The sequence below is a fragment of the Nyctereutes procyonoides genome, unplaced genomic scaffold, assembly GCF_905146905.1.
Source record: "Nyctereutes procyonoides isolate TBG_1078 unplaced genomic scaffold, NYPRO_anot_genome, whole genome shotgun sequence".
In the NCBI taxonomy this organism is placed as follows: domain Eukaryota; kingdom Metazoa; phylum Chordata; class Mammalia; order Carnivora; family Canidae; genus Nyctereutes; species Nyctereutes procyonoides.
The window spans coordinates 5,596,002-5,825,055 of NW_026575155.1; the positions used below are offsets into that span (position 1 = coordinate 5,596,002).

The window sequence follows — 229,054 nt, forward strand, 5'->3', positions numbered from 1 at the left end:
ATTTATTTATTTTTTAAAGATTTATTTTTATTTATGATAGAGAGAGAGACAGAGACAGAAACAGACAGAGGGAGAAGCAGGCTCCATGCTAGGAGCCCGACGCGGGACTCGATCCCGGGACTCCAGGATCGCGCCCTGGGCGAAAGGCAGGCGCGAAACCCCTGAGCCACCCAGGGATCCCCCCTCCTTTTTTTTTTTTTCAAGATTTTATTTACTTATTCATGAGAGACACAGAGACACAGGCAGAGGGAGAAGCAGGCTCCTGCAGGGGGTTGGAGGGCCTGATGTGGGACTTGATCCCAGGACCCCGGGATCACACCTGAGCTAAAGGCAGAGGCTCAACCACTGAGCCACCCAGGCGCCCCAGCTAACATTTTCTTCGGCATCGGCATCGGCATGGAAGAAGTGAAATTCAGGGAAACCCCGTCAATGAGCGCCAGGTAATGAGGCTACCCATCTTTGAGGGGGGAGAATGTAAGTGGGAGAGAAGATTGGGCTGCAAACTCTGTTCCCATATCACCAGCACCTTGGAACCTCGGAACCTCCAGCTGATCATAAAACAGAATGTTCCCCAAATCAATGAGTCAGCAGCAAGCCTCTTGGTGACCAGGGCAACTATGAGGTGGTGGTGCCACCTGCTGGTCACAAGGTAACAATTCTGTGGGGACGGAAGCTGGCTTTGAAAACTAGGGGAAACAGTTTGTTTTCACAGGACAGCGTGGCGGAAAGAAAACGGAATTGGGGATGAGTCACCTGAGTCCGGATCCCAGCTCAGCCACTCGCTGGTAGTCTTGGGTGAGTTACTTAACTGTTCTTAGCTTCCTTTCCTCTGCTGTAAAAATAGAGCCACTAACAGGGTCTTTGAAAGGAGTTTGGCTGCACCCGCCCAGGGGTGACGGAGAGTGTTTGGGTTACTTGAGCAAGTTTCCAGATCCTTAACTACTTCTTGCCCTGGTTCCCTAATTGATCTGACAACAGTGTGGATAAAGGGTCAAGCTGGTTTTCAGTTTCCCTCCCTCTTCCTAAGGCTCTCGTCTCCCACTTCCCAGAAGGAAGGCATCCCTGTCATCTACCCTCAGCCTAACTAAAGTGCCCAGTTGGGGCAGCCTGGGTGGGTCAGCAGTTTGGCGCCGCCTTGGGCCCAGGGCATGATCCTGGGGTCCCGGGACCAAGTCCCATGCTGGGCTCCCTGCAGGGAGCCTGCTTCTCCCTTTGCCTGTGTCTCTGCCTCTCTCTCTCTTTCTCTCTCTCTCTGTCTCTCATGAATAAATAAATTAATCTAAAAATAATAATAAAAAATAAAGCGCCCAGTCCCCAAGAAGGGATGGGCGGGGGCGGGGGGGGGGTGATCCTGGGGCACCAAACAAAGGGACAAAAGGAGATATCCATGCCTGCAGTGAGAATGTGAATGACTAATGACAGTATAGCCAGTCCTGATAAATCGGGTCATTTCCCTCGCATTGTCTTAAGCAAAATTAGAGGACATAATTGAATTGCTCATTACTAGCTCATTAAAGTTCATTTAACAGAACATCACTAAATGATTTCTGACATATTATGCTGAAGGAATTAAAAGAATTGAACGGTATCCGTGTGATAAAACTCCTTCCAGACCATCTACTGATCTAGGTGAAGCTGGTCTCTCAGAAGACGCATCCTTTTTATAACCATTATTAAAATGAGTATAGATTCCCTGGCAGTTGTAAAGATAATACAGAGAGATCTGATGCACCCTTCACCCAGTTTCGCCCAGTGATTAATCTTATGTAGGTATAGGACAATATCAAAACAGGAGGGATCCCTGGGTGGCTCAGCAGTTAAGCGCCTGCCTTCAGCCCAGGGCATGATCCTGGAGTCCTGGGATCCAGTCCCACATCGGGCTCCCTGCAGGGAGCCTGCTTCTCCCTCTGCCTGTGTGTCTCCCTCTCTCTCTGTGTGTCTCTCATGAGCAAACTAAAAAAAAAAAAAAAAAAAAACAGGAAACGGACACCAGTGCAATGTGTGTGTAAAGCTCTATGTCATTTTCATACTTGCACAGATTCACATCACCACCACCACAATCAAGGTCCAGAACTATTCCCTCACCATGAAGATCGTCCTTATACTGTCCCCTGACGGTCACATCCACCCCTACTACCCCACCGTCCTCAACCCCTGATAACCACCCGTCTGTTCTCCATCTCTATAATTCTGTCATTTCAAGAATGTTATATAAATGGAATAATACAGTATTTTACGTTACCACATTGGCTTTTTTTTAGTATTCAGGATGCCCTTGAGATCCATCCAAGTTGTCACATGAATCCAATTTTTTTGTATGCTGATGCATACATCTTTCTATATGAAGAACAGGGCTAGAACTGATGCCAAAGCCTGATTCATTCTAGCAATAAGTAATTTTTATTACCAACAAGATAAACTCAGTGTCACCAAAAAAGCATCCATCTCATGAAGATAGGTACTTTTGATAAAATTACTTTTTATGTTTAATAGCTGTCAATATTTTTGTTCTTTTGGGACACCTGGGTGGCTCAGTGGTTGAGCATCTATCTGCCTTTGGCTCAGGGCCTGATCCCAAGGTCCTGGGATCGAGTCCCACATCACAGGGAGCCTACTTCTTCTTTTTCTTCTTCTTTTTTTTTAAAAGATTTTATTTATTCATGAGAGACACACAGAGAGAGAGAGGCAGAGACAGAAGTAGGCTCCATGCAGGGAGCCCGATGTGGGACTCGATCCCGGGACTCCAGGATCACACCCTGGGCTGAAGATGGCACTCAACTGCTGAGCCACGGGTGCTGCCTAGGCTAGGGAGCCTGCTTATCCCTCTGCCTATGTCTCTGCCTCTCTCTCTCTCTCTGTCTCTCATGAATACATAAATAAAATCTTTAAAAAATATATTTTTGTTCTTTTAATCAATTAAATACTACTGACCATTGTAAATTAATCCAAATTAAGGAAAATTTAGACCTTATAACTTATTTCACAGGAAATGGAAAATATTTCAATTTAGATAACTTAATTGGACAGAAATAGTAGGTGATCAACAGAAGGTCTTAAAGCATGTTTTAGGAAGAATTCTGTAGGGGATATGGAATAGAAGTATAATTTGAAGGGGGAAATGGTGCCAATTTCTGACTGCTAAAGAGATGGTTTAGTGCTTTGTAAATGGACAAAGATGGATTTTTTTTTTCAAAGATGGATTTTAAATCTCTGGGGTATTTAGGTTCCATCAGACACATTTGTGAGTGATCCTAGAGGCTTGTTTTATGGTAAGAACACCTAACATGAGATCTACCCTCTAAACAAATTCTTATGTGTACAGTATAGACTGTTAACTACACACTCAACAAAGTGATTTAAGAGTTTTACTTGAAAATGTCAGTATCTCCAATATGAGAGGAATTACATCTTTTGCAACAACCTAACATGAAAAATAGTTTTTAGGGACACCTGGGTGGCTCAGTGGTTGAGCTTCTGCCTTCAGCTCAGGTCATGATCCTGGGGTCCTGGGATTGAGTCCCACATTGGGCTCCCTGCAGGGAGACTGCTTCTCCCTCTGCCTATGTCTCTGCCTCTCTCTCTGTGTCTCTTATGATAAAAAAAAAAAAAAAAAAAAAAAGTGTAACTAGAGATGGCAATCCAAGGGTTGGGGAAGCCCTGGATGGTTAGGAGGGGAGGGCAGGGGAGGAGGGGTGATGGAGGCAGGGGTTTCCCACAGCTCATATTTAATTGATGGACCTCTGGCAGGAGATGGATGGGGGAAGGGGAGCCACTCACATGAGAGACCATAGAGTAGAAAGGCCAACCTCCAGATGGCCAGAGAGCAACATGGGACACAGTCACCATCAAAGTCTTGACAGTGATCCTCTGAGGGACACATGTGTCATCACTGTGTCACAGATGAGAATACTAAGGCACACAGAGGTTAAACTATTGTTGGAAGTTGCATAGCTGGGAAGCAGGGGAGCAGGGTATGGGCCAAGCCATCTGGCTTGAGTTGGCACTTCGATGCTCCATGCTGATGCGTAGGGCACAACACCCCCTGGTGAGGCAGAGGCATCACCAAAACTTCAGCTAGGTCTCCTACAACTCTACTCCAGCCTGAAGGATGAAAAGTCAATTAAGCAAAAGGTGGGGACCTGAGAGCGAGGAGCGATGCCCGGGAGGAAGAAAGAACTGGGGCCAGGATTCTAAGATGGACAGCAAAGGGCACCACAGTGGCGGTTGGTCAAATGACTTCCCAGTGGACTCTGCCTCCCTGACATTGCTGGGAGCTATGGAAGGAAGCCCAGTTCAGTGATGAGGCCCAGAGGCCCTGAGCGGGTTGGGATGGGGTGGAGTGGGGTGGGGGTGGGGGTGCTGGAGCGAGGCAAGCCCACCCTGGGGCAGCTCCTCCCTGAAGACAGCATCCCGGCCACACACCCACTTTGGAAGCAGCTGGGATTTGGTTTTGTTTTGATTATTTTTTTCTTACTGGGGTAAAATAGGCTCAACATAATATTTACCATTTTAACTATTTGTAAGTGTACAATTCAGTGGCATTAAGTACATCCACCGTATTTTACAACCATCACCAACATCCATCTCTAGAACATTTCATCATCCTAAACCCGAACTCCATACCCCTTAAACAACTCCCAGATCTCCTGTACCCCAGCCCCTATTATCTCTATTCTATTTCTGCGTCTCTGAATCGGCCTATTCTGGGTACCTCGTCGTAAGTGGAGTCATGCAGTGTTTGTCCTCTTGTGACTGGCTTATTCCATTTAGCATCACGTCTTCACGGTTCATTCATGTTGTAGCATGTAGTGTAAATACCTGGCATTAAGCTTTTGATGCTGAGGCATTCATTTTAAAAGACATTCCTTTTGAATAAACATGTTGCCAGCTATATGACAGGGCTATGAGCAAAACGACCAGAGGAGCTGGGCCTCCCTACCCATGATGCTCCTTTTATGGAAACCCTGAACTGCCGAGATACCTGGCCACTTGAGTGACCCTGCCTCCACTCTCCTGTGCCCCAATTCCCGCTCTGATGCTTCAAATTAGCCACTAGTCAGCCCACCCTCTGACCCTAATATAGGCAGAGCCCCAGGTCCATGCTCATCTCTCAGCACAACCGACAGAACATAATGTGCATCAGAACCTCGTTTTTCTTAAGGTATGGATGTATCTTCTTCGCCTCTCCATTCACCTGTTGATGGACATTTGGGCTGTCTCTACCTTTAGCTATTGTGAATACCATTGCTCTGAATGGTGCACAAGTATCTGTTTGAGTCCCTGTTTTCAGTCCTGTTGTCTACACTCCCAGCAATGGAATTGCTGAATAATCATGGTAGCTCCAAACGAAACTCTTTTCCACAATGGCTGCACCATTTCCCATGCCCACCAGCAATGCACAAGGGTTCCTGTTTCTCCACATCCTCGCCAATACTCCTTATTTGTGGAGGTTATTTTTTTTTAAAGGTTTAATTTTTAAGTAATGCTTACACCCAATGTGGGGCTCGAACTCTCAACGCTGAGATCAAGAGTTGACTGTTTTACTACCTGAGTCAGCCAGACACCCCTCCGTGGGGAGGTTTTTGGGCTCTTCACATCAGCCTGCACTTCAAGGGGTTGGAATGAGAACCAGCAGTGGTGAGGTCCTTGCTTAGGGACCCATCAGCTTCGCTGAAGAGATCAGAAAGCCCCAGGGTATTTCTTATTGCATCTCCCTGTTCAATGCACTGGCACCTGGCTCCTCCTATCTGGCTCCACAAAGCTCAGGAACACTGTTTCCTCTTCTTGCCTCTACTTAACCCTCTCTTTGCCTCTATTATCATTACCGGTCTAATGGGTCTTTACTATCGCTCTCTGTATCCATTATCCCTGCAGTGCCACTTTGTAAATAGATGCTGTGTTAAAGTATTTCCACAATTCCATTTGAGTGCGCCTTCAGCTTAAGAAAGCTCTGCCCATGGACAAAGGCAGAAAGGGGTCACAGGAGTGAGGTATTTCTCTTTTATTAAATCACTAACATGTAGTGTTCTTGATGTCAGTGAGATCAAAGAGAGAAAATGGAGCCATGTGGATTGGAGAGTGGGCTGGCTCTCTGTGAGTTCTGCCATCATTCATTTTTCTCTCCACCTGCTGGAGCATCAGGAAGATGGATTCAGAGGGGGCTGGTGAGCATGAAGGAGAGATACATTACCATGAGATAAATTCCTCCAATCTTGGGGCAAAGTGGAATCAATTTTTTTCCATGCAAATTAAATTTTTTTGAAGCTTATGCATCTTTTAAAATATATTTATTTATTTTTTTAAGATTTTTTATGTATTTATTCATAGAGATGCAGAGAGAGAGAGGGGGGCAGAGACACAGGCAGAGGGAGAAGCAGACTCCATGCAGAGAGCCCGACGTGGGATTCAATCCAGGGTCTCCAGTATCATGCCCTGGGCTGCAGGCGGCGCTAAACCGCTGCGCCACCGGGGCTGCCATATATTTATTTATTTTTAAGTAATCTCTACACCCAACGTGGGGGCTCAAACTCACAACCCCAAGATCAAGAGTTGCATGCTCTTGCAACTGAGCATCTTTTTAGGTGTCTGTGGCCATCTGTAAGTCTTCTTAGGAAAAAATGTCTATTTGTGACTTGTGCTAATTTTTAATTGGATTATTTGGGGTCTTTTGGTGTTGAATTTTATAAGTTCTTTATATATTTTGGATATTAACCCTTATCGGGTATGTCATCTGCAAATACCTTCCCCCATTAAGTAGATTGTCTTTTTGTTTCGTTGATGGCATCAGCTGTAGAAACATTTTTCTAGATATGTCTCCTTTGGCAAGGGAAACAAACGCAAAATAAAACTATTGGGACTACACTCAAATAAAAAGCTTTTGCATGGTGAGGGAAACCATCAACAAAACAAAAAGTCAACTTATTGAATGAAATCAGCCTTTTTATCTGTTGGTGAGAATCCCTGGCTTGGTGTGGAATCTTTGAGATCTAGAAAATGTGGCCAGGCTGATTCCACCATGAGATCAGCAAATTTAATGAAATAAACATATTTATATAAATCATTAATACATTAACAAAATAAATCAGATTTAGTTAAAGTCCATTCTGCCCCACATTGTGCTGAGCTCTACTTAATAATTCACAAATAGACCATTGGTTTACCCTATGTTGTTGGTGCTTAAAGAGATAAACTCTGTTTAATAGGCCCCTAAAGCCAGATGGCCCCATGCAAGACAACATCCAGGATCCATCCTCAGGAAGTTCCTCTGGCTTGGTGGAAGCTCCTTCCCCAGGCCTTTTTGCCTCTGCATCCCTGAAGCTATAGCTGCTGAAAGTAGTGTCAACAGATGTCATGTCCTTTGATTCCATCTGTTTCTTTAAGTTATTTTTTTTAAGGTTTATTTATTTATTGGGGGGGAGGGGCAGAGGGAGAGAGCATCCTATGCAGACTCTGCATTGATTGTGGAGCCCAATGCAGGCTCAATCTCATGACCCTGAAATCATAACCTGAGCTGAAATCAAGAATTGGACACCCAACCAACTGTGCCACCCAGGCATCCCAATTATTTCTTTTTAAAAATCTGGAGATTTCACATAAAATCTGATTTTCTGGATTATCTTACAAAAATGCATAATGGGCAGCCCGGGTGGCTCAGTGGCTTAGCGCCACCTTCAGTCACAGGTGTGGTCCTGGAGACCCGAGATCGAGTCCCACATCAGGCTCCCTGCATGGAATAGAACCTGCTTCTCACTCTGCCTGTGTCTGTGCCTCTCTCTCTCTGTGTGTGTCTCTCATGAATAAATAAAATTTAAAAAAATGTATGATGTGGCAACACTAGATACCATATTCCCACAAGGTAAGAGTTGACGGGAATAGATTATCACTACCCTATGTTTATTTTTTGTTTTGCTTCTTTTTGTTTAATTTAAATTAACATAGAGTATCTTCTTAGTTTCAGAGGTAGAATTCAGTGATTCATCAGTCTTACATAACACCCAGTGCTTATTACATCACGTGCCCTCCTTAATGCCCACCACCCAGTTACCCCATCCCCCGCCCACCTCCCCTCCAGCAACCCTCAGTTTGTTTCCTGTGATTAAGAGTCTCTTATGAGGGGATCCCTGGGTATTGGCCCGGGGCGCGATCCTGGAGGCCCGGGATCGAGGCCCGGGATCGAGTCCCACATCGGGCTCCCAGTGCATGGAGCCTGCTTCTCCCTCTGCCTGTGTCTCTGCCTCTCTCTCTCTCTCTCTCTCTCTCTCTCTCTCTCTCTCTCACTGTGTGCCTATCATAAATTAAAAAAAAAAAAAAAAGAGTCTCTATGGGGCAGCCGGTTGCTCAGCGGTTTAGCACCGTGTTCGTTCTAGGGCATGATCCTGGAGACCCGGGATCGAGTCCATGGAGCCTGCTTCTCCCTCTGCCTGTGTCTCTGCCTCTCTCTCTCTCTCTCTCTGTGTGTCTCTCATGAATAAATAAATAAAATCTTTAAAAAAAAAAAGAATCTCTTATGGTTTGTCTCCCTCTCTGATATTCTCTTGTTTTATTTTTCCATCCGTTCCTCTATGCTCTTCTGTTTTGTTTCTTAAATTCCACATATGAGTGAGATCATATAAGAATTGACTTATTTCACTTGCATAATACCTTCTAGTTCCATCAATGCTGTTGCAAATGGCAATAGGTCTTTTTTTTTGGTGGCTGAGTAATTATTGTGTGTGTGTGTGTGTGTCTACACACACATCTTTTTTATCCATTCATCTATTGATGGACACCTGGGCTCTTTCCATAGTTTGGCTATTGTGGACATTGCTGCTGTAAACCCTGGAGTGCAGATGCCCCTTCAGATCACTACATTTGTATCTTTGGGGTAGATACCTAGTAGAGCATTTGCTGGGTCATAGGGCGGCTCTATTTTTAACTTCTTGAGGAACCTCCCACTGTTTTCCAGAATGGCTGCACCAGTTTGCATTCCCACCAACAGTATAAGAGGGTTCCCCTTTCCGCATCCTCACCAACATCTGTTGTTTCCTAACTTGTTAATGTTAGCCACTCTGACTAGTGTGAGGTGGTGTCTCATTGTGGTTTTGTCTTTCCCTGATGCTGAGTGATGTGGAACATTTTTTCATGTGTCTGTCGGCCATCTGTATGTCTTCTTTGGAGAAATATCTGTTCATGACTTCTGCTCATTTCTTGACTGGATTTTTTGGTTTTGGGGTTTTCAGTTTGATAAGTTCTTTATAGATTTTGGTGATTCCATCTATTTGGATTCTCCTTGGACACTAGTCTTCAAACTCCTCTTCTATTCTCACTTCTCAAGGTACAGTCATTATTCATGAAGAGTTCCAAGGACTATGTCTTGATGATATTAAGGGAAAGCAGTAGATATTTTTTCTCCATCATTTAGATTTCAGTTTGTCAAACAAATTACTGCTTTTGGTGACAAAGAAAAGGGAATGAAGTCAATGAAGGAATTAATTAGGCATTTATTCATTCAGTGGATTCCCATTGTAGCCACTGTGATGGTTAATTTTATGTGTCAACTTGGCTAGGCTATGGTACCAGTTGTTTGTTCAAATACCAGTTTTGATATGACTGTGAAGGTATTTTTAGACTTTGAGTAAAGCTAGTTACCCTACACAAGATGAATGGACCTTATCCAATCAGTTGAAGACCTTAAGAGAAAAGACTGAGGTCTATAGAAGAGGAACCAGTTCTGCCTACAGCCTGACTGCAGACTGGACTGTAACTCTTCCCTGGGTTTCTAGGCTACCCTAATGTTTCAGACTTGCCAGCCTACAGAATCATATGAGCTAATTCTCTAAAATCAAGCTCTTAAAATCAATCAATCAATTTAATGAGATTTCTTAAAATCAATCTCGTTTTTTAAAAGATTTTTATTTATTTATTCATGAGAGAGACAAAGAGAGGCAGAGACATAGGCAAAGGGAGAAGCAGGTTCCCTGCATGGAGCCCGATGTGAGACTAGATCCCAGACCCTGGGATCACGCCCTAAGCCAGAGGCAGATGCTCAACCACTGAGGCATCTCTTAAAATCAGTATCTCTTAAAATATATGTGTGTATGTGTGTGTGTGTATACATACATACTATTCTGTTTCCCTGGATAACCCTGACTGATACAGCCCTTCTGCAGGATAAAAACAGCAGACTCTGCTTTCTCAGGAACTTAATTTTAAAGACTACGTAAAAGGCTGGATTTTAGTATTGGCAGAATTACCCTCATGAATCTTAAGTTCTCAGTAGGGGACCATCTTAACACAGTATGCTGATGAGTGACATATTAGCTGTCCAAAATAGTTCTCTTCCTTGACACCAGAGATGAGTAGATTGATATTTCTATGTTCATTTTCAATTGAGCATCAGCTAAAATAATCGCTTGAGGATACAGGGCCTTGTTATATCAAACATAAGTACCTAAACTACATCGAACTAAAAAGTTTCTGCACAGCAAAGGAAATAACAGAGTGAAAAGACAACCTACTGAATGGGAGAAAAATATCTGTAAATCATTTATCTGATAAGGGGTTAATATCCAAAATATATAAAGAACTCACACAACTCAATAGCAAGAAATCAATCATTTAAAAATGAGTGGAGGATCTGAATAGACATTTTCCCCAAGAAGATATACAGACATCAGATGACCAACAGATACATGAAAAGATCCTCAGCATCACTGACTACTGGGGAGATGCAAATCAAAACCACAACAAGCTATCACCTCATACCTGTCAGAATGACTAGTATCAAAAAGACAAGAAATAACAAATGTGAGTGAGGATGTAGAGAAAAGGGTACCCTTTTTGGTACAGCCACTATAGAATTGGTGCAGCCACTATAGAAAATAGTATGGCAGTTCCTCAAAAAATTAAAAATCGAGGGGTGCCAGGCTGGCTTACCTGGGAGAACATGCAATTCTTGATCTTGGGGTTGTGAATTCAAGTCCCACAATAGTGTTAAAGCTTACTTTTTAAAAAAGGTGTATTTTGGGGCACGTTGGCTGGCTCGGTAGGAGGAGTGTGTGACTCTTGATCTTAGTGTCGTGAGTTTAAGCCCTACACTGGATATGGAGCTTACTTAGAAAAATTAAAAATAGTACTACTATCTCATGCAGCTATTCCACTTCTGGGTATTTATTCTAATAAAATGAAAACACTGGAATGCCTGGGTGCTCAGTGGTTGAACATCTGCCTTCAGCTCAGGTCATGATCCCAGGGTCCTGGGACTGAGCCCCACTTCAGGCTCCCCACTGAGGGAAGAGCCTGCTTCTCCTTCTCCCCACCCCTCGTTCGTGGTCTCTCATAAATAAATAAAATCTGTAAAAAAAAAAAAGAAAAAGAAAATGAAAACACTAATTTGAAAAGATATATGTGCAACCCCATGTTCCCTGCAGCATTATTTACAATGGCCAAGACATGGAAACAACCCGAGTGTTCACTGATGGATGACTACATAAGAAAATATGGTATACAATGAAATTCTGCTATTTGTAACACCTCGGTGGACCCAAGGGCATTAAGCAAAGTGAAATAAGTCAGAAAGGCAAATGCCATATCATTTCACTTACATGTGGAATCTAAAAAACAAAACAAACAAAAAAACAAGCCCATAGATACAGAGAACAGATTGGTGGTTGCTGGGGAGACAAGTGGGCCAGGGGAGAAACAGGTGAAGAGGAACAAAACAGTACAGTCTTCCAGCTATAAAACAAAAAAGTCCCGGGGATATAAGGTACAGCATAGTCACTATAGGTATTAATACTGTGTTTCATATTTGAAAGTTGTTAAGAGAGTAGATCTTTAAAGTCTTCACCAAAAGAAAAAAAATTTATAAGTACATTTGGTGACAGATGCTAACTGAAATCTAGTGATCATTTCACCACATAAACAAATGTGGAATCATTATGTTGTACACCTGAAACAAATATAATATTATATGTCAATTATATACCTCAAAAAACTTTTTTTTTTTTTTCAGAGAGAAAGCAAGCACGTGGTGGGGGGAAAGGAGGAGCAGAGGGAGAGAGAGAATCCCAAGCTGCCTCCATGCCCAGCACAGAGCCAGACACAGGGCTTGGACTCATGATCTGAGCTGAAACTAAAAGTTGGATGTTTAACCAACTGAGCCACTCAGGCACCCCAAGAGTGAAGAGATTTTTTTGAATCTAAAGGAATAAAAATTGATTCCATACCTGCTATGGGTAAAGTACTGTAATGAAACAAAGGTGAATAAGATGTAGCTGCTCTCTTCAAGGAAGAGAATCTAGTAAGAAAATTAAGACACAGGTAGTACACAGGGCCACATTTTGGTATGTAAATGCCATTACCAACTAAAAGAAACCCAGGATTCTTTGAAAAAGACCAAACTCAGATCTTTGGCAGGGAATGTAGGAGAGGAGTGAGATCTCTGCTATGGAAAGCAAGAGCAAAGACCAGTAGTGTCCTGTCATGAAAACTCAGAACTAATCTGATGGAGCTCCCAAGGCTCCAAGCTGAGAAAATCTGAGTATCAAAACCAATACTGTACAACCTAATTGTCCACTAATGGATGAATGGATAAACAAAATGTGGTACATACACACGACAGAATATTATGCAGCCTTTAAAAGTAAGGAAATTCTGGGGATCCCTGGGTGGCTCGGTGGTTTAGCGCCTGCCTTTGGCCCGGAGCGTGATCCTGGGGTCCCGGGGTCAAGTCCCGCGTCAGGCTCCCTGCGTGGAGCCTACTTCTCCCTCTGCCTGTGTCTCTGCTTCTCTCTATATATATCTCTCATGAATAAATAAATAAAATCTTTAAAAAAAAAAAAAGGAAGGAAATTCTGACAGATACTACAACCTGGATGAACTTTATGCTAAGTGAAATAAGCCAGTCACAAAAAGACAAGCACTATGTGATTCCACTTATAGGAGATACCAGAGTAGCCAGATTCACAGAGAAAGGGAGTAGAATGGAGGGTACAGGGGCTGGGGAAGGGAAATGGGGAGTTCTTGTTTAATGGGTTTAGAGTTTCAGTTTGGAGTGATGAGAAAGTTCTGGAGATGGATGGTTGTAATGGTTACATAACAATGTGAATGTACTTAATGCCACAGTGGCATTTAACTGTGGTATATCTTGCCACAATAAAAAAAAAGTGGCACCTGACTGGCTCAGTCAATAGCGCATGGGACTCTTAATCTTAGGATTATAAATTCGAGCCTCACACTGGGTGTAGAGATGACTAAAAAATAAATAAATGAATGGATGAATGAATGAACAGAAATAATTACAGCCAGGAATGATGATCTGGAGATGGTTGGTGGTGTTGTTTACATAACAATGTGAACGTACTTTTTTTTTTAAGATTTTATTTATTTATGAGAGACACACAGAGAGAGGCAGAGACATTGGCAGAGGGAGAAGCAGGCTCCCCATGGGGAGCCCGATGTGGGACTTGATCCTGCGACCCTGGTCACGCTCTGAGCCGAAGGCAGATTCTCAACCACTGAGCCACCCAGGCATCCCTGAACATACTTTAATGCCACTGAAGTGTACACTTAAAAAGGGTAAATCTGTGTTATGTATATTTTACTGCAATTAAAAGGAAAATGATACTTAGAAATTATTATCACCAGGAAAGATGTTCTCTTAATCTAATAAATACACTATAAGGGTGAAAAAAAGACTAATAACTTTAACTGAAACAAGGGATTATATAAAAAACCGTGAATAGAAAGAAAACATGTGTGAATGGAAGTCATATGAATTTATGCTCACCTCCACCAGAGGCAAAGATAACGGAATGAAATTCCAATATGTGTTTTCTCCAGCTCCATGGGCAGTTCACTCCATTCTGACACTATGTATCTGCGACACTATCTACCTGGGATAGTGTCAGATCCCATGGGTTAAGGGCTCAGTCCCCCTAGACTCCCCCTCCCTCCCCCCACCCACACCCTTCAGATGCCAATTGCAAGTCAAAGTTGTTATCTACGCTCCTGGTCATTGGCTATTAACTGGAGGATCCCACAACTCCCTCCTTGGGCTGCATTAACTTGCTAGTGAGGCTCACAGAATTGAGAGGAACATTTAACTTACTGGGTGATTGGCTCATTATAGAACAGTATAATCAGGAACAGTCAGATGGAAGAGATGCAGAGGGCAAGGTCTGTGGGAAGGGGTGAGGAGCTTCCATGACTTCTCTGGGTGACTGTTCTCCTAGCATCTCCATGTATTCACCAACCTAAAAGCTTTCTGAAACCATTCTTTTGGGTTTTTATGGAAGCTTCACTACAGAGGCATGATTGATGAAATCACTGATTGGCAATTGATTCAACTTCTAGCCTCTTTCTCTTCCCCAAAGGTCAGGGGATGAGACTGAAAGTTTCAGCCTCTAATCATATATCTGTTTCTGGCAACCAGCCATCATCCTTAGGGGCTTTCCAAAAGTCACTGTGTTAACATAAGCTCAAGTGTGCCTGAGAGGGGCTTCTTCTGAATATCAAGACACCTTATCACTATTGTCACTTAGGAAATTCCAAGGGTTTTAGGAGCTCTGTGCCAGGGCTGAGGACAAAGACCAAATACATATTTCTTATTATAAACTGCAACATCACAGACATCTTTAAGGAGAAGTGATGGAGTGTGTCTGTGGGAGGAGCTGTCCAGGCAGAGCAAGGGGCTCAGAGCAAGGGGTGTGGCTGAGGAGCATCACAAGGCCCACTTGTCTAGAAGCAGGAGGGGGTAGTTCATGAATAAGAGATGGGGCAAAAAGCTGCCCAGTGGGAAGACAGGAGGTGGGACATGAGTTCCTGTGGGCCCTTTGACACGTGTTCAACTTCCTGCTGAATGCAGCCAGTAAGGCTGTCGAGCAGAAAGGAGATGATATAAACTTAAAAAAATGCAAATAAAGTGTCAATGAAAATGTGAGGTGTCACAAACTCTCACAACACAGCTGCAGTTGCATAACCAAGTTCATCCAGCCTGGAGGGAGGGGCCTCAGAACACAGAGAACTTAAGCATGTGCCTGTCCATCATGCAGCAAGTTCATGCTTGCACAGGGACACAAAGAAATATGTATGACCTGGTAGCAAAGTCTGTTGGGGTTCTCCAGAGAAACAGAACCAATAGGCTGCACACTGCCTGTGTGCATGTGTGTGTGTGTGTGTGTGTATACACACATATATAATATATATACACATATACAATATTATATATATATATATATATATATATATATATATATATATATATATAAATAAGGAATTCACTCACGTGGTGATGGAGGCTGAGAAGTGGGCAAGCTGGAGAACCAGGAGGGTTGATGTACGTAACAGTTGGAGGGCAGGAGAAGATGGATCCTCTGACTCAGAGATTCAGGCAGGAAAAGTTCCCTCTTATTCAGTCTTTTTGAACTATTCAGGTCTTCAGTTGATTGCATGAGTCTCACCTATATGGGGAATGAGGGGACAACTTGCTTTACTCAGTCTACCCATTCAAATGTCACTCTCATAAAAAAACAAAACAAACCACCACCACAAACAAAAAAAACCTTTACATACAGTCAGAATAATGTTTGAATAAATGTCTGGGTACCCCAGGGCCCAGTCAGGCTGACACATAAAATTAACTATCAGAAAAAATAAATAAATAAATAAATAAATAAATAAATAAATAAATAAATAAATAAAATTAACTATCGGGCAGCCCAGGTGGCTCAGTGGTTTAGCACAGCCTTAAGCTCAGGGCGTGACCCTGGAGGCCCAGAATCGAGTCGGGCTCCATGGAGAAAAGAGCGCTGGTGTATTCATTTTTTTTTTAAAAGATTTTATTTATCTATTCATGAGAGACAGAGACACAGGCAGAGGGAGAAGCAGGCTCCATGCAGGGAGCCTGACATGGGACTTGATCCCAGGTCTCCAGGATCACACCCAGAGCTGCAGGCGGCGCTAAACCGCTGCGCCACGGAGCTGCCCGGGCTTGTGTTTTCAAAAGGTGATTCTGGGGACGCCTGGATGGCTAAGCGGTTTGGCGCCTGCCTTCAGCCCAGGGCGTGATACTGGAGTGTCAGGATCGAGTCCCAGATCGGGCTCCTTGCATGGAGCCTGCTTGTCCCTCTACCTATGTCTCTGCCTCTCTCTCTATGTCTCTCATGAATAAATAAATAAAATCTTTAAAAAACACTACAAAACAAACCCCAAAAGGTGATTCTGCACAAGTAAGGAGGACTAGCTGGAAAGGAGAGAAGACAGAGGCAAGTGTTAACCTTTCCTATGCCATGGATTCCTGCTCTGGATAATATTCCTAAGTGCTGCTATGGTCTGGTTGGTTGTGTCCCCCACAAATTCATATGTTGAATTCCTAACGCCCAGTGTGATGGTAATTAGGAGGAAGGCCTCTGGGAGGTGGCTTAGGTCAGGAGAGAGGAGCCCCTATGAATGGGATTAGGGCTCTTACAAAAGAGACCAACCAGGCAGTGCTCCTAGCCCCTTCCACCATGTGGGGATGCAGCCAACAGAAAATGGCTTTCATCAGAACCTGACCTTGCCAATCCCCTGATCTCAGACTTGCAGGCCCCAAGAACTCTAAGAAATAAATGTCTGTTGTCTATAAGCTACCAGCCTTTAGTATTTTGTTCTAACAGCCCAAACACATTAAGTGCAGAAAATAAGATACACAGATTTACAAAGGAAATATTGTTGAAATCCTAACACCAAAACGTATTTAAAATCTGATATGTAATATAGGGGCTTTCTTTATCAATACAATGAATAACTAGTGGTGAGTCTAATAACTCTTAGGATATCAAAGGAATGATGAATGTAAATAATATTCTGTGTCAGTTGTAATGTGATATAAAACATCTGGAATTTCCATGGGTGACACAGCCATTGGTACTGTTATGCTTTGTTGTCTCATTCATAATTGAAAAGAATAATGAATTTTACTAAGAGGTTGGTGAAAATATCAACCTAATTGCTTTCTCAACAAAATTTAGGACCCCCTGAGTTCTATCCAAGGATACCCTGGGGACACCAGGTAAAGACTCCTGAGCTTGAAGCCGTCTTGTTTACCCTGAAAATCGATACAGCACCGATGGGTGTATTTTTAGGATCTTGCCAAAGTCTGAGAAGACTCCATTTTCTTTACAAAATCTGGGTTCATTAACATATTCTTTGGGGTGAGACAGTTTGGAGTAGGATACTAACGAAGGCTCTGAGTATCTCCCCACAGGTGAGTTATTAATTATACAGAGGAAAAAGTACCCTTATAGCGGAGAACTATCCCAGACATCATAATGTTGACCACCACAGCAAGTGTCCAATACTCAAACACTAACAGGACAAACTGAAATCATGTTACTCCAGACCAAAATGTGGAACCAGAATAATCTCAAGGAAGCAATCATATAAACCCCAATTGAGGGGCCCTCTAAAAAATGAGGCATTTGTCCTCTTCAAAAATGTACATGTCAAGACAAAGTAAGGCGGAGGAGTGCTTCCAGATTATGGGAGATTAAAGAGATTTGACAATTGAATATCTTGCTTAATCCATGGTTGGAGCCAAGTCTGAGAACAAAGGTTTATAAAGGATATTATTGGGACAATCACCAAAATGTGACTATGAGAAATATATTAAGCAACAATATTATATTAATTTCTTGAATTTGATGATTTTTCAGAGATTATACAAGAGAATGTCTTTGTCCTTAAGAGATATACTCTGAATTATTTAGGTGCAAAGAGTATATAATTAGTCTCAGTGATTCAGCAAAAATGTCATTACGTAAGATAGATGTCTCTCTCTATATGTCTGTGTGTATATATATATATCTGGGCGCATACAAACATGTACATATATGGAGAGAGTGTTAATGAGCAAATGGGCCAAAAATGTGAATAGATGAAAGATATAGAGAAAATATATATGGGGATGTGTGAGTCAGGATAATACCTAGAAATCACATTTCTAGGTCAAAGGTAAATACTACATACTTTTGTTAGATATTGCTTTGTTCCCTTCATCAGGGGATGTACCATTTTGGATTTCCACCAGTCAAGTATGAATATCCACTTCCCCACTTGCCACAGAGTAGTTTGTCAAGATTTTGAGTTTTTGTCCCGGTGACGGTGCACTGTGGCTTCAATGTGTGTCTTGTGATGTGCACAGAGCTTGCACTCTTTCACCAGGTAAGTGGCTCCTAAGACATTCTATCAGAGAAATGGCTTCCACTCAGGTTCCAGGTATTCTTTCAACCCCAATCCCTTTTTCCTCCCTGTCTAGACAGATAAGGTTAGTCAGATTGCAGGAATGGGGTCCTCACGGTCGTCATCATCATCATCATCATCATCATCAAATTTGCCTAGAATGAGAGTGGGCACTCGATACATTTGTGCCAGTGGTGCACTTGCATGGAACTGGACAACTTGCCCAGACATTTTGCTTCCATCTCAATCTGCACAGCAATCTCTTCCACTGGGCACACAGACAACACCCTCCTCCTTGAGTGGTGAGGAAAAGGAGATTCAAGGAGATGAAATGGCTTATTCAGCCAGCAAGTGGAGAATACAGGACTAGAGACACATTCGGATTCCTAGTAAGTGCCTGTAAAGTTAGGGAACAGTTCTCAAGACTACCCTCACTTCTGACACCCATAGCAAGTCTAGGGATCCCCACCCTAAGCGCCCCAAGTTCAAGAATTCACAAGAAGGACTATCAGCACTTGCTGAAACCTATTATACTTACTGTTCTGATTTATCACAGTGAAAGGATACAGATTAAAATCAACCAAGGGAAGAGATGCATCAGGTAGGGCCCAGGAGAGTTCCATATATACACAAAGCCTCAGCTGTCCTCTCCCAGTAAAGTGGAGAGTGTTGATTCTTAGCAACAATTCATGACAATATGCATGGACTATTGCCACCCAGGAAAGTTTACTCAAGCCATGAGTGCGGAGTTTTTCTTGGGGCTCTTGGGATCTTGTGGACATGGCTGGCTGCCCACATGGCTGACCTCGGTCTCCGGTCTATCCAAGGCTGAGCCGATACCACCTGACCAAAGCCCTCACTACAAATCGCATTGTTAGACTATCTGGCATGACCCAAGACATCCAAGTAAACAAAATCGCTCTTATCAGGCAGCACATTCTCAGGGTTTAGAGATCACCTCCTGGGGGTTTAGGAAAAAGACCAGATCTCTCTTTGGGCAAGGTTAAATCTTTATTGCATAACGCCCTTTCCTTGTAATCCATTACAACAAGTGGAGTACCTGCACCTCTCAGCGTCTGCAGCCGCACAACTTTGATGGAGAAATCCCAACCTGGCTGCGTAGCAGGACTGGAAAATGGAAACTGAGCAGAGCAGAAGGGAGGAGTGGCATAGGGGAGCGCAGAAGTGAATATAACAACAGCCCTCTGCAAGAAAAAGCAGTCGATTCTGGTGATTGAGAATTTGCGTCCCATACTTTCCTCTGTTCATCATGGATGGAAGGAAAGTGCTTCCTTGACCCCACTTGTTTCTGGGGTCAGGTTCAGCTGGCCTCAGTATCTCTCTCTGATTGAGTGCAGCCAGACCCTTAGGGGGCACACATTTTCAGTTTGGGCAGCCAAAAAGAAAAAAAAGGAATCCAAAAGATTAACAAACCTCATTCTTCATCAAATTACATTTCCTGGTGAGGTACTGTTACAATGAAAATTGGCTTGCAATTTGTGCAAAAGGTGTAAATTCACCTCTTTTTTATTCACTTTTTAAATCTTAGCCGTGGGAATGTTGTTGACACTTGGAAAATTATATTACCTCTAAATAGGACAAAGTTCAATAGAGATGAGGCCAAACCTTACAATAGAGGGGAGGAGGAGAAGGAGGGGCAAGCAGGGAGCTGGGATTGAGAAGAAAAGTCTTGTTCACTTTCCCTCAGAGCTTCCTCTAAGCACAACTCTGTGTCCTAAAGGAGGACAGGAGAACTTCTGTCCAGTTCCCCAAACCAATCCCAGCTGTTCTCGGGATTTTCATTCTCTTCCAGCCTTCCTTGGAAAGGAAGCCACAGCCAGAGGCAACTATTTTATTTCTTCCTAACACAGACAAAAGCTTGGAGAGACCCAAACTCAACACTTGGGTTACCAAAGCCTTGATAGGTGCTTATTGCGGGCACAAGACTGAAATAATGAGAAGGCTTGTCATTAGTGATCGATGCCCCCCTTCCATTACCCTGTCTCATTCCCACAAATGAACCAAAAGCCTCCTCCCAGGCATACTTACTGATTAACAAATATTTACCCATTAATGTCAAGCACCCATTAATGTCAAGCATTGGTGGGAGTGATGATGGGCAGACGCAAATGACAAAAATAAACCAAATACATACTAGCAGGTGGCCACTGTTTATAGGGGAGTAAAACAGTGTTTGGGTGGTTTTCTGGTGGTCAGCAATGGTCTCTTTAAGAAGGCTGACTCAGCTACAAGAGCATGTACCTCTTGATCTCAGGGTTGTGAGTTCAGGCCCCATATTGGGTGCAGAGATTACTTAAAACAAATAAATTAAAAAAAAAAAAAAAGAAGAAGGTGACATTGAAATAAAGGCTTGAAAGACAAGAATGAGTCAGCAATGTTAAGAGCTTCTGTGGGAAAAGAAAAGAGAAACAACCTTGACTTGATGAAGAAGCCCTGACTCACCCCAGAATATGTGGAATCAAATAAGGTGAACTGAACTGGCTGAGATGTGACTTCCAAATGTTTGAAACAGAAATGAATCTCCTTTACAGAAAAATTAAGAAAGCTACAGTGCTCTCCATGAGGAGGAAAGGCAGATTACAGAAAAGGGCCTTGGGCTGCTCTACTAAAACCCACCAAAAAGGCTCCAGGGCTTCCTCCAACACTTGCCCGATGGGTACCCCTATGATTTTCTGCACAGTGAAGTGAGAAGGAGCAGGGACTCTGGCCTCAGAAGGATGAAGCTTTGAGTCCTGGGTTTGTAACCTTAGGCAAAAAGTAATGAGCCAGAGCCTCCCTTTCCTTATCTGTAAAAAGAGTATAATGAACACTCCCACTCACTGGGGCCAGGAGGGCAGCATGCAATGAATGGCCCGGCACACAGGACTCCAGAGAGTGACTCATTGCCACCCAGGATCCTTGGGATGGCCAAGGAGGACAGTTCAGTGGAATAAGCATGGTTCCCTTTGGTGGCCCCAGGGGTAGGGTTAGGAAAGGAGTAAGGAACATCTTTACCCTCTGGTGGGCTCTTTTCTAGCAAACTCCTGGCAAGTACAAAGGGCACTATGCCACGCTGCTGATTATATAACTGGTTGCATAACTGCTTAAGGGAAAACATAACTCTACTGAAGGTTGCGATTTAACAGAATCATTTGTAATTGTTTTAAAATAAACCATTTCCCCACACCAACATGGAAATAGCCACCATAACAGACAATGCAGGTGGCATTGCAACCATCTAGAACATTCTGGTTTCTAGGGGTTGTTCAACATAAACTGAAAGAAAAAGGCAAGAGTCCATCTTTTTTTTTTTTTTTTTTTTTTTTAGTAAATATGTAGACCTATTTTATTTGTTAAGAGTAAATGTCAGGGATCCCTGGGTGGCTCAGCAGTTTAGCACCTGCCTTCAGCCCAGGGTGTGATCCTGGAGTCCTGGGATCGAGTCCCACGTCGGGGTCCCTGCATGGACTCTGCTTCTCCCTCTGCCTGTGTCTCTGCATTTCTCATAAATAAATAAATAAAATCTTAAAAAAAAGAGTATCAATTTTATTTAGGTACACAAATGATCAGAATTCCAGTCCTGGCTGGGTAGCCTTGGGCAAGTTACTTAACCTTTGCTACTCAAAGTGTGTGCCAGCAGTAGACAGATACCTGGGAGCTTGATGGAAATGTGTTACATCAGGGCCCACCCCATATTTGCTGAAACAGAGCCTGTATTAACAAGATCTTCAGGTGATTTTATGCACGTGAGAGGTGGGGAAGCATTCATTGTACTGCATACCTGAAACTACTATAACACTGTATTTTAACTAACTGGAATTATTATTATTGTTGTTGTTGTTATATTTTTTAAGTAATCTCTATACCGAATGTGGGACTTGAACTCATGACTCTAAGATCAAGTCGTATGCTCTACCTCCTGACCAAGCCAGGTGCCTCTTAACCGGAATTAAATGAAAACAGGGGTGTCTGGGTGGCTCAGCTGGTTGGTTGTGTCTGCCTTTTGCTCAGGTCATGATCTCGGTGTCCTGGAATTGAGCCCATGTCAGGCTCCCTGTTCAGTGGGGAGTCTGTTTCTCCCTCTTCCTCTGCTGCTCCCTGCTTGTGCCTGCTTGCTCTTTCCTGCAAATAAATAAGAAAATTAAAAAAAAAAAAAAAAAAAAAACGAAGACTTAAAAAGCCAAAAAAGAAAAAAACAAAAAAAACAAAAAAAACTAGGGAAACATTGATTTAACATCTCCAAGTGTCACTCTCATAAGAGAGGAGCCAAAGTGGCTTTTAAACAAATTAAATATAAATATAACCAGCTTTTAAAACAAATTTGCTAAGTCATTCTCACCAATTTATTCTTCCAAACAAGCTTTCGAATCCTTTGTCAGCATTCCACCAAAAAAAAAAAAAAAACAAAAAACAAAAAACCAACAACAAAACACCCCAGTGGAATTCTCATTAGAATTACATTAAAATATAAAATAATTTGAGAATTGGTATCTTTATAATATTTATTCTTCCTATCCAGGAACATGGGCTGTCTTTCCCATTTATTCAGTCTTTTTACTTTTTATTCAAGTATAACGATTCAATAATTCTATACATTACACAGTGTTCATCCTGATAAAAATACGGAACGCCATGAATTTGCGTGTCATCCTTGTGGAGGAGTCATACTAACCTTTTCTGTATAGTTCCAATTTTAGTATATGTGCTGCCAAAGCAAGCAATGATTTTTTTTTTTTTAGCAAGCAATAAATTTAACCAGCTTTTTAACAATTAAAAATTAAGCAGCTGGCTCAATCTTGGAGCTTGTGACTCTTGATCTCGGGATTGTAAATTTGAGCCCCATGTTGGGTGTAGAGATTACTTAATAAAATCTTTTTAAAAAATTAAGCAGAACAGAAAGTAAAGTGAAAAGCAGGGCAGCCTGGGTGGCTCAGCGGTTTAGCGCCACCTTCAGCCCAGGGCGTGATCCTGGAGACCTGGGATTGAGAGTCCCACGTCGGGCTTCCTGTAGGGAGCCTGCTTCTCCCTCTCCCTGTGTCTCTGCCTCTCCCTCTGTGTGTGTGTCTCATGAATAAATAAATAAAATCTTAAAAAAAAAAAAGTCCTCCTCCATCTCCCAACTCCTCCTCACCCCACAACACCCTACAATTCCTGTCCCCCACTAGCCATTCTCTGAACCTCCTCCAGCTTGGCCTGGTATTGGGTCTTTGTCCTTGGCAGGCAGGCAACCACCACACTCCAGGCATTATTTGCCTAGAGTCTGGGGGGTAGCAGTAAAAAATCACCCTTCCCTTCTATAAGCCAATATGTTCTTCAAAGAAATGCTCACTCTGATCAGGCTGACTGATCCCTCCCTTTCTCCTATAAAGCTCACAGGAGGGCATGGTTCCAGGTCAAAAACTGGTCCAGGGGGATCCCTGGGTGGCTCAGCGGTTTAGCGCCTGCCTTCGGCCCACAGTGGAATCCTGGAGTCCTGGGATCGAGTCCCACATCAGGCTCCCTGCATGGAGCCTGCTTCTCCCTCTGCCTGTGTCTCTGCCTCTCTCTGTGTCTCTCATGAATAAATAAATAAAATCTTAAAAAAAAAAAAAAAAACAAAAACCTGGTCCAGTCACCTCTTAGCAACTTATAAGGAGAGATCCCTACCTCTCTCTTAAGAATGTTAGGGTCAAAAAAAAAAAAAAAAAAAAAAAGAATGTTAGGGTCAGGGGATCCCTGGGTGGCTCAGCAGTTTAGTGCCTGCCTTTGGCCCAGGGCGTGATCCTGGAGTCCTGGGATTGAGTCCCATGTCGGGCTCCCTGCATGGAACCCGTTCTCTGCCTGTGTCTCTGCCTCTCTCTCTATTTATGTCTATCATAAATAAATAAAATCTTAAAAAAAAAAAAAAGAATGTAAGGGTCAGGGTAGCCCAGGTGGCTCAGCGGTTTAGTGCCGCCTTCAGTCCAGGGCCTGATCCTGGAGACCCGGGATCCAGTCCCATGTTGAGCCTGCTTCCCCCCCCCCCCCAATTATTATTATTTAAAAAAATTTTTTTATTGGAGTTCAATTTGCCAACAATATAGCATAACACCCCGTGCTCATCCCAAGTGTCCCCCTCATTGCCCATCACCCAGTCACCCCAACCCCCCACCCACTTCCCCTAACATTCTTTTTTTCTTTTTTTTTTTTAAAGATTTCATTTATTTATTCATGAGAGACAGAAAGAGGCAGAGACACAGGCAGAGGCGGCAGAGACACAGGCAGAGGCCTCTGCCTGTGTCTCTGCCTCTCTCAGTGGAAGAGCCTGCTTCTTCCTCTGCCTGTGTCTCTGCTTCTCTCAGTGGAAGAGCCTGCTTCTCCTTCTGCCTGTGTCTCTGCCTCTCTCTGTGTGTCTCTCATGAATAAATAAATAAAATCTTTAAAAACAAAGAAAAAAGGAATGTTAGGGTCTTGGAGGATATGGGTCACTCAGTGGGTTAATCAGCTGCCTTCGGCTCAAGTCATGATCTCAGGGTTCTATGATAGAGCCCTGAGTGGAGAGGGTGTCCCTGCTCAGCGGGGAGCCTACTTCTCCCTCCCCCTCTGCTCCTCTCCCCTGCTCATGCTCTCTTTCTCTCTCAAATAAATAAATAAAACCAGAAAGAAGAAGAAGAAAGAAAGAAAGAAGAAGAAAGAAAGAAAGAAAGAAAGAAAGAAAGAAAGAAAGAAAGAAAGAAAGGAGGAAAGAAAGAAAAAGAATGTTAGGGTCTTGTAACATGTCACTGCTATTCTTGGTTTGGAGCTTCAGCTGATATTCCTGGATAGGGGTCTGTTACAGTCTTCCAAATGTGGCAGTCTGTGGATTGATCCCAGAGACCTGATCCATCTCAGTGATCATTTCATGATCATTTCATGGTCAGATCCTTCAGTATGAATGTGACATGACTGAAATAGGACTTCGTATTAGTTTGTCACCTGGGCTTCTGACCCACCAGCTATAGACTGGAGGTTCCAAGGACCCTTTCCTTGGCCTTGATTAATTTGTTAGGGCGGCTCACAGAACTTAAGAGGAACACATTACTTACTAGATTTCTGGTTTATTATAACTCAGGAACAGCCAAGTGGAAGAGATGCACAGGGCCAGGCTTGGGGAAAGGGCGTGGAGCTTCCATGCCCTCTCTAGGGGCGCCAATCTCCCTAAATCTTCACGTGTTCACCAACCCACAAGCTCTCTAGACCAGTCCTTTTAGGTTTTTACGGAGACCTATTGGATAGGCTTGAATGATTAAACCACTGGCCACTGGTGATTGATCCAGTCTCCAGTCCTTCTCCCTAGTGTAGGTCAGGGACTTCCAGTTCTAACCGTCTCATCACATGGCTGGTTCTCAGGGCAACCAGTTCCCATTCTTAGGTGCTTCCAGAAGTCATTTCATTAATGTTCTTATCACTTAGGGAATTCAAGGGGGGGCTTTGGGCCAGACATGGAAGACCAAATATATACACAATCACAGTAGCACACTTGACACAAATATCCTTTCCTTAGCAAAATGCAGAATTGAGGAATATAAGCAGCCTGGATTTTCTTTTGATACCAACTAATTTATTTATCAAATATTTATTCATTTATTTTAAAGATTTTATTTATTTATTCATGAGAGACACAGAGAGAGAGAGAGAGAGAGAGAGAGAGAGAGAGGCAGAGGGAGAAGCAGGCTCCATGCAGGGAGCCCGATGCAGGACTCGATCCCGGGTCCCCAGGATCACACCCTGGGCCGAAGGCGGTGCTAAACCACTGGGTCACCCGGGCTGCCCCATCAAATATTTATTAAGGGTTTCCTCTGTGGCAGCGCTATACTGGCACTAGAGATATTTGATGATGAACAAGACAGGCAAAGTCGAAGTTGAAGAAAGACACCCGTATGAGATGGCTTCCGATTGTTTTTAATTCTGGAGGAAAAAACTCTCTGAGAACTGAAAATTTTACCTCTCAGTCTTGTGGAAAGTAAACTGAGGCACATTAAACATTTTTAGACTTTGAGCAAAAATCGACTGGAATCAGACAGCAGCATCCAATCTAGCAGACAAGAGTCCTGAGATGCTTCACAAAATGAAAGACTCTTATAGTCAGAAGGCAGCAGGAAGAAGGAAGTTATATGAGGCAAAAAAACAGGCTGGTTGCTTCAAGGTTACTTTCCTGTAGGGCATGGCAAGGGGTCTGTCAGGGGGATACCTAACTAGCACGATTCCTGACTGACTGGTTTAAGATTCCATTTCTGGGAGCACCAAGACTGTAATTCAGTTAAGTCTTGGTTTTGTGATGTGGGATTTAGCATAAGCACCCCAATATTAGGCTGACTGCCTTGTTTTTAAGTCCCAACCAAAGGTGAATCTTGTATCTTTATAAAGATTTGCTTGGGAGTATTTTCAATAGTTCAGCATTTTTAAAAACTATACTAATTTTGGAAAAGCTCACACAGTACATGATCATGGCCAAGTCAAATGGCCCTAGAAGGTACACAGGTAAGAGTCTGCCCCTTGCTCGTCACCCAACCCCATCTCCTGCTCCCTCCCCCAGGATTGGTAGGTGAGGTTTGGGCTTAACGCCTCCTAGCCAGCTCTCCTTCCTCCTCAGTCCCATCTGAGATCTTTGGACCAGAGGGTCTTGGCTTGTTGGACAAAGGGGGAGGAATGAGGACAAGTCCCCAGGCCCAATGGGAGGCCCTGAGTTCTCATATCCAACTTGCTGTTTGGAGTAAAGACATAGAAGTCATTCATTGTCAAATGCTTATTGATTGCCAGACACTGATCCAGACATTTGGAATACACCAGCCAATAAAATAGACAAAACTCTGCATTCATGAGAGCTTACATTCTAACATGGGAGGGCAGAGTGAAAAATAAACATGATAAGTAAATTACGGGAATTAGCCACCCTTCCTCCTTGGAGGTGAAGAGCTAGGAAGGGGTGGGCTGATGAGGGCCTGAGGTTAGACCAGGGCAAAAACATCTCCCTTGGGATGCCTGGGTGGCTCAGCGGGTGAGCATCTGCCTTTGGCTCAGGACATGGTTCTGGAGTCCCAGGATCAAGTCCCACATCCGGCTCCCTAGAAGAGCCTGGTTTTCCCTATGACTGTGTCTCTGCCTCTCTCTGTATCTCTCATGAATAAATAAATAAAATCTTTTTAAAAAATCCCCCTTCTCACTACTCTAATTGGAAAGAGCTTAAAGCTGGGAAGTATGAGTCCCTCCTTCCTTAATCATCTACAATGCAAAGCCACCACCAATGCCTCTAATACGAACAAGCAAACCCTAACAATGTTCTCTTGTGCTTTCCTTCAACAACAAAAATGAAATAGACTTCACAACACACGGGTCCAGTGAATCACCCATTTTTCTAGAACACTCCAAGCAGTATTCTGCACTATCACTTCTGGACAAGGAGCCATTTCTGATTTCCAGTAAGACTTCTTATAGCCAGTAGGTTGGAGATGTGGCCCAGTGTGAAAGGAGCGAGTGTACACTGGTCACAGGGCCACGGTCCTGGGTATGCCCTTGTGTGTGAAATTATCTGGTGTGAAACAGGGCAAAAATCACCCCTCTTCACTGGTCCTTTACTCACTTACCTAATTTTTAACTGTGGTAAAATATACATAACGATTACTGGTTTTTAAAAAAAAAATTTTTTTTTAATGTTTTACTTATTTATTTGAGAGAGACAGAGAGAGAGCACAGGCAGTGGGGAGGAGCAGAGGGAGAGGGAGAAGCAGGCTCCCTGATGAGCAGGGAGCCAGGTGCAAGGCTCCATCCCAGCACCCTGAGATCATGACCTGAGCTGAAGGCAGATGCTTAACCGACTGAGCTGCCCAGGTGCCCCTCTACCTGAACCATTTTTTTTTTAAAGATTTTATTTATTTATTCATAGAGACACACACAGAGAGGCAGAGACACAGGCAGAGGGAGAAGCAGGCTCCATGCAGAGAGCCCAACGTGGGACTCGATCTAGGGTCTCCAGGATCACACCCTGGGCTGCAGGCGGTACTAAACCGTTGCGCCACCAGGGCTGCCCTACCTGAACCATTTTTAAGTACATAGGTCAGTGGTACCAGGTACATTCATACTAGTGTAACCATCACCACCATCCACCTCCAGATCTTTTTTTTCATCTTGCAAAACTGAAACTCTGTACCCATTTAACAACACCTCCCCATTCCCCATCCCTGGCTCCTGGCACCCACTATTCTACTTTCTTTGTCTATGGCCCTGACTGCTCTAGCTCCCTCATAGAAGTGGAATCATACAGTATTTGTCCTTTTGTGTCTGTCTTATATCCTCTGCATAATGAAAGGTAATTTATAGTTCATTCATGTAATAGCAAGTGTAAGGATTTCCTTTCTCCTTTTTAAGGCTGAATAATATTCCACTGTATTTCTACACCACGTTGTGTTTACCCATTCAACTGTCCATGGAGACTTGGTTTGATTCCATCTTTCAGCTATTGTAAATCAGACTGCTATAAACATGGGTATACAGACAGCTGTTCATACCCTGCTTTCAATTCTTTTGGGTATATGCCCAGAGTGGAGTTGCTCTCCTCACTTTTCTTAATTATGAACTAAATGACTCGGTTATAAGAGAAAATCAGGATGGACAGGTAGTCTGTTGGATGTTTACCACCAGTTTGATAACCCAACTGAAGCCTTCTCATCTAAAGAAAGAGGGATTTTTGCCTTCTTACAGATTCATAGAAAGTCCCACTCACTGACATACTTTCAAATGCACCTCATTTCTGGTCTGTTTACACTCTGTGTGTGTGTGTGCAGAAACTGCACCCAGCACGGATTCATAATTTTATTAGGTGTTTTCCATACCCACCTCACAGCTGCATCAAATAATTTCAACAACAAGAAGCTAATTCCCCTTCACTGTAGAAACATAGTTTCCCACAATCTCTTGCCTTAGGTTTACGTAAAAGATCAAGTTTCATTCAAATGACAGGAAAAAAAAAAAAAGGATAGTGATCTAAAAAAAAAAGCACGTAAAGTGTCTGAAATAGAGTAAATAAGAAATGGACCAGCAGTTAAAAGGGGAATAATAGACCCCTAGCAATTTACGGACTTTCGGAGAAAACACATGAAGGTGTGCTCATTAGCAAAGATAATTAAAGAAATGGAAATGAAAAATGAGATTTTATTTTAAGCTCTGAGACTGGAGGATAGAGAGACTGGTCCTACAAAAGTCTGGTGAGGCTGCAGGGAAACAAACACTGAGGGTGGGAATGAAAATAAACGCAAGCTTTTTTTTAAGAAGGGATTTTTTAAAAAAGGTTTATTTATTTGAGAGAAAGAGAGAACACACATGAACAGGATGGAAGGACACTGGATGTACAGTTAATGCATGAGCAACAGAACTGCTATAAATTTAAATCCGTGTTCACTGTCAAGAGTAATAAAAAGGTTGCTTCTAGAATTAATGTGAAAGCTTAACAGAAAGCACATGGTGTATGAAAACTGTAAGAGGGGAAAAGAGTCCTGATAAAGTGGCATATGAATGAAGGAAGATTAATTATTGCTATTTGGAGGGGGGATGCCTGGCTGGGTCAGTCAGTGGAGCATGCAACTCTTGATCTCAGGGTTGTGGGTTCAAGCCCCACGTTGGGTATGGAGATTAATTAAAAATATAATCTAAAAAAAAAGATTACTGTTATTTTTGGTAACAGTTTAGTAAAACCAATAACATATCCTATAGACCTTAGGTACTCAATATGTGTTTTGTTTGAATCAAGACTCATGGGCATGTTATATTTAGTTCCTTTAATCATACTTAATATGCAAAATTAGAATAATCAAGCAAGGACAGTGATGTTATTTTAGGCTTTAAAACAAATCCCATGGTACTTTGAAGAGTGCTGGCCTAGAATTCAGAGTATCTGGGTTCAAGTTTGGGTTTTAGCCTTTCTAGGCTATGACCACCTTCCTGAGTCTTAATCTTCAACTTATAAAGTGGGAATTATGATAGCATCCTGGCCTTCTAACAAGTGCTTGTGAGTACTGCATGGAATAAGGAGCATGAGAACAATTCACAGACTCTACTCTGGGTGCTGAGGAAAAGTTCTGGACATGAGGGGAGAACCTGGAGTCAATAGCAGGCCTCATTCACTAGGGCCACGGGTGTAGATACCCTCATGTGGGAACTCCTGCCCTCACTGGCAAAAGAAAAGTATAGATCTATGACCACCCAGGCAGTTTCTATGGAAGTTCATGAGCAATAACAGTTAAGTCAGTAAGTCAGGTCCTTGCATTGGAAATCGTCCTGCTGGACTTTTCCAGTAACATATTGGAACTCTTTATCTACTGCCTGGAACTTGCTGTATTTTCTTCCTTAGGATGACCTTCCTTTTGTACAGTTGTACAGTTGTGATGCCTTAACTAGTGAGGAAAACTCATCTAGAAGTGGCTTCACTGATGAAGCGGTGCATGATCTTAAAGAGGAGTTCTGGAGATGGGCAGTTCCAGCCAGTTAAGCAACAGGCTAGAAGTTGCCATCTTTCAGCTGTACCATCTTCAGCTTGTTTTGCTCAGTTTAGCTCTTGTCACATTTGCAAGGTGGTTGCCCCAGGACATCCAGAAGATGGTGACCAATTCATTTTACATGTAATTAAAAAAAAGATTTTATTTACTTATTTGAAAGAGAGTACATGCTCGAGAGAGAAGATAATCGGGGGAAGGGGCAAAAGGAGAAGCAGAGTCCCCTCTGAGCAGGGATCCACATGTGGGGCCTGTCCAATCCTAGGACCCTGGGATCATGACCTGAGCTGAAAGCAGATGCTTCACCGACTGAGCCACCCAGGCACCCCATTTTGCATATCTTTTTTAAAGAAAGGGAACATTTCCCAGAAGCCTCCAAATGCATGCCCCTCATGTCTCACTGACCAGCACTGGGTAGGTGTCAGGCTTATCCCTAAACTCATCACTGTCATACAGAATGGGGTGACCCTCGATGGTTTAGATAATCAGGATTTCCTCCAGTCATGGGATGGGGTGCAGACACTGAAAATAAATCTAGGCTATGGGGCTGGTGATCAAAAGTGCTTGCTAGGACTGGAAAAAACTTTTTTTTTTTTTTTTTTTTTGAGATACAGAGGGGTGGGGAGAAGCAGGAGAGAAAGAGAATCTTAAGTAGACTCCACGCCCAGCATGGAGACCCACACGGGGCTTGATCTCATGACCTTGACATCATAACCTCAGCTGAAATCAAGAGTCAGATGCTTAACTGAGCCACGCAAATGCCCTTGGAAAGTGATCTTTACAGTTCAGTTCAATTCTGTCTATGGTAATTGGATAGATGTTGAAAAGGAAGGCCCATTATTACTTTTGTCTCACATAACTGAGGGATATCAGTGAACTGAACTATATCCCAAATGAAACCACTGATATCTTCCCTCAAACCTGCTCCACTTACAGTCTTCCCAACCATCTTAGTTAGTAACAACCTCATGATGGGCAGTAGCAGAGATATGCCCAGAAATAACTAAAGACACCTGGGGATGAAGAGAAGTGCAAAGTACCAATCAAGCTGGTGGGGGCTCATGCCAAGAAGAAAATGCAAAATACCTTTATTTGTGGCTAGACTAGTAAGGCTTTTTGGGACCACAGGTGGATAACTACAAATATTTATGATGGATGTGGTGTTTTGAAAATATAAAACTACTGTGTTTTTGTTTGTCTCTGAAATCACAGTCCCTGGTAGCCTCCCACCTGCAAGTCTGAGTCATGGGCCTTTTTGTCGCAGAAAAGGAGAGGCTGTTCACCCCCCAGAATAAGGAAATAAGAAATAGCTTGGAGTTCCAAAGTTAATTATCTTGGGGCCATAGAATGGGGTGACCAGCCATCCTGGCATGTCTAGCACAGTCCCATCTACACTTGTGGTCTTAGCATTATTTTAAGTATCCATCCATTTTACTCTCAAAGGTGTTCCAGTTTGGACAGTAAACTACAGAATCACCCCACCTTAGAAGGTAATAGTTTGAAAACCTTTTCTTGAGAGAAAAGGATTTTCTAAGTACCTTAGCATCTATTAACAAATCAAAAGTTAACCCTTTTAAAAACCCTATAGAATTTTACTATAAATCAGGAGTAGCAAGAAATCGGGGTAGAAGGTAGAGAACAGTGGTTCTTAAAGTGTGGTTTAGCAGCAGCATCTCCTGGGAACTTGTTAGAAATGCATATTCTCAGGCCCTGTCTCAGACCTGCTCAATCAGAAACTCTGGGGGGTGGCTCCATCTCAGACCTGCTTCAGAAACTCTGGGGGATGGAGCTGAGTCATGTGCTTTAACAAGCTCTCCAGGGGTTCTGATTGAAAAAAAGTTTGAGATCTTATGAAGTTGAGCAAGTGAAACACTTTTTCTTCAATATTGTGGGAAGAAAGGAAAAAGAGCTGTAGAGAAAGCAAGCCACATGGGTGAGCCACATAGGTCCTTACTTCCTCTCTCCCTGTGAGTTCCAGGGCTGAGGTAGAAACATCTACATAGAAATGGAAGATCTTGAGAACTTTTAAGTTTTAGTGGCATGCATACAACAATGAATGGAAAGAGATCAAAGGTCTTGGCGAGGGTCCATGGGAGACATAACAACATGGCACCAGGCCAGCAAAGCTAGGTGTAGAGGTCAGTGTCAGGAGAGGGAAATCTGAAGAGCTTCACAATGCCTATGATTAGCATCTACAGCACGCAGAAGTTTCCATGGGCCCTGGTGTTGGAATACAAAAAGACCGAGTCAATTGGTGGACCAGAAGAAGGCTGTGGGGAGTGCAAAGAAGTGAGGACTTGGTGACAAGACAAATGGTCTGAACCACAGACGACAGTGGTTGGACCAGTCACACTATAGCTGTCATCAGTCCAGAACCAGACTGGACCAGCAGCTCTGCAGCAGAAACCAACAAAGATCCTGATGACATCACACGGATGGGAGTGCCCTCCTCCACTGCTGCCAACAAGATGCCCAGAGTCCATCCTAGAGTGCAATCACAGGAATGGGAGGAAATTCAGCATCTACCAGTGAGACAGGAAACTGTCCACAGTCTAAGGAAGGCAGTCTTGAGAACTGCGGTGTTTGGGATAATTAACCACCTCCTCTGGAAAGTGACTAGCATTTACTAGAAAATAATTAGGCAATTTTCTCATAGACTCTGATGAGATTAAGAGCCTCTGTGGGCAGTTACATTCACTTGCACTGTCTTGTTATGAATCACCTGAACCATCAGGCTGGCACTGAATAGACAATCATTCACCTGACAGGTCTTCTTGAACCTAACGTTAACAATATCATCTAGTCGCCTGTGCTTCTAACAAAAGTTTTGGGCAGCCCCGGTGGCCCAGCGGTTTGGCGCTGCCTTCAGCCCAGGGTGTGATCCTGGAGACCCGGGATCGAGTCCCACGTTGGGCTCCCTGCATGAAGCCTGCTTTTCCCTCTGCCTCTCTCTCTCTCTCTCCCTCTCTCTCTCTCTCCCACGTTGGGCTCCCTGCATGAAGCCTGCTTCTCCCTCTGCCTCTCTCTCTCTCTCTCTGTCTGTCATGAATAAATAAATAAAATCTTAAAAAAAAAAGTTTCTACCAAAAAGAAATTTCTGATCTGGCTTTATTCCATGCTTGTTCCTCTGCAGCTTCTTTTCTTAGGTAGGCTCCATGCCCAGCGTGGGTCTTGAACTCACAACCCCGAGATCCTGTTGCATACTCTACTAAGCCCCACAGGCACCCCACCCTGCAGCAATTTGAAATAAAATATTATGTGTGCTCATAATTCATGAGAAAGCTGTTTGAGTATCTAAAAGATTCTGAGTTAATCTAAAGCAGTGGCTTTCAAAGTGTGGTCTCTGGGCCAGCAGTATTACTCGAGAACACACCAAAATGTAAATTCTCCAGCTAATGAATCAGAAACATAGGGGAGAAAGCTGACTTCTGGCTATGGTTAAGTGAAAAGGTCAGCAAATTTTCTCCCCAGAATGCAACTATAAAGCGAGACAAAATTGACAAGAGTGACTATTTCAGTGCTCTGGAAACCAACCAAAGGCTTATGACAATTTGAGAACTGTTTATGCTTGAAAGCTGCTTAACTTTGAGTAAGAATAGTGCAGGTCAGAGGCATTCTGGCCTAAGACTGCTTCCATCTCCTCCAGCCCAGTTGGTGTGGAGGCTATGCGGGGACAGGGCCATGAGGGCTAGCAGCCACGCCACTGTGGTTGAGGGGGGCTCACAGGATTTGGTGTTGTAGGTGATACCCATGTTCAGTGGCACTGTCACTGAAAGTGATGACAGCCTTGCCTTTCAGAAAATACTACAGGAAGTCTTTCAGACTGAAAGGAAGTGATAGATGGCAACTGGATGCATAGCAGAGAATGAAAAGCACTGGAAATGGTAAATATGTGGTTAATAGAAAAGACTCTATAAATATATTTGCCTAAATTCTCCTCTTAATTTTTCTTTTTTTAAAAAAAGTATTTATTTATTTATTTATTTATTTATTTATTTATTTATTTATTTATTTATTTATTTATGGGGGGGGGGCGGGGCAGAGACATAGGCAGAGGGAGAAGCAGGCTCCCTGTGGGATTCATCCCAGGATCCTGGGATCACGACCTGAGCTGAAGGCAGATGCTCAACCACTGAGCCACCCAGGTGCCCCTCCTCTTAATTTCTTTACAAGACATAAGATTGTGTAGAGCAATACTTGTAATACTGTATTTTGGGGTTTATACCACATATAACTGTAATAAGTATAACAACAATAATATAAAAGAGAGGGAAGACAATTGAGCTATATTATCATAAAGTTTCTACATTTTACCAGAATTAAATGAGTATTAGTCTCAACTAGATTTTGGTAAGTTTAGATGCTGTAATCTATGAAGCAACCACTAAGAAAATACATTTTAAAATAGTAAAAACAAGTTAACAGAAGAATTTAAGTGATATACAAAAAAACATCTATTTAACACAAAAGAAAGCAATTAAAGAGGAACAGAGAAACAAAGAAGAGATGAGACATATAGGAGACAAAGAGCAAAATGGCAAATGTAAATCCAAACATATTATTGATCACATTAAAGTGAATGGCCTACAAATCCCAATCAAAGAGTAGAGATATTCAGATTGGCTACAAAAAGCATGATCCAAATATATGCTATTTGCAAGATTCAGGGACACAAATAGGCTGAAAGTAAAAAGATACACCATGAAGATAATAACCATAAGAAAGTTGAAGTGGCTTATACGAGTATCAGCTAAAATAGATGTTAAGACATGGAACACCACTAGAAACAAAGAGGGATGTTTCTTTTTTTTTTAAATTTTTATTTATTTATTCATGAGAGACACACACAGATAGAGAGAGGCAGAGACACAGGCAGAGGGAGAAGCAGGCTCCACGCGGGGAGGGAGCACGACCTGGGACTCGATCCTGGGTCTCCAGGATCATACCCCGAGCCACAGGCAGCGCTAAACCGCTGCGCCACCAGGGCTGCGCCACCAGGCTGTCCAAGAGGGATGTTTCAAAGTGATTCTTACCTGATTCTTATCCACCCAAAGTAGTAGAAGATCATGAAGACAACTGCATCCCCTACAGGGAATAAATAACCACATTTTCTTTATAAATCTGAAAAGCATGTGTGTTAAGTTTGATATAGAGCCCAGACTTAGAAGTGACCCTGAGATTAAACCCATATCCAAGTGGACAATTTCAGCTTGGAACTTCTGGGTTCCTCAGGCACCCCTGATACACCTTGTCCTGAATGAGGTTCTTGCTATCCCCACCACTTGCTTTCCTTGGTAAATGGCACCACCATCTACCCAGTGCCCCAGGCCTGAAATGGGGGAACTACATTTTCCTTCCCCCTCATCTTGTACTTTAGTCACTGAGGCTTGTTTTCCATTTCCATTATCTCTCCCCTTTTTTTCCAGTAATGGCCTTAGGCCAGAACCTTATCATGGCTCCCAAATGGACTCATTGCCTTTAGTCTCACCCCACCCGGTCAGTTCACACACTCAGATATCCTAGGGACCATTTTTTAATTTTAATTTTTTATTTTTTTTTAAAGATTTTATTTATTTATTCATGAGAGGCACAGAGAAAGAGAGAGAGAATGAGAGTGAGAGAGAGAGAGGCAGAGACACAGGCAGAAGGAGAAGGAGACTCCATGCAGGGAGCCATGCAGGGACTCAATCCCTGGGACTCCAGGATCACGCCCTGGGCCAAAGGCAAGTGCTAAACTGCTGAGCCACCCAGGGATCCCCGGATTATTTTTTTTAAAGATTTTATTTATATATTTATTTTAGAGAGAGAAAAAGGGCATACTAGTGGTGGTGGAGGGTAGGGTGGGGTGGGTGGAGGGAGAGGGAGAAGCCGACTCCACACGAGCATGGAGTTCCATGTGGGGCTCAGTCCCACGTCCCTGAGATCATGACCTGAGCTGAAATCAAGAATCTGACACTCAACTGACTGGGCCACCCAGGCACCCTCCTTGTGATCATTCATATACATGGACATATGCATGGACATACTCATATTCCTGCTAAAACTTCTTGGGTAGCTTCTCATCTTTTCAGTTAGAAACTGCTTTTGACTCATGTAACAGAAACCTGGTTATGCTTATTTAACCAAATAAAGGTGTATTTTTTTTATGGTATGAAGGGCCAAAATAAGTGGTCCATTCCCAATGCAAACACTGTTAGTTTCTTTTTTACTTTTTTTTTTTTTTTAATTTATTTATCTGAGAGAGAGAGCACAAACCCGAGTGGGGATGGGGGAAAGGTCAGAGGCAGAAGCAGACTCCCCAATGAGCAGGGAGCCTGATGCAGGGTTCCCAGGATCACGATCTGAGCTGAAGGCAGACGCTTAACAAACTGAACCATCCAGGCGCCCCAAACCACTGTTAGTATCCTATGTCTTACAGTAACATAATGTGCACTTATAGTTTTCATATACACTATTTGTGTATACTGAAGATTTGAATGTAATTGGGGCCCAAGCCCAGCATTTTGAAAAAACCTCCCAGGTAGTTCCTTTTTAAATTTTTATTTATTTTATTTTTAATGTATATATGTATGGATGTATTTTAGAGAGAGAGAGCACATGAGCAGGAGAGGGGCAGAGAGAGAGAGAGAGACAGACAGACAGACTCAAGCAAACTCCCCACTGAGCACAGAGCCTGATGCAGGGCTTGATCCCAGGACCATGAGATCATGATCTGAGCCAAAATCAAGAGTCAGTGCTTAACTGACTGAGCCACCCAGGCGTCCCACTCCCAGGTCGCCCTAATGTGTATCCAAGGTACCTCTGATTTACAGTTGAGGTCTAGAGAAAATTATCCAAGGAGATACTGTGGGCTAGACTGAGCCAGAGTCCAGGCTGGAACTGCTGAAAATATATCACATAGGTTATTGACAAGGTTATTAATTATACAGCTACCTTGCAAATACAGTTTGCAAACTTCTAATTGTAGATGGTTCACTCCTGCTTACTAACAATCTACATTAATATTTACACTTTTCACTTTCCAACTTCTAAGAATGGCTCAGATACTTCATGCTTCTGTGATATAATCTTCTTACAAGGTTTATTGGTAATAGGTTTCAGTTTGGGGGCTTTACTAACATCTGTAGGCGGAACTAGCTAATGCCACTTTTACCTGTTTCTTGTTTGCTTCCTATTGTTGGTGCATTTGTTTCTCAGCATTAAAAAAAACCTCTTTGTTCTTTGCATATTCCCTAGCTCTGGTATTTTCTTGCAATCCACATAAAAATTATGTCTTTCAGGGGGCACCTGGATGGCTCAGCCAATTGACTGACCAAATCTTGATTTAGACTCAGGTCATGCTCTCAGAGTCCTGAGATCAAGCCCTGCATCTGGCTCTCAGTTCAGTGAGGAGTCCGCTTGAGATGCTCTCTCTCCTTCTGCCCCTCCCCCTTCTCTCTCTCTCTCTCTCTCTCAAATAAAAAATAAATCTTAAAAAAATATGTCTTTTATAATCAAAGGCCGTGGTGATAATCCCTTTGTGATGTGTGATGTGAAAGAGATTAACAAAAAACTACATATTTACTGAGAACGATGAAGGTATAAAGGGGAAATTGCCTTAAGTCACAGAAATAAAAATGATTTAGAGAAAAAGATGAGATAAAGGAGAGAAATAGAAAAATGAGCTCAAGGAAAGGAAACAGAGGAAGAAGAAAAGAATGGAAATGCAAGACTGAACTTCTGGTCTACCTTCTGGCTCACCTCGTAACTACAGAGGTCCCCAAACACAGACTCCCACTTTCAGGAATGCCAGAGTGACACAGGGTGAGCTGCTTGGTCATCTGCACAAGTTGCAGTATGATGGGAGTCATCTATCCCTCTTCCTTATTCCCTATAAAATCCAAATCTCTCTGATTACCCGTGCCCCATTCTGACTGTCCGATTCCAACCACATTCAAGACAACCCAAGGTACTTTAGGATTTGTTTGACTTCTTGGAGATAATGACTCTCAATAGGATTGGCCTAGTACCAGAGTGAACCTTTGAAAATTACCTGAGTTCTCTGGTCATACTCCAGTTTGAAACACATGAACTCTGGGGCTAAATTCTAGGGGAGGAGCACTTCAAAGCCATTATGGAATCTCAAGGTTAAAATGAATAGGGCCTGTCCTAACATTTATAAGACTGGGACAAGAGCACAAATGGAGCCCCCCACACCATACACTAAATATTTAAATGATATTAATCAAGGTAACGACTAATTAAAATATATCCTATCTTCTGCTTTAACAAATATATCTTAATAAAAAAACCTAGAAGGCAGGTTCAAATATGGAATTCTTGGACTTCTTTGAGTCCTATGTAGGAAGGAAGGCAATAGAATGAAAGCCCCCCACCCGGTCTTTCCTTCTTTCCCCACGGCAGGTTTCATGTTGCACTATGGTCAAACTTAGGTGTAATACCCATCGTGACACAGTCCATCTTTAGTCTGTCCAGGACCTGGAAACAGGCTTAGGGTGCCAAGAAATTCTAAAGTATTCAATGAGTGTTATAGAACAGCAGTTCTCAACTGGGGGCAATTTTGCCCCTCAGGGAACATTTTGCGATTTCTGGAGGCATTTTGTTTGTCATAGCTTGAGGAGGGAAGTGTTATGAGCATCTAGTGGGTAGAGGCCAGGGATGCTGTCCTACAAGGTACAGGACAGCCACCATCACAAGTAGTTATCTGAACCAAAATGTTAACAATGTCAAGACAGAGATATCCTACTTTAGGTGGACATAAATACTATTCAAGATCACAAGATACCTTGGAGATATTGTGGGTTTGGTTCCTGACCACTGCAATAAAGCGAATATTGGAATAAAGCAAGTTGCATAAAATTTCCTACTCAATGTATAAGTTACTTTTATACTATACAATAGTCCAATAAGTGTGCAATAGCATTATGTCTAAAAAAAGTATAAACCTTAATTTAAAGATATCTTATTGCTAAAAAAAAATGCCAACCATCATCTGAGCTTTCAGCCAGTCATAATCACTGAACACAGATCATCATAACAAAAATATAATGGATAATAAAAGAGTTTGACATTTTGTGAGAACGACCAAAAATGTAACTCAGAGACATGAAGTGAGCTAACGCTGCTGGAAAAATGTGCCAAGGGGCAGCGGGCTGGATCAGCCAGTGGAGTGTGTGATTCTTGATCTCAGGGTTGTAAGTTTAAGCCCCATGTTGGGTGTAGAGACAACTTAAAAATAACATCTTTGGGGAAAAAAAAGAAAGAAAAGGAAAATGGTGCCAACAGACTTGCTCCATCAAGTTGCCACAATCCTTCAATCTGTAAAAAATGCAACATCTGCAGATAAAGTGCAATAAAGTGAAGCATAATAAAACGGGGTATGCCTGTATTTAAATTCCTTAACCGGGGCAGCCCAGGTGGCTCAGCAGTTTAGCGCTGCCTTCAGCCCAGGGCCTGATCCTGAAGACCCAGGATTGAGTCCCATGTCCAGCTCCCTGCATGGAGCCTGCTTCTCACTCTGCCTCTCTCTCTCTCTCTCTGTGTGTGTGTGTGTGTCTCATGAATAAATAAATAAAATCTTTAAAAATAAATAAATAAATTCCTTAACCCTGTTCCAGAAAGAGGGGTAAAGTTCTGGGCAGGAATACTCACTTTCTTGGCCCTACAGACTCTCCCCCACAGGAGATCTGGCTTGGGGAGGGACAGAACAGGGCCTTCTAAAGTATGCAGACCCAGGGCCAGGGACTCCCTTGCCCAGGTGGGACGGCGGCAGTACTGGGAAGGAATTTAGAATACCTCCGGGGTTCTCTAAACCTTCAGGAGACAAAGCCCTTCCACTGACCAAAACGGGGGGCTGTCCAGGCTTCATCTTAGTATTTCAAAAGAGGACCAACTGTCTGTCTCAGGGTCACTCTTTGTATCCATGGGTTGGCCCCTGGGCTGGTGCTTTGACAGGTTCATACAATGAACTGAAACCTGACTCCCTAACTTCCTGGAACCCAAAGAAACTTAGACCTTGGGCAAAGGCCCTTTGGCTAGCATTTGCACATTTATGCAACTTACTAGTATGTGCCAATTATCTGGAGAATACTAGTAAGTACAAGCAGCAAAATTATAAATATGTGCACTTTCTAGATGGATGATTTAAAAAAAAAAAAACGTGGATTGTGCATCTTTGATTGAGGACGGCTTAGAGTCCAAGGGTCTACATTAGTAAACAAAATCAAGTGCAGCCCAGATGTGGCTGAAGCAGCCTCTGTCCTAGTTTCACTCTGGCTCTGAAGGCGGCCTCAGTATTTTGTCATCCTCACAACTGAATCCTCCTGAGTCCAAGAGGGAAATACGGCTCGTGGTGAAGAGTTCTCGGGAAATGGGGAGGATTTAAAAATCCCACAAAGCAAACAACAGAAATCCCCAGCAGGCAGAGCTCTTCTCACTTGGCGCCCATCCGGGTCTCCTTGTTTCCACTTTTCTTTTCAGGACACTTTCCCCAATCTGTGTTTTGGAGTCAAGCAGGTCCAGCTCATGGCCCCAATCTGCCTGACTAACACCTGCAAAGTCACGGGTTCTCAAAGTGAGGTCTGAGACCAGCAGCACCAGGGCTGCCTGGGAAGGAGTTAGGAGTGTAACTACTGGGTTCCCATCCCAGGCCCAGTTGCCCGAGCCCTTGGGGGGAGTCTAACACACACTTCCACGGGAAGGCAAGCCCATCACTTCCTCCAAAAACAGTTCAGCCACCTTTGCTGGCCAGGCATGCCCTGTGGGGATGGAAGACGTGGACTCTGCTCCCCTCGTGCTCCTCCCCCCCCCCCCCCCCCCCCCCCCCCCGCCATCCCCGGGGGCTTATCAAATTACTCTCCAGGACAAAAAGTGTGTGGTGGGGGAGGGCGGGGTTGGATTCTCAAAGCCATACTGCAGCCAACAAATTCACCCTCCTAGTGAAAAAAAAAAAAAATTCTTAGTAAAAAGTCCTACAGGGCAGCCTGGGTGGCTCAGCGATTTAGGCCTGCTCCTGGAGTCCTGGGATCGAGTCCCGTGTTGGGCTCCCTGCATGGAGCTTGCTTCTTCTCCCTCTGCCTGTGTCTGTGCCTCTCATAAGTAAATAAAATCTTTAAAATATATAAATATAAGGGCAGCCCGGGTGGCTCAGTGGTTTAGTGCCGCCTTCGGCCCAGGGCGTGACCCGGGGCACCTGGGATCCAGTCTCCCATCGGGCTCCCTGCATGGGGCCTGCTTCTCCTTCTGCCTGTGTGTCTGCCTCGCTCTCTCTCTGTGGGTCTCTCATGAATAAATAAATAAAATCTTTTAAAGAAATGAAATAAGCAAACAGTACAAACTATTTTTTGTGTATTCTGAGGATAAACATGTTCACTGGGTGCTCAGAAACGTCTGGAAAGATGGACCGGAGGCTGTAATCCCACCTCTTTTTTTTTTTTTTTTTAGGATTTTTTTTAAGTTTCATTTATTTATTTATGAGAGACCCACAGAGAGAGATATATAGAGAGAGGCAGAGACACAGGCAGAGGGAGAAGCAGGCTCCATGCAGGGAGCCCGACGTGGGACTCGATCCTGTGGCTCCAGGATCACACCCTGGGCGGGGGGAGGGGGACGACGACGACAGGATACAGTGACCCCGGGGTCACGCCCTGAGGCGAAGGCAGACGCTCGCCCACTGGGCCCCTCAGGCGCCCTGTCGGCTCATTTCACACGTTTCTGAAACGTCTCCCTTGAAGGCCGAGTAGTCCTCCCGCCTGGGGGGATCAGTCGGCCCGCCCAGGAGCAGGCCCCGACCACACACGAGGGGCGCTCCCAGGCCGGCGCGCGCCGCGGCCTCGTCACACAGGGAAGGGCGAAGAGAGCGCGGGCTCCGCCGGCCGGACCCGGGGCGCGCGGCGCGGGCCGACCCACCCGGCGCTGGGGAGAAAAGGGGAGGCCGGGGCTTGTGACGCGCCGACCTCACCCTGCCTCGGAACCCCCCCTCCCCCCCCCAAAAAAAAAACCTTGACAAGCAGTGAAAACGGCCGCAAGTCCCCCGGCTCGACGCGCCCCCCATCTCCCAGGAACGGGTGCGACCGTCTCCGCCACGTTCGTATCACCAAGGACACTTGCGAACAAAGCGACTTAGGATATCGAGGCGCGCCACGGATACCTCGCTCTCGCAACCTCGCGGACGTACGGGTCGGAAGGGAAAGGCCGAATCTTTCCACAGTTCCATGTTTCTGGGCGTTTTAGAGCCGCTGGGCGGAGGGAGCCGGCGCCGCGGGGCGCACGGCTCCCCGCGCGGCCCCCGTGGTCCCGCCCCCCGGCCCCTCCTGGCCACTCACGTGCCGACGCCCCCAGGGGCGCGGGCTGGATGCGCGGGCGGCGATTGGCTCCGGGCTGGGCTGGGCGGGGCGCGGCGCTCCGGCCTATAAGAGCGCGCGGCGCGCCCGCCTCGGTTTGCGTCGGCGTCTGCTGCGGCGTCCTCCGCTGGCCTCGGACCCCTGCAGCCGTCGGAGCCCGGCCCGGAGCGCGCCCGCCCTCGCGAGTCATGGAGATGAAGGCCGTGTGCGTGTTGAAGGGCCAGGGCCCGGTGGAGGGCACCATCCACTTCGTGCAGAAGGCAAGGGCGGGCGCGAGGCCGGCGGCGGGGCGGGGCGGGGCGGCGCCCGCGCACCTGTGCCCCGGCGCGGCGTCCGGTCGGGCCTCGGGCGGTCCTCGTCACACCGCCGCGGCGCCGGGTTTGCGGGTTCGCGCCGCCCGAGGCCTGTACCCCGCGGCGGGGCGGCGGCCGAGTGCTGAGTCACCGGGCGGGCCCGGCGGGGGCGGCGGTGCGTGGCGAGGCCTGGGCGGGGGCGCAGGGAAGGCGCGCCGGCCGCCCCCCGCGGGTGCGGGGCGTGCGGGGGCCCGCGACGGAGGGCGAGGCCGGCTGCCCCGGGGGCCGAGACGGGACGTTTCCGCAGCAGCTGGCGGCCCCTCCTTGCGGGGTCGTGCTGTGGGTCCCGAGGCTCCTGCGGACTCGGAGTGGCGCAGTCCCGGGCCTGGCCCGCCCTTGAGGTCGGGGGTGGGGGCGGGGGCGGGGGCGGGGAGTGCGGCAGGGCCACCTGGGGCTGGGCGCAGCCGTTACCCCGCGTCGGGGCTTCCTTCCCGCCCCGCAGCCTGCAGCCCGCAGCCCGCAGCCCGCGGGCACGGCCGGTCCCGCGGCGGGTGCAGCGCAGCCCCCGGGGCTAAGGGGGTGGCTTGTGCCTGATGAGTTCAGAGGGTCCTGGGAAACCAGACTCCTGTGACTGTCTCAAAGGTCAAAAATGAAACCATCGAATCCCTGAAGTAGCAGTAATGAGTAAAAAGTTTGTAGTGCGCACACCGGAAGGCGGTCGTGAACCGGGGAGCACTCAGACCAAAAACAGGGAAGGAGGATGGGGCGGGGGAAGTGGGTGGGGGCGTATATTGTCCTAAAGCGGCTTGAATGGGGGAGAAGACAGGGACGGTCTGTTTTTCACGGTGACGGGGGTCACGGTAGTTTTCTTAAGTGATAAGAAATTGGTTAGCGGTCACCACGTACCGGCCTTGGGAAACAGTGTTACCATTGGCTTGGATTCCCAGCGGCGTAAGTAAGAAATGACCCAGGTCGAGTTAGTCTTGCAAAAGAAGCCAATTAAGCTGTGCTTGTGTGACTAAAATTGGCTTTGTCTGATCAGGGAATTTTCAAGGCTGGTCTCCCGTTTGGTTTTGATTTCAGCAGGACAGAGACCTTAGGTAGCACCTTACAGAAAAGTTTGGTAACCGTTGCTCTAGGTCAGGGTCAGGCTGTAAAGGCAAAGGAGATGGCGTTGGATAAAGCTTTTCCGCCTCCAAAGCTCCAGAAGCCAGAGAGAGAAACGGCTCCCTTGTTGGTTATTTTCCAGACCTGTGTTTGTTTTTGTTTGTTTGTTTGTTTTTTAAAAACCCTGGGTGCACAGTGGGCTCATTTGGGGAGCTTTTTTTTCCCTTCTTTTTTCTTTTTATTTATTTATTCCTGAGAGATGCACAGAGAGAGAGAGAGAGAGAGAGAGAGGCAGAGACACAGGCAGAGGGAGAAGCAGGCTCCATGCACCGGGAGCCCGACGTGCGACTCGATCCCGGGTCTCCAGGATCCCGCCCTGGGCTAAGGCAGGTGCTAAACCGCTGAGCCACCCAGGCGTCCCTGGGGAGCTTTTTAATAAAAATGTTGATGTCAGGGCCCAACTCCAGGTGTATCAAAATCTGTCAGAGTGTGGTCTGAGCTTTGCTGTTTTTAAAGTTTTCACAGAAGTACTAGTTTGCACCAAAGATTGAGAACTAATGTTGGTAGAGGGTACTGGATGGGGTTTGGGAGTTGGAAGTCAGGAGGTGGGGACAGTTCCGTTTGATTGACTCTGTTGGAGCATTCATTTAACCAAATTCTCTGTAAAGTGGTCTTGAAATTGCTCTACCAACAGGCCCATTACTGAGATGGTAAAAAAAAAATAAAATGTACAGAAATAATAATACTGCAGAACACATTTTACAAGGAAGGTGCTTGTGGTAAGACTTGTCCCCCAAATCTTAGTGAAGTTAAGAATTGATGGAAAATTGTTTGTTGTATTTGGCTTGATGATCATAATATTTAACATATGAATGAGATTTAATCTTCAAAGTGTCTTACAGAAATGTAAGAGGACAGGAACAGGAAAACTAATCTTTGAAATTTATGGGAGGAAGCTTAATTCTTTCCTTTAAGTGGTTTCCAGATTTTCTGCAAACGGCATTTTGTCATTTGACTAAATTTTGCTGTTTTCATTTGCCAGACTTTGTTTTGCTCTTCCCTCCTTGGCCAATACTAGAGAAATCTCAAGGGTGGGGGTGGGGGTGAGGGGATCCCTCTGGCCATGGAGAACTAGCTTGGGCATTACATTCAGAAGCCAAGCTGTGAATCCATGCATAACTGAGTTTTCCCACCTTCTCTGAGTAGCGTGTGTGGCTCCCTCGTTTTAAGTTCCAAACTTCATTTGGGTGGTGCTGTTTGTACCTGATAAAAGATCCTTGTGTAGTGAAGCATTACAGCTCTACGAATATGCAAGAATGTTAAATTGGAAATGAGCCCTATTTGTTTGTTTTATAGAGGGTTTAAAATTGTTGATTAATTTTCTGTCTTTAAAAATAAGAAGTTTTCAGCTGTAAGTCCAAATTCCTAGCTTCCCTTGAAAAAATTCGGAGATCTGCCCATGCTGAGCCCTCATTAGCTCAGGGCAGCACCCTGCAGGACAAGTTTATATTTCTTTTTTGCTTCCCTGACCTGTTTTAGTCATTTAAGGTAACAGCCAGCCTGGTCCCTATAGGGTTGTACCCAGACAGGTTACTGTTGAACTGCTCCTATGCGCTCTGTGCATTACCTATTAATGGAGGCTTGGAAAAACCTGCCCTTTTTGTCCCTGTGCTGTTGGTAATACAGTGTGTTTCCATGTTTTAGTTTTTCCAAAATTAAAGCTTGTACTTAGAAGAATCCTAGTCTATGTATTTTCAAAAAGAAAAGCGAAGAAGGGCAGCAGTTACCACACTACTTCTTTGAGTAGCAGTGGTTATCTAGTGGAAAGTAAAAAATTCAAGGCTAGCACGTCTTGTAACTGTTGGCCCTGGCCATTAAAAAGCAAACCAAGGAAAAAAAAAAAAAAAGCAAACCAAGCTAAAAGCAAAGACACCGTCATCGTATTACCGTGTGGTATGGATGCTGTGTATGTTTTATTTTAGTTCCTAAGATCTCTTAGCTGTAATAGTTAACTTTCTTTATTTCTGTATGCAGCCCTGCAGCTCTATTATCTATCACCATTACCTGCATCATGATACCTGTGTGTTTTTCTGGTTTAGCGGTTTTTTTTTTTTTTAAGATGTTATTTATTATTTATGAGACGCAGGGGGAGAGAGGCAGAGATACTGGCAGAGGGGGAAGCAGGATCCTTGAGGGGAGCCAGATGTGGGACTTGAGGATCACAACCTGAGCCAAAAGCAGATGGTTAACCACTGAGCCACCCAGGTGCCCTTCTTCTGCTTTAGTGTTTTTTATCGCCCCTTTTTGGTCTTGAGCAGAAAGGTTATTTAGGTTTGAGGGCCTAAAATGACTTTAGAAAACAATTGCTTAGACCAGAATCAGTCCCCCAGGGAAAGTTGGATAGGATATTTTCTATTAAAAAAAAATATTTATGCCGGGAACTGATAAATCCCCCTCTAATGGGAGAGTGGAGAACAGGGATCCTAGAGTAACCAGTTGGACATTTTCAGGGTGTCTTTTTCTTTTTTTGGTGGCAAATCTATGTTTGCTCTATGGAAGAGTGCACGAAGAAAACAAGGTATATGGTGTGCTAATATTTGGATTAAAAAGTTTGATGTATATACATTTATTCAGCGAGTGCAAATATAACGTATTTGAAAGCATTTACAAAGTAACTTTTTCATATTACATATTCATTGTAAGGAGGTCAAATCCTATGAAGTCTGTAAAACTACCGCCTTAGTGCTCACTCTCCTTGCCCTACTGCTAGATGCTTTCCCTGTGCTATTTTATTAATCGTGATGCGGGCTGCAGGGCTCCTGGGCTGTGAGTGTTAGAACAAGGTCACATCTCCCTTGTGTTGGGTCCCCAGCCTAGAATGGTTATAATAGCTTGCTAGAAAGTGGTGGGCCTAGGATTTGGACACAGATCTTTAAACTCTCAAGTCCATGTTCCTTCCACTTTCTTGTGATTGGTAAAGATAATACAGCTGTTTTCCTTGTTCAAAAGCACTTGCTCTCTCATTTTTTGTGCTTTTCTTTGACTGAAGGGAAGTGGGCCTGTTGTGGTATCAGGAACCATTACAGGGCTGACTGAAGGCGAGCATGGATTCCACGTCCATCAGTTTGGAGATAATACACAAGGTGGGTGTTGTGTTGGTCTAGTGACTCTTCTATTTGTTTCATCTAGTAAGATAGGACTGAGTAGAGCTACTCCTAAACATTGAAAATCCTCAGCATGCCAAAAAAAAAAAAAAGGTCAGTAGGATTACTAAGGTCAGCCTTAGGGAAATGATCTACAAAGCCGGTTTTTGACTCTATTGAAGTGTGGAAAGGAAAAGGGAAGAAGTTGATTTTTTTTTTTTTTAAGACTTTACTTATTCACGAGAGACACACAGAGCCATATGCAAAGGTAGAGGGAGAAACCGGGAGCCCGATGTGGGACTCGATCCCAGGACTCCAGGATTAATACCTGAATCAAAGGCAAATGCCCAACCACTGAGCCACCTAGGTGTCCCAGAAGTTGATTTTTTAAAAATCATGATTATATTTTGATTATAAGAGTCTCAAGTATTTAAGAGAATAGAAAATAAGAAGTTAAGCTACTTTTTTATCCTCCATAGTGATCTCAGGTGTTTGTGAGCTGGGGGTCAAGGGTGAGTGCTTCACACCCAGGGTCTGCATTTATTTTTGTTACCGCTTAAGAATAGCTCCCTACCTTCAACACAAGAGCCTTAGGGGGACAGAAGTAAGGTAAAATCTGAAAAAAAGAATGTAAACTATTGGTGCTTTTGTTTGAGTTTCATTTCCTCAGTTTGGGATTAGAAAGCAATTTAATGAAAACCTATGGGGTAAAATGCATTTACTCATCATTTTCCATATTCAGGTAACCTGGTGTTTAGACTTTTTCTGATAACTTGATGGATTCATTTTGCTGGATTTGTTTTTATGTTCTATAATTTGGTTCTTCTAGAAATTATGATTAATGACCAGCTTTGGTTCATTTTGACGATTAAAATTCCTCAAGTTGCTCTCTTTTTTACTGCCCCTGTGCTTTGGGAGACATCTGCCTATGTCTTTGACTTACTCTGCTACTTCTCATAACCTGTGTTGTCTTCTCCCTGGGGGAGTTGGGTTAGAAGCTGTAAACAATGGAAACTTCCCATCACCTGCTGAGTGAAGAAAGCCTGTCACAAAAGAACGCCCTGCATTGTTGTGGTTGTGTTCTGTGAGAATGGCCTTCCTTGAATTACAGAAGCGCTGTTTTTACAGAATATATTCTGAATGCCACCCCTTGGAATTCTGTGGGGCAGTGGCCTTGGCCCTTAGATACAAGGTGCCATTATATTCTGCATGCACCAAGTAGAGGCCACCAGCAGTAGTTGCTGGAAGTTTGTTGCTAGGGAGGTAAGTCTCTTATAGTTAAGGTATGCTACCTTATAAGTTAGACCATAATCATGAAATTTTAATAAAAGCAGAACCATGAAGATCAAGTCCTAGCCCTTTTATTTTACAGAGCAACGAAGAAACCAAAGCCCAGAGAAGGGTATTATCTCCATTGGTGTTAACACACTAAAATTTGTCTCTACTGCCTGCCCATTTTGTTGATACTGAAGTGTTGCTTCCTGTTTTTATGAACCTAGAAGTCATGATGTATGTCAGTATTTTCTGTATTTGAGGTTTTAGCAATGGCCAGTTTCTTTTTTGGTATTCTGAATTCATAATTCAGCTTTTTTCTTTTTTTTCGGGCAAATAGGCTGTACCAGTGCAGGTCCTCACTTTAATCCTCTGTCTAAAAAACATGGTGGGCCAAAAGATCAAGAGAGGTAAGTGACAAAGTGCTTAACTCTTACTAAAATTATGGCAGTGGCTTGGGGTCAGTACGGGTGTATTCCTTGCAGACTGCACGCTAGCAGAACTGAGTAGGCCTCCCCACCTCTGCTCTTTTTGTTTGTCCCTCAAGTCCCCCCCCCCCGCCCCCCCCTCAAGTGTTGGAGTAGCTTTCTCCCTGGGCTGAGGAATTGACAAATGAGGACACTTAAGACGAATTGGTTTTGTAGCATTTATTGAATATAGAACTAATACAAGTGCCAAAGGGAACTAATACAGGAAATGTCATGAATAACAGTACTGTCAACCACTAGCAACATAAACCATCATTGTGAAACATAGGAAGCCTTGTAGTTGAAAATTGGATACTGAAAATTCAGTGAGTCCATTTTTATGTGTGTTTCCTGAGAGCCTTTCAGGAAAATATTAAATTTAAGGGCAGGAATTAATTTATCTTTATAACAGGCGTTGGGGCATAGCATTCTTAGCCATGCCAAGAATTAACAGGCATAACTCAGTAACTCAGAGTTTACCCTTTGGTACTTTACCTCTGAAGTTAGAGATGTGCCCCCATCCCACAGTTCTTCTCAGAGCATTACTTTGTACATTTGAAGCTGTGTTTGAAGAGCAATGTGTCTAGAATGTCAGGTTGTTTCTAGTTTTTGTGTATGTTCCAAAACACTCAATCTGCAGGAGTGGGTCCTATTTTATACATACTATGTCCACCTCTTAGTCTACCCTTCTGTATCTGACTCAGTTTTTACTTTAGCTCACAAACTAGCCTGAATCAGTCCTAATCACTGATGCTTTTTCACTGTTAGGCATGTTGGAGACCTGGGCAATGTTACTGCTGGCAAGGATGGCGTGGCCATTGTGTCCATAGAAGATTCTCTGATTGCACTCTCAGGAGACTATTCCATCATTGGCCGCACCATGGTGGTGAGTTTTCATATGATAGGATATGCATACCAATTCTTCTAATACACAGACCTATCTTTTCACGATTTCATGATTGTTAATCCTGGTTTCTAAGGATCCACATACATTGTACCTTTAGTTCAGATTAGGAAGGGCAATTATTTTATTGGATGATTACAGTGAAGGTGAATTAATGATGTAGGTTGGTTATGACACTGTTCTGCAAAGATAAGATGGTTAAGTAGGTTACATTTGGTCATATTAGATCTGTATCGTGGAAACAGAAGTAGTCTTTTCTGGTTTTAAGATGGCCAGATTTTCCTGCCACAATTTAGTGTCCCCCTTGTAAATAGAACATTTAAGTCTAAAATCTGAGATGAACCTCAGTATTAGTATTTATTCATGTCTGCAAGTCACCATCACTTGTTTAATGTGTGGGAAGCCATTGCCCAGAGTTACCCACAGGAGCTGCATCTGGTTCTCGCAGATACCAAGTAGCGTAGGCTCTGTGTTGCCTGCCCAAGAGGACAGTTAAAGGCTCTGTAGTCCTTTCCTTCCAGGTGACCCTAGAGTTTTCTTCAGCTATAGTTGTGAAGCAGAAAAATCATTGATCAATGTTTGAGGAGCCAAATCTTAAAATACTATTGTTTAAATAGTTGAAGATATTTTTAGGATTACTTACAGACTTATAGTTTCATTAGGCACATTTTTGAGGTTTTAAAAATTCACTGTTTTTTTTTTCTTTCAAAACAGTGATTATTAATAGTATAACTCAGGCTACTAAAATTTCACCTGGAGGATTTTTAGTATTTCATTTAGAGATAGCAACACATACCTAGTGTTTATAATGAACTTAGTCGGTATCATCAAGAAAAAGCTTTGAGTAGTAGTTTCTGTTGTTTACCACTAGTTTAAATATTAGTATATTTCCTTGCTAGGATTATTTGAACATGGTTTTTTTCCTAATATTAAGTGCTTCTTAAAATTTGTCTTTTGGGTATTGGGAAAAGGTGGTGATCACTTGATAGCACTAAGTTACGTTAATGTTCTTAAAACTTTTTAAAGGTCCACGAGAAACGAGATGACTTGGGCAAAGGTGACAATGAAGAAAGTACACAGACAGGAAACGCCGGGAGTCGTTTGGCTTGTGGTGTCATTGGGATCGCCAAGTAAATATTCCCTAGGATGCGATCTGAGTTCTAGTTAACTCCTATGTTATCTTGCTAGTTGTAGAAATTTAACTTGATAAACATTAAACATTGTAACCTTAAAAGTATAATTTGTGTGACTTTTTAATTGCTTTAAGTACCTGTGATGAGAACTGATTTATGATCACTTGGAAGATTTGTATAATTTTATAAAACTCCTATTCAGTTAAAATGTATGTTTCAACGATCTCTGTATTTTGCCAGGCTTAATCATATATGGGTATTAAACTTAATTGTCTGAATTTCTTCAATTCTCATTCAAGCCCGCAATAAACAAATACAACATATGGCACTGAATTCTTAACCTATTAAAATACCAAACTGAAACTCTTAATTAGCTCTTCATATTCCTACATTAGAGCTTGAAAGGAACAGATTTAGTGATTAATATGTTAACAGATACTCCGTTTCATAGAGGTCGCTTTTTAAAGTGTTTTAAATGAGGGAAGATGTTTAAATTTTTAGCAGCTTGGTCTTTTAGCTAACACTAACCTCAACTGGAATCTTGGTTGGACAGATCTCATCTCCTTTTTGTCAGCTTTGGGGGAAATTAAGGTGGTCTCCCTGATTAGCTACTTTAGCTTTTTTATTCAAAAAGTAGGTAAGTTTATTTTAAAAAGTAGATGTTATGGTTTGAGAGAACCCTTTGATAACTGGTAGCAAAATTGTGAACAGCAAGTTATAGCCTCAGCTAAGAAAAAATTCACCTACCTGCCAAAATAGCATGTATTCCACATATCTTACACCTGTGAACATTTATTTAGTTTATAGTAAGAGTAGAGGTTGGCACAGTCTGCTTTCAGATTAGCCGTTTAAAGAAAGATACCGTAGCATTATAAGATGGAACCAAGGAAATGTTATGGCTCCTTAAGATTTTACACATCCAATTAAAGTCTAGTTCTCTTATTGTAAATACTATATACCTATGAGAAACTGCTTTTAAATGAAATGTTAATTCAGGTTTGACTGGGGATTACAGTTCATTAATTGAAAGCTGTAGAATATTATTTCTGATAAACCAGAAGAAATGTTACAATTCTGATCATAAATATATGGTACACTTACCAAATGTAGGATATTGGTGAGGAGAGGAAAAGCCAATTTGGCAAAAGACAATTTGTAGTGTTTTTCAAAGTATTAAAATTGGTGATAAAACATCCTCAGAAGTGGTTAAAATCACAGCCAGAATTCAAAAACCGTAATGGATTTCACTAGGGTACAATTTTGGTGCACGTATGTGGGAGAAGACTCCTACTGGGCCTCACTTCTGACCTTCAAAGTCTTAAGTGTAATCACTACCAGTTAGTACTATGGGGGGAGGTCTTGTCATGTGCAAATAGGGTGGTTCCAATACTTAAAAATGGAAATACGGGTTTTGGGTTTTAAGTCCTTGAAATCTGAACACTAAATAATCAGATGTAGATTTCTTTACGTAAGAAGCAGTTTCAGTTAGGACTCTTAAACCTCTCAGGTGGGCCAACAAACGAAGGACAAGTTTTATAATTCAAGTGTAGATAACAACCTGGATTTTCTCAAGTCAGGAACACAAGAACATTGTCCTAGATACATTTTCCCCATCAAAACAAAGATCTTGCTGTAGACTACTACTTAAAAACCAAAGTAATAAAGCAGCTTCACCTGGGGATGAGGGCAAAGAAGTTACCTGCTCAATGTACCAAAATTAGGACAGTTTAAAAATGTAAAAAACAAAAACAAAAAAAAAAAAAAACCTTCAACAAGGCCATAAATACTTGGATTGTGTAACAACAGGTCTTTTCCTTGGCACTGGGGAAAGCAGTTTTGTGGAACTGCTTTTCTGTACTTTTTAGATATAGGTTTGATTTGGCTTTGGATGTCTTCACGTAATAGTTCTTGGAAACCTACATCTATTTTTCCTAGTTGACCCAACCATTTTAAGCAAAAGAAAATATATGTTCTTGTATGTGACAAAAAGTTCAGTCTACCTCTGCCCAGCAGGGGAGTTTAAAAAATGGTAAAGAAAGGCAACAGTCAAGGCTTATAAGGAAACAACAGGTTGCATTTAAGTCCTTAAACATATAAAATAAGACAAAAAGCTTTTAGGTTGCAAATGTTAACCTTGATTTCTTTCACCCTTCTGAAAAATTTAATGGGATGGTAAGAAAACACTCAACCTTCTAAATAAGTAATACCCAGGCAATCAGATAATTCTATAGTACAATCGGGTAGTTTGGGATCCAGTTTTCCCCCAGCAAAATCTCTCTTTACAAATTAATTAGGGCAACATTTACCACAAAGCCAATGGCAAGAAAGATAACCTTGATTGAACTGCAAAACTAACAAGCTTTTCAATTAACATTAAAACTAACCTTTACACCTTATGATTGAAAGGCTAAAATTCAAAAATATTACAAATGAAAGTGTTTGAGAAGAACTACATAAAGATGTCTATTTCCATCAAATAAACAAGTCTAATTTAGACTCCCAATACAGTATTAACAGCTCAAACTTTGATGGTGAACAATCCTTTTCCACCTTAGTGCAGTGTAGGAAGAATAGCACACATTAAAGTTTGTTATGAAAATAGAGTTTATTAAAAACATCCCTATTGTTTTGAGGAGCTTTCACCGTTACCTTGTCTTAAATTAAAAAAAAAAAAATAGAGAGCACTTCTAATTACGATTTGTAAACTTTTTAAAGTCAAAACTTTTAAAAAGTTACAGCAAAAAGGGTAATATTTATTCATATTTTCAGTATTTTTTGTTATTTTGTGGCTATTTTTAAATAGAAGGGAAGCAATCAAATTGCTTACAATTCCCCACCAACTACTGCGGGGCTGTGATATAGCAGGAGCAAATATAATACAGCATCTGTACACCTCAAGCTCTACACTCCAGAAGTGTCACTGTCACATTTTGACAAATTCCAGTCTCTAACGAGGAGCCTCTGCTGCTGAGCCAGAATCCTTTTCGGGTTCAACGGATGAGGTAGCCTCAGCAGGTAACTCTTCAGAAGGTTTTACAACTGCAGACTCAGACTCCCCCTTATCAAGTTCTGAAACAGTGTCTACATTTCCCACTTGGCTAATGGGAGGTTCAATGGTTTTGTTACCACCTGCCCTGTCTGTCACCTCAGGCTTCTCCTTTCCTCGGTTTTCTTCCTTTTCTCTACGAGACTCTCTATCTCTAGAATCTCTCTCTCTGTCTCGATGCCCACTAGAGCGTCTATTTCTCTCTTCCAAGTCTCTGTGCCTGTCCCGGTCAGGGCTCCTTCTTCCCCACTCTCTCCTTTCACGATTACTATTATCTCTATCATCATTACGGTTCCCATACCGTTCCCGGTCATTTTCCACCCTATTTCCAAAAGATCTTCTTCCAAACCTCTCTTGGTCTCTACCTGAATTGAACTGCTGCCTGTTATCATTTCTAAACGGCTGTGGTTGCTGCTGAGCTGGTGGTGGCTGCTGCGCTGGTGGCGGCTGCTGCGGCTGTGGCTGTGGCGGTGGCGGCTGCTGTGGCTGTGCTTGTTGCTGCCTTCCGTCTCTGTCTTCAGGACCCCCTGGGCCTGGCCCTGGGCCCCCAAGCCCTGGCATTCCGCCAGGCCTAACAAAGGGGCCATGAGGTGGAAAGGGGCCTTTCATCCCGTGAGGTGGAGGCATTCCAAAGCCCCCAGGTCCTGGAGGTGGACCTCTATGCATCATATGTGGTGGCATGGGACGAGGTGGCATCAAGGGAAATCGCTGTAAGTGAGGCGGAGGCATTCCTGGAGGGCGCTGAAGTGGGATCAGGCCGGGTCGGGCTCCAAGAAGACCAGTGGATGGTGCCTGGAGCCCAATTACAGGGCCAGGGGCAACTCCTTGAGTACCTAAAAGAAAGCAAAAATAAAAATCTATATATAAAGTAATGTAGAAGATGGCATTCTATTCCACTTGTTTCCTGTGGAGCCTGAATCAAAGTGAATGAAGTTCAATCCAGAATCTTCAGATTTCGTGGTGTTTGCCAGTTTACCTGTGAGAAACTCAACATGAGGGCCTAGTAACAACTGACCTGCATTCTTAAAGATCTATTACATACCATATATCTATCTATCTATCTATCTATCTATCTATCTATCTATCTATCTATATATATATGGAAGAACAGCACATACTAAATTTGGTATGAATATATATACACATATGTATTACTAATATATAGATAATTAGTATCTAATATTGGGAGAGGTCAAAATTAGCTGGAAAAGGAAAATGCAATATACTGATTTTTGGAAAAAGTATGTTAAAAAAAAGTATGTTAACGTCTCCTACAGCCTTCATTAGCTGTTTGGTAAAAATACTTAAAAAACATTTGAAAAATATAATGTACTAGGCCTAATGAGAAAGGGCAAAATATCTGAACCAACTGAAGGCCAGCTCAGGTGTACTCTTAGGAAATTTTACACTTTAAGTCTTAAGACTAGAAACAAATGGGGTCACTGACCCAGAAAATCCACTGAAGAGGGAGGGCTCTTTGATTCTACGTCATCCAAATGCCTTACTATACAGTAACCATCACCTGAAACAGGAATGCTTATAAATAAAGATCGATACACCAGTGCAAAGTTTATTTTTACAGGTCCTCTTTCAAAGCACAGCATAAGGTGTCACTTGCTAGGCCACAATGACGGAGGTATTCATCTTCTTCATTCTTCCTAAGGTGACAAGACGCTGGTGCTGTTGACAGCGGCAAGGACTTACTAGCTTTATTTCCCATTTACATGAGGGTTTCCTCACGTTTTGGTGAAAGTCATACAAATTCAACAATCCATCATTTAAAATGCTATGGCAAACAGGACGGATTTCTGTTTCAGATCAGGACTTAAGTAACACAGAAAGGCATCATCTCTCTCTCTCTTTGTAAGCATCAACATCACAAGGCACATGCTATGGCCAACAGGAGTTACTGTAACATTGGGGATGTTCCATATGTTGTCAGAATATATACTGTTGACCCCTTTGTGCAAGTTATGGGTTATGACTAGACCAGCAATGGTAGAGAAATGCCTGGGTGACACTGATTAAAAAAAACAAAAAAAAGGGATCCCTGGGTGGCGCAGCGGTTTGGCGCCTGCCTTTGGCCCGGGGCGCGATCCTGGAGACCCGGGATCGAATCCCACGTCAGGCTCCCGGTGCATGGAGCCTGCTTCTCCCTCTGCCTGTGTCTCTGCCTCTCTCTCTCTCTCTGTATGACTATCGTAAATAAATAAAAAAATTTAAAAAAAAAAGAATGTTTTAATAAAAAAAAAAACAAAAAAAACAAAAAAAACAAAAAAAAAAACAAAAAAACAAAAACAAAAACAAACCCCAAGAGCAAACCCAATACTTTTATTAAGTATTTTTCTTTCCCTCTCCCCCAACATCAGGTTATTTTCTGGTTTCAACTTGAACCACTTCCTCTCATGTGCTTCAGCAAACATTTAACAAGTCCTGCTGGCTCCTAAATTTTTTGTACAGGCAATACTAAACATAAACAAGAATTTCTACTTCAGTATGTGCTCCTCACATGTTGTTTGATACTACTGTCAGATTTGAATAAACAGAGTGTACCTGAAAAATGTATGTAAACCAGTTTATAACTTTTAACCTGAAGACTCACCAGCTTTGGTATTTACTTACAATACCTTCTTTCAAATGCTTAAAAAGTATGTTTGGTGAAATCTAATCTCACTTAGGAATGACTTTGGACATGTGCCTCAGAAATGAGAGAGTGAGCTCAGAGCCTTCTCCATAGTTAAAATGCTGAAATTATCACATCTATTTTCATGGGTGATAAATATCCTAACATTAAATATCTGACTTCACAAAAATAGATGCATTTTTTTTCATTGCTGATTCAGATCATACTAACCTCTTGTGATCACCCAATACCCACCAGAATTTAAAGTCCAGCACTTTGGTAGCTGGGAAAATGTGAACACACTGAGCTTCCACATGTCAGGTGTAAAGGTAAAAATACGCTAAATACAAATACCACAGTAAGTTACAGCAGAAATTACGAAGTAGATGATTGAGGCAAAGACCTTGTCTCTTCACATACTCTTCAGACTCCTTGAAAATCCCAATGAACATATACAGAACCGCCACATATCCGTATTTCAGATCAAAATGAATTCATGATGGCAAACATTATTCCTATCACTTAGTAAACACTGAGTGTATACCATACAGCAGGGTAACAAAAGCACCTAAGATATGTCCTTTCACTTTTTAAAGAAATGTCCCAATATCTGTAGACTCTAACTCAAATATAAAATGTATTGTATCTAGTACTTTCCTTTTAATAGAGACACCACACATAGACACACTTAAACTGAGCTTTACTTTCCCCACCAACCTTTAAAACATGACCAGTTTACTCTCTTATAGAAATTACTATGGCATATTTGAGTACTTATCTATAGGTTCAAGAGGACAATGCCAAATTTTTAATTAACACTAGAAAAATGGGTAAGAGGTTCAAAGCATATTATAACAAAAGAATTAGGTTCAAATGAATCTTTAAAAGAAAACAGTGACTCTTGCTGGACAATAGAAAAGTCCTATTTCCTGATTTACCCATGAAGACTGGCTTCCCTTAACTACCAATCTTGACAGTGGCCAAAGGATGTAAGGCCACCTTACCATTATACACAACAGATAAACTGGCAATGTTTCTCTTTAAAATATAAACCTGTCTCTAGGAACACATCTCTTAAGTCCTTTGTAACATGCATTTGAGTACAGAGATTGACTCAATGGGATTAACATTTATGGTAATCATGTAAACTACCTACAAAGCATACTTTTTTATAAAGCAAAAATACTGCCTAGTTCATTGATTATGTGTGGATATTTTTATTTGCCTAAAACACTACACACTCAGATCCCTTCTCTCATTTGTAAGTAAGTAGATTTCCATTTAATCCTTCCTGGATTGGCATTTACAGCTTCTCCTGACAAGAGTATTCCCATAGTCCTAAATGCGGGCCTTCAGGCCACAGAAGTGATAAAATTGTGAATTATTATTATTATTTGCAGTGAACATGTGTTGCTTTTATAATAGAAGTTGTATTTAACTAAAAATATACCAGATGGCATAAGCCCTTGATGGGTATGCTAGCTGAATTTCATTTTTTTAGGATAGCAGACATTATATATACATCAATGGGCTATATAGTTATGAGTTACTGAGGTCTAAAGGGCATTCAAAACAATTATTCATTTGCTCTGGAATTAGGACGTGCAATGCCACTGACAACTTTTCTTGAGTTACAAATTAAAAAAAAAAAAAATCACACACGTTGAACACCTGAGCTTTACATTAAGAGATTTCATGTGCTGGAGATATAAAACATAGTCCATTCCTTCAAACAGGATATATAGCCTAACCAGAAACAAAGACATCTGACACGTGATGGAAGAGATGGCACGAGCTACTATGGTAGCAAAGGTGGAACTGCTTCATGAACCCGAATGTGTGCATGAACCTGAGTGTGAAGCCTAGGGTGTATGAACGGGGTCTCAAAACAAAGGACATAACTAGTCAAGAGAACTGCAACAGTGTCTTTGGGCTAGAGAGAGAAAACAAAACAGGAGATGAGGTTTACTATTGAAGCAGCAAGAAAAGAATTTGTGTGAATACAAATTACTACCAGTTAAGGAAAGAGGTTCATGAGGCTGAGCGAGCGGGCTAGCACAATTCAGAGCTGATAAGCCACAAGAAGAAAGCTTGGACCTTGACTTAAGGGATGGGGCGACGACCAAGCCATTTTTGGCAGGGATCATCCCGTGTTCATATTTGAAAGACCTTTCCTGCAAGCAGTGTACAGGAGAGCCAGGTGAGGAAAGACACTGGGAAGCAGGAAGACCCAGAATCCAGGAGGCGGAAATGAGACTGAACTGGAGGGGACAGAGATGAGGAAGAGACATAAAACATGTAATGGGCAGGCCTGAAATTTGAGGTGCAGGAAACATAGCTCTCTGTTCTGAATGAGCAGATGTAAGTATCAGTGCAGTGCAGGAATTTAGAAGAGGAGTTACTTTGGGGGAGACATATGACAAATTTCTACTGAGAGCTGGAAGAGACTGGGTCAGATCTGGTGGAAATGTGTGGAAGAATCTGGTACATGTATCTATAGTTCACAAGAGAAGTCACAGTGATACCCATGGTACAGGTGAGAAAAGGGAAAAGTTCAGACCTGGGCAAACACCACCTCAAAAGTGTCTGAAATTGGGATCCCTGGGTGGCACAGCGGTTTAGCGCCTGCCTTTGGCCCAGGGCGCGATCCTGGAGACCCAGGATCGAATCCCACGTCGGGCTCCCAGTGCATGGAGCCTGCTTCTCCCTCTGCCTATGTCTCTGCCTCTCTCTCTTTCATTCTGTGTGACTATCATAAATAAATAAAAATAAAAATAAAAAAAAGTGTCTGAAATTTTAATACAGCAAGATGTTAAGGCAGGAAAAAAGGGCAGCCCCAGATGTCTGCCTTCAAATTTGAGAATACAAGAAACATGGAATTTAACTTGAAATAACCAAAACTGAACTGTGAATATTCCTAAAACGAGCCAAAACCAGTCATTTCACAATTAAAAACTAAAAGTCAAGATTAAAGGGGAGGTGCCAGCGCTGTCTAGAGCAAAGCTGTCCAGCTGGAATTATGTGACGTTAAGAACAGGTATGTTAAAAGGCTACAGGAGCAGTGAGAGAGGGGAAGGTGGTATCATGGCTGGAGTCCAATGTGCATCTGGAAATCCCAGGACATAAATAAAGGGACACAACGTCTGCCCAAAAGGTAGCTTTCTGCGAAGGACCATAGCGGGGGGCAGGGAGGACAGGGAGACACAGAGAAAGTTACTCAAGGTTTGAATTCGTAATACTTCCTTAGGCAGTGACCCAACTGCTGCAGTTTAGTTGGATGCTTTTTAAAGAGGATATAAATTTAAGTAGGATCCTTCAAGGAAAGCAAGGACTACTAGGTGAAAGGGGAGGAAGGGTGGAGGGAACATCTAAGGCAGCAAGGCAGTTCTACCCTCTTCGCCAAGATCCTACCAAAGCCATTGCCTCTTGGAAGTCCTGGAACTTTCGTTACAAACACCTGTATCACTGCCGAATTCTCACCTGCGGGCACCCCACTCTCTGACGCCCTTCTCAGAAGGTTTGATCCATCCCATGAGGCTCAGCGATGCCCTTCATTGTCTTTACTTTCCCCTCCTTACCTGTCTCAAGAGTCCATGATTCCCCCTCACCACAGCTGCCTGGAAAACCTTCAATGGTTACTGGATGCAACTCTTCTACTCATCTGGACACCAACAGAGCTGAGGGTCACCCCACCCGCAACATGTGAACTGGTCTCTTTTAAAGTTTACAACTACAACCACAAGTGCTTCCTTTCTGGTTAGTAGCCCTAAATTTTCCTAGTCAGTTCACATTCTCATTTCCCTAGATATCTAATTCACATGTTCCGGTTTCTTCTTAATCCTGTCAAATCTTAAAGAGTTTTATAACAAATTCAGTGAGATAAACTCAAGTTTATAATTCACCCACATAAAAAAGTATGTAATTCAATGGTTTTTAGTATATTCAGAGCTGGGCAACCATCACAATCAACTTTAGTATATTTTCATCACCTCAAAAAAACCCAAATGCCATCACCCACCATTTTCAGGCAATTGCCTCCTCCTGCCCCTTCCAGGCAACCATATATTCTGTCTATAGATTTGCCTATTCTGAACATTTTATATAAATGGAATCATACAATATGTGATCCTCTGATGACTAGACCTTCTTTCACTTATTAGTCTATCTTTTCAAGGTTCACCCATCTTGTAGCATGTAAAAGTGCTTTCTTCTAAATTACCAAGTACTATTCCATTATATGGTTTATAATGGAAACCATTACATTGGTTTACCATGGAAAGAAAATAAAAGTTGTTCGAAGAATTTTTCATTCACTTACCTACCACCACATATATCAATTTACCCGTATCCACATCACTCCTACTAAGAACATTATGTTCCTAGGGCTAAGTAAGCCCTTTAATCAAAACCTGAACCCATGCCCTCTTACCTCTGTAAGGATATCAACTTAGCAAACACCTCCTTTCTTGTGCCAAAACCTTCCCCTCTACTGATTTGCCAATAAAGATGCTTTAGTTTCATCCATTTTTTAGAAATAAACTCCGTTACCTTGCATCTCTTTCAACCACCACCCCATTTTACTGTTCCTCTATGTAACAAATCTCAGAGATGTGAAAAAATCACTGTATCCACTTCTTCAGCTCTCATTCTCTCCTGACCCCACATAATTGGGCTTTTGGATCCATCATTCCAAGGAAATCATATTTCTAAGGTTACCCGGGAGCCTTCACTTTACTAAATCCAGGCAGCAAGCTTCAGTGTCCTTCCTTGACTCATCAATACAACTGAAAGTTGCTCCCTCCCGAGGAACTTCCAAGGAACTCTACTTGGCATCCAGAATACCCTCTACTTTACCTCCTTAGCCCACTGGCTGCAACTTCCAGTATCCTCTACCGAATATAACAGTATAGAACAGTGGTTAAAACCACAGGTGTGTTGGAGCAATGCTAGCTTAAATTATGGATTCCCCACTTCTAGCTGTTGATTGGGCCAGGCTACTTCCTCTCTGCTTCAGCATCCCTATCCATAAAATGGGGTAATTGTACCTACCTCTTAGAGATGCAAGGCTCAAATGACAGACACAAACTCTTCAGAAGAGTTCCTGGCATATGGAAGGAACCATGTCTATCTTAGTTCTCAGTAATGTATTCTCAATTACTAAGTGTTGAAGGATTCCTGGGCTTATCCCTCTTACCATGTCTCTACATTCCCTCCTTAGGTACTCTCACAGGTTCCTGTGGCTTTGCTGATGTGTTTGTGGATGACACCCGAAATTACATCTCTAGAGTTTATTCATCAAGTTGTTTACTTACCATCTGCACCTAAATTTCAAAGTTAAAATACCTAACATCCTAACCTGATATCCTCTTTGCATAGCCACTCCTCCTTGACATTTGCCCACTTCAGGGATGGAAAATTACATCCTATCAACTGCTCATGTCAAAAACTCATTCTTGACTCCCTTCTCTCATCCCATATTTAAATAATAATTTAGTAAGGAGGCCCAATCTGCAAAATAATTCAGTGCCCAATTACATCATTTCCTCACTTTATCACCCCCAATGCAAGTGGCTAGCGCATCTCATGGACTGCAACAGCATCTAGAGTCTCCTTTCCACTCTTATCAACTCCTATAGTCTGTTTTCTATATAGTAACTGTCATCCTTTAAAAAATATACATCAGTTATAACTACAATATTCCCCATTGCTCTCATAACCAGGCCCTTGACATTCTCTGAACTGATTGCCTGACACTCTTTTTTCACCCTGCTTCAGCCACACTAGGTCACTGGGGTCCCCCCTCAAACAAGCCAAGTTCATTCTCAATCCTGGCCTCCTTTTGGTCTTTTACCTGAAATGTCTTGCCTTTACGTCAATGGCTTTTCCCCATTTCTCTCCGTATTACCTTAGATGCCCTCCTGAGCCATCCTTGTTAAAACAGCACATCCCTTGTGACATTCTTCCAATCCCTAAGTGTTCCCTGCTTCATTCTTTATAGGATTATCTCCATGTGAAATTACTAGTTTATTATCTAAGCCCCTACTAGAATATAAGCTCTAAAAAGACAGGCTTTTTTTTGTTCATTCGGGTTATCTCTAGCACCCTGAAGGGTGCCTGGCACACAGTAAGGTACTGAATACACAAATGTTGAAATGTTCAAATGAATGGTGGTGGCAGAGATGACGACCAAACTCATCAAGGAGAAAATCTCTCTCAGAAGGCCAAGAGCAGAGGCTATAAGGTCCAGGTCTCTCCCCCAGGATGCGGAGCGTCTTTCTGCTGTTAACTTACAAAGATCTGAAATTTATTTTGAGAAAGGCTGGAATTTTCTTTCACAACCTCCTTTTCTGTTCTTAGTTGCAGTTCCACCTTTTTGATCTGATCCCAATAAAATGAATGTCACTGTGGTATTTGCATGAACCTAAAATGAAATTTTCCCACACAAGGAAAAAAAAATTATCAACCACTCTTCTCTCTCCTACTGATATCCTGAAATCCCTTGGTATGCATACACGTAATTTTTAAAAATCACTGTCTTTTCATCCCAGACCTTCAGAAAATGGAAATAATAGTATAATCCATACATGTCTTTCCTTTGCCTAGATTTACTATTTAGTAACATTTAGAGTATAACTATTTTGAAAAGACTCCCAGACAATTCTCTTAACAGGTAGTATGTTGGGAGCTGGGGAGAACAAAAGAGTAAGGAGCTAGTTTTCAAAGAATGAGAAAGCACATTTTAGTATTATACATTAAGATTATACCAAAAACAAAAACAAAAAATCGTGACTAGAATGTTAACAAGAGATTTTAAGAGAAATTTGAATTTTTAATAGTGCAGGTATACCCGAGAGTTGGATCTGTTTTTAGCACAGGAGTACATCAGGTTTTCATAAAATCCAGTATATGAAAACCAGAATTTTAAATAAAGAGAAATCAGACACAGATTATTTTAAAATGACTCCTTGGCTTTTTGCAAAGTAATGTACAACAGGCTGTCTGGTCTATTTCCTACAGTTCATGTATAGTTGCTTTTTAGAATTTGTATACAAATTGCTATTTTACTTTAACTGGCAAAGCATAACAGCTCTGACTTAATTAAAAGTAGCACTATTAGAGTGAAGAAGTCTGAAATAAATGGCTAACCTATCACTGAATGAGATTTTTCCCTAGGAAATTCTACTTTCAATGTTAGCTGGAAAAAAAAAATCTTACCTGAAATTCTTCACAGCAACATCTTTGTCTACCAAAATTGATCTACAGCCCGGAGTGTCTGCCCCTCCCACCTTCCTCAAGCCCAGAGTGATGTATGTCAGAGATTTAAATTTAAGAGACTCTTTAGGCTGGAATTCTATAGCCTAGGAAGCACGGAGGGACATGGAGACAATGTGATAAGCAGCTTCAAGTTTCTGTACAAGATCTTCCCTATGTGTTTCATTTGAAGTACTTCACCTTCTGAGAAAATACAGTGTATTCATCCATCAATTCATATCCAAGGCAAGTATTTGTTGTGTTAATTATCTACTGAACAATGTTCTATACTAAATTGAAGGTACTGTGGTGAGTATGGTGAGTATGTGGGAAACATTCTACTATGTAACATTAGTGGAATAATTACCAATTTAATACTTAAGAGTACCAACTCAAATATTTTAAAGCCTACAGAGAACACTTTATAGGATAAAGACAACAGGATTTTGTTGTCAAAATAAATAAATCAAATACCTACTAGCTCCCTCCAGCTTATAACTTAAAACCAAACATTACAGCAAAATTCACAATAAGAAAAAATATTAAAATGTAAAAAGTTCTATTAAAAATTAAGTATTATCATTAAAAAAACTACTTTCTAGAATTTTCTTCCAGTTTTCTTTGAATGTTATGTATACTAGATTGGTGCTCTAATGTTCTAATTTAAATGTTAAAAAACACTAACTATAAAAAAATAAAAATTCTGGGCAGAGAAATCCAAGCTAAGTGAAATCACCACAAATCAAATACCAATTTTAAACTAATTACTGAATGTGATGGTAAAACTATTTATCCTGTAAGAAGTTTTAAGGATAACTATTGCATGAAAGCAAACACACCCATTTAAGAATACAATAACTCACAAACCAATTCTGTACACATAATTTCTTGAAGTGTCCAAATTTGGGAACATTAACTCAAATGCTTATTGAGTTCATGCAGGGATGTGTCGAAACCAAGTCTGAAGGGCATCATACCACTGTCTAGCAATTCAGTCTGGAGGCCACCAATCTGTGACTTCTGCATTTGATCTTTGGTAACCAAAATTATCAGTAAGTAGGAAGCAATCTTAAAAATACCCAATTCTTATTTATAAATTTCACCATCATCTATAGCAATGTGACAAAACTAGGGAGACTCTGCATGTTAACAATTAATGAATAGATGTATCTGACAAGAGAAAAGGCTTTAATTTTCCACAAAAGGAAGGAGTCCAAGTTAGCAAAATTTTTCCTTGAAAAGATTATTTTGGATATACTGGTAACACAGAGATATGTAACACAAACAAACATTTTTTTGTGTATTTTTTTTATTGTCTGCAACACCAAAGTAACCCAAATTTCACATTTACAATGAGCTTTTTAATAAAAATATACTATACATATTAGAGATACATGTTATACAAGTTTTTGAAAAGTAAACACATACACTTATACAGTAAAGAGAATAAACTGAGTTGCTATTATCATTAATATTCCTTCTCTCCTAAATGATCAACAACTGTTACCAATAGCTTTTATGAAACCACCACTATCCTGTTTTGGAGTGTGTGGCACTAAGAATGGATTTAAGAATGGATTTCTTCAAAAATTAAGTGATAATGAAGTATTACCGTGCATTATATAACTTCATATTTTCAGACTACCAGTTACTAAAATAATCAGGATCTCTATAAGACGGAGGTTTAGTTCTCTACAAATTTGGTAGTGTGGTGGTAGCTCAGCCCAATTCCATAAACAGGTAATCATCACTTCCAAACTAACCACACTTAACATCTGATCATTCACAAAATTCTTTAAGCCAATCCTTGCAGAACTGCATTGCCTTTTCTCCATATCATCAGGCCTTACTACTGAATTAAAAATTTTTTTATTGGGAGTTCAATTTGCCAACATATAGCATAACACCCAGTGCTCATCCCTTACTACTGAATTTTGGGAGATCTGATGAACAGTTGTTTGGCCCCTGCTACTTTAAAAACATTCTTGCCATGTTTCAGAAATTAAGATCCAAGAACTCAGTTAAGTCCCAAGGATAGGTTCATCTTTCCTTGAAAGAAAACTGAGTATCATGAGTGAGAATACAGATATTATGCTATTTCAAAGAAATACCATTATGACTAACATGTACTTCCTCATTAAGCCAAGTGATAGAACTTGAATATGTGTGAATTTCTGACTTGGTCTAATCTACCATGAAAATATAGGAGGCAACTATGTCAAGATACATTTTTTCCCCTAAAAAGTTTGCTTCCTTTGCCAACAAATAGAACAGTTTAAAATGAATCATAGCTAAAGTACTATAATGAGAATTACAAAGTATAGATCTTCTTGTTTAGATATTTCAAATATGGCCCAAGACACTCCTTACCTGTAATAAGCACCCACCATCACCAAAGGCCCACATCAGTCATTTTATATACATAAGCCCACAGAATCACAACACCCTGGTGTGCCATTTTTCTTTTTTTTTTTTTAAACAGATTAAGAAACTGGAGTTTCATATCATCTTCTAGGCTTAAAGTTTTCTGGTACAGCATAGCATTTCTTTTTATTATCATAAGAGAAAACATTAGAGCACCAAGAAGAAAAGTTGAAAGCATCTTAGAATTCTAATATTCTATTACTTGGTTAACATATCAACAATATCCCAACCTAATTAGTAATCCTCAGTGCTGCAGTATTACATGTGATTACTGCATTTTTTAATCAAAATGCTGGAACTGTGATTCCTCTTTTGGATAAATCTTCCTTTATTTGCACACACATTAAAAAGTCTCCTTTCTCTAAAGCTAAAAATTTATGGGATATTCAAGATTTCTAATTGAAGGAAAATGAAAGGTTTTCTTTCTCATGACTGGAACTAAACTGTTATTTTAGTTAAAAGTACTTATTTTAACAAAACAGTTTTCATTTTATGTCACATTTTGATCTTTCCAGACTTAGGACAGCCTTTAATTTCTAAATTTTATTTTGAAAGTTATAGACAAAGATCATCATCAGAAGTAAAGTATAACAGCCCTGCACTGAAAACCATCCATCTATCCGTTTACTTAAGTAAGAAATGTCCCTCTCTCATGAAAATTCTATTCTAGTACGTATTTGGGAGAGAGAAGGCAATAAAGACATAAAAGAGGGATGTCAGATAATGACAGATGCTAAGAAATATAATTATTTTTCTAGCAATGCTTAACTTCCTAAGTTTGTTTTTCGAGGTCACCAACTTTTGATCTGTGTTTTATTTTGTTTCACATGTTGGATGCAGAGTTTAAATTATGCATCTCAGTAGTGATAAGAAGTAAAGAGCAGAGTCTTCAAGACCTAAATGTTAAAAATTAGAGGCAGGCTACTTATTCTTCAAGGTTATTTGAAAGTAGTGGTTATTAAACTCTTGAGGATGAAGAAAGCTTTCATTCAGTAAATTTACTAACACCAGAAAAAAACCACAAATGCATGCCATTTTGTAAGGAGTTTCAGGTGACCTAATATCCATGGATGCTAGACTAGGAAATTTCATCACAAAGATAATTCACAATCAGTGTCAGTGTGAGGTGGAGGAAAGGGGCTATCAGAAAATACTATCCAACTCAGATTCTGTGATTACTATGCAATCATCTTATTACAAATATGAAAAACAAAATGCTAACAAAACAGATCCAAAGACTTTAAGGTTTCCTGGCTCCTAGAACAATGTTCCTTCTACTACATTTTCATTATGGTGTAGACCTCTTAAGCAACTTCCTCATTAAACAAACTACTTATCATTATGAGGACTACTGCCACATTACTGGTGACAAATTTTAATCCCAAATCCTCTTTTACCATTACCCAGTCTGTGTACTAAGGGAAATAAAAAGCAAGTTTATTATCAGACTAAGCTCAGTCTTAGAGAGGGCAGAAGACAGCATGCTATTTGAAAACAAATTGATTTTTATTATAAACGTAGTATATGCACAAAGTAAAAATTTCCAACAGCACTGAAAGGTATAGACAAAAGTGAAAGTCCTGCATCACAAACTAATGTTCCATAGTCCTACATCTCAGAGGCAACTAATGTGCTCTTTCTCACCTTAAAAAAAAAATCTAAGATTATGAAAGCACACATGTGCACATACATATACCTCTGAAAGATAAAATGGGCTCACAGGACTAGAATGTTATAATACGGGGGATGAATTAACTATCCATTAGGGGAATCAGGTGTTAATTATACTTGGCAAAACCACTTCAAAATACAGTAATTTATTTAAAAGATGGTCACCATAACAAGTATATGAAATAACCATTTATAATTCAAGCAAGCAAGGGTAAAGCCTCTTAAAGATGTAAACAATCTAAATCATACTTCCCTTGATCATAGTAAAACTGTGGGTAAAGAGTACAACAGATAAGCTAGCAAGAGAAAATTGAGGGGTGAGAAAGCATTGCCTCAGACTGTACAACTGTCACTCAGACAATAAAGCCATATTATTACAATGTATCAAAGAATTTCTTTGCTAGCCAACAGAGAATGCTGCCACAGCCCAGGGTTTTATAAAAATTGGTCCAGACAGGAAAAAATTCTAAGTTGTCAAATAAGTGCTATCTCTTAAAAAGCTGGATGTCTGGGGTTATATCAATCACGGACTTCGTAACCAATTCCTTCTCAGAGATTCATCACTTTCCTATACCAAATTAAGATGTACAAATCCACACTTTTCTTCAGGACAAACAAACATGATTTCATCTTTGAGGTTGTCTCTTGGGCTACTCTTGGTAAAGACCAAGTGCACATATTTAAGAGGAAGATCTTCCTCAAAGAAAAATATCAGTCTCACAGAACATTTTACCAATGATAGCATTAAAAAAAAAAAAAAAAAAAAAAACCTAACTTGGGTGGGGGGAAAAAAAACTAATGATAAAAAAATTAACTTACCAAGAAGTGAAACAGGCTGGGTTACAGGAGGGGTGGGCAGATTCGTGGGTGCAGCAGGTGGCACAGCAGAGCCATACATTTTCACACTGTCACCAGACTCGGCGTTTCCTCTAGCCCCAGACACCACTGTTGGAATGGGATTTCCAATAGATAAGTCTTTTGTAGTGTCTTCATTTATACCAGCGATAGTAGCTAAGGAATATAATTACATCAACATGTGAAGCTGAATAATTATCTCCCCAGTCAACATTCTTTTGCCATACTATACACCCTATATTGGTCCATTCTCCCTCCTACTCCCAACTCCAAGAGGACGAGTGAACACAAAGGAAAAACATGCTTACAGTTTGGGATGCTTATTGGTGGAGTGTGAGGAGGAGGAATGGATACTGGTGGAGTTATAGGAGGTGGGGGTCCAGGAGGAAGAAAACCTAGAACGAGAAAAAAGTCAATTTATGATGTGTACCTTATTTTGGGCCCTAAAAAAACGTCGTCTTAACTCAGTGTACCTGGTGGCAAATGCATCGGATTAAATCCTGGGCGCAAAAATGGTGGAGGAGGTGGTGGAGGAGGAACACCAGGGCCAAAACCAGGAGGGGGAATGCCCAAAGGAGGTGTGAAAGTGGGCGGCTGAAGAGCACCAACTACAGGAGGACCAGGCTGATGTGGTGGGACCTGAAGACAAAGAAAAAATAATGAAGACATGTTCCCATCCATATGGTAAATGGAGATGAAGAAAAGATCTTGTTAAAAAAGTTATTTCTAAAATTGTGCTTATTGTGTGAATACATTTATATAATAACAGATGGTAATTAGTGCCCACTATAAATGACAGAATTCAAATTTTTGTTCACTACTCTATGACAGCAAATTCACGTTTTATCTCATGAGCATCTACTGGTGTTCTGAGAATATGGTATGTTAAAAAATCCATGAAAAAAAAAAGTTCCATGGTCAAGGTAAGTGTGAGAAATGCAACTCTAAAAGCTACCTGGCAATTTAGTGCTTAAGATCACAGATTCTCTACCTTCTCCCCTTTTAACTAGCTTTGTGACCCTGAGGTATGTTATTTGGATTAAAGAGATAATACATGTTAAGTACTAGTGCCTGTCACTTAAACACCCAAAAAATGTTGCTAGTATTTAAAAAAAAAGAGAGAAAGAGAGAGAGAGAGAGAGAGAGAGAGAGAGAATCAAATTTAATGCATTAGTCAGATTTCTTTAAATGAGTGATGCTATACATTGAATCTTATTTAGAGCCTCTGCTGGATGGGCATGTCCAAAAGATCAATTAAAGAATTTGCCAAAAAAAAAAAAAAAAATTGCCAATGTAGGAAATCAGTTTATAAAATATGACAACTAATGTATCAAAGCATAGAATTTTCTCCTTACACAGGGAAAATCAAGGGGCAAGGCAACCCACTTTTGTGATAGCTCAGATTTATCTGATTCAGATTTAATCTGAAAAAAGTGAAAAAAGGTACAGGAAACATGCTGAGTATTTAACATACGTTATCTCATTTAATCCCCATAACAGCTGTGACCTAGGAACACCAGAGCCAAAGCCAAGAAAGAAAAGGGATTCTGTGCATTTATAGATAGGAAATTAAAACTTAGATTAGGTGACTTGCCCAAAGTCACCTTTGGAGCAAATGTAGAAAATGAACAGTGGAGCTGGGATTCAAACTATGTTCTGTCAGAATCCAGATTCTCTCCTCTGAAGTAACACACTGACCAGATAGCAGAGGTTTAAAAATATACCTTCATGTTAAATGGCCATTTATTATTAAAAAATTTCATGATAGCACCACAAATTGAAAATTAAGAAATTCTCAAAAAACACCTCTTTTCCCCTCAAAACAGGGGCTTACTGGGATAAATACTTTTCAAGTTTCCTCAGAACATAAAAGTCCCCAAAGAATATAGAGATCCAATAAAAGAAAACAAGAGGAAGACGAATATAAAAAATGCTATTAGGTTTTCACCTCAAGTCTGAAACACAATGAATAATCTAGATAGATGTAAGGCAATATGAATTTATTTTGATTTTATTGTTTATGAAAAAATATGTTGAGTTTATAAACAGTTAAGTTCAACACACTAAAATATGAACTAATATGCACATTTATGTACTCATGTCTTTGAACATTAATCTAGACATACATCTAAGTTTCAGAAAGGTTTATCTTTCAGACACAAGTTTAAATAAATAGTGCTCCAAATATTCTTACCTGTGGAGGTGGCACTGTTATAGGTGCAGGAACAGGAATAGGAGGGACAGGCACTGGTAAAGGTTTAGGTATGGGTGATACTGGTTCTGTATGTGAGGTTTCTGCCCCTCCATTTTGAGCAACTTCATTTTCATGCTTCTTGGGAATTCCTTTCCAATCTATGAGAGTTAAAGAAATTTAACAATACAAATTTACCATTTTCAGTTTATATTTTAAATCTAGAAATTATTTTTTAAATCCTGATTTAAATCAGCATGATTATTATTAAAGAAATACCTACGGGGCAGCCCAGGTGGCTTAGCAGTTTAGCACCGCCTCCAGCCCAGGGCATGATCCTAGAGACCTGGGATCGACTCCTACATCAGGCTTCCTGCATGAAGCCTGCTTCTCCCTCTGCCTGCCTCTCTCTGTCTCTCATGAATAAATAAATAAAATCTTAAAAAAAAAATTCCTATGCTTACAAATATTAATTATTTAAACGAATGAACAATAACAAGCAAAAGAATGCCAATTATGCCTGTCACACAATTGGTAGGTGTTCTTTTGCCTAAGTATTAATATATATGTATTAATTCAGTGAATTCTCCTAACCATCTATAAGTAGGTTCCATTATTACTCCCATTTTATATATGAGGAAAACAATTTGGAAATCAAGGAAAACAAGGTCACATACCAATAAGTGGCAGAAGCAGGACTCAACATATACTTATCTGGCTTGAATCTATGGTCTTAACCACAATAGTGTACTGTCTGGATTAAAAATTCCAGGAGGGAGGAGTAAGGTTCTTTTTACTCTGATCACAAAGCTTGACACACAGGAGAGTCTTGATATCTATGCCTGAACAGAAACCTTACCCTACCCTTAAGTGAAAGCATCATGCACCATGCGGAAAGAGGTCAAGGTATGGGAATGGCCCAGCATTGTTCCACTACCTTCTGGCTCTTGAACCAACTCCACTTGCTTGAAACTCCTTTAATCACTTACTCTCTTTTGCCATATCACCCTGCACTCCTCCTTGTCCACCTCTCTATCGATCTCCAGGTCATGCCCACACCTGCTGTTTTCCCCACTATAATCCTACTGTTTGTCAATTTGGCATTTTTAATATTCAGGCCACAAGTAACTATACATATTTACTCTCGACTGCTTCTCTAAACATTTAAAGGCTTTCAAAGAAATTACTATGAAGCACTGAATTAAAACACAATACCAGTAATGTTCAGTTTGACTCATTTGATCCATTAGAGGTTTTCACAGTGAAAAATCCTACTTAAGATCTATTTATACTATAATGATTAACCCAATTAGTATTATTTATGTCTGAATTTATCACACTAAATAGAAGTTGTATTAAGGGCAAAGACTGTATCTGTCTTATTTACCATTGTTTCCTCAGTTTTTAATGGAGAGACTGGCACATAGTGGTTACTTGAGAAATCTCAAAAATCACTTCCTATTGTGAAGTACATTTTTCATATGTACAATCAAGAAAATAGATGAATCTTAAGAGAAATTAAATACTGCTTTACCTGGATTAAGTGTATCACTGTCCAACATCCCTCCTTCACAAAAACTCTCCAGTTCTTCAGGCTTGACTTTGTCCCATGGAATATAAGTAACACCCAGTTCTACATCCCAATACTGCTTATAATCTGCCTTTATTCCTTTGTTCAAAGCCCAGGCAATCTACAGCACCAATAGTTAAATATAAAAAGAAAGGAAAGGAGAACATCAGTTTTGAGAGTTAACTGTTCCTCACATTTCTAATCACTCAGACCTGACCAAAAGAGCAAAGCAATCTGGCCTCACTATCCCTGGATTTCACTTTGACGTGAGGAAACTGGTTGACCTTTTCTCCTACTTTGTGCGAATTTAACCAGCATTACCCCCTTATCCACTCCTCCAATCACTCACTTCTCAATTAGCCAAAATAAAACTTAGAGAAAAGGAAAATAATGTTATCAGGAAGAGGCCAAATGAAGTTCCCTGCACAGCCCAGCATACTGGGGACCACTTCCCAAAGTCTTGGGTAGCTTAGAATTTATATAAGATCAGACAAAAATCCTTTTGCGGTGCAATCAAAGGGTAGAGCAGAGTGTTATGACACTGAGGAAATGCAGACTCTGGCCCCTAATGGAAGAATATCCATGTACCTGTATCTTTTTCTCTATCCCATTGAGTATTTTAAATAGTTTATTCTAAGAATGAGATCGCAAACTTTACTCAACTGGAAGAGCATGTGACTCTCAATCTCCGGGTCATGACTTAAAAGCCCCACGTTAGGCATAGAGATTACTTAAATAAAACTTTAAAAAATTTTCAAAAGACGTATAAAATCCAAGAAATCTTGAATGACAAAATACTTTACTAAAAGACATTATATTGGGCAGCCCCAGTGGTGCAGCAGTTTAATGCCACCTGCAGCCCAGGGTGTGATCCTGGAGACCCGGGATCGAATCCCACATCAGGCTGCCTGCATGGAGTCTGCTTCTCCCTCTGCCTGTGTCTCTGCCTCTCTCTCTGTGTCACTCATGAATAAATAAATAAAATCTTAAAAAAAAAAAAGACATTATATTAAAACACAATTAAAAATACCTTGATGAACCTATCTGCATTTTTTGTTAAAAAATGAAATTCCACAAGAACCTAACATTTAAAATGTTAACATTTAGGAGATAACCTCTTTAAAAAAGATACATAGGAAATACCTCAGTGTCCAAAATTAGTTTTTAGAAAGCCAAGCAATATTATGTGTTAAAATTTTTAAAAAATGCATTACAAGGTATAAAACTGTACCTTTATGGATTTCTGGTTCACTTTATAGTTTCCTCGGCTCAGTTTCTGCAGGGCACGATAAGCATCTTGCCTATGAACCATAACAATATAGGCACAACCTCTGGGAGGAATCATCTGCTCCAAAACATTTTAATATTATAAAATATAACAAAACCAAAGAGCAATAGAATAAATAATAACCAGTTCCAACAACCCCCACTCTCCTGCCACCCCCTCCTCCCCACCCCACAACAAGACAGGTTCTATAATCCGAAGTTAACGTATCCTAAACTGGCAATTCAAGTTTGGTCTCAACTGCCAGTTTTTAATAAACTTACAGTTCTCCAAGCTTTGTTAATATAGTTTTCTAGAAAAGGGTTTCAAATTAAACTTGGTTACCTAAGAAATGTGGTTAAATAGAGAATTCTAAATATGGACTCAACACCTACACTAGCCACATCTTCTACAAAGCTGTGCAAATGTAGCTTGGGTCTCAACTCCTTAATTTCATAAAATGACATTAATCACACCTGTCCACTGTCATTACATAATTTAATAAACACTCACATTAATTGATTCAATTGGACCAAACTCTTCTAAGAGACTGGCAACATCCTGTTGAGTAGTCCTTTTGTCCAGCTGTCCCACCCAGAGTGTAGTGCTACAAACTTAAAATAAAATTATAATCACAAATATATACATATTCGGTAATAAGCACTGTAACTTTGTACAATAAAAAGAAAACCACTGTAGAAAAAAAAATGCACAAGTCACATAATACTATAAGGTTAAGTGGTAAATCCTATATACAACTAAAAACATTCTAAAAAACTGTGGGGAACGCCTGGGTGGCTCAGTGGTTTAGCACCTGCCTTCAGCCCAGGGCATGATCCTGGAGTCCCAGTATCAAGTCCCACATCGGGCTCCCTGCATGGAGCCTGCTTCTCCCTCTGCCTGTGTCTCTGCCTCTCTCTTTCTCTCATGAATGAAAAACAAAACAGAACTGTGGTAGTACTTCCATAAATGGAATAGGATAGTTAACAACGTAAGAGTTGAAAAAATCTGGCTCATTTGTGGACAGATCTAAAGACTTCCTCTATGAAAACTCGGGCCAGAGATGCAATAATCTGCCCAAGGTCACCGTTGGCAAGTGAGCAGCAGAAGACCTAATCCCAACTCTCTCAATCAACAACCAGCCCACACTTTCCTCCACTAATACCCCTGTCCCTTACAGACTACCAAGCACACCTGAATGGTTTTTCTCTTATGCTGTGTCCTAGGTAATAAGCCTCCTGGAATCAGAGGCTTTATATATGCTCTACTTGCATTACAGATTAAAATTTCAATAATAACTATAACAACTACTTCAATAATAACTAGTAAATCTCAATAATATAACATACCTTATTAAATTTTAAATACATGATGAGATTCAGGAGATAATGCAAGCTAATATATTCTGTAAGCTAAATCTTTATAAAAGTTCATCTGGAAAAAAATAAAATTTCTCCATTATGTATAGGAGAACTAGTTAATTGCTTTCCATTTCATACATTAAATTCAAGACATTACTTTATTCCTTACCACTGTTTGGTTCACTCCTTATTACTGCCTTACATCTAGCTTAACCATCAAAGCAAATTCAAGGGTGTACACCAAAGCACAAACAAGAGACAATAAAGCTTTATTATTATTTTTTTAATAAAGCTTTATTTTACTAACAGTTATAAAACATTTTAAACCCAGGACATGAAAAAAAGAATTCAAGTTTGAATGTAAAGGTTAATTTACCACTCGCAGTTTCTGGTTTGATTTGAGGAAGCCCTTTTTGTCGGCGTTCTCTTTCTTTTTCTCTATCTCGCCTTTCTTGGGACCGAGATCTAGGAGAATGCCGGCGTCTATCTCTGGACCGAGATCGAGAACGTCGATGACGGGACCTTCGAGATCTAGAGCCAGATCGAGATCGCCTTCTTTTTGGTGACCTAACATTTTCATGAGGTGGAGAATGGATAGAACATAGAGAAAAAACTGAAAATGTAAGCAGGTATTAATCTGAGAAAGAAAAAATGTTAACTACGTAGTTTAATGTTTGAATATGTAATAATTCAATAGTGGAGAATTTGTTAAAAAAATTTTATATGTTGTAAGTTAAAAAGCATGCATGTATTTTAAATGAGGTTGCTAACTTTTAAGTGTCTCTCATCTTTGATAACTCCGCACTACGGTTAATTATGTACTTGGGAGTTTAAAAAGCTAACTGTCATCATTGAGAAAAATTGCTTATTGGTATCTATCTTTTCAGTTAACTTCTTTTCTGCAACAATTAAAAATGTTATGATTATAGTATTACTAATTACCTTTTCACTTTTGTTGGCTGATAAGCTTGTAAAGCAACTTTGAATACATAGTTTCTATCATTTTAAGTATACACGCATGCAGGCATTGGAGCAACTCAAGGGGAAAAGCATGGGTAAGATGACTGACCTTAGTTTTTTACAGAACTACTTCTACTCCCACTCTACACATACAGGCATACAAATATATCAAATGTTATTAACACTGTGTATCTAAAAATAATCCATTTTCATTTTAATGTCTCCTAAAACATACAGGATTGGAAAAACATTTTTTTATCAATTACCTGGATGCTGACCTAGATCTTGACTTTCTGTTATCAGACATGTGCCGCTTAACCTCTTGAATACAAGGCTGTTCTACTTCCATTTCCTTTAAAAAAACAAAACAAAACAAAAAAAACAACCACACATCATTAAATGAGAAAACTGGAAATTAGAGAGGCAAGATGACAACAAAATCTAAAAAAAGCTAAATTACAAATCTCTTGCCTTGACAGTTTTTTTCTACTTGCTTGACACCACATTACTACTTTAATAATGACTGCCCCCCATCAGTGAGGGAAAAAATTTTTATATGGTTCACAAAATTAGAAGAAACACTTCTTGACTTCTAGAAACTCATAGAAGTTACATACAATGTTACTAAACCATTGATTACAGTGGTGAACCAGGCATTGGTTAAACATTCTATACTCTATCTCAGTCCTCACAGAATCCTATGGAAATGGGTGTTATTAATACGACCACTTTTCAGATGCTTCAGGCACAGAGAGGGTGAATACGTGGCCCAATGAACGAACTTTCTTCACATTTAAAAATGAGGATCACAATCAAACAGGCAGGAATCTGTACATTAAATCAAGGAAAATCAATTTGAGAATAAAGTTTTACCTGATGTGCCTTCTGTGTAAGTGGTTCATTTTGTGCCTGGAAAGAAGCTTGGAAAGGCTGCTGCACGGGTGGAGTTGGAGGAATCACAGACTGAGCCATGGGAGGAAATGGAGGTGTAGGAAGAAGGCCAAATCCTGGCATCTGTCCATTAGGAGGAAGTGGAACCTTTTGTTTTTCAAGAAAGTGTGTGAGTAGATTTTAAATAACAGCTACCAAAAATAATTACGAAAAATCCTTAGTTACTTGATATAAAACTAAAATATCTTCAATAAATTTGATCAATAAAATTGATCAATAAAATTGATCACTATGTAGTGACACCCAATGATTAACCATTTCCATAGGTATAATATATATTTGAAGAACTGTTACATATCTAAGTACACAGGCTAAAAATCCTATAACTTTTTTTTTTTAATTATGAATACACAGGCTTGACTTTATATATTTAAAGACAATTTCATTTACATGAGGAACAATGTGACAGACTAAACTTTAAAGGTCAGAGAGGTACTGCATTGCAAACTGTCTCCCTTCAACTTCAAAGGCCTTTTGGGAGGTAGAGTGGCATTGATGTACAGGTTCATACTTTTTAAAAATTCCAAGGGGAGTTTCAATTAACATGCCTACTTTTAGGGTTTAGAATACCCTAATAATAAACCACAACATAACACATTTCTGCATGTGCCATTCCAATACCAACAATATTAAAAGTATAATTACAGGGGCCCCTGGGTGACTCAGTCAGTCAAGCGTCTGCCTTCGGCTCAGGTCATGATTTCAGGGTCCTGGAATCAAGCCCTGTGTCAGCCCTATGTTGAGCTCCCTGCTCAATGAGAGCCTGCTTCTCTCCCCCCAACCCAACCCCCAAGTCCCTCCCCTCCGCTGCTCATGCTCTCTCATTCTTGCAAATAAATAAAATCTTTTAAAAAGTCTAATTATTGTCACAAAGTATTCCTTCTAATTTATTTATAAGCTTTCAGTAACTGTTAAACATATTTTAAACAAGCTTATAAAAGACTTCCCAAACTTCATTCATCAATAAGTCATTAAAATCACAGTATTAACTTCCTGTTAGCAAATTACAGAATGGACCAAACATAATACACATAAGAAAATGAATATGCTCTGAAGAGATTTCTAAGAACTCTTTCTTTTTTTTTTTTTAATTTATTTATGATAGTCACAGAGAGATAGAGAGAGAGAGGCAGAGACATAGGCAGAGGGAGAAGCAGGTTCCATGCACCGGGAGCCTGACGTGGGATTCGATCCTGGGTCTCCAGGATCGCGCCCTGGGCCAAAGGCAAGCGCCAAACCGCTGCGCCACCCAGGGATCCCCTAAGAACTCTTTCTAAACCAAGACTATGAAGTAGTTATTTCCCAAGGCTGGTTATAAAACAGAATCTACAGAATTTTAATACAGATTCTTTAGATTTGACTACAGTAGTGGATCCCTATACCTCTATAATTTAGCTGTGTAGTCAAGTTTAGGAAATTCTAAATAGAGGATTTGCTGAAATAAACCCAAAAAAACAAACCCTTACTAACTTGAGGTTTTCCAGAGTACTTTGTTCCTTTCACTGCAGATTTCACAAACCATATTCCTGAATGCTGAGAACTAAAAACCCTCTACAGCATCTCAACATTTACACCAAAAAAGGCTCAACACAAGGGAAAGAGCTACACCATTAAGCAAGCCAGGTCCCTGAAACAGAACTATAATCTCTCTCTAAATGATTTTAACAAAAACACCTATTATTAAATTACAAGCATGTAATATTTAGTATGCTTGTTTTAATTAAAGCTTTAAAAAAAAACTCAAATCAATTATATACTCAACAGCTTTGATTGCAGCTGCAGTAATACTTAGCCAAACACACAGCTAAATATAATGGTCTGTGAAGTGCAATCCATATGCTCTAATGAATAGATTTTCACTTTAAAACTCAGCGGCAAGAAAAATGTGTATACCTGATGGTGCACTGGATCCTGCTGTATTGCCATAATTCGAGGCTGAAACTGATCCATATTTTGATGTTGTGTATATGCTGGCTGCTGCATGCCATCTCCAGGAAACCCACTAAAAAAAGATGAGCAATCTTTTTATCCATTCAAAAACACATAAGATTCTAAGCCACATTTTTATACTAGAGACATTAAGAATGTGTTGCTCAGGAGTCATTAATAATCAGTATCTTACTGAATCATGTGCTTGCCTACACTCATTTATACATTCACCATTGTTTCCAAAATAAAAGCCATTTTTAACTATAAATCTGGTAGGATCTCCTCCCCATTCAAGTGAAGACCCGTATCATAATTTTAAAAAACAATGACTATGTGAGTCCACTTACACACATTTTTTTGGATATAGTACAGTATTATAAACATATTTTATCCTCTATTATTGTCTTAACATTTTTTTTTCCTAGCTTACTTTATTGGAACACAGTATGTTAATACATATACAAGCTGCGTACAGGTTCGGCCTCTGGTGAACAGTAGGCTATGTTTTGGGGAGCCAAAAGTTATGATGTGGGTTTTCAACTCTGGGCAGGCTGGCACACCTAACTAACCACCATGCTGTGCAAGGGTCAAATGCACTTGTGTTATACCTTATAATGATTCCCAAACTCTGTACCCACCGAGGAGTGCAGGAAAGAAACTTACAAGGGTGCCTGTGGAGGGGAAGCGGCAGGTGTGGTGGTGGGCGCGGTGGCGGTGGGCGCTGGAGGAGCAACTGCCACAGGAGGTGTGGCGGTGGTGGTGGCGGTGGTGGCGGCGGCGGCGGCGGCGGCGGCGGCGGCGGCATCTTCCTTCTTTGATTCTTCCACAGCTTCTGGTTCATCATCATAATCAAATCTATCAAGTAGCTTCTGGAATAGGTATACCAATATTCCATTTTAAAACTGGTATGCGGGGGGGACATCCCTGGGTGGCTCAGTCAGTTAGGTGTCTGCCTTTTCAGCTAAGGTCATGATCCTGGGGTCCTGGGATTGAGCCCTGTGTTGGGCTCCCCGCTCTGTGAAAAGTCTGCATCTTTCTCTGCCCAACCCCCATAATCTCAAATCTTAAAAAAAAAAAAAAAAAAAAAGATTTAAAAATTGGGATTCGGATACACTACACAAGACTGATAAAAACAACGATATTTCCTAAGATCTGTGATCCAGCACACTGTCATATACCATCTCACGTTCCCACTCGCCCCTTAGGATCTTGGTTCACAGACAAACCACTGCCACATAAATGCCATCTGAAAAAGATTTGCATGTATGAAAATGGGTATACATTTTCAGTTAACTGTAAAATGTACCAAGACCATCTTATCTAATTAATCACTATAAATGCCTAAAGAAAAATGTCTGTATGCTGGTTGCTCAAAAACATACTGAGAGGACCCAAAAAAAAAAAAAAAAAAAAAGAATGGCATAGACAGGGACATGAAAATATTACTACCTGGGCACTAGTTTCTTCCTTAGGACTTCACAGCTCATGTCAGATTACCAGAAACAAGGAGGAGAGAGAGAGAGGGAGGGAGGGAGGAAACCCCAGCACTTCACAAGATCACGTGTCTGGAAGAAGAGTCATTTAAAAATAAGATGACCTCTGTTCAGAAAGGGAGGAAGGGAACACCACAAACACCTACTACTACTTCTATTACTACCTACTGTGTTTAAATACCTACATATGGTATTTCATCACACAAGCCTGCAACATAGACAAAGTTTAGATATAGTTTCTTCTTTTTACAGACAAGGAATCTAAGGACCAGGTGATTAAGAAACATTAGTAGAGCTGCAAAGTCAGCAAATGGTAGGAACTAGGATGTGGACACTACTTCAAAACTCTCAGTCCCTGGCATTCAACAAGCAGTCTTTTCCCTCAAGCTGTGCCCATTCTGGCCATAGATTTTTTCAACTTCAAATTCCTAAACTTACGTTGTTCTGTCTAGAAATTATGGTTCTACTTTACTAGACAACAGATTCCTAAATTAGAAAGGAAAGTCTCAGAAAGAAAGAAAGAAAGAAAGAAAGAAAGAAAGAAAGAAAGAAAGAAAGAAAGAAAGAAAGAAAGAAGTCTCCTTCTTGGACAACACTTTCTTTCTTTGTAATTCTAGGTCATGTCATTAAGTTATTATAACTGAGCGATCTAATTATGACCCAGGCAGACACCTTGTTGTTTTACATACACTGGCATATCTAGCCCTCACAGCAACAGTTAAGTGTAGGCATTACCATCACTACTTTACAGTGCTGTACACTGAATATATAAGTAACTCAGCGTCAAGACAGAGTCAGTGACAGGAGTCAAAATTAAAGCTCAGATTTAGATTGTCTAAAAAAAGCAAAACCTCTGGTCTTTGACATTTATCATCTATGGATATGTTCTTTAAAGTTTTTGGATTTCTACCTATTGCTTTGGAAAATGATTTGAAGCAATTACAAAATTAAACTGAGATCTAAAAAGACATTTTTTTACTTTTTAGGAAAGTGAACATCTAGGAAGCAGCCTAAATGAATTGTTCCCAATCAAGCTGTTCTACTAGCTTAAAACAGACCTTTTACTCACAGGTAAAGCAAAGAATTTACTTTTCTAAATTTCACCTAACTGACAAAAACTGACCAACCAACCCACTTGAGGTATAAAATAGAGGAATTACAATTCAAATTAAAAACAACAACGAAAGGATTCCATCAGCATTATTGTTATTCAACATTTTTGGTTGTTATTCAACATTTTTGGAAGTCCTAGTCCTCAGTACATTAAGAAAAAGAAACAGGCATAGATATTGAAGAGGAAAAGTCATATTTAGTAGCTTTCCAGAAATCTGAGAACATCAACTAGAAAACTAAGTGTTTAATATCATGACCATTTAAAAGATTAAAAAAATGAACATGAAAAATGACTAAATACTCTGGGAATAAATGATGCAATCAACGCATAACACTTGTATGAAAAAAGATTTTATTTATTTTTTTGAAAAAAGATTTTAATAGAGATAAGCTCTTGGTACTTCTTAAATTAATCTATAAATATTAAAATTTATGCTAAAGTTCATCTTGAAAAATATGTTGTAATGGTTAATTGTATCAATTTGGCTACCTTACAGCGCCTAGCTGTTTGGTCAAATATCCATGTAGATGTTCCTGTGAAGGTCTTTTAAAAATGTGACATTTATTTGAATAAAGAAACGCCCTCCATAATTTGGGTGGACCTCAACTACTCAGCAACAAAGAAACCTTGCCCTGTAGAATTCAGACTCAAAACTGCAACGTTAACTCTTACCTAAATTTCCAGCCTGCCTTCTGCCCTACAAATTTCAATCTGCCAGCCTCCACAACTACATCAAATAATTCCTTAGAAATCAATCTCTCTCTCTCCCCTTTCCCTCTAGTGTGTGTGTAATGAGTTTTTTCCCCTGGAGAACACAGACTAAATACATATGCCATAGAGTCTGAAATGGAAGCAGTGTGTGTGATAAACTTGAAAAAGAAATATAAAACACGTATATAAGCCTCAAGTATTTAAATTGTTAAGATGCAGAAAATATATATTAGTGGGACTCAACAGTCCAAATTTCACAAACAGAAACAAATGAGAATTTAAAATTTAATGACAAAAAGTGAGGGAGAAGTGGCTATTTCCAAAAAGTTCAAGATTCAACTATCTTGGGACGCCTGGGTGCCTCAAGTGGTTAGTGGTTGAGTGTCTGCCTTTGGCTCAGGGCATGACCCTGGAGTCCCGGGATCGAGTCCCACATCAGGCTCCCTCTGCATGGGGCCTGCTTCTCCCTCTGTCTATGTCTCTGCCTCTCTATGTGTCTCTCATGAATAAGTAAGTAAAATCTTAAAAAGAAAAAAAAAAAAAAAAGACTCAACTATACTGAACCCGTAGTTCTAAAATAGGTTCCAGATGGAATGAAGAGATAAACACAAGAAAACAAAAATAAAAAACTACCAAAATAAAAAAATACTGGTGGGAAGAGTTTTCCTAAACTCTGAAAGAACATACACAAATCTGTTCCAAGCAGATAATTGCTTCTCTTTTTACTTTAGAACTTCCTGTATTATGTTTTTTTCTTGTAAGTATTATTCCTTATCTACTTGAAATTTTATCCAAACTTCTTTTAATCAGTAGTTGTTCAGCAATCACCAAGATATAATGACAACCAGTATTTACCAAATGGGTTCTTAATTTGGACTATCAGTAATAAAATTTTATCTTAAAATCTGGAAAGAATAAAACATTTTAGAGATGATAAAGCTAAAAGATTAACAGTTCTAGGGTTTTTGAACTTTTGTGGTTTTGGCAGTGAGACTGATAAAATGAAATGAGATTTTATATAGTCATAAGCCCAATTAACAGACAAGACATAAAACAGCTAAGACACAGTGGTCTGGGTTAACATTTCTACAAGAAGCTCTGCAAATCCAGCACATCTGTATCCTTAGTTGCAGCTCCTTAAACATGCCTAGGGCCCAACAACCCAGTTGGAAGACACTGAACCAACAAAACAATTTATACATATTGTAAGTAAGTTCTAAGAGCAAAAAGCAACTTAAATGTCAGTAGGGGAATGGCTAAACTGTGTGCTGTGTACATGTAATGGAATACTCCTCATAATAAGCACTCAGTGAAAATATAGAACTATTAACCTTAATGACAACAGAGACAAGAAGATTAAGATCAAAACAAGCAAGTTAAAGACTGTGTATATGTATTTATATATTACACATATATTATGACCAAAAGAAATACATCAACAGGAAGTAAATCCAGAAGAGATATACAGCAAAAACTTAGAGTAGTCATCTCCAAGTCTGGGGGTTAATGGTGAAAGCTCTCCTGTTTACTTTTCTACTTCCTATGCATTGAACATTTTTTGCAATGAGTATATATTACATTTATAACTAAGAAAAATAATCCAATGTTTTGTTGTCAAGGGGGAAAATCTTTTAAACCACAAAACAACAAAATGAAAACCCAGAACATAGAGAAGTACTTCCACAATCCAGGTTGAGTGGTATAAACAGTTAAGGTGGGTTATATAAGAAGCCTACCTTGTCAAATGCAGTTTTTTGCTCAGGTGGGGGGAAAGCAGCTTTTTGTTCAGGTGGCTGTGCAGGAGCTGTCTTTAACTGAGCTGTGATAGCCTGGACCTGAGCCATCACAGCATTGTCAATGGCCGGAGACTGTGGTTTTGGAGGCTGTTGAAAAGTCTGAAGGATCTGCTGAAGCTTAAAGAATGGGAAAACTGATAAGCAACATAACAAAGTATAATCATTGTATCAAAGGTTGATTTACTAGGAAAAAAAAATCTTAAAGGTGACTCAAAATAGCACAGGCACAAAGTAAACTGGAAAAAGATTTTTTTTTTAAAGATTTTACTTACTTATTCATGAGACACACACACACACACACACACACACACACAGGCAGAGGCACAGGCACAGGCACAGGCAGAGGGAGAAGCAGGCTCCACGCAGAGGGCCCGACGTGGGACTCCAGAATCACGACATGGAACTCCAGAATCACGCCCTGGGCTGAGTGCAGTGCTAAACTGCTGAGCCACCTGGGCTGCCCAAGAATACATCTTTTAGTAAAGGTTAAGTCTCTTGTAAATATCAGGGATACAATGTGTGTCATTTAAGGTTAAAAATGTAAGCTGACACCCCAGAAAATGACAGTCAAAAAGAGAAATGGTCTTTTAGCTTTTCCAAAGGTAAAGAAATGTTTTCTAGAATAATGTAAAAATCATCTCCAATCCAAATAATTTTGAAGTTAATCTGAAAGGCTAGAACCATGAGCAGCGATACCAACCAGTCAGCAGTTCTGAACTTCTCTTCACAGGGGTATTACTACTGCTCAGTGTGCGGTTCCCTTATTTCTCACTTCCCCCATATTTCCTCTGTTATCCCAATGCCATTACCTTCCTAGCGAAGGTTTTTCTAGGTGAAAAGTAGAAATATTTCCTCCCTTAAATGTGCTTGTTAGAAATGGAAAATAAAAACTGACAATTGTACACATAACTGCAAGGAATTTATTAATCTTTAGATAGGTAGTTTACCTGTTGACCTTGAGTCGTCTGAAAGAGCTGGGCCACAGCAGCAAAAGCATCAGAGCTAGGCAACTGTGGTACAGTTGGTACAGAGTTTGTAGTGGCTTGGGGAGGTTCAGAAGAAACTTTAACTGGAGGTGGAGGTGAACCTAAATAAGAAAAGGTCATTAAGATCTATGAAAACTTTAATCTCCCAATTTTCCTTTTTAAACTCCATTAAGCTTTTTTATTAAAGTAATATTCCATTCAGTTTAACATATAGGAGAAATAAAGATACTATAGCAAATACATGAAAGAGCATATTTTTATTAGAAATAAGAACTGTGGAAAGAAACCCATACCTTCCAAGATATAAATTCAAATTTCCTTCTTATGGAAAAATTCTACCAATATAAAAAGACTCCAAATTTTCTCATGTACAAAGTTATACCATTCTCTAAGTACACAGATATACTTGGCCATACCTTCATTATTCGTAACATTTTCTGCTACTGGGGCAGCATTACTGGTTCCTGCAGCCATGTCCAAAAGAGGCTGGATAATTTCAATTTTGAATACTCCATTTTTTTGCCAAAGGTTCAGTACACGAACTATTTTGCTCTGTTATATGCAACAAAACATGAATATACAATTAATATTTGCATAAATAATGTATTATACCTTTAACTAAAAAAGAAATAAATCACTAAGCTAGTATTTCCATGCTAAGTCCACTTCATAAACAGAAAAAATAAATTTATTTTTAGAATTACAACCTGTTAAACTGTTCTAAATCAGCCTTTCTTCAGTAGTATAAACTGGAGTAAAAAACAAAGAAAGGGGGAAACAAAGGGGAGGAAACAGAAAAGAAATACAACCTAATCAAAACAAATAGAATAAAAAATTGTTATTTCAAGTTTTCATTATATTTATGATTACAAAGAAATACCATCACTGACAAAAACAGCATCTTAACAAAAGTAAATGAAGTGAAGAAGAATTTCTTCAGGATGATTTTAACAGTTAAAATATTTAAGAAACTGGTCTATAACGGATAGGTAAGTTGCTTTACAGACCAGTATATATGAAGAAGATACAGAGAAGACGTGTTATTCATGGGAATAATCCTTATGTCCTAATCAAGAAATTATCTTTTGTATATTTTTTCCCACAAGAACACTCCTCCAAGAATATAAATACAGAATCCACAACATTCAAATTTATACACTGTTTCCTGTAAATGCCTTTATTCTTCATTCTTCAGAGTAGATTTAGCAGTGTGTTTCTCCCACCTATTGGGAGTTCAATTATTATGTCTTTAATGTTTTTCTACCTTTATATAGTACATAATAAAATCAGCTATAAATATGAGGAAATAAATACTGTAGTCTGATTGTTAATGAATAACATTTATGCTCCAGCCTCTCAAAATGGTGGGGAAAGCCATCAATTATTGGTCCCCTCCTTCTGAAATAAGCAACAATACAAGTACTGCCTTTCTCTATGGCAGAATTTATCACTCAATTACAAGTAAGTCTTTCCAACAATGTCTTATTTAAAGCTCCTTTTTCAACAGTACATCATTCCTGAAGGACTTCACAAGAAAATACACAAAGATGAGATGTTCACAACAGAAAACGCTGGGCTTTGTTTCAAGTTCACAAACATCATCATATAATTCTCTTTCAAATATACATTTAAATAGGCTTAAAGATGGAAATAAGAATACAAGTTTTAATTTAAAAATTATTAACTATACCTTATCTTCAGATGGACAAAGATATAAATATTGGAATGTGGCGGTTATGTTTTTAGAGAATCTTGGCCCAAAAACATCTTTATCAGTTCCAAACTGATGACGAGACTGTCGTACAATTGAGTCAATTACATATAATCCAGGAACCTTGTACTCTGGTTTACACTACAAGATAAAGATGCAAGTTAATAAAAGCAAAATCACAATTTGACATCCATTAATCTCCCTTTTTAAAATAAAACTCTGTGTATCTAGTGATTGTTTTTATTTAGAAACTGCTCGAATATTTAGCTCTTCTTGGCTAGCTTATCAAATTTCCCACAGGTCTGTACCAAACTACCAATTCTTTTGATACTTCAGATCCCCAGTATTTTACTTTTTTCTGACCCCTCTAACTCCCCACAATTTCCCAGAATCAACATTACTTTACCAATCCCTAAGCCACGTCCACACAAATCCAATTGTTATGATACTCTCTACTCTAATTCATCCTGCTTAAAAAAATAATTTTTAAAATTATCAAGAAGACCATTTCAACAACATCAATTTTAATTCTACTAAAGTACAGTACCAGAGAAAAGAAAAACTAAAAGGAGAGATCATTTTTGGTCTATCAAATTAACAAGATAAAAAGAAAAGAGAAACACACACCTGTATACATTTCTGGTGGTACAACCTTTATGGATGATGATTTAGCAATAAAAGCAAAGTCTTATTTGATCCAACAATTCTACATTAAGAAATTTATTTTAAGGAAACAATTAAGATGCATCTAATTTTTTCTTCCAGGCCAGCCACTGAAGTGAAATGTCCAAAAGGAACTGAATAAATTGTGGAAACAATCATGCAATGAAATTTTTTGTAGACATTTTATGATAAATTTAGTGGGAAAAGTAGGTTATCAATGTCAGTGAGGTTTTTTTTTTTTAAGATTTATTCATGAGACACAGAGAGGCAGAGAGACAGGGAGATGGAGAAGCAGACTCCCTGCAGGGAGCCCAATGTGGGACTCCATCCCAGGATCCTGGGATCATGCCCTGAACCAAAGGCAGACAGACTCAATCACTGAACCACCCAAGCATCCGAATGTCATTGGTTTTTTTATGAACGTATGTGTATACAATAAAAAAAGAATAGATCCAAACATAAATATAAGAGTAATTTGGGGTGGTCGCATGTAGGCAATTTAAAATTTTTTCCACTTTACTTATTTGGACTTTGATTTGCTACTATGAAAGCTTCTACTGATCATGTTTTTCGTCTGTTGGGACTCCTAACTCCTACCTCTCAGCTAGTAGTCAAAGGCCATGGATCAAAGACAACGTTACACACATGTATTGGTATGTACTACATGGCACAGCTCCAGCATGGGGGGAGAGGACAGATGTATAAACCTGACAAGACAGATGTGTGCTAATCACATGGTTATAAAACCAGATACAACTGCAAAACTGAAAAATGATTTATGATAGAAGCAGGGAAAAGCTGGAAAAGCTTTACAAGGTGATTTCATTTGAAATACTTCAAGATGAGTTAAAGGTCAACAAAGTAGACAGGGCAAATAGCAGAGGAGGCACATCAAGCTCAGGGAAGAGTCGTGTCAAGTACACAGGAAACTTGTTGAGTGCCTACCTCAGACTAAGTGCTCAATCAAAAGAACTGCTATAAACGTTTGTTAAAAATACAAACCTGAGTGATTAAAAAGAACATCTAATGACAACTTTCTTTGTAGAGTGGCTTTAGAAGGAAGCATGCAAATTTACAATTTACAAAGTAAATTACAAATATTGATCATAACTAAAATGAGATACTAATAAAATGGATAGTTACCTTTTTGATGAACTTTTCTACTATTTGAACTACATGCTTATAAAGCTGAAAAAAATTAGAAGAAAATTACTGTACAATTTATATACTTCTATATTTTCAGTAATGGTATTAGAAAATACTTAAAACCTTATAATTTGCACAATCTGAGTAATTCTCAAGATAATACTGAATGACCCATGACAATCCCTAGTCAATAAGTGAACAATCATAAATTAAAGAGAATTAACTAAAACAGAAATTACAAAAATCCCTCCAAAAAGGAGGTCTTTTTCTTAGATTCTTAATCAGTAATCCTTAATAAAGCAGCGTATCAGACAACTTTACAAAAGGGATAAAAACAGTGGAACTGGAACTAAATAATGCAGTTTCTAATATGAGTCACTTATTTAAGGTGTGATCTTGAGGAAAACATTTAACTTCATGGAGCCTAAGCTTTTTTTTTTTTTTTTTTAAATATATGAGGCAAATACTTGGCTGATTTATGACAAGAATTAAGTAAAACAAAGGAAAAAAACCCTTTTCATTCCCCTGTCTACTTCTGTTAATTCAACTTTCTGACACACACACACACGCAACTATATGAGGCAAAAGATGTGCTAATTGGCTGGACTGTGTTAATCATTTCATAATGTGTTATGTGTATCAAACCAACATGTTCTATTATATTATTAAATATATTCAATTTTAATTGTCAATTATACCTCAGCAAAGCTGAAGAAATATAAAGGGGAAATACTAAACAACAAAAAAGGAAAAAAGCAGGTTTTGAAATAATATGTTACAGTTCGAACACACTCTATTATCATGTGCCTTCAGCAAAAGCTAGTTAGAACTCTTTGATTCAGGCCTAACAGAATGAATTCTCACATTTCTCAGTTATTTTCAAAATTCTAAAACATTTTTTGAATTAAATATATTTATTTTATTCTTACCTTAATAGCTTTAATAGCAGCTTTAGTGATAAGAATCATCTTGGCTCGAGAGATGGGAGGTTTCATATCCATAAGTGAAAAGAGCTTAAAAAACAAAAATAATTTAAAAATAAAGGTAAAGTCAGAGGTCAATTCCCTCCAGTCCTACAAAGATAATGTAATTTATTAACTAAAAGAATAACAAACTTTTGGAACTAAGTTGAATAATTTAGCTAGTAAAGAAAATCCAAGTGCTTTCCTACATACCTGCATCACTGCTAAGAAAATACAATGGGAAAATACACTTAAAATAACAAAAAAAGAAAAAATATTAAGAAATTACAAAACCTATAACTGAAAAAAATCATAAAATTTTACTGAAGAGGGATCCCTGGGTGGCGCAGTGGTTTAGCGCCTGTCTTTGGCCCAGGGTGCGACCCTGGAGACCCGGGATCGAATCCCACGTCAGGCTCCTAGTGCATGGAGCCTGCTTCTCCCTCTGCCTGTGTCTCTGCCTCTCTCTCTCTGTGACTGTCATAAATTAAAAAAAAATTTAAAAAAAATTTTACTGAAGAACACAAAAATAATTTGAATGGAAACATACTGGGGGTTTCTGGACTAAATGTGGCAATAATATGACTCAATATTTAATGCAAACCTCACTGAGATTTTGGAGAACTTCAAGTAATTCTAAGGTTCATTTGGAGAAAGATGTATTCAATCAGGCAAGAAATTTAAAATGCTGGAATTAACAATTTCTTGATTTAATCAGCATAAAAATAGTGCCATATTCAACAAATCTCACAACAGAAAGTCCAACAATCACGTGCTCTCCATGAGATTTAACCACATATGCATACTTCTTCCCCCAAAGTTTAAATCCAACCAAGACTTAATGAGAGACCACAGAGTTACAAAGATAAAATTCTGACATCAAGAAGCTTACACCTTTAAAAAAATTTTTTCTTTTTTTAAGATATGAGAGAGTGTGCGCCTGCGCCCACTCATGGGACTCCATCCCAGGACCCCTGAGATCATGACCTGAGCCTAAACCAATAGTCAGACACTCAATCCACTGAGCCACTCAGGCGCCACTGTTTACTTTTGTTTAATCATGGGTATGTACCCTAGGACTTCTAAAAAGGTAATCTGTGGGTTCTTTTTTTTTTTTTAAGTGGGCTCCAGCTCCAGTGTGGAGCCCAATGCAGCATGGCCTGAACTCATCTCTAGCTAAGATCAAGGGCTGGATGCTTAACCAACAGAGGCACCCCTAAAAAGACATTATGAAATAATTTTTAGGGCTTTAATATGATCATATTTCCATTTCTTTCCAAATTATGCTGACATTCCAAATATGGAATCTCTAAGACACAGATCTTTACTAGATCACTAGGAAGCTAACCTAAAGTACCAAAGTATAAATAGCCCCACAATTGGCAACATATCCTAAAAATTCAGAGGATTTTCACAGCTTTTCACAACTACAAACACAATGGTAATATAGAAAACAGTAAGCATAATATTAGAAAAGGTATGGAATACCAGAAATAATCAATACAAGAACCAGATACTCTGGTTTAAGCAGAGAAAGGTAGAAATTTTCCTTTGGTAATACTAAGAAAATGGGAGAGGGCAGCCCTGGTGGCTCAGTGGTTTATCGCCACCTTCAGCCCAGGGTATGATACTGGAGACCCAGGATCGAATCCCACGTCAGGCTCCCTGCATGGAATCTGCTTCTCCCTCTGCCTGTGCCTTTCTGTGTGTGTGTGTGTGTGTGTGTGTCTGTCTCATGATTAAATAAATAAAATCTTAAAAAAGGGGGGGGGGAACACAAAGATATTTACAAAGTGATTTGTTTAAAAAATGTGATTCTCTAAATAAGGTCATGATTATTATTTATCAATGTAATAAAAATTATCCTTGAGAATAAATGCCCACTAACAGATAACAATTAAAAAGGAAACCGTAAACTTTGAGACTATACAAACTGATGGGAAATGAAAAAACAAACTATTACAACTTAATTCCAAATTATAAAAATGTAAACAATGTAAAAAAAATATATTGCATGCATTTTTAAAAAAGATTTTATTTATTTATTAGAAACACACAGAGAGAGAGAGAGAGAGAGAGATTGAGAGATTGAGAGAGAGAGAGAGAGAGGCAGAGACACAGGCAGAGGGAGAAGCAGGCTCCATGCAGGGAGCCCAGGATCATGCCCGGGGCCCAAGGCAGCGCCAAACCGCTAAGCCACCAGGGCCACCCTATTGCATGCATTTATAAAGGATATATTCTTACCATTTACAAGCTATAAAATTTATTAAGTCAATAGTTTATTACTGCTGTTCTATTTCCTTCTCTGTACCTTAATGTAGAGAAGGGGAATGCAAAAATGTTTATACGTGGATGTTGAGAATGAACAATGAGAACTATTTCTCTGTCATTAAAAGCTTACAGAATCATATTTTCATGAAGTCTAAGCAAAAGCTAATATTCATGTAATGTACCAAAAAGCACTTGATTATGTCAGCAGTAAGCAACCTGCCATATAAAAACCCCCGCCAACTGAGCACAAGACAGACTAGTGTGCCATCCAATAAAATACTCTGTAACTTGTTAAAAAAAAATTAAATTACAGACTACATCATATAGCAGTATAGCCATTCATGCAAAAGACCAGCAAGAGAACCCTCAAGTGCTATATCCATTATCTAAGAGACAGTGAAAAAGGTGTTAAACACTTCATGAAGAAAAAGATGACTTTTGGAAGAGAGGAGGGAACCAACATCTGAGTGCCTACAATGTATAAGGAAGAATTAAATTCAGTGATATAGAATTTAATTTTATTAACAATTGGAGGAGGTGGGTGATGGGTATTAAAGCAGGTACTTGTGATGGGCACTGGGTGTTGTAAGTGATGAATCATTAAAGTCTACACCTGAAACCAATTTTACCATGTGTGTTAACTAACTAGAATTTATATAAAAACTTGGGAGAAAAAAATCATATTAACAGCTAACACAGATTATCTCCCACCTGTTCTGAATGATGCCCAGGAAATGGTTTTGAACTATACTTCGTAGAATTTATAGCTCAAAAGTCCTAATAGCACATTCATACCTTTAACACAATGCTGCTAAGGAATTAAATACATACAGGACCTTAACTATGATAGGGAATACAGACAAACTATCAAGCAGGCACCTGTGCCTGTCTATATATATAGTACTGACTCAGGGATAACGACAAAAACATACTGAATATAATTTGGGATGCCTACTGAAATGCAGGCAGATATAAAATTAGGGATCTTGGACACAGAAAAGGTCCAGGCTAGAAAATGAAAAGTCACAGAATAAAAGCCAGGAGTACAGGTGAGGAAAAATCTGTAGTAAGAAAGCCAAAAACATATACCAAAAATTCCACTGTGGTATAGAGAAAGGGACTGCACAAATGAACATCAGGACAAATACCAGAAATCAAAGGCATTTGGCACGGTCGAATATGGAAAGGTATGCAAATCAAACTTTGGTGGCTTAAACAGAGAACTGTTTTTGAAAGTGATTTCAAAGTCAACTAGTAAAGAAGTGGCAGTTGAGGGGGTGGAAATGCAGATTTGGATTATTTTTCATTAATTTAACAAATTTCTGAGGGCTTATTAGGAAGTATCAAGTTCAGTGTCTGGTACATTGAGCCATGTGCCTTACAAATGACCATTCTTAAAATACCTCTTACTTGTAAGCACCATGATGCTTCTATCAAATTTAAATTTTTTAGATGTTCTTTACTTTCCTTTACAAATGCCTTTCTTAAATCTTAAAGTTGAAAATCTGTATTTGATATTATTTATGAAGAAAAATACTACAGGCAGATAAGTTTCAAAACCAGAGATTTAAAAAATTACCTTTTAAAAGCTCAATGAATGTTACTAACATTTTACTGACTTCTTCAAAGCACAAATTTATCGGTGTCTACCTTTCACAAGGCAAAAAGGTTCCGAGACATTTAGATCAATGCTTTCATTGGATATAGAGACCCAAAAGTTATGCTGAAACTGATACACCTACCTATAACCATGTGCACTGACACCACCTATTTAAAAAGAAACACTAATAGCCTTTGTGGTAGTTAGATATTTCAATTCCATTTTACAGATGAAAACACTGAGGCACAAAAGTTCAAGAATCTGCTCAAAACTATAAAGCTAATAAAGTGGTAAATTTAATCTGTGGTTCACTACTACACAAAGCTCAAGTTCTTTCCAACAACTACCTAACAATAAAGAAATTATTTAATTAATGCTACATTACCTTGGAGGAATGAATAGCACAGACATTGAAGATGATGACAATAATCTTAGATAAGAAAGAGTTAATTGATATGTTGGCTGAGGAATCTCTCAGAAGTATATGACCTTATGGTGATCTAAGGTTCATACTATAGTTCCTGAATTTTAAAAAACAATTAAATTTCTGTTAAATGATCAGAACGCAAGATCAATAATCAACTGTCTGGGAAATCTTGACTCTCCCACTTGCTAGCTATGAGAAATTGTTTCTTCATCCGTAAAATGAAAATAATAGCCCCTACTTTTTAGGGAAGTTTTATACAAACAACACATATAAAAAGCACTTAATGCAGCACCTAGCACAGAGTAAGTAAGTACACCTACTATTAACACTACACATAATTTTATTGAAAGGAGAGAGAATCCTGAAAATAACCCAGGAGTGTTTTTCAAACTGTGGGTTGAGATATATTAGAATATAAAAATGAGCTTAATGGGTGTGACACAAGTTTTTTAGTGGAATAGAGTAAAAAATAAAACAAACAGCATTGTACACAGCAAGGGTAAGTACTATTTGGTGATATTTCTCAGTTTTTTGTGTGGGTATGTATGCAAAAGCACCTCTCTATGTAAAATTATATATCTTAGTATAGGGGTGACAGTCAAATAATGTGAAAGGCAATGACTCAGAGAAAAATTCTTTTGTTTTAGAAATGAGGAAAATAGAGCCCAAACCAACTGCTGTCAACTTTCAGTAATGAATAGATTCTTTAAGCCATTAACACATTTCTGATAAACTGTGGGGAAAAAAGCAGCACTATCAAGTTAGAAAAAAATTTTCCTACTTTTCAATCAAGTTTAGAATACAGAGTATACATAGAGTAGAAAGAAGGTAAAGATAATTTGGGCTCTAGTTATTTCTGACCAACATCCAATCTCAGCCAACAAACCTCAAGGAAAAAAACCTATTGGGGCTTTATATAAATGTGTGAGAACCATAAAATTTAATTCCGACAAACTCTACTAGAGAGAAAAAAAAAATCAGATACTGTAGGTATTCTGGAAAGAGTCAGAAAGATCTGGTTTTGATTCTGGGTCCAGCCATGTACACAATTCTGGGCAAATTACATAACTTCTGTAGGGTGCAGTGTCCTCATATGTAAAAAGGACATGGTAGTTAATCTACTTCGGAGGTTTCAATGAGAACTGAATTCGTTTTGGCAAATGGAATGACTAGTGTATCACCTGCAAGTGCTCCATAAATATCACTAGGAGCAGCACTCTCCCTATTATAGCCCCTATTCCCAATAAATGTAATCGGTCAATGAAAACAAGGATATCAAAGCAGCCAGAGAAACCCAGGCAATTCTCATATAAAACAGCAGAAGCAGTAGGCAAAAAAGAGTACAAGACCCTCTTGGAAGGCATTAGTAGAAAAAAAATGTACTTGCTGGAAACAGATGTGAGTTTGGCTTTTTGCTGTCACTAGCTGAGTAACTACAAAAAGTATAAATAAATGTAAACACAGTCTTGCTACATGACATATAGAGAAGATTGAGATACAAAATAGTCCAAAAATTCATCATGATCCCTTATATCAGTAAGGAATAGTTTCAAGAGAAGGTAAAGAATGGGGCCAGCCCCAGTGGCGCAGCGGTTTAGCGCCGCCTGCAGCCCAGGGCGTGATCCTGGAGACCCGGGATTGAGTCCCACATCAGCCTCCCTGCATGGTGCCTGCTTCTCCCTCTGCCTGTGTCTCTGCCTCTCTCTCTCTGTGTCTCTATGAATAAATAAATAAAAAGTAACATGACTCTGCTATTTGCTAACAGTATAAACTGACTAGTTAACCTCTAAACTTCAAGGATCTTTCAAATATGAAAAAAGGGATTAACAGTATATATTTCATCTCATAAGGCTATTAGGATTAAATGATAATATACATAAATCTCAGCCTCGTACCTTACATATTAAGTAACTCACTAAATAAAGCTATACAATGTCCTGAGAATCTACACACACACACAGAGTTCATTTTTTATATCTTTTTTGTACTTCACCTACTATTCAAATACTGCATTTAGAGAAATCTTCTCTACAGTGACAATACTGTAGTATCAAAGACTCTTAAAGCTGTAATAGCATTTTAGGACCTAATCTGGTACTTACACTGAATTCAGAAATACTTTTATACCTGCAGCTCCTGCCTAAGTGACATAAGGCTTAATATCTCATAACTAATCAGCTCTGATGGTTACAGAGGCCTCCTGTGTGCTAACCCCCAATCTCCCTTCTGATACTTTCCCTCCCCGTTTCCATTCTGAATAGTGATCTCTCTTGCATGACAAAATATTTAAAGAGAACTAAATGTTTCCCACTCAACTATCTTCTTCAACTATTAGTAAAATGATTATTTCTAGATGTATCCTGGCTAATTCCTTTGTATGGTATTCCCTAATTGACATCATCCAGATGCATTACTGTTAATGGAAACTAGTGGACTGTATTATTATTAGTTTCCCATTTCTGCAATAACACATTACCACAAACTTAGAAGCTTAAGAACACCACAAATTTATCTTATAGTTTTGGAGGTCAGAATCTCGGTAGTCTGAATTTAAGGTGTTAGCTGGGCTACTACATTCTTTCTGGAGGCTCTAGGGCAGAATCTATTCCTTGTCTTTTCCAGCTTCTGCAAGGTATCTACATTCCTTTGGCTCATGGTCTCTTCTTCCATCTTTAAAGCCAACAGGGTAGCATCTTGTCCTCCTCGACCTCTGTGCTTCTGCTGTCACATCACTTTCTGACTCTCCTGTCTCTCTTATATAACACCTTTGGGATTACATTGGGCTCATCTTGATAATTCAGGATAATTAACCCAAACCAAGATCCGTAACCCAATCAGATCTGCACAGTAACGCAACATATGAGAGATTCCAGGATTCCAGAAGTGGATGGGGGAGGAATAAATGAATGATCAATCGATCTTTCAAAAAAAAACTGACACAGAGAGAAAACTCTCAAACTGTTTTCAATGGAATCTCTATCAAAACTCGATCTTCATATTGGCTTTGCGTTGTTTTCTAACAGTTCTTTCAACCTGCTTAGGTCATCTGGAAATAATTTTCTGCTACTTGATGCAGCAGCTACTCCAATCAGCTTATAAATTTCATATATACACTTTATATATGCTTCTTCCAAATCAAGGTTTTTTTTTTTTTTAATTAATAAGAACAGGATCTACTTGTGGGATGACCCCATCTGATAGTCCTTGGACACTGCCTGTCAGGTAAAATTCACGTAACAATACTCTCATCCTGCCTGTATTTTTCCAATTATGATGAAGTCATGACAAATATCTTTCTGAACTATCTGGTTTATAGTCCTCACTAGACAAAACACTTCACAGAAGAAAAAAAGTTTAATTCAGTCAGTTATGAATTGTTAGTGGATCTGTTCTGGCTCCTAGATTAGAAATTTCCAGAAGTTCATAAAACAAATCAACAGAACCAGCAAAGATAAAAGTTATTGGCATTGAGTCTTCGAGTTCTGGAATATGCGTTTTCCTATTCTTTGAAAGAGAGCTGTCAAAGCAGGGAAAAGAATTAGAAGATTGTATTAGCCTAAATAACCCTTCTAACCTCTAATCCCAATGTTTCCTTTAGAAATCTTTCAATGGAGCACTTACCTCTATATTTTTTTCCCTAAACTTGAAAAATTTTGCTTTCCTGAAACTTATTTTATAAAAAATTACATTAATTATATATGCAATATTCCTTCCTATTATCACCTCCAAGATGACAAATTCTGCTTTAAGGTCCTATTTTTAATACTTAATTACAAACTTTAAACAAAAAATATGAATGCTTCCAAAAGGAAATATGTACACTGACAGCGACAGGTTGCTACTCAATCTCCCTCCTGATAGATGCAGATATCAAAATGTTTAATTCTAGTCTTTCTTCCTCTTTCATTCGACTTAATTTATCAGACACATGAACTGTAACTGAATAAAGAGTTAAATCCAACATAACGTTAATGTTTATTAACATATAAACACTTTATAAAAGTACACATTACATTTCTTAACAAAGGGAAACAATTAGGAAAAAAAACTTTTTAAAATCATTTTTTCTCTAAAGATGCTTTGTCTAATTACAGCCTAAAGACAGCTTTATAAAATACTAACGCAACAATTAGGAAAGGGAGAACTAATAGCTCCTTTTACATGGCATTGTACTTTATGCCTTAAGTACATTTTATCAAAGATTTGTTCAAACCAATACATTTACTCAGGATCATGTCCTGAGTGGCAGATGCTCAACCGCTGAGCCACCCAGGTGTCCCTAAACCAATACTTTCTTAGTTCTGAGCAATTCAACATGATAGGAGATAGGTTGAGAGGTAAAGAGAGTTGCAAACCAATCACATGCACAATGTCATTCTACCACCTATGCTGTTTTACCTGAAAGTAAAACATGTACAAACAGTAAGAGATGGTGAAACTAAAAATAATAAAGAGGTAGTTTAATTAACAAAGGAAACCCCAATAGCCAATTAATAAACACAGGAAAAAAAGTTCAACCTTTCCAAAAATCAATGAAGTACAAACAGTAAGATACAATTCTTCAATTGTCTAACTGGCATAAATGTATATTAACATCAAGCAAAGAGGGTCCTTTACAGATGAGATCTAACTGGGGAGTTTTAGTTTCAGAAAAAAAATTTAAAGCTATGTAACAGGGCAGCCCTGGAGGCTCAGTGGTTTAGCACAGCCTTTAGCCCAGGGCCTGATCCTGGAAACCTGGGATCCAGTCCCACGTCGGGCTCCCTCCATGGAGCCTGCTTCTCCCTCTGCCTGTGTCTCTGCCTCTTTCTCTTTCTGTGTCTCTCTCATGAATAAACAAATAAAATCTTAAAAAAAAAAAATAAAGCTATGTAACAATAACAACCATATCTTTTAAGCCAACAATTCCACGTCTAGAAGTTTATCTTAAACAATAATCAGGTCCTCAAATCTTCCATGATGACCATTTAAAAGTTAGAAAATAATTTATTAAAAAGATCTGGGAACCATATAAAAATTTCCAAGCACAAGTGGAAGGAGAAAAAGACTAAAACACTCTAAAACATTAATGGTATTCAATGGGATGGTATTTTCTTTTATTTCCTAATTTAAATTTACATAACTTGCATTAATTTCACAAGGAAAAATATTAAAATCCATTGATTTTAAAGATGAAAGATTGTGTGTCTGAGACTAAAATCAATTTCTCAACTTTTGATTATAAATATGATAAATATAATAAACATATAGAACCATCATTATCAGATACACAGATTAAACCTTGTCTTTGAAGTTCAGTTATTTTCAAGTCAATGGCTTATAAATTTTTTTTAAAGATTTTATTTATTCATGAGACGCACACAGAGACAGGCAGAGGGAACATGATGTGGGACTTGATCCTGGGACTCCAGGATCACGCCCTGAGCTGAAAGCAGACGATCAACCTCTGAGCCATCCAGGTGTCCCAATGGCTTGTAAATCTTTAAATCTTTAGCAAGTTTTTCAAAATTATTAAAACAATTTTTAAAAAATAGATTCAAAATTTTGCCCCTTTAAACTTTGCAGTAACTGGTGCTCTTGTGGATATAAAACCCAAATTTGAGAAATCACGGTCTTTGTGTTTTGCTGACCCCGCGCGTTGAAGAAAGTACCCCTTTAATACTGACATTACTTTACTGCCAAGCAAATTCTATTTACTTTCCATAGAGTCAAAAGTCTTTTGAAACCCAAATGTTTAACCAATTTTCAACTTGCTTAGAGGAAGGTACAGAAACAAGACAGTCTGGTATTAATATGAAATACTCCTAAGATGAAGCAAATTTATAAGGCTTTTTAAAACAAAGAGTCAGGAAAAAGAAACCATTGTCTCCCTGCTCCTACTGAGCAGTCTTTTCATTTGACTTAAACACTAGAAAATAGTTCCATTTATTTCTCCACAAAATTCACTTTTCAGATTTCTAAAGAACCCTAACCAGATATTTTTACAAGCCACACAGCTGCACAGCATATTCTCAAGTTCAAAAATTAAAAAAAAAAAAAATTCAAGCTTTTCCTACATTGCTTTACCTTCTGTATCTTCCTACAAACTCTCCAACTTTTCTCCTAGTTCCAGAATTTAGAGTAATATTTTACAAAATACACATCTATAAATACAAATAAAAATATTTAATATTCAACATAAAACTACTTTTGAGTTAACTATTTATATTTCTGTGTGCATTAAGAAAATAGAATACAGCAGGGGTGCCTGGGTGGCACAGTTGGTTGAGCGCCCAACTTTTGGTTTCAGCTCAGGTCATGATCTCAGAGTCTTGAGAAAAAGCCCGGAATCTGCTCTGTGCTCATCGGTGAGTCCACCTGGGATATTGTTTCCCTCTCCTTTTGCCTTTTCTGCCAGAGCTCGCAAGCTCTAAAATAAATAAATAAATCTTTAAAAGGGGGAAAGAGAATATGGCAAACAATAGTTTAAATGTCATCTGCATTATTCCCCACTTTTTAATTCTATCACCAAGCCCCATTTGTTACCATTTGCTGCTGGCATAACTAATTTTCTAAGCAGTTAATTTCTGACAACTTACTCTATCAAATATGTCCTTAATTTATTACTCATTTAAGACTAACTCTCCTACAATTTCCAAGGGTCTACCCTTAACTCAAAAAAATCTTTTGAAGTAATCTCTACACCCAACATAGGACTCAAACTTGCAACCCCAAGATGGAGAGGAAAGTCCCATACTCTAATGACCCAGCCAACCAGGTGCCCCTCACTCAAAGTTTTCACTTTAGAACCAAGGCTGCCTCTCTTTAGCAGAGCTTTTAACCTATTCAGTTCCACCTTAGGACAACAGGTCATTTTTCTATTTCTAACCTGCATTTTGGTTCACTGAACTGCAATCAATCCTCCACTTCTTTCTTTTCACTTGATCAAGAAATAGGCCAGAAGGTGACTTTAAGAAATGGCAAGTATTTTATCCATGCCACTGCTCTACTAGTACAGATGCCAAATTGCAAAATTACTTCTACTGTGCTTCATTAGTGAACTTTGTGTCCCCCCAAAATTGGCTACAGAACATTATTGTGAGGGGCACCTGGGTGGGTCAGTCGGTTAAGCGTCAGTCTTCAATTCAACTCTGGTCATGATCCCAGGGTTCTGGGATCAAGCCCTACAAGCCCTGTGTCCAGCATCCAGCGTCCATCCAGCTCCCTGCTTAGTGGGGAATCTGCTCCTCCCTCTCCCTCTGCTTTCTTGCTAGCTCACTCTCTCTCTCTAAAATAAATCTTAAAAAAATTTTTTTGTGAATTAGGTATTTCCTCCTAGACTTTATTTTTATTTTATTTTTTAAAGATTTTATTTATTTATTCATGAAAGACAGAGAGAGAGAGAGAGAAAGAGAGAGAGAGAGAGAGAGGGAGGGAGGGAGGGAGGGAACGGGGCAGAGGGAGAAGCAGGCTCCATGCAGGGAGCCTGATGCGGGACTCCATCCTGGGACTCCAGAATCATGCCCTGGGCCAAAGGCAGGTGCTCAACCGCTGAGCCACCCAGGGATCCCTCCTCCTAGACTTTAATAGAAGAAATAAAATTAGTTCTTGGATATGGAATCATTTGATTAGAAGAAAAAATAAAAATTACCCCATACTTCATGTATTTCATTTATAACCAGTTATTTCCACAAAGTTCTTATGAATGGATTTACGCACAAGCATGGGACAAAACTGAAAATGTTAGCATTTATTAAATCCTCAGTTTGAGACATCTGGGTGGCTCAGCAGCTGAGTGTCTGCCTTCGGCTCAGGGGGTAGTCCCAGAGTTCTGGGGTCGAGTCCTACATCAGGCTCCCTTCGAGGAGCCTGCTTCTTCCTCTATGTCTCTGCCTCTCTCTGCCTCTCATGAATAAACAAAATCTTTTAAAAAATAAATAAAATTCTCAATTTAAGATTTTAGTTCTGAATATAAATCAGTAAAAGAAATACAAATGCCTTTAAGTTTTAAACATGGATCATATATGCATGACTTAAAAATTTACCAAGCTTCATTATTCTTAAACTTCTACAAATCCTTCCAAAAGTATGCATTATACTGCACTTGCTGCCATGCTTCAGATGTACAAAAGTTGTCAGTGAGCCCTCTCCCCTCATAAACACTCCAGTAGACAAAGATCTGCTCAAAAAACTTCAGCACAACCATATGGGGCTATGGATTGGGCTCAGATGGGTACTTAGAGTACTCAGTCAAATCTCAGAACTGACATTTCTACACAGTGTGACCTTGGTTAATTCACACCATCTCTTAGGTTTCCTTACCTTTAAAATTCAAAGAGTACAAAGGCACACCTATATAAAACTCTTAGCCCATTAGCTGTCATCTGGTAGTTAATGAGCAAATGCCCGATACTTTTCCTGTCGTTCTCCTGGATTACTTCTTAAAATAGTATGTAAAAACTAAAGATACCCTATAAAACAAACTTAGGATTCAGTATCAACAAAAATTTACAGAACCTCTTGGTCGCTACCACATACTGTTTTCAATGGAAAGAAAATCAGACCAAACAACAAAACAATGAAAATGGTGTGCTAAAAATGAACGTTTTCCTATTTTTTAAAACAAGTTTGAGACATAATTTATATACCATAAAACTGACCCCCTTAAAGTATACAATTCAGTGGGTTTTTTTTCTTTTTTACTATATTCAGAGTTGAGCGGCCATAGCACTATTTTGTTTTAGAATACTTTGATCCCCTCAAAAAAATTCCATACCCATTCCTCCCTGCCACCAACCAATAATCCATGTCTCTATGGATTTGCCTATTTTTGGCATTAAACAATAATTAGAGCCTTTATAAAGATTTGAACATATCTCCAATGAACCCCAAACTTGGCTGTCCTTTCCAAAGTGACTTCTCACTCAGCATCTCTTAATTAAGGTGAACAGGGTGATATATGGCCATTAAGGTCTACAGAATATTTTGTTTCCTAAAGGCTTAAAAGGCATATTACAGTAAATTTCCATATTATAGGCTTCCTTTCAGCAGGGTATATAATTCTACTTCAGCTAAAACTCAGCTCTGACAAAGTCAAAAGGAAAGAAAAAAGTGGAATACTCATGATAAAATGCATAAAGACATTAAAAATACCACAGAGAGAGATTTACAGACTATAGAGTTGGCCAACTATTGCTAAGTTAACAGGGTACGGACAGTGGGACAATGGGAGAAGCCGATACAGGTCAGGCAATCAGCGGGTGACCTGTCTCTAAAGACTCTAAATAAAATAATAAAACTGACTGAAATCATTTTATCATCACTAAGCACTGGCAATTCTAAGTAATATGAGGTATAAAATATTCCTTCCCCTAAAACATGTTGTTGACTGAGATGCTTAAGTTTTTAATCTATTGCTGTGGTTACTGTTAAGTTTTAACAATATATAAGCATCAAATCTGTACATTTTTACTACATATCCTTTACAAAACTATCTATTCGAAGGGGAAATTCATTAGGAAATCCTCCATTTATACGGGCAGTGACTAAAACACACAGATTTCGCCGTACCTATTCATTTGGAGAGTCACTACAAAGAGATTTAGTATAGTCTGCACCCAGGCTCAGTTTGTTTCTCCAATCCTATAGTTCCCGTGTGTGTGTGTGCGCGTTTAAACAGTACATTCAGAATATGATACTTGAGTGCAACTCCTCTTTCTGAAATCTTTTTTTTCTGCTATCAATATTTACAAACAGCCAGAATCAACCTTGAACTAAGGTATAGTTGAACACAGAGCTTGAAGAACCATAAACAAAAATCATGGAGAATGCCATTACCACTCAACAAAATATAAGTGGCCATTTACACGTAAAGAATGTTTAATAGAAATCTGTATTTAATTTTTTGGTGGAAAATTTTCAGTGAATTTTTTTGACTGAGGAGACATTTGAAAGTTGCTACAATAAAACTGAAAAAAAGACATTCTAGATTTCTAGAATTTTTGTGAAGTGTTTTTTTTCCTAAATTTCTAACCAAAGGTAACTTATGTTTAAGATTCCCTAATTAGTATAGGTCTTTTGCTTTATGTACAACTTTACACAATTAAAACTAATAAAAAGTGTTCTTCAATCAATTATAGGTGAAGATTGATCAACTGGGCTATAACTGTCTACTAAACACAAATATGTAAAGATCATCTTGACAGTCACTGACAAATACATAGAAAGTAAGGTTTAAAAAGAAACTAGGATATTATAGTAAGTCATTATGACAGCAGTATGTAGATAAGTTTTGCTTTTCCCCCCAAAAAAGTATGAATGCAATTAAAAAAATATTAACTCCTTTTTTTTTCCACTGTAATATATATTTGCAAATAGCATAAAGTTCAAGTTTCTTTCATGGCCAATCTTATGATTGTTTCTGGAATTAATTTTATTGTAGAAGAGGGATGTATTAAAAAAGAAAAAAAAATTGTGCTGTGGATGTCAAATATGCAAGGTATGCCACTGTTCTATAGTCTCTTCCAACTAGGATTACTGACCCACATGGATTTATACCAAAATCACCAATTATCCAAACACAAATGATAACTTTCAGAGGAACTTGGATGGCCCTCTACTTTTAATTGAGCCCTGCTATCTCCCCCACCCCCACCATCCTATGAATCCGTCAAAATCTTAGCTTCTAGTTCTTAACTTCACTCCAGAGTTACATTGGATTTCCTGCAGAATTCGCTCCTAATCAGTACAATGTGCTTCATTGGAATATCAAAGCTTCTGTATTTATCTATGCCTTCACAAGTACCAGTAAGGAGCTCTAGATGTAAAGCAATAAAACGTAATCAATAGGCCCGGTGGCTGAGTGTCTACCTTCAACTCAGGACATGATCCTAAGGTCCTAGGATTGAGTCTCATATCGGGCTCCCTCCAGGGAGCCTGCTTTTTTCCCTATGTCTCTGCACCTCTCTCTGTGTCTCTCATAAACAAATAAATAAAATCTTTAAAAAAAAAGTCATCAATAAACCATGCAAATATTTACCAGGATGAAGGTGATCAGGGTATAATAAATTATAATACTGTTTGTGAAATATTAATAGTTCAAAAAATTTAAAAATTGTGATAATCACATGTAATATTAACACAGAAATGTACATAGGTCTCTTCAAGTCTAAGCTTTCAACAAATCTTTTATTTTTTTATTTTTTATTTTTTTTAAAGATTATTTATGAGAGACAGAGAGAGAGAGGGAGACAGACACACAGGCAGAGCAAGAAGCAGGCTCCATGCAGGGAGCCTGATGCAGGGCTCGATCCCGGGTCTCCAGGATCACGCCCTGGGCCAATGGCAGGCACTAAACTACTGAGCCACCCAGGGATCCCCTCAACAAATCTTTTAAAAACCTAGTTCTTTTTTTTTTTAAAGACTTTATTGGGATCCCTGGGTGGCGCAGCGGTTTGGCGCCTACCTTTGGCCCAGGGCGCGATCCTGGAGACCCGGGATCGAATCCCATATCGGGCTCCCGGTGCATGGAGCCTGCTTCTCCCTCTGCCTGTGTCTCTGCCTCTCTCTCTCTCTCTCTGTGACTATCATAAATAAATAAATTTAAAAAAATTGAAAAAAAAAACTTAAAAAAAAAAATAAAAAAAAGACTATTTATTCATGAGAGAGAGAGAGAGAGAGAGAGAGAGAAGCAGAGACACAGGCAGAGGGAAAAGCAGGCTCCATGCAGGGAGCCCGACGTGGGACTCAATCCCGGGTCTCCAGGATCACGCCCTGCACGGAAGGCAGCACCAAACCACTGAACCACCTGGGCTGCCCTAAAGGCCTAGTTCTAAGGCAAGCAAAACTACCACCAAACTCTACTTTTTCCTGTTCCATAGGAACAGAATATTAACCAATGTTACCAAAATAGGTAAATTACTTATTCTGTATACCTGGTAACATAGAGTAGCTTGTTTTTAGCTCATAATTAAAGATGTATGCTGTTGCTCTGAAGTATACTTAAAAAAAAAAAGGATCTGGCATATCATCTCAACAAATGTTATGAATAATACTAAAGGTTCATCATTTATGTAACAACATTTTTCCTACCATGTTACCAAAATATATTCAAAACAAGATTTCAATGTGTGCAAATATCTACAGAACTTACTTGGAATGCTGAAGTGTATTATATTCACTTGGGTTCCAAAGCAGAGAACCTGTAATTTGTATCTGGCAAAAAATACCCTGCCCCAACACCAGCTACCATTTTGTCAACTTTCTGCCAGGTAGTTTTATGTCCTGAATTCTGTCTCACAAGATTTATTTTATTTTTATTTTTATTAAAGATTTATTTATTTATTTATTCATTCAGAGAGAGCGAGAGAGAGGCAGAGACACAGGCAGAGGGAGAAGCAGGCTCCATGCAGGAAGCCCGAAGTGGGACTCAATCCCGAGTCTCCAGGATCACACCCCAGGCTGCAGGCGGCACTAAACCGCTGCGCCACCAGGGCTGCCCCTCTCACAAGATTTATAAGCCAACTTTTCCATTATTCCAATTTTTCTCTGAATCAGTTCCTTATCATGTGTCCATGTAATTTTTTCTGAACCAAAATACTAAATGAAATGCTATACTTCTAGAGAAGAGGATATTTTCAACAAGAACATCAGTGATAAATGCTGCAACAGAAAGCTCTGAAGAGCCAGCATTATTACATTCACCACAAAACCAGACCTCTACTGTTGCTGGAGATAAGCAATTTTCTGAGAGTCCAGAAAGAACAGAGGAATAACGCGGTAACTTTTTAATATCTAAAACTCCTGTGGTAATGGCATAATATGGTCAAATGAGGCAAGGAAAACCTCCAATTTTGCTTCAACTGTTGCCCTGGGCCTCTACATCTCTTCCACACAGTAAAAATCTTGTGTCAACTCTGTCCACTGCTTTATATAAACCTCTCCAAGACGGAAATGATCAAAAACAACTAAAGACTAACATTAGCAGGTTAAGGAAAAAAAAAAATTAACAAAGCATCTTCATAAATTCTGGACGATAATCATACCTAGTAATCAATAGGTGAAACATACAATAGTCCATACACAAAAATTTCCGGTGGGAAAAGAAAGGGGTGGTAGGTTCCCCACTGAGATGTGGAACTCAACTCTTCCTTCACGTTAAGAGTTGGTTCAAGATAAGTTGGTTCAACACTTATCCCAAGTGGATAAGTGTACCAACATAAATTCATACTTAGAGTATTCATACTTTAAAAGTCTTCTTTAAAAAAATATTTTATCTTAGAGAGGGAAAGAGAGAGAGCACGTGTGGACTGCACGAGTGAGGGGAGGGGCAGAGGGTAAGGGAGAGTCTCAAGCAGACCTGATGCTGAACTCTGGAGCCCAAGGTGAAGCTGGGACCTCAGGACCCTGAGCCAAAACCATGAGTCTGATCTGATGCTTAACTGACAGGGCCACCCAGGTGCCCCTAATTAAGTCTTAAAACTCATAGATGCTGCCCCTTCCCAAAACAGTGTGGGGAGATACGTTCTTTTGAGATTAGAGAAGATTGGTTAAAAGCTAAAAATGCAATACATGGATTTAAAAAAAATCCAATCTATAACTTGCATTCTTTCAACAAACTTACAAAATACCAAACTCTTCACATTACGGAGTACATAAATGCAGTGTAAAGCAAATACTGGCTATAAATGATCATTTTTTTCCCACTCTTTTTACAACACTTAAAGTATTTCACCAAAAAAGCCCCCTGTTTAATGAGTATCTCTAACAACTTCATTCTTTTATCTTCCTTCATCAGATACTGACCTCTTTTACCTGTGCTGATCTGTACCCTTCCTTTTATCCACAATTTTATTCTAAGCATGCCCTCTCATTGCTTTAAACTGTGCTTCTCTATACTTCCCCTCTCACAACGTGCTCAAACTTCTACTCCCATGGGAGACCAGGCTTCAATATCACTTATTAAGGCTAAGACCATATACATCCTATGTAAATATACAAATAGCCTACCACCAGTGTCTACTACACTGTTAACTGCTGTTCTTTCCCTTCATTCTTGAAGCGACTTTGTCCTTAAATCCCTTAAAACCAAAATTCTACAAGACTACATCTGTGACCTTTATTTCCTCATCTCCCTCATCATCTTTCAACCTTAAACTTCAGATGCCATTACTCTCAAATTTTAGCAGCTTTTTTCTTAAATCTTAACCTGTAACCACTCCCCTGGTATTACATAAAATATTATCTTTAGGCAGCAATTAAGATGGGGAGATGTGCATTCAAATCCCAACTCACCATTAGCTAATAGCATGCCCCTGGGCCAATTATTATTTAACTGCTTTGAAAATCAGTTTCCTCGTCTATAAATGGACGTCTGTGGAAGGTTGTAGGAATATTAGGTACATATTTATAAAATGCCGGATATGCCATAGATGCTTATTAAAAATATTAATTCCTTTTCTCACCCCCTCTGAATTTTCTCCAGGGCACATCTGGGAGTGACTTCCAGATGTCTCCCTCTATTTCCTGGTTGCTTCCAAGTTTGAGTCCTACATGCCCAATCGCTTGCCAAAAATTTACACGACTTTTCCACTCAGTCTCAAACTCAACCTGTTCAAAAACCAAACATTTTCCCCCTTCCACTAAATACGATTTTGATGACTGCTTGACTTGTGTTAAAAGCATCACCGCTTTCCAAGCACCCAGTGGGGGCAAAAGGTGCTTAGGAGCCTATCAGATGGCAAAGTCCATGGATTCCTCTGGCCCATATGCTTCTCCTCCTCTCCCTGCCACTTATACACATGCCAAGTTCAGATTTTACTTAATTCTACCTAGTTCTCAAAATGCCAATCTTCCTCAAATCTCTTTCTACAATATATACAAATCAAGCAATTTCTGTGACTATATCACCCTACTACTTAAAATCTTCAGTTTACCCAGAACCTAAAAATTTAAACACATTAGACAGACATGAAGCTTGCCATGCCCCCCAATTACTTAACCAATAGCCTTTGGAATCAAACTACTGTTCATTCTTCAGCACTACTACCCTTCAATCTCTACTTTTTACACCTTCTACATCCTAAAACTGGCTCCACTTTATCTTCCCCAAGTCTTCACTGAACCCCCATAGCCATCCCACAGTACTTTTTAAGAGCCCCAAAGGAGGCTGTTCTATCACACATTAGAGTTACCTGCCTAACTCCTGTGTCCTCTAATTAGATCAGGCTCCTAGGAGACAGAGACCCTTAGTAGTACCAGAACAGCTCTCTAATTGAGCACGCGCTCTAAAGTTTGTAAAATTAAGGTAAGATTTGGGAGATTTGAGGTTACAGGGAAGTAACCAGTAACATTTCACGAATGAGGAGAAGTAACAGAGAAGCACTACAAATCAAACAGTACAAGGTAAGTTTTAAAGTTAAGCTAGTTTCCCTGGAAGAAAGTTTTTTCAGAAGAAAGTCAAAACTGGCAATACACCTAACATAATGTAATTTGTAGTTCATAAAGTAAGAGTGGAAATGGAAATAAAAAGTATTTGAGCAGAAAGGTGAACAATGACATGAAAATTCTCACTTTGTGTATTTTAAAAAGGTTAAAATACCATTTCCCTTTTTTGAGAAGTCAATATCATACCTTATTTTGGTTTTCCAAAATAAAAACTACTGATCAGTTTTCCACAACGTATTTGTTTAATGTCAACTTCCACAATGCTTAACTCAGAATTAAATACTTCGGATCTTAAGAATACTCTAGAAATTCCCGCTCTTTGTGCATTAAGAGTTAACATTAAAAAAGTCAATAATGTTTTACCTCGAGAAAGAAATGTACTCATAATCTCTAAAAAACTGTTGTACCATTTGTAAAATTCTCATGCATTCAACAAGTTACTTGCCTCCTACGGTGAGGGGAGGAGCAAAGAACAGAAACTCCCTGCCCTCAAGGAGTCAACATTCCAGTGAATTTTGCCTTCAGGACACCAAGCCAGCTTCCAAACCTACCTTGGGAGCATTATCACAAATTCGCTAGCCATCAAGTAAGTATCAGGAAATATTTCGTTATCTTGAAAACCATCACACTGTCCAACACCCGTTTCTACTGCGTTTAAGACATTTTATGTACCCATCGGTTGAAGACAACTTATTTCCAGGATACTCTGCAAGGCAATAAAAGGTCCTAACTGCAGTGTTACTGGAGGGTCCCCTAGTATTCCGGCACCGCAGATCTAACAGAAAAGTTACCGCACCTTAATTCTGCCACGAGTAAAATCACAAAATCTTAGGGTGAGACGCAGCAAGTCGTTAACGCCCGCCCTATCAAGACCTCTCTAGAGCTACAGCACTACATACATCTGACTTTTTTCAATGCTGGGTCTATCTTGAGTGTTTGGCGAAGTGAGCTAATCCAACCCGACACACGACAACAGTTTCCATCCCGTAACTGTATTTTAAAATCAATGGTCAAGTCCCCCCCCTCCCCCACCCCGCCCCCCACATAAATTCTGACGGGAGAGAATGTGCGGACTCTACGCCCCAAACCCAGCACCTGGAATGACTTTGGAGATAAAACTATCGAGCTCTAAGGCGGCAGGCAGCTTTGTTCCCGGTTTGGGGAGTTTTTCACATGTAAATGTTTCCCCCTAGAAGGGAGCCGCGGATTAACTACCGCGGGAGGAGCGCGTGGATGGGGGGGAGGGGGGGGAGGGGGGGAGGGGGGGGAGGGCGGGGGGCCGGGGACCGGAGGCCGAAGCCGGCTTTCCGCCGGACTGAGGCGGAGCAAGCACTCCTCTCCCATTCAACTTTTTAGGTGTCACGTTGGGGCCGCGGAGCCCATTAGCAGGGCCGTGTTCACCGGCTGGGAACCGTCAGGGGCCGCCCCGTCTTCACCTGGGAACCCCGTTCCCCGAGCGTGCGTGTGAGTGGCGGGAGCCGGGGGACGGACACCCTCTCTCCAAACTGCCCCCGGGGGCCCGGGATCAGAGTCCAGCCGCCGCCGCGCCGCGCGGCCTGAGCAACAGGAGAGCCCAGGCCGCCGCTCCGCCAGCCCGGCCACCGGCAGATGCTCCCGCTCCCCCCGCCCCCAACCAACCCCACACGCCCGCCCGCGCTTCTTTCTTAGCCCCTTGCGGGCTCCCGGCACCGCGAAGCCAGTAGCGGGGCCGGGGGGGCGGCCGGCGAGAGCGCCCGGACCCTGAAGAGAGGGCGAAGTTAGAGGCGCCGGCGGCGGCGCGGGCTGGGGGAGGCCGGGGAGGCCGGAAGGGGGCGACGGGGGCAGCCCGAGGTCGCCGCCCGGGGGTGGGCGATGGGGGAGGGGTGCGGGGTCGGCGCCCGGGGCCGGCGCGACCTCTCCCCGACCGCAGGCCGCTCCGCGCAGGCCCCGCCGCCCCGGAACCCCGGGCAGGAAGCGTCCCCACCCCGCCCGAAGCTTTAAACCTCCGGCGGCGGGAGACACGGGGGCCCCGGCGGCCCCGGCGGCCCCGGCGGCCCCGAGCACTCCTCACCTCCTGGTTGAAGGCGTTGACGGCGTCCATGTTCGCGCTGCGGCGGCGGCTGCTCCGGGCCCGCCGGTCACATAGACCTCGCGCCGCGGCGGAGCGGGGCCGGGGAACCGGCCGGGCCTGAGGGGCGGGGGGGAGGGCGGCGAGCGGCGGAGCCAGAGGCCGGGCAGGAAGCGGCTGCGGCCGAGGCGGCGGGGCGGGCGGCCGAGGCGGAGGGTGGCGGGCCCCCTCTCAGTCCCGTTCGGAGGATGAGGAAAAGGAGGCGGCGGCGGCGGCGCTGGGCTCCAACATGTCCGTTTGGCGGTGGCGGCTGCGCTCTGCGTCTCGCTGACACGGCCCCCCGCGCCCTCACGCACTGGCCCACACTGGCCCGACCGGCGAGCGAGCGGGCGGGCCTCTCTCTCTCTCTCTCTCTCTCTCTCCCTCTCGCCAGCGGGATGGCGGCAGCGGCCCGAGTCCACGCCGCGCGGGGCACCCTGGGACGGCTCGGGCCTCCCAGCGCTTCCTGTGCCCGGCTCCCGCCCCGCCCCGCCCCGCCCCGCCCCGCCCCGGGCGCGCTGGCCCCGCCCCCCGCCCCGCCCCCCGCCCCGCGCAACGCGCGCCCGGCTGCTGGCGCGTGACGCCGGGACGCTGGGCGCTTTCCCGCCGGCGGCGGCGGCGGCGGCGGCGGCAGAGGCGGCAGAGGACCCGGGAGGTCGCCTGGCGCTAAGGCTGGGCCCCGCCGAGGGCGCCGGAGAGTGCGGGACCCCGGAGTCGGGAGGCGGGCACGGAGAGGGCCCGCGCACACCCGCGCCCCTGCCCGACGCGGCGTTCCCCAGTGCGCTTTCGAGCCATTTCTGCCCGAGCAGGCCGTGCACCCCGGCCGCGGCTGGCGGGCGGGCACGGACCCGCTGGCTCTCCGCTGTCGGGAACAAAGGGCGCAGGACTTAACCTCAGCCCGCTGAGCGTGCAGCCTCTCCGCCTGTGCAGCCCTGTGCCTGCTCCGTGCGCGCAGCCTCTCCGCCCGTGCAGCCCTGTGTCTGTGTGTGCAGCCTCTCCGCCCGTGCAGCCCTGTGTCTGTGTGTGCAGCCTCACCGCCCGTGCAGCCCTGTGTCTGTGTGCAGCCTCACCGCCCGTGCAGCCCTGTGTCTGTGTGTGCAGCCTCACCGCCCGTGCAGCCCTGTGCCTGCTCTGTGCGCGCAGCCTCTCCGCCCGTGCAGCCCTGTGTCTGTGTGTGCAGCCTCACCGCCTGTGCAGCCCTGTGTCTGTGTGTGCAGCCTCACCGCCCGTGCAGCCCTGTGTCTGTGTGTGCAGCCTCACCGCCCGTGCAGCCCTGTGTCTGTGTGCAGCCTCTCCGCCCGTGCAGCCCTGTGTCTGTGTGTGCAGCCTCACCGCCCGTGCAGCCCTGTGTCTGTGTGTGCAGCCTCTCCGCCCGTGCAGCCCTGTGTCTGCTCTGTGCGAGAGTGAGGCACGGAGAACGACGTGCAGGCAGTGGATACCCACGCAGGCCCACAGGACCCCCCCCCCTCACCGTGCCACTGTGTGCCGCGGAAAGGAGTGGATTCCCCCAAACAAACGTTCCCTTTTTGGTGGAGACACTTTTTCCCTGATTCACTTACCTCGACTACCAACTGGCTGCTGGGCGCTGTGCTGGGTTCTGGGGATGCGGAAATGAAAGGCAATGTTTCTGGCAGCAGACAACTCGGTTTAGCGGGGAGGACAGACAAATGAGCAGCTACGAACTAAAGATGGTCAGTTAGGGCAGAGACCCAAGGGGACGAAGAAGAAGGATAATCATCCGACTGGAAGTCCAAAAGGCTTCTCAGGAGACGTGGCACTCAAGCTACATCTAGAAGAAGCAGCAACGGCCGGAGGAGACACCGTTAGGCTGACGGAGCCTGATGAGTAGTTTGGCATCTCCTTCCCTCGAGGAGGACCAGCTGGAGCTTAGGGAGTGGAGTCAACTGAGAGGTCCTGAAGAGCCTCTGCGCCCTTCCAAGGAGTTTGGATTTTGTCCCTGAGGCGGTGGGGAGCTTTGAAGGGTTTTAAGAGGAGGGTGGTGTCCTGCAATGTGCTCTTTCAAAACAGAGGTGTAGAGCAGCAATAGAGAGGGCTGGGAGAAAAATGGCTCTAAGCCCCAGGGGATGCTGTGAATTTGAGGCAATGTAGTGGAGAAGGAAAGACGAGGTCAATGTTTAAGAAGTGGAATGAACGCCTTGGGGTAGGGTGGGGTTGAGGTGTCAAAGAGAACGCTCAAGGTTCTGGTTTGATGAGAGTTGTGGGTGCTGGATTCGTAAGTCAATTTGGGACTCTATGGGGAGGAAGGGATGAGATGAGAGAAAGAATAATGGTAAACACTTGTAGACCTTTTATCGTGTGCCAGAGTCTGTGCAATGTACGATTCTGTGTTGTTTCATTTAATCTCCGGAACAGGCTTCTGTATGAGGTGGCTATCAGGGATGCCCCGTTTTATAGTTGAGGAAGTGTAGCCCAGTTCCGTTAACTAACACGCCCAGAGCCAGATGATTTCCTTCTGGGGCCCGTGGAGTTGGAGGTGCCCCTGGGGCAAATAAGTGAAGACGTCTAGGAGGCAGTTGGGTAAACACCTGTGCAGCCAGGAGAGCTGGCTGAGAGGAAGTAGAGACCTGGGAGTCATTAATGCACAGCTCCTGTGGGAGGAGCTGAAGTAGGGAAAGCAGGCAGGGAGCATAGGTGTGGAGAAGGCAAGAAGGTGGAAGAAGAGGCTGAGAGAGTCCAGGAGCCTGTCTGGCACTGAAGGCAGAAAGCAGCAAGATATGGACTGGAGAGTACCTGTTAGCATCTAGGATCCCACGGGGAACGTTGGCAGGAATGGGGGGAGGACAGAAGCCAAACTGATGTGCACCCAAGAGAGGAAGGCAGCAGGAGATATAGTTCACGGACACTTGGCTGTGAAGGCAGGTGATGAGGACACCAAGAGAAATCAACAGGATGAAGGGAGGGTATGCCTGTGGCTTTTAAGGTGAGAGACACATATTCGTGATTATTTGCTGCAGTAGCAAAATAGATCCCAAATACTCGTTTCAGGCCCACCCATCATCTACTTCATATTATTGTCTTTTTTATCTCTCAGTTCAGCTCCTATTACCATTTTTTAAAACCCATTTTGCTTCCATAAGAGTTGTCACTCTTATGGAAGAGCTGTCACATGTTGCTTCCATAAGAGTTGTCACACATTGCATTAGAAAATGATGTGCTTAATAGATCCAAGGTCCCCACACCATATTTCTAGCCTACTGCCAGGGTACAACCACGTGTTGTCATTCTCTGGACACCTCTGTGTCAACAGCTTGGCCTTTGCTGTCATGTAAAATCCCTCCTTGTTCCTGCACATATGCAGGCCCACTGAGCACCCAGTTGATGTTCAGACATCACCTCCTTTCAACCATTAATCTGCTATTGAGCACTTACTGTATACCGGGCCCTGCACTGAAAAGCTTTCCCACTCCTCCCAGCCGGGCTCAACTGTTCCCTCCATATGCTTCCATGACCTGGCGATAGCACTTTTTACCTTGCTTTGCGGTTATCTGGGGGGAAAAATCTGCATTACTCGGACATGCTATGCACCCCCCACTCTGCCTCTACCTCTTTCTGGGAACAGTGGCAGAACTTAAAAATGGGCCCACAAAGCCTAAAGGGATCCCTTTCCCCCAAATCATGCTAGCAGTCTTTTTTTGGTTTTGTCACTCACTGAAGTAGATTTGGCTATCAAAGGCTGAAATCTTGAGCTGTAGTCGTGAGAAAGAGAGGCACCATTTTAAGTGTGTTGTTTTGGGATCCAATGCATGGTGGTGATTGGGGCCTATAATGGTTTTGGATTGAGGGCCTGAAGGAGAATGATTGCTATGTATTGTCCTACTGAGATTGGAATGCATAAGGAAGAAGATTTGGCTTCTATGATTCTTGTGTTCGAGGTGGATGATTTAGGAAGTTCTTTTCTATTTTTTTTCTTTAAGATTTTATTTATTTATTCATGAGAAACACAGAGAGAGGCAGAGATATAGGCAGAGGGAGAAGCAGGATCCCTGTGGAGAGTCTGATGCGGGACTCAATCCCAGGACCTGGGATCACGTCCTAAGCCAAAGGCGGATGCTCAACCACTGAGCCACCCAGGCATCCCTGGGAAGTTCTTTTCTAGATGGGTTGTTGGGTTTTTATGTCGCTCAAGTTCGGGAAGTCTTTTAAACACGTTGTTTGGGGAACATGTGTAATCAGCTAGATCATGGGTGCTTTGGTGGTATTCTCCCACTTTTTTTGTTGGGAAGATGGCAGCTCCTCTGTCTGTTTGGGGACATGCAGCAGCCATTCATACAGCTATGGCTAGACTTCAGTCTCTATCTGTCCAGGCAGACAAGTCAAATCTTCCAAGAGGAAGTTTTTGGCAAATGACAAAAACTCAGGAGGGCTGTCCTTTGTGAGCACACCTTGAAGCAGTAGGGATGCAGCCTATTAAGAAGATGGCCAGGGGGATCCCTGGGTGGCTCAGCGGTTTGGCACCTGCCTTCAGCCCAGGCATGATCCTGGAGTCCAGGGATCAAGTCCCACATCTGGCTTCCTGCATGGAGCCTGCTTCTCCCTCTGCCTGTGTCTCTGCTTCTCTCTGTGTCTCTCATAAATAAATAAAATCTTAAAAAAAAAAAAAGAAGATGGCCAGAGGATGATAAATACATGCAACTGATAAAACTCAGCAAGACATTTTATCTACTTGCAAACTTGCCTTCTCTCAGAGAACACAGATTTAAGCAGATTCATGTGTTCTTAATGTGGGTGTGAAAATAGTTCTGAAAAGCCATTCCAAACATACTTGTGTTTTTAAAGAGTAGGTGAAATCAATATGCAGAGGAAAGAAAAGATGACATTCAGGAAGTAATCTTCTGGTTAATTCTATGTCCTTCACATGTCAACTTGTTCTGTTGAAAGGAATGCTGGCTACAGTCCACAGCTGTAGAGACTACAGAAAGCATCTCACTCCTAAAGAGCCTAGGAAAACACTTAACAGATAAGAATCCAAGAGAAATCAAGTTCTCTCTAATGCTTTATTGCATACACTTTCTGGAACAAGTATAAACTAATTATCTTGGAAGAGACTCTTCTTTCTCCTTGGTCTGCTTGTCTCCTCTGCCTAGCCTCCTCCCCTTCCTGAGATTTCACCTGACACCTATGTGATCCCTCTTACCCCCCACATAGTAACTGGAGCTCTCTCCTGGTTTACGACTGCGTTTCCAACTGCTCACTGTAAAATTCCACATGGTTGTCCCCCTCTGTCCCCAGGGTACCCACCTGATTCCTTTTTTATGTCAACCTCCATCTCCATGCCTGTAGACTGTTGGTGCCAAATTAGTGGAACATTGTGAGGAAAACAGGAACCGGAAGGAGGAAGAACTCAGTGGTGGTTGGGACAATGGTATTTTAGGGAATTTTCCTTTCCTTCTTAATTCTTCAGCATTTTTTAGACTCCCTACAGAAAGCATGTATTACTTTTGTTATCAGAAGGAGTAAGCTCCTTAAAAAAGGAAATACAGATAAGTGTGCAGCTAACCTAGAATGTTTTAGATTGAAGATCTCGGCTATGATAGTAAGCATAGGAGTGTATGCGTAATGTCTTAGGGTTCTCCAGAGAAAAAGAAGTGTTGGACTAAACACACACATACAGAATATAAATACATTCTAATATATCTTAATATAGTTTTTAAAGGTTAAATATAATATATAACATTTAATAACATACAGCTATAATCATATATATTGCATATAATTGTGTAATTATATAATTTATAACATTATAATTCTCATATTCTAATATATATTTTCTCTCTTCTCTCTCTCTCTCTATATATATATATATATACCCATAACGTGTGTGCATGTGTATATAGAATCTGCCATCTGCTAGCTGGAGAATCAAGAAAGCAAGCAGTCAGCCCCAGACCAAAGGCCTGAAAACCAGGGAAGCCAGTGGTGTAATTCTAGTCCAAGGGTAGGAGAAAATGAGATGAGATGTCCCAGCTCCAGCACTAAGGGAGGGAAAAAAAAGGAGCGAATTCCTCCTTCTTGCACCTTCTGTTCTATTCAGACCATCAGCAGATCACCTGATGCCTACCAGTACTGGAGAGGCGCTCTACTTTACTGATTCCATCAATTCAAATGCTAACCTCATCAAGAAACACCTTCACAGGCACACCCAGAAGTCACAGTTAACATGGACATTCTATGGCCCAGTCAAGTTGACGCATAAAATTAACCATCACAAGTAAGTGATAAAGGAAGACAGTTTCTTTTGGCAATTTCCTTTTTGACTTAAGATTGGGATCTAATATACTTTTTCCAAAATTGAAAGTTATTAAAATCAAGTCTCGGCTGAAGTGAAATGTCACCTTCCAGGACTGAATCACCTCAATCTAATATTTGCCCATTCATTCAATCATTCATTCATTCACAAAATAAATATGACAACTTCCAAGGATGGGCACTTGTGCTAGGTGTTTAGATACTATAGGAAACAAAAACAGAAGTTCTTTTCTCCTAGAACTACTCCCCAGAGTCTGACACCTGGCTCTGACATTAAGCATTTTTTTCATATGCATATTGCTCATTTATTCATGATCATGTCTTGTGAAAATATAGACAGTTTATTTACTTTTTCCTAAATATTTCCTTGAATAAATGCCACTGATGTGGAGTATTACCCTTTATATGTTTTGCTGAATTCTTTTTTTTTTTTAAGATTTTATGTATTTATTCATGAGAGACACACACAGAGAGAGGCAGAGAACAGGCAGAGGGAGAAGCAGGCTGCATGCAGGGAGCCCGACGTGGGACTCAGTCCTGGGTCCCCAGGATCACACCCTGGGCTGAAGGCGGTGCTAAACCACTGAGCCACGAGGGCTGCCCTGTTTTGCTGAATTCAATTTGTAGAGATTCTGTCAAGAATATTTCCTTCTCTGTTGATGAGTGATATTGGACTGTAGTTTCCTATCTTTTACTGGTTCTGGTGTCTGAGCAGCCTGTCTTCACCAAGTGAGTTGAGAGCAGTTTCCTTCCTTCTCTATTTTCTGAAACAATTTGTGTTGAATTGGTATTATTTCTTCATTAAGATTTTGTTAGAATTGAGAAGCCACCTGGGTCTAATGCTTTCTTTATGAGAAGGCTTCATATTCATATTTCAATTTTTAACACTGATACAAGGCTCTTTAGATGTTCTATTTCTTGGGTCAATTTTGATAATGGTATCTTAAGAAATTTGTCTATTTAAAGTTTGACAACTAAAAAAAAATAAAAATAAAAAAATAAAGTTTGACAACTTACTGCCATACGGTATTTTATAATAGTCTCTTATTGCCCTTTTAATGTCTGTAGTGATGTTGGTAATTTGTATGTTCTTTTTAAAATTTTCTAATTCAGTGTAGTTAGAAGTTTGTTTATTTTCGTTCCTGATGTTGGTAATTTGTATGTTCTTTTTAAAATTTTCTAATTCAGTGTAGTTAGAAGTTTGTTTATTTTGTTGATCTTTTCAAAGAAGCAGCTTTTGATTTTATTGACTAATCCCATTATTTATGTGCTTTCTGGTTTATTAATTTTCACTATTATCTTTATTATTTTCTTCCTTCTCTTGTTTTGTATTTAATTTGCTCTTCCTTTTCTAGATTCTTAAAGTGGAGGCCTGGATCATTGATTTGAGGCATTTTTTTTCTTTTGTAATATAAGCAATTAAAACTTTAAATTTCCCTCTCAAAATTTTGATATGTTGTGCTTTCATTTCCATTTACTTCAAGATATCTTATAACTTTCCTTATGATTTCTTCTTTTATCCCACATTTATTTAGAAATGTATTGCTTAAATTGCAAATATTTGGGAATTTAAGAAATACCTTTCTGTTATTGATTTATAATTTAATTCCATTGTGGTCAGAGATCAGACTTTGTATGGTTTCAGTCCTTTTGACTTTGTTGAGACTTGTTTTATGCCTCAGCCTATCATCTATGTGGATGATTGTTCCACATGCACTTGAAATTAATGTTTATTCTGCCATTGTTGGAGAGAATGTTCTATTAATGTCAAGTCAGCATGGTTGATAGTATTGTTTAAGTATTTATCTCGTCATTTTCTGTCTACTCATTTTCAGTTACCTAGAGATGAAATTTGATCTCTTTTGCTGTAATTATGGATTTGTCTATTTCTCTTTTTAAAATGTATTTATTTATTTATTTATTTATTTATTTATTTATTTTGAGAGACAGAGTGAGAGAGGACAAGTGCATGCATGAGTGAGTGGGTTAGGGGAAAGGGTAGAGGAAAAGAGAGAAACCTTTTTTTTTTTTTTTTTTTTATTTAAAAGAGAGAGAATCTTAAACAGGCACCACTCCCAGGGCAGAGCCGGACATAGAGCTTGATCTCACAACCCTGAGATCATGACCTGAGCCAAAATCAAGAGTTGGTCGTTCAACCAGTCGAGTCACCCAGGTGCCCCTTGTATTTCTCTTTCCAATTCTGTCAGTACGTGCTTTATGTATGATGGATCTTTGTTATTAGGTGTGTACAAATTTAGGATTATTATTTTTCCTTGATGAATTGACCTTGTTGTTATTAAGAAGATTTCCTTTTTTGTCTGGTAATAGTTCTTACCTTGAAATCTGTTTCATCTGATATTGATATAACCACTCTGGTCTTATGATTTGTATTTGCATGACATATGTTTTCCATTCCTTTACTTTTAACCTGTCTGTGTCTTCTCCAATCCTGTGCTTATTGTTGTTTTACTTCTATGCATGTTTTATAAACCCACAATACATTAGTATTAGTGTTGTTTAGTTTCTTGCATATTTTCCAGTTTTCTGGTTTTTTTGGTTATTTGTTTTATGGTGGAAGGGCAATTCTGGATCTTGTTACTACCTCATGATTAGAAGTTTTCATAAGTTTTTAATTATTATGGAGTAAAATTTGTTAATTTTTTCTTTTATAGTTCTTTGTATTCTGTCTAAGAAATATTTGCCTGCCTTGGAATAATGAAGATATTCTTCATGTTTCCTTTTGGAAGCTTTATTTTTATTTTTATTTTTATTTTTTAATTAATTATTTATTTATTGTTTCTTTTGGAAGCTCTGTTGGGAGTTTTAGTGCTCATATTGGGTCTATGGTCCATTTTTTTTCCTATGGTCCATTTTAAATTAATTTTTGTATATATATGAGATAGAGTTCAAGTTTCATTTTTTAAAAGAAGTTCTGTTCCAGTATACCGTAAAGCTTTCTTTCCCCCATTGGGTTGCATTGGCATCTTTGTCAAAATTAAATGGCTGCATATGTAGGATTGTATTTCTGAAATCATTACTCTGTTCCTTTGATCACTAATACCACACTTGATTATTCGATTCCTAGTACTTTATAGTTAAAGTTTTGAAATCCCTAAGTGTAGGTCCTCCAATTTTGTTGTTCAAGATTACGTTGGCTGTTCTAGTTCCTTTGCCTTTCCCTATATACTTTATAGCTTACAATTGTCAATTTTGGAGAAAAAACAAAATCTATTGATATTTTAATGGAGATATCTGGTTCTCTCTCTCTCTCTTTTTTTAAAGATTTTATTTATTTATTCATGATAGAGAGAGAGAAGCAGAGACACAGGCAGAGGGAGAAGCAGGCTCTATGCAGGGAGCCCAATGTGAGACTTGATCCTAGGACTCCAGGATCATGCCCTGAGCTGAAGGCAGACGCTCAACCACTGAGCCACCCAGGGATCCTGAGATATCTGGTTCTCAATTAATATTCATGACCATGAATCTCAAGTGGGCCCCTTGTGAAATCCAGCAATCACACTACACTTCCTTATGTAAAGAAAGGAAGCTATTCCAGAGTTCTCCTTACTTCTTACCAGAACTGAGCCACATCCTCATCCCTAAACAAATGAAAAGAAGGATGGACTTGTCTATTTAAAACCAGACCAGGATTTGTCAGCTAAAATATGGGTGCTTTTCCTTTAGACCAAGAGATATTTGCCTACATGTGAACAAAAAAATTCTGTTAGCAAGGACAGAGGGGGAGGAAAGGAGCAGAAGTTTGGCTGTTGAGTGGGCAAGATTGACTGCCATACAAACAAAGACATCCTATGTGTGTGAGGGTGTGTTTATGATTGTATAAGCATGCAGAAAATATGAAAGGATAGATACCCAGTTGTTGGCAAATGATACATCAAAGTGGGGAAAAGATGTTTTAATGCAGGTGAAAGCAGCAAAACTGGGGGAAAAAAGTGTTTTAAAAATAGATCACATGTATGCATTTATATAAAATTCTGTACATATATGAATACATATACCAATTAGAAGATTAAAAAAGGGATCCCAGCCCCCTCCAAAACAAAGGTCCTTTTTGGGGCAACATATCAGCAACATGGCTGAGTAACTGAATTAAAGCAAAAAATGAATAAATGAATGATGAGAGAATGAATAAACCAATAATTTTGTAAGCAGCCATAACATGTGTTCCATCTAAACAACAATACATGAAAACAAATATGTAAACAGCAAAAATAGATATCTCATTGTCCATAAATTAAGATCACACGTGCCACCCACTGGACACTCAGCACTCACGCCTAGAATAATTATCTAGCAATTCTAACCCCTTGAGTCTTTGATTTTTAAGTATAAGTACATTAAAAGTAGCAGAATAGGGAAAGAGCCTGCTGGAGATAGGCAGACTGGCAGCAACAAGAAGTGGCTGCTGACAGGCTGACAGTGACAGAGGAGACAAAAATCTGTAGACAGCAGCCACGAGAATGTACAAAGGCACAGCTGCCGGGGCCATTGAGTTTAAAGGAAACTAGTTCTTGGAACCTCCATAATCCTTGGTGGCACGTGTTTTACAGCAAGTCCCAGCAAGGCTGCTGTAATGTCAGATCCTGGTTAACAAAGAAATTGAGGGTATGCACTGCATTCTCTGTTTAAGAGAGCACGGCAGCATATGATAGAAATGGAGGAGGATGGCTATGCCTTTTTCCAGAAAGGAACTATGCCCAGGTCATTCTTGTAACTTTGCAGGCATAGATTCCAGCTCTCTATTGGATGCCCCAGTGCAGGTCCATGGCTACCTCAGGTTCAACACATTTGAAACTCTTCTCATCTCATTTTTCAATTCAGGTGCCAATTTGTTATCAGTTACAAAAGTGTGAGTAAAATCCATCTATGAAGATTTTCAAGGGAAAGGTTTGAGGAAGTATTTCACCACTCTTAAAATACCCTCCCCCACTTTTGGAAAATAAATTGGCTGGAACAGAGAGAGAAAGAGAGAGAGAGAGAATGGGAGAGAGAGAGAGAGAGAGAGAGAGAGAGAGAGAGAGAGAAATTGGTGCAAGGAGACTGGTCATGACAAAGTGGTTGCCTGTCTCAGGCTCCCATCCCTCCCCTATCTGGGAAGTGAAATGAAGGGGTAGCGGAATGCTACCTCTAATCCAGGGGTCAGCCAACATTTGGCCTACAGACCAAATCTGGTCACTGCCTGTTTTCATAAATAAAGTTTTATTGAAACACAGCCATGCTCATTAGTTTGTGTGTCATCTATGGCTGCTTTAAGCTGCAAAGCTAAGCCAAGTAGTTATGACAGAGAAAGATAGTCCATAAAGCCTGAAGTATGTACCCTGGCTATCTTGAGAAAGAAGCTTTCTGACCTCTATTCTGACCTCAGGAATCATGAGGAAGACTTCAGGTGTCATTAGGAGGGTTTTGAAATGTGTTCACTGTGGTGAGAGATTGAGGACGGTTCCCAGCTAAGGCAGTCTGTGGACTGGGGTCTGACTCCTAGGAGATCCAGAGGGTGAGCAATGGGCTGAATAGCTACTTTGGTGGCAGGTACTGGGACATTGGAATCTAGGATAAGTAGGGGGAGTGACTATTTCCTGAAGTGCATTAGGAATTGAGTGGGAGACAGAAAGCAGTGATATGGTTCCCTTTGGTTTTCATTGGATAGTCCACCTGGAGACCTGCATAGGAAGAGCCTGCGTTGACCAGGGATTGAGTGTATAGGGATTGAAGAAAAGAATTGCAAGAGACTACACACAACTGGTTTGTCTTTTTGGCCAAAAGAACTGGGGGAGAAAAGGATCCAGAAGAGAACCTCTGAAGAGCCCACCAAAGCATCCTTGAGAAAATGCCAGTACTAACCGTCTTGCCAGTCGACAGACTCAGCAAGAAGCCACCAGCCAAGGTAGAGCTGTTCTAGACCCTTCTCTCTCCCTCTTCTCCATGCATGTTTCACCCTGTTTGAGGAGAACGTGAGCAGAGGGTGAGATGGGGCAGAGGGCCACCCACTCTTCCCCACTGCAAGCTCCCAGCCAAAAAGTCAGGGAAGGAACTTTTGACACTGTCAAGTTCAGTGTTCTGAAATTCTAATGACTAAATTAAAATTGTTTATTACTTGATGTGGCTCATTTATTGCCCAGAAATGAGTAGATAGGCTATGGGACCTGCTAGAGTTTCATCCAGGCTCATGAAAAGACTACCTCTGCTGAAGAAGGCTTGAAGAGTGAGGGGAAAAACACACAACTAAGGTTTTGTCGGTGGCATGATTCATGCTTGTTCAACATACTGGGTACAATAACTAATATTTATTGAGCACTCATGTATGTCAGACATCATGCCAAGCACTTTTCATGTGTTACCATGTTTAATCCTCCCATCAAATCTCTAGTATTAAGCCAGTTTTACAGATGGGGAGTTGAGATACAGGAAAGATAAGCTGTGGTCCACAGCCTCAGAGCTAGTGAGTAGCAGAGAAGAGATTCAAACTCGAGCAACTTAGAGTCAGTCAAGCTCCCAGACTATGTCAGGCTGCCCAGCTGGTTCTCTAGAGATTTGTTATTTGCTGAGGGGTCTTGACTTTCCCTGAAACCACAGGGTCTTCTCTTTGGGTTCTTCTATCAGCAGAACCTGCTGCAGGCTCTGCTGCATCCCAGTGGAGCAGAGACGCTCAGGACTTTTTTTTTTATATATAAAGATTATTTATTTATTTATTCATGAGAGACACACAGAAAGCGAGAGACAGAGACACAGAGAGGCACAGACACAGGCAGAGGGAGAAGCAGGATCCATGCAGGAAGCCTGATGTGGGACTCGATCCCGGGTCTCCAGGATCAAGCCCTGGGCCTAAGGCGGCGCTAAACCGCTGAGCCACCCGGGCTGCCCCAACACTCAGACTTATTGGATCAGCTGAATGACAGGTGTTAAGCAGCAGAGTTGCTTGCACTGCAGCCTGGACCAGCTCTGGACCTTCTTGTTCTTAAAGCCGAGAGTCAGTTGAGTCCCTCATGGGATCAGATGGTGCACCCAAATGGTTTGTGCAGGTCTAAAATCCTGTATAAACCCACACACATTGGACCTGATTCGTAATGATAAGACATGCAAGGCATGTCATCTTACCATTTATTTGGAGACAGAGAGCCCCACATGCCCTGGGTTATTGGAAACCTTCCCCCATTTCTGCCCCAAATCTACTGCCTCCAATCTACTGTTGCTTTGTAAGACTTATTTTCCACTCTTTGATGTGAATTATCTTCCCCAGGCATCATGTGTTTCTGCTACTTCAGCTCCTTGGATTCCATCAGCTTGACGTCCTGTGAAATGGCCGAGTGCCCACAGACCAAACCATGGCACCACACCAGAGAGGTATCAGTACTCAGGTAAGACAATAAAGGTATACTGTTGTCTTTGCTGGGTGAAACAAACAAATAAACAAAAACTTGCTTTTGGTGTTCTTTGTGATGGGACAGAGAAAGCAAACATGCCTTCGGCAAATCCATAGATGCATACCATGTGCCAGGGTCTTTGTACGTTTGTGTTTATCAACTGAAGCCAGCTGGAACAGCAGATGTAACTGATTAAGTTTATGATAATCCATTGTCATTTTCCAAGATCCATCTGGTTTTCTTCACTGGCCAAACTAGAGAGTCAAATGGGAATATGATAGCAGTCATCACCTCTGGATCTTTCAGGTCTTTTAATGTTTGAAATTTTATGAGGGATGTGGTATCAGTTGTGATGTGCTGTTTTATATAAGGAGAGCTCCATGAGTTTACATGCAGCCATTCCTATCATAATAGGCCTTCCACCACCCAGTAGACAGCCAATGTGGGGTTTTGCTGTTTGTTCTGTGTATCTCTTCTACTTACACTTTCATGAACTGAGGACATAAACACAGATTTGGGGGCTCCTTAATCCTATTGAAGACAAACTTAAGTCAAAATTCAGTTTACTGCCTTATTCCCTACAGAATTGCTCTACTGACTGGTGGACAACGGTGGCATTCTGGACCCTTGGGAATTAGCATTAGCCATAAACCCAGTTTCCATTAATCCTCCAAAGATCTAGGTATTTCCTTTTCCATAGCACACATTTGTCCTGAAATGATGGTATCTGTTTTGGAGGAAGATCAGGATGAAGATTTACAATATATCTTTGCGATCTTATTGTAGTATTTTCAGCAAGAGTTTCTGGTCTTTACTTCATCCAAGAGGTTCTGCGTCTGTGAACTCATTCGAGCCAAGTAGGAGAATCTACTGCAGTGCATAGATCATGCCTCTCTTTATCAGACCTGAGTGAGTTCCTCATGATTTTGGTCCTAGAGATTCTAGTCTATGGTCAATTAGCCATGGTGAAAGATCCCTGCAAGGCAGACCATTATGATTCTATTTTGGCCCTGCTTCTTTGGGTCACTTGCTCCTATTCGCTAAGGGTGGCTTTGGGTGAAGAGAGTTATTACGTTGGTCAAGCCTGGGTCACTTGCTCACATCCCAGCTGCAAAAGCAATTGTGGAGTCGCAGATCTGTTTTTCAGTTTCAGTTGTGGGAAGTAGAGTCTGCTTTCCACCAGGATTTATAATCTGGGGAAATAAATCCAGATTTTTATCCCAAACATAAGACGGAGGTTCAGAACTTGCTCAGCCAAAAACAATGACACATGCTTTCCCTAATCTATTTCACCCCTCTTTTGTTTAACAACAATGTGGTTTAGAAGATTAATCCCAGCTCCAAATGTAGCCCATGCTTTATCCAAGCCAAGTTTAATAATGTAATCTTCCTTGCTAGTGATTTGTTCAGAAATTCAGACCTAAGCCAAATAGCACAGGGCATTCCTCTGACCTCAAAAGTTGGTTTATGTATAGGCATCTGACACATTTTGTTCTAATTAGATGCAAAATGATGTGTTCTGGGGGATTCTGAGGGAAAAGTTTCTTGTGTTCCAGAGAACTAGAAAAGATAATAGTATCTTCTTTATAGGATGCCTACAACCATCTTGATACCTGCTTGAGTATGAAGCTACCATAGGGAAGTAAGCAGAACCAAGATTGTCCAAGAGAAATTGAACTGGATCTGCTGAATTAAACCAACCCTGAATTAAAAAGAAAAAAAAAAAGAAATCTTGCCATTTGCAATGACATAGATGGAACTAGAGGGTATTAGGCTACGGGAAATAAGTCAGTCAGAGAAAGACAATTAATTATCCTATGATTTCACTCATATGTGGAATTTAAGAAACAAAACAAGATCATAGGGGAAGAGAGGGAAAAATAAAACAAGATGAAATCAGAGAGGGAGACAAACCATAAGAGACTCTTAGTCATAGGAAACAAACTCATGGTTGCTGGAGGCGGTGGGGTGGGGGGAATGGGGTAACTGGGTCATGGGCATTACGGAGGGCACATGATGTGATGAGCACTGGGTATTATATAAGATTGATGAATCAGTCGCCTATACCAATAATATACTATATGTTAATTGGATATTTATTTATTTATTTATAAAATTGGATTTTTTTTAAAGATTTTATTTATTTATTCATAGACACAGAGAGAGAGGCAGAGACACAGGCAGAGGGAGAAGCAGGCTCCATGCGGGGAGCCCGATGTGGGACTCGATCCCGGGTCTCCAGGATCACACCCCAGGCTGCAAGCGGCGCCAAACAGCTGCGCCACCGGGGCTGCCCTAAAATTGGATTTAAATTAAAAAAATGGGAAGTGACAAATGACAAAAAAATAATAAAAATAAATAAATAAAAGAAACCAGCCCATACTACTCCTGATCTTGTTATGAAATCCAATCCATTTCCTTATTTTTTAAGCTAGTTTGATTGAGTTGGGGGTTTTCTGTTCTTGATGATTGAAAATATCCAAATTGTTTCAATATAGAATCTTCTAAGTCCTAATGGCATGCTCCAGAATTGGTGTTCTTTTATAATAATCACTACTGTCCTGCAAGATGTGAGTGGCTGAAACCCAGACTAAGCAGGCAATGAAACAAATGTGAAATTGATATGAAAGGAAGTAAATATTGATTGAAGATTGAGTTGTGTAGTTTTTATAATGAAAGAGATACACTTTAGTTACCAAAAATTTGAAGCGTATTGATAATTCAGTTCCAAGTAATAAAATAAATGAGGCACTCTTAAGCATTTAGAAAACGCTTATGAAAATAAAATGAGAAACCGGGGATGCCTCACCTCACACCCCTCTCTCTCTCACTGAACTACTTTATTATTATGAGTGTTGGAAAGAGTCCATGGAACTGGTTTCTAATATGACTTGAGGCAGGTAAATTTGGTTCTTTGAATTTTAGATTTCTAGTCTGCAGAACAATTGTTAGTATCAAATTAATTCATATAGGTGAAAAATTGTTCTAGAGCCCAGGGCAGTGAAAAGACAGGTTTTATGGTTGTACGGATCCTGCAGGGGCTGATGGGTCACACCAATCATCCATGAATGTTAGTTCTAGTATATACACTTCATTTCCTATTTTGGTTGCTGGCTTCTATATTTGAAAAAGCTAGCAAGTCTGTTGGTGTGTGACTTTATATCTCAGTGCATTATTATTGATATTCTCTCAATATTTTTGTTAGATAACTGAACACTGATAATGACTAACATTTTGTGAGGGTCAGAAGGAAGGAATAAAGCACCTTCAAATGCATAATCATGTTTGAGAGGTGCAGGAACTCTGTGCAGTCAGGAGGGAGGGCTGCGTTATGATCAAAACTTTCTGAGGATAAAACTGGTACTTGGAGAAGTGTGCAGACCAGTTTGGCCAGTTATTGGTGAAAGGAGAATTTTAATCCTGTTTTCTGATAATATTTCTATGGTGATTAGCTTTGTGACCTTGGGCAAAGGACTTAGCCTCTTCATGCCTTAGTTTCCTTATCTGGAACAGGCCCACTACAGGTTTTTATAAATAAAGTTTTATTAGAACACAACCAGGCCAATTCATTTGCATATTGCAGCTTTCAAACGTAGTTCCAGTAGAGACAGTATGGTTCAGAAAGCCTAAAATATTTATTATCTGACCCTTTACATAAAACATTTGCTGACTCCTGTTTTAGATACATATTTTTTAGGGACACATTTACAGTGTTAAAGTCTTCAAGAGAGGAAATCTCACACATTTTAAATTCAAAAAAAGTAAATGTTTTGTTCCTATTATGTCACAATTATAAATGATTCCCACAAAACTTCACCCACCTTTCCTATATCAAAGATAAGGGGCAATTATTATTACTGTTATCATCAATCTATTATTATTATGTCAAGTACAGATTGTCATTGCCTTGCTCATGCTTGCCAAGAAGCTTGTGGATTCAGCTCTTCTGTATGTGAGGAGGCTCATTTCTCTTCTTAATCATGTCTTATGATCAGAGGCTCTCCCTTGAGATCAAAGGAGTGATTCATCTTCCCCTGAGATCAGATCAAAGCCGGAGTGGGGGGCCTAGGTCTCGTGCCCTCCCCACCCCTCACTTCGCTGATACTTCCTGCAGCAGAGCAGCTCTCAAGTTTGATCCTGGGTTATACCACTCAGCTTTCTACTCATGATTGCAGCCACCCCCTTCATCTTGGGTATTGGTCTTCTAAATCTGTGCTTATAAGAGATTTGAGAAGAATTGGGATGGATCATGTCAAATCCCTTCTGATTTTTCCCCTGGGAAAATAGTTTGGGGCACATGACACGTGTCTCCTGCATAAACAGACCCACTATAAGTGCCTGGCATGTGGCTGTAACATTGTGTATTTTTAATGTTCTGATGTTTCATGATTTAAAATGATCTATTAGATAGTGGCTGTGGTAAAATCGTCCCACACTAGTTCTTTTAGTCGAATTGCCTTTCGCAGATCATTTTCAGCAATTTGTCTTTAAAGCTTCTTAAAATTATCTTGGTTTCTGCAGTACCTGCCACTCTGAGAATCTGTCTCCCCTAGACATAATTCCTATCATTCTATAATGCAATGACATCGCTTCATAAATCTTTAATGTATGTTACTATTCAGATTGACAGATTTTGTACTTATTATCTGTGACATTTTCATTGACTTCTTTTGCAAAGTGACATTATTGCCATCCCAGCCTGGGTAAGATTTAATACCTGATCTTTCCTCCATCCATCTATCAGAATCATTCATAACTCCCTCTTTCTCCCTCTCTCCCTGTGCAAAGTATAAATTCAAAGATTTTTCTTTTTAACCTATTTCCTTGAAGTATATTTTTCTCTAATCATGATTTTGGTAATGAAATATTATTACCTACAAGACAGTAGCTGTCTCAATCCCTGTCTGCATGCTGATTTACTGAGTAGTTCATGGACTTTTATACCAAACTTTTAAGGAAGTGTCCAAATATATTGTTAATGATGAAGGGCCATTGTTTTATTTTTTCCTTATAAACATTATTTATAATGTCGCTATTAGAAGCATTATAAATTGTTTCCAAGATGCCTCTAACTAACATTTAATATTTATGGAAATTTAAAACTTTAAGGCCCATTTGTAAAAAAAAAAAAACAAAACTATAATGTATTTTTCATATCTTGAAAGCACTGATCTTCAATTTTTACAACAAATTGTTAGGCTTGAAATACTAATTTATTTCTTAATCCAAAGTCAGTAGAGACCCAGATCTAAATAGAGCAGAGTCCCTACCCTCATGGAGTTCATTAAAAAAAAAAGAAAGAAAAAGCAAAATGGGAAGTGCTAAAGAAACTACTCTTCTGAGTGAGTTCTATAGGTTTTACTGGAGTGCATTCAATGGCATCATCAGGGAGGGCGTCCTAGAAGAGGTGAAATAGGTCCTAAAGGAAGCAGGCTGTTGCTAGGTTGGGATAGGTTTCAAGAACGGGTTGTGTCAAGTAAAGTAGTTCTGTTTGGGTAATCTCCAGCAGGTCCACGTGAACACAGACCAGCTAACTCCGCAGTCATAAATATATGTGCTTTGGGAAAAGCAAGTGTTAATATGCTTCCTCTGGGAGATGAAGCAAGGTCGAGAACAGTTTGCAGGGCCAAAAAAGAGACCAAGGACCAAGGACCTCTGACATTAAAAAAAAAAAAAAAGGGTAGCAGTAGATAAAAGAAATTTAGAGCAATGAATTATAATTATGTAAGTAATTCTTTAGAATAACACTTCTTTCTGGTCCCTATCTAGATTCTTTTTTTTTTAAATATTTAATTTATTTAATCATGAGAGACAGAGAGAAAGAGGCAGAGACACAGGCAGAGGGAGAAGCAGGCTCCATGCAGGGAGCCCGACATGGGACTCGATCCCAGGTCTCCAGGATCACACCCCGAGCCAAAGGCAGGCACCAAACCGCTGAGCCACTCAGGGATCCCTCTATCTAGATTCTTAATTGGGCAATCATATTTTTTTTTCTGATTTTCTTTTACAGTTCTGTTGAGTAAGACTCTTAGCATACAGGTCTACAGACTGAAGGAAATGAGCCAAGGAGAACATTTCTTCCTTTCTTTTTTGAGTTAAGTCTAATTTTAGGAAGCAGCAAACCAGATACTTAATAAAAACGGATGTTTCTAAGCAGATTGTGTGTGTGTGTGTGTGTGTGTGTGTGTGTGTGTGTGTGTGTGTTAGAACCTTTTTCCCCCCTCTGGTTTCATTCAATATCAAAAAAACTTAGTGAGCAAATTAAGGCTTTTTTCTTTTAGAAATCTTTTTATATCTATAACATGCCTGTAAAAGGTTGGTTTCTACTCTCACTCCTAGAACCAGGGTACTGGCTTAAAGACATTGTAATGTAGTGATTATATCCGAAGACTCTGGGGCCAGGCTTCCTGGCACTATCACTTATTAAATCTGTAAGTTGGGATATATTACTCACTTTTTTCAACTGTAAAATGAGGGTAAATGGTAATAGGGCTGACCTCATGAGAGTTTTTGTGAGGGTCTATGAGCTGACATAGATGGGTACTCAGAAGAGTATCATCATTGGTAGTAGCATCATTGGCACAAACATGAGTGTTGGCCAGCCCCATCAAATGGCATCCAGGCACATATGCCCTGGTACCAAAAAGTTTGTCTTTAGTGCTCCCCCTCTCTTCGTTCTGTCTTATTCACTGTGCAGTGTCCCCCCTATCCTCACCCCAGTCAGCTCCTGGGGTACTGACGTAGCTTGTTCAGAGGCACAGTGACCTGGTCAGGGTCGATCACTGGTAGTAATGAGATATACAGTTGACCCTTGAACAACACTCGAGTTAGGGGTACTGAGCCCCACACAATCGAAAATCCATGTATAACTTTGACTCCCCACAAAGTTAACTACTAATAGCCTACTATTGACCAGAAGCCTTACTGATAACATTAACAGTGGAGTAGCACATAGTTTGTAGTTATACGTATTATATACTGCATCCCTACAGTAAAGTAGGTTGGCAAAAATCCTAAGAAGGAGAAAATACATCTAAACTACTGTACTGTTGGGGTGCCTGGGTGGCTCAGTCAGTTAAGCGCCTGTCTGCCTTCAGCTCAGGTCATGATCCTGGAGTCCCAGGATCGAGCCCCATGTTGGGCTCGTGCTCAGTGGGGAGTCTGCTTCTCCCGCTCCCCCTTCCCCCTTTCCTTCCCCTCCAGCGCCCCTCCCTTGCCCCTCTCCATCCTCCCTTCCCAAACTCCCCCCCTTGCTCATGCTCTGTCTCTTTCAAATAAGTGAATAAAATCTTTAAAGAAATAAAGTACTGCACTGCATTTATTGAAAAAAAAACTGCATATAAGTGGACCTGTGCTGTTTGAACCCATGTTGTTCAAAGGTTAACTGTATTGTTTTTAAAGTCTGATTTCTTATTACTTTTTTTTCTTAAAGATTTTATTCATTTATTCAAGAGAGACACAGAGAGAAAGGCAGAGACATAGGCAGAGGGAGAAGCAGGCTCCCTGGGGAATCCAATGAAGGACTCGACCTAGGACTCCAGGTCCATGACCTGAGCTGAAGGCAGATGCTCAACCACTGAGCCACCCAGGCATCCCTGGTTTCTTATTCCTAATTGAATGTGATTAAGAATAAGAAAACCTGGGGTCTATTCCCCAACACTGCTTACTAGCTATGTGTCTTTAGGGAAATCTAAAAATTCTATGATCCTTGGGTTTCTCATTCCAAAGTTGGGATGACAATACTTGGACCTGATCTCATTTGGTTATGAGGGGTGGATGTCACAGGAGATAAGGCTTATGGAAGTCTTTTGTAAATTGTAAAGTGCAAACAGGATTGTTTCCATTAATCCAAAGAGAAGAAAAAAGATGAATAGTGTGAGCTATTCCTCCTCTTAATGTAATATCTCATAACTGCATTAGAATGTTGAATAGGAATCCCATCTTATCTCTGACTTTTATGGGAGGGATTTATGATATTTAACACATTAAAATGGTTCTTATTTAGGTTACTAACACACTTCTTCAGGTTTAAGACCTTTCTTTTCCTGGGTTGCTATCATGACTAGGTGTTAAATTTCAGCAAGTGCTCTTAAAACATCTGTTAATATGATCATACTGTTTTTCTACTTTCACCTCTTTAATAGATCCTTCTTTTAAAAGATTTTATTTATTATTTGAGAGAGGGGCGCCTGGGTGGCTCAGTCGGTTAAGTGTCTGCCTTGAGCTCAGGTGTGATCTCAGGGTCCTGGGATTGAACCCTGTGTCCTGCTCCCTGATCAGGGGGGTCTGCTTCTCCCTCTCCTTCTCCCTCTCCCTCTGCCCCCCACTTGTGCTTGCTCTCTCTCTCAAATAAATAAATAAAATCTTTTTAAAAAATTAAAAATACTTATTTGAGAGTGAGAGAGCATGAGAGAGAGAGAAAGGATGAGCAGGCCGAGTGGCAGAGGGAGAGGGAGAAGCAGGCTCCCCACTGAGCAGGGAACCTGACATGGGGCTCAATCCCAGGACCCTGGGATCATGACCTGAGCTGAAGGCAGATGCTTAACCAACTGAGCCACCCAGGAGCCCCTCTTTAATAGATAGTTAATATTTAAACATCTTTACATTCCTAGAATGACCATTTTGTGATATCCCTTTAATACACTGCTGGATATGGAATTTTGCATCTTTGTTTTTAAAGTGATATGTACATATATGTGTTTGGATAGAGAGATAAAAATAAAGATATATATCAGGGATCTATACTGTATTGAAACTGTAAAGTGACTTAGATGAGATTCCTGTTTTTTCCTAGGTTCTTGAGATAGTTCAAATAGAATTAGCTCTTTGTTAAAGGTTTAGTAAAATCTACCTTCTGAAAAGCCCTCTAGGTTTGATGCCTGTTTCAGAGGTAGATCTTTGAGTATCTGTTCAATTTCTCTTATGGTTAAGGTTTTTTTGTTTTTGTTTTTGTTTTTGTTTTGTATTAAGTAGTCTCCAATCCCAGCATGGAGCCCAACGCAGGGCTTGAATTCACAACCCTGAAATCAAGAGTTGGACACTTAAAAAACTGAGCCACCCAGGCACCCCTCTATGGTTAAGAAGCTAGTCAAGTTTCCTACTTTTCCCTGAATGAATCTTTATTATAAATATTTTCCTAGGAAATTAGTCACTTCAACTAGTGATTTTCAAAGTGCTTGCCATAAAGGTTCTTACAATTTTTTAACTTTGTAATTTACGTTCTTATAATTTTTGACTTATGATTTTGTCCTGTTTCTTTCTTTTGACAGGTATGGCAAAGATTTGTCTTTCTATCAGTTCTTTCAAATAACCAGTTTAACTCATCAATTCTATTTCCTTTTTCTGTTCTGTTTTTAATTTCTACCTTTATCCTCCTTGATTTCCCCCTCCCCCTTCAACTTTCTCTATATTTATTTTCTCTCTCCCCTTTTCATCTCTGCCCTCAGCTTTTTGAGTTGAAAGTTTGGTTGATTTACTTATTTTTAACCCTTCTGGTTTTCCACCCTAAGCATTTAAGGCTATCTATTTTTCTTCTGAATGCTGCCTCAGCATAGCCCATGGGTTTTGATACATATACACTGTTGTTAATGTGGTTCTAAATAGCTTGTCGTTTCTGGCTTTACTTTCTTTCAAGCCTATGACTCATGAGTCATGTAAAATACACAAGACAATAGATTTTTGTTAGTTACCCTTTTGCTATTATTTTCTAATGTTGTTCCATTATAGTTCATGAATTTATACTACAAAAGTTTTCCTTCTGGGGATTTGTTGTGAGTGCTTTTGTGACCTAATACACCAGAATGTCTGATGAGAGTTTGAAAAGAAGGTATAATCTCTGTTGGATATAGAGTTATTTCTCTCCATGTATCTATTAGGTCATAATTGTTCATTTTATTAGCCCGGACTTCTTGAGCCTTATTCCTTCCTGTAATAATTGATCAGCTAATTTCTGACTTTGTTTAAAGTCACCACTTATCATGATTTATTTCCCTTAGCATTATACTCTTTAGCTCCATCCCTGTTGTTGCAAATGGCAGGATTTCATTCTTTTTATGGCTGAATAATATTCCGTTTTGTCTATATGTATATATCATCTCTTATATAATCAACATTTATATATATCAACATTATATATATATATATATATATATATATATATATATATATATATAACCTCTTTATCCATTCATCTATGGATGAACACTTGGGCTGCTTCCATAGTTTGGCTATTGTAAATAATATTCCTGTAAACATAGGGGTGCGTGTATTCTTTTGAATTAGTGTTTTTATATTCTTTGGTAAATACCCAGTAGTGTGATTACTGGGTCACAGGATAGTTCTATTTTTAACTTTTTTTTTAAAGATTTTTAATTTATTTATTCATGAAAGACAAAGAGAGAGGCAGAAACAGAGGCAGAGGGAGAAGCAGGCTCCATGCAGGAAGCCCGACGTGGGACTCAGTCCTGGACCCCAGGATCATGCCCTGAGCCAAAGGCAGAGGCTCAACTGCTGAGCCACCCAGGCGTCCCTATTTTTAACTTTTTGAGGTATCTCCATATTGTTTCTTTTAATTTTAAAAATTTTACTTATTTTTAATTTTTTTCATAGTTTCAAGTTTTTATTTAAATTCTAGGTAGTCGAAGTATAGTGTAATACTGGTTTCTCTCCATACTGTTTTCCACAGTGGCTATGAGATAAGTCAGTAAGAGAAAGACAAATACCACATGATTTCACTCATATGTGGAATTTAAGAAACAAAACAAATAATAAAAAAAAGAAAAGAAATCAGCAAAGGAAAAAAGAAAAATGAGAGACACAAACCAAGAAACAGACTCTTAACTCTAGAGAACAAACTGATGGTCACCAGAGGGGAGGTAGGTGGGGAATGGGTGAAATAGGTGATGAGAATTAAGGAGTGCACTTGTCATGATGAGCACTAGGTGATGTATGAAATTATTGAATCACTATGTTATATAAACCTGAAACTAATATAACAATGTATGTTAACTACACTGGAATTAAAATAAAAACTTAATTAAAAAATAGCCATCATTATGAGAACTCATTAGCATCTACTTGCATTTCTATCAGGGCTTGCTTTATACATTTTGAGGCTAAGATTTTAGGTACATAAAGGTTTGTGACATATTAAGTAGGTTGTACTTTTGTAATTATGAGATATTCCTTTTAGTGCTTTTCATTTTGAATTTTACTTTGTGTGAAATGAATAGTGTTAGTATGAATCTGGCATACTTTTTTCTATCTCTTTCCATATCTTTCTATTCAACTTTCCTGTGTTATTTTCATTAGGTGTTATGATTACTGGTATGGTCAGCCTCCTTTCTGGCTGCAGCAGAGGTGGCCAATCGGCCACCAAAGCTTCCTGCTCCCCACTGCCTGGCGTGGAAAGTGACTGCCCCGTCAAGGACTACATCCAGGTATAGTCATGTGATTAGTTCTCAGTAATGGAACGTGAGCAGCAGTGATGGGAATCACCAAGGACTATTACTTTCTCTGCCTTGATCGGATGCTCACTTAACGGGAGTGGATTTTATAGATAAGTGGAGGAAACAGAGGGGAAGAAAGTGCTTCTGTTTGTTTATTAATTCTGAGCTCTCAGAGAGCCAGGGTTAACCACATGTATCTAAGTCATTGCTCTAGTCTGAATGATTGTGTCCCCTAAAATTCATATATTGGAGTCTAATCCTCAAGGTAGTGGTCTTAGGAGATGGGGCTTGGGGAGGTGATTAGGAATTACTGCCCTTATAAAAGAGGCCCCAGAGGACTGCCTAGTCCCTTCTGCCATGTGAGGATATAGCAAGAAGATGGCTGTCTATGAATCAGGAAGGAGGTTCTCGCCAGACACTGAGACTCCCAGCCTTGACAAGTATAAGAAATAAATTTCCATTGTTTATGAGACACTCAGTATATTGTATTTTGTTATAGCAACTTAAACAGACTAAGACAGCCATCTTGGTGATGCAAATGACCTGCTTGATGTTTATCATATATAACTTAAATTTGTCATATGTGACTTGAGTAATAACTGATGTTCCCTGAGGCTCAGGGTTATCCCCACCTTGTCTATGTGATCTCCCTAAAGCTCAACTTGGGTAAATGCTTCATTAATATGCACTGAATGAAGGAATGAAGTTCTGGCCATCTTCACCTGTACATTTCCTTTCTGGTGACCCCCCTCAATGGATTTTTTTGTTAAATGAATCTCTGCTTAAACTAAGCCAACATCTTTCTCAATAAGAAACCAGGCCAATCAATGCAGGAGTGACTTCATTGGTAGGAAAAGAGCTTCCCTTCTGTGTCTGCCAGTCATGTGTTTAAAATGAAATTAATAAAAAGAAGAAGAAAAAGAAGACGTTGTATATATTAATAACCATGAGGATCTACAATGTGTCAGGCACTGAGCTGAGTGCTTCTCACACATTTCCCCATTTGATCCTCACAATGGCTGCCAGGTAGGTGTTATTTATTCTCCCTATTTTACAGATGAGCCAACTGAGGCTTGGTATGCTAAGTATGTAGCGAAGTCGGAATTCCAACCCATGACTTCCTAACTTCCTTCTTTCTATGCTTCCTTCCTTCTACTATACCTCATTGAAAGAATTCAACAGCCTAAGTTTCAAGGATCTTTTTTTTTAGATTGTTTATTTACTTATTCATGAGAGACACACAGAGTCAGAGACATAGGTAGAGGGAGAAGCAGGCTCCCTGCGGGGGATCCTAGGACCCCAGGATCATGACCTGAACTGAAGGTAGATGCTCAACCACTGAGCCACCCCAGTGCCCCAGGTTCAAGGCTTTTTTGGGAAGTCATTTTATTTTGCTGAGCCTCAGTCCCCTCATTTTTAGGATGGGGATATGACGATACTGACTTTCAGCTCCTCTCAGGGTTATTGCAAAGAGCAAATGAGAGGATGAGTCTGACGCTCATGTTTTGCAAAATACTGAACTCTACAAATAGCAGTGATTTTATGGTAAATCGAAGAGGCTTGCATCAGACCTTGGACTTTCTCTGTTTGAGGATACGACTTCTCACAGGCAGTATTTCCATTATTCAGAGTAGAAATAATGCTCTCTGTCACATGAGAGGCTATTTTCTTCTTGTATGTCCTTCTATTTTAGGCATTCAACTTTCTCCTCAACATTGTTTGTTGGTGGGCAAATCTTAACCGAGTTTCTGTTCCTCAAATCAGTTTCTTCATTTGCGTTAGGGGGAAGTGTGGCATAAGATAATTTTATTACCGTCCAGCTTTTCATAAATCTTTGCCGAGAGACAACATGGGGTTGCTGAAAGATGCCATAGTTGGTTGTCCGGAGCCTAGGATGGAGCTGAGCCCTGACAGTTGGCATGCAACCATGTAACTGTGGGTGAGTTTTTCCCCTCCCTGCTTCTCAAGCTCCCATATACAAAGCTATGGGCAGGGCTTTTCCCTGAAGGGCCCATTTGCTGTATGGCTTCAGAATGATCACAAAGAGTCTTAAATAGAAGTGAACACCTGCTATCCATGTCAGCACCTCAGCAACGTGGCCAGCAGGGGAATCTTTATTTCATTGTATTTGGATCATTTTTCCCTTCTCTTTTTGCTTGAGAGCTTCCTACTCCAAATATTTGTTTATTAGAGCTACCCCCTCCTTTTTTGCACTACTCATGCGGGTGAGATGCAAATGTGCCTTTTGTGACTTTGCTGTGTTTCCTGGGCCCCAGATTGACAGAAAGGAGACAGAACAGTTGCCAAAGCTGGAGCTGGCAGGGCTTAGGGGCAGGAAATGTGAGTCAACACACAAGAAGACCAGGGCAAACAGCTGGAAAGCAGGGTTAGAAAATTTGAATCTAGCAGGAGGGCTGTGAAGTGGGTTACTCTCAGAGACCTCTGGCTCTGGGACTCCAGAGTGAGGAGAGCTGACCTGAGTATGGCTGGGCTCACGGTACATTTAAAAAAAAAATCAGATTGTGTTATTATACTGCTTAAAACTGTTCAATGGCAGGGCGTGATCCTGGAGTCCCGAGATCGAGTCCCATGTCAGGTTCCCTGCATGGAGCCTGCTTCTCCCTCTGCCTGTGTCTCTGCCTCTCTCTCTCTCTCTCTCTCTCTCTCTCTCTCTGTCTCTCATGAATAAATAAATAAAATCTTAAAAAAAAACTGTTCAATGGGTTCCCATCTCACTTAAAAACAAAAAAATCTGAGAAGTCCTTCCTTTGGCTGACAAGGGCTCCATGGCCTAAACTTTACTATTTCTTCTTCTCATATTCTACCACTCTTTTCCTTGCTCCCTGTGAGCCACACCACTAGTTTCTTGGCATCCCTTAGCCAGGTACTGCCTCAGGGCCTTTGCACTTGCTGTTGTTCCCTCTGCCTGGAACATCCTCTACCTTTATCCAAGCAGCCATGTCACCTTCTCAGAGGCCTTCCCTGATCACCCAACCTGAAGGACCCAGCCTCCCTCCAGGCTTTCTTCATCCTCTTGTTCAGATGTATTTTTCTCTGTAGCCTTTACCATCGCTTGACCTTATCTCACAAAAGGGGCTGTGTGATATCAGTCCCCTCCACTGGCATATGAGCACTTCAAGGACTGGGGGCATCATGAAGTTCTCTATAGTGTCCCCAGCACATAGTTCAGGGCCTGACATATTTGTAGAAGGAGTGAGTGCATGAAAGAATGAGTGAATGAATGGAGAAGACGGATGGATGAAGGCTTATTGGAATTGTAAGCTTTGGGACCTGCTTCTGGCTCTTCAGATTCCCTTTCTGCATCTTGGTCCTTGGCTTCCTATTTCCACACATTTCTAAGTTCTAAGTTCTACTCTTTTCTGGTGTTTTGTTTTTGTTTTTGTTTTGTTTTGTTTTTTGCTTATACACAGTCTCAGTGAGGAATGTCCCTGCCCTGTCCTGGTTCCCTGGCCTCTGGCTGGTTAGGAAGGACCTTAAAGGGGACATAGAGCTGAACCAGAGGAGACAAGAGGCTCAGGACCCAGGAGTGGAATTTCTTCCAGAGGAGAAGATGCTATAGCTAAAGGCCAGCCCCACCCTGCAGGAGCACCCAGTCACCAGCAGATGCTGCGGGGGCCTTGCTGGCTGGTTCTGCACATCCAAGGCAGAACATTAGCTATTGGACTCTTCAGCAAGCCAACTGCCCTGGGACTGGGTTGAGGCCTCGCACATGGTGAACAGGCACCTAGGACCACTGAAAGGATACAGTACCAGAGCTGAGAGGCCTCAGGCTGACTCCTGGCCCTCACCTCATATGACAAAGCTTGTAAAGGTGGGACCCTCGTGGCTCAGCTGTTCCCTTCAGACAAGACAGTCTAAATACCCCAAAATAAATTCAAAATGACTCAGATTTGTTCCTATCTATTTCTTGAACATCTGGAAACCTGCCATAATCACCCACCAGGAGCTCCTGAAATCCTGCTTTTCTGTCTCCCATTCACTGAAAAGGTACACCACAGGAGCTGTTCTCAAAAGACCTCACCCAAAAGACTTGCCCCATCCCTGCCCCATCCCCTGCACACCTCTCATTTATCTTCTCCTCTCTCAATATCCTCCCAAGTCTCCATCCCAGCAGATTCTCCTTGCAGGGGGGAAGAAGGAAAGAGATGGAAATTTTCCTTAGTGATTACAGGCATGGGGTAGAGTCAAAGCCTTGGTTCCTTCACCTGCCAAGTAGGATTAATGGCAAAATCCACCTCCCAAAGTGTAGAAGGTCCAACCGAGCTAATGGACAAGGGAAGCGGGTTTTCTATCAGAGCAGAAGAACAGTTGATTTTCTGTGCACTTTCCTTCCTCTCTGCTGCGGTTGTCCCCAGGCCACCCAGGAGCACAAACAGATGCGTGGTTACCACTAACCTCAATGAAAGAAAGATCTGGAAGCTAACTCTCCACTGAGGAAGACAGCTGAGGGCTGGGAAGGAGCAGGGAGCAGGAGGCGGCGGCAGCAGAGAACATATGGGATGCAAGGGGCAGGTGCAGAGGGAGCGGAGTCCCTGGGGCAGAGGGGACATGCTGGGATCAACCCAAAGTCAAACAATGGCAGACAACCATGGATGCTCCTTGTGTGTGAAGAGGTGGGTGGGGCAGAAAGAAAACCTTGCCCTTGAGCAAGGTCAGGATGAACTGGGGGACTGATCTCTGAGCTGGGTCACATGTGACCCTCATGGTCACATGGTCACAGTGACATGGTCACAGTGACCCTCATGCATGATGCAAGGGCTGTGATTTACTCTTGGCCTGAGGATCAGAGCTTGTTATTTTTCTTTTCTGTTGGCAGACTTCAGCTTTATCGTTGAAAACATGCTCCCAGGAAGGGCCATGCATTGGCCCACAAGACCCTTCTGTGACTTTCCTGAGACGTCACCCCCTGGCTGACATCATAGGTGTTCTTGATTCAAAGTTGCCATGTGTGGCCTTGAGGAGGGAGGTGGGAGCAGCCAGGCCTTCAGCCTGATCCTTGTGAGCCTCTGCAGAAATGGGGCGGAGGCGACATGAAGCATCCCACCTGAGCCCAGATGAGGGAACAGGTTCATCTGCCCTCATAGGGCAGGGGAGAAGGGCTTCTCTCAGATTGGTCCAGAGCCCTGTTGACCAAATAAAGGCAGTTGGCTCTTGATCTTTACTCTCCTTCTTCTGCCTTTTTCTCTCACCACCAGGATGGACACTGGCTAACCATCCATATTTGCTTTCCCATCCCTCTTTTTTGATATAAGAAGTAAAACATTGCAGATAGAAAGGAAGTCCCATTGGTCCTACCTCAGTCCCCGCATCTCTCCTTCAAAGATGATCTCTGCTATAAATTTGATGAATATGCTCTGGCCCATAACAAATCTGTATTACACAACTTTAAGTGTTTCTGCCTTTAAATATATTTTCTATGAACAAAATAGAACATTAGTTTATGTGTTTATAAAAGAGATCATGCTCTACTAAATATTCATTTAGAAAGTTATTTTTTTTTTCATTCTACACTATATTTCTGAGAACTAATCACTACTCCCTCCCCGGTCTAATTAATAACGTCTTTCCATTGCTGTAGGGAATTCTATCCGACGGCTGTATCACATTTTATTTATCTATTCCTCTACTGAAGTTTTGGTGTTTAGATTGGGCCTGGAGGTTTTTGGATGGACAAACACTGCTGCAGTGAACCTCTTGGTCCAGCCATCCTCATGCTTGTGGGTGAGAGGGTCCTGTAATCACATCTCTTGGCACTCATTTTTGCTCTGTGGTTGTTCACAAATTAGAGGCTCACTGCTGCTCCAACAGCATCCCAATTAGGCTGCATGAGAACACCTACTTGCATCAGCCGTCTGTTTGGACTCCCAGTGATGATGGTGAGGCCAAGGCCTTTGTACAGGAGTAGAGGGTTGGTGGGGGGGGAGCTGGTCAGGCTTGAATGGAGACATGTGACCTCTCAGGAAACCTGCTTCCCTGTGCTGTATAGTTATGCAGGAGACAAAGGAAACCAATGGTTTGGGAAAAGTCCTACTGATACAAAACCAAGCAGTTTAATATTTAGTTGAGATTCAAGGTGTAACTGGGAAGCACCATATGAGCCAATTGTGTTCAACCTACTTCCATCCTAATGTGTGCATAACCTGTTCTTACTTAAGAGCAGTACTACGTATTTACATCTGGTTTTATAGGTGCCAAGGACCCTTTGCCATCAATTAATTATGCCACATAATAATTCTATTGTGCATGTAATGATGCCTGATTTATATTTGACAAGGATGAGGTTTGAAGATGCTAAGTACCTTGCCTGGGGCCAGATTCTTATAGGAGAGCCAGGAACATATGTTAGAATTCCCAGTTTTTAGCTATGTATTTGACTTCCTTTAAGTCATATAGACTTCTAGGTCTATTCTAAGGGTCATGAACTTATTGGTGGATACCAACTCATACACAAAGGAGAGACAATAGGGGTTCTGCCCCCAAAGAAGCCTGTTCCTTGCTGGGTCCATGGGTCTTTGTAGAGATGTGCCTGTTGATGTCCTCTGGTTTTTTTTTTTTTTTTTTAAGTAGGCTCCATGCCCAGTGTAGCATCCAACGTGGGGCTTGAATTCATGACTGTGAGATCAAGACCTGAGCTGAGATCAAAAGTTAGATGCAGGGGTCCCTGGGTGGCGCAGCGGTTTGGCGCCTGCCTTTGGCCGGGGCGCGATCCTGGAGACCCGGGATTGAATCCCACATCGGGCTCCCGGTGCATGGAGCCTGCTTCTCCCTCTGCCTGTGTCTCTGCCCCTCTCTCTCTCTGTGACTATCATAAATAAAAAAAAAAATTTTTTTTAATTAAAAAAAAAAGTTAGATGCAACCAAGACACCCAGGCACCCCAATATAATCTGCTCTCTTATCCATCTTAGCTGGCCAGGGGTTTCCTCTGTCATTGGCAAACAGATCTTCCTTAACGTAGCCTTTGCCTGGTCAGTCCTTTTCACTTAGGAGTTTCCAGGGTAACAGATGTGAAGAAAGGAATATGTAATAAGGGGGCCAGTGAGATCGATCATTTCAGAAAACAATTTGGAAGGTCCTAGAAAAGCTGGAGGTATACTGACATCTAGAATCTCTTGCACGGGTACAATAGGAGACATGCCCTTGCCAGCATTTTTTTTAGATCAAAAAATGGGAATCACTCCAAATGTCCACTAACCAGAGAAGGGATAGAAAAGTATGGAATGTGTTCAAGGGAATACTTCACTAAAGATCACTGAAGACTAATGAACTAGAGTCGATGCATCATCATGGGTAAGTCTCTGGAATATGAAATTGAACAAGAAAAGAAAGTCACATAAAAATAAGCACTATGTGATTGCATCTAGACAATGTTCAGAAAACAGAAAGCTAAGTTGTATATGTAGAGGAACATACGAATGTAGTTTAACTATAAAGGTAAATGTGGGAAACACAAGTACCCAAATCAGACTGGTAGTTCCCTCTGATGGGGAAGGACGGAGACAGAGGAGGGGATTAGAAGGCATTGGTGATGGTCATTTTCTTAGCTGGGTAATGGGTCCATAAGGTGCACATATACACACATACCCACATGTATACATATATCCTTCATTTTGTATGAAACATTTAGTAATAGAAAAATATACAGTCTACCTGTGTGTGTGTGTGTGTGTGTGTTTTTTTAAAGATTTATTTATTTATCTGAGAGAGAGAGAGCATGAACAGGAGGCACAGAAGGAGGGCCCCATGCAAGGTTCAATCTCATGACCCTGAGATCAGGGCCTGAGCTGAAATCAAGAGTCAGTTGCTTAATCAACTGAGCCACCAGGTGCCCCTATAATCAACCTTTGAACAAGGCTGGGGTTAGGGACACCAATTCCCTGCACAATCAAAAATCCAGCATAGTTTTTTTTTTTTTGTAAAGATTTATTTATTTATTAGAGAGAGTGAGCAAGGTTGGGGGGAGGGGCAGAGGGAGAGGATCTCAAGCAAACTTCCTGCTGAGCACGGAGCCTGAAGCAGGGCTTGACATGGGGCTGGATTTCCCAACCCTGAGATCATGACCTGAGCCAAAACTAAGAGTCAGAATGTCCAACCAAATGAGACCACCCAGGCGCTCTAATCCAGTATAACTTTGGACTCCCCCAGATGTAACAACTCATAGCCTACTGTTGACCAAAAGATTAGTCATAACATAAACTGTTGATTAATGCATATTTTGTGTATCCTATGTATTATATACTGTTTTCCTCCAATAAAGTAAGCTAGAGGAAAGAAAATGTCATTAAGAAAATCCTAAGGAAGAGAAAACACATTTATGGTACTATTTTGTATTTATATAAAAAAAAATCTGTATGAGTGGACCCATGCAATTCAATCCTGTGCTGTTCAAGGGTTGGTTAGCTGTACAAATAAAAAAACTTCTAGGGCAGCCCCGGTGGCTCAGCAGTTTAGCGCCGCCTGCAGCCCAGGGTATGATCCTGGAGACCCAGATCTAGTCCCACGTCAGGCTTCCTGCATGGAGCCTGCTTCTTCCTCTGCCTGTGTCTCTGCCTCTGTCTCTCTCTCTCTGAATAAATATATATAAAAAAAAATCTTAAAAAAAAAAACTTCTATGGGACTCTGTCTTGCCCATAGCACTTACATTGCTCTGTCCAATTTAAAGACCCTTCACTGTCTGGCCTCCAGGTCTGTAATATTCTGAGACAATAACATCACTTTGTGCCAAGAACTGCCCTAAGTGCTTTATATTATATTACTATATCTGATCCTAACAACAGCTTGTCTGTGTATTATGTGTGAGCAAATAGGCCCTGCTCAAGTTCAAGTGGTTAGTAGATGGCCGAGGTAGTACTTGAACCTATATACTCATTTCTCGCCTAGCTTTCCCCTCCCCTCTGGCTGTGCCGTTCATCTCACTATCTCATGCACATTCCCGCCTTTCCTGCACTTGCCTTCCTATGCCTGGTACTCTGATTACAACGGTCTTTCCCAGGTATATGCCATACAACCTCAGGACCATGAAATCTGTTAAAAAGAGAGAGAGAGCGAGAGAGAGAGAGAGAGAGAGAGAGCAAGCTATGGTCAAATAAACCAAGTGAATTTTGAAGAGTAAAATCCACTCTCAGAGAATTGTGATGGTTCTCAGCTATTGGACATCTCAGCTAAGATGTCCTGGAATAAAGAAAGCTGATTAATTTTGTTCAAACCAGCAATTCTCAAGCTTATTTGACCACAGAACCTTTCCCCCTCACTAGTCACAGTATTTGCTACTTCACTGAACCAGTGCTCCAAGGAACCCACTTTGGGAAATACTGAAGAGAATTTATCTGCTCTTTTTTCCTCTTTTCCTGTCTTCATTCATTCCCTTTTCTGAAACTCCAAAGTCCTTCTAGTTTGTATGGAGCAATTTAGCTCTGAGTTATATGCTGATATGTGTACATCCAGTCTGGTTTAAGGATTTCTCTCATGGGCTAGCCTTTTATTCCTCAGTGGAGTGTTAAATCCTTTGTGGGGAGGGATAAAATCTTGGGCTCTTTCTCTGCCTCTCTTGGCTACTAGCTGTGACAACAGTGCTGGGCACTTGATAAATTCTCAAAACACGGAGACAGGAGGCAGTGATCCTGAGTATCTTGAGAATACCACAGGCTTTACTGCAGGAGTTGGGAGTTGGGAGATTTGCGTTCAGGGGGTCTTGTTATATCCAGTCTTGTTGGGTATAGTATAGAGAACACAGCAGATGCCCAATTATCAGACTGGGACCCGGGGACAGATGGCATCCATGTTCCTCAGTGATGGGTCTACCGGATTATGGGTGGTTTGATTCTGCATCGTGTGGGACTTTCTTGGATATTGCAGGTTGCTCAGCCTTCCTGGTTCCCGCCCCTAAATGTCAGTACCCTGCCTCAGTCATTGTACCCATTGAAAATGCTCTCATGCATTTTCAAATATCCCTGTGTGGGGTGGTAATGCTCTCAATTACTACTCAGGGATCACCTGCTTACGGTTAGCATGGGCTCTAGGCTGAGGGGCAGCTATGAGCCCGGGTCACTAAGCCAGGCAGCATTAGGAAGAAGGAGACGGAGTGCATACAGGTAGGCCTAAGGAGTACAAAATATTTGTTTTTGTTTTGTTATCAATAACAATGGAACTTCTATAATAGTTTATATAGCCATTCCTCTGTTTTCCCAGACGTCTCTTTTTTTTCCTTCCTTCCTCTCAATTCTATTCTGTTTTCTCTCTTCTTTCTCTCAACACACTAGCTGAGGACCTGGTGATTTTCCTTCACGAAGCTTTTAGAGCCGCCTAGATGGCCATTTGTTGTCCTCCCTTCCCTACTCTGACCACCCTACACACACCTTCCAAAGTTTCCTTTAAAGCTTAGACCTTGGGCAGCCCGGGTGGCTCAGCGGTTTAGCGCTGCCTTCAGCCCAGGGCATGATCCTGGAGACCCAGGATCGAGTCACATGTCAGGCTCCCTGCATGGAGCCTGCTTCTCCCTCTGCCTGTGTCTCTGCCTCTCTCTCTCTCTCTCTCCCTGTCTCTCATGAATAAATAAATTAATTAATTAAAAAAAATAAAGCTTAGGCCTGCTTGGACGTAGGTCACTGGCCAGTTAATGAGCCTTCTGGGGTCCTCACCGAAGGCCAAACACGGTGGGTGCTGAAGACCCACCTCCAGCCCTACTGGGATATTCCTCTAGCTTTACATCCCAGCTCAAGTCTGGGGTTCTCTTGGTTTTGGGGAATTCTTGCTGTCTGGAAAATCCTCACCTTGTTTTTGCCACCTCCACATCATCAGGGACCAGCCCAATTCATTCCCTTCCCTTTTACGCCTCTACAGCCTTTTGGGATCCGTTCAGATGCTATTCTCTGCACGAATGGGTGTGACATAGTGGTGAATATGCCAAGACTTCGCAACAATTTTTTGAAATATCCAGTCACTGAAGATGGGTCTCAGACATAAAAGCGCCTTTTTTCTCATTCACGTGCTTCTCGAACAAGAAAATATTGGGTTCTCTAATATTTATCACAAATTTATGACAAATTAAGCCATTCTAAAAAGTGTCGATGGTCAGCATGTGGGATTTCTATCCCAAGAGCATTTCACAAAAATTAGAGAGAACTCTGAATACTTTTATTCTGCTCAGCTGAAAAATCTCGGTTGATGGATAAACTCAGTCTGAACAGCAGAGGGCTCTTATGTACGTAACAAAAATTTGAACTGCTTTTGAAAAGCGTAATAAGCACAGGTGCACAAACCGTATGTCCTCATCTGTGTGTCTCTGCTGGTGTATGTTGCAACAGGTATAATTCCTGTGCTCGTGGCCACCATCACCCATGCCTTTCTGTTCCCTAGTGTCATTGAAAGGAGCAGAAGGGGACAGAGACAGCCTGTGGGGAAGTGTTCTAGCAACTCTAAGATGAGATACACATGAAAATGTGGTTATGGGACACCTGGGTAGCTCAGTGGTTGAGCATCTGCTTTCAGCTCAGGTCATGATCCCACGGTCTTGGGATCGAGTCCCGCATTAGGAGCCTGCTTCTCTCTGCCTATGTCTCTACCTCTCTGTGTGTGTATCTTTCATGAATAAAAAAATAAACAAAATCTTTACAAAATATGGTTATTAATCAGTCAAACTAGAAGTAATAACGACCTCATGAGATTGCTATGAGCTTGATGAGTTCCGGCACACAGCAGGTGCGCTGTAAGCCATAAGATGCTTGCATGCATGCGTGTTATTGCCCTCTTGCATGGGGTGCAAGGCCCTTTCTCCAGGCCTGGCCCCTTTACAGAACTTCAGCACGTCTTCATCCCTAATCTTCTGCTTGGAATTCCTCCCTACTGTGGAATAGATGTTTCATAAGTAACAAAACCGAAACAGAGTGCTCGATCTGCTCCATATCCCATTTCCAACAAAATGAAAAGAAATAAACCCTCTCACTCCAGCCTTGGTCTTCCTCATCTCCCTGAGGGGCACCCATATTCACCCAGATGCTCAGGCCAAAAATCAAATCCTCGATTCGGCTTTTTCCTATTCCTTTAATCCAAAGAAGGTTCTGCTTACTCTCCTTTGGAGACTCTGCCCTTCTCTCCCTGCCCTCTCTGCTTCCAGTCTACCAGGAGTCACCATGATTGCTGGCCTGGACCTGTGCCAGGAGCCTCCTTCATGGTCTCCTCGTCCCCTGTCTCGGCCTTTTCAGCCCATTCCTCAAAATAGCCAGTGTTCTTTTAAAATAAAGCACATCGTGCCACTCCCTTGCTTAATCCCCTACAGGCTTCTTCAATGCACTTTTTTTTTAAGATTTTATTTATTTATTCATGAGAGACACACACACACACAGAGAAAGACAGACAGAGAGACAGAGACACAGGCAGAGGGAGAAGCAGACTCCATGCAGGGGGCCTAATGCAGGACTCGAGCCACCCAGGGATCCCCCTTCACTGCACTTAAAAGCCACGAAGATCCTTCCCTGGCTTTGTGAGACCCACCTGATCATGCCCTTCCTGCATCTGCAGACTCATCTTTCACCATACTCCTTCCTATATTCCATACCTTCACCTTCTTTCCATGTTGTAGACACTGAGCAAGGAGCTCTCCTTCTTGTGGCTGACTCCTTCCATGCATCTGATTCTCATCTCAAATGCCATCTCCTCCAGGAAGCCATCCCTGATTCCCCAATCTAAAATAATGAGCCAATCACTCTTTTTCACCCACCCCACTTCAGCTCAGTGAAATGATCATCTACAAAGCAGATGTTAATAAAACACGTATATTCAAATCACAACTACTGATGTAATTCTATTAACCATATCAAGGCAAAAGCATATGCTGTTTTGTAACAGAGATATCATCCACAACCCCTTAGTCTTGTCACTCCACTTAGAGGCATAATGACTTCAGAGTCTGGGGAAATATCCGTGCAAAATATGGCTACAAATGAGTTACTCGGGGAAATTCAGGGATACCATAACAGCGATGTCATCAATGTTGAACAACAAAATCCCTTGCATCGTTCATGTATTCATCCCTTTAGTTATTTATCAGCAAACATTTACTGAGCATCTATGCTGTGCCAAATGTTGGGGAAGTCATAATAAGTAATATTAGGGCCAGCCTCCCTGCATTGGCTTCTCCCTTCTCCCAACCCTGCCCCCTCTTCCTTTTGTTAAGACTCAGGATGTGAAAACTCCTCTAAGCCTATTCCTAAAGGCATGTTTTGGCTTTTGGAGAGGCTGCTGCAAATACTAGGAAGGTGAAATGATCATGGTCGTGATCTCCAATTGAACCAATACAAGGTCTTTAGGAAGTGCTAGAACCAGCCATTTAAGGAGGGAATCCAAGGTGGAGAACAATTAACCAAGGCCATACATGCCACTGGCAGTCTCTTGGGAAATTCATGAGGCAGGCCTCATGCCTGCAACCCTCGCACCCTCAGACATCCTATTTCTGACTCAATGTGTCTGCCTTCTGGCTGCTAGAGAAAAGCCTTCCCAACTACAGCAACTCCCTCCTCCCCAAACCCCCAAACGTCTTCTCCAATGGCGCCCCTCTGTTCTCACCTTCAGTGAAAGCTCCCAGGTATTTGGAGTAATGTTTGATTCACATGTGTGAATGACAGATAGCCTTCACTTACCATGTTGTACTTTCCCTTGAAAGAATATCTTAATGAAACTCTAAATAGAACTCTTGTTCCTATTTAGGAAAATTTGTTTAATCAGTACTTTAGAGCAGGGTGTCAGTGACCTCTCTGTTTCTTTCTTGGCTGTGTTACTTTGGGCAAGTGACATAACCTCTCTCTATTTCAGTTTCCTCGCATTTAAATGGGGATCATAAAAGCACCCACCCCCCAAGTTATTATGAGGATTAAATTAATGAATGCATGTAAAGCATTTGTACTAAAGCCTGGCATAGAGAAATGCTACATATGTATTAGGTATGACTGCCCCCAAAACCACCACCACCTCCATCACCATCAGCACAGCCACCATCATCATCTCTATTACCACCACCACCACCACCTCCATCACCATCAGCACAGCTGGCATTACCACCACCATCATCATCATCATCACTAGCACCACTACCACCATTGCCACTGCCATCACCTCTACCATCACTGCCCCCACTACCACTGTCATAACTGTCATCAGCAGTAGCAGCCACAGCATTGTTGTTTTTCCTCCATTATCAGAAGATCTCAGGGCCGTAATCTCTTTGCTCCTTTTCCTCAGTAATTTCAATTTCACATGAGTTTGCTGCTTGCTAATGTCACCAGAGGGCAGACTATGCCTAGAAGGAAAATGTGCTCAAAGTTAAAAAATATAAGAATTTTATTCAGTTCTTGAATTTGGGAGCTGCCTGTGTGTAAATTCCTCCAGACTGCTCCTTAGACCATGCTCTATGTATCTCCTAAGCAGTCCTTTTTTTTTCCTCTTTTTTTGTCACAGTAAAGTTTTTCTCCTTCAGTGAAGTACATACGGCTTTGAAAATTTGAACCCAATGTTTTCCTCTTTGCTCTAAACTCTGAAACGTTTTGTGAAATGTGGGAAAACAGAGTTTGGTGTGTCCATTGCATTTTTTTTTTTTACACTGCTAGAAGGCTATTTTGATTTTAGGCTCCAGTCATAGGCAAAAGATGTTTGGAATAGGGTTACGTTTCAAGGTCTGCATACATGTGGCACATGGGCCATCCTTCCCTCTTTCTCTTGCCCATGGAAGGCTCTGCTAATGGATTGTATTGTTCTTCCTTGCCGAGTTCAAAGGCATTACTAGGTGTTTTCTCAATACAGCCTTTCAGCCACCATCCAGCAGCCAATGGCACTTGAGATAAAACCAATCTGGCATCCCTGAGATGTTCTACTTCACACTTCTCCCATCACTCCCCATTCCAAGTACAGGGTTGGCACTTCCTATTTTAAGGCACATATTTATTCAGTGATGCTTAGTCGGGTGGTTCCACTGGAGTGTTTTAGAAATCCATGAGGCATGTTTTTTGGTGTTATTTTATTTTTTTCTGTTATCAGCTCCTCCAGTTTTATTCGTGTGTGTGTGTATGTGTGTGTGATAAAACATATGCAACATGCAATTTACTTTTACTTTTTCACCATTTTTAAGTGACAGTTCAGTGGCATTCACACTGTTGAGCTTTTCCCAAATCTTTTCATCATCTCAAACTGAAGCTCTATTATCCATTAAACATTAACTCCCTGTTCTACTTCCGCAGCCTTTGGTAATCACCACACTATTTACATTTCTATGAATCTGACTACTTTAGATAGCTCACATGAGTGGAATCATACTGTATTTGCCATTTCATGAATGGCTTATTTTCCTTAGTTTAATCTCTTTAAGGCTTACCCATGTTGTAGTACGTGTGAGAATTTCCTTCCTTTTTAAGCCTGGATAATATTCCATTGTATGTATATGTATGTACCATATTCTATTTATCCATTCATCTGTTGGTGGACACATGGGTTGTTTCCACTTTATGGTTATTATTATTTTTTAAGATTTTATTTATTTATTCTTGAGAGACACACAGGGAGAAGCAGAGACATAGGCAGAGGGAGAAGCAGGCTCCCTTTGGGGAGCCCGATGCGGGACTCCATCCCAGGACCCCGGGATCATGCCCTGAGCCACCCAAGTGTCTCTTTCTGGTTATCATTAATGATGATGCTAATAAACATGGCCGTATAAGCATCTGACTCTAGTTTCACTTCTTTTGGATTTACTCAGAAGTAGAATTGCTAGAAATACAGTAATTCTATGTTCAATATTCAAAAAAATTTTTTTAGAGAGAGCATGCATGTGTGTGCATCTGCATGTGCAAGGTGGTAGGGGGCAGGGGCAGAGGGAGAGAGAGGGAGAATCTTAAGCAGGTTCTATGTTCAGCACGGAGCCTAACACAGGGATCAATCTCATGACCCAGAGATCATGACCCGAGCCAAAATTAAGAGTTGGATGCTTAACTGACGGAGCTACCCAGGTGCCCCACTATGTTTAGCTTTTTAAGGAACCACCCTACTATTTCCATAGCAGCTATGCCATTCTACATTCCCACTAGCAAAACACAAGGGTTCTAATTGCTCCAAATCTTTGTGGGACAGTTTTTGCAGTTACAATAATTTCGGGTGGGAGCCTGGATTGCTAGTCATCCCACAGTGTGTGAAGTTCTCTCTCACAATGAGGAAGTGTCCCCCCAGCCTGCATTACTTTGGAATGTCTTGCTGGTCATTTATGTAAGTGAAAAATTTGTTGAGGGTGATCTAATCCTAGATCTGAACTCCACTCTTTATTTTATTATTTTTATATACTTTTAATATGTAATGAACCCAATTGGGGGAACAACCATGCAAATTGAAACGACATTGTATTCTGTTTTGTGCGAAATGTTGCTAATGGCAACATTGCTCATGGGACTTGAGGTGCCAATGCAACACACCCATTTTAGTCTGCGGTTGTAATTGTCCTGTTCTCGGAGTTTTACATGGAAGGCAAGTACCTGAATTCCTACCGATGTCTTCTCTTGGGTTGACCATGCTATGTATGGATTTCATGTCAGAATAGTAAAGTAGATGATTCAAATATTTGGTGTAAAGATGGTTCACTGCTATAGACAAAGGGTTGTTTTTCTTGTCTCTGTTGAAGAGGAAGTTGGAGGCTGCAGTGGACTGAATGTTTGAATCTTTCTTTTTTTTTTTTTTAAGATTTTATTTATTTATTCATGAGAGACACACAGAGAGAGGCAGAGACACAGGCAGAGGGGATCAATTCCAGGACCGCAGATCTTGACCTGAGCCAAAGGCAGATGCTCAACCACTGAGTCACCCAGGTGCCCCTGTTTGTATCCTTCCAAAATTCATATGCTGAAACCTGACCCTAGTGTAATAACATTAGGATTTGGGCCTTCGGGATTAGGTGATTAGGTCACAAGGGTGAAGCTCTCATGAGTGGGATTAGTGCCCTAATGAAAGAGACAACAGAAAGCTCTGTCCCTCTTTCAGTCATATGAAGTAATAACATAAAGACAGCTGTCTAGGGAGCAAACACTGACTTGGCTGGCACTTTTATCTCAGACTTCCAGCCTCCAGAACTGTGAAAAATAAGTTTCTGTTGTTTATAAGCCACCTAGTTTATGGTATTTTGCTATAGCAGCCTGAATGGGCTGAGACGGAGGCATACTCTGGCATCTTGATGTAAAAAGTTGAGCTGGGGTGGGGTATATAGGTGTGAGTGTGTGTGTTTAGTGTTTAATATTTTTTCTGATTGTGGCAACTGATTTAGTCTAACCCTCTTCCACTCTTTTTAAATTCAAACATTGCTAAAAGCACAGATTTTTGAGAACAACGTTACCTGGGAGAGGCATCGCTCTGGTTCAGGTACTGGGTAGGAGTCACTGATGCATATGTGGTTGAAGTCCTCATTTTTACCATTAGCTGGCTAACCAAGAATAATAGGTCTTCAATTCACTTTTAATTTTATGGCATCTACAGATAGATTTAGAAATAACATGTCACGAGTACATCTATTTCATTTGGCAATACTGATTAACTCAACAAATATTGGTTGGCCTCTATTTTGTGTCAGGCCTTGTTTGAGGGATGAGGAATGTGGTGGAAAACTAACGAGTCCCTTTAAAGGTGTTTAGGGGACTCTGAGTGGCTCTATTTGTTGGTGTCCAACTCTTGGTTTTGGTTTGGGTCGTGGTCTCCATGTCATGAGATGGGCCCTGCATCCGGTTCTGTGCTCAGTGTGGAGCCTGCTAGAGACTGTCTCTCCCTCTGTCCCTCCTCTAACCACTTGCAAGTGTGCACAGGTGCTCTATCTCTCTCTAAAAGAAAAAAAGAGGTGCTTGGGTGCTCAATTGGTTAAGCATCTTCCTTCAGCTCAGATCATGATCCTGGATTCCCAAGATAGAGCCCTGAATCAGGCTCCTTGCTTAGCAGGGAATCTGCTTCTTCCTCTGCCTCTCACCCTGTTCACACACGCACTCTCTCTCTCCAATAAACAAAGTTTTTAAAAAAATAAAAGTTAGGGCAGCCCAGGTGGCTCAGCGATTTAGCACTGCCTTGGGCCCAGGGCATGATCATGAAGACCCGGAATTGAGTCCGACATCAGGCTCCCTGCATGGAGCCTGCTTCTCCCTCTGCCTGTGTCTCTGCCTCTCTCTCTCTCTCTCTCTCTGCTCTCTGTGTCTTATGAATAAATAAATAAAATCTTTTAAAAAAATAAATGAAATTTAGAAAAGGAAAAAAATTTTTTTAAAGATTTGTTTACTTATTCATGAGAGACATAAAGAGAGAGAGAGAGAGAGAGAGAGAGAGAGGCAGAGACATAAGCACAGGGAGAAGTAGGCTTCCCGCAGGGAGCCCGATGTGGGACTCAGTCCCGGATCCGAGGATCATGCCCTGAGCCGAAGGCAGATGCTCAACCGCTGAGCCACCCAGGAGTCCTGGAAAAATTTTTTTTGAGGTATTTAAACTGCATTCCTTTTTGATACAGCAATCTCCTAGGTACTTACCCTAAGGAAAATATAGGATAAAGAGGCAAAGACGGATAAACAAGGGTGTTTTTTTTTATAAGAGTAAAAACCAGAAAAAAAAAATCTAGCTGTTAAACAATAGAGGACTGATTCAGTGAATTTTATACATTTACATAATGGAGAACTAGACAACCATTTAAAATTAAACTTGTATTTATTAAAATGGGAATAAAACTGACATATATATTTAGTAAAAAAGCTGATTATAGACTGTGTATTATTCATTTAAAACTTTAATCTATTTATATACAGAGGCACCTGGGTGGCACGGTTGGTTAAACATCTGACTCTTGGTTTCAGCTGAGGTGGTGATCTCTGGGTTGTGAGATTGAGCCCCATGTGGGGCTCTGCACTCAGCTCAGAGTCTGCTTGAGGATTCTCTCTCTCTCTCTCCCTCTCCCTCTGCCCTTCCCCACCACACTTGTGCTCTCTCTCTCTCTTTTATTTTTTTTAAATTTATTTATTCATTCATGAGAGACAGAGCGAGAGAGAGAGAGGCAGAGACACAGACAGAGGGAGAAGCAGGCTCCACGCAGGGAGCCTGATGTGGGACTCAATCCCAGGTCTCTAGGATCAGGCCCTGGGCTGAAGGCGGCACTAAACCACTGAGCCACCCAGGCTGCTCTCTCTCTTTTAAATAAATAAATTAAAAAAATAATCTATTTACGTGCATATATTTTTGTTTGGAAAAAGTTTTGGAAAGATATGCATCAGCAATGAGGGAAGGGCCAATTTAAATTTCATCAAGTTTTTATTTTCTGTTTCAGAAATTTTGGGGGATGCCTGGGTGGCTCCATTGCTTAAGTGTCTGACTCTTGGTTGTGATCTCAGGGTCATGAGATGGAGATCTGAGCTGGGCTCTGTACTAAGTGTGGAGCACACATGAGATTCTCTCTCCCTCTCCCTCTGCTCCTCCCCCTGCTTACACTCACATGCTTGCACTCTCTCCCTCTCAGAATAATAAAATGTTAAAAAAATTTTTTTGCAACAATTAAGTATGTAATTTCAAATTAAATTTGCTTTCCGGGGGATCCCTGGGTGGCTCAGCAGTTTGGCGCCTGCCTTCGGCCCAGGGCATGATCCTGGAGTCCCAGGATTGAATCCCACATCAGGCTCCCTGCATGGAGCCTGCTTCTCCCTCTACCTGTGTCTCTGCCTCTCTCTCTCTCTCTCTCTCTGTCTCTCATGAATAAATACATAAAATCTTAAAAAAAATTTGCTTTCCGCAAACATCTAAAATAAACAAAACTAGTCTATACACTTGCTGTATGAGTTTGCTAGAGCTGCCATAAAAATGTACCACAGACCAGGCAGCTTGAGTCATAGACATTTATTTTCTCACAGTCCCAGATCTAGACTAGAAGGTCAAGGCCAAGGCATCAGCAAGATTGGTTTCTTCTGAGTCTTTTTTCCTTGGCTTGTAGATGAGGATCTTTTCCCTGTGTCCTCAAATGGTTTTCCTTGTGTGTGTGTGTGTGTGTGTGTGTGTGTGTGTCCTAATCTCCTCTTTCTGCAAAGACACCAGTCAGATTGGATTAGGCCAACCCTAATGACCTCCTTTTAACTTAATCACCCCTATGAAGACCTTGTCTCAAAAGTACAGGGACATTCCGAGATACTGACTCCTCACTAACTGAGGGTTAGGAGTTCAACATATGAATTTTGCAGGGTGGGGGAAGAGTTGTGGGGGATGGGAGCACACTTTAGTCCATAAGACTATCCTCAATAGAATAAGGATGTTTCTAAGTCATTTCCACACGAAGCAACTTCTGCCTTAAAAACATATTTGTAGCATGAAGATAAGATGATGCTAATAATTATTTTATAGCGTGCCAAAATTTATTTTATAAATTTTGATAGATTCCTGCTATGTCACTGGTGCTAGGAAGGAGACCCAAAGACACCCCAACATTTGTGCCAGAGTTCACGACCTGCAGGGTTTGAACTGAATCAGGCTTTGTTCATTTGAGGCCAGCCATCAGCTAATCCACATTTACTGGATGCTCACAGGGTATGGCACATTTTACTAGGTATGGGGGTGAATTAAAAATAAATAGAGGCTCACCTCATGCATTGAAGGAACTTCTAATTTCTGGAGTACATGGAACATACCCTGTGAATGAAAACACACTAATAATGAAGAAGCATTTCATGTGGGGTTCAGAGGCCGGCAGCCTAACTTACTTTGTGGAGAGTGACATATTTTGTAATTAAGTGACCACAAAATAACAGGATAAGCCGGGACTTGCCCATAAGCCTCTTGACTCCCTGCTCAGTATTTTTCCCATCAGATCAGCTGCCACTGACCCCAGTGAGTCTCACCAACTGCAGTACAGAATTGTGCACTGAATGCCTCAAGGAGTTTTAAGCCAAGAAAACAAAATCAGATCTTGGTATCAGGAAGAGTGTCTCCAGTTTATCTGGGGAGGTGGCGGGTGAGCCTCGCTGGTGTTGGGGTTGCCAGGAGCCCCCCTCACATTCCATAGCATGTTTCATTGCAAATTGCTTCTTGATATGGTTAGAAGAGAGTTCTGGCTTTCTCTTGGGAACATTGAAAAGTCCATAGATGTTATTCCATACAACCCAGGACAGTTGAATGGGTTAAAGGCAAGTGAGAATGTGCATAGATCTGAGTGAGTGTGTGTGCATTTGGGGACTGAGTGGGCATGTGTGTGAGTATGTGAACGTGTGAGAAAGTGTGTGTCAGTGTATGTGATTGTGTGTGAGAGTCTACATGAATGTGTGTTTGGGAGGAGTACATGTATGTGTATGAGGGTGTGTTTGGGGAGTGAGTGTATGTGTATGTGAGGGGGTGCATTCGGGGAGTGAGTGTACATGTGTGAGAGAGTGTGTCAGTGTATGTGAGTGTGAGAGTGTGGTTGTGTGTGTGTGTGAGAGTGTGGCCGAGTGGGGATATGAGTGGGAGCATGACCACAGGAGTATGTGAGGATGTGTGAGAGTGTAAGGAATGGTAGGTGAGAGCGAGTGTACATGTGCCACAGTGGCCCCAGAGGTCACTGGATTGATTTCCTGTTGCCGCTGTCACAAGATGACCACATGTTTAGTGGCTTGAAACAATACAAATTATTATTTTCTATTTCTGGAGGTCAGAGGTTCAAAATGACTCTCGTTGGGCTCAAACACGGTGACATCAGGGCTGTGTTCCTTCTGGAGACTCTAGGGGAAAATCTGTTCTTTCCCTTTTGTGGTTTCTAGAGACCTGCCCAAGTTCTTGGCTTGTGGCTCCTTCTCCTGTCTCCAAAGCCAGCAGTGGCAGGTGGAGTCCCCACCTTACACACCCTGCCCCCCTCTTCTGTCACCCCCTCCACTTTTAAGAATCCTCATGATTACATTGGCTTATTCACCTTGGCTAATCCAGTATCCTGTATCCTCAGGTCAGCTGATTAGCAGTCTTAATTCTGAATGCAACCTCAGTTCCTCTTTTCCCTCAAATCTAACATAGTCACAGGTTCCAGGGAGTAGAAGGGGAACATTTTCCTACCACAGTCACCATCATAATCACCACACGAGTTTTCATAATGTCTCCAAATGTCAAGGTGCCCTGGGCGGGGAAGGGGTCAGCAGGAGGCCAGCTGGAGAAGCAGGTGTATGTCACAACAGTGCTGCAGGTGATTCGGATTCAGCTCGGCTCCCACTGAGATCCCCTGGGTGAGGTGTTACCCTGAAGCCATCTTTGTCTTTCCTCAAATAGCAGTGATGGAAAGGACGTTTGTGATGATCTGTCCAACCCCTTCATTTTTATTCATGAGGAAATGGAGAGCCAGGCTGGTGGAATTGACTTCTCTAAGGTGTCCAAGCTGGTGGGGGCAGAGATAGATGGCTAGCAAGGTCTTCGGAGCTCCATCCACTGCCCTCCCTACCACTCTGCTCATCATTTTTCCAAGATTATTGCCCTGCATAATAGAAATGCCCTGCATTTTCTAACCCAAAGAGATGTGGCTTTTTGACCTTCAGAAGGTGTTTAATTCTCTTGACTAACAGAGTATATCTGTCTCTGTGTGCGTGTGTCTTGAAAGCAATTACAATAATTGGATAAGATGCTTACATGGTTTTGCTGCATTTGCTGCCTGGGACATATAATGAGACGAGGAGGTGAAAGCCTACATAAATGCGCTTGGTGTTCAATCCAGAGTGCCATGGTATCAAGAAGATGCAGATAAGTTGGCAGAGGTTCAGAAGAGATCAGCTAAAATGATGAAAAGAGGGAAGATTGAAGCAGCTAAGCAAGGAATGCTTCACTAAGTAGTTAGTCGGCTGGAAGAAAGCAGGCTCCAGGACTTCTGTGAATATTTTCAAGCTACAACAAAGAGGGAACATAATTACTTTAGCATTTTGGCAGGTCTAAAAGGACGCTCTGTGTGTAGATACAAAGAAAGAAAACTGCTTTGTGCCAACATTAAGGGCATCAAATCATTTTGCCTTAACCTGTGGTCGACCTCAGCTTGTAGACATTCTTTATTTCACTTTGGCTGATTGCTAGGGTGACCAGTTGCCCTGGTTTTCCTGAGACGAAGATTTTCCTAGGATGCTGGACTGTCAACAGTAAAACCAGAATGGCCCTGGGTGCCACAAACAGGACAATTTGCTTCCCTACTGACCATACTGCATGTGAGAGTCATAATCTAGGCTAACCTGTCTACCTGCCTAAAGATGCTGGGATTCTAGAAGGTTACCAGAAGTCCTGTTTTCATGAGAACTCCACGTCTCCTTGGAGAAATGGGAAGGAGATCCCTGGGACTTGTGGTCGAGCCTCTGAATACCTTCTTGGGCAATTCTGCTCAAATTAGGGAGGCAAAGCCTGACCACCTTGTCTATAGTCAAGGGCCATCTAGGTGTTTCAGGAAAGTAGGGAACATGGCTTGGGGTTGCCTAGATTGTTCTGGGGTTCCTGCTCTGGTGCAGTGACCACTGTGTCTGATGTAGTACCAGCTGGTGACCCTCGAATCACCTCTGGCCTAGTCAGAAAGACTGAGGCTACCTTTTGGGGCCCTGGAAATGTACAACCACCAAGAGAAGACAGCACCAGTGGTGAGAGCCTTGCAGAAGCTGGGAAGCACCAACACTGGTGGCAGGAAGATGGCTAGTCACTTTGCAGTAGCCAAAACTGTAAGCACGAAGCCAGGCCATTAGATAGTGGGGGTAGAAAATGAAAACAAGAACAAAAATGGCAAATAACAGAAAGGAAGGACATTTGGTGGAAACTTAGAAGCACAATGCTAAGTCTTTGTGAGCCTTGTTCAAGCCAAATGCAATCTCAATTTTTAACCAGAGTTGTCAGAGTCTAGAAGTCCTATTCTTCTAGATGCCCTGGTGCCCAGGAGTTGGAGGAGCCCCTAGAAGGATTAGGCAAAGGGGCATAAGCAGAGACAAGGATCAGGATTGAGACAATTGGTGAAATGTGACAAAAGAAAGAGGAAGATGGAGTAATTCGAGACAGTCTAGTAATGGGCCTCAGGACTGAGATGTGGGTCAGGCTATAGAATGAGTATTTGATTATCAATCTCACATGTGCTGAGTCAGTCCATATTCTTGGTTGCATGAAAGATGAATGATTGGTTGATTTAAGCAGAAAAGGAATTTACTGCAAGCAAAGGAGGTATCTATCTCATGGAAACTTCAAGACCTGCAGAACTAGGCTTGGCACCAGGAAGCAAGGAGGAAAATACCTACCACTACACCACACAGGGGAGAGCGTGGTCCCACAGCCCACCTGGAAGCATGGCTCCCATGGTGGAGCCAAGACTTCAATGCCTTCAATCACCACTCCTTTGGCATTTCTGCTGCTGCTGCTGCCACCCCCACTTCAATCTTCCTGCCAGGGCAATACACACACAGAATTCGCTACCATTCCAGCTTCTTGGAAGCACTTATTCCTAGTTTGAGGAATCAGCATTGCTGCTGTAACAATAGGATCTGTACAGGGCAGTCTGACTATGTGACACCATTCTAGATGTGGTTTCAAATGATTTTATTCAAATGCCTTTTTCCTTCTTGGTGAAGAAAGGCATGAATAAAGAACTTAGGTAGCAGGTGGATATCTTGCTCTTAAAGCAGTGGTGAGATGTCTTCTTCCACCTGGGAACCATAGCAGCCCCCAGTTATTTCAAATAGGTGGAAAGACTTCATATGATTTTTTGGGGGGAGAAGACCTTCTTGACAACCAGAAGTCATTAAAATTCTATGTGACTCCTTTCTTTGACTTTCTCTCTCTGAGCCTTCAGTTGACCTAAGCTTCTTAACTTTTCAGGGGAAAGAAGGGTCTCATTACAAATCTTCACCTAATGGACTCCCCAGTTTGTGGACACTCCCATCTCCCCAAAACACATACTAATCAATGCCCAAGGCAAGTTTCATGCTCATAGCTGGTTGACCACTTTGACCTGCTTGCTGATTTATCTACTGTGCCTACTGAGTCTGTTGTGTTAGCTTTCAAACATTTTTATGCTGGTTGTACTATTACTGTAATTAATTTAATTAAATATTATGCGAATCATCTTTTTTTTTAAAAAAAGATTTATTTATTTGAGAGAGAGAGAGACAGAGAAAGAGAATGAGTGGGGAAAGGGGCAGAGGGAGAGAATCTCAAGAAGACTGCACACTGAGCACAGAGCCCAATGTGAGGCTCAATCCCTCAGTTATGAGATCATGACCTGAGCCAAAACCAAGAGTCTGACGGCCAATTGACTGAGCTACCCAGGCCCCCAGTGAAGCATCTTTTTTAGAACAAATTGAACATTGGCCCTGTGCCAGGCTCTGTTCCTCATACCTGGAATAAATTGGTGAACAAAGCAACAAAGATTTATTTTTAAAAATATTTTATTTACTTATTCATGACAGACACAGAAAGAGGCAGAGACACAGGCAGAGGGAGAAGCAGACTCCCTGTGGGGAGCCTGATGTGGGACTCGATCCCAGGACCTTGGGATCATGACCTTAGCCAAAGACAGATGCTCAATGACTGAGCCACATAGGTGTCCCTAAAGATTTTTTTTTTAAGATTTTATTTATTTATTCATGAGTGACCGAGAGAGGTAAAGAGAGAGAAAGGCAGAGACACAGGCAGAGGGAGAAGCCGGCTCCATGCAAGGAGCCCAATGTGGGACTTGATCCTGGGACTCCAGGATCACGCCCTGGGCCGAAGGCAGATGCTAAACCACTGAGCTATCCAGGGATCCCCAAGATTTCTTTTTTTATGTAACTTATGTTCTTTGCAAAAAGATATAATCTATCTCAGAGAGTTGTGTTTCTGAGAACTGAGTTCCATGCTGCCAGGAGACTCAACAAATGTGAGTTGCTCAAAAGTTCTGCTTAATTTGGTGTGGTTGCGACAACTGTAAAGAGATATGAAAACACATTGCAAGGATCTGGAAGGATTCCACACTCAGAACACTTCACAAGTATCTTTAAATTCTTGTTCTATTTTAAAGAAGTCAAAACTAGAAATATATGGATGTGATTTATACAAGAAAAATAACGAAGCCATCCAATCAGCAAGTCCCTACCCAAGAAGGGCTTTGGGCATTCATCAAAAAATAGGTGAAGGAATGGATATTTACATATTTTAAGGTAAACTGAAGTGTTTAAGACAAGAATGTAGTTTTTCCTTTTTTAATATGGATCTTCACTGTAGGTGGTCTTTTTTGATTAGCAACCAACATCTAGTCCCACCTGGGCTAGATTTCTTTTTAAAAAAGATTTTATTTATTTATTTATTTGAGAGAGAGAGAGCTCACAGAAGCAGAGGGAGGGGCAAACAGACTTCCTGCTGAGCGGGGAGCTGGACATGGGTCTTGATCCCAGGACTCAGGACCATGACCTGAGCTGAAGGTAGATGCTTAATGGCCTGAGCTACCCAAATGTCCTCCACCTGAGTTAGATTAAAGAGTTTCTACTCTGTTTTTCAAGGACTGGTGGAATCAGGAACCACTTGAGGAGCTGCAGTCTTGAATCCAAAGTTCTGAGAAATCTGTATTTAAATAAAACTTCTAGGGACTGATCAAGAAACAGCCACTGAGGGTTCTTTCTTTCTTTCTTTCTTTCTTTCTTTCTTTCTTTCTTTCTTTCTTTCTTTCTTTCTTTCTTTCTTCTCTTCCTTCCTTCCTTCCTTCCTTCCTTCCTTCCTTCCTTCCTTTCTTCCTTCCTTCCTTCCTTTTCATGCATTTATCCATGAGAGACACACAGAGAGAGGCAGAGACTTAGAGGGAGAAGCAGGTTCCTGCCGGGAGCCTGATGCCCGACTTAGCCCCAGGACCCCGGATCACGACCTGAGCTGAAGGCAGATGCTCAACTGCTGAACCACTCAGGTGTCCTGAGAGCTATCTTTCTTTTTTTATTTTATTATTTTATTATAAATTTATTTTTTATTGGCATTCAATTTGCCAACATATAGACTAACACCCAGTGCTCATCCCATCAAGTGCCCCCCTCAGTGCCTGTCACTCAGTCACCCCCACCCCCCGCCCACCTCCCCTTCCACCACCCCTAGTTCATTTCCCAGAGTTAGGAGTCTCTCATGTTCTGTCTCCCTCCCTCATATTTCCCGCTCATTTTTTCTCCTTTCCCCTTTATTCCTTTTCACTATTTTTTATATTCCCCAAATGAATGAGACCATATAATGTTTGTCCTTCTCCGACTGACTTACTTCACTCAGCATAATACCCTCCAGTTCCATCCACGCCAAAGCAAATGGTGGGTATTTGTCGTTTCTAATGGCTGAGGAATATTCCATTGTATACATAGACCACATCTTCTTTATCCATTCATCTTTTGATGGACACCGAGGCTCCTTCCACAGTTTGGCTATTGTGGACATTGCTGCTCTAAACATTGGGGTGCAGGTGTCCCGGCGTTTCATTGCGTCTGTATGTTTGGGGTAAATCCCCAGCAGTGCAATTGCTGGGTCGTAGGGCAGGTCTATTTTTAACTCTTTGAGGAACCTCCACACAGTTTTCCAGAGTGGCTGCACCAGTTCACATTCCCACCAACAGTGCAAGAGGGTTCCCCTTTCTCCGCATCCTCTCCAACGTTTGTGGTTTCCTGCCTTGTTAATTTTCCCCATTCTCACTGGTGTGAGGTGGTATCTCATTGTGGTTTTGATTTGTATTTCCCTGATGGCAAGTGATGCAGAGCATTTTCTCATGTGCATGTTGGCCATGTCTATGTCTTCCTCTGTGAGATTTCTGTTCATGTCTTTTGCCCATTTCATGATTGGATTGTTTGTTTCTTTGGTGTTGAGTTTAATAAGTTCTTTATAGATTTTGGAAACTAGCCCTTTATCTGATATGTTATTTGCAAATATCTTCTCCCATTCTGTAGGTTGTCTTTGAGTTTTGTTGACTGTATCCTTTGCTGTGCAAAAGCTTCTTATCTTGATGAAGTCCCAATAGTTCATTTTTGCTTTCGTTTCTCTTGCCTTTGTGGATTACTGAAGTTACTGTGACCAAGTTCAAAAATCAGGGCAAAACCCATAGATCCTTCTTGGTCTAGACCTTCAACCTTGAAGATCAGGGCTCAGAACACCTTTTGATGGGAAAGCTCATCTTGTCTTTCAAGGGCCTTTTAGGGTCTTATTTTGAACTGTGTCAAAGCAGAGACCTGGTATGAAAAGAAATGAAGTCAACGTGCAATTCTTGGTACCTAAATTAGGCATACCAAGGAGATTAATAAAAGACCCTTGACTTGAGCAGTTATAACCTTTCGACAGATTCAGTCAATGTCATGGGTTAGGTTATTAGACAGCATACAGTGTCATTAATAGCAAATCACATGCTACCGGTCCTATAGGGCTGTGAGAGACTCAGGGTGACCAATGGGCTCCATTTGCCCAGGATTAAGGGGTTTCCTTGCATGTGGGGTTTTCAGCACTAAAATGGAGACAGTCTTGGGCCAGCCGGGAGAGTTGGACTGCTATAGAGAAGGATCTGGCAAGCACAGCTGGGGAAGGCTTTGCAGAGGAGGAAGATAGCTGAGTGGTGTTGGAGGCTAGACGAAGGCACGACAGCCCAGAGCTGGGAGGGGAGAGTGAGAACGCTAATGCAAATGCATGGACAGCATGGTCCATGGACAGAGGTGCCTAGCCCTCTGTTCATTTAAATCCAGATATTTTAGACCTTGCGTGTGTTTGGCAATTACTTGGCGTGTTGCTACAAGAAGTGTGACATGTGGCTACAAGAAGTGGCTCTGCAAGCTCAAGTGCTAACAGTTCCTAGGTGCACCTACCTCTGAGTTCAGGTTAATTAGCTCATGTTTGCAGAAGCTTCGAGTGCGTGCAGCACACCCTGAAAACTCAGATATTATTAGCCTGTTAGCACCACCTTTAAAAAAACACACATTTCTGCAGTTCCACCATCCCTTCTTTCTTCTCAATTCCTTTGAAATAGCTGAATGCCTGCAGGTTTCGTAGTGAGCCTCTCGCTGGGACAACAGAGGCAGGCCGCACTGCCCGATGCCTGTGTGAATGCTACTGCAAACCCTCCTGGGGCCCAGGCAGCGTGACTGGTCGGCGGGTGAGCCGATTTCTGAAGTAGGTTGTTGTCCTCCTGTTAGAAGGCTTTGCATTCCTCCTCCCTTCCTCTTCTCTGGTTGTTGGCCTGTTCACGGATCTCCTCTCTGTGTGTATCATCAACCTTGTGTGTACCATAGCTGTACCATCACAGACCATAAGCTAATCTATCAATAGATAGTACGTATCTTTTCAGGAGAGTTAGACTAATGTGGCGAGTTCAGCTGAAAACGCTGAACCACCTCTCGACCCTGAGCCCAGGCCAGTGGCTACTGCCTCCTGGGTGTCCAGGCCAAAGGGCTCTGGTGAGGGCTGGACTCTCAAAAGCATGTACATGTGTGAGCAGGTGTATATGTGTATGGGTGTGTACGTGTGCATGGGGGGATGGTGTATGTTGTATGTGTGAGTGTGAATGTGTGTGTGAGAAGATTGTGTCTGTATGTCTGTGTCTGTGTATGGTGCATGCACATACAAGTATGCACAAAATAAGGAGAGCTTTTTTTTAAAAAAAGATTTTATTTATTTATTCATGAGAGGCAGAGACACAGGCAGAGGGAGAAGCAGGCTCCCCATGGGGAGTCTGATGCGGGACCCGATCCCAGGACTTGGGGATCACGACCTGAGCTGAAGGCAGATGCTCAACCTCTGAGCCACCCAGGCGCCCCTGCACACAGCCTTCTTGAGGAATCCCCAAGAGTTGATGGTTATGCTCTGGCGTCAGCTGATGAAGAAGCTTGCCAGCTCCTGAATGTGGGTGCAGAGACATTTCCTTGCTCATCATTTTGGCGAGAGGCTGAGTGACCGCTCACACGAGTGGTCCCACTCACTTCCAGATCTTCTTTGGGTAATTCCGCGCTTCGGCCGGCCCACCACATGGGGTGGCTGGGGTGAGGTGTCAGCCGAGCTGGTTGGCTTCAGACATTTCACAAAGCCCAGAAGTCGAGGCTACTCCTGCAGGATTGCTGTTATGAGGTCTTGACAAATCTACGGTGGGATGCACACTGGCCACTTCCTACATGACAGTGGAGGAAGAAATGAAGTCTTACTAAACAGAGCAATGGTTTAAAAACCTGGAGAGACAGGCTGGGGAGTGGAGAAGCCAGGAATGTGGGCGTGCACTCACTGTCGGGAGCCCCAGATCCAAATATCAGAGCCTCCTTGGGATCACAGACCCTTGGGCTTTGTCTCCTGTCAGGTTTAGGCAGGTGCAGCCAGGTCCTGGGCACGTGAGTGTTCTTTTCCAGCAACGGTGCCCATGTAAGTTACTGCACAACTGGCCAGTCATCCAACGTGGCCTTAAGGACTAGAAGTGCTGCAAGGTACCTGGGTGGCTTAGTTGGTTAAGCATCTACTTTTGGCTCAGGTCATGATCCTGGGGTCCTGGGATCGAGGCCCAGTCCACATCTGTCTGTCCGTCTGTCTGGGCTCCCTGCTCAGTGAGGAGTCTCCTTCTCCCTCTCCCTCTGCCCCTGCCCCTGCTCCTACACTCTCTCTCTCAAATAAATAAATACAATCTTTTTTTTTTTTTAAAGAAGAAGTAAAGGAAGTGTGTGTGAATAGGGGTTAGGAGCTGTTTAAAGGTGACATCATTCTCCTCTTTCATATTCCGTCTTTTAAATTGCCACATCAAAAACCTGCGTGACCCATGACCCATGTCTGCAGGATCACGCAGAGACGTTTGAAGTCACTTTTTCAGATGGGACACTGTGTGCCACCTCCTGACAGGACTTCAGACAAGTTGGCCTCCGGCCACTGGCTTTCTTTTGGTGTAAAAACTGTAGGTTCTCTTGATCTGCAGTGAGACACCTTGGCACTGATAACCATCTGACTGTTTTTCCTTTCTTCTCTCTGCCTTTCATTCTTTTCTCTCTCTAGTGCGGACAGAGAACCTGCAAGTGATGAAAAAAAAATCATGCTTCTGGCAGTCACCAAAGTTCATTCCATATTTTCCCGATGCATATTTTCCCAACACTCATTTCAACAGTAGGAACTTCGTTCTCATTTGGGTGTTCCTTACCACATTACTTACAATAGACTTCAGAGCTGCTCAAAAGAAGTTTCTGCAAGGATGGAAACATTCTGTAACTGCATTGTCCAATATACAGTAGCCACTACTTGGGGCCCTTGAGCACTTGAAATGTGGCTACTGTGTCAGAAGAACCATACTTAAAATTTTACATAATTTTTCATTCATTTTTTTAAAAGATTTTAATTATTTATTCCTGGGAGACACACAGAGAGAGGCAGAGGGAGAAGCAGGCTCCCTTCAGGGAGCCCAATGCAGGACTCAATCCCAGAATCCAGGGATCACGACACTCAACGACTGAGCCACCCAGGCGCCCCAGTATTTTACATAATTTTAATTAATTTAAGTTTAACCAGCTGCAGGTGACTGCAGGCCACACTGTGGAACAGCATTGTGGTAGAGCAGATACGTACCTCTTAGGCTTTCCTCTTCCTCTGCACCCTTCCAATCCAACTTCGGCTGGTTTTCTTTTTTTCTTTTTTCTTTTTTTATCGTAAGTGATCCAGGCACGCTTCAGCACCCCTCTCCTAGGCTCCTTGACAGAGAGGGAAGTAAGCAAACACTCCTCTGGTTGCCTTGCAATTTCTGCAGCTCTCAGACTCCACACGGAGGGTGGGAGGGTGTGTTGGGCAAGGCTTACTGAAATGTCAGGAGCGTGGTGAGAAAATTTCAGTTCCTCGCCAAGCGTTTTGTTTGTTGATGCAACAGGTTTTTCTGTGGCTCACCCCAAAATGGGGTGCCTGCAGTCTCAGGTGCGTGATATTTCCATTACAGCTTTAATGCACGTTTGAACTAACAGAAGTTAAGTTTGCTTGAAGGTACTACACGATGCTGAACCTTTAGGAGGAAGCCTGTGAAAATTGTGAAAATTGCAATTGCGTAACCAGAGAAGAACGTGAAGAGTCCTGGGTTTGCATGAAGGAAAGCAGAAAGAAAGCAGCTTGGGCTGGAGCTAAACCTCCAACGGAAGAAACACCGTATCTCCAGGACAGAATAATCTGACTGTGACCGCGGGTGATGCTGGCCAAGAGCCTGGATGAGGAAGATGGATGATTGGCAAAGGTGGATTTACTCAAAGAGGCTCCGGGGAGAAGGAGGGGACAAAGAATTTCCAGGGTGGAGAAAGTCAATTTCATACTTTTTAGCAAAAGTCAAAGGCAATTCATTATTGAGCCCTGAAAGGAGAAAGTGGATGGAAAGAGGATATGGCACACATGATGCTACGTACCCAGAAAAGGTCTGAGGCCGGAGGGCAGTTCATCCGTGTCAGGAGGACAAGACGGATGGGGCATGCCCATGACTGCGTGTCACGCAGACAGCACGTAAGGGAACAGTGGCCAGGTCTGGGGAAGAGCCCTTGGTTAAAAAAGTAAAAAGTGTCCCCTTCATTTATTCAGCCATCAAGCTGTTTTCATCTGCTCAGGCTGCTGCAACGAGATCCCTAGCCTAGGTGGCTTACACAACAGCAATTCATTTTCCTTAGGGTTCTGGAGGCTGGGTGCTGGCCGATTTGGTTGCTAGTGATGGCACTCTTCTGGCCTATGGGTGGCTCCCTTCTTTCTGTGTCCTCACTTGGCAGGGTGTGGTGAGGGAAGGAGGGGAGAGGGAGGGAGTAAAGGGGGGGTAGGGGAGGCATGAGGGAGGGAGGGAGGAAGAAAACTCTTTGTTCTCTCTTCTTATAAGGGAAGACCAGAGGGCACCTGGGTGGCTCAGTGGATTAAGTATTCACCTTTGTCTCAGGTCATGATCCTAGTGGGACTCGATCCTAGGGTCTTGAAATCGAGTGCTGCATCAGGGTCCTCGCTCAGCGGGGAGCCTGTTTCTCTTTCTGCCTCTCCCTCTGCCTGCCACTCCCCCTACTCGTGCTGTCTCTCTCTCTCTCTCTCTCTCTCTCTCTCTCTGTCAAATAAATAAAATCTTTAAAAAAATAAATAAGGGAAGACCAGAGCCCCACCTTCATGACCTCATATGACCCTCATTACCTCCCAAAGGCTCCATCTCCTGATACCATCTCCTGATACCATCACATTGGAGGTTAGTGCTTGAACACATGAATTTGGAGGGGGAGACAAATAATAGATACATAACACTGGCCATTCAACAAATGTTTTTTGAGCACCTACTAAGTGCTGGATAAAACCCTGTCTCTGCCTCAAGGAACTCAATGCAAACAGTGACCACCCAAAGGTGTAAGTGTTCTAGTAGAGAAAGTGCTGGGACAACACAATGATGAGGGACAGGCTCTCCCTGGGGGTGTATGGGTTAAGGGTATGAGACATCTGAGCAACAATTTTTCTTTTTCTTTTTTTCCTCTTTTTGTCTTTCTTCTTCCCTCCTTCCTCTCGCCATCTCTTTCCTTCTGACCTCATTCACCCAATCAAAAAAGTTTATTGAGTGTCTAGTAAGTCCTATTCTACTGCCTAAGGTTATGGCGCTCAATGAGTCAGACAAAAATACTTGACTTTGGTGACTACATTCTGGAAGAATAAGATAATAAATAATAAGCAACTAGGTAAACTATGACACAGTTTTACCAGATCATTATTTCTTTGCCTCAGGTTTATTTTTTTTAATTTTATTATTGAGGTATAGCTAACATATAATGTTCAGGTGCACAACATAGTAATTCAACAATTGTATACATTACAAGCATCTCTTGAAGGACTATGGAGGCATAGTCAGGGTGACTCTCAGACAGCTGACAGTACGTGCCAGGTCAGGGGGGTGGCAGGCACAGTGTGTTCTGACACTTGTGCTTATATGTTGTGTCATAGTATTAGGAATGATGGCACGAGCTAGGATTGGTCAGCAGGAGATGACCTCAGAGAGGCAGGTTGAGCCTGGAAGATGGAGATATGCCATGCTAAGGACTTTGAACCTGATCCCAAAGGAAATGGGAAGTCTGAGAGCTAGAGTAGGGTTTTTTGTTTGTTTGGTTTTTTTGTTTGTTTGTTTGTTTGTTTGGTTGGTTTTTTTTAAAGATTTTATTTACTTATTCAGAGGACAAACATTATATGTTCTCATTCATTTGGGGAATATAAACAGTGAAAGGAAATAGAAGGGAAGGGAGAAGCAATGGGTAGGAAATATCAGAAAGGGAGACAGAGCATGAAGACTCCTAACTCTGGGAAATGAACTAGGGGTGGTGGAAGGGGAGGAGGGCGGGGGTAGGGGTGAGTGGGTGACGGGCACTGAGGGGGGCACTTGACAGGATGAGCATTGGGTGTTATTCTGTATGTTGGCAAATTGAACACCAATAAAAAAATCATTATTTAAAAAAAAGATTTTATTTACTTATTCATGAGAGGCACACAGAGAGAGGCAGAGACACAGGCAGAGGAAGAAGTAGGCTCCCCGCAGGGAGCCCGATGTGGGACTCCATCCTAGGACCCCAGGGAGCCGAAGGAAGACACTCAACCATTGAGCCACCCAGGGGTCCTAGAGCAGGGTTTTAAACAAGAGACTATGCAGATCTATGTGTAGGAAGCTAGTGGGCATTGTGTTAGTCTTCTAGGGCTACCATAACAAAGTTCTATAGGCTGGGTGATTGGAACAACTGAAATGGATTTTCTTACAATCCTGGAGTCTGGAAGTCTGACATCAAGGTGTTGGCAGGTTCGGTCTCTTCGGAGGCCTCTCTTTTCAATTTGTAAATGGCCATCTTTTCCCTGTGTCTTCACACGGTCTTCCCTCTATTGGGATGCCTATGTCCAAATTTCCTCTTTTGTGAGGACACCAGTCCTATTGAATTAGAACCTACCCTAATGACCTCATTTTAACTTGTCACCTCCTTAAAGCCCTATCTCCAAATATGGATACATTGTGAGGTACTGGAAATTAGGACTTCAAAATAATGAATTTGAGCAGGGGCTGGGGCAGCAGGGGGCACAATTCAGGCCATCACAGGCATCTGAGCTGAAGGTAGCCTGGATAACAGAGACTGGTAAGTGGTGAGCCAGTTTAAAGCTCTTTCGAACAAACCCACTGTGATGGTGAAGACCTGATTTGGGGGGAGGGGCAGGGTAGGGACAGGGAGAAGGTGGTAGACTGGAGAGGCATTTGAGAGGAGGCTGCTGGCTAAAACTAAAGCAGGGAATTTACTAGAAGGGAGAAGTTTGGAACCCTTAACTCAGAATTCCTACCTTGTGTCAATAAATGTTTGACACATAAATGGGTATGGATGGAAGCCCATGAGTTCAGGATGTAATAGGAACAGCGACCACAACGTGGTGAGATCCAGCCAAGTGCTACTGAGATAGAAGTCTGACACTTACTGTAATAATTTCTTATTCCAGATCTCCTCACTCTGCTAATACCTTCTGCTTCTGTATGTGCCCCAGCACTTGATCATACACCTTCATCAGCTCCAAACCAAGGAGCCAGTCATATTTCCTAATGTTTCAAAGAAGAGATTGGTGACAGATCTGATTTTCAGGAACAGTTATCTAGAAAAATCATTGGAGGGATGTAGATGCAGTGAAAGTAATCCTTTGTTCCCTCTTAAACCTCATCATTCTTACATTGTATGTTCTTAGCATTACTGAGACTATTACTTTATGACATTTCTTATGTGATCTGCTTGTTTTCGACCCAACACCAGAGGCAACCCGACCAGATAGATCCCCGACTTCATTGAAAAATAGCTACCAAGCTGAGCAACTTCTAAAATGGAACTTCTAAAGCCTTCCCTTCCCTTTGAGCCATTGCCCTAAAATTGAACTCTTCTGCCTTTTTCTCCCCAGGGCTCCTTCCTGCTGCTGGGCCACTGCCACTGCTGTCTTCCTCCAAAACACTGCCTGACACCTAGAGCATGGCGCCACTAAGCATCAGGTAAGAGGGGAGAAGGCAATGAGGGTGAGTAGGGCAGAGTTCCCGCCTCCCAGGGGCACATGGTCTCATGAGAGAAAAGACAAGCACAGGATGTTGAAATGGGACTCTTGTCTCCATTTTGGCTGACATGCCAAGTCAAAAGAGGCAAGAGCAATGACATTGCACAGGGAGGTGTGTGGTTTCCCAGGCAGGACTGCAAAGGGGGGTGTTGGAAGCCAGATTTGAGGCCCCAGCTGACCACCAGCTGCAGCCGATATAAAACACTGGAGAGGGGTCCCCTGGGTGGCTCAGTCCGTTAAGCATCCATCACTTGATCTCAACTCAGGTCTTGATCTCAGAGTCATGCGTTCAAGCTGCACATTGAGCTCCATGCTGGGCATGGAACTTACTTCAAACAAAACAAAACAAAACAAAACAAAACAAAACACACTGGAGAGGCCAAGAGAGGGATCGGAGTTTAGACAGAGGACTTCTTTGAAGAGAAATATGCATTATGCATTGAGTTTTATCCCTCCATGGGGGTGGGGGTGGGTGGGTTGCTACCTTCTTTCCTCGGTCTGTGAGTTCTCAGGGGCCCAGAGTCTGGTTCAGGTACGTGAATTCTCATGGACAAGAGGCTGGCTAAGGCCACAGAGAAGAGAGCTGTATGGCTGTACTTGTGCTGAACTTGGGCCAAAGACGTATGTTCGCTGTGGACCAGAGGTGAGCATGTGAGAGAGAGAAACAGAGAGAGAGAGAGAGAGCCCTGGGGGATTATCATAGACCCTTCTGCCTGACTCATAGGCATGACAGGTGGGAAATATCCCCAGTTTTGGGGGGACAGGAGAGAGGTTCGGAGAAAGAGTTGGCTTCACATGTAAGCTGTGGCCAATGGCAGTTTACTCTGCCCCCCTCCCTGATTCTAACCTTGGGGAGGTCAAAGGTACAGCCGGTCAAGCGAGGGAAAGAGGGAAAGAGAAGAAGCCATCTGCACGGTTCCAGGGCCTGCCAGAAGGAGACGCAAACTGATAGAGAGGGACCTTTATGTTAAATGGACATTTGACTATGATGTGGGTTGGATGTTGGGAATGTATAATCTGAAAGAAGCAGGAAGTCATAGATTCTGCCTGAGATTTCGTCTGGGGGCAGGGAAAGAGCTAGCCCCTCCAGAGGGTGGGACCATTCTTTTAGGGTAAGGAGGCATTGTATTCTCATTGTGCCTAGTGAGTTCCCCTCTTTCCAGTACTGACTGTATGCACACACAATGATGAACTCAGCCAGAGTAACATGCATGTCTCTTGTTCCCTTAGTGCACAAGAGAACATGAGTGTAAAGACTCATCGGACACCTGCTATGTGCGGGACTCAGCTGAATCCATGAACTCCATGACAGCAGGTTTTGAGAATTTGACAAAGGGAGAATCACATAGGAGTGGAGTAGAAAAGAGGAAAGGCTTCCTGGAAGAGAGAGGATGGGGGTGGGTCCTGCAGAAGCCATCAGCCCTGGATGGGCAACCAATGGCCTGTGAGGCTCTCCTGACAGTGACCAGTGTTCTGGCACAACTTGGGGGAAGAGTGCTCCAATTTTGTGACAGCACAGAGTGTGCCAAAGGTCACATGAGTACGAGTCCATTAAATGAACTAGAATACAGTAGACAAGCTATAGGGACAGAAGGTAGATCAGTGTTTGCCTAGGGTTGAAGAAGTGCTAATGAGTGCAGGGGTTCTTTCTGGGATGATAACATTTTTTAAAATTTGATTGAGATGTCAGTTACCTTACATACACCAAATATATCGAAACCATTGAATTAGACACTTGAAATGGATGAATTGCTTGGTATGTGAATGCTATCTCAAAAAGGCTGTTAAAAAAAGAATCTAGTCACAGCACAATAAATATAGATGATACAATCTGTAGAGAATTCAGAATCTGGCAACACTAGACAACATGTCATTTAAGAATAGGTGGCAAAACTATAAAGAAATCAAGGGAATATAGTCAATAATATTGTAATAACTTTGTACGGTGACAGATGATTACTAGACTTTTTGTGGGGATACCGTAGGATATTGAATGTCACTTGTATGTCAGTAATAAAAAAAGAAATGAAAAGAATGATCCTGCAAATGTCAGGAGAGTATTTGTTCTTGGAGGCAGGAGGGCAACAGGTAAATGGGGGAGCACAGAAGTCAGTGGCCATCTAACAAACTCGACACAACTGAGTCTTACTGCAACTGGTGTTTTTGCAGGCACGATCTTTTTAAAAATAATTGTATGTCTCTTAGGAACAATCTTTTGAATGTATGACATGTCTTAAAATAAATAAATAGAAAATGAGAGGAGGAGGAGGAGACCAAACGAGAGACAGGACCAAAAGTTACCTGGCATTCATGGTGCAGAGTCCAGAGCACCAGGTGAGACGTTGCATTTAACAAAGACAATGGGGAACCACATGGAGAGTCAGTTGAGGGGATGGGAGTGGTAGGTTAAGAAAGGATTCAGGCTCTGTGAGCAGGGAGTTGCCTGGGGTGGGGAGAAGCCCCAGGGCAATGAGGAAGGGTCTAAGCAGGTGCAGTGGGCCCATGGAGGAGCTGTGCCACAGGAATAGTGTGAGGACCACCGTGCAGAAACTGATGATGTGAGAGTCAGGGATGAAAGATATCTGGGAGGATGAATGGCAGCATCATGGGCAGAGATAGGGAGTCAGGGAAGAGAGGCTGGAAGGAAGAGAAGATGAATAGTTTAGCTTTGGATATCCATGGAATATAAGAAACTATTATAAAATGAAGGATCTCAGGAGATTGCAACTATAACTTGGCAAATTGTAGGTTCCCGAGTAATTACTGGTCTAAGTTCTATCTGGGCCTTGTTCTTGGTTCCTTGAGGAACCTGCCTGTTCATTGTCGTTCCAATCCTCTCTGTATCCCAGTCCTCTCTGTATCTGCAGTCCCCACCTCCTACAAGTTCCCAAGATACAGAACAAGATGAGTCCCGTTGGTTTAGCCTGGGGCCTTGGCAGTGCAGATTTTGAGAGGATGCTTTTTTGCTTCCCAGCTCTGAAAACTCTCTCTGAATAAATTCTTCTTGGATGTCCCAGCTTCTTGCTCCCCTGGGAACCTTATCTGGCATAGCTTGTGAGAGGAGCAGAAATGAAGATCCCCAGGAGGAAAAGTCTCCTAAGGCTAGAAGCTGAAGGAAGAGCAGGCTCATCCAGTTCCAGGTAGGAGGAGCAGGTGTGCAGGTGCCGATGACAGTGTGAGTGAAGCTGACGGGGGGGGGGGGGGGGGCAAGGGGAAGCCAAAGGCCAGATTGTGCAAGCAGTTTGAACTTGATCATTCACCCTAAGGGTAACTAGCTATTGAAGGTTTTGAAGTAGGAAAGTGATACGATCAGTTTCTACTTGTGTCTAATGAGCATTTACTGTGTGCCAGGAATCTTTCCGTCTTTTCATATACACTGTCTAATCTTTTTAATAGTTCTGTGGGGCTGAATATGATCCATCCATCCATCCATCCATCCAATCATCTGTCTATCCATCCATCCACCCATCCATCCATCCAATCATCCATCCATCCATCCATCCAACCATTCATTCATCCATTCAATCCATCCAACATCTTTTTAAAAATTGAAGACAGCTTTGTGCTAGCCACTGTACTCATGTTCTTTTTTTTTTTTTAAAGATTTTATTTATTTATTCATTAGAGACACAGAGAGAGGCAGAGACACGGGCAGAGGGAGAAGCAGGCTCCATGCAGGGAGCCTGATGTGGGACTTGATCCCAGGACTCCAGGATCACACCCTGAGCCAAAGGCAGATGCTCAACCGCTGAGCCACCCAGGCGTCCCTGTACTCATGTTCTTTAGACAGCTGAGGAAATTCAAGGGTCCTCACTCTTAGAAGGTCAAATCAATTCCTAAATCAATTTCTAAAAGACTATAAGTAGAAAGTGGCTTGGCCAGTATTCACATCCAGGAAAGCAGACCCCAGGGCCTGGGCTTTTCCACTGGACCAGAGGTGGGACTGCAGGTCCTGGGCAAGTCCTAAAGGTAAGGTTACCTGGAGCCTTGAAATAGGAATTGATCTTCAGTAAAAGAAGGGGATTGGTGAGACGTTCAGGCCACAGGGCAGACACCTAAACTCTTTCACCACTATATAGATGAGGCAAACAGGATAAAGACACATGTGTGAATGAGTTTGGCAGATCTAGTTACCTGTCATTTCTCTGTTTTCTTTCTTGCTAACAGAACTCTGATATTGAGGGTAAGGAAAGCAACGTGTGGGGGAAGCACATTGCATCCAGTTTCTAGGGAAGACTTGTGATTGATTTTAAGCCAGTCACGGCCAAGATAATACTGTTTGCCATGTACTCACTTTTGTTGCCCCCTTTGCAGCTAGTGTGTGTATGTGGGTGTGTGTGACCAAGTTTTGGTCAGTGAAGCAAAAGAGAGATCTGTTAAGGACTTGTAAAAATTACCCTGATGGTAAGAATATTAGCCCTCTCTATCTGACTGCCTTACTGCATCTTGACTTTGAATGCAGCCTTTGAGTGCAGACTTTGATTCCTGGGGCTGTGACAGCTACCTTGTGACCATGAAGCAATAAACATCAAGACAAAAAGCTGACAAACAGAGGGTGGCAGGATGGAAAAAGCTGGCTTCTTAATATGCTTGATCAGCTAACCTAATGGCAGCAAGGACTTCTCTCCAGACTTTTTAATACATGAAAAAAAATTCCCTAGGGGTTAACATTTTCCCGTTACTTCTAGTTGACCATGTGCTGACTGATAGAATAAGCAGTGAGGAGAAATCAGGGAGGAGAGAACTTATTTGGAGCATAGGGTGATGTAAAGGCACCAGTGGGAATGTGGTTTTGTTTGCTAATTATTTTATGTGCTGTAAATCTTAAAGACAGACTCACTTTTTCTTTTCCGTGTTTTTACCCACATGTGCTTACCTAACTTCTTCTCTTTCTTTTAGCCCATATCAAGCCCACATGCACCACCCCTACTGATACGAAGAAATTTCCCCCATGTTGATTCTCACTGTACCTTTGTCAAGCTATCAGAAAATTTCCGATAGGGGGATCCCTGGGTGGCTCAGTGGTTTGGCGCCTGCCTTTGGCCCAGGGTGCGATCCTGGAGTCCCGGGATCGAGTCCCACGTCGGGCTCCTGGCATGGAGCCTGCTTCTCCTTCCTCCTGTGTCTCTGCCTCTGTCTCTCTGTCTATCATAAATAAATAAATAAATAAATAAATAAATAAATAAATAAATAAATAAATAAATAAATCTTAAAAGATTTTTTCCCAATAGGGCACAGGGCAGACACCTGAACTCTTTCATTGTACTCATGAAAACTTTCACAAATGCTTTGCTTATTTTGTTGTTTGGTGCCCAGAAGGGAAGCAGATAATTTAGAAACTGACGGTGGTCCTTTGAGAAGAAAAAAGACCTCCAGCAAAAAACTCATAAGAAATTTGAACAGGAGAGAAGGGCAGTTGTAAAAATAAAATGACGGTGGTAATGAAAGAAAAGGAAAGATACAAGGAAGTCTTTTGTATCACGGGCATTTCCATGCGTTCACAAGTTATCCTCAGCAAAGCCTCCAAGACTCCCTTCCCTCACTCACACTTTCTGACTAAATCCCAGCAGTGGACTGATATCTCTTCTATTGTTGAAGACATATATCTGAGTTATCCAATTCTAATAGCCTTCCATGGCAGCACTGTTAGTTTTCATGCATATGGCCATTACTCTAACTTCCCTTATTCCAAGTGAACAGAATCCCATTTTTAATTACCCTCCAAAGTGTGGCAGTGCTATTCAGATTAGGATGGCCTTGCAATGGCCTCAGACCCAGAGTAGGGAATCTTGTTTTTCCTTCCCAGGGATTAGTTTATGAGTGGGCTTAAGAGACAATTTTGGCCATTGAGATGAGACGGGAAAGCTGGTAGGGATCTTATGGGAAGTTTTCCTTTGCTTTCTGAAGAGGTGGGCATGGTTTTGTTTTGTTTTGTTTTTTTCAGCTTCTGGTGTATGTATGTGAAGAGATGATGCCTGGAACTATGGCAGCCTTTTTGGGACCATTAGAGGAGCCCACACAAAGGATATGCCAGTATATACCCTGGAGACCTGACTGGTCTGGGATCCCACAGGAGCAGGGTTGTCTTCTGGACTTCCATTGTCTGGTTTTGTTCAGCTCAGACTTGTTATTTCACACCTCTCTAATAAAAAAATATTTTTTATTAAAAAAATCCCTTACCAACATAAGGGTGGTAAAAAGAAAGACAAAAATAGTCTGGGTTCTTGGTTTTGTTTAGCCTCCATATTAACTGACTTTGGAAATATTCCCTTTTTGAACTTAGCTTATTATTATTAGACAGACTGATCAGTAGAAAGATTGAGGTAAAATGTATCTGGAGCATCATGTGGTGCCAGAGAATAAGGAAGTGCTTAACTGCTGCCCCTATGGGCATGTGTCAAAGGGACACCAGCTGAAAGACCTTCCAGGGTCCAAAACTGGGACAATCTGAGCAACAAAATAATTGAAGTGTACTGGATTATAACCCGAACTCTAAAATAAATGTCCAGGAGCCCATACTCATATAAAAAAGTGAACACATGAATGAGAAAGAATAGAAGAATCTCCTGTGTCGAAACATTCCAAATAATTCATGTAGATACTACATCCTCAAGGAGGTGGAGCCTATTGCCCATTCCCCAAGTGTGGAATGCACATAGTGACTTCCTTCTAAAGAGTATACCATGGAAAATGAGGAGAAAAGGATCACTTCACAGTGGAGAATCCTGATGAACATGACCTCATCTGGGGATCAGGGTCAACATCAATAGTGATAAGTCATACTGATAGCATCTACTCCTGATATGATGCGGTGAGAATGTCACTTTATCTCTCTGGTTTGCTTTCCCAAAACCCATAATCCCTTTATAATTGTGAGACAAGCATCAGAAAAACCCAAATTGAGGTATGTTTGAAAAATTCTTGATTAATACTCCTCAAAACTATCAAAATCATCAAAAACAAGGAAAGTCTGAGAAATTGTCACAGCAAGAGGAGCCCAAGGAAAAATGGTGACTAAGCATAACGTGGGATCCTGGATGGGATCCTGGAACAGGAAAAGGATATGAGGTAAAAACAAAGAAAATCTGAATAAAGTATGGACTTTAGTTAATAATAATGTATCAACACTGGTTCCAAAATCGTGACAAATTTACCATACTAATATGAGATGTTAATAATAGGGGAAAGTGGGTGGAAGTACATAGAAATTCTCGGTACTATCTCCACAAATTTTCTGTAAACCTAAAACTATTTTAAAATTCAAAGTTGATTTTAAAAAAAGAGACACACCAATATTAAGAATGAGAAAGATCCCAATCACTACAGATTGTACAGATATTACAAGGATAATATTATGAATGACTCTATGCCAGGTTGATAATTTACCTGAAAAGGACACAATTGTTAAAGACTCAAACCACTAAAGCTCACCCAGGAAGAAACAATATAACTCAGATAACTTAAATAGCCCAGTGGCTATTAAGGAAATTTAATATCTAGTTTAAAACTTTTCTACAGAGAAAACTTCACGTTCAGTTAGCTTCATTGAGAAATTCTATCAAACATCAAAAAAAAAAAACTATTGGCAGTTCTACACAAAAATTTTCCAGATAATTGAAGATAGAGGAACATTTTCCAATTCATAAGTCTAGCATCGTTCTGATATCAAAACCAGAAAAAGACATTAAAAGAAAGCCATCCCCCCATACCTCATGAATACAAAAATGCTGAACAAAATTTTAGCAAATTGAATTCAACAGTATGTAAAAGGGATAATACATCATGACTAAATGGGGTTTGTTCCAGGAATTCAAATTTGATTTAACATTTAACATTAAATTACATTGATTGTCAATCAATGTAATTTATATTAACCAAATAACAATAAAAGAAAATGAATAATACACATTAATGGAATAAAAAAGAAAAAGCATGTGATTATCTCAATAAATGCAGAAAAAGCATTTGACAAAATTCAACATCCATTCCTGATAAAACTCTCAGCAGCTGGAAATAAAAGGGAATTCCCTCAACCTGATAAAAGCATCTATGAAAATCCACAGCTAACATAATACTAATGAGAGAGAGAATGCTTCACTCTTAAGATCAGGGATGAGACAAAGGTGCCCACCACTCTATCCAACATTGTACTGGAGGTTCTATACAGTGCAATAAAGCAAGAAAAAGAAATAAATTTTAGATTGTTAAGGAAGAAGTAAATCTGAATTTGCAGATGACATGATTGTCTGTGTAAAATTATATGAAATCTGTAGAAAAGATATCAGAGCTAATAAGCGAGCTTAGCAATATTTCAGGATCAATATACAAGACCAACATACAAACTCAATAGAATTTCTACATATTAGTGATTAAAAAATCAGAAATTCAAAACTTAGAAACATGCCAATTACAAACCGTAACAAATATGAAATACTTGGAAGTCTAAAGACATGAAAGACCTATCACTGAGAACTATGTAACATTGTTGAAATAAATGAAAGAAGACCTAACTAGGTCTACCTACTATGTCCATGAATTTGAAGACTCAATTTTGTAAGAATGTTAATGATCTCCAAAGTAATCTACAGATTCAGTGCTTTACAATCAAAATCCCAGCAAGCTATTTTGGGCTAAATTGATTAAACTATTTCTAAAAATCCATATGGAAATGCAAAGAACCCAAAATAAAAGCTTCAAAAATATACACAAAGTTGGAGGACTTATACCACCTCGATTCAAACTAATTATAAAGTTACAGTAACCAAGATGCAGTGTGTTATTAGCTAAAAGCTAGACAAATATAGAAATAGAATAGACTGGAAAGTTCATAAATAGAACATTCATATATGCTCTCTGTATAGACAACTGATTTTAGAAAAAGTTACAAAGGCAATTCAGTGGAGGAGAAAGCATAGTCTTTTCAACAGGTGGTGCTGGAATAATTATACATCCATATGCAAATTATACAACTTTTAGAATGTAAAATTATACAACTTCTAGAATAAAACATGAGATTAGATCTTTATGCCCCTGAGTTAGGTGAAAATTTGTTAGATACAACACAAAAAGCATGACCCATAAGAGAAAAAAAAATTCCTCAGTTGGACTTCATCAAAATTAAGCACTTTTTAGCCTCTTGAACAAATGGTGTTGGGAAAACTGGATATCCACATGCAAATGCAGGAAACTGAACTCTCACCTTACCCCACACTCAAAAATCCACTCAGAGTGGATTGAAGAATTAACAGTGAGATCCAAAACTGTAAAACTCCTAGATGAAAACAGAGGAGAGGGAATCCCTGGGTGGCTCAGCGGTTTAGCACCTGCCTTTGGCCCAGGGCGCGATCCTGCAGTCCCGGGATCGAGTCCCATGTCGGGCTCCCGGCATGGAGCCTGGTTCTCCCTCCTCCTGTGTCTCTGCCTCTTTCTCTCTCTCTCTCTATGTCTATCATAAAAAAAAAAAAAAAACCAGAGGAGAATCTTCCTGATATAGGTCTTGGCAATGATTTCATGAGTATGGCACTAAAAGTGCAATAAAACAAGTAAACGACATCGAACTAAAAAGTTTCTGTTCAGCAAAGAGAACAATCTATGGGATGAAAAGGCAACCCATAGAGTGGGAGCAAATATTTACAAACCATATATCTGATAAGTGGTTAATCTTCATGTATAAGGAACTCCAAGAACTCAACAGTAAAACAACTGATAATTTGATTGAAAAATGGGCTGGGGCACCCCTGGGGGCTCAGTGGTTGAGGGTCTGCCTTTGGCTCAAGTCGTGATCCCAAGGTCCTGGGATCGAGTCCCACATCAGGCTCCCCGCAGGTAACCTGCTTCTCCCTCTGCCTGTGTCTCTGCCTCTCTCTGTGTCTCTCATGAATAAACAAAATCTTAAAAAAAAGAAAGAAAAATGGGCTGAGGACTTAAGCCAAAGAAGACATACAAATGTCCAACAGGTGTATGAAAAAATACTCAACATCATTAATCATCAGGGAAAAACAAATCAAAACCACAGGAGATGTTACCTCACACTGTTGGTGTATAACGGGATGGCTATTATATATATTAAAAAACAAAAACAAAAACAGAAAGATGACAAGTGTTGTCAGGGAGGTGGAGAAATTGGAAACCTTGCACACTGTCCGGGGAATGCAAAATAGGGCAACTGCTATGGAAAACAGCATGGAGATTCCTCAAAAAAAATCAAAAGTAGAAGTATTATATTATCCAGCAATCCCACTTCTGGGTTTTTTTCCCCAAAGAATTGAAATCAGGATCTCCAATGGATATTAATATGCCTGCAGCACTATTCACAATAGTCGAGATATGGAAACAAAAGTCCAACAGGTGGATGAATCGAGAAAATGTGGTATATACATACAATGGAAATACTATTCAGCCTTAAAAGGACATTTTGCAAGTTGTGACAACATGGATGATTGAGGACATTATACTAAGTGAAGGAAGCCCATCAGAGAAAGAAATAACTTGATTCCACTTACATGAGGTATCTAAAATAGTCACATTCATAAAATCAAGGAGTAGATTGGTGGTTACCAGGGGCTGAGAAGAAGGGAAAAATGAGGAGTTACTAATCAATGGGCACAAAATTTCAATCAATCAAGATGAATAAATTCCAGAGATCTGCTGTACAGCATTGTGCTTATGATCAACAACAATATATTATACACATAAAAATTTATAAACAGGGTAGATCTCATGTTACGTGTTCTTACCACATTAAATTAAAAATATTAAGAACTTTTATTCTTTATAAGCCCCTGTAAGAGAATGAAAAGACAAGGGATACAATGTTTTCAAATCATACATCAAATAAAGGTCTTATATACAGAACATGTATAGAATGTCAAAATCCAATAATAAGAAAATAATCTAGTTTTTTAAATGGGCAAAAAATTTGAACAGATACTTCACCCTAAAAGATATATGGATGGCAAATAAACCCATCGAGAGATGCTCAGTATCATTAGTATTAGGGAAATCCAAATTAAAACCACACTGATTGGGATCCCTGGGTGGCGCAGTGGTTTGGCGCCTGTCTTTGGCCCGGGGCACGATCCTGGAGACCCGGGATCGAATCCCACGTCGGGCTCCCGGTGCATGGAGCCTGCTTCTCCCTCTGCCTGTGTCTCTGCCTCTCTCTCTCTCTCTCTGTGACTGTCATAAATAAAAAAAAAAAATTAAAAAAAAATAAAATAAAACCACACTGATATAAGTCAATCAGAGAAGGACAAACATTATATGGTCTCATTCATTTGGGGAATATAAATAATAGTGAAAGGGAATAGAGGGGAAGGGAGAAGAAATGGGTAGGAAATATCAGAAAGGGAGACAGATCATGGAAGACTCTTAACTCTGGGAAACGAACTAGGGTGGTAGAAGGGGAAGAGGGTTGGGGGTGGGGGTGACTGGGAGGCGGGCACTGAGGTGGGGGACTTGACAGGATGAGCACTGGGTGTTATTCTGTATGTTGGAAAATTGAACACCAATAAAAAATAAATTTATTATTAAAAAAATTAAAAAAATTAAAATCATAAAACCGCGCTGAGATACTACCACATATTTATCACAATGGCAACATGTGTGGATTGCTAAATAATTATGTGAGTGATAGAATCCAGCCAAAAAAGTATGTATTGTATGATTCTATTTTTTTACAAAATTTTAGAAAAGTAAATTTATCTGTAGTGACAGGAAACTTTTTAATAGGTTGAGTAGTGTGGGGAGAAGTAAGAGAGAGAGAGATTACAAAGACACAGAAGGAAACTTTTGGAGATGATGGATATGTTCATTATCCATTATTGCTTGTGGTGATGGTTTCATTCGGGGTTACGTATGTCAGCACTAATCAAATTGCACACTTTATATGTAGCTTACTATATAGCACAATTATAACTCAATAACTCCTATCTTTAAGAAATAATCACAGATATTTAGGAAATAATCTTTACGAAATAATCACCATAAAAATGTATTTATAAGGATGTTCATTGCAGAAATATTTACAGTAGCATAAAAAGTCAGAGGCAGTTTCAATGTCCAATAATAGGAAGATGTAAATTGTTCTTCTACATTATAAAAATAAGTATTACACATTTATATAATGTGAGTTTTGTGATGGAATTTTACTGACATGGGGAAAGACATGCAATATGTTAATGAAGAAAAGCAGGATACAAAACCTTGAAATATAATCACCATTTAACTACCCTCTCCCCCTCACACCCACTTGTAGATAAAATTCCTGAAGGAGATGTACTAAAATTGTCTCTGGGTAGTGATATTATGGATGGTTTTATTCTTTTTTATTTTTATTTTACCTCCACATTTTCCAAACTTTTTATAATAACCGCAATTAACTTTTTTTTACCCAGAAAATGACATCTTTTTTTAAAGAGGAAGAATTATCTAGATTGGTGGAAAGACTGATGCATTAATCGCCAGCTACAAGATGTCCACTCCTGTGTGTTTCTGGTCTCCTGCTTATGCCCACACATTTGTTTGTTGTGGTTTTTGGTTACAACTATTTATTCCCTCCCTGTAGGTGGAGAATATGGACAAAGTCAGCCATGAGAATTGTTTTGGCCAATGGAATGTGAGCGAACATAATGGAGGCCACATCAGAGCAGAAGCTTTAAATGTTATTCTGTGGTTTGCCTTGGTCACTCTTGCTTCTGCTCCCCGCTGGGGAACATGGTGAAGCATAGGTGCTGTTCCTTCATTTTAGGTTCCAGAGTAGAGGGTTCCATGGGGCGCAGACCCGAAGTCATCCTGTGACCTGGAACAAAGCCACAGCTGATCTGCAGCCCTTATGTAATAGGAGCAAAAACATAAAGCTTTGATGCTGGAAGCCTCTGACATTTGGGGATTGTTTGTTACCCAGCAAAAGCTGACCAGTACCTGTTGTCTAGTATGGATTGTAAGCCCTCAGATGACAAGGGCCAAAGTGTAGCATAGCAAAGTAATGTGTGTACCATCAAATCTAGAATCGAGATCAATACCCTTTTGGGCCCCAAATTCCACATTGTGGGGTGGAGGTGTGTGGAAGGGGATGGAGGCTTAGGCATGGTGTTAGAGAACGCTTGACGATGCCTCTAAAAGGGGAGGAGAAAAAAAGGAGAGAGAGGTAAAAAGAGAACTTTGGAAACGGGGTGGTGGGATGAGAGACTGGAGCGAGACAGTGGAGGCGGAAAGAAGCAGGTGAGAAAGATGGAGAGGGAGGGATGACATGCCATCAGGAAGTGGCACAGATGATATTGTAACAGCGTTGTAGGGGGGCGGACAGTAGCCAGGCCCACGGTGAGCACCGCATAATGGGTCCCTATGTCATACACCTGAAAAGAATGCAGTGCTCTGTGTCCACTACACATTCAAAAAAAAAAAAGTGGTGAAGAAATGCTTTTCATCTCTGTCACCACAGGTGGTATCCTTTTTGCTCTTAAAAATGGTGCTGGCGTGATCTCTTCCTCAAATGTGCCTCTCACCTCATTTCCTTAGCCAGGAAGTGAAAATGCCCCTTGTCAGATTTTTTTTTTTTAATTTACTTATGATAGTCACACACAGAGAGAGAGAGAGGCAGAGACACAGGCAGAGGGAGAAGCAGGCTCCATGCACCGGGAGCCCGACGTGGGATTCGATCCTGGGTCTCCAGGATCACGCCCCGGGCCAAAGGCAGGCGCCAAACCGCTGCGCCACCCAGGGATCCCCCCCTTGTCAGATTTGTTAGAAATGCCTGCAGTCCTAGCTCCTCCTGCCACCAAGGGACCCACATTTCTTCTGTATCCAAATGAGGGCTTCCCTTTAGGTTTTCTTGTGTACATGATTTTTTCCTGGGCACTTGCCTCTGAATTTTCCTTTTTCTCTAAATCTGCAGGTCTCTAACCCCCAGGTCTACTCTTTCCCCTTCTGGGTACTTAAATTTCTCCCAGGGAATGTCCTAGCATCTTCAGCTTTGTACACAGCCCCTTTCTCACTGGGTTGGAAAGTAGGATTATTTGATGCTGTTGGCCCGAGAAACTTCACTGAGAATTGAGATGTAGGTGGAGAGAATTTAAATTCATATTTAATAACCAGCTTGCCTTTTTTTATACTTAAGGCTTTTTTTTTCAAAAGAAAAAAATCTAATTATGCACAAGAGAAATTCACTTAGAATTAATTCACTAGGAATTAAATTGAAAAAAGGTAAGGATGTTAACAATCTCTTTTAAAAAAATAATTCAAATTAGAAACACTAATTATAGGAGCTCCTTTATATAACACGAAACACAGTTCTCTGAGGCCTGGGGAAGAGGGCTGATTGTGAAGCAGACTCTCAGAGTACAGTGTCTGATTTGTGGGAGACTTGGTGTGAGTGAGGAATAAAATTTCCCTTGAGGAAGGACAGCCCAGTTCCGCTGATACACTGTGTGATCATATCTGGGGAGACCAAACGACATAACGTAGCAGGAAGACCGTGTGAGGACACAGGGACAAGGCAGTCATCTATACACCAAGGAGCAAGGCTTCAGAACAAACCAAATTTGCCCACACCCTAGTCTGAACTCCTAGCTTCTAAAACTGTGAGAAAATAGATTTCTGATGTTTAAACCATCCAGTCTGTGGAACTTTGTTATGGCAGCTCTAGCAAATTAATAAGTAGTAGCATTCTGTGGACTTTTAATTTTAATTATACACACAGGCAAACACACACATGCAAACACACACATATACACACACTCTTACTCTAGATTTACAGCCTAAAATTATTGACGAATGTTGGGTTACAACAAGGCCACAATGTTTCCATATTCAGAAAGCGAGCCTGAGACACCATCTGTAGCCCTCCGGGTGAGGACAATGGTGACAGGACACTGACCCTCTCAACAAGGGCAAGCAAAGGCTGCCTATGGCATCCCTAGTGGCAAGAAAGAGAAGCCCTTGGCTTAGCAGAGGGAGACATCTATTCTGTATGTGAAATCCAGTGTTTCTCTTTTTTCAGAGCAAAATAATATGTTAGAACAAAGCAACACTCTTTAAGTACAAATTATTTATATTGATTTTTTTTTTTAGAGTAGGCAACTTATTGCCCGGTGAGCTCAGCCATTTGGAATGTACCCAGGAGCATAGAAGAAAGCCAGAAAGTTTACAAGTCAGTAAGCCTCAGTATCATAAAATCCATGACCTGAAGTTTACCAGCTGTAGTCACAGGAAAGCTCCTCTGGCCCTCATACAATGTCTTTATTCTCATTTTAGACCTTAGTAGTTTAAAAAGATGCATTGCTTTAACTTTAAAACATTTCATGATACCGTATTTATGGGCCAGGCTCAGGGGTGGATTTTCTCCTTTGGTCAAGACCAACCCTTGATGATAAGGTGTTATGTTTTAGGATATCCAGAAACCTAGAATCCTCAAAGAGTCCTTTTGCTTTCTCCTTATTTTCTATCTAAAAAAATATAAAATAATTTTTAGATATAATCATGCCGATTTGTGTTCTGTTTAGTGAGATGAATTACTTATTGCATGTGTCTGAGCAGACCAGATCAAGCTCCCAGCTGGAAAGGAGCCTGCCACTGGGGTGTGCTCAGAAGGAGGACCAAGTGCTGGATCTTTCAGGATCTCTATCTTGTGGAAAATTTGACTGACAGCAGCAGGGTCCAGTCTCATCCCCTTTACCTGATGGGGGCAGGCTTAAGGGGCCCCCCTTTCTGTTTTTGTGGAACAGATTTCTCTCAAGAGCTTTGCAAGCATACATGGGTTTCATTTGTTGCAATGCTGTGAAATTTGCATTTCTGCAAGAAGTACACCTTGAATACAACACCTACTGGTATTAATTTAATTTGTTTTTTCCCCAGAAGGAGAGAGAAGAATTATAAATGATGAGGATGGGTAGTGCCAGGCTTTTAAGGGGGAATTCAACCAAAGGTCTCCCAAGACTAATCAACCAGCATTCCAGAATCCCAGTTAACACTATTCTACTCAGGCATATTTCACGCAAGCTAGGCAGTCTGGTTCTTAATTCACGGCAAACTGGAGATGATGCTTAAAGAAGGAACTGGGGCAGCCGGGGTGGCTCAGTTGTTCAGCACCGCCTTCGGCCCGGGTTGTGATCCGGGAGACCTGGGATCGAGTCCCACGTCCGGCTCCCTGCATGGAGCCTGCTCCTCCCTCTTCCTGTGTCCCTCCCTCCCTCTCTCTCTCTCCCTCTCTCTCTCTCAATAAATAGGTAAAAGTAAAAAAAAGAAAGAAAGAACTAATTTTGGTTTATAGGAGCATCTTACCTGGCAGATTTGGGCTGTCAAAGGCAAAGCCTTTGAATGGAGACTGAAAGAAGATGGGAGCAAAGACAGTGTGGAGCTCATCATCATGCATAATCAAGTAATAAGAATCTAGAAATTGTTAGAAAAGAAGCCTGTGAAGGAGAAGATGCTAGAAGAGGAAGAGAGGAGAGGCCCAGCAACTTGGTAGGCAGGTAGTCAGGGTTTGAGGAGAAGATGGACTGAGCAAAGTTTCCAGGGAAGGGAATAAAAAGGAACTTTCTGGAAAAGTAATGAATATTTGAAGATGCTTACTATTATGAGTTATAATCTCTTTCTACTGCTCTGGAACTCCCAGTAAGTCTGTTTTACAGACCAGTCTTGTGCCATTAGTTGTTTGTGGATAAAGAAGAGGCCCAGCCTAGGAACCAGCTTGGAAAGGGACCCAAGGGGTTCAGTTAGGAGACAGGAACCAGCAGAGAAGCCGGTTATAGTAAGCCTCAGTTCAGAAAAGGTGAGCCATGAATCCTGCCCTATCTTTTATGATTAAATACCCCTACCAGTAAAGAAAAATTTTAGGCATGGAGGCTCCTCTCCATATATATGAATATGCATTGGTTTTCATCGATATATTCTACTATACTATTGACATTATAAAACACATGTAAAAATTGAGGTTAAAAAAAGAGAAGAGACTGGAGATCAACATGAGGGTTCTAACAATATGCTTTCATCCCAGGGAATTGGGCTGAGTAGCCCCGGAGCACATGGGTTCCATATTGGAAAGCCTGACCAAAAGGAAGGTGACCCCTTAAGTAGGGGAAGGGCAACCTTGTTGCTCTGTGGACAGGACCTGCTTAGTTAGCAGACACTGGGATTATGCAGCCACCCGAATTATAGAAGAAGAGTATGGAAGGAAATAAGGCCGATGTTTGGGCCAAAGGATGGCCCTGTATGTGTCTCTCACCTTTGTTCCATGGATAGTCCATCAGGAAAAAACCCCACAGGAAAAATGCTTCCATTATAACCACTTATAATCACTAATTAAAAGGGAGGGAAAAAACCCAACTTCTTCAGGGCAGCAGCCCTAAGACATCTAAGGCTTGGTTGCTGAACATGTGCTTCAGGGCTTTTGATCAGAAATCTTTGGGTTCTCATAGAGATAAAAGCACATGGGTGATCATCCCCTTTACCAGGGTTCAGGCCCTAGCTCTTGTTTTTTTTTTTTAATTTTATTATGGTAAAATACATATAAGATGTGCCACAATAACCACATTTGAAACGTTGTGCCACCATCACTACTACCTGGCCCCAAAATTTTCATCACCCCAAAGAGAAGCTTCATGCCTATTTTTTTTTAGATTTTATTTATTTATTGATGAAAGAAATGGAGAGAGAGAGAGGCAGAGACACAGGCAGAGGGAGAAGCAGGCTCCATGTAGGAAGCCCGACGTGGGACACGATCCTGGGTCTCCAGGATCACATCCTGGGCTGAAGGCGGCGCCAAACCGCTGAGCCACCTGGGCTGCCCCATCATGCCTATTTTTTTTTTTTTTAAAGAGTTTATTTGTTCGTGAAAGACTGAGAGAGAGAGAGAGGCAGAGACACAGGCAAAGGAAGACACAGTCTCCCTGTGGGGAGCCTGATGCGGGACTCGATCCCAGGACCCTGGGAACATGACCTGAGCCAAAGGCAGATGCTCAACCACTGAGCCACCCAGGCTGCCCCAGCTTCATATCTATTAAGCAATAAGTCCCCTTTCTTTCCTCTCTCCAACTGTTCGGAACCTCGAATCTGCTTTCTGCCTCCATGAGGTTGCCTATTCTAGATTCCTCAAGTGCAATCACCCAGTATTGTGCACTTGTGTCTGGCCTATTTCACTAAGAATGACATTTTCAAAGTTCAAGTATGTTGTAGCATGTTTTAGAATTTCCTTCCTTCTTATGGTTTAATAATATCCCATTGTATGGATAGACCGTATTTTGCTCATCCATCCAATCTGTTGATGAACACTTAGGTTATTTCCACCTTTTTGGCTATTGTAAATAATTCTGCAGTGAATGTGAGTGTACACATATCTGTTTGAATGTCTGTTTTAAATTCTTTCAGGTGTAAGGACACAATTGCTGGGTCACACAGCAATTCTTTGTTTAGCTTTTTGAGGAAGCTAACTGCTTTGCACGATGGCCACACCATTGTACATTCCCAACAGCAATGTATGAGGCTTGCAATTTCTTCACATCTTTGCTGATATACTGATTTATTTCCATTTAAAAAATTATTACAGTACAACTTGAAATCCGGCATTGTGATGCCCTGGCTCAGGTTTTCTTTTTCAATATTCCCCTGGCTATTCGGGGTCTTTTCTAATTCCACACAAATCTTAAGATTATTTGTTCCAACTCTCTGAAGAAAATCCATGGTATTTTGATAGGGATTGCATGGAATGTGTAAAATGCCCTGGGTAGTATAGCCATTTTCACAATATTAATTCTTCCAATCCATGAGCATGGACTATTTTTCCATCTCTTTGTGTCTTCCCCAATTTCTTTTCAGAAGTATTCTTCTGTAGTAGTTTTTAGGGTATAGATCCTTTACCTGTTTGGTTAGGTTTATTCCTAGGTATCTTATGCTTTTGGGTGCAATTGTAAGTGGGATTGACTCTTTAATTTCTCTTTCTTCAGTCTCATTGTTAGTGTATAGAAATGCCACTGTTTCTGGGCATTGATTTTGGATCCTGCCACATTACTGAATTGCTGTATGAGTTCTAGCAATCTTGGGGTGGAGTCTTTTGGGTTTTCTATGTACAGTATCATGTCATCTGTAAAGAGGTAGAATTTGACTTCTTCTTTGCCAATTTGAATGCCTTTTATTTTATTTTTTGTTGTCATCTGCTGAGGCTGGGGCTTCTAGTACTATGCTGAATAGCAGTGGTGAGAGTGGACATCCCTATCATGTTCCTGATCTTAGGAGAAAGGCTCTCAGTTTTTCCCCATTAAGAATGATATTCACTGTGGGCTTTTCATAGATGGCTTTTAAGATGCTGAGGAATGTTCCCTCTATCCTTGCCCTCTGAAGAGTTTTAATCAGGAATGGATGCTTCATTTTGTCAAATGCTTTCTCTGTATCTACTGAGAGGATCATATAGTTCTTGTTTTTTCTCTTGTTGATGTGATCTATCATGTTGATTGTTTTGCAAGTAGTTGAACCACCCTTGCATCTTGGGGTTAAATCTCACTTGGTCATGGTGAATAATCTTCTTAATGTGCTGTTGGATCCTATTGGCTAGAATCTTGTTGAGAATTTTTGCATCTGTGTTCATCAGGGATGTTGGTCTATAATTCTCCTTTTTGGAGGGGCCTTTGTCTGGTTTTGGAGTTAAGGTGATGCTGGCCTCATAAAACAAGTTTGGAAGTATTCTGTTCCTTTCTATCCTTCAGAACAGCTTTAGTAGGATAGGTATTATTCCTTCTTTAAACGTTTGATATAATTCCCCTGGGAAGCCATCTGGCCCTGGACTTTTGTGTCTTGGGAGGTTTTTGATGACTGTTTCAATTTCTTCCCTGGTTATTGGCCCGTTCAGGTTTTCTATTTCTTCCTGTTCTGGTTTTGGTAGTTTGTGGTTTTCCAGAAATGCATCCATTTCTTCTAGATTGCCTCATTTATTGGCGTATAGCTGCTTATAATATGTTTTTAAAATAGTTTGTATTTCCTTGGTATTGGTTGTGATCTCTCTTCCTTCATTCATGATTTTATTAATTTGAGTCTTTTCTCTTTTTAATAAGACTGGCTGATCATCAAGACAGTGTGGTACTGGCACAGAAACAGACACATAGATCAATGGAACAGAATAGAGAATGCACAAATGGTCCCTCAACTCTATGGTCAACTAATATTCGACAAAGCAGGAAAGAATATCCACTGGAAAAAGGACAGTCTCTTCAATAAATGGTGCTGGGGAAATTGGACAGCCACATGCAGAAGAATGAACTAGACCATTCTCTTATGCCATACACAAAGATAAACTCAAAATGAATGAAAGACAAGAATCCATCAAAATACTAGAGAACACAGGTAACACCCCTTTTGAACTTGGCCAGAGCAACTTCTTGCAAGATACATCTATGAAGGCAAGGGAAACAAAAGCAAAAATGAACTATTGGGACTTAATCAAGATAAAAAGCTTCTGCACAGCAAAAGAAACAGTCAACAAAACTCAAAGACAACCTACAGAATGGGAGAAGATATTTGCAAATAACATATCAGATAAAGGGCTAGTATCCAAGATCTATAAAGAACTTATTAGACTCAACAGCAAAGAAACAAACAATCCAATCATGAAATGGGCAAAAGACATGAACAGAAATCTCACAGAGGAAGACATAGACATGGCCAACAAGCACATGAGAAAATGCTCTGCATCACTTGCCATCAGGGAAATACAAATCAAAACCACAATGAGATTCCACCTCACACCAGTGAGAATGGGGAAAATTAACAAGGCAGGAAACCACAAATGTTGGAGAGGATGTGGAGGAAGGGGAACCCTCTTGCACTGTTGGTGGGAATGTGAACTGGTGCAGCCACTCTGGAAAACTGTGTGGAGGTTCCTCAAAGAGTTAAAAATAGACCTCCCCTACCACCCAGCAATTGCACTGCTGGGGATTTACCCCAAAGATTCAGATGCAGTGAAAGACCGAGTCACCTGCACCCCAATATTTATAGCAGCAATGTCCATAATAGCCAAACTGCGGGAGAAGCCTCAGTGTTTATCAACAGATGAATGGACAAAGAAGATGTGGTCTATGTATACATTGGAATATTACTCAGCCATTAGAAACGACAAATACCCACCATTTGCTTTGGCGTGGATGGAACTGGAGGGTATTATGCTGAGTGAAGTAAGTCAATCGGAGAAGGACAAACATTATATGGTCTCATTCATTTGGGGAATATAAAAAATAGTGAAAGGGAATAAAGGGGAAAGTAGAGAAAATGAGTGGGAAATATCAGTGAGGGTGACAGAACATGGGAGACTCCTAACTCTGGGAAATGAACAAGGGGTAGTGGAAGGGGAGGCAGGCTGGGGGATGGGGTGACTGGGTGACGGGCCCTGAGGGGGGTGCTTGATGGGATGAGCAGTGAGTGTCATAGTATATGTCGGCAAATCGAACTCCAATAAAAAAATATACAAAAAATTTATTATAGCCATTCTTTTAAGTATGAAGTGGTATCTCGTTGTAATTTTAATTTGTATTTCCTAATGACTGATGATGTTGAGCCTTTTTTCATGTACTTATTGGCCATTTGTATATCTTCTTTAGAGAAATGTCTATTTAGGTCCTTTGCCCATTTTTTTTTAAAACTGGTTTGTTGTTGTTGAGTGGAGGAGTTCTTTGTATATGATTAAACTTATATCAGATATGCAATTTGCAAATATTTTCTCCCATTCTGCAGGTTGTCTTTTGTCTTTTGATGGATAAAATCTTTTCATTTTAATCAATCTCAGTTTTTCTTTGTTTTCTTTAATGGCTTGTGCTTTGGTGTCATAACAAGAATCCATTGCCAAATCCAAGGTCAGGAAGATTTGGCCCTATGTTTTCTTCCAAGAACTTTATGGTTTTAGCTCTTATACTTAGGTCACTGATTCATCTTGAATTGATTTTGTGTATGGTGTCAGGTAAGGATCCAACTTTATTCCTTTGCATGTGGAATCCAGTTGTCCCAGCACCATCTGTTAGGGACACTGTTCTATTTCATTTGAATGATCTTGGAGCCTTTGTCAGAAATCAATTGCTCATATATATTTTTTCTGGACTCTCATTTCTATTACATTGATCCCTATGTCTCTCCATATGCCAGTCCTACACTGTTGGATTATTTTTGCCTTGTAGTTTAAGTTTTGGAATTGGGAAATCTGAGTCCTCTTTGTTCCTTTTTGAGATTCCTTGACTATTCAGAGCCCCTAGTAATTTTATATAAATTTGAGGATTGGTTTTTTCCACTTTTTTTAAAAAAAGTTGTTGGAGGGGATCCCTGGGTGGCGCAGCGGTTTGGCGCCTGCCTTTGGCCCAGGGCGCGATCCTGGAGACCCGGGATCGAATCCCACGTCGGGCTCCCGGTGCATGGAGCCTGCTTCTCCCTCTGCCTGTGTCTCTGCCTCTCTCTCTCTCTCTCTCTGTGTGACTATCATAAATAAAATAAAAAAAATTTTTAAAAAAAGTTGTTGGAATAGTGGGAGTATGTTGAATTTGTACATCACTGTGGGTCTAGTTCTTGCTTTTTTCCTGGACTATTAGGACCATCAAGAAGTCTTCTCACCTCATTCCGGAGGCACTGACCTTGAAACTTCTTAGGCAGGAGGCTTAGCAACTGCCCAGCGCTCTGTCCATGGGGAGTTTGAAGCCGTTAGCCAGTTGGAACATTCAGTGCCTATCTTTTCTCCCAGTACTGGCTGAGTGCATCATTCAAAACACCAACATATCTCTCTCTCACATTTGTTCCAGTCTAGAGATTACACTTTAGAACCCACTGTCTTAGTGGGTTGATGAATCACCACCCAATTGAGGAACTGAAATTGAACCAGCTGGATGTTTTGAGGCTAATTGGGAAGCACTGAACTAACTCTTAGCTTTCCAGTAACTCTTCCCCTTTTGTGAATGTATTTTAGTACTTTTGTAGTTAAATATATTTTTCAATTCATATATGTATTGGCTAGGAATGCATTCAGTTGCATGTAACAGAAGAGGTAGTTTTCTCATTTAATAAGAAGTCCGAAGGTAGGTGTTTCCTGGCATTAGTTCAGACACTCAAAGATTTCAGGGCTGGCATCTTTGCAGTTCTTTTTGCCTTTCACTTATGATCTTAAGATGGCTTCACCACTCCAAATATCACGCCCACATTCATAGCAGGAAAGGGCGGGAGGGGCATCCCAGAGCTTATAGTAAGACAGAAGCTTTCCTAGAAGCTCACAGAACTCTTCCCATTATTAGTTAGAATTGTGTCCCATGGCTAGCTGTAGTTGCAAAGGAGCTGGGAATTTAGGGAACAGGATTGTTATGATTGTCAACCAATCCTGATTCATTACTTGGAGCTGGGCCCATTACTTCCTAAACAAAATTGGGATTCTATGGAATAAGAAGAAATAGGATATTAGTGTATACTAGTAGATACATATACATATTATCTTTTTTTTCATATACATATTATCTTATGTTTTCTTGACACTTTCTACCTCTTGTGGGCTTGCTCTCATTCCTGATATTCTAAGACTACCAGAAGTCATCTTGTCCTCTTTACTTCCCTATTGGTCCTATATAGTGGTTTGGACACACAGTGAGTACTCAATAAATATGGGGTGATCTCATCAATAGACAAGCCAGAAAGTTGACTTCTTCAGGATAGTATGTGCAGGAGAGTGCTAGAAGGTGGTGCTGCTCTTCTATTGATAGAGTCTGATCAGGTGAGCATAGAGACAGTGGGATATGGCCATCCCATCGGGTCATAGCAACTTTGAGCAGGGTTACAGACTCTGTGTCTTTAAAGCTTTAGTTCATACTACCCACCGTGTGCTTCCTAACTATATTCTTTAAATGTTAAAACACTCTTTTCTTGCCCTTTAGGAAAAAATGCCATGTTTCAAAAAGCATCTCATCAATGATTCAATCAAAGAAATGTCTTAATGAGAACATAAATAGAAAAAAATTCCCCAACATTGTATTTGGGTAGCTTTCAACAGCTAGTTTATATTTCAAAATATGAATATAAATCAAAAGGCTAAATACTGGGAAGTAAAAATATTCCATATTTGACATTAAAGTCGGGGAATTGATCACATTTGCTGAGGGTAGCTTATAAAAAGTGCTAATTTATGGCTAAGTAATTAAACAGGGAGACAGATGGAGAATCAAATGAGTTTTCTCCACATCCAAATTTGCATACTGTTTCTGACGGTGCATACTCTCTTTGCTCTATACGGTGGGCTCCAGTATTGGAAGAACATGAAGAGCTATTTATGTCAGTTTTGTTCAAGCAACCCCAAAGAAAGAAAGGGGAATTATACAGAATCACAGACAGAGATAAAATCCAGAGCTCGGTTAGGTATCCTCTCCTGTTCCTTACTCATTCAATCCTTTTGCTTCCATTTCATGATGAAAAGAACAGGCAACTGTGGAATAAGGCAATGTTCTGCATTTTCCATTGTGTACTGGAAAATGCACTGGTCCAGGCATTGGAAGATTATTTAATTTCAGTTTTGTCAGTAACCAGCCATGTGACATTGAGCAATTCTCTTGTCTCTGGTTCTTGGTAGCCTCAGTAGACATTGAGTTTAGTGTTGGCTACACTATCTCTAGGCAGTATTGTGAGGTGGAGAAGCAGGGGCTCTTTTGATCTTGGATCAACCACATAGTAGCTGAGGAATCTTTAACAAATTACTTTAACCACCACCCTGGTCTCTTATCTGACTAGATTATCTCTAAGCAGTCTAGAATGCTGGAGAGAGCAAGGGTTCCTTTGATCTTGGATTAACCACATACTACTTGAGGGATCTTCAACAAATTGCTTTAACCACCACTGTGTGCTTCAGTTTGTTATCAGCAAAATGGGATTGTTGGGTGATTTCACGCAAAATCCTTTGAGAGTGCCTGACACATAATAAGTACCCCTCAAATGTTAGGTATTTGGTGTCTCAAAGACTGTCTCCCACACTAAGATTCTGCAAGCCTATGTGTCTGTCTGTTCTCTGGGTCTGTGAAGGAAGGTAACTGCATGATAGCCAAGCCAACCTGCACCCACCTGTATCAGACTGGCAATTTCTGGAAATCACTCACAGGGCTAATTTCACTGTCTGAATTTTATTTCCACTGCCCTCGATGGCACAGCACCACCAGAGATAAAGATTGCATTTCCCCCCAGACCCAGGCCAGTGTTCCTACCCACCAGAGCACACCATTCATTCACTAGTACTGTCTCAGACTTGTACTCACAGTGGCCAGGAGAACCTGCCAGAAGGAAACCTTAACTCTCTTCTCCACCTTCCATACCTCTTGCCCAACACTCGGCAGGATCGGATGTCTATGGCCCTGAGATGGCGTGAAGTGCAACTCTCTGATCTAGACGTGGGCTGTCAGACACCTCCCCTCAACTAATATAAACTCCAACACAGAGGGTGCCAAGGAGCGAAGCGATTAATTCCTTCATCACTGTTTGCAGACAGTGATGATCAGAGTGATCAGGTGCCAGTTGGTTTTCCAATCCATTTCATTTTCATTTTTGTGTTGTAGTCAATTGTTAGGGATGACAAAAGTCCTGATGTGTTTAAAACAGAGTTCTAAAAGATGTCCTTGGTGGATTTCACTCTCTGGCAACTGGCAACCAGTGTACATTTACTTTCTTAAAAGTATCTTCACTTACCTCTTGATGTCTTACTGAGACAGTCAATCAAGATGCTCTGCCCAAGGGGTGAGAGTCAGATCCCATCCAGGCAACTGGGTTCTCCTCTGACTTTAAATCCTGTGCAAAATGACATAAGAATGGGCACTGGGCATTCTTCATTCGTCTCTCCAGTAGTACTCTCCAGCCATCTATCCTGCTCAGCATCTCAGAAAGTTCATCTTCATAGCCTACATCAGTGGACTTCCTTAACCTCTGGGTTCCATTTGGATTTGGCCAGTGGAAAGCACTGGCAGGAGGTCAGTGGGGAGAAGAGTGAACTTGGTTTTCTTTTTTACCTTCTTCCCTCCTTGCCAGGCACCGTGGTTTGGCTCTTTCTCTCTATAAAGCCCACACCTCCCTGTGGCAGCCCCCCAAAACTAGTCATTTCTTTCCAGTTTAGCACCACCACTGACCCAAAATAAGGATCAGTCCTGATGACCCTTTTAAAAATCAGTATCAAGGTAAGTTGAAAACTGTCTGGAAGCTCTGCAATTATTGTTGCTTTGTTTTTTAAACATCAGAATGAATTTATAACCTCTTACTTTTCTTTATTTTGTAATCAAAGCATTATTGTATTTAAGGTTGTCTGTTTCCCCATTTATACCTTAATGTCTTCTAAAAAATTGAGATATAGTTAACATCACAAAATTCACCCTTTTAAAGTATACAGTTCAGTGGATTTGGGCATATTTCCAGAATTGTACAACAATCTCCATGATCTCATTTCAGAACATTTTGTCATCCCAACAAAGAAACCTCATACCATTAAGCAGTTCTTTCCCATTCCTTCCTTCCTCCCAGCCACTGGCAACCATGAATCACTTTCTGTTTCTATCAATTGGCCTAGTTTGGACATCTCATGTAAATGGGATCATACAATGCATGATATTTTGTGACTGGCTTCATTGGCGTGGCACAATAGTTCTGGTGTTCATCTATGTTGGTAACACATATCAGTATGTCTTTCCTTTTTATGGCCAAATAATATTCCATTGTATGGATATACAGAATTTTGTTTATCCACTCTTTGGTTTATGGATACTTTGCTTGTTTCCACTTTTTGGTTATTATGAATAAATGGTACTACAGGTATTGTGCACTAATTTTTGTCTGAACATCTGTTTTCAGTTCTTTTGGGTCCATACCTAGGAATGGAATGACTAGATCACATGTAAATTCTGTGCTTGGCTTTTTGAGGACTCATTAAACTCTTTTCCAAAATAGTTGCACCATTTTACATTCCCACCAGCAATATATAAGGGTTCCTGTTTCTCCACATCCCCATCAAGCCTTGTTATTGTCTATCTTCTGATTATAGTCATCCTAGTAGGTGTATCTCTGTGGTTTTGATTCGCATTTTTCTAATGACTAATGGCTGTTGAACATCTTTTCGTGTGCTTATTAGTCATCTTTATGCCTATATGTTTATGTTTTTGTTTGGAGAAACATCTATTCAAATCATTTGCCCATATTTTAACTGAGTTTGGGCTTTTTTATTGTGGAATTGTAAGACCTTTTTATTTTATTTATTTATTTATTTTATTTTTAAAAAGATTTTATTTATTCATTCATGAGAGACGGGGGGGGGGGAGCAGAGACAAGGCAGAGGGAGAAGCAGGCTCCATGCAGGGAGCCTGACGTGGGCCTCGAACCTGGGTCTCCAGGATCACGCCCTGGGCCAAAGGCAGGCGCTAAACCGCTGAGCCACCCAGGGATCCCAAGAGCTTTTTATATTGTAGGGGCAAACCCCTTATTAGATATATGAATTGCAAACATTTTTTTCCCATTCCGTGGATTGTCTTTTCACTTTCTTGGTGATGTTCTTTAAGCACAAAAGCTTTTAATTTTGATGAATTCCAATTTATCTATTTTTTTCCTTGGGTTGCGTGTGCCTTTATTGTCATATCTAAGATACTAAGATACTAGGATCTTCTTATTCACTTTATATTCTAATATTTCCACTCTCTTATGAAATTCTGAGGACCTACATTAGATATTCTGACTTTATCCTCCAAATCTCTTAGCCACCCTTCTATTTGTTTTTCTTTCTGTATTACATTCTGAGCAATTCCTTCATATCTATCTTCTGTTTCCTCAAATCATTTTTCAGCAGTGTATAATCTGCTGCTTTTCTATTGAGATTTAATGCCAGTGAATATATTTTGCATTTTTAGAATTTCTACTTGGCTTCTTTTCAAATCTACTTGTTTTCTTTTATAGCTATGTGTTTGCTTCTTAGGGTTTCATATCTCCTATTTCATTCTTAACCTGTTATTAGCATATTTAACTTGTATTATTATTTTACAGATTGTTGATTTTTTAAATCTTAAATTTTTGGGGTCTCCAATCCTCTTGTTTCTTTTGTCTTATACCTGCGGATTGTATATGTATATGTGTGTGTGTAGAATATATATGTGTAAGTTCATCTTCAGTAAGGCTTCTGTTTTGTGGAAGTCTACAGAGGTTTCCTTGCAGAGAATCTGAGAGAGCATGTTGCATTTTCCTCTGCTGTGTTTTCTTTTTCTAACCCAGAACCAATTTTTACATTAATTTCTGGCATTGATGTTTCATGGCCTCTACAATTAGCATAAATTAAAATCTCAGCTACATGAGGCAACGGCTTAAGGTTTTTATTTCTTTTTATTTTTTTACCCAGAGACCAAGAAGAAAACAGATGAGCTTTCTCTCTTAACTACTGACTGTACTGATGAATGAAGTTTTTCCGGTCCACCCTTTGGCTAAGATTACCGCTATTTGACAATCCAGCTCCACACAGGGCGTTTGGCTCCTCACTCTTCATCTACCCCAGTAGAACACTAAAATCCAAGTCTCTTGGTCATTTGGACCAACAACTACCTTCCATCCTACTACAGTGTCAGTTCCCAGGACAGTTTTCAGCTCTGTCTTCTATGTGGTCCCCTGGGATTTCTACTTCCTTGTGAGCACAACAATAAATTTTTAAAAGACTTTAAAAACCTATGTTTTGAAAAGGCAGTGTGTCTAGGATTTTATTGAGGGAGGTTTGTGTTATCTTAGCTTACCATCTTGCCCCTCTCATCATTGTTTTTAAAAACTTTTTGCTAACAGATCACTGTTACTGGAATAATATGAATATTCAGCTCACTGTCTATAGCAGGCTGCACTTAATGGAAGAGAGAGGACAGAGGAAGAGAGAGTAAGGAGAATTTTTATTACATTGAAGGCATAATTTGAGCTGGTTCACTAGGTCTTATTGGCTTTTCAGTTTTCCCAAATATATAGTCTGAACATGGGGGGTTGAATTATTGTTTTAGGACTAATTACTTGATGGGTGAATTATTAGATCTTTTGCCTTCATTCCTCTTCTCTATTTGTTAATGTCTCTACTGTTGGCTGGACCATGGAAAAAAATGTCACAGGAAATACTTAACAAAACTATTTAATAACAATTATTTATGTTAAAAATTATTTTATTTTAATTCCGGTGTAGTTGACCTAAAGCATTGTATTACTTTCAGGTCAATCATTAAGATCCCTTTTAAAAAAAGATTTATCTATTTATTTGAGATTGAGAGAGTTCATGAGCAGGGGGAGGAGCAGAGGAAGATGGAGAAATTCTCAAGCAAGCTTCAGCTCTCCGATGAGGGCTTGATCTCATCACCCTGAGATCATGACCTGAGCCGTAATCACAGGTACGCAATCATTAGTATCTTGGATGGAACTGTAATTGGAAAGATACGGGAAAGATGGGCTAAAATAGGATCTGAATCTTCACCATCTCTACTCTTATTCTCTCTATATATGAATTTGATAACTGAACCTGAAACCTCCTACAGGACTATATACTATTATTATGGGAATTTTAAACCCCGTTCTATAGAACTATAGAGTTCTCCAGAGAGTCCTTAAAGAATCCTGCAGGAAATAATCTATCTGTTTATTTATTCAGCAAATATTCACTGAGTGCTGGCCAGATGTCTGGCACTGGATTGAGCATGGTCTTTGGGGAGATAGAACCGCCAAGTTTCTGGCCCTTACTCTTTCAATCAGAGCAGCCCTGATGGTATCTGTTTTATAGTTGGCATTCTGGATGTGGGACTTCTGCTGTTTAAAGAAAGTTCGAAATCTTCTGTGACGTAGTACAGTTATTTAAAAGAAGTTTCTAGGGCACCTGGGTGGCTCAACAGTTGATCCTCTGCCTTCAGCTCAGGGCGTGGTCCGGGGGTCCTGGGATTGAGCTCCGCATTGGGCTCCCTGTGAGGAGCTTGCTTCTCCTTCTGCCTATGTCTCTGCCTCTCTCTCTCTGTCTCTCATGAATAAATAAATACAATATTAAAAAAATAAAAGAAGTTTCTATTAAGCAAAACTATTTTGGGACCATGGCCTAATAGTTATAGGTATAAATAAATTGTATATCCAGCACAATGATGAACACGTAGTGGGGGGGTGTGTTATTCAGGATGGCTATCTTCAGCTGCTATAAAAAAGTGATCCCCAACACAACAGGTTTATTTCTTGTTGATATTATATGTCTATTGCATGTCTGTGGCTCTGCTTCACATGTCATCCTATTTTTGGGACTCAAGCTGACAAAGCAGGCTCTATCTGGATCTTTGCTGGCCCATGACAGGGGTGAAAGAACATGGTGGAACTTACATTGGTTTTACAACTTCTACCTGGAAACCACAGATGCCCCTACTATGGGCTTTTCATTGGTTAAAGCAAGTTATGTGGCTTTGCCTGATGTCACTGGCACAAGAAAATATAATCTTCTCATAGGGAGGGGCAGCAAATATTTGAGAGTGATAATGCAAAGTGCCATAGTGCTCAGTAAATATTTAGTGATTAAACAACTCTATGCAAGAAATAATCATGTACCAACGCATTCCCAAATCCCAGGCATACTAGTCTGTTTCTCTGAGAAGTCCACGGTTGTGTGCTTTTGTGAACTGTGAAAAGAGCTGAAGTTAGGTTAAAACCATCTCAAGATTTTTACGACCACAACACGGTAACAACTACTCTTCAACACTGGGTACCAAAACCATAACATGCATTCTCCCAACCCCACATCCCTTCTGCCTTTTCAAAATGCGTTCTAAATATTAGCAGGAAGAAGGTCTGGAACTTCTGAGGATTAAAAAGAAATTTGCATCAGCAGAAAGTCAGCCTGTAAGCCCCAAGGAGTTGAAAAGCTTAGTTCGAGAGCCAGATTGTATAAAACGGGGCTTAAAAAGTAATCTGGAGCCATCCTATGTAAAACAAATTGTCCGCCAAGAGGAAGCCTCAAAGGGTTGCAAAGTATGAAGGAATGAAATGATTTCCAGACTACCAGGAGGATTTTCTTGATTGAACCAAGACCAATTGATGAAATCATGTTCTCCGTGACTCTATGTCATTTTCCCCTTTTGTGCAAAAGTATGAAGGAGAACATACTGAAAATTTTGATGTAGCTGGACTACACAGAGGAAACCTGCTTCTCTGTGCAAAGAGATAAAATGAAGAAAAGCTATGGTTGGACTCAGTGGTGCAAGCTGTCTTGAGCAAAAGGAACTACTACTAGTTCTCAAAGCTGAGAAGTGCAGAGGTCGATTTGGCCTTAGGTACGCAACGATGTGTAGTCTTTGTCTCTGTCTCCCCATCTTCCTTGTTTTTGTTTGGCTTTATTCTGCAGGCTGGGTTGCATCCATCCTGGTTTTCCTCACCTGGGCCTTGCTCTTTGCAGAATGTGCCTGCCTTGGCTGAGCATTCCAGCATCTCTGGAGCTATGTGCAACAGAATTAGGTCGTAGCCTGCTGGGCAGTGTCTGTCCTTCCTTTGCAGCTGATACGGGCCTCTTTGTGAGCTCCCACCAAAACTCGCTGGCTCTGGCCATTTGCCATTTGCTGCTGGTGGCCAGCTCTCCATTTCCTATTTTCCTCCTGTGGGGTGCCAGCATGACTTAGTATCACTCAGCCAACACTGCTCTCTCTGGAGGCATTGTCCTCAGAGGTTTTTGGTAAATATTTTATTTACTTATTTATTCAGGGAGTGGGGAGAGGGGCAGAGAGAGAGAGAGAATGAATCTTAAGCAGACTCCACTCTCAGTGCGAAGCCCAACACAGGGCTCGATCTCACCACCCTGAGATCATGACTTGAGCCAAAACCAGGAGTCAGATGCTTAACCGACTAAGCCACCCAGTGCCCCTGTCCCCCAGATTTTAAATATGCCCACATCATGGCACCTGCCACAGTGTTCCCTTCCACTGGGACATTTTCCCAGGCCATTAACTGGTGAAATCTAACAATTGAGCTGCTACCTCGTGACAGGGCTGTCCTTCCCCCACCTACCAGTAGGGATGGCATCCTCTCTGCCCACCAGGTAGCAAGTGAGGGAGTCACAGATTCCCACTTTCCATCTGTATTGTCTGATTCTCTGGGCACCACTGAGGCTAGCCTCAGTCTTCCAAGATGCAGACATTGAAATGGGCTTAAGCATACAAGGATTTTATTAGGGCAAATGCCCAGGAAAAAAATGGAGAGGGAGATCGGGGAAAATTTGAGAGGGCTTATAGACCTTGAGAGAATGGAGAAAAGGTTGGGGCAGAGTGTCCCTGACTGATTTTCAGTTTAAGGAATATTTTGCAAGGATGTCAGGTTGTCCTCGAGCTCATTTGGGAGTCATCTGTCTTCCAGGCAGGAACAGCTACGTGATTTGTGGAGCCTAGTGTGAAATGAATACACAGGACCGGTTGTTAAAGGTTGTTAACAGTGGGACACTAAACCAAGCACTGGACCCTTCTAAGTGTGGGGTTCCAGGGAATGGCATGGATCTGGTGCCCATGAGCCAGCACTGCCCCCCAGGAATTGGCTGCCTTAGTGTCCCCACTGTGCTCAGGCACTGCCCGGGAGCAGCCCTTGGGAAGGATGGTGTTAGCTCCATCCATCCATGGTGTGATGGATTTTCAGAGCCCAGCAAGTGGGGCCCCGGGGCCAATCAGGCTCCCCGTAATTGGAAGTCTATGAGGCACATTCTCACAGCTTCTACCAAAGTGACCAACTCAATCTTTTTTTTTTTTTTTTTTTGGTGGCTTTTGCTCTTTGCTCTTTGTCTCTTAAGATTGCTGAGGATGAACATATTATCCTCCATTTCCAGCTAATACTTTAAAAATAGGGCTTTAATCCTGACACAATTTATTTGTATTAGTGGTGTGAAGTGGAGATTTAATTTTTTCCCTTAGGTGATAACCATGTGTCCCATTACCATTTCTTGAATGGCTGGTCTTTCTCTTTCTGATTGAAATACTTGTTGTGTTCAATATTGAATTCCAATTTATACATGGGTGGCAGGAAGTGATAATAGAGTTATTTCATCTTATTTTAGCTGGGTCCTCAAGAGAGAAGAGCCGCATCTCCCAAACCATGTGGGAATGCCTTGAAGGGTTGGCAGAAGGGTGACTCAAGATAAATTGTGACCCTTAACCTCTCAACAATATAGGGTGTGTAAAGAAGTCAGCTCGCAGCTAGAGGAGGGTTTTCCTAGAGAAGGTTCATGAATTTGGAGTCTCCCTACCCTACAAGGGTGATGGGGTGCTTGGTCCTCTAGCTTAGACTAGGGAAAGGGGCTCCCATGGAACCACTCAACTTCCTCTGTATACCCCACAGCTGGAGGGACCCAGCGGGCTGCTGTTTGACTCATGTCAGGACAGCCTCGTGTTCCAGAGTGCTGAGAATGGCTGGCTGCTCTTTGAAGCAAGGGGAGGTGGCTGCCCTGTGTGGTTCTCTCTGCTTCCCCTCCAGGGCTGCCCTTGGCATTCTCCACCCTCCTTGAGGCTTCTTAGAGGGCTCTGACTGGCTTCTTGCCATCTGAATTCCCACTGGGTTTGGGCATCAGAAGACCCAGCCAGAGTTGAGAGTGGCCAGAGAGAGAAGAGAGGAGCATTTGGCCCTCAACTGCCTCCCTGGTGGGTGCTGGTCTCCGCCTTTGGCCACGGTGGGATGCATACCCTCCCTCTTCTTGTTCTTTCAAGCCCTGGTGCCAAGAGCTGCCCCTGCTTTCCAGAACCTGGTGGGCTTCCTTCCTTACTGCTTTGCCTCAACCCTGTCCATACATTTAAAAAAATATTTTATTTATTTATTTATTTGAGAGAGAAAGAGCGAGAGAGAGAGCAAGCTCAAGCAGGAGGGAAGAGCAGAGGCAGATGAGGAAGCAGACTCCCCACTGAGCAGGGAGCCTGGTGTAGGGGCTCGTTCCCAGGACCCCAGGATCATGACCTGAACGGAAGGAAGGCAGATGCTTAACTGACTGAGCCACCCAGTCTCCCCACTGTCCACGCTTTGATTGATGGTCCTCCCTTCGTGGACTCATCTCCCATCTTCCTCTTCCAAGGTGCCAACTGTTCCTAACAGGAAGCCACCTCGGTGTGATGCGCTTGTATATTTCGAAGATGATATTTATTCCCCCCCACACACCCAATTCAAATTGTAATTTATGCTTAGTGCATAAAACTTGGAAATAGGAGACCCAGTGCAGAAAAGCAGGAGAGCTTGGCCTGGCTGTTCTTCTTTTCTGTGTTCCACCCTCAGTTCTTGGGTGATCCCATCTTGGCCTGGAGCTGCAAATGCATCTGTGGGTTGACCCCCCCCCCCCCCCAGTTTGCATCCTTTTCCAGTTCTTCCTTTCTGAGCTCCGGGTTTGCATGTCCAAAAGCTTATTTGTGTCCTCCCTAATTGAATCTATCAGGAAGTCCCATCAGCCCACCTTCCAGAGTCGATGTTAGATCTGTCCCCCTCTCCCCACTCCATGGCCATGCCACTCAGCTAGAGGGCCTTTATCACTCATCTGCATTGAAGTCTTTTTAGGGTCTTCCTGCTTCTGTACTTTTCCAAAAGAGTCAGACTCGCATTTTTTTTTAAATTTAATTTACTTTATGAGAGACACACAGAGAGAGGCAGAGAAATAGGCAGAGGGTGAAGCAAGCTCCCTGCAAAAAGCCTGATGTGGGATCATGCCCTGAGTCAAAGCAGACGCTCAACCACTGAGCCACTCAGGGGTCCCCCAGGTTTTTTTAAATCAAAAATCATCTCTCTCATGGTCGAAACTCCCTACAGTGAGTGGTAAACAGAGCCACAGGTAGAGTTGGCTGGTATGCGTCCTGCTTGCCATACATGGCCAACGTGGCCTAGGGGCTGACATCCAGTCCGATCTCAGTTCTGTGTCCTGCCATAGGGTGACCCTCTGTTCCGGGGACAGGATGTCTTTCTCCAACTTATGCTAGGTGCCCTGGCTGCAATGCCTTAGTGGGCCGGCTTCTGTTCTCTCTCTGGCTCGTCTCCCATTGCTCTGTCCCGAGTCTTGGGTGCTCCAGCCACAGGGAGCTCTTCCCTTCTGTGGATGTGCTCATTCCCACCTCCATGCTGGGGCAGTCGTAGGTCTCTTTGCATTAAATGCTCTTTGCATGACTTGCTCGTTCTCAGTCTTTGGGTCTTGGTCCAGATATAACCCCCCTAAAGGCGTGACTGCCCGGTCAATTCACACCCTTACTTCGTGATTCCACAGATGTTCAATGAATCTGTGCCAGGCACGTGCTGTGTGTGCTGAAACAGTGAATCCAACAAGCAGGAATTGCTGCCCACATGGATGTTACTTGCTTGTGATCAGAGTCAAACAACAGATGTGACAGTTAATTTTGTGTCAACTTGGTTAGGCCGTGGTGCCCAGATTTTTGATCAAATGCCAGTGTAGATGCTGCTGGGATAGTATTTTTCAGATGTGATTGACATCTGTATTTGTAGGCTTTGAGTAACGCAGTAAATTCAGTTGAGTCAGAATTGTGGCAGAACCTTTGTTAATCTTGCAAGAGACTCATTCCACTTTCATTTTCTGGATGGGGAAACTGAGGGCAGGGATGCCTGGGTGGCTCAATGGTTGAGCATCTGTCTGGTGGGCCTCATCCAATCGGTTGAAGGCCCGAAGGGAAAACACTGACCTCTGCCATGGGAGAAGGATTTCTGCCTCCAGCCTGCCTTAAGACTTGAGACCGGAACACCAAGCCTTCCCTGGGTCTCCAGCCCGTGGCAGATACTGGACTTGCCTTTCCACAATCATGTGAGCCAACTCCTTTTTTTTTTTTTTAAGATTTATTTATTTATTTATTTGAGAGATTGAGAGAGAGACAGAGAGAGAGAAAGAACACGAGCAGGGGGCGGGGGTGGAGGAAGAGGGACAGCGAATCCCCAAGCAGACTGAGCACAGAGCCCCACACGGGCTCCATCCTAGGACCTTGAGATCAGACCTGAGCCAAAATCTGGTGTCGGATGCCCAACCAACTAAGCCACACAGGTGCCTCTTGTGAGCCAATTCCTTAAAACAAATCTCTCTCTTTCTCATTTTGCACACTCACGTGCATGCACACACACACACCCTGTTTGTTCTGTTTCTCTGGAGAATCCTGATGAATATAATAGGCAAGATAAACAAGTAAAATAAATGATAGAGGACACAGATAGTGATAAATGCAAGGGAGGAAATCCATAACCTTCTTTGTTTCCTTCACCCCAAGCATCTGTAACTGGCCCGTGGATCTTTTCTGTCGTCTACCTTGTCGACCAGGGTATCATTCACGGTTACATGCTGTTCTGGTTATCTTTGCTGTGTAACAAAGTAGATTAAACAGCAATCATTTTATTGTGCTCATGCATTCTGTGGGTGAGGAATTTGGAAAGAAACAACGTGGGAATGAGGGTTCTCCCTTCCATCATGTGTTGGCCTCAGCTGACAAGACTCAAGGTGGGAGGCTGAGAGGGCTAAGGCTGCAGGCACCACTTCTCAAGTGACTTCTTCACTCATCTGCCTGGCACCTGGCTGGGCTGGCTGAAGAACGGGTCCAGCTGAGCCTTTGCCAGCAGCACCTACACATGGCCTCTTATGTGACTTGAGGGTCTCCTAGCACGGTAACTGGGAGGGAATGGTTTCTGCCTTTCTTTTCTTTTTTTTAAAAAAGATTTTATCTATTTATTTGAGTGAGAGAACATGAGTGGACGGAGGGGCCAAGGGAGAGGATGAGAAGCAGACTCCCCACTGAGCAGGGAACCTGATGTGGGGCTTGATCTCAGGATGGTGGGATCACAACCCGAGTGGAAGGCAGATGCTTAATTCACTGAGTCCCCCAGGTGCCCCGAGAGGGAACTTTCAGGGGCGGTCTTTGGACAGGGAGCATTCAGAGAGAGCCAGGTGGAAGTGGCTTGGCCTTTTATGACCTAGTTTCAATAGCCACAGCGTATCATCTCTGCTGTACCCCAGCGGTGGAAGCAGCCTTCAGCCCAGATTCAAGACAAGGGGACCCAGATCTCTCAATCAGAAAAGATTTCAAAAATGGATTAAAGAATGTGGGATATACACAGTAGACTTATTCAGCCATAAAAAAGAAATCCTGCCATCTGGGGACAACATGGATGGGATCTTAGCACGATGCTAAGTGAACTAAGACAAAGAAAGAAAACACCGTATCTCACTTATTATGGAATCAGAAAAAAATCCAAACTCACAAAACAGAGAGTAGATTGGTGGTTGCCAGAGGCTTAGGGCTGGGAGAAATGGGTGGTGATGGTCAAAGCACACAAACTTCCAGTTCTACAAGAATGAGTTCTGGGAACCTAACGTACAGGATGATGACTGGAGTTAACAATACTGTATACTTGAAAGTTGCTGAAAGAATCCATCTTTTTTTTTTTTTTTAGAGATTTTATTTATTTATCCATGAGACACACACACACACACACACAGAGAGAGAGAGAGAGAGAGAGAGAGGCAGAGACAGAAGCAGTCTCCCTGCTTGGAGCCCAATGTGGGACTTGATCCGACGAACCCCTGGATCATACCCTGAGCCAAAGGCAGAGGCTCAACTGCTGAGCCACCCAGGCGTCCCTAAAGAATCCATCTTAAGTGTTCTCATCACACACACACACACACACACACACACACACACACACGGTAACTATGTGAGATGATGGAGGTGTTAACGAACCTTATGGTGGTAATTATTTCACTATTATACGTATATCAGGTCATCACATTGTATGCTTCAAATTTGCACAGTGTTATATGTCCAGTCTATCAACAAAGCTGGAAAAAAGTTTCAGGGGATGATTTCAGACTGTCTCACGTGCTCCGCACCTAACCTGGCTCCTAGCACATAGAAGATACTCAACAAATGTTTGTTGATTGCACACACAAAAAACCCCAAGCCAAATAAGACAAATGTTACTTATTCTACTCCCTAGAGATAATCGCTATCAAAATATGATTCCATTATTTTTTCAACACATGGTCTGTACATGCATATATTCTTTTTGCTCGATTGCCCTATAAATACCATTGCTCTATAAATACCATTAGCGGTATAATATTTTCCACTTAATGTTATGACTTTCCCACGTCCACAAATTTTCTTCTACACCACAATAGGGCTGTCTAGTTAGTTGCACATTTTTGAAAGTACTGTATTTTATTTATTTGATCTGCTGGCATGAGGCAATTGGATTTTTCCCAGGATTTTGCAATAAGTAAATACTGCAATGAACATATTTGTGTGTATGGCTTTGAACGGTTTTCTAGGAATTCTTTTAGGGATAAATTCCTAGAAGTAAAATTGCTAGGTCAAAGGGATGTATGTTTCCAAGATCTCTGACACATATTCATACAATACGATTTTCTCATTTTTGAGGAATCAAAACTGAAGATTCAACAAAAGTCATGTTGCATGTTTTGAAATAGATTTATTTTCTTTGAAACAATAAAGCATAAATACATTTTCATCTATTCTAAATGTTTATCTTTATGGATTTTGGTTTGTTTATAGTTGATATTGGAATAGAATCAGAAGTGCTTCTGAAAAGAAATATCAGGAGGCTTTCTAAAAATATCTCATCTTTGCAAAAATGTTCAGATTTAAAACAGAGTGTGTCCCGAGCAATTGAATCCCACTGCAAACCAATTCATCTCAGTTCTAAGGAGCAAAGAAAATTGCACAGTGAGAGGCGTGACTGTAGCACATTACCCATAACTTGCAAACTTGTTTGAACAAGACTCCAGAGTCTAGATGCACACGAAGAGAAAATTCAAGTTTTTAGTTTCATGACAGTGATATGACACTTTATCCCCTAGAACATGATAGCAGTCCATGAGTTTTAATCTGGTCAGGGATCATCCAGTTTCTTTCATTTGTGCACACTTTTAGTTATATTAATGATGGGTGTTATATTGATTGAGTTTTTATATATATAAATTATATATAATTTAATTTTTCCAGTCTCTTGGAGAGTAAAGAAGCATGCTATTACATATTATATCATACATCATATATCATATGACACAGCTAAACTTGCATTTACAACTGATAATCTATGTGTAACCAAGCTCTCCTTAAACTTGTATTTGAAATTCCACATGCTTAAAATTGGCACATTCTATGAATCGGTTGGTTTCAGGGTATGTAATATTTAGCTTAGCCAGCATGATGTCTAACTTCTTTAATGTGTCAGGAAGATGGCCTCTAAAACATACATCTATCTTTTTCTATGTCTGTCTATCTTCCTTAGAGCAAGTGATATTAGTGGAAAAAAATACGAAAAGCTCCAAGTTTTTATATCAAAAATAAAATGATTTATAGCAATTTTCTTTTCTCCAGTTCTAGTGAAAGGTAATTGACATATATAACATTGTATTAGTTTAAGGTGTACAACGTAATGATTTGACATATGTATATATTTTGAAATGGTTACTACAATAAGTTTAGTTACTATCTACCACTTCATATACATATAGTGACTTTTTTTTTTTGCTAGTGATGTGAATTTTTAAGACCTGCTGTCTTTGCAGCTTTCAAATATATGATACAGTACCGTTAACTATAGTGGATGTGGTGTGTTACATCCCCAGGACTAATTTTTCTTATGACTAGAAGTTTGTACTTTTGATCACCTTCAGCCATTTCCTGCCAGCACTCCCTCCCCTGCCTCTAGAAATACCAATCTCTTCTCTGTTTCTATGAGTTTTTTTTTTTTTTAGATTTCACATAAGTGAACTCATAAAGTATTTTTCTTTCTCTGACTTATTTCACTTAGCATAATGCCCTCAAGTTCCATCTATATTGTCCCAAATGACAGGATTTCTGTCTTCTTTTTATACTAAATAATATTATGTATCACTGTGTAATGTATTATATAATACATAATCTCATGTTTTATTCATTCATCTGTTGATGCATACTTGGGTTGTTTCCATGTCTTAGGTATTATAAATAATGCTGCAATGAACATGAGAGTACAGATATCTCTTAAGATAGGGAGGCAAACCATAAGGGACACTGAACTCTACGAAACAAACTGAAGGTTGCTGGAGGGGAGGTTTGTGGGGAGATGGGGTAACTGGGTGATGGGAATTTAGGAGGGCACTTGATGGAATGAGCACTGGGTGTTACATGCAACTGATGAATCACTAAATTCTACCTCTGAAACTAATAAAAATAAATAAATTATAAAAAAATGGAAGATTCCAAAGAGCTTTTGTTCATATGCATAGTATTGACCAATATTTACTTATTCGAAATTTAAATTGAGAAATTGGAATTTGTGTTTAACTTACTTAAAAATAATGAATGCAATGGAATTAAAAAAAAAAGATAGTCATTTCATTTCCTTCAGATAGAAAGCCACAAGTGGAATTGCTGGATCGTAAGGTAGTTCTAGTTTTGATTTTTTGAGGAGCTTCCATACTGTTGTCCAGAGTGGCTGCACCAGTTTGCACTCCCACCAACAGCATGCAAAATTCCGTTTTCTTCACATCTTTGCCAACATTTGTTATCTCTTGTCTTTTTGATGATAACCATTTCTAACAGGTGTGAGGTGGTATCTCATTATGGTTTTGATTTGCGTTTCCTGATGAGTGATGCTGAGTATCTTCTCATGTACCTGTTGGCCATTAGTATGTCTTTGGAAAAATGTCCAGTTCCTCTGCCCATTTTCAAGTTAGTCATGTTTTTTGTTTTATTTTGTTTTGTTTTGTTATTCACTTGTCTGAGTTCTTTACATATTCTTTTTTAAATAAGATTTTATTTATTTATTTATTTATTCATGAGAGAGAGAGAGAGAGAGAGAGAGAGAGAGAGAGAGAGAGGCAGACACATAGGCAAAGCTCCGGAGAAGCAGGCTCCATGCAGGGAGCCCAATGTGGGACTCGATCCTGGGACTCCAGGATCACACTCTGAACTGAAGGCAGACACTCAACCACTGATCTACCCAGGCATCCCAAGTTCTTTACATATTCTACATATTAGCCCCCTATCAATTATATTGTTTGCAAATATTCTCTCCCATTCTTTAGTTTGCCTTTTCATTTTGTTAATGGTTTCCTTTGCTGTACAAAAGCTTTGATGTAGTCCTAATTTATCTATTTTTGCCTTTGTTGCCTTTGCTGCCTTTGCTTTTGATATCAAATCCAAAAAATCATTGCCAAGACTGTTGTCAAGGAGCTTACTGCCTATCTTTTCTTCCAGGATTTTTGTGGTTTCTTATATTCAAATCTTTAATCCATTTTGGGTTGATATTTGGGTATGGTGTAAGACAATGGTCCAGTTGCATTCTTCGTGTGTGGCTATATAGATAACCCAACACCATTTATTGAAGAGACCATCCTTTCCCCATTGGATATTCTTGCCTCCTTTATCATAAATTAATTGATCATACATATATACGTGGGTTTATGTCTGGGCTCTGTTTTGGTCCACTGATCTAGGAGTCTTTTTTCTACGCCAATACCATTCTGTTTTGGTTACTATAGCTTTGCAATATACTTTGAAATCAGAGAGTGTGATTCTTCTTGCTTTGTTCTTCCTTGTCAGGATTACCTTAGCTAGGGATCCCTGGGTGGTGCAGCGGTTTAGCACCTGCCTTTGGCCCAGGGTGCGATCCTGGAAACCCAGGATTGAATCCCATGTCAGGCTCCCGGTGCATGGAGCCTGCTTCTCCCTCTGCCTATGTCTCTGCCTCTCTCTCTCTCTCTCTGTGTGACTATCATAAATAAATTTAAAAAAAATTAAAAAAAAGATTACCTTAGCTATTAAGGGTCTTTTTGTGGTTCCATGCAAATTTTAGAATTGTTTTTTCTGTTTTTGTGAAAATTACCCTTGGAATTTTGAAAGGGCTTGTATTGAATCTGTAGATTGTGTTGGGTATATGGACATTTTAACAATATTAATTCTTCTAATTCATGAGCATGGAATATCTATTTATTTGTGTCTTCTTAAATTTAAGGTCTTTCATCAATACCTTAAAGTTTTCTAGTGTACACATTTTTTACCTCTGATTAAATTTATTCCTAGCTATTTTTAAATGCAATTGTAAATGGTATTGTTTTCTTTATTTCTCTTTCTGAGAGTTTGTTGTATAAAAAGACGACTGATTTTTATACATTAATTTTGCATCCTAAAACTTTATTGAATTTTTTATTAGTTCTAACAGGTTTTGATGGAACCTGTAGGGTTTTCTATATATAATATATCTTCTATACATAGTCATCTGCAAGTAAAAACAGTTTTACTTCTTGCTTTCTGGTTTGGATGCTTTTTATTTCTTTTCTTTTCTTTTTTTCTTTTCTTTTGGCTTATTGCTCTGTCTAGTACTATGGTGAGTGGAGATTTCTGTCTTGTTTCTGATCTTAAAAGAAAAGCTTTCAGTTTTTCATTGTTGAGTATGATGTCAGCTGTGGGCTTGTCATACATGGTCTTTATTATGTAGAGGTAAGTTTCCTTTATATCCACTTTGTTGGAAGCTTTTATAATGAATGGATGTTGAATTGTGTCAAATGCTTTTTCTGCACTCATCGAGATGATCTATAGTCATTTTCTTTGGCAGAATTATAGCAGCAGCTGATGACTATTCTATATAGCTGGGTTCATTTTCAATGATATTGTCACTATTCCTGACGCCAGCCTCTAATGAACAGTATTGAGATCTTTGTTCGGTAGGAGTTTCCTACTATGTCTTTCTATGTTCTTGCCCTTTTAATGTGTCCTCTTTCTGTGTTGGTTATGTGATTTTTGGCATCATGAGGAATCCTTTGACATAGTTTGAATGTTGGTTCAGCTACAGCTTTCCATGATTGAGTTTGTGACTATGGGCTCAAATCTTGCTTTCTCATTTTCCTCACCAGTACATTTGGGAAATTGGCACTTTCTCTGTTATTTCTCTGGGCTCTGGGAAGAAGGGAAAATTAGTGCATGAAGGAGGTATAAATTGAGTTTTAAAAGGTAGAATAACTAATGATTGAAGATCTTTTTTAAAAAAGATTTTATTTATTCATTTGAGAGAGACTTCAAGGGAGCGAAAGCTGGGGGGAAGGGCAAAGAGAGAGGGAGAAGCAGACGTCTGGCTGAGCAGCACCCCCACCCCTCATCATGACCTGAGTCGAATGGCAGATGCTTATCTGACTGAGCCATTCAGGTGCCCCTGCTTGATCTATTTAAAAAAAATAAATAAACCTCTTTTCAGGTTAGTTCAAATTAGTTTGTATAAGTTCATACAACAGATTCAGGCAACATTTTTTATTAAGTCAGACCAAGCAAATTTCTGTTATATCAAGTCAAGGTATTTGTACTTTGTATCAGCTAGGACTATGGGAATAGAATAATTCAAAGAGTATGCATTGAAAACAAGTTGTCCTAGCTAGGTGAGATCAACAGGGTTTCTGGGGTGTTTGGGCTCTGAAGGATAACCATGGACACTTAGGAATGTCTGTATTATTTCTTGTCATTTTTATAAAATCCAGAGGTCCCTTGGCAAAGAAATTTCCCCAAGTAACAGTAATGGCTAATATCCATAACTCATGATGCCATGAAGCACTGCAACTGAGTCTCTCTCCCGATGCCTGTGAAGAGTTCCACACGTTTCCAGGGGCCCCACACGTTTCAGATCCACATCATAGTTGTCTGATCCTATTTAGAGTTTGCAAAAATTATGAAAAATGCTTCCAGAATATCTTTATTCTTAATTAAAATTCCAGGAAGCCCAGAAACTCATGGATGGCATAAGTAAATTAAAATAGAAATACTCCACTGTCTCAACTCATGAACGATGTCTCCTTCTCACATTTCTTTTTCCTGAGGATTAAGTGGGGGAAAATTGCCCAGTGTTTCCTCTCAGCATATTTCCATCGAGTTTTTGCTTTTACCTTGGTGCCTGGGTTTTTCTTCCTTATTAATCTTCAGCATTCTCTTAGAGGCAAATGCATACCATTGGTCAATTACCAAAGTTTTATGTTATGCCTATTTTCTTTTGTACTGTCCTGCACCACCGAAAAGCTATAATTTTGATTTTAAGCAAGGTAGACTTCATTGAAATCTTTAATACAGTTTTTGGTTACATGTCTGGACTCTGGACTGGCTATTGTGCATTTAGATTTATATGTACAAGCATCAATGTGCCTATTTTTATTGCTTCTCTTTTGAAATTGGTTGTTACTTTGAATGTTATGCTTTTGATCTAAAAACAGCATTTCGTTTTTACATTTCTTTTAGTTTTCATGTCCATCTTGGAGCTGGAGAACTCATTTGTCTTTACTATTGTAGTCTCATCTCCCTGTTAAGGGCTAGTACCTTCCTCTTTCTTGAGGATGATGCAGAGCCTTGGTCCAATCTCCTCTCTTGGCCAAGAGGCCAATAGCTAGAGTTAGGTCACAACATGACACAGTCGGTGAAGTGCTGGTCTGAATAAGGGAGCAATGTGACCATATGTTGAAGGAGCTGTAAGACCCAGCCAACATGTGCTGGTAGAAGCCAAAAAAAAAAAAAAAAAAAAAAAAAAAGGAACTGGATTTGCAGGTGCTGAATCAAGGGGAGTGGAACATAAAGTTGGATAAGGAAGAGCTCATCAATTTGGGAACACTCTCCTAGGATATTGGGTCTAACAAGCTGGGTGATGTTTTTTTTTTTTTTTTGAACTGACGTCAAAGGCATAGACAATAAAAGCAAAAATAGGCAAATGGGACTGCATCAAACTAAAAAGCTTCTGCACAGCAAAAGAAACAGTCAACAAAATGAAAAGGCAACCTATGGAATGGGAGAAAATGTGGGTAATGTCTAATAAGAGGTTAATCTTCAAAATACAAGGAGCTCATGTAACCCAATAACAAAGAAACAGATAACCTGATTTTAAAATAGCAAAGGAAGAAGTGCCTTAATGGCTCAGGCACTCCTTGAGCATTTGACTCTTAGTTTTGGCTCAGGTCATGATCTCAGGGTGCTGAGATTAAGCCCTATATTGGGCTCCGTGCTCAGTGCAGAGTCTGTTTAAGTTTCTCTCTCCCTCTCTCTCTGTTTCTCTCCTCGCTTGCATGCAAACTCTCTCTTTCAAATAATAAGTAAATCTTAAAAAAAAACAAACAAGCAAAGGACCTAAATAGACATTTCTCAAAAGAAGATATACAAATAGCCAATAGGTACATGAAAAAGTGCTCGGTTTCACTCATCATCAGAGAATTGCAACTTGAAATCATAGTGAGATACCATCCCACACCTGTTAGAATGGCTATTTTCAGATAGACAAAGGATAACAAATGTTGGCGAGGATGTGGGGAAAAGGGAAATTTGTGCAGTGTTGGTGGGAATGTAAACTGGTGCAGCCATTGAAAACAGTATGGGGGCTCCTCAAAAAAAAATAGAACTACCTTATGATCCAGCAAATTCAATTCTAGTTATATATCTGAAGGAAATGAATGATTATCTTGAAGAGGTATCTGCACTTCCATGTTCATTTCAACGATACTCACAATAGCCAAGATATGGAAATAACCTAAACATCCATGGATGAATAAACAAAGAGTACATATGCAATGGAATGTTATTCAGCCACAAACAAAAAAGAAATCCTGCCATTTGCAACAACAATGATGAACCTGGAAGACATGCTAAGTAAAGTAAGCTAGATGCAGAAAGACACATATTTCACGTTGTCATTTATATGTGGAATCTAAAATTGCCAATCTCATAGAAACAAAGAGCAGAATGGTAGTTACCAGGGGCTAGGGGAGGGGAATATGGGGAGAGTTTGGCCAAGGGGTACAAGATTTCGGTTATACAAGGTAAATAAGTTCTGGAGATCTAATGGGCCACAATGTGACTGTAGTAAACAATGTTGTGTTGTAGACTTGAAATTTGCTAAAAGGGATGATCAGAGCCACATACACACAAAATGTAAGTATGTGTGATGACAGAAGTGTTCGTTAACTTGATTGTGGTGAACATTTCAGTGTTTAATACATAAAACCATCAAGTGGTATTTCTTAAATAGATGCAGTTTTAAACTGTCAACTCAAACAATAAAATAGGGGAAAAAAAGATATTGAGGCTTCCATCTGGCCCTTTCTTAAATATCATTGCATTTGGGGAAAGCCAACTGCTTGTCAGGAGGATAGTTGAACTACCCTTTGGAGAGGTCCTACATGACCAGAACTGAAGCCTCCTGCCCTGCAGTCAGCATGCACTTCCCAGCGGTGCATCTTGAAATTGCATCTTCCAGCCCCAGTCAAGCCTTCAGCAGACCACAGCCCCAGCCCACATCTTGATTGCCACCTAATGAGAAATCCTAAGCCAGAACCTCCCAGGTAAGTCACTCCCAAATTCCTTATCCACAGAAACCTGTAAGATAGGCAATATTTATTACTGTTTTAAGCCATAAATTTTGGGGCAGTTTGTTACATAGTAATAGATAATTAATAGGGAATTGCCCAAAAATTTCCATGACTCTTTAGGCCTGAATTAATTTCCAGACACCTAGAACCTCATTATGGGTCCTCTGTTAAAGTAGAGGTGTTGGGGGGATGCCTGAGTGGCTCAGCAGTTGAGCATCTGCCTTTGGCTCAGGGTGTGATTCCCAAAGTCCTGGGATCAAGTCCCACATCGGGCTCCTTTCATGGAGTCTGTTTCTCCCTCTGCCTGTGTCTCTGCCTCTCTCTCACTCTGTGTCTTTCATGAATAAATAAATAAAATCTTTTTAAAAATCTTAAAAAAAAAAGTAGAGGTATATGGGAGTAAGATAATAAATGGAATCTTGGTGCAGGTCCAGCTCACAGTGGGTCCATGATATCCAGAGACTCATGGAGTGATGTTTCCAGTTTCCAAATGAGGAGCGCCAACTGGCTCAGTTGGAAGAGCAGGCCACTCTGGATCTCCAGGTCATGAGTCTGAGCCCCACGTTGGGTGTAGAGATTATTGAAATAAATAAAACCAAATGTCCAATTGGAATGGGCATATGTAACTGCCACAACCACTGCATTGGTTATTTGGCTTATGGGGGCAAGAGACATTGTAGTGGGGAAGGCCAAGACAATTGTGCAAGCTAAGAAGAATATGAGAGATTAGTTCCAATCTTATAGGATTATAGGATTTATAGGATGCATTTATGATGGCCCCAATATCTGTCCATTTAATTCACTAGTCTGGCCCGGCAAGAACCGCTGGATCCTGGACCTCAACAGTAAATCAGTGCAGACCCAGCCAGAGGTAGCACAAATTGGTGTGTTACTATGTCTGGGATTGTATTTTTTACTAAAGTAGATAAGCATAATCTTTATGTATGGTCTGTGGCCCTTAATCTGGTGAATGTATTCTTTTCTATCACTATAGGAAAGGAGAAAAAAATACTTTTTATTTATTTAGAACGGATAATAGTTTTCCTTTGGGCTGTGTTAACTATCGCACTCTCTGTCGTATGTAGTCTGAACAGGACTCCCCGAAGAGGACTGTATCAATGCCTCATGCCAATCAAATAGATGAGCAAGAAGCAGCGAGTGTAGTGGGAGCATCGATTAGTCACATGGACTCCAGATCATGGAAGATAGACTCCACATTTCAGAGGACTGCTACATCACTGTAGGAATCTAGTGGTCTGAGGACTGCTGGAGTGTGCCCTGCATGAATAAGGACACATGATGGCATCTCACAACTCCCACCACAAAGAAGGCACCACAATGCTTGTAGGTCCTATAATTCCAGAGGTGGCCTTTCCCATGCCTGGGAATATTCCTCTTTTTCTCTTTCTCCTCCTCCTCCGTTGTCGTCATCATCTTCTTCTTCTTCTTTTTCTTCGATTTTATTTATTCACAAGAGACACACAGAGAGAAGCAGAGACATAGGCAGAGGGAGAAGCAGGCTCCCTGTGGGGAGCCCAATGTGGGACTCCATCCCAGGACCCTGGGATCACGCCCTGAGCCAAAAGCAGACACTCAACCACTGAGCCACCCAGGTGTCCCCGGGAATATTCTTCTGACACACAGGCTGGGTCACACAGAAGGCTGCCAGCTGCTGGGCCAGGCAGAGGGAAGGCATTGGAGGAGATCCAGAAGGTAGTACAAGTGTTCCTGCTTGCTTAGGCCATACGAGCCAGCAGACCCTAGGTTACTAGAGACATCAGTGGTGGGAAAAGACCACCACGAGCAGTTGAGAGTAAGCCCGAATGGGAGAATCATAACAGAGCCCTAGGGTTCTGGAGTGAGGCCATCCCATTGCAGTGGGGGAATTTCACATTCTTTAGAAAAGTGCTCCTGGTGCATTGCTACTGGACCCCAATGGAGAGGGAGCATCTTGATGTAGGACACCGAGGGGCCCACCTTCAGAACTGCTCATCACAGGCTGGATTCTGCAGAGTCATCAGGTTCCAAGACCACCTGTGCTCAGCAGCCTCCACAGCAAGATCGAGGTGCTGCCTCCAGAAGTCAACATGAGTGGGGTGAGCACCCACGCAGGCAGCTTAGACTTTCATAACCTGCCCCATTGTCTGTCCCACCAGCTCTCCACCCGCTCACACCTGCGGCTCCACCGGGAAGGGAGATCCCCTCATGACACACCAATGGAGGAGGAAAAAGCATGAGCTTGTTCTCGGATGGTATGTGTGGGTACCCGCCAAAAATAGACAGTGACTGTGCTCTGGATGCCCACGGATTGGCCTTAAAGATGACAGTGAAAGGGAATTCCTTCTAAGAGGTGGGGCTTCTGTGGTGCCCCTGGTTATCCACTTGGTCCAGATGAAGAATATCTACCATCCATCCATCGCTCTACATGCACAGACCCACTGGCAGTAACAAATTGACTTGGCCGGTCGATCAGATGCCTGGAAGTTGAAAAGCTGGAAGACTGGGGTTGAGGTGGCCTGAAGAAGGGGCATGTGGATGGACTTAAGGCCGTGGGCACAAAACATAGATACTTAAAGCCATGCCAAGGTTCGTCGGCAAACTATCCCCTCGAAAGGAAGAGGTGCTAAACAACCCTTTTGATTCAACTGTTTGCATCTATTTATTTATTTTTAAATCCACTGTTTTCTAATCTATGTGGCAGACACTTTCCGTGTTGACCTCAGACAACAATAACCAAGAGAGTCTCTCTTTTTGCGGCGCATTCACTTATGTTTGCTTTATTTTATCCCTGCACCTGTCCTGTGAGCTAGGAATGACAGAGAGGAGCTATTCCCTTTACATCTGGAGAAAAAGTGATGATCCCAGGTGGCAAGTGTCCTGCTCAGGGTCACGGAGCCAGCTGGTGAGGGAGGTTTTGGCTTCCCCACTGGTGTCCTGTCTGCATTTCCTTTGGGCCTCCTTTCCTGCCGGGGAGGGAAAGAAGAGCTGAGTCAACCAGCAGGGGGCGCCTGCCTCTCCTGGGCCGCAGGAGGTCCCCTGACCGCCCAGAGCCAGCTTCTTCCATTAGGCTTCCAGAGGGTTCCCAGGCTCTTGCTGGGGACTCCACTCAGTTCCAGAGTGTCCTTCTCTCACCGCCTCCCCATCCGCGTGTCCCAGTTCAGAGTTGCCCCCATGTGTGTGCTCCCCCTCCAGGTCTTGCTGCAGGCCTGGTGATGCTGCCCTGGTTCCACCCCGTCCCCAGCAAGAAATGGCCAGGCGGTAGCACCCATAAACAGAGGCCATAAATTTCAAGCCTTTAGGGCTAATAATAGCCTTTCCCTTCCTGCCATAATACAAATGTGGAGCTTGTATGGAGGTTTATCTTTGTGGCATGAATATTGATTTTTTTTTTCAAATGTCTTGATGACGCATGCTTTCTCCAGCAGAACTGTTTGGTTGTGTGTGTGTGTGTGTGTGTGTGTGTGTGTGTGTGTGTTTTACCCACTTTTTCATGTATTATGGTCTCCTCTCCTGCAGCGTGAGACCCTGTGAATTACAAATTCATTCAACCACAAAAAATCTGTATTGAGTTCTTCCTAAGTGCATAGAGCACTTAACAAAAGCCCAGGCCTCATGGAGCCTCCAACCTAGGGGGGAAGACAGCTAGCAAACAAAATAAATAAGGGAGACTTAGGTTTTGTCATGTGGTGTTAAGGGCCATGGAGAAAAATCAAGCAGAGAAGGGAAAATAGGGAGTCAGAGGAAATGTGCATTGTACATGAAGAGGGCAGACACGTTTGCAGAATGGGTGACACTTGAGCAAAGATGGTGAGGGAGCCATCTCTCCAGGTATTTGGGAGAATGATATTCCAGGGGGCTGAGAGAGTAAAGGGCCCAGTATGGTAGCAGGTTGGTATGTGTGGTGAGCAGGGAACAGGCCAATGTGGCCAGGCAGTGTGAACAGAGCAAGTGAGGCCAGAGACATGAAGAGACAAGGGAAGGAGCACGGGTCCCTCTTGGGCAGGATGCTTCATAGGTCATGGTGCTGTTGACTTGATGTAAGCCAAGAAGCCCCTTCCAAATGAGAAATTCATGCAAGGAGAAACGGGCCAGAGGATTATGTGTGAGGGCCTCTTCCTATAGAATATTTTAACTTCCATTCCTTCTCCATAGACTCTATCTGAAATTTAGAGGATGAAGGCAAGCAAAACTCAAAATGTGGAGTCTGAAGCCCTAGGGCTCCCCTATGGCTGGGAGGTGGGAGATCCTTCTTCTTATGGAAATAGCCCTTGACATTTGGCTCTGGAGGACTGATGGAAAACAATCATGGCAACAGCCAGGCTCTCACAGGGGCTGCCATCAGCATTTTGTTCAAGCAATGGACTTTTCCTGTCCCTATCATCAGGCCAGAGCTGCTGGGACGCTGTCGTGGGAGGGTGGGCTTGGTGCCACCATCCACTACGCTCCATCACACTCCAGGTGCCATGCTGCCCAAAGTCCAGGGGCTCTCTCCTTTCTTGTAGGGCAGATCAGGAGTTCCATGAGGTCCCACAGGTGTTGCTGAGCACCCACGACATGCTAGGCATGCATGGGGCTTGGGATACAGAAAAGTCCTTGCTCCGTGAACCTTAAATGCTAGAGGGAGTGGGAGACAGTGAACAATAAGCTAATGCGCGCTCTTCTGTCAGCTGCTGAGGAGCGGCACGAGAAGTACTGAGCAGGGTGTGGGGGTAAGGATGGCTCTCTGATCACCACAGCAGAGCCCTGAATGAAGTGAGGGACAGTCCACTCAAAGTTCTAGAAGAAATGCATTGCTGGTGCAGGGAGTGGCAAGAGCAAAGGCTCTGGCATGGAAAAGGGCTTGGTGCCTTCAAGGAAGAGGAAGAGGGAGGTAGAGCTGATCTCAGGAGGGCAGGCAGGGGCCTCACCAGATTGAGTCACTTGGGGCATCTTCTCGTGGTGGTGGCCCATTAAAGGGTTTGGGGTGGGGAAGCGATGTGAGCTGATTCCCATTTTTAAGAGATGGTTTTGGCTTGGGCGTGGAGGCAGGGGATACCAGTTAGGAGATGAGAGAGAATGGGCTTGGAGAGGGTGCCCGGGGGGGGGGGCGGGGCAGGAGTGAGAAGTGGTCACACGTGGGTGTATCATGAAGGCAGAGCACGTAGGATTTGCTGAGGGTCAGAAAGGAGAAGAAGCAAAGAGCAGGATGTGTGTGTGTGTGTGTGTGTGTGTGTGTGTGTGTGTGTAGCCCAGGTTCAGTCCGAGATCCCAGGAGACAGCCTGGTGGAGATGAAGGGGGTTGGCTACACGACTCTGGATTCAGGGAAGAGATCCAGCCTGGAGGAAATGCTTTGAGTTCCTCAGTAACAGGGACAAGTGTGTCGGGGGAATTCTGGGTCCTTCTCTGATGACTTCCCTCCGTGTTGCGATGGGGGTGGCGTTGATTTAAGTATCGAGAGAAGTGTTGCCAAAGGTCACCCTATGCTTCTAAGTGCCGGGCACCAGGCTGGATGCCTTGCAGGCATCATCTCATTTAATCTTCGTACTTCCTTCACATGCCAGCTTTACAGATGAAGGAGACCCAGGCACAGGGAGGTGGTGAGTCATGATTCATCATCAGAGAACTTCATTGCAGGGTGCTGCCCGCGGCCTGCTCCCCAGCACCACACCAGGCTGCTTCCACCACGCCTTTCCTTCTGGGGGATCCTCCCTTCCTCAGCCTTGCACTATGCACATGCAACAGCTGGATGTCGTGGAAGAAGAGCGGCGGGCCTGAACTGTGGGGACGTGGGTGCAAGTCCTGCCCAGAATATTTATTGGAAGCTTTGTTTTGGGGGAGAATTAAGGAGCAGAGTTCACAAAATGTCATCAGGCCGCGTTTATTCGTGCCTGCTGTCCTTGCTTTGCTAGCTCAGCCCCGGCTCCAAGTCACCCGCCAGCCTAACCCCCTCTAGCCAACTTTCATTTCCTGCCCGTGCCAGCCTGATGGCTTCTAATTGTCTCTGACTGCTTCCAGCTGGGCCTCCTCGCTGCCTTCCTTCGCAGGAGCACAGAGACAGTCGCAGGCCATCTGGAGGGAGGAGATGGGGAAGGAGAAGGGAAGGAAGGAAGGGGCTGGGACGAGTCAAAGGGCAAAAGTGGCTTTCCAGCCTGTTGTCATTGATCATGGTTTTTTTTTTTTTTTTTTAAGATTTTGTTTATTTATTTATGAGAGAGAGACACACACACACACACAGAGAGAGGCAGAGACACAGGCAGAGGGAGAAGCAGGCTCCACACAGGGAGCCAGATGTGGGACTCGATCCCAGGACTCCAGGATCATGCCCTGAGCCAAACAGAGACACTCAACCGCTGAGCCACCCAGGCGTCTCTGATCACGGTTTTTAAAGGGTTAACTCACCCAAGTTAGTGGCTCATCTCTGGCAAGACAAACTGAACCGTTAGATCCACTGACAACACCCACCCCCCCAGACAGCCAACAATATAACTTCAAAGGGTTTTATCTATTTTTTTTAAAGATTTATTTATTTATGATAGAGAGAGATAGAGAGAGAGGTAGAGACACAGGCAGAGGGAGAAGCAGGCTCCATGCCGGGAGCCCAACGCGGGACTCGATCCTGGGACTCCAGGTCACGCCCTGGGCCAAAGGCAGGCGCCAAACCGCTGAGCCACCCAGGGATCCCCTGCAAATGGTTTTAGATGCTTATTAGAAATATTCTTCCCCAGGACAGATGGAATCTTGCAGTCGGGAGCCATGAAACTCCACTCACTGGAGAACCCGGGGATGATTACTTTCATTCGTTTATTCAACAAATATTCATTGGACGATGACTATGTCGTGGACACTGTATTAGGCGCCCTGGGGCAGACAGAATAGAAAGTAAGACCCAGGTCCTGTTTTCAGTGAGTCGAACAGAGAAGAAAGACTCTTGGTAAGCAATGCGGGACATAAGAAAAATGTGAAAAGCATGACATATGGTAAGAGAGAGTGGGGCAGATGAGCCTCTTGCAGCTCCCTGACCGGGGAGGGCATCATGGGAAAGGGGACATCTGTACTGGGTAGAGATGGGTGGGAGGCAGCAGACTGGGGGGTGTGGCATGAGCAAAGGTACACAGGCGAGGAAGACGGATCCTGGATGGAGACAAGCGAAATGCAGTGCCCAGGGAGATCCCACAGGAGGATGAGATATCTAGTGTAAGATAATTCATAGCGAATCTAGAATGCTGGACTACTGCTTTTCAACCAGATGTTTTCTGCATATCTATTATGAGGGCAATAGCCTGTTTGGGGTGCTAATTCATCTTACATAAAGGAACTTCTGGGGGTTATTCCTTCTTAAACAAGACCATTTCGGAGAACAGGACCTGTAGCTCAAACACCAGTTCCTAAGCCCAGGCAAACGTAGGATTTGGACTTCTCCTTGGCATCCATCCCAGATGATGGAATTAGCAGTGAACTTGAATCAAACCCAGACATCAGGCTCGAAAAAAGATTTAATGGGTCTGGATTTTCTCTCTTCTTCACCCATTTTCTGACCTCTACCCTGAGAGGATAATTAAAAGGAAAGAAAAAAATCTCTGTTTTATTGTAAACATCTTCCACCATTTTTGTGCCTGAAGCTGACTTTATTTATTTATTTTTTTTAGGCCATGAAGAGACTTTGATGAACCGACTCTGAAATTTGCCTTACACCATAAAAAAGGAGCTTCCAAATTTTCATATAGAGCCAGTGTCTTAAAATAAAAAAAAAAAAATCAGACTCTATGAAGACAACATTGGGGAAACTCCAAAATCTTTTCTGAATGGTTATGACCCCAAAGTGAATTCCATATTCTCCCTTCACTGGACATTTGTTGATCATTTTACTTTGCAGGCACCAGCACCAATCATACAGCTCTCTCCTTCCCCTCCACCCCACGTCCCTGTCCTCAAACCTGATTGTTGAATCAGACACATTAAAGCGATTGACCTGGGCTTACAGAAATTGTGGGGTTGGGGTGTCGGCACAGCAAGAAAAACATGTAATGTTGGGGGCCTTGTTGGGGGGCACAGTGTTGGTTAACATGTTCCACTCCTAGTGGAATGATCTCAGGTGTGATCTGGGGGTGGGGGGTGGGGGTGTTGGGATCGAGCTCCTGGTCAGCTCAGCGCTCAGCCTGGGGCCTGCTTTAAGACTCTCCCTCTTCCCCTCCCCTCTGTGCTCTCGCTCTCTCTCTAAAAATAAATTTATTCTTAAAAAATCATTTATTTATTTATTTATTTATTTATTTATTTATTTATTTATTTATTTATTTATTTGAGACACGGAGAGAGGCAGAGGGAGAAGCAGGCTCCATGCAGGGAGCCTGATGCGGGACTTGATCCCAGGACTCTAGGGTCACGCCCTGGGCCTAAAGGCAGACGCTTAACTGCTGAGCCACCCCCGGGCGCCCCTCTAAAAATAAATCTTAAAAATGTTTGGAAAAGAATGTAATATTGGAAAACAGAGTGTCCGGAACCTACAAGCTCAGTCCTAACGAGGCTGCTGCCTCCTAACTTGCGAGTAGTTGATCAGAGAGCACATGTGACGTCAGATCTATTTAGAAAGAGGCGTTTCTCGGGGGTCGCTTTTCAGATGGGCCACAAAGCCCCCAACTGGATTCATGACAGCTCGGTCCACCCCGTGTAAACCCCCCTCCCCTCCCCATCTCCGAGCACTGACGGGGATCAGGCCACCCGGGGCAGTCAATAAAGCAAGGAACTTGGGTTAGGACGAATCCTTTTCAACTCTGATGCAATTGCCAGGGCCTTGAAGCGAGCGTGCAGCGCGGGCGCCTTTCACCCTCGGCTCAACAGGTAGTATCTCGTGAGCGCTTCCCCCTCACCTCTCCCCCCGCGGCCCCACCCCGGCTCCGGCCGGCCTCACCGGAGTACTCAGTTCAGGGAAGACGTTGCGGGCTGGGGCTGGGGCTGGGGCTGGGGCTGGGGCTGGGGGTGGGGTCCTGGAGAAAACCCGAGCCATCCGGGCAGCCGCGCCCGCGGGCGAGGGGATGCGCACGGTCGCGGCGCGCACAGAACAAAAGCCAGGAGGGGCCGCGGGCGCCGAGCCCCCGCCCCCGCCCCCGCCCCCCGCGGCCGCCCGCCCGCCGCGCCTCCGGGGGAGCAGAGGTGTGAACGGCGAGCGGCGGCTGCAGGCGCCCCGGGCCCTACCCCGCCCCCCCCCCCGCGCCGCCGCCACTATTGTTGCAGCGGCGACCCGGGCTGCGCGCGAGCCCGGACGGACGCCCCGCCGCCTCCCCGTGCTTCCTTCCCGCCCGGGCCGCGGGGCCCTACTGTGTGCCAGGCCCCGGGCTCCGCACCCAGCCCCTAAGCCCAGCCCGCCGGCTTCGGGAGCCCTCCCCCTCCCTCCCCCCCCGCCCTCCCCCCTCCTGCCCCGGCGGGCGCGGCCGCGGCCGCGGGTGGATCGTCTCGCCGAAAGGTCCAGAAAGCCCGAGCCCGGGATCCGGGCGGCCCGGGCGCGCGCATCCCCGAGGCCGCGCGGGGTCCCCCGTCTGGCGCTCAGGTGACTCCGCCGCGCGCCCCGCCGCCCCCTCCCCGGGGCCCTCCCCTCGCCGGCGGGGGTCGAGCGCGGCCGCGGCGCGCGGCGAAGGAGGGGCTACGAGGGATTTGAAAGTGCTCGGGCCGCCGAGTGCGGCTCGCAGCTGTTCCCGCCGCCCGCGCCCGGATTGAATTTCTGCAAATTCAAACTGAATGGGGCTTTCTTCTGCTGCCTTCCAGAGGGCGCCTGCAGCCCGCCGCGCGCTGCCCCCGGCGCGCCGCTAGGACGCGCGAGCCGGCCCCGAGCTCCGGGAC

At 41.7% G+C, this 229,054-nt stretch overlaps 3 protein-coding genes, 2 long non-coding RNA genes and 1 other non-coding gene across 8 annotated transcripts; 3 read left to right on the forward strand and 3 right to left on the reverse strand.

Moving 5' to 3' along the window:
- Positions 1-5,905: 5,905 nt before the first annotated feature.
- LOC129502011 (uncharacterized) lies at positions 5,906-43,211 on the reverse strand. Its single transcript, XM_055313364.1, has 4 exons — positions 42,829-43,211; positions 35,714-35,765; positions 15,266-15,440; positions 5,906-6,161 (listed from the first exon to the last, which is right to left on the reverse strand). Exons 1-4 carry the CDS (start codon positions 43,209-43,211, stop codon positions 6,013-6,015), a joined length of 759 nt encoding a protein of 252 aa, XP_055169339.1. The 3' UTR covers positions 5,906-6,012.
- LOC129502261 (U6 spliceosomal RNA) lies at positions 22,813-22,915 on the reverse strand. Its single transcript, XR_008662914.1, has one exon. It is a non-coding gene; the product is annotated as a U6 spliceosomal RNA (small nuclear RNA).
- Positions 43,112-51,663, forward strand: SOD1 (superoxide dismutase 1). Its single transcript, XM_055313392.1, has 5 exons — positions 43,112-43,281; positions 47,471-47,564; positions 49,177-49,246; positions 50,072-50,189; positions 51,234-51,663. Exons 1-5 carry the CDS (start codon positions 43,210-43,212, stop codon positions 51,339-51,341), a joined length of 462 nt encoding a protein of 153 aa, XP_055169367.1. The 5' UTR covers positions 43,112-43,209; the 3' UTR covers positions 51,342-51,663.
- Positions 51,664-51,793: 130 nt separating this feature from the next.
- Positions 51,794-112,247, reverse strand: SCAF4 (SR-related CTD associated factor 4). Of its 3 annotated transcripts, none has more exons than XM_055313391.1 (20): positions 111,790-112,247; positions 89,986-90,069; positions 89,054-89,098; positions 87,227-87,388; positions 85,953-86,088; positions 85,498-85,637; positions 84,491-84,667; positions 80,100-80,305; positions 79,401-79,509; positions 77,430-77,594; positions 76,823-76,908; positions 75,973-76,163; positions 74,749-74,849; positions 74,203-74,316; positions 72,936-73,092; positions 71,405-71,562; positions 69,684-69,849; positions 69,519-69,605; positions 69,175-69,300; positions 51,794-55,219 (listed from the first exon to the last, which is right to left on the reverse strand). In XM_055313391.1, exons 1-20 carry the CDS (start codon positions 111,817-111,819, stop codon positions 54,288-54,290), a joined length of 3,372 nt encoding a protein of 1,123 aa, XP_055169366.1. In that variant the 5' UTR covers positions 111,820-112,247; the 3' UTR covers positions 51,794-54,287. The 3 variants fall into 3 exon arrangements, with proteins under 3 accessions (XP_055169366.1, XP_055169364.1, XP_055169365.1); XM_055313389.1 differs by having other exon boundaries at positions 69,175-69,366; XM_055313390.1 differs by lacking the exon at positions 111,790-112,247 and adding an exon at positions 110,291-110,353 and having other exon boundaries at positions 69,175-69,366.
- A 5,438-nt stretch (positions 112,248-117,685) lies between these two features.
- LOC129502031 (uncharacterized) lies at positions 117,686-172,852 on the forward strand. The gene is made up of 5 exons (XR_008662871.1): positions 117,686-118,054; positions 123,758-123,994; positions 125,348-125,465; positions 136,782-136,909; positions 172,770-172,852. It is a non-coding gene; the product is annotated as an uncharacterized LOC129502031 (long non-coding RNA).
- A 591-nt stretch (positions 172,853-173,443) lies between these two features.
- LOC129502032 (uncharacterized) lies at positions 173,444-179,007 on the forward strand. The gene is made up of 3 exons (XR_008662873.1): positions 173,444-175,250; positions 175,934-176,056; positions 178,861-179,007. It is a non-coding gene; the product is annotated as an uncharacterized LOC129502032 (long non-coding RNA).
- The last annotated feature ends 50,047 nt before the right edge of the window (positions 179,008-229,054 follow it).

Excerpts from the sequence above, each read along its gene's own strand:
- LOC129502011 (XM_055313364.1), bottom strand. The coding sequence starts at position 43,211 with ATGACTCGCGAGGGCGGGCGCGCTCCGGGCCGGGCTCCGACGGCTGCA. Across the intron at positions 35,766-42,828 it reads CGCGAGGTTGCGAGAGCGAG|GGGATGCAGTTGTCTTCATG; the intron begins GTATCCGTGGCG and ends TATTCCCTGTAG. Across the intron at positions 15,441-35,713 it reads TTTGGGTGGATAAGAATCAG|GTGAGACTCATGCAATCAAC; the intron begins GTAAGAATCACT and ends TTCCCCATATAG.
- SCAF4 (XM_055313389.1), bottom strand. The coding sequence starts at position 111,819 with ATGGACGCCGTCAACGCCTTCAACCAGGAG. Across the intron at positions 85,638-85,952 it reads AAATGTTACGAATAATGAAG|GTTCACCTCCACCTCCAGTT; the intron begins GTATGGCCAAGT and ends TTTCTTATTTAG. Across the intron at positions 76,909-77,429 it reads TTACACAGAAGGCACATCAG|GAAATGGAAGTAGAACAGCC; the intron begins GTAAAACTTTAT and ends GTTTTTTTAAAG.
- SOD1 (XM_055313392.1), top strand. The coding sequence starts at position 43,210 with ATGGAGATGAAGGCCGTGTGCGTGTTGAAGGGCCAGGGCCCGGTGGAG. Across the intron at positions 49,247-50,071 it reads GGGCCAAAAGATCAAGAGAG|GCATGTTGGAGACCTGGGCA; the intron begins GTAAGTGACAAA and ends TTTCACTGTTAG. Across the intron at positions 50,190-51,233 it reads TCATTGGCCGCACCATGGTG|GTCCACGAGAAACGAGATGA; the intron begins GTGAGTTTTCAT and ends AACTTTTTAAAG.